Raw genomic sequence first — 288,358 nt, 5'->3', positions numbered from 1 at the left:
TGGAGACGCTGACAAGTTTTAAGGAAATGAAAAGCCTTGAAAATTATAGTATTTCAGTTTGTCTTGGATATATATTTTGGTTTAAAGTTAAATACTCTCAGCTTTTATGTAGCTGGAAAATAAAATCAGGGTTAGGCTACATAACAAGGTCCCTAGGCACACGTTAACATTTTATCAAGATGGAAGAAATAAATAACATTTCTCCACTCCTGTTCCCGAGACAAAGTTGACATTTTACTGCAAGAAACACTTCATTCTACAGGAGTTAATATTATTATAGGCTACGTGTAAGGCCTAAAGTCAGTGTCCAGACTTCAGTTACTATTCCAATTGTTACCGTTTCCGTCTGAACTTCAAAGGTGATAGATAGCCTGCTATGCGAAACAGCCCGTGCAGACCGCGATAAACAACAGTAAACGGGATAAGACGTTTACATGCCACAGTATCCTATCTAGATAAGCATATCCCAGTCATTTTATTTAGGTTTCTCAAAACCGGGGTATATGAGCTTATTCTCGTTATTGTAAATGGGATGTTCATATGCATCAACTCAAAAACAGAATACTGGTGTGCATGTAAACGTGGTCATATGGTGCTTTCAAGACAACTGGGAACTCGGAAAAAAACGAGGTAAACTCATATGATGTCACTGATCTTCAGGTCGTGAAGTATGAGCTCTAGAAACGCCCGAGTTTTCGACTTGGAATTCCGAGTTGGAAGACCGTTCAAAACGATTTGTGTCAATCGGACCACGTTTTTTTCCCGAGTTCCCAGTTGTCTTGAACGCGACAACTGACTGTATATGAACCAGAAAAAATGGTAAATTCTCGCTTCCTCTTCCGTCTGGTGTTAACTATCCAAGGGGGGTTTGACGGAGATAGGAAAGAATAAGATAATGAGAGAAAATAGGCGTACGCAAAATGTGTCCTCACATCCTGTTTTTCACTTCCTCCTCAATGGTCGTGAATGAACCAGTTTCGGACGGTCTGTATACGCATGGAATATACAACAGCACATTGTCAATATTGCACACGCGCCCTTTCTGTGGACACTTAACAGGCCACATAAATTGTAGAAGACATTTGTGCGCGGTGAAATTCTGAATCCGTATTTTTCCCGCAATATGAGTGATTTCTGATAGCAAGAGGCCAGAGGGTTCTGGTGAGTATTTTAAATGTTTATAAATAAATAAAAAATATCGAACATATAACAAGACCCAGCGAGATAAAAACATGTTGTCTTACGTCATACAGCCCTGTTACAACGTTACAACTGTAGCATGTACTATGGGGGAATGTTTGAACAGATAACGTTACACTCAAACTGTCGTGCAAGGAATCCAGAAAGCTGTAACTTTTCTTGTGTGGGATATACCAGTAGTGAAGTAACCTAATGGTAAATATTTCTCTAAACTCAGTATTTACCATGTGTGGACTTTCAAGTACTTTATTGAATGGGTTTTTAAAATAGATGACAATTTGTCTAGAAATTACGATGATAATGTTTATTATTTTACTTGAAACTATTTTAAATAATAGCCACAAAAATAAACAATTTTGCCCCTAACAGTGACTGGTGTGTACAATAGCTAGTGAAAGTTACAGCTAGATTTAAAGTGGTTGTTATTATCTCCTACTGTAACGTAGTAGACCACCATCACTGCTGGGTCGTTCCACGAAAAGAGTGCCTTTTGCGTCTCTTTGATATTTTAAGTACAAATTGTGCACCAAGCCTGTTATATTAAATGAAGTGCCCTTTATTATAGACCTCATGGATAATTCAAGAAAATATATATGTTTTTTATATGAATAAAGGCTTGTTCCCCCAACCCTCTGTCACTTCTAGGAAGATTTGAATCCCCAACTGTCTCCATGTTCACCATCATTGTAAAGCCCATGCTATTTTATTGCTCTGACAAAGCAATTTCTGAAGATGTATTATTCATTTAATTTCATAGTCGTTTATTTACGTCTGTCCCTCATTTTAAGGTCAACCCTGTTAGGTGAACTGAACTCTCATTTTAATATGGTGAAGCTATTCCTTCCTCTTCCCCTGAACAAGGCAGTTAACCCACTGTTCCTAGGCCATCGTTGTAAATAAGAATTTGTTCTTAACCGAGTTAAATAAAGGTTAAATAAATAAAATAAAAATATACATATTGTTTTCAAAAGAAACATCTAATAGTCAAATCATAGAGTAAACACTGGTTCTACTCTTTTTGGCAATGGACTGGTGTTTTGTGGTGGAAAACTGAGTGTGTCGAGCATAAAATATCAACCCTGTAACCCATAGATTCACAGGCTAGAAATGTTTCAACAGTTTCATTTTTTTTGTGAAGCCTGCATTCAATTGCCACTCCCTGTTGCACACAACAAGTTTTCATTCCCCCTGTCACAAGGGGATTTCTGGCTTCTTTAAGAAGAAATCATCATCCCTGTTACTTAATTTGGCACTTACTCTAGTCATTTAAAATGTTTAACCTTATCATGTAAAGTTGAACATGGGTTCTTTATGACAGAATGTTAACTAATGTTTTTTTTGACCAAGTTACACCAAATTGGTGGAATTACCCATCTATTACTTTAACTGGTGAAATAAAGTTGGAAGTATATCTCTTATCAAATCAGGGTAGTAGACATGGTTTTTGATCAGTTATCCATTGCATGTTCACATAACTTATAATAGGCAAATGCACAAAACATCACCGGCCAAAGGTCCCCATCTTTTATAGGCTATATACTTAGAACCCTAACCCGACCTTAAAGTTAAGGGTTGTGAAAAGTTTGCACCCTCTATAGCCATTATGGGTATTATCTGTCCCTGTTGGTCATCTATGAACGTTTGAACATCTTGAAAAGCAATCTGGCCTTAATGACCACATGTACTAAGGCACAGCATCTCAGTGCAAGAGGCGTCACTACAGTCCCTGGTTCATATCCAGGATGTAACACATCCAGCCGTGATTGGGAGGTCCAGCGTTGTCCGGGTTTGGCCCAGGGTAGGCCGTCATTGTAAATTGGATTTTGTTCTTAAGTGACTTGCCTAGTTAAATAAAGGTTAAATAAAATGTTTAACATTTCTTTAAATCAAATCTCTACCTGGAAAAGCCCTTAGAGGGCTGACCACCCCTCGGTGCCTGGTTCCTCTTTAGGTTTCTTCCTACTGTATGTTCCTGCCAACTAGGGAGTTTTTCCTGTCCGTGTGCTTCTGCTTCTATATTGCTTGCTCTATGGGGTTTTAGGCTGGGTATCTGTAAAGCACTTGGACTGACAATGATGGGTGTAAAAGAGGCTTTATACAATGTATTTGATAATGTTCTGACTGTGCATCGTAAATTACACAAAAATGTAGTCAGGATTCACACGGATCACCATTTAAGTGACATTTGGAGTAATTTTCTCCTTAGCTCTGCCATACAGGCTATTACTGTATTGTGATGTGTTACTGTTTGAAATAGACCGACATTGAGCACATCCAGCCTTAAAATATAGTTAAAAATGCTTCTGATACAGAATGGTCCACTATTTAAGTAGAAAGGCTTAATGTTGACTAAATGAAATGACCAAACAGAAGAGTCAGATCTTGAACAAGACAAGAGGATATCACTTTTAGGCGAAGGTCACCAGCTTTTAGTAAGGACGAAGGTGAAAATAACTTAAGTAGTGTGTTTACATTCTTTCAAGCTTCTTCCACTGCCAAAAGCCTTTTAATGTTGGTAGTTGGCGTCTGTAAAGAAGAGCTGACTAATCATCAACTAAATGTAAAGAAGCTAGGGAAAACACCCTTATCACTGTCAGAATGTTTACACCAAAAGTCTGCTCTCATTTTACATGTCCTCTTCACACCAACTATATGATTTTGTTGTTGCTATCGTGATTGGTTAAGACTGTGTTACCTCTCTCCAGCCTACTTGAACCATGTTCCCTCTGGTCTAAGGGAGAAGGGCGTCAACTTAAAACCTCTTCTTGATGGAATGCAAAATCTACAAGCTGCAACATCTTTATGAAAATCTAAGTTTATGGGTCGCGTACAGCGTTTTGCAGATGTTATTGCAGGTGCAGTGAAATGCTTATCTTTCTAGCTCCGACAATGCAGCAATATAACTAGCAATACAATAACAATACACACATAATCCAAAAAAACAAAAGAAAGAACAAGAAATGAAGACATGTCACAACGAGCAATGTCAGAGTCCGGAATATAAATATATATGTACACTACTGTTCAAAAGTTTGGGATCACTTAGACATTTCCTTGTTTTTGAAAGAAAAGCACATTTTTTGTCCATTTTAAAAGTAACATCAAATTGATCAGAAATACACCGTAGACATTGTTAATGTTTGAAATTACTATTGTAGCTGAAAACAACTGATTTTTAATGTAATATCTACATAGACGTACAGAGGCCCATTATCAGCAAACATCACTCCTGTGTTCCAATGGCACGTTGTTAGCTAATCCAAGTTTATAATTTTAAGGATAATTGATCGTTAGAAAACCCTTTTGCAATTATGTTAGCACAGCTGGAAACTGTTGTCCTGATTAAAGAAGTAATAAAACTGGCCTTTAGACTAGTTGAGTATCTGGAGCATCAGCATTTGTGGGTTCGATTACGGGCTCAAAATGGCCAGAAACAAAGAACTTTCTTCTGAAACTCGTCAGTCTATTCTTGTTCTAAGAAATTAAGGATATTTCATGTGAGAAATTGCCAAGAAACTGAAGATCTGGTACAACACTGTGTACTACTTCCTTCACAGAACAGCGCAAACTGTCTCTAACCAGAATAGAAGGAGGAGTGGGAGGCCCCGGTGCACAACTGAGCAAGAGGACAAGTACATTAGTGTCTAGTTTGAGAAACAGACGCCTCACAAGTCTTCAACTGGCAGCTTCATTAAATAGTACCCGCAAAACACCAGTCTCAACATCAACAGTGAAGAGGCGACTCTGGGATGCTGGCTTTCTAGGCAGAGTTCCTCTGTCTGGTGTCTGTGTTCTTTTGCCCATCTTAATCTTTTTTTTATTGGCCAGTCTGAGACATGGCTTTTTCTTTGCAACTCTGCCTAGAAGGCTAGCATCCTGGAGTCGCCTCTTCACTGTTGACGTTGAGCTATTTTTTTTGTGGGTATTATTTAATGAAGCTGCCAGTTGAGGACTTGTCGTGCCCTCTTCACAAGACAGTTGTGTCAAAAGATCGAGAATACACATAGTCCTCGTGAGCGGCGTGGCCCACGTTGGCGGCTCTGTTTTCCTCTAAACGGGCAAAGAAGGTGTTTAGCTTTCTGAGAGCGAGGCGTGGGTGTCCTGAACCCATTCGTCTTTATTGACACAGACAGGGTTGAAGAGCTGACAGCCTTTCTTAATGGAGGTCTGAGATTAGTTTGTCAGTCAATAATGTTAGTTATTCAAATCAAATTTTATTGGTCACATGCACATGGTTAGCAGATGTTATTGAGAGTGTAGAGAAATGCTTATGCTTCTAGATCCGACAGTATCTAACAGTTAATATCTAACAATTCCACAACAAAACCTAATACACACAATCTAGTGAAGGAATGGGATGAGAACATATAAGTATAAAATATATGGATGAGCAGTGACCTAGCGGCTAAGATGCAATAGACAGTGAAGGATACAGTACATATGAGATGAGTAACCCTAGATATGTAAACATTCTTAAAGTGGCATTAAAGTGACTAGTGTTCCATTTATTAAAGAGGCCAATGATATCAAGTCTAGATAGGCAGCCGCCTCTCTGTGCTAGTGGTGGCTGTTTACCAATCAGATGGCCTTGACAATCTCTCTGTCCCAGTTTTGATGCACCTGTACTGACCTCGCCTTCTGGATGGAAGCGGGGTGAACAGGTAGTGCCGTGGGTGGTTATTGTCCTTGATGATCTTTTTTGCCTTCCTGTGACATTGGGTGTTGTAGGTGTCATGAAGGGCAGGTAGTTTGCCCCCGGTGATGCGTTGTGCAGATCGCACCACCCTCTGGAGAGCCCTGCGGTTGTGGGCGGGGCAGTTGTCATACAACCTGACAGGATGCTCTCAATTGTGCACCTGTAACAGTTAGTGAGGTTTTTTTGGTGGCAAGCCCAATTTTTTTCAGCCTCATGAGGTTGAAGATGCGCTCTTGCGCCTCCTTCACCACACTGTCTGTGTGCGTGGACCATTTCAGTTTGTCAGTGATATGTACACCAAGGAACTTAAAACTTTCAACCTTCTCCACTGCTGTCGCGTCGATATGGATAGGGGTGTGCTCTCTTTGCTGTTTCCTGAAGTCCACGATCATCTCCTTTGTTTTGCCTACATTGAGTGAGAGGTTATTTTCCTGAAACCACACTCCGAGGGCCCTCACCTCCTCCCTGTAGGCTGTCTTGTCGTTGTTGGCAATCAAGCCTACCAGTGTAGTGTCGTCTGCAAACTTGATGATTGAGTTGGAGGCGTGCATGGCCACGCAGTCATGGGTGAACAGGGAGTACAGGAGAGGGCTGAGAACGCACCCTTCTGAGGCCCCAGTGTTGCGGATCAGCGGAATGAAGATGTTGTTTCCTACCTTCACCACCTGCGGGGCAGCCTGTCAGGAAGTCCAGGACCCAGTTGCACAGGGCGGTGTCGAGACCCAGGGTCTTGAGCTTAATGATGAGCTTGGAGGGTACTATGGTGTTGAATACTGAGCTGTACCTATTCTTACATAGGTATTCCTGTTGTCCAGATGGGATAGGGCAGTGGGCAGTGTGATGGCGATTGCAACGTCTGTGGACCTATTTGGGCGGTAAGCAAATTGGAGTGGGTCTAGGGTGACAGGTAGGGTGGAGGTGATATGATCCTTGACTCGTCTCTCAAAGCACTTCATGATGACAGAAGTGATTGCTACGGGGCGATAGTCATTTATAGGATTGCAGATTTTGGGGTATCTTCAGAGGTGGAAACTTTCTGTGGGAATTAACGGGAATATATGGGAATTAACGGGAATGTATGGGAATTAATGGGAATATATGGGAATTAATATTAATACCATTTACATGTAGATGTTTTTTGCATTGGATATATTTACCATATAATATGGAGACAGAAACATAAACCTTTTACCTCATCATAAGTAGACAATTGCAAATGATGGATGGAAATAAAAGAAAAAAATTGTTACGAATTGAAGTTGAATTAAATGAGTTGACTCTTCACATGGGATGATTTCACTGAACAACAAAAGAAAGGGAATATTGAATGATCCCCAATGATCCATCACATCTCCCAAAAACGTTTTCAACATACATCTGTAAAATGATAGTCTAGAAACTAAAGCTTTGGTTGTCTTTCTCTCAGGCTTCCATGTCTTCTCCCTGGACCTCCTCAATGTCCACCTCTTGAACGTCAGACTCTGAGGCCTCATCTTCTCTGTCACTTTCCAACCTCGTTGAGGATGGCTCGTTGTCAGGCTCAAAAAGCCTCAAATTTTCCCGGATGGCGACCAATTTTTCAACCCTTGTATTGGTCAGCCTGTTGCATGCTTTGGTGTGTGTGTTCCCAAACAAGGACCAGTTGCTCTCTGAGGTGGCTGATGTTGGTGGGATTTGGAGGATGATAGAGGCAACAAGGGAAAGAGCCTCAGATCCACAAAGTCCCTTCCACCAGGTGGCTGATGAGACATGTTGGCCGACTGCCATATTACATCTCCATCACAAAGCCCTTGCTTGGAAGTGTACTTCACCAGACTGCCAAGAACCTTGCCCTCATCCAGGCCAAGGTGGCGAGACACGGTAGTGATGACACCACAGGACTTGTTGATCTCTGCACCAGACAGAATGCTCTTGCCAGCATACTTGGGGTCCAACATGTACGCTGTGGCGTATATGAGCTTCAGGCAGAAGTCTTCACGCTTTTTGATGTATTTCAGAACTGCAGTTTCCTCTGCTTGGAGCAACAGTGGAGTGGGCAGGGCAGTACGGATTTATTATCTTACATCTGCAAGCAGAGTCTGAACATCAGACAGGATGGCATTGTCTCCCTCAATCCATGCAATGGCTACTGCTATAGGTTTCAGGCTGCTTACCACTCTCTCCCAAAATACATCATCCAGGAGGATCGTCTTGATGGGCCTGTCCATATCGGCAGACTGTGATATGGCCATTTCTTGAAGAGACTCCTTCCCCTCCAGGAGACTGTCAAATATGATGACAACACCAACCCAACGGGTGTTGCTGGGCAGCTTCAATGTGGTGATCTTATTCTTCTCACTTTGCTTGTTGAGGTAGATTGCTGCTATAACTTGATGACCCTTCACATACCTAACCATTTCCTTGGCTCTCTTGTAGAATGTATCCTTTGTTTTCAGTGCCATGATGTCCTTGAGGTGCAGATTCAATTCATGAGCAGCGCAGACAATGGGTGTGATGTGAGCACTTTATGCACTTGGCCGGATGATTCTGCGTCTTTGTTGCATTTTTCACATATGATTTGGAACAGTATTTGCAAATGTACACAGCTTTTCCTTCTACATTAGCTGCAGTGAAATGTCTCCACACATCAGATAGTGCCTGTGGCATTTTCCTGTAAAGATTATAAGAAAATTAGTTTTTTTTAAACAAATACAATTCCATGTACAGATTAATAGTTAAGCAATTAGATTAAAACAACTCCTTTGTAAGATAAATGTTTTAAAATGAAACATGTATGGAAACATGTGAATTAACACTCCTCAGTTAGCAGGCTCAAGCAAGCTAAAACCCACAAGTTAGAAATGATTTAAACACACTTTGCTGTAAATTTGCTGCAAATTTCCACAAATTCCAGGGCTTAACTTCCCATAGAAGATTTCCAGAAAAATTCTGTAAATTTATCGTAAAGTTTCCGACACTTTGCAAGCCCTAGTCATTTAGCTTTCTTGGGAGCAGGAACAATGGTAGCGACAGCAGACTGTCCCGTACACACACCAGCCAGCTTGTCTGCGCATGCTCTGAGGATGCGACTAGGGATGACGTCTGGGCCGGCAGCCTTGCGAGGGTTAACACGTTTAAATGTTTTATTCACGTCGGCCACGGAGAAGGGGAGCCCACAGTCTTTGTTAGCGGGCTGTGTTGGTGGAACTATTGTCCTCAAAGCACACAAATAATTTGTTTAATCTGTCTGGGAGCAAGACGTCGACGTCCGCGACGGTGCTGGTTTTCTTTTTAGAATCTGTGATTGTCTGTAGACCCTGCCACATACGTCTCATATTTGAGCTGTTGAATTGCAACTCTACTTTGTCTCTATACTGATGCTTTGCTTGTTTGATTGCCTTAAGGAGGGAATAACTACACTGTATGTATTCGTTCATGTTTCCAGTCACCTTGGTGGTATGTGATTTCAGTTTTGCGCGAATGCTGCCGTCAATCCACGGTTTCTGGTTAGGGAAGGTTTTAATAGTCACAGTGGGTACAACATCTCCTATACACTTCCTTATAAACTCGCTCACCTAGTCAGTGTATACGTCAATGTTATTGTCTGAGGCTACCCGGAACAGATTCCAGTCCATGTGATCGAAGCAATCTTGAAGCGTGGGATCCGATTGGTCAGACCAGCGTTGGATAGACCTAAACACGGGTGCTTCCTGTTTTAGTTTCTGCCTAGGGGAGGGGATTTGCCAAAAGTAGGGCGGGGGAGGGCCTTGTAGGCATTGCGGAAGTTAGAGTAGCAGTGGTCGAGTGTGTTACTCACTCGTGTACTGCAATTGATATGCTGATAGAATTTAGGTAGCCTTGATCTCAGATTAGCTTTGTTAAAATCCCCAGCTACAATATATGCAGCCTCAGAATATATGGTTTCCAGTTTGTATAAAGTCCAGTGAAATTCCTTGATGGCCGTCGGCTTGAGGGGGGATATACACGGCTGTGAGGATAACCGAGGAGAGTTCTCTTGGGAGATAATGCGGTCGGCATTTGATTGTGAGGAATTCTAGGTCAGGTGAACAAAAGGACTTGAGTTCTTGTATGTTGTGACAATTACACCATGAGTCGTTAATTATGAAACATACACCCCCCCCCCCCTTCTTCTTACCAGAGAGATGTTTGTTCCTGTCGGCGCAATGCACAGAAAATCCTGTTGGCTGCAAGGACTCTGACAGTGTGTCCCCAGCTAGCCATGTCACCCGTGAGACAGAGTATGTTACAATCACAGATATCTCTTTGGAAAGCAACTCTTGCCATAATTTCATCTACCTTGTTAACCAGGGACTGGACGTTAGCTAGTAATATACTCGGAAGCGGTGGGTGGTGTGCGCGCATCCAAAGCCTCACAAGAAGACCGCTCCGGCACCCTCTCCTCTGACGGTGTTGTTTTGGGTCGGCCTCTGGAATCAGTTCAAATGCTGTGTGATCCGCTTTGGGAAAGTCGTATTCCTGGTCGTAGTGCTGGTTGTGCTGGTAAGTTGACGTCTCTGATATCCAATAGTTCTTCCCGGCTGTATGTAATAACACTTAAGGTTTTCAGGGCCAACAATGTAATAAATAATACATTGAAAAAATACTGCACAGTTTCCTAAGGACTTGAAGGGAAGCTGCCATCTCTCGGCGCCATCTTGCAATGTATAGCACATTAAATCCACGCATTTGTCAAAAAGGGCTTGACAGCATTCCGGGCCTAAACTGCCACAGGCAAAGGTGATAGTGCCATGGTAGAACAGGTTTTTGGATCCTTTCGTTTCAAGTCAAATACCGCAGCTTCAATTCAAACATAACGAGACAAAATCCAACATGCTACCCAAACAGGAATATTTACAATGGCAAACAGTTCCAAGACGCTGAGTAAGATGTTCCCTGTTGTTTCAGTGGGACCTTTAAACACTTCTGACAGGATGGAGAAGAAAGACGTGAAGATCATCAACCAGGGCCTGGAGGACGAGATGGTGAGTGACTGAGCAAACACCATATCATGCATGCCTGTCCAAAAACCATAACTCCATCAAGACCCAAGATCCTACCCCTGGCCCAGCTAGGGTCTTTATGTAGATCAGAGATGACTGAATACTACGTGTAAGCATATATAGTGAAAGGCCATCTAGGCTTAGCCTTGTATATACCATACTGATTACTGCTGCGCTAGCATAGCATAGCAGGTGGCGTGATATAGCTAGCTAATATTGATCTAATACTTCCTTAGATTTGGGTATGTCATTTTAGGTGAACATTGGGAAAAAAGGGGCGGATCCTTTAAGAAGTGCCTGGGGTAGGAGCTAGAGTAGCTGAGCTTCCATCCAAGAGGTGTTACAGCCAAATGTTGCTCTCTGACCCAACATGTGCCACAATCTTATTGTGTGTCTATAGGAGGTGTGGGGTTACCGGCCGTGCCCCTGGAAGATGGTTCTGGTGGCCGTTGGGGCAGTGTGCACCGGGGGGCTGCTGTTTCTGGTGCTCTACTGGCTGCCTGAGTGGGGAGTGAGAGGGACCTGCACACGGACCCCCTTCATCAGGGAGTCCCAGACACTGCTGCTAAGATCCACGGTACACTAATCTTACTCACCAAAGATAACCTTTCATTGGGTGATTTGAAAAGTCCTAGTCAATCGATCCATAATATAATAAAACTTTTAGCAAAAATTTGTATATTTAATTTACAATGTGTAGAAACTATGAGAATAGAAAGGTTCATAACTTTTGTGAAACATCACAGCACAGATGAAAAATATATAGCAAATAGAAATCCAAAATGGATGGTGTTAAGAGATAGATGAGAGGGGTTGAATGGAGCTGAAGGGTGGGACTAATAACAACAAGATAACTAATATAAAACATACTGTGTCTGTAAAAATGTGAAATATAGCACAGTTAAAAATATATAGCAAATACAACTGGATTAACATCAGAAATAGAGGAAGGCCAGAACTAAAAACAAACAACATATAACTATTGTCAAATGGATTGCGTCTGTAAAAACGATATAGTACGTATAACGCTGGAAGCAGAAGCCTAAGTGTTATTGTTCACTAGTTTACTCCAATTAGGGGAGGAGTGGTAGGGTTTGTGGGAAATTATAAAATAAAATATATTTTAAAAATATATGTCTACCGTTCAAAAGTTTGGGGTCACTTAGAAATATCCTTGTTTTTGAAAGAAAAGCACCTTTTTTTTGTCCATTAAAATAACATCAAATTGATCAGAAATACAGTGTAGACATTGTAAATGTTGTAAATGACTATTGTAGCTGGAAATGGCTGATGTTTTATGGAATATCTACATAGGCGTACAGAGGCCCATGATCAGCAACCATCACTCCTGTGTTCCAATGATATGTTGTGTTAGCTAATCCAGGTTTATAATTTTAAAAAGCTAATTGATCATTAGAAAACCCTTTTGCAATTATTTTAGCACAGCTGAAAATAAACAGAAAATCTGCAGTTTCCAGCTACAAAAGTCATTTACAACCTTAACAATGTCTACACTGTATTTCAGATCAATTTGATGTTATTTTAATGAACAAATGTGTTTTTCTTTCAAAAACAAGAACATTTCTAAGTGACCACAAACTTTTAAAGGGTAGTGTGTGTGTGTGTGTGTGTATATATATATATATATATATATACACACACACACACACACACACTACCCTTTAAAAGTTTGTGGTCACTTAGAAATGTTCTATATATATATATATACACCCCAAAAATATATGGGAGATTGTAAATTATGCAGACAATTACATTGATGGAAGCTACAATCTATCCGCAACATTAAAGCTGATCTACCCCCCCCCCCCCCCCCCCCCCCAAAAAAAAAAAAAAACTACTACGCCCCAAGTAACAGTAAAAATAACACTGGCTTGAGACTACATTACAAATTGTAATTTACAATAACCAATTCTCTACTGAAGAGTCAGTCTGCTTAATCACTAATATCACTGTCTTACAGCATCAAATGGATGGTATTCACATCCTCCCCAAGCTCGAAGTCCATGTGCTGTGCGCAATTTATCCTGGGGACAATGTTAACTGGATGACTTGGTTAAATTCTAACAGGACGAGTTTAGGAGATGGTTCCGGGCCAAGGTACATGTGATGCTAGCCCCTGGAAAGAGACCCTTTGACGGTGTCGATCTCCTAAGCCCTCTGCACATACCTAATGGGGACAGTATACACTCCTTCAGTGCCCTCCAAGATGAACTTCAGGGAAAATTCATCCATATCCAGCCAGTTCAGGTAAGGCAATGGCCTCTGATATTCATTAACAAACAGTGTCCCAGTTGTCTTGAATGGCTCTCTCCCTTCATGTCCTTTCCTTCAAGACAAGTGATGGGTGAAATGTACAGATCTGTGGTCCTGGAGGAAAGGACACGAGGGAAGGAAGGTATCCAAGATTATTGAGACGCATGAAGTGATGGATACAGATCCAAAGCCCTCTCAGTTGATTTCTGAACATTGCTTGGTGTTCTGACTACATCTCTCTTTCTATCAGGTTTGCTACTTCACCCACCACAGCACAAAATACTACTGGAATGATCTGCTTCAGAATTTTGAAGTGTTTAAGTAAGAGCCCTATTGCAAAATCCCATTACATAAGACTTCAGTAACCCCCATACATGTGTAATTGTCCAGCTACTTTTAAAACATGGACATTCTCTATCATCCTTATATGAAAGGTGGTAAGTATACAGTATTACCATGGAGGTGACTGTGTGTGCTGCTCTTCTAGAGGTTTGGAGGATGTCAGGGTGACTTGTTCCAGCATCCACACCGACCACAGCTCTGGTCTCAGCAAACTACTTCAGGACTACAGGTAGCCTACATTACCCACAACCCTCTACTTCCATACACAGTACGTAAGAAGAGGCCAGTGGGAGGAGCTATAGGAGGACATGCTCATTGTAATAGCCAAAATGGCATTAAAGGAACGGAGTCAAACGTGGTTTCCATATGTTTGATACCTTTCTATTTATTCCATTCCAGCCATTACAATGAGCCCCTTCCTCCTATAGCTCCTCCCACCAGCCTCCTCTTCTGCACCTCTCCCTTGCACATAGGCATAATCATCCCTGTTCCTACAGGCACTATTGCACACACCACCGGTTCTTGAATCTCATTTGGCCCAACGGCTCTTTTGAATGTTGGAATTTATCTCTGAATGTACAGCTAAGACTGGCTAGTTCGCACAAGCATACAGTGCATACCGGTGTTTGAACACTTTGGCCCTTTGGCATGTGAGAAAGCTGGCAAAAATGCTAATGGTTTTCAATCCGGTTTCAACAGGAGACTGTTCTTTGAAGTGAATGAGATAGCAGTTAAGGTGCCATCTGTGTTCAAGCTACTCATAAAAGAGGTAGGTTACTGGATACATCTTCTCTCACACAACAACAAGTATGACCTGGAGTTTTTCTTGATCAGCTGACCTGGAAAAACCCTGGAGCCTATTTATAGTCTTCAACTAGGCCCCAGAGTTTTTACGGGTCAGGTCACATGGCTAGGAATAACTACTGTACCTTAGAGCAGTGGTTCCCAACTCAAGTCCTCGAGTACACCCAACAGCACACATAGTTGTGTTGTAGCCCCCAGACAAACGTACCTGAGTCAACTCATTGAGGGCCTGATGATTAGTTGACAAGTTGAATCAGGTGTGTTTGTCCGGGGCTACAATAAAAATATGTACTGTTGTTGATACCCAAGGACCGGAGGTGGGAACCACTGCCTTAGAGTAAACGCTGCTTATTTTTCTGATAATAACAATCCATTATCTAAAATGATAATGGGATAAATTGACAATAAAACAATCATACATTTGACAATAAAGCTGCATAGGATGAAACTAGCTCAATAATTTCCCACTTTTTCCCCATATTAATTCCTTCATCCTCAGGTCCTGAATCCGTTCTACATATTCCAGCTCTTCAGCGTGATTCTGTGGAGCATTGAACAGTATTACTACTACGCCGCTGCCATAGTCTTCATGTCTGTCATATCCATAGCTACCTCGCTGTACACCGTCAAGAAGGTGGGTCGTCGTCCTAGACTAAGCACTTCCTCATGTAGCGGAAGTGGCGGCCATGTTGCCTCTCAATCAGAGTTATCAAAGTTAAATGTTACTCGTTCCTTGGCAATGACAGAATAGTCATTATTGGGGGGGGGGGGCTAGCGTTAACTTCAAATCTCCCTACCATCATATGGTAGGTTGAAGGTTGAATCCTAAGCAACCTGCCTACACATAGTTTGAAGTATAATACCAACATAGCTACTGTAGTATGTCAAAGCTGTGTGCTGGAAAACCGTGGTAGAGAATGGGTCGAAAAGGCATTGTGGTGCTCGTGAATTTCCTTTTTTCGGGTACAAACCAATTCTCACTTAAAACATATTTTTGTTGTTGTTTTTAATAGATGACTTCTGTGTAGTTTAGCTTATGTTTCTTTTAATGGATTCCCTTTTTCTCTGCTTACAGCAATACATCATGCTGCATGACATGGTGGCGACACACAGTGTCGTACGTGTCTCAGTGTGCAGAGGGACTCTAGGTTTGTAACAGGCCTGCTAAGACTGGCTCTATAGAGATTAATGTAGTGTATTCATTATTATTCATCTAGTATTGCATTTTATTAGTGACTTCCTCCTTTCCAAGGTTTCGGTTACACTTTTGAAGTATTACATTGATAATGTGTATTTGATAATGGTTGACAATGTGTACTTGATGATGATTTGATAATGGGTATAATTTCATCCTACATCTTTTATTACATATTTTTATTTATTTATTTAAATGTTTTGTTGATTGTGAAGGAAAAACAAGTCCTCCTTATGGACTATGCTGCTTGTTATGGGTTCGTCATCTGACCAGAGGGGTATACTACAAACCGGAACAAGGAGTTAGCCAGCTAACTTGCCTAAATATTATTATATACCTTTTTTATTTATTTAGTTTAGCTTTCTTAATGAAACAGAAAATCCATAGTTATTTCTGGTTGTTTATCACAGTTAGCTGGCTCCTGCTTTGTAGTATACCCCTGTGGTGTTGTGTTGAACACAGATGTCGAGGAGGCCATGTCCACAGAGCTGGTCCCCGGTGATGTCATCGTCATCCCGTCCAATGGAATGATCATGCCCTGTGACGCCGTGCTGATTCATGGAAACTGCATCGTCAACGAGAGCATGCTGACAGGTGACTATAAAATGTTAATCCTTTAATTTGAACACTGTGGGCCAGTTTCCCGGACCCAGATTAAGCCTTGTCCTGGACAAAAAAACATGCTCAATGGGAAAACTCATTTGAAAGTGCTTTTCGGTTCAGGACTAGCTTTAATCTGGGTCCGGAAAACAGGCCCCATATGCCATAATAAAAGCTGCTATGGTTCCATTGTAGTGTAATCAGGTTATGTGTACCTATAATATCTTTCTATTGGTCCTCTGCAGGTGAGAGTGTGCCTGTCACCAAGACCAGCCTACCCAGCTCAGGAGAAGATGGGGCTGGCGTCTATAGCATAGAGGAACACAAGAGACACACGCTGTTCTGTGGCACTCACATCATTCAGACCCGCTTCTACACCGGGGAACTGGTCAAGGCCGTGGTGGTCAGGACTGGTGAGACCACTTATTGTTTCCAGTCTTCTGTTATAGAGCTGTTTTTCATTGACCTTAATACACCTAATACACATTTATTACCTATTATAAACTGAGTGGTTCGAGCCCTGAATACTGATTGGCTGACAGCCGTGGTATATCAGACCATATACCACAGGTATGACAACAACAAAAAATTACTGCTCCAATTACGTTGGTAACCAGTTTATAATAGCAATAAGGCACCTCTGGGGTTTGTGGTATATGGCCAATACACATGGCTAAGGGCTGTATCCAGGCACTCCACGTTGCGTCATGCTTAAGAACAGCCCTTAGTTGTGGTATATTGGCCATATACCACACCCCCATACCTTATTGCTTAAATATAGCATATGTGTATTAGTGCATGGGCCTCAGACTCTAGGTTAACTGACCTATACAGGTCTGTAAAGTTGTTATAGGTCTAGCTCAAAGTGTTTGTGTGCATTCAGTTTTAAACCAACCTTCCCTGAATACAACAGTGGAGAGAGACATGGTGAGGATGGGCTCCCAGCTTCCACTGGGATGTGAGATAAATGTACTCAATTAAAGGGTTAATATGGCACTCTGCAGCTCATCAATTCAAATGCTATTTAGGTTATTTCCAATATTTGTTGTCTGTCAGGTTTCAGCACAGAGAAGGGCCAGCTGGTGCGCTCCATCCTGTACCCCAAGCCCACTGACTTCAAGCTGTACAGAGATGCCTATCTCTTCCTGCTCTGTCTGGTGGGAGTGGCCGGCATTGGCTTCATCTACACCATCGTCCTCAGCATCATAAACCAGGTACTGCACTTTGCAGTTTGTCTGTTCAGGCATTGAAAACAGATTGCATTTGTGTAGTGCTTTTTTCGCTAGTACTCAAAGAGCATTACACCTACCCACTCCACAATCAATGTGTTTTTGGCTTAGTATTAAATGAGTGAAAATAGTCCTCCGACAATGTATGAATTGACCATTATTTAAACATGCATGGCCCATTCCCAACCAATTCTCTTTTTTGGAAGAATATGACCGTCTCATAGTAAAATAGAAAAATATCAGTATGGAGACAGTTAAGTCCAGCAATAGTGTTGTTTCCCTATGTCTGCAGTTTGTCCATTTCATTGAGTATTTTCCATGTCCAGGTTCCAGCCAAACTTATTAGAAGGTTCTTCTCTTCTCTTTGAACAGGTTCCAGCCAAAACCATAGTGGTTGAATCTCTGGACATTATCACCATCACGGTGCCCCCGGCGCTGCCTGCAGCCATGACAGCTGGCATCGTCTATGCCCAGCGCCGGCTGAAACGTGTGGGTATCTTCTGCATCAGTCCCCAGAGGATCAACATCTGTGGCCAACTCAACCTCGTCTGCTTCGACAAGGTACCCACTATGCCCTGTCTGCTTCGACAAGGTACCCACAATGCCCTGTCTGCTTCGACAAGGTACCCACTATGTCTTGTCTGCTTCGACAAGGTACCCACTATGCCACCGAAACACAAACTATCAAACTTCATGCCAAGAAGTTATAATCACTAGTGAAACATATTGCTCTATCTAGTAGTATGTTTTTGTAAAACTATGATTCTGTGATTTTAAAATAAAGTATTCAGAAATCTTTAGCTAGCACACAGGTAGGAAATGCAGACAGTTGTAGAATGAAGCTACAGTATATTTCTGTGTAACTGTCCTGCTCCTCACACAGACTGGTACTCTCACTGAAGATGGTTTGGACCTTTGGGGGATCCAGAGAGTTGACAATGGCAGGTGAGAATGAGAGGGATATGAGGTGTCCATGTTTCTCACCATGGCTACCATGGCTACCATGGCTAAGGAGAGATGTTCTCTTCTACCATGTATCAGTTATCTACGGTCTCTGACCCCTCCATTGTTATGGGGAAGTCAGTGGATGAATACCACAGCTCCTTTGTTTCCCCCAGTCCTTTCTCTGTGACCCCACTAGTCCCCTCGTGAAACCCCCACTACGTTAAAGGGGAAATCAGCAGTTGAAACAATAACAAAGCCTACCACAGTTTTGGTAAAAAGCTGAGGGATGGGGCTGGAGAAATGTAACCAATTTCAAATTCATAGACAGAGATATGGATGCAAGGGCTGACCATCCATGATATCAAAAATGATAGTTCTAACCATGTTTTGAGGCTATACAGTGTTTATTTACATTTACTTTGTTTTATAAACATTGGAGTTAAACAAGCTTACATTTTGGGTTCTGATGGGGTACAGCAGTTGAACTAAGCTCATGAGGTATTTTTTATTTAAATTCCTCAACAATCAATGGGTACATATTAATTTGTAGGGCCAAAAATTGATGTAGCAAACTGCAGATTGTCATTTTAAAGGGATAGGTACACATTTACATAATGTTGTAGTTACCTTTTTAAAGCTATTCAATCAGAAACCCACAATTTACACACGTTTACTGAGCTGCATCCCCCTATGGGTGGAAAACACAAAATTGGTCTTAGATCAGCTTTCAATCTACTTCTTTCTCTCAGTTTCTCTCCCCCAGAGGATGACCCAGCCAATGAGACACTGGTCAGGTCCTCGTTTGTGTCTTGCATGGCCACCTGCCACTCTCTGACCAAGCTAGAGGGAGAACTCTCCGGAGACCCAATGGACCTCAAGATGTTCAACGCTACAGGCTGGGTCAGTCGGTCGCAATGTTTTTTTTCCAACGCTGTCTCTGTTCCTGTGTGGATATTGTAACCTACAGTAGTTTCTGTTATATACTGAAGAAAAGTATAAACACAACATGTAAATTGTTGGTCCCATGATTCATGAGCTGAAATAAAAGATCCCAGAAATGTTCCATACGCACAAAAAGCTTATTTCTCTCAAATGTTGTGCACAAATTAGTTTACATCCCTGTTTGTGAGCATTTCTCCTTTGCCAAGATAATCCATCCACCTGACAGATGTGGTGTAATGCAGACACCGGGAGTCAGGAAGCAAGTACAGGGGGTGAATTTAATAATACAAATAACATGGAACAATACAAAACAAGAGTAGCGTCTGAACATGAGAAACAAAACTAATACTGCCTGGGGAATGAACCAAAGGGAATGACAGATATAGGGGAGGTTATCATAGAAGTGATGGAGTCCAGGTGAGGAGTCCAGAGGCACAGGGGTGCGTAACTATGGTTGCAGGTGTGCGTGATCATAAGTAAACTGGTGACAACGAGCGCCAGAGAGGGGGAGCGGAAGTATACGTAAAATTTCAAGAAGCTCATTAAACAGCATGATCATTACACAGGTGCACCTCGTGTTGGAGGCAATAAAAGACCACTCTAAAATGTGCCGTTTTGTCACACACAACGCCACTAATGTCTCAAGTTTTTAGGGAGCGTGCAATTGGCATGCTGACTGCAGGAATATCCACCAGACCTCTTGCCAGATAATTGAATGTTAATTTCTCTACCATAAGCCGCCTCCAACGTCATTTTAGAGAATTTGGCAGTACGTCCAACCGGCCTCTCAACCCCAGACCAAGTTTAACCACGCCAGCCCAGGACTTCCACACCCGGCTTCTTTACCTGTAACATAGTCTGAGACCAGCCACCCGGACAGGTGATGAAACTGTGGGTTTGCACAATCGAAGGATTTCTGCACAAACTGTCTCAGGGAAGCTTATCTGTGTGCTCGTCGTCCTCAACAGGGTCTTGACCTGACTGCGTCGTAATCAACTTCAGTGGGCTCACCTTCGATGGCCACTGACACTCTGGAGAAGTGTGCTCTTCACCGATGAATCCCGGTTTCAACTGTACTGGGTAGATGGCAGGCAGCGTGTATGGCATCGTGTGGGCGAGTGGTTTTCTGATGTCAACGTTGTGAACAGAGCGCCCCATGGTGGCGGTGGGGTTATGATATGGGCAGGCATAAGCTATGGACAATGAACACAATTGAATTTTATTGATGCCAATTTGAATGCACAGAGATACTGAGGCCCATTGTCGTGCCTTTCATCCGCCACCATCACCTCATGTTTCAGCATGATAATGCACAGCCCCATGCCACAAGGATCTGTACACAATTCCTGGAAGTGAAAATGTACCATTTCTTCCATGGCCTGCATACTCACCAGACATGTCACCCATTGAGCGTGTTTGGGATGCTCTGGATCGACTTGTACGACAGCGTGTTCCAGTTCCCACCAATATCAAGCAACTTTGCACAGCCATTGAAGAGGAGTGGGACAACATTCCACAGGCCACAATCAACAGCCTGATCATCTCTATGTGAAGGAGATGTGTCACACTGCATTAGGCGAATGGTGGTCACACCAGATACTGACTGGTTTTCTGATCCAAGCCTCTACCTTTTTTTTAAGTATCTGTGACCCACAGATGCATATCTGAATTCCCAGTCATGTGAAATCCATAGATTAGGCCCTAATGAATTTATTTCAATGAATTTTATATGAACTGTAACTCAGTAAAATGGTTGAAATTGTTTGCATGTTGTGTTTTATATTGTTATTCAGTGTATTTTGCAGATCGCCAAGTCAATGGGGATTCCAATGAAGAGTTGTGGAGAAAGAGGCTCCAGGACAATATTGGAATGATAATCTCTCGCACCCTTGTTCAGTGTAGTTATGCTAACAATGCTACACGCTAACTGCATTTCTGTAATAATACTGTAGTAATGTGTTACACATACTGGTATTACACAGGAAATGTTCCAACTTGTATATGTACTGTTGCTGACTGAAACATGCTCTGACACATTCTTCATATCTTTGTATGTCATGACTACAACACAAAACATTTTGACAGATAGTGGCAGCAGTGGGATTCTTTCTGTTAGAGCTATGGTAACAGAGCTATGGTAACAGAGCTATGGTAACAGAATAGCTGTAAGATGCTACATTTAAAAAAATGATATATATTTTACCTTTATTTAAGTCAGTTAAGAACAAATTCTTACTTTCAATGACAGCCTAGGAACAGTGGGTTAACTGCCTTGTTCAGGGGCAGAACAACAGATGTCAGCTCAGGGATTCGATCTTGCAACCTTCCGGTCCAACGCTCTAACCACTCGGCTATCTGCCACCCCGACATGCTAACATAAGTACAAAATCCCTACCACTGGTGCCCGACTGTTTCTACATTCAGCAATGTTACATCGTTGCCTTGGCAAGATGGCAGACTGGCCCCCGGGTTACCTGTCTAAATCATGTTTAGCCTGTCAGAAGGGGCTGCCAGGTTTCAAATGGGTCACTAATGTTGTCTAACACCAATGTTTGTCATGTTCAGATTCTAGAGGAGCCAACAGAGGAAGAAACAGCCCTCCACAATCCCATAATGCCCACCGTGGTGCGGCCACCCAAACAGGTGCTCCCAGAGGTCAACCAGGAAGTCAATCTAGCACAGAACATGGTACAGTATCCATAGTATGCTCTCTCCTACCTTGCTACATCTCAATATCTGGTAGATATACCTTAACTATGTTCTTTAAACCTTCTTTTCTCCTTTGTGTTTTTAGGAGCTGTCTGAGCTGACGGTAAGTAGTGAGGGCTTTTTCAAATGCCTCTTTCTTTTCTTCCTTGAATATTGATTTGTATGTGAATGGATTTGTTTATGAATGGGAAAAGTTGAACGGTTGAATGGATTTTGTTTGATCTTGTGCTGTCGGTCTCTCAGTTGTCCTATGAGATTGGGATCGTCCGCCAGTTTCCTTTCTCGTCGGCTCTACAGAGGATGAGTGTGGTGGTCCGGAAGCTGGGGGAGAAGCGCATGGACGCCTACCTCAAGGGGGCGCCAGAGGTTGTGGCCAGCCTCTGCGCAGAGGACACAAGTTAGTTAGACCTTTATTCAGTCTTACCAGGCAGCAGTTTGCCAGAACATGTACTTCTATTCCAGTACCCCGCCTGTATGTGCACTGTCAAGACAGGCTTACGCATTTACATGAACATGCTTGCAGGTTAATAGACTATAACCCAATTAATTATTATTTTATCTTACTCTAGTACCAGAGAGCTTCACAGAGACCTTGGAGTTTTACACCAGGCAGGGGTTCAGAGTCATAGCTTTGGCCCATCGCCAGCTGGAGGCCAAACTCTCCTGGCACAAGGTCCAGAACCTCAACAGGTAGTACAATGTGCTTAATGCAATGTGTTGAATAGAATCACAGGAGTGAGAACTGACTTATTTCTTGTTAGAAGATTCAAGACATTTGAATGTGTGAATTTGTGAACTTTCCCCTTTCACAAATAGTGTAACTTTTTTAAATATTTGCTTTATTATGTGGGATAAATTCTTAGTCTTTAATTGATTGATCTGTTTTCTATACCTGTCAGAGATCTCATAGAGACCAATATGGAGTTCCTTGGGCTCATAATCATGCAAAACAAGCTAAAGGAAGAGACTTCTGGGGTTTTAAAAGACCTGCGACATGCAAACATCCGCACTGTGATGGTTACAGGTGAATAAGCCAATCATATACAGTCTTCATCTACAATACAACATGTTGTCAGTATTCTGGGAGATTGTTTAGGTTTGCTAGTGCCGTGTTGTACTGTAGCATGTACCAATCTTACCAATATTCAATACCATAGTCCCACCAGCACTTTACACTGAAGCAACCATCAGTACTGCAAAGCCATATAAACTGCTGTTATGTCATTTGGAATGACTAAGCTAACTACGACTAGCTGCCACCCCTACACTGATAACAATGAAAATGTTGAGCGTCTTACATTTGACATGTTAGTCATTTAACTTGTTTTGCATCTTGTTGTCATCTCTCTCTGTCTGACTGTAGGCGATAATATGCTAACCGCTATATCAGTAGCCAGAGACTGTGGGATGATAACCCCTCATGAGAGGGTCATCGTAGCAGACGCCACACCTCCCAAAGACATCCAGCCTGCTACGATCAATTGGCACTACACAGAGAACCACGCCACCAGCAAAGACAACCGTGTTGAGGTGAGGGGAAAGACGTAATTAAAAGACGTGGATTAAACTATTCTATAAAGACAGGATATGAGTCTATTAAACCAAGTCTCACTTGGAAACAGTGAGACTTGCTTAAAAAGTATTCCCTGGATGAATAATGCAGTATGTGTATATTCAGTATATTACATGTCCTGTAGCCTAAGGACACAGTTTCTCTTTTCCTCATTGATGTTGTTGCAACTGATTATCCATCATGGCCGTTCATGTCGCCCTTTTCTCTATTGTTCCCCAGTCAGTGGAAATCAGCCTTGACGATGTGGGCCATGTGGCTTATGGTGAGCAGCACAAGCAGCAGGAGCAGGGCTACCACTTTGCCATGAGTGGCAGGTCCTTTGCTGTCATCACCGAACACTTCCCTGACCTAGTCCAAAAGGTCAGTGCCAAACTCCATCACTCTGTTTGGACAATAGAAATGAAATGACTGTACGATGACAGACGTACTAAATTGCTCCATTCTAGTGTTCAGTTTCTCCCTTAACTGAGCTGGGTTTGTAATACCTACATGGTAAACCCTTATTAAAACTAAATGCATGCTATTCAATCGTTCGCTGCCCGCACCTGCTCGCCCGTCCAGCATCACTACTCTGGACGGCTCTGACTTAGAATACGTGGACAACTACCAATACCTGGGTGTCTGGTTAGACTGTAAACTCTCCTTCCAGACTCACATTAAGCATCTCCAATCCAAAATTAAATCTAGAATCGGCTTCCTATATCGCAACAAAGCATCCTTCACTCATGCTGCCAAACATACCCTCGTAAAACTGACCATCCTACCGATCCTCGACTTCAGTGATGTCATCTATAAAATAGTCTCCAACACTCTACTCAACAAACTTTGTCACCAAAGCCCCATACACTACCCGCCATTGCGACCTGTACGCTCTCGTTGGTTGGCCCTCGTTTCATACTCGTCGCCAAACCCACTGGCTACAAGTTATCTACAAGTCTCTGCTAGGTAAAGCCCCGCCTTATCTCAGCTCACTGGTCACCATAGCAGCACCCACTCGTAGCAAGCGCTCCAGCAGGTATATCTCACTGGTTACCACCAAAGCCAATTCCTCCTTCGGCCGCCTTTCCTTCCAGTTCTCTGCTGCCAATGACTGGAACGAACTGCAAAAATCTCTGAAGCTGGAGACTCACATTTCCCTCACTAGTTTATCAATAGCCTAGCATAGCATTATGTCCAGCTAGCAGCAGGAAGCTTGGTCACAAAAATCAGAAAAGCAATCAAATTAACCGTTTACCTTTGATGATCTTCAGATGTTTTCACTGACGAGACTCCCAGTTAGACAGCAAATGTTCCTTTTGTTCCATAAAGATTATTTTTATACCCAAAATACCTCAGTTTGTTTGTCACGTTATGTTCAGAAATCCACCGGAAATAGCGGTCACGACAACGCCGGAAAAAAAATCCTAATTATATCCATAATATCGACAGAAACATGGCAAACATTTTTTATAATCAATCCTCAAGGTGTTTTTCAAATATCTATTAGATAATATATCAACCGGGACAGTTGGCTTTTCAGTAGGACCGGGAGGAAAAATGGCTACCTCTCTCTTTTACGCAAGAATCACTCTGAGAGCCATCAGCTGGCCACTTACGCAATGTGTTCATTTACGCTCATTCTTCAACATAAAGGCGTGAAACTACGTCTAAAGGCTGTAGACACCTTAGGGAAGACGTAGAAAAAGGAATCTGGTTGATATCCCTTTCAATTGGCAATAGGGATGGATAGAAAGACAGGGGTTTCAAAATAAGAGTCACTTCCTGATTGGATTTTTCTCAGGCTGCAATATCAGTTCTGTTATACTCACAGACAATATTTTTACAGTTTTGGAAACTTTAGAGTGTTTTCTATTCTAAGCTGTCAATTATATGCATATTCTAGCATCTGGTCCTGAGAAATAGGCAGTTTACTTTGGGAACGTTATTTTTCCAAAAATAAAAATAGTGCCCCCTAGTTTCAACAGGTTTTAATTGACCTAATCTGCACTCACTGTAAATATACTTTTTGTTTTGTTTGTTCTACTGTATTATTGACTGTATGTTTTGTTTATTCCATGTGTAACTCTGTGTTGTTGTATGTGTCGAATTGCTATGCTTTATCTTGGCCAGGTCGCAGTTGCAAATGAGAACTTGTTCTCAACTAGCCTACCTGGTTAAATAAAAAAAATGATGGACATCATGGCTCTGTTTACACAGGCAGCCGAATTCAGATATTTTTCCACTCATTGGTCTTTTGACCAATCAGATCAACTCTTTTGTCATTAATTGGGCAAAAGATCAGAATTGGGCTGCATGTGTAAACGCAGCTTTAGTCACACTAATACCACGTTATTTGATGCTAGTGTTATGCTCTGTCTGTCCACTGGGTGGTGCTGTAGCTGGCACTGCATGCCACAATATTCGCCCGCATGGCTCCTGACCAGAAGACTCAGCTGGTAGAGGTCCTACAGAGTGTGGAGTGAGTCTCCTCTTCAGCACTAACCCCTACAAGCACAAGGCGTTCAAAATAGTTATTTTTGGATGAAAATACGTCCTTTTGGAATCACGTCTTGTGCTTACTGGGAAACTACATTATGCTACATTTCTGTCATCCAGCGAAATAATATGTTGACCACTTGGCTTTAATTGCCTCTTATTTTTTTGCCCTTTGCAGCTATACTGTAGGGATGTGTGGTGATGGTGCCAATGACTGTGGCGTAAGTATGGGGTTGTCATTTTTATGTGTACTACAGTTCTGAAGAGATGTACTCAGTGTTTTTCATCTCATAATTTAAAAGCATGTTTTACTACAATTAACGTGGTCCTTTGTAGCTCAGTTGATAGAGCATGGCGCTTGCAACACCAGGATAGTGGGTTTGATTTCCGGGACCATCCTTATGTAAAATGCATGCATGCATGCACACATGATTGTAAGTTGTTTTGCATAGGAGCAGCTGCTAAATGGCATATATTGATTTGATTTGCTGTAAAAAAAAAATGCTTGAATGGGGCAGATTAGTGTTTCTATGATCAGGGCCACTGTTCAGACCATAGGATCAGCTGTTTTCAAACTGTACACAGTTCAAGCAGTATGACATTGGTCAGTAGATTCCATAAGTGGGCAGTATTCTCCTGATGCCACTATTAGGAACAGACGTCTCTATCCTGTAATGCCGCCCTCTTTTAACTCTGCTATAAAATGTATTTTAGCAGACAGGCTATTACCTTTCACCTGGCCTCCATGGGAATTAAACCCACAACCAATGTTCCAAGCAATTATTTGGAGCACATCGAGTGACCTCCCCTCCTCCCTCTGCTATCTCCAGGCCCTAAAGAGAGCTCACAGTGGGATCTCTCTGTCAGAGCTGGAGGCCTCGGTCGCCTCCCCCTTCACCTCCTCCACGGCCAACATTTCCTGTGTGCCCAACCTCATTAGGTACTGTAGCATCAATCAGATGTTTTTTATAAAGCCCTTTTTACATCATCAGTTGTCACAGTGCTTTACAGTAACCCAAGCCTAAAACCCCAAAGAGCAAGCAACGCAAAGGCAGAAGCACAGTGGCCAGAGACAACTCCCTGGAAGGCAGGAATCTTGGAATAAACCTATAGAGGAAATAGCATCCCCTTTCATCAACAATGTCAAATGTCTCTTTATTTGACAGTCCTTATACAGTTGTTATAAATTACTTGGCACAAGTACCTGTCAAATATCTGTCTGTGGAATAAAATGTATCTGTTGAAGTATTTGAAGTGCTATATCAAAGTAGTCTCAGAGTTGCCGGTCTGAATGATGGCCTGTTATTTCTCCACAGAGAGGGGAGAGCTGCTCTCATCACCTCCTTCTGTGTGTTCAAGTTCATGGCCCTGTACAGCATCATCCAGTACCTCAGTGTCACGCTCCTCTACTCTGTGAGTACTGGTCCCAGATCAGTTTAGCTACTAAGCTCAACTGACAAACATGATAACAGGCTAGTTTGAGATAAGTGTAGCTGCTATGATCAACTGATGAATACGGTAATGACTGGTTTGAGATCAGTTTTAAGGGGTTGTGTCTCCATGTTCTAGATCCTCAGCAACCTGGGAGACTTCCAGTTCCTCTTCATTGACGTTGCTATCATTCTGATCATTGCCTTCACAAGTGAGTAATAGAAACCTGTATCCTGAATGTTTTAACCAGCATTACTTGAGTGGAGTATCCAAGCAGACATTGATAGTTTCTTTATGGGGACTCAAATATTCACATCCTAATTGCTGTATCACTGAAATTAATGACTAAAATTGATTAAAAATGTACTGCCATTTATTGATTTCCTATTGTTCATTATTTATTGTAAGTGAGTCTGAACCCGGCGTGGAAGGTTCTGGTGGCGCAGCGCCCCCCGTCCAGTCTAATCTCAGGCCCTCTGCTGTTCTCCGTGCTGACCCAGATCCTCACCTGTCTGGCCTTCCAGGTCCTGGCCTTCCTCTGGGTCCGGGGCCAGAACTGGTACGAGAAATGGACGCCCCTCTCAGAGTGAGTACTGCACTACCTGTGCTGTGGGGGAAGGAATCTGGGACACCTATTTGGCTATTTATGACCCCAAAAGTTATCTGATGGTCCAAAAGATCATCTGGACCATATATATGATCCAAAATATTATATGATGGTCCAACAAAATGATCTGAGACACTTACTTTATATGGAAGGTCCAAAAAATAATTGTAGGACACAACCTCAGATGGTCCAACAACCCAATCCAGAAGTCCAAGAAAGTTATCTGGGGGTCTAAGGGATTGATAAGGGGTACTCCACCAGTCCATCTAGGAAGTCCATCTAAAGGTCAATAGACCCTTAGACTTTTGCTCTGGACGACAGTTGCGGTCTTGGCATATCCTGGAAACAATCTGAGGTACAATAGCTGGCCCATGTAATTATGTCCAAGAAAGTTATCTTCATGCTAACCCAAGTTTCTCTTCAACAGTGCTTGTAATGTTTCCAGTGCCAATCTCACCCATGGTCCCAACATAACGTCACATGTCGACCACAAGAACATCAGGAACTATGAGAACACTACACTCTTCTACGTCTCCTCCTTCCAGTACCTGGCAGTGGCCATCATCTTCTCCAAGGGAAAACCTTTCAGACAGCCAAGCTATAAAAACTGTAAGCTCCACTTGTGTATTGTCAACTGTGTTTGAATCCACAGTAACAGCAGATTTAAGATGCTAATGTTATTGTTTGACATAGAGCTAACATTTACTATAAAGCTATGGTTTACTGTATTGATTTGTCAATCTGGGCTTTAATCCCAGTCAATTCAGAAAGTTAACCAAATTCAATTTTAATTTCCAAATGTTCTTCATTGAAAAGCATTGAAGAGAATTGGAATTTCAGTGTACTTCCAGAATTGACTGGAATTTAAATGTAATTGACCCTGACACTAATTATATTAAATTGTCCATATGAGCAGCAAAATGGCCTAGTTACTGGTGACCTCATTTTGTTTGAACCATGTCAATAGGGCCGTTCATGCTATCCTGTATGGCTCTGTACATATTCCTCTTCATGATCATGCTGTATCCTGTTCCTGCCATCGACAATTTCCTGGAGGTGAGTGAGACAAAATGGCCGACCCAAAATGGCTGCCATTGCCTGGCATGATGTGGTGTAGTGTATGCTTTGCCTTGTGACGCTTTTGTCTTGAGACTAGCTAACCCCATCCCATTGCGCTCTTTCCCCGTAGATTGTGTGTGTTCCCCATGAATGGCGCATAACAGTGGTCATCATTGTCCTAGTGAACGCTGCTGTGTCTTTCCTATTGGAGGTACAGTATGCTATAGGGAACTTCATGTGTATTCACCCTACAATCTGTCTCTACAGGATTCAGCTTGTTGAGAATCTTGCATGTAGACATTTGTGATTATTAAATGACACCAATCCAATCAATTGATACAATCCCTCAATAATCAAATATAACAACCACATTGAATCAATATTTCTTAATTAAAGTGTGCTTTTATTTTTGACTGTTGTTCTGAGTGACATCCTTGTCTTTGCTCATAACCTGATCATCACCCCCTAATTATGGACGATCAGCAGCCATTTTGTTTTCACTCCTGCCCAATGAAATCTTCCTTAGACTTTGGTCCTTGACATCATCTTATGGAAGCTGGTGTTCAGTCGAGACAAGCAGGGGGGCAGCGATGGCATGGCCGTCACCTCCGCTACTCTCACACCTCAGGTTGGGAATGTTTAGGCTTTGCCCCTTTATCTTGTTCTCTTTCACTTTGTAGATCGAGTAGTTGTCCCCCCCCCCCACTATGACCCATAGTAGTTGTCCCTCCCTTTTCCACATTTTGTTACGTTACAGCATTATTCTAAAATGGATTAAATAAAACATTTTCCTCATCAATTTACACACAATACCCCATAAATGACAAAGTGAAAACAGGCTTGCGAAAACAGGCTTTTAAAAATGTTTGCTACTTTATAAAAAAAACTAAACAGAAATACCTTATTTACATAATTATTCAGACCCTTTGCTGTGAGACTTGAAATTGAGCTCCGGTGCATCCTGTTTCCATTGATCACCCTTGAGATGTTTACCTGTGGTAAATTCATTTGATTGGACATGATTTGGAAAGGCACACACCTGTCTATATAAGGTCCAACAGTTGACAGTGCCTGTCAGAGCAAAAGCCAAGCAGTGAGGTTGAAGGAAAACATTTCTGCAGCATTTAAGGTCCCCAAGAAGCATTCTTCAATGGAAGAAGTTTGGAACCACCAAGACTCTTCCTAGAGCTGGCTGCTCGGCCAAACTGAGCAATCGGGGGGAAAGGGCCATGGTCAGGGAGATAACCAAGAACCCGATGGTCACTCTGACTGAGCTCCAGAGTTTCTTCGTGGAGATGGGAGAACCTTCCAGAAAGTCAACCATCTCTGCCGCACTCCACCAATTAGGCCTATATGGTAGAGTGGCCAGATGGAAGCCACTCCTCAGTAAAAGTCACATGACAGCCCACTTGGGAGTTTGCCAAAAGGCACCTAAAAACTCTCAGACCACGAGAAACAAGATTCTCTGGTCTGATGAAACCAAGATTGAACTCTTTGGTCTGGAGACTGGGTCAACAGGACAATAATCCTAAGCACACAGCAAAGGCAACGCAGGAGTGGCTTCGGGAAAAGTCCTTGAGTGGCCCAACTAGAGCCTGGACTTGAACCCGATTGAACATCTCTGAAGAGACCTGAAAATAGCTGTGCAGCAACATTCCCCATCCAACCTGACAGAGCTTTTGATTTATTTAACTAGGCAAGTCAGTTAAGAACAAATTCTTATTTCTTATTCTTATTTACAATGATGGCCTATGAACAGTGGGTTAACTTCCTTGTTCAGGGGCAGCTTGGGAATTCCAACCTTTCAGTTACTGGCCCAACGCTCTAACCACTAGGCTACCTGCCGCCCCAGCTTGAGAGGATCTGCAGAGAATGGGAGAAACTCCCCAAATACAGTGCCTTGCGAAAGTATTCGGCCCCCTTGAACTTTGCGACCTTTTGCCACATTTCAGGCTTCAAACATAAAGATATAAAACTGTATTTTTTTGTGAAGAATCAACAACAAGTGGGACACAATCATGAAGTGGAACGACATTTATTGGATATTTCAAACTTTTTTAACAAATCAAAAACTGAAAAATTGGGCGTGCAAAATTATTCAGCCCCTTTACTTTCAGTGCAGCAAACTCTCTCCAGAAGTTCAGTGAGGATCTCTGAATGATCCAATGTTGACCTAAATGACTAATGATGATAAATACAATCCACCTGTGTGTAATCAAGTCTCCGTATAAATGCACCTGCACTGTGATAGTCTCAGAGGTCCGTTAAAAGCGCAGAGAGCATCATGAAGAACAAGGAACACACCAGGCAGGTCCGAGATACTGTTGTGAAGAAGTTTAAAGCTGGATTTGGATACAAAAAGATTTCCCAAGCTTTAAACATCCCAAGGAGCACTGTGCAAGCGATAATATTGAAATGGAAGGAGTATCAGACCACTGCAAATCTACCAAGACCTGGCCGTCCCTCTAAACTTTCAGCTCATACAAGGAGAAGACTGATCAGAGATGCAGCCAAGAGGCCCATGATCACTCTGGATGAACTGCAGAGATCTACAGCTGAGGTGGGAGACTCTGTCCATAGGACAACAATCAGTCGTATATTTCACAAATCTGGCCTTTATGGAAGAGTGGCAAGAAGAAAGCCATTTTTTAAAGATATCCATAAAAAGTGTCGTTTAAAGTTTGCCACAAGCCACCTGGGAGACACACCAAACATGTGGAAGAAGGTGCTCTGGTCAGATGAAACCAAAATTGAACTTTTTGGCAACAATGCAAAACGTTATGTTTGGCGTAAAAGCAACACAGCTCATCACCCTGAACACCACATCCCCACTGTCAAACATGGTGGTGGCAGCATCATGGTTTGGGCCTGCTTTTCTTCAGCAGGGACAGGGAAGATGGTTAAAATTGATGGGAAGATGGATGGAGCCAAATACAGGACCATTCTGGAAGAAAACCTGATGGAGTCTGCAAAAGACCTGAGACTGGGACGGAGATTTGTCTTCCAACAAGACAATGATCCAAAACATAAAGCAAAATCTACAATGGAATGGTTCAAAAATAAACATATCCAGGTGTTAGAATGGCCAAGTCAAAGTCCAGACCTGAATCCAATCGAGAATCTGTGGAAAGAACTGAAAACTGCTGTTCACAAATGCTCTCCATCCAACCTCACTGAGCTCGAGCTGTTTTGCAAGGAGGAATGGGAAAAAATGTCAGTCTCTCAATGTGCAAAACTGATAGAGACATACCCCAAGCGACTTACAGCTGTAATCGCAGCAAAAGGTGGCGCTACAAAGTATTAACTTAAGGGGGCTGAATAATTTTGCACGCCCAATTTTTCAGTTTTTGATTTGTTAAAAAAGTTTGAAATATCCAATAAATGTCGTTCCACTTCATGATTGTGTCCCACTTGTTGTTGATTCTTCACAAAAAAATACAGTTTCATATCTTTATGTTTGAAGCCTGAAATGTGGCAAAAGGTCGCAAAGTTCAAGGGGGCCGAATACTTTCGCAAGGCACTGTACAAGTGTGACAAGCTTATAGCGTCATACACAAGAAGACTCAAGGCTGTAATCGCTGCCAAAGGTGCTTCAACAAAGTACTGAGTAAAGGGTCTGAATACTTATGTAAATGTGATATTTCAGTTTTAATTATTTTTTTAAATAAATCTTCTAAAAATCTGTTTTTGCTTTGTCATTATGAGGTATTGTGTTTAGATTGATGAGGGAAAAAAACTATTTAATGAATTTTAGAAAAAGGCTGTATCGTAACAAAATGTGGAAAAAGTCAGGGTCTGAATACTTACCAAATGCTCTGTATCATGCATTATTACTAGGAATAAAAATACTTTCTGTAGCATTTGAAAAGCAACCACTGGCGTACCACACACCACTGCAAGGTTGCCCCCCCCCCCCGTAGAACCCTGGAGGTCTCCAATCCCCCCCGCAGAACCCTGGAGATCTCCAATCCCCACCCCAGAACCCTGGAGGTCTCCAATCCACCCCCCTCCCCAGAACCCTGGAGGTCTCCAATCCCCCTCCCCAGAAAGCATATGAACAGGTCTTAAGCCATAGCAAAAATGTTGAGAATTTCAGGACATTTGCTTTAAAAAAAAATCAAAATTCTCTCAGCCTCATTGCAAAATGTGTAGAATGGCATGCTATTAACTATAAAACGGCACATTTTTGTCTCTGCCCCATGCCAATATGTGTAGAATTGCTAGAAATTAGCTTTGAAGCAACAACATTCTCTCTTGGCCTCATTGCAAAATGTGTCAAATAACATGAGATTAGCAACATGTGTAGAATTGTACTCCACTAAAGACAACTGTGGTCTATGCTGATACTGGGTGATTGCTCACAAAACTAGGGGAAAAAATACCATGATTTGGGGGATTTTTACTAAATATAATCCATAGAAGGTTCCTTTCGGAGGAAGGATTGTTGACATATATTTGACCTTTTGTATCTGACAGCGTAACTGAGTAATAATGTGGTGCTACAAAGCCAAAAAGTGTTGTATGAAGCTTTACCGCTGGCTTTGTGATATGAGTAGTATTTTCATTTCCATAACAATTTTACATTGGTCAGCCTATAAAAAAATATAAACATCAATATTGAAAATATTTGACTAATTGTTCAATATATTGTTGAACATAATATACTCTTAAGTCAGTGTTAATCAATATGTTTTGTAAGTGGGCCACTTTGGGTTGAGACAATCATTCAGAGGGCCGCACAGATCTTTAAATTGTTGTACTTTTTCTTCCAATAATATCAATTGAGAGCAAATTCTGAGCAATAGAGCACATGCAATTGATTTGATGTACAGCACATCACAAATATATACATACACATGGGGTGGCAGGTAGCCTGGATGAGCGAAAATATCTGATGCCAGATTTGAGCAGATACCGCTAGTATCCAAGCCATCTCATGTTGCCTCTGTCGTTTTCGCTGCAACATATCTGTCCATCATTTGTTGTTGTCCTTTGAGCTGTGCTATTTTGTTGTTTCTTAGGTTGCTTTGTGGCTGATATGTTTTGTCAAAGTGAGCATGATGTGACTGGAAATGTAGCTCTAAATTTGCTCGTTTAAAACAATTGACTGCCGTCTGACAAATAAGACAAAGTGAGCTAGTCCCATTATACAGTACAAAAAAAAAAGTCAATTTCTCTTGGAACTTTCTGTTTTCTTCTTGAATCGACCGTATCCTTCTCTCTGCCCCAGGACCCACGTTACTAGCCATGTTAGCTAGCTGCATTTCCCTGCCGCCATCTTCCTGATTTTCTTGGCTCTCCGGTGGTTGTTCGTGCATAGCTGTCACGTTGTTCTCCAGTTCTTTCACCTCATTTTCATTGTCAATAGATTTACGTTTATTTATTTATTTTTTATTATTTTTTTACAATAAATCGATCCATGTCTACTAGAGTGCAAAATTAGCTAGTAGCAAACTGATGTGTTGGTCGCTGTAGCTGAGCAGTTACGTTCTATTTCGGCCTTTCTGTTCAACAGCTGCGGCATACTGCCATCTATCTGCCGTCCAGGGAACAATATATATTCAATAAAGTGATTCAGGCTTGCATTAATCACATTGAATTGAAATTGTATCATTGTTACGTATTATGAATGGAAAATAGGAAAATCACCGCAAGCCACAAAATAAGGAGTACCACTGCTCTAAGTTATGGCCCATTTTATACAGAGAAATTAGCATAGTAGGCAATCTAACCAATTACAGCCCTCCTTTTACTTGCATCATTGCATATCCTGCAAATCACCAGCAGAGGGCGACCATTTAGAATCCATTTTCACATTCACTCTGTAGGTAACGCTAACACGGAACTCAAACCGGCTGCGCGCGTGCGCCATCGTGCGCACATTTATTTTGCCCCCACACCGAACGCGATCACGACAAGCAGGTTAAAATATCAAAACAAACTCTGAACCAATGACATTAATTTGGGGACAGGTCGAAAATCATTAAACATGTATGGCAATTTAGCTAGTTAGCGTGCACTTGCTAGCTAACGTTAATTTGTCCTATTTAGCTAGCTTGCTGTTGTTAGCTAGTTTTTCCTGGGATATAAACATTGAGTTGTTATTTTACCTGAAATGCACAAGGACCTCTACTCCGACAAAAAAAAAACGGCCAACCGAATCGTTTCTAGTCATCTCTCCTCCTTCCAGGCTTTTTCATTGTTTAACTTATATGGTGATCGCATCTAAACTTTCATTGTATTACCACAACTACCGGCAAAACAGTTCGTCTTTCAGTCACCGACGTGGGTATAACCAATGAGGAGATGGCACGTGGGTACCTGCTTCTATAAACCAATGAGGAGATGGGAGAGGCAGGACTTTCAGCGCGATCTGCGTCAGAAATAGGAATGAGTTCTATTTTAGCCCTTGGTGTCGCAGACGCTCGTTGGCACGCGCGAGCAGTGTGGGTGCAATAATTTAATAACATGGATTTCTAAATTTAATTTGCGACACACGCGACGTGTCCAGTCTGGTCAGCATGTAACAAATTGGATCATAACTCTAAATGTAGCTCAAACCACCCAGTTTATATTTATTAAATATTAAAGTTGATATTTTTTTATATTCATGAATGTATGTAATTAATTGTTATTAAAAACAAAATACTACTCATATTACACAGCAAGTGGTAAGGCTTCATATGACACCCATTTTTTGCTTTGTAGCCCCTACAGATGAAACATTATGGAGTCTTAAAGGAGGCCTGGGTAATGCTGAAATGCCATAATTATTCCAACTTCAATTAATTATTTCTCAATCATGCTTTAAGATACAAATGTCAAATAGACAGTGGGGTTTGAAAATATTGACACTCTTGATAAAGATGAACAATAATGACTATAAAATAAGTAATTCAAATCTCTCACAATTACCAATAACTGGAGGTTAGCATGTCTTGCGGGTATGATCTTTGACCCTCCTAGCTTTCTCACGGATCATTATTCACAATTCACAACTTTGATTCAGATGGTAGCATCCACATTAATGTAGAAGTGTTTAGAAACAATATTCTTGTATTGTCATTTTGACTCCAAAATGACACAATACATTATTTTCTATTCATTTCTATTGGGCACAAAATAATCTGCAACACAATCAAAACGAACTGCAAATGCATCCTACACAATTGTAGAGTCACAAGCTTGATGTTGTCATTGCATGCTATGAATATGGGACCAAATACTTAACTTTTGACTACTTTATTTATTAGAATCTTTAGGGGTGTTAATCATTTTGACCCCTACCTTTTGGGGAGAAAAAATATGACTTCTAAAAATCTTTATCAAGGGTGTCAGTAATTTCACACCCCACTGTGTCAAATCCTTCCTCCAAAGGACCTTTCTATGTCGCCAATTTGGTGAAAATCCCCCAAACCAAGTCTTTTTGTTTTGTTTTTGTTTTGTCCTAGTTTGGTGAGGAATCACCCTACTGTGGTCTGCTGTTTTCTTGTTTCATTTGTGTATGTACTATTTCTAGTCTGCTAATGAGCGTTGGTGCACGGCGTTCCTCTCCTGGCTGTTCTGTCGGAAAGGGAAGACCCCCAGAGTGCGCTACATGCAAGTCGCCCAGGAGCTGCAGGAGGACCCCGACTGGCCCCCCAAACCTGCTACCGTCACCTACACCACCAGCACCCCCCACCACACTGTCAGCATGTGACACATGGCCACACCCACAAAAAAATATATTTAACCAGGCATGTCAGTTAATAACAAATTCTTATTTACAATGACGGCCTACCCCGGCCAAACCCTCCCCTAACCCGGACGACACTGGGCCAATTGTGCGCCGCCCTATGGTACTCCTGATCATGGCCAGTTGTGATACAGTCTGGGATCGAACCAGGGTCTCTAGTGATGCCACTAGCACTGAGATGCAGTGTCTTAGACCACTGTGCAACTCGGGAGGCATACAGTACCCAGTCTAGAACCTTACATTCCCCGGACCAGGTTTATAACCAGTATCAAGTATAGTACCTTCCTTTGCCTGGACAAGTAGGGCTGTGATGATACCAGTATAGCAATATTTTTTCCATGGTAAAAATGAAAACATGAAGCAGACCAAACTCTTAGGTATTTTAAAAACCTGCTGTAAGTAAAATATTGTCTGCAATAGGCAGGTTGGTTGTTGAGTAACAAAACGGACGCGTGCCTAACTATGAGGAAAAACAGATGGGTTGGCTTAGATTGTTGACATGTCAACTATATTTATTCTCCAATGTTTATTGAAAACCAATGAGCACTTGTCTCTCAAATACATTGTAACAGTTGTTAGCTAGCTAGCGAATTTGAGCCATATTAGCATTGACATGAAATCAGTCAAAACACCTCAAAACAAGACATGGTATCAAGAAGATGAAACTAGCTGAAATGAGTCACTTGCGATTCCCCACATGGCAGTTTCTTGTAATTGTTGGTATCTATCTAGCCATCCAGACTCATAACAACGCAGACTTCTGCCCCATTTGATGTGTGTGCATCGTTTTCGTGACATTGTCAGCTAACCCATCTATAGCTAGGAAAATAAATAAATGTGACTCCAACATAAGGGCTGTTTTCCTAAAGAAGTTAAATCTGCTTCGTTTTTTCCTATCCAAGATAATAACAAGTATCGCAATACTGATATCGTCCCGTCCCTAGTTTATAACCAATATTGAGTCTAGAACCTTCCATTGCCTGGACAACTGACCTGGTTTGTAACCAATATCGAGTCTAGAACCTTCCATTGCCTGGACAACTGACTAGTTTATTACCAATATCGAGTCTAGAACCTTCCATTGCCTGGACAACTGACTGGTTTATAACCAATATCGAGTCTAGAACCTTCTGTTGCCTGGACAACTGACCTGGTTTATAACCAACATCGCGTCTAGAACCTTCCATTGCCTGGACAACTGACCTGGTTTATAACCAATATCGAGTCTAGAACCTTCCATTGCCTGGACAACTGACTGGTTTATAACCAATATCGAGTCTAGAACCTTCCATTGCCTGGACAACTGACCTGTTTTATAACCAATATCGATTCTAGAACCTTCCATTGCCTGGACAACTAGCCCCATATCCAGGACTAAACAAAAATAATCATGTGAAATCACATCATGAGCTTGCAATCAGACTGTGATCCTGTCAACCGCTTGACCATAACTGCTCCGTCCTTACCCATAACCCCCAAACCACACATAGAACCCCAGCAATGTGACTACTGACAGGTTTCCCCATACTGGGCACTTATCATCCTCTTTTTGCCATTAGTTTAGTCTTGGTGTCGAGGCCCAGAGATTATGTCTTTCCAATACAGGGCTTGCCTTGCACTCACCACTGGTTGATTTTTCAGCTTCACAAAGACTAAGAACAATGGAATAGTCCACTAACACTTTCTCACCTGCCTTGATTGCTGCTCCAACGAAATGTCAAGAGTTCAAGAGAACATGTGTGAACAGGACCGTACTGAGGGAAATGGAGGGATTTTTTTTATTTTTATCAACACACCCAGATTATGCATTTTGAAAGCACTGTGTGTGTGTTTTAAGCGTGAGTGGTACTACTGTATTTGCCAAGATTGAATAACATTCCAATGCACCAATAATATATAGCTGTGTTTCTCTGAGAATTTGCTACGCTTTATGAATGTAATTCTTCCTGTGGAAGTATGTGAGTGTCCGTGACTCTTGTAAAACCTGAACACTTGAGTTGATCTGATGCCTGTGTGTTTGTGCGTGTGTGTGCAGGGTTTTTTCTGCATAGAAAAGTCTTGGGCAAGACTTAATAAAAAATTATTGGAATGGGAAAACATTTTCAGTGTAAACTTAAATGACTTAAACCATATATATATATATATTTATATATATATAAATATGATGATCTTTGAGAACTAACAATCACCCCAAATAAAATCTAGCCCGTTAGGGAGAATCAAAAATTCGAAAAATTATGCATTCAGTATTTTTGTCATGGCATGGGGCCCCCATTGATTTTGTTATGTTTGAGTCACTCCGATAGCATAACAACGCATAAGCCATGGCAAAATGAAAATTTATATTGAAAATTATTCTTCTCTCACATCATGACATATGTGTAGAATTGCAGGACATTTTTTTCTGCGGCCAAGAGGGCCTCTAAAATGTTCAGTCGGCAACCGCACTATTCACCACGCCCCCGTCACAGCCACGATCCTAACCCTAATTTTGATCCAGAAAAAAAACCTGGTGGGTGTGTGCACGTACACTCCTGTACGTATTTATTTGGACGCTGAAGCTAAAACGTTTTAATTCAGCTCTATACTTTAGCATTTTGGATTTAAGATCAAATGTTTAATATGAGGCGACAGTACAGCATGGCACCTTTTATTGTCAGGTATTTTCATATATATCTTTTACCATTTAGAAATGAAAGCACTTTATGGATCTAGTCCTCCCATTTTAAAGGCGTCAAATACTTGAAACGTTCAAATAGGTGGACTAAATACATGAAGGGCTTTAATCTCTAAACGATAAAACGGATATGTATGAGAATACCCTCAAATAAAAAGGTGACATTCTGTACCATCTCCTCATATGAAACAATTGATCTCTGTAGAATAGCGGACCTAGAGTATCCAAGTGAGGTGACGGGTGGGAATGAGGTGATGTAACATTTTGTAACATTTATAAACCATTGCACCTGACCTAAATGCTGCTTTTATTAAAGGGAATTATTTTGAAAAGATATCACATTTTGATTGTATTTTATATTCTCTGAGATTAACAGCTAATTTTAATATCTGTTTTTTCAATTTGTACAGTACATGGTTTACAACTGATGTATCGCCTGTATTGTCTAGTATACACTAACGTTTAAAGGTTTGGGGTCACTTAGAAATGTCCATGTTTTTGAAAGAAAAGCACACAAAAAATTCCATTAAAATAACATCAAATTGATCTGAATTACAGTGTAGACATTGTAAATGTTGTAAATTACTATTGTAGCTGGAAAAAGCTTTTATCTTTTATTTTTTATAGAATATCTACATAGGCGTACAGAAGCCCATTATCAGCAACCGTCACTCCTGTGTTCCAATGGCACGTTGTGGTAGCTAATCCAAGTTTATCATTTTAAAGGCTAATTGATCATTAGAAAATCATTTTGCAATTATGTTAGCACATCTGAAAATGGCTGTGCTGGTTAAAGAAGCAATAAAAATGGCCTTCTTTAGACTAGTTGAGTATCTGGAGCATCAGCATTTGTGGGTTCAATTACAGGCTCAAAATGTCCAGAAACAAAGAACTTTTTCTGAAACTCGTTAGTCTATTCTTGTTCTGAGAACTGAAGGCTATTCCATGCGAGAAATTGCCAATAAACTGAAGATCTTGTACAACGCTGTGTACTACTCCCTTCACAGAACAGCGCAAACTGTCTCTAACCAGAATAGAAAGAGGAGTGGGAGGCCCCGGTGCACAACTGCAAAAGAGGACAAGTACATTAGATAGACTAGTTTGAGAAACAGACGCCTCACAAGTCCTCAACTGTCAGCTTCATTAAATAGTACCCGCAAAACACCAGTCACAACGTCAACAGTGAAGAGGCGACTCCGGGATGCTGGCCTTCTAGGCAGAGTTCCTCTGTCCGGTGTCTGTGTTTTTTTGCACATCTTAATCTTTTATTTTTATTGGCCAGTCTGGGATATGTCTTTTTCTTTGCAATTCTCCCTAGAAGGCCAGCATCCCGGGGTCGCCTCTTCACTGTTGACGTTGAGACTGGTGTTTTGCTGGTACTATTTAATGAAGCTGCCAGCATTAACAATGTCTACACTGTATTTCATATCAATTTCATGTTATTTTTATGGACAAAAATTTGATTTTATTTAAAAAACAAGGACATTCTAAGTGACCCTAAACTTCTGAACGGTAGTGAACATCCAAGCTTGTTGATATTGACCTAAACATTTGTCAACAATTACTTTGAATATATCTCTCTGTAAAGGTCTCACCAGAAGTATTAAAGGGATAGTTCAGTGAAATTATATAGTTCGATATTTGTTTCCTTACCTTTTTAAATGTCATGCTCAAATCATCTGTTAAATAGAATTTATTGTTCAACGACTTGGTTTGAAATTATTTTAAGATGATTTGGGCATCAATAAACGGGGGAGATTGACGTTCATTGATTTTTAGTCTGAATATGCTAATATTAGCCTTTGTTGGCAGTGGCTAGTTTAAGAAAACCACAATGTGGATTGCAGTCTTTCCTTGTCCATATACAACTTTCAAGGTAAGAAAACAAATCTAAGTATGTAATTTCACTAAACTATCCTTTAAATGCCTTACTGATAGTCAGAACCACAAAAAAAAGAAAGAAAATGAATTGTAACGATTGTTTACTTTTAATTACTTCCTTTCCATTGTGATACAACTCACAAAGAATGTGTGATTTGCTGAAAATGTCTACAATAATATTGATATTTTCTCTTGTGTTTGCTCTGTAGAGAGGATTGCATAAATGCCTTCTTCCATTCTGACAACTTAACTCAACCATTCCATTTGCCAATAAATCTGTATATTAAAACACTCCTGTGGGCTTCATGGGGGGCTGACCACGGTCACAAGTTACTGATCACACTTACTGATCAATTATGAGCTTTCCCAGCCGCCTCGCTGCCTGGCGCTTTAAAGCCCAGAGAGTGTAAGAGGGTATCATTTCATGTGGAGATCAGGGCCCATAGCAGTGAATGGGTGGATTTAGAGTTTAGAGGGGGACCCTGAAAGAGAAGAGAGGGGTGCCTGGCTGCTCAGTGCCAGTGAATGGAATCTCCCAGAGATCAGGGCAAGAAGAGGCCATTGAGGGATATTCATGATGATGGGGATGAGGAGGTGGAGGAGTCATGAATTGATGTGTCCACTTGTAGATCATCTTTTTGGTCAACAGTGGCGTTTTGGAATGAGGATATCTTGCTTTAGAGCAGTGTGGTTTCTGGCTAGTGTTGCCTCACATGTGGAATTAGATGTTTGGTGTAAGTCTTTCCTGTATTCCTTTGTTTCCAGACAGTAACATATGAAGATGGATAGATAGACCTAAATAACACACACAAACACAGGCTTTATTTCTCACTGTTCTCACAAAGTTGGGGGCTTGGGACGCCTTGTGGAATGTCCTCCCTACATGACTGACCGATGCCAGAATTCATGGTTCCTTCTATTTAGAAATGTCGTCCAGATCCTGAGGCAGCAAAGCATCCCAAACCGTCACACTACCACCACCATGCTTGACCGTTGGTGTGAATTTCTTACTGTGGAATGCAGTGTTTGGTTTTCACCCGGCGTAATAGGACACATGTTGTTCAAAAAGTTATACTTTTGAATCATCTGTCCATAGAACATTCTTCCAAGAGTCTTGATGATCATCCAGGTTCTTCAAGGTGCTTTTGGGCAAACTTGAGACAACGTATTGGACGACATTGGTCCCATTATTCCAAAGATAGAGTATCAAAAGTCACAGTAAGATACCCTCACTTGGAACTATGGGCCCGCTCATAAGGCCATCACAGTGATTGATAGTCGGGCCACAAGGCTAGCCCGCTGCTCACTTATGGTTAGCCCCATTGTACCAATGACACAAAGACGCCCATGTCTGGTAGCGGGCCTGCAACGATCTGTAGGCCAGCAGACGGACACAAAGCCTCTTCTCCTCCCTCTTGTCCCCTTAGCAAGGCTCCTGCCACCATCCTTTATGGCCATCTCTGTCCCCTTCTGTTATCAGGGGGATATGGGCCTGAATGGGTTCTGCGGTTGGTTAATGAATTCAGTGATTCAGGGGGTGGACAGTTGCAGCCGTGTTAGCGTTTGTTCACCGCCTTGTTGGAGGGACGGGCCCCGCCCCGGGCCCTTTTGTCTCCTCAGGTCCCTCGACAGGTTAGAAGTCAATGGAGGGCCTTGTGTTCAGGCGGCAGGGCAGGGATGGGGCCGCCTCTCACATGGCATTCACATAGGGGGAGGACAGGCTGGTATCACTGACACTTGTTAGTGTGGGGCCAAACAGAGCTGTAGGTTACCCTGCTCAAGGGCTGATGGTTTTTAGTCCCCCCCTCCTAATAGTTAAGGCTAGCCGTTGGGTAAACTGATCTACACTTAGGGGCCACAATGAATGATTGCAGTATGTTTTACACTCTCATTTTACACCTCCGACTCAACAAAAAAAAAATGGGTCAGATTTTCATTTGACGACCAGTTGCATTAAAGTAAACCAGTAGTTGATGTTGTACTGAGGCCAACATTGTCCTCATGCTAAAAAAAAAGTTCAGTGTGGGCAAAAAGAAAAACGGTTACATTTTAAATGGATGGGATGGCACATTTTTATTTGATTTATTTAACTAGGCAAGACAGTTAAAAACCAATTCTTATTTACAATGACGGCCTACCCCAGCCAAACCTGGACAACGCTGGGCCAATTGTGCGCCGCACTATGGGACTCCCAATCACGGCATGGATTACCAAATGCACGTTCCAAATGCTACAACTAGCATTGCATCACGACATATACACACACGGCATGGACTCATCTCAACATTAGACCTATTTTGAGGTATGTAAAACCACTGACAAACTGACATTTTGGAGTGAACTATCACTTATAACTTCACTAACCCTGACCATTCTCGCAGGCTTTGAGCATAGCATGCGAACAGGAGAAAACTGCGGGGGTGAATAGATAAATAAAGAGTCAGAGATACAAATGGACATAGATGGGGGGGGGGGGTGACAGAAAGAGACAGAAAGCTGACCGAAAACAACGCTCAGGGACCAGAGAGAATTTAGACCTATGACTGAGGCCCAAGTGTCATGAGAAGATGAGAGTTGCCATGGCCACCATGGAGCCACCCAGCAAGCATGTGAGAACGGGAGGCCGGGAGCCAGAGCCCAGGCCTAGTGGCTCACATGCACTAACCAGGGATTATGTGCATAGCTAAGTGATGAGACACTAAGCCGGCAGGTGAAGAAGGGAGGGAGGCCCGGGGACAAGGGCATCCTTCAGGACAGCTCCCCCAAAAGAGCAGAGACTTTTCCCCAGTGAGGCTGATCTACCTTGTGAAGGGTGGCTCAGCTAGAGGTCCTTGAGTGCTGAAAGGGCAGTCCCAGAAGTCTCTTTCATAGAGTAAGTGGCCAAAATAGGGGTCTTGTGAGTCATCTTCACTGGTAAGAATGGCCTTCTTCACAATCATAAATCCCTCAGCAGACACACTCATGGATATGGACTTGGAGAAGCTGGGTACTGACTGGGTACTGGCTAGGTACTGACTGGGTACTAGCTAGGTACTGACTGGGTACTGGCTGGGTACTGACTGGGCACTGGCTGGGTACTGACAACATCAAAAGCTGACATTCTGTGTATCTGTATTTATTATGGATTCCCATTAGTTCCTGCCAAGTTCCTGTTTTTTAAATCTGATTTTACTGCTTGCATCAGTTACCTGATGTGGAATAGAGTTCCATATAGTCATGGCTCTATGTAGTACTGTGTGCCTCCCATCGTCTGTTCTGGACTTGGGGACTGTGAAGAGACCTCTAGTGGCATGTCTGGTGGGGTATGCATGGGTGTCTGAGCTGTGTGCTAGTCGTTTAAACAGACAACTCTGTTTTCAACAGGTCAATACCTCACATAAATTGAATTGATTTTAATTTATTTTGGGTAACAGGCATACAGTTGAAGTCTGAGGTTTACATACACCTTAGTCAAATACATTTATACTCAGTTTTTCACAATTCCTGACATTTAATCATAGTAAAAAAATGCCTGTCTTAGGTTCGTTAGAATCACCACTTTATTTTAAGAATGTGAAATGTCAGATTAATAGTAGAGAGAATTATTTATTTCAGCTTTTATTTCTTTCATCACATTCCCAGTGGGTCAGAAGTTTGCATACACTCAATTGGTATTTGGTAGCATTGCCTTTAAATTGTTTAACTTGGGTCAAACGTTTCGGGTAGCTTTCCACAAACTTCCCACAATAAGTTGGGTGAATTTTGGCCCATTCCTCCTGACAGAGCTGGTGTAACCAAGTCAGGTTTGTAGGCCTCCTTGCTCGCACATGCTTTTTCAGTTCTGCCCACAAATTTTCTATGGGATTGAGGTCAGGGCTTTGTGATGGCCACTCCAATACCTTGACTTTGTTGTCCTTAAGCCATTTTGCCACAACTTTAGAAGTATGCTTGGGGTCATTGTCCATTTGAAAGACCCATTTGCAACCAAGCTTTAACTTCCTGACTGATGTCTTGAGACGTTGCTTCAATATATCCACATAGTTATCCTCCCTCGTGATGCCATCTGTTTTGTGAAGTGCACCAGTCCCTCCTGCAGCAAAGCACCCCCACAACATGATGCTGCAACCCCCGTGCTTCACGGTTGGGGTGGTGTTCTTCGGCTTGCAAGCCTCCCCCTTTTTCCTCTAAACATAACAATGGTCATTATGGCCAAACAGTTCTATTTTTGTTTCATCAGACCAGAGGACATTTCTCCAAAAAGTAAAATGTTTGTCCCCATCTGCAGTTGCAAACCGTAGTCTGGCTTTTTTATGGCGGTTTTCGAGCAGTGGCTTCTTCCTTGCTGAGCGGCCTTTCAGGTTATGTCAATATAGGACTCGTTTTACTGTGGATATAGAAACTTTTGTACGTGTTTCCTCCAGCATCTTCACAAGGTCCTTTGCTGTTGTTCTGGGATAGATTTTCACTTTTCACACCAAATACATTCATCTCATTGAGACAGAACACATCTCCTTCCTGAACGGTATGACGGCTGCGTGGTCCCATGGTGTTTATACGTGCGTACTCTTGTTTACACAGATGAACGTGGTACCTTCAGGGGTTTGGAAATTGCTCCCAAGGATGAACCAGACTTGTGGAGGTCTACAATTTTTTTCTGAGGTCTTGGCTGATTACTTTTGATTTTCCCATGATGTCAAGCAAAGGAGGCACTGAGTTTGACGGTAGGCCTTGAAATACATCGACAGGTACACCTCCAATTGACTCAAATTATGTCAATTAGCCTGTCAGAAGCTTCTAAAGCCATTATACAATTTTCTGGAATTTTCCAAACTATTTAAAGGCAAAGTCAACTTAGTGTATGTAAACTTCTGACCCACTGCAATTGTGATACATTGAATTGTAAGTTAAATAATATGTCTGTAAACAATTGTTGGAAAAATGACTTGTGTCATGCACAAGGTAGATGTCCTAACTGACTTACCAAAACTATAGATTGTTAACAAGAAATTTATGGAGAGGTTGAAAAAATAGTTTTAATGACTCCAACCTAAGTCTATGTAAACTTCCGACTTCAACTGTTTTCAACAAAATGTACAATGTGGTCCCAGAGGATATCACCTGAAAGTATTCATTAAAATGCTTGTTTCCAAAGTGGTCCTCGATGGTAAAAACAATAACAAGTGGTGATGCAGTCAATCTCTCCTCTACTTTGTGCCAAGAGAGATGTACATGCATATTATTAATGTTTGTTCCCTGTGTACATTCAAGGGCCAGCCAATTTTCCTGAGTCCCTCTTTGTGGCACCTGACCACACGACTGTAGGACCTGCCTTGTTGATAGTGCTGTTAAGAAGTTAGAGCAGCGTTTTATTATGGGCAGACTTCTCCCTATCTTAGCTACTGTTGTATCATATGTTTTGACCATTGACAGTTTACAATCCAGGGTTACTCCAAGCAGTTTAGTCACCTCGACTTGCTCAACTTGCTCTTTGTTAACTCAACTTGCTCGACGAGCTCAACTTGCTCGACTTGCTCTTTGTTAACTGTTACAGTCAATTCAGTCACTGTAGTAGCTGACGTGTACAGTCATTGAGTCATCCTCATACAAAGTAAGGGGCCTAGACAGCTGCCCTGGGGATTTCCTGATTTTCCCTGGATTGTGTTTGAGAGGCTTCCATTAAATAGCACCCTCTGTCTTCTGTTAGACAGGTAACTCTTTATCCACAGTATAGCGGAGGGTGTAAAGCTATAACACATATGTTTTTCCAGCAGCAGACTATGATCGATAATGTCAAAAGCCGCAATGAAGTCTAACAAAACAGCTCCCACAATCTTTTTATCAGCAATTTCTCTCAGACAATCATCAGTCATTTGTGTAAGTGCTGTGCTTGTTGAATGTCCTTCCCTATTAGCGTGCTGAACGTCTGTCAATTTGTTTACTGTAAAATAGCATTGTATCTGGTCAAACACCTTTTTTTCCAAAACTTTACTAAGGGTTGGTAACAGGCTGATTGGTCAGCTATTTGAGCCAGTAAAGTTTTTTTTACTATTCTTAGGACAGCCATATAGTCGAAAACCAAATAACCAGTTTTAAACAGTCAAAAGTTAGTGTAACGGTTTACATGATAAGTATGGCATTGCAGGAATGTGTTTGAACGACGATGGCACAAATAAATAAAATTCATATGTTCCATAGAGAGAAAGACATCATAGTTAACCAGAACCTTTTCAATTTGATGAGGAAGAGGAAGAAGGAGGACCTCAATTCCTTTTGAAAGGAATGACCTAGAGTTCAATAAGACGTCAGTCTCATTTCCTTTGCTCCAAGTTGAAGCTCTCTAAATGCTGGCTTTTTAAGACTTAAAGCTTAAGGAAGATGACAGATGGCGGATTGTTGTGGTCTGACCAATTGCAAAATGCTTGTTGCTATGGTCCCCTTTTTCTTCTTCAACTCATTTTCCAGAGCTAAGCATCCTTCCTGTTTATTGACCTGGGATGAGCAGACTTGAAAATGCTCCGGTTGTTGACGAACAGGAGATTGGATCTCCGGTCTTTTTATTTGGTTGATGTGACCCACTGGGTTCGAACACAGTTCTTCTGCATCATGCCACAGGACTGTTAGCCCTTTGAGCTAAAGCCTATGCATAGCTCTAAGATCTAACACAAGTCTTCAGGTCTCAGGCAAGGTTACTCAATATTTCAGTGTGTCTGGCTAAATAAAACCACCCCTGTGCATTAGGATTGCTTTCTTTGTATCTGATTATCATAGAGGGCGGGAAAGAGAGCTTTAATCTTTAATCTTATGGCCTCTCCCTTTCATCTCCAATAAATTCTACCATATTTTTGGGACGGATGGTGACCATGGAGATCAGTGATTTCCCATCACAGAGCCTCTCCCTCCTACTTTCCCACTATCGAAACCTCCCCCTTTTTTTGTCCAAGTAAAACAAAGTGTGGTGTTGAATGGGCTCTGAGGTAGGTAAATGTATTCAGTGACATCAGCCAGGATGATTCTATTCTGCCGGATTCCTGTACCATTTGTTTCCAGCCTTGTCTGAGGGCCGAACACTCTGTTGGGCTCATTGTCCCGTGTGTATTCCACACAGACCCACAATTAATGGGGGCCTTGTCTAAGGCTTCTGGAGCAGAAACTTCTGTTGGGGAGGGGAACAAAAGGCAGGCGGGCCACTGCCAGGAGTTGCTATGAGAGGCCCTCCTCTTTAAGAAGGTCTCAAAGGGAGGAGGTGGGGAGAACAAGCGGAGGCCTGGCTGAGATGTTTAAGTGATCCCTCTATACCCATCTGGCTGTCCCTGCTCTCGGTGTCACACAGCCCAGTACATTTAAAAAAAAAAAAGTAACCTTTATTTAACTCAGTTAAGAACAAAAATCTAATTTACAATGGCATTCAAACCTGGACGACACTGGGCCAATTGTACGCCGCCCTATGGGACTCCCAATCACCAGGGACTGTAGTGACGCCTCTTGCACTGAGATGCTGTGCCTTTTACCGCTGCGCCTCTCAGTTAAAACGGTTTAATTCCTGGGATTTGGTGATTGAGATGGCCATTCCACTGCCTGTTTTGTCTTGGAAATATGTGCAGCGGTCCATCTCCAAGCAGGTAAATGTGAAGATAGGTTAGTGTAAAAAAAAAACAAAGTGGCCAATAGCAAACAGCCCCAGGGTGCTGTCTTTGTTTAAATGTAACGTTGTGTGACACAACATGTCAATCATCATCAACAGTCATTGACGTGAACAAAGTGCCACAATGTTTAGAACATGCGTAAGTTAAAGTAGCAATATATTTTCTTTAAATATATCCAGAAGGTTATTCTAATCGAATCAGTCTAACTCAACCGCCCTTCTGTTGTGGGTTGTTATCAGACACTGTTGGCCCTCGATAGCTTTCTAACCCTCTCCCATGGCGGCCTGGGCCTCTGTGCCTCTCTCTCCTCTGTGTTTCCCACACTGATACTGATCTGGAGTGTGCCATAAAGCACCGTTATAGATCACAGTGCACAATAAAGGCACGTCTCCAGCCAGACAAGCAGGCTTACTGAGCATGGAGCTGATAAGGGGAAACACGTTGCCGCGTCCCCTCCTCTCTCTGTTGTCTTGTCCCAGAACCCATAGTCCTTGTTTGTGAAAGAAAGAAGAATTGTGTACATTGAAAAAAATAGCATCACCTCTGGACACCTAAATATTCTCTGCACACCATGTAGTCTTTAGAAGATACTCACAGAGAAAGGCACCTGTGAGAATCCTCGTATCACCATTGAATCATGTTTTTATTTTTTTTGGGGGGGGGACTGGTAATTTTACACATTGGGTGTAAAACAGTGTCCATGAACAGAAAAAACATGATTACATGGCGGATGCCCCTGGCTTTTGGCTCCTTATGTGTCCAAAAAATGAAGATAATGAAGTGTTTTTGAGGTCAGTATTGGGGCTTTATTTATATTTACATTATTAACAAAGTATTTGAAGTTACAGATGACTAGTTTCTTTGAAAAATAGAGAAGGCACTCAGACCTGTATTGTTGTTTCCCTCTTCTGTGATGTGGGCCCTGACCTTTTGGGGTCATTTGACCTGAGAGGTTTTAGGAGCTTTAAAATGAGACGTTAGGGCACCTGAAGTCTGTCAAGAAGGTAATAATAAGAGCAACCTGATAACCTTGTACTCTGGGGTGATAGTTAATTTCTTCTGCATGTTAAAACTGAGACGTGAAGGTCATTGAGTGCAACTTGGTATCTATTAGTCACATAAATGTGATGGTAGTTTGCAGAGAGATTGTCTATGAAGGCACGATGACCTGAAAAAGGCTTTCTTTCTTAAAAACACTGAGGGTGTTAATCAAGAACATTGACTAGTTACTCTTCAATTAGAGAAAATGTAAATGCATTTCTGTGAATTTATTTTACTTTGAACCAAGGGTAAAAAAAAAAAATCAGAGTTGAATTCAACCCAGTTTTCAATTCAGTCGAGAAATTAATTGAATGTAATAGAATTGAAAAATCAATCCCTGACCTCAGTAAGTGATATAGTAAATACGGTGGCAAGAAAAAGTATGTGAACCTTTTGGAATTACCTGGATTTCTCCATAAATTGGTCCTAAATTTGATCTTATCTTCATCTAAGTCACAGCAATAGACAAACACGGTGTGCTTGAACTAATAACACACACAAATTGTATGTTTCTTTTTTCTTCTATATTGAATACAGCATTTAAACATTCACAGTGTAGGTTGGAAAAGTCTGTGAACCCCTAGGCTAATCACTAATCAGCTAACCTGGAGTCCAATCAATGAGACGAGATTGGAGATGTTGGTTAGAGCTGCCCTGCCCTATTAAAAACGAACACAATGAGTTTTCTATTCACAAGAAGCATTGCCTGATGTGAATCCTGCCTTGAACAAAAGAGATCTCAGAAGACCTAAGATTAAGAATTGTTGAATTGCATAAAGCTGGAAAGGGTTACAAAAATATCTCTTAAAGCCTTGATGTTCATCAGTCCACGTTAAGACAAATTGTCTATAAATGGAGAAAGTTCAGCACTGTTGCTACTCTCCCTAGGAGTGGCTATCCTGCAAAGACGACTGCAAGAGCACAGCGCAGAATGCTCAATAAAGTTAAGAAGAATCCTAGTATCAGCTAAAGACACAGAAATCTCTGGAACTTTCTAACATCTCTGTTGACGGGTCTATGATGTGTAAAACACTAAACAAGAATGGTGTTCATGGGAGGACACCAAGGAAGAAGCAACTGCTGTCCAAAAAATAAAACATTGTGTAACGGCTGTTTGAAGAGGACCAAGGTGCAGCGTGGTACGTGTTCATGATTTAATAATAGAACTGAACACTGATTAACAAAACAACAAAGAGAACGAACGAAACAGTTCTGTCTGGTGCAGACACAAAAACAGAAAACAACTACCCACAAAACCCATGTGGGAAAAAGCTACCTAAGTATGGTTCTCAATCAGTGACAACGATAGACAGCTGCCTCTGATTAAGAACCACACCCAGCCAAACAAAGAAATACAAAACATAGAAAATGAACATAGAATGCCCACCCTAGTCACACCCTGGCCTAACCAAAATAGAGAATAAAAGCCTCTCTATGGCCAGGGCGTGACACATTGCTGCATGTCTGAATTTCACAAAAGAGCACCTGGATGTTCCACAGCGCAAGTGGCAAAATATTCTGTGGACAGATGAAACTAAAATTATGTTGTTTGGAAGGAACACATAACATTATGTGTGGAGGAAAAAAAGGCACACCAACATCAGAACCTTATCCCAACTGTAAAGTATGGTGGAGGGAGCATCATGGTTTTGGCTGTTTTGTTGTTTGTGTTGTTTGGAAGGAACACATAACATTATGTGTGGAGGAAAAAAAGGCACACCAACATCAGAACCTTATCCCAACTGTAAAGTATGGTGGAGGGAGCATCATGGTTTTGGCTGTTTTGCTGCCTCAGGGCCTGGACAGCTTGCTATCATCAATGGAGAAATTAATTCCCAAGTTTATCATTACATTTTGCAGGAGAATGTAAGGCTCTGTCCGCCAATTGAAGCTCAACAGAAGCTGGTTGATGCAACAGGATAATGACCCAAAACACAGAAGTAAATCAACAACAGAATGGCTTAAGCAGAGGAAAATATGCCTTCTGGAGTGGCCCAGTCAGAGTCCTGACCTCAATCCGATTGAGCAGTTCACACCAGACTCCCCAAGAATATTGCTGAACTGAAACAGTTTGTAAAGAGGAATGGTCCAAAATTCCTCTTAACTGTTTGCAGGTCTGATCCGCAACTACAAAAAACGTTTGGTTGAGGTTATTGCTGTCAAAGGAGGGTCAACCAGTTATTAAATCCAAGGGTTCACATACTTTTTCCACACTGCACTGTGAATGTTTACACAGTGTGTTCAATAAAGACATGAAAACGTATAATTGTTTGTGTTATTAGCTTAAGCAGACTGTGTCTACTTAGATGAAGATCAGATCCAATTTTATGACCAATTTATGCATAAATACAGGTAATTCCAAAGGGGTCACATACTTTTTCTTGTCACTGTATGTAGGGGAGTGTGCTTGTGTGTGCTGGAGAAAGGCTGTGTATACACAGGCAGCCCAATTCTGATCTAATTGGGAAAAAGACCAATTAGTGGCATAAATATCAGAATTGGGCTGTCTGTGTAAACACATCCAATGAGTGTGTGCGTGTGTCAACCCTCTGAGGGGAGGGTTGCCAATAGTGTACAACAAAAATGTATTGTTATTTAGAGTTTTTGTTCTAGGATCAATTAAACTGGGGAAATGGACAATACATTTATTTTATTCACCTTAATTGACTATTACTAATAGATATGGCAACTGAGACCTTCATATTTAATCAATACGTTTCATCAAATACCTATCTGTATTGTGTGCTGTGCACCACCTTCTCACACACAAGACACCAGATAGCCAATGGAAGGCCTCATTGCACGAGCCAACCGACTCCCTGGCAACGTGTCCCGCGCGCTCATTGGTAGAAGGTTGGAGAATTCAACTTTGGGACGATTTACACGAGCCATTCGCGTGCAGCTTCCTCTATAAATATGACCGTAGGTGAAAGTGACAGTGTTGACTTGTTATCAACACCGTACTGGAAGGTCGTTTACTGCAGGATGTAGCCTCAGCAATAGCTACGTTGTAATAAACACCTGTAACGAACAGCGTTGGTCAGGGAAAAAAAACATGACCGGTGTTTGAATATTTCTCAATAGGCTGGACTTTATTAAACAATTGTGGGACAAATGATTTGCTGAAGTTGACTGGACGATTGTGGGATATTAAAAATTGAAGATGCCGGCTGAAATTTTGGAGAAAACTTCCCCCTCTTCTGTTGCAGCCACTCTGTCGAGCGTAAATGGAAATCCGGATAAACCAAGGACTGCCTCGGGGGACAGAAAGGTAGGCCTACAGAAAAGCACGGAAATAAAAACGATTCCTTTTTTTATATGTCAATTGTTGTTAATAAGTTACGTTACATGTCTAATAATCATGGCGTTTGTTTGTTTTATTTAAAGTCTTCTAAACCAATTATGGAGAAGAGAAGACGCGCGCGAATCAACGAAAGCCTTGGACAGCTCAAGACCCTCATACTGGACGCTCTAAAGAAAGATGTACGTTTTTAAAAAAGCTTTTATAATCATAGAAATTTATGTCTACGACATATGCTTCTATAATTATGTTAATTTGATGGATTGGAACGAAGCTCAAATAGATTATTAATCATGTGTACTATTCTTCTTGATGTGTATTTAGAACTCCAGGCATTCGAAGCTGGAGAAGGCGGACATCCTTGAGATGACTGTGAAGCACCTAAGGAATATGCAGCGTCTTCAAATGACTGGTAGGTTTCATTCTAGACGTGCATGTTTAAATTGTATCTGTGGCTGTTCCCAAGGTACTATATGCATAAGTCCATCAAACCTATTGATAGACCTACTGAGTATTATATAATTACATTTAAAGGATTTTCTGAACAATATATCCTCAAATACATAATATTATTTCACTTTACAGGTGCTATAAGCACGGATTCATCAGTCCTTGGCAAGTACAGAGCGGGATTCAGCGAGTGCATGAGTGAAGTCACCCGTTTTCTGTCCACACGTGAAGGGATGAACATGGAGGTCATGTCCCAACTTCTCAGCCACTTAGCCGGTTGTGTGTCACAGATCAACACCGTAAACTACTCAACTCATCGCCAGAGCCTCACCTACCCTGCGCATCCAACGCTTGGCCAAGCCATTGTGCAAATCCCAAGTGCGTCGCCTCAGTTGAATGTAATCATGCCTTGCAAAAGTGGCTCGCCAATCAACTTCACGTCCGAAGTGGCTAAATTCTACAGCGGACTTCAGATTGTTTCAGCGACAGATGGACAATTCGCCTTTCTGATTCCAAGCGCGGCCCTTGCGCAAATGAGCGTGCCAAACGCCCTACATGGCAATCCAACAGTTGCGGTGGCGGTGTCACCTGTTGCACCTCCCATCACTGCAGACTCCGTGTGGAGACCATGGTAGGGTCATTAGACTGAAGGACTTTTATGCACCATAACACATTTTTTTCTGATATATGAGTTTTTGTATATTTTTGTATAGGCTGCTCAAATCAATAGTCAAGAGTGATGCTTACTCACATGTTGTTGTTCTTTGATGGAGAATACACTTTTCCATGAGATATATTTTCAGTGATGTCATGATCATGTTTTATTGTTGTGATACAACAATTATTCAAATGCCCTCAAATGCCTTCCTTCAGGAAATCAATAAATTCCTCAAATGAAATTGCAATGTTTAACACCTGAAAATTGTGACTTCTTAACTACATTTAAAATAATTGTCTATCCTTGACCTAATGATACCCACATGAAAATCTACTACAGTTTACTATAGAATACTACAGTACTTAGAATTATGTTGTAAACTGTAGTATATTGTAGAGTACTATACTACACAGTAATATATCTTGATCATGTGTTGTACTTACTATAGAATACACTACTGTTCAAAGAAAAATCCATGTCTCAGACTGGCCAATAAAAAGAAAAGATTAAGATGGGCAAAAGAACACAGACACCGGACAGAGGAACTCTGCCTAGAAGGCCAGCATCCTGGAGTCACCTCTTCACTGTTGATGTTGAGACTGGTGTTTTGCGGGTACTATTTAATGAAGCTGCCAGTTGAGGACTTGTGAGGCATCTGTTTCTCAAACTAGACCCTCTAATGTACTTGTCCTCTTGCTCAGTTGTGCACCGGGGCCTCCCACTCCTCTTTCTATTCTGGTTAGACCAGTTTGCGCTGTTCTGTGAAGGGAGTAGTACACAGTGTTGTACGGGATCTTTATTTTCTTGGCAATTTCTAGCATGGAATAGCAAAAGGGTTTTCTAATGATCAATTAGCCTTTTAAAATGATAAACTTGGATTAGCTAACACAACGTGCCATTGGAACACAGGAGTGATGGTTGCCGATCATGGGCCTCTGTACGCCTATGTAGATATTCCATTAAAAAATCTCCAGTTTCCAGCTATAATAGTCATTTACAACATTAACAATGCCTACACTGTATTTCTGGTCAATTTGACATTATTGTTATGGACAAAAATGTATTTTTCTTTCAAAAACAAGACATTTCTAAGTGACCCCAAACTTTTGAACGGTAGTGTATATATAGAATACAGTATACTGTAGAATACTAAAGTAAATACAACAATATACTCCAGACCGCAACACCACTACAGTAAATACTACAGTAATATCTGCAAAAACACTACAGTCCATAAAAACACTACAGTCATTTCTATAATATATACTACAGTATTTCATTTGCATATACCCTGCCCATTCCCCTCCCCTATATCCCAATTTGTTCAGCTCATAAGTGAGAAACCTACATGACAGGTATAGATCACATATTGTGTTCCCTATAGGTTACAGAAAATAGCAGAAGCTCTGAACCATCCATTCAGACCTCATTCCTACCTACCTACCTACCTACCTACCTACCTACCTACCTTTCTACCTACCTACCTACCTACCTACCTACCTACCTACCTACCTACCTACCTTTCTACCTACCTACCTACCTACCTACCTACCTACCTACCTACCTACCTACCTGCCTGCCTACCTACCTACCTACCTACCTACCTACCTACCTACCTACCTACCTACCTACCTACCTACCTGCCTGCCTGCCTGCCTGCCTGCCTGCCTGCCTATCTACCTGCCTGCCTGCCTGCCTATCTACCTGCCTGCCTGCCTGCCTGCCTATCTACCTGCCTGCCTGCCTATCTACCTGCCTGCCTGCCTATCTACCTGCCTGCCTGCCTGCCTGCCTGCCTGCCTGCCTGCCTGCCTGCCTATCTACCTGCCTGCCTGCCTGCCTGCCTGCCTGCCTGCCTGCCTGCCTGCCTGCCTGCCTGCCTATCTACCTGCCTGCCTGCCTGCCTGCCTATCTAGCTGCCTGCCTGCCTATCTAGCTGCCTGCCTGCCTGCCTGCCTATCTACCTGCCTGCCTGCCTGCCTGCCTATCTACCTGCCTGCCTGCCTATCTAGCTGCCTGCCTGCCTGCCTGCCTATCTACCTGCCTGCCTGCCTGCCTGCCTATCTACCTGCCTGCCTGCCTATCTAGCTGCCTGCCTGCCTGCCTGCCTATCTACCTGCCTGCCTGCCTGCCTGCCTATCTACCTGCCTGCCTGCCTATCTCGCTGCCTGCCTGCCTGCCTGCCTATCTACCTGCCTGCCTGCCTATCTACCTGCCTGCCTGCCTATCTAGCTGCCTGCCTGCCTGCCTGCCTATCTATCTACCTGCCTGCCTGCCTGCCTATCTACCTGCCTGCCTGCCTGCCTATCTACCTGCCTGCCTGCCTGCCTGCCTGCCTGCCTGCCTGCCTGCCTGCCTGCCTGCCTATCTACCTGCCTGCCTGCCTGCCTGCCTGCCTGCCTATCTACCTGCCTGCCTGCCTGCCTGCCTATCTACCTGCCTGCCTGCCTGCCTGCCTATCTACCTGCCTGCCTGCCTGCCTGCCTATCTACCTGCCTGCCTGCCTGCCTGCCTGCCTTTCTACCTACCTACCTACCTACCTACCTACCTACCTACCTACCTACCTGCCTGCCTACCTACCTACCTACCTACCTACCTACCTACCTACCTACCTACCTACCTACCTGCCTGCCTGCCTGCCTGCCTACCTACCTACCTACCTACCTACTTACAGGTTATGGAAAATGTGCTATTTGAGTATTTTGTTGAGTACAAAGCCCCCACTGCTATGTCAAAGATAATTTAAAACAATTTACTATAGTAAATACAACAGTAATGTCTGCAAAAAAACAACAGTAAATACTACAGTATACCATAGTGATGTCCGCAACACTACAGTAAATACTACAGTATACTATAGTCATGTCCGCAACACTACAGTAAATACTACAGTATACTATAGTCATGTCCGCAACACTACAGTAAATACTACAGTATACTATAGTCATGTCCGCAACACTACAGTAAATACTACAGTATACTATAGTCATGTCCGCAACACTACAGTAAATACTACAGTATACTATAGTCACGTCTGCAACACTACAGTAAATACTACAGTATACTATAGTCATGTCCGCAACACTACAGTACATACTACAGTATACTATAGTAATGTCTGCAAAGTATTCACTGTAGTGTTTTGGGGGGATTTTAGTCTGCAAAAACACTATAGTGAATACCACAGTAAAGTCCACAAAAAACAACACAATCAATACAATAGCATTTAACCATAGTATACTAGTATTTTGTCATGTGGGTGTACTGTGATTGAATACCCTATTAAGGCTGATCTAACCACAGAAATAAATGAAACACAGAATTATCGGATCTTGGACTATGGCCCCGAACACAGAACGTCTCTTTCTGCCGAGCGAACTCAAATACTTCCAAATGTTGACATCTTCCTTCTCATCCAACCTCACCTCTGAGCCAACATTGATCGGTGGAGGGGCATGCAGGAGTTCTATGAATTAAGATTCAAGCCGGCACTGTCGACGTACACCAACCCATGGTCATGTTCTAGTGCTCTGACTCTAGTGTTATCTTCCCATCTCATCCCTGTTAGCCTCATCTGTCTTCTACTTCTTTTTTTCTCTCCCCCCCCAGCTGGAAAGAAATAACTCCTAGATGAGGTGAGGAACCTGAGAGGTCGTGAGAATGACTCTCAGCCCAGCAGGCAACAGCCAGGATAGGGGTGGGGGAGGTGGATAGTCTGTCGGACATGAGCAGGGCTGGCTGCCACAGAGGAAGTCTTGATATACAGGACAGGAGCTGAACATGGGGAGGGAAGGTTCCAGAGGAAGAGAGGGTGGAGAGAGAGGTTCTGGAGGGAGGGTAGGGAGAGAGTTGGGAGGGCCAGACAAAATGTTCCTAGCTTGTTACCAATAGCCAATGACTATATACATGTGACCACGCAATGACTTTATGGTGACCCCCTCCATGCATGCTGTTGCTCCGGGTAGAGGTTACCAGAGGGGACAGATCTAGGGTGTGAATGATGGGCTTAACGACAACAAAAGTAATGTCAAGCTACATTTTAAACTGGGTGGTTCGAGCACTGAATGCGGATTGGCTAAAAGCTGTGGTATATCAGACCGTATACCAGGGGTATGACAAAATATTTATTTTAACTGCTCTAACCAGTTTATAATAGCAATAAGGCACCACAGGGATTTGTGGTGTATGGCCAATATACCACGGCTAAGGTACTCTGCGTTGCTTTGTGCATAAGAACAGCCCCTCCTCGGGCCTCATTGCTTAAGTATACTACATTAAATGTATGAGGTTCAGGAGTTTTATAATGTGCTTTTCATTCTTTAGAATATTTATCTTAAAAAACTAGATATGCTTTTACATAGGTAGTGGTAAGAAATGATACAGAAACAAGGTAACTTGCGTTTTGCTCCCCAAGGTGTGACAATGCTCCGCTTGTGAGTCAATAAGATTAAAGGGATACACCCAAAAATCACAATGCCTTTTGAATGTAACTGGATGGAGGCAAGTCAGACTAATAGCTAAATTATTCAAAGTGACCTGAATCCCTATTTGATTTACACACAGGAAGTGCATGTTTGCACATGGGATGTTGGCGGCTTATCTTAGCGACAGGCGAGTAATAGCGCTGCTGTCTATTTAACGGTCTGGCACCCAGCTAATGGAGTGACAAGCACAGTGTGTGACCAGTGTGTGTCCAGGGTTGAATGATCCCACAGAGGGCCATAAGGAGAGCTTGACCAGGGGTCACAGGTGCCTGTCACTCTGCCTCACAGGACTGGACTAGTCTAGAACCAGATCTGTTTGTGTTGCCTAGAACCAGATCTGTTAGTGTTGCCTTGCAACTCTGTTTGGCATGACAATGACCATATGAGTTGGCAAGAAAAGCACAAACAGATCTGGGACCAGGCTTGGACTGGACAGCTCCAATACAACATGCAGTCTGAAATAGTCTAGTCCCTCTGTCACTATAGGACACCATTTTGACAACATGAAGAAGGTAGAGCTGGTGGAAAATGAGAGAGCAATAATCTGAGTGTTTGTGATTGAATTGATCTATAAAAAAAGCAAAAAAAATCAGCAATTTACCTCCATGGTCTTATTGTAAGAGTGCAGACATTAGTCTGCATTACAAACTTGCCTGAAAATAATTTCCAATGTGTAGTATTTGAAGTGATACAGGGCAATTGGGTATTTTTGTCACACTTTTAAGATATCACCCCTAGAAAATGGCTGAACACCTTTGCTTTTTTCAACTTTGGTGGCTCAGTAACATAATTATGTTCCATCATAAAAGGTATTTTCATTATCAAACAACTTTCTAACTCAACATATTTTCAACTTGGAAACACAGCAAAATCCCTCTCTCTCTTCCCAAATAATGTCAGTCAAACCCGCTCCTGCTCATAATGCAGTTGATTAAGTTTACAGTACATCTCTGTTTGACCAAAACGTACCATCCTGGCAATGTGTAAGAGCCCTAAAAGCCAAATAGAGCCTCCCTGATCAGAACTGGCCTTTGAGAAAGGGCCCCACAACACAAAAACAAAGGCAGGCCCCTCAATGGCTCAATGGCTCCTCTCTGTGTGGCCCTCTCACTCTTCATAAAGGACCCTGCTCTTGTTTATCCAGGAAGAGGTTTAATGGTCCACAGGGGGGAGGACCATGCTGTCACTTTCACCAAGCTGGGACTAGAGGCTCATTGTTGAATAGGTCCCAAGACTCCTCTAAGGCCAGGCTACTCTCTTCAGAGACAAGAGGGCTACTACTGAGTCTCTGCTGAGGTTTGAGTTTCTTCTAGCCAATCGCCAGCTCCTCTCTCAACTCCTTCCTGTGGACCACCTGAAGTATAATGGATGCATTTGGACTGGTGTTGGGTGGAGACCGGCCCGAGATTTAACAACAGCTGAGGGTCACTCTACTCAGAGAAATATCAACACTGTTTACCAATGCTAGCTAAGACATGGGCCCAACCAGTCTCATTCTTCTCCTTTCCCCTCCTTCCTGCCTCTTTTCTTCTATTCCAGGCCTTCCATCTCGCCCCCTGGGTTTGATGCTCGTTTTTCCCATACCTTCTAAAAGGGAGTATGACAAGCTTTAAGTTAGCTTGGCCTGGCCCCTCAGTGTAATCTGTGATGGATGAGTTGTTGGTCACAAAGACAGTGACATGGTGACAGGAACCCTGCTATGGGAAACTGATCTTCCTGACATGTATCGGAAACCTCCGCTGTGACTGCCTCTATGGTGAATTGGCCTGTATTTTTCTTGGGGGCTGTAACAATGTTTCCAAGGGTGAACTCTATGGGCAAATAGTTCACATGCAATGGTGACGCTAAACAAATGCATAGATTATGCACTTGACATCAGTGGTGAATGAATTCAGATACTTGTGAACTAGAGAATGGCCCCTCGTCAACACATCCTATTCTCTTGTCTTTGAGTTATGAACTTGTTATTGAAAACAAGATAATTATTCTCAAGGACTTACATACTTGGACATGAAGGTTGTGCAGATACATGAATGTGTACCATAACAGGCCAGCAAACCCTTTCATGCTTGGGTATGAATGCCTAGATTTCTCTAGCTGTACATGCATAATGCATCGGTGACTATTAGTGTCCTTATAATGTTGTTCATTATTATCCAAAAGGCAAACACAGATCCTAGATTAGCACTCCTACTCTGAGACACTTTTTGAAGGTCCTATGCTGTGTTTACTTAGCTTTTAAAACAATGTTGTCAAGTGGCAACATGACAATCTGACATCTCAATGGTTGAGTTTTTCGCTGTAGAGACGACCATTGCTGTGGAATGATGTCACATGTCTCAAATCAAGGATATGACTACTGCACTTCATCACTAGCTACCAGACCTTCAAAGATGTTGGCTTTGGTTTCTGCCGGTCTCGTTTGAGGGCTCCTTTCTACTCCTGTTCTTATTACGTTTGGCTCTCTGCCCATATGGGGTTATGGCCAGTGCCATAAAGATACACTTTCACGGCAGGTGTCCCTTCAAAGTAAGACAGCCCCATAACTCAGGATGGTTCAGTTACAACCGTGGCCTTTTAGGCTGTCGGTCTTTCTGACGGGGCAGGCAGACAGGAGACTGAAGGACCATGTGCGAGGCATCTGAGGGTGACCATTGAGAAGGATTGCAAAAGTTGTATGGGGATTTTAGCGGTGTGTATGTATTCCTGACCCAAGGTGTGGTTTAGAGGGGATTTTAGCGGTGTGTATGCATTCCTGACCTAAGGTGTGGTTTAGAGGAGTTTTTAGGGGTGTGTATGTATCCCTTACCCAAGGTGTGTTTTAGAGGGGTTTTTAGCAGTGTGTATGTATCCCTGACAAAAGGTGTGTTTTAGAGGGGGTTTTAGCAGTGTGTATGTATCCCTGACCCAAGGTGTGGTTTAGAGGGGGTTTTAAGGGTGTTTATGTGGACTTGTGAATGCCTGGCCCAAAATATTGCAGGCCTGTTGCATCCTGGCTTATTGTGGTCCAAAAGGCATCCTGACTAGAAGCAGGACTTTCTGATCATGTTATCATTCTCTGAAAATATAATCATATGATTTTGTATCTGTTTGTTGGATCCTCACCTGAAGCATGGTAATTATAGCCTATGTCCCAGATCTGTTTGTGTTGTTTGTGTCCAACTCATATGGTGTTAGCACGACAATGACCATAGGAAAACAGCACAAACAGGTCTGGGACCAGGCTGTGGATATTCCTATTCAGAAGCCACCAACATGTAGTTCACTCCTCCACAGACTTCATAGTCTTTTAATGCTGAAGCCTCTACAACTCTTTCTCCACAACTCTTCATTGGCATCCCTATTGACTTGGCTATCTGCAAACTACACTGAATAACAATATGAAACACAACATGCAACGATTTCAACAATTTTACTGAGTTACAGTTCGTATAAGGAAATTGGTCAATTGAAGTAAATTAATTAGTCCCTAATCTATGTATTTCACATGACTGGGAATACAGCTATGTATCTATTGGTCACAGAAACCTTAATAAACAAAATGTAGGGGCGTGGATCAGAACACCAGTCAGTATCTGGTGTGACCCCCATTTGCCTCATGCACCTCGACACATCTCCTTCGCATAGAAGTTATAAGGCTGTGGAATGTTGTCCCACTCCTTTTCAATGGCTGTGCAAAGTTACTAGTTACTGGCGGGTACTGGAACACGCTGTCATACGCGCCAATCCAGAGCATCCCAAACACGCTCAATGGGTGGTGACATGTCTGGTGAGTAGGCAGGCCATGGAAGAACTGAGACATTTTCAGCTTCCAGGAATTGTGTACAGATCCTTGCAACATGGACTGTGCACTATCATACTGAAACATGTGATGATGTCGGCGGATAAATGGCCCGACAATGGGCCTCAGGATCTCGTCACGGTATGTCTGTGCATTCAAATTGCCATCAATAAAATGCAATTGCGTCCGTTGTCTGTAGCTTATGCCTGTCCATACCATAACCCCATCCCCCACCTTGGGGCATTCTGTTCAAACTGTTGACATCAGCAAACCGGTTGCTCATGTAACAGTATAACTTTAGTCCGTCCACTCACCGGGCTCGAACCAGGGACCCTCTGTACACATCAACAACTAACACCCACGAAGCATCGTTACCCATCGCTCCACAAAAGCCGCGGCCCTTGCAGAGCAAGGGGAACCACTACTTCAAGGTCTCAGAGCAAGTGACGTCACCGATTGAAACGCTATTAGCGCGCACCACCGCTAACTAGCTAGCCATTTCACATCGGTTACACTCACACTGTGCCATCTGCGTTGCACAGTTGAAACCTGTGAAGAACACACCTCTCCAGTGTGCCGGTGGCCATCGAAGGTGAGGCTTTGCCCACTTAAGTCGGTTAAAATGCCGAACTGGAGTCAGGTTAAGACAATGGTGAGGACAACGTGCAGATGAGCTTCCCTGAGACGGTTTCTGACAGTTTGTGCAGAAATTCTTTGGTTGTGCAAACCCACAGTTTCATCAGCTGTCTGGGTGGCTGGTCTCAGATGATCCCGCAGGTGAAGAAGCTGGATGTGGAGGTCCTGGGCTGGCGTGGTTACACGTGGTCTGCGGTTGTGAGGCAGGTTGGATGTTCTGCCAAATTCTCTAAAATGACATTGGAGGCGGCTTTTGGTAGATAAAAGAACATTCAATTCTCTGGTAACAGCTCTGGTGAACATTCCTGCAGTCAGCATGCCCATTGCACACTTCCTCAAAACTTGATACATCTTTGGCATTGTGTTGTGTGACAAAACTGCACATTTTAGAGTGGCCTTTTATTGTCCCCAGCACAAGGTGCAGCTGTGTAATGATCATACTGTTGAATCAGCTTCTTGATATGCCACACCTGTAAGGTGGATGGGTTATTTTGGCAAGGGAAATATCCTCGCTAACAGGTATGTAAACACATTGTGCACACAATTTGAGAGACATTTTATGGGATATTTTATTTCAGCTCATGAAACATGGGACCCACTTTACATGTTGTGTTTATACTTTTGCTCAGTGTATAATTGAAAACAACAATACAAATATTGAAATGGGGAATCTCCATTGAGATACAACAAAGCATGGGTTGCATGCATAATAACAAACACTCCATCTGGAGTGTCCCAAGTGTCACAAACAAAACCAGGATCTCCATTATAAGAGCAGGTCCCTCAGGTCCCTCTGTCCAGGGCTGCAGATTAATTCTTCCTCATTAATTGTAATTTGATAATAAGAAGCCTAAATTATCTTGTTATCCTCCCACAGAGGAGACTGGGTGAAGAGCGGTGCAGCTAGAAGAGATTACCATTTGGGTCTGCTCTCCTCGTCCACTTAACATCGGCATCAGGTCAGCTGTTCCTAATTTGGTCAGCGACACTCATTGTCTCATGCCTTGGGCGTTTGGATGCATAAAGTGGGAGTAATATTAACCTCCATGAATGAAAGGTAAACAGGCCTGTTTGTGTTTAAGGGGATGGGGCTCATCATTGTATCATGGTGCATGAGTATGAGGGAGAGACCTGTGGTAGAATGCGGCAGGTAGCCTAGTGGTTAAGAGCATTGGGCCAGTAATCGAAAGGTTTCTGGTTTGAATTCCTGAGCTGACTAGGTGAAAAATAGGTATATGTGCCCTTGAGCAAGGCACTTAAGAAGAGCATCTGCTAAATAACCTAAATGTTTAAAATGGCACTGAATCCACACTGCTGGCTCTCAATCCGCCATTGACAGAATCGGTCGACAACTGACTTTGTAAGTGAGATGATGAGGGTAAACATTGTAGATATAAAACATTACTGCCTTGCAAAATTGTTTTAGCCTGTAATGTAGACCTATTGTCTTTTATACGAGTGAATTGATATATGACCTTGTTAATAAAATTGGGTCTTATCTCTATGATGTCCTGACTTGAATCTGTTAAAATTACACTCTCACAACAAAGGCTATAACTGCCACAGAGGCTATAACTGCCCCAGTCTACAACTGCCCCAGAGTCTACAACTGCCCCAGAGTCTACAACTGCCCCAGAGGCTACAACTGCACCGGAGTCTACAACTGCCCCAGAGTCTACAACTGCCCCAGAGGCAACAACTGCCCCAGAGTCTACAACTGCCCCAAAGGCAACAACTGCCCCGGAGTCTACAATTGCCCCGGAGTCTACAACTGCCTCAGAGGCAACAACTGCCCCAGAGGCTATAACTGCCCCAGTTGTGTATTGCCTCAAAGCCTCTGACCACAAATGACGGCCATAACCAAAACCCTCTCCTCAGGTTCTAGATCTCAGACAACCTCTCCCCTTTGTCCCCTGAACTCTGGTCTTCCCTCTCAGCCACTCTCCTCTCCTTGGCTGTCCTAAACTCTGTGGGAAACCTCTCAGCACATTTGTGTCATCTGGACATTGTTTGTCCTGGGAGATAATGCCCCCACTTTGAGATCCCGCTTCCCTTCCATACAATCCCCACCCTCCCAGCTGAAGAGGTGCTGTGTGAAGTATGGTGCCCAGCACTAACTAGCCTATAAGTGAAGGACTGGGGGTTAAAAGGTGGTTTTCAACCAGCCTCGCAGGACAGCAGCACAGCATCTCAACTCCCTCCCCACTGCTGTAAATTTGCCAATCCATCACTTCTATTCCCCTGCTAATCTGGTAACTGTCAGTGATGGTCTAATGGATCTTAATGACTGATTTGATGGTGATGATAACTCTAGAAAGGAGATAAGAGAGTCTGGCTACTTGACCTCTCCTCAGGACATCAGTCATTACAGCTAGTGATTGGGTTGTTAGCTGTATGGTTGTAGTCAAGCTAATTTACAGTCTGATTGATTTATGTTGATGTTAGTATTTTACCTATAACTGTGCAAATAAAGATGGTAAACTTTAAATGTAAATAAAGGGACAAACTTCATACCGGTGCAACGCTGCTCTGCATTCCATACCGAGTAGCTGATTGATTGAAAAGACAAGTTATTATTTATTTGTCTTAATCTTAATCTTAGACTTGTTGTGCACCAAAGCTATAGGCAGCTGGCCCCAGGCATAAGCGACAAAAGCGGTTGCTTAGGGCCCCAGTTTTAGGAACTTCTATTGAGAGTAAGAATAGTAGTACACCAAGCGCAATTTCTACATTCGGCTGTGCTTCAGCAGTAGTTGGTAGTTAGTCTAGCCAGCTATCTAAACTTACAGTTATCATTGCCAAATACAAACCGGTAAGCAGGACACATACCCTTACCTCTAGGGGGCCCTCAATGATTTTGTTAGTAATTCTCACTCAGATATCATACTGTATTAACGTGGCATAAGTCATTGCAAAATGTGTAACTACGCCCCATGAGAAAATGTGTAGAATTGCAGGAAATTAACTTTCAAACTTACATTTTTCTCTCCGCTATCAAGAGGGGGACCGATAAAATGTTTTACTGCTAGTTGGGGGGGCTCCCCTACCAAATCTCGCTTAGGGCCCTTAAAGGCTCGGGCCGGCCCTGTTTATAGGATAAGTGATATTTGGGTGAACACCCCAGTACTTATATTGTGCTCATTTGGTGATCATTAGATATGTGTATCGGGACAAATATTTCCCCACAATTCATGTTTACCTCTTAGTTTTGGTCAAGAGAGGATTACTCTGTTTCATGCCATCCCTGGCAACTTTGGACGCTGCTACTTTGTCATTTGAATTGTGATGTCAGCTCAGACCAAGGACACAATTGACCCGATGACCCCTGACCCTTATAAACCCTGGGGTTAGAGTGCTTTATTCAAGGTGTTGCCATCTGTGGGCCCCACTCATCCCTTTCCCCCTAACCCCCTCCTTCCTCATCTCTCTCTTTTCTCTCCCTGGTACTATCATCTTCTCCTGTGTCCAGGGGCAGAGGGGTGTGAAGACAGGTCTCTGTGGACGACTTGTTTGTCTCGATCAACTTTTAAACCCCAGAATAAAAGAGTGAGAGAAGCTCTTAAATTGATCTCCATGGGGGAGATGTAGTATACACCTGCACCCATGCTTGTGTTTGTTGGATTTGTGTTCCAGAATTTTGTCTTCTCTGATTTCGCTATAACATGTTTGATCTTTTGCAGGGTCTTTCTTATTGAAATTATTTCTAATAAATCATAATACAAGAGTTATTCAAATATATTTCCAAATGGATTACTGCTTAGATTTTTTTTTAAATCATATCCATATGTTAACTGCATTGATTACTTTAAAATGGAGAGAAACAAGGTTACCACATTAATTATATTGTCTTCCACAGGACAGATAGTTTTATAGATGTTCAATTAGCCATATACAGATTGTCAGTTTAATGAATTAAGACTAATCAACTACACAAAACAACAAAGTTCATTGCTGGGGTGGTTGAAAGCTATATGTGAATTTGTTGTTGCATATCAACAGAGTTACCATCTACTACATCTAAACATGTGTGTTGATGTTTGAGAATCTACAAGTGACAGAGGTGCCGAAAGCACGAGTCAATGGAGGAATAGAGTCATCTGCTGGCAAGAGCATACATTGCAGTAGATATATCTGTTAGTATATGATTGAGTGGATGGTACTATGTTCATTACATAGTATCTAGAACATTAGGGATGAACTTTGAACCTCGCAAGGGATAGTTCATCCACCTCTCTTATCTCTCAGCTATGAGTGGGAAACACCGTCAGCCTGGTTATCAGTTTTGAGTTGAGTTAAGTCTGTACAATATTGACATTGGCAGTAGGAGAGATTTGTTTAAGCCCGTACCAATACTGCTTGTGTCTGCAAGACATCATATTATAAATTATTCAAAGCCAATACCTTCAAAATTAAATGAAATTCAGGTGGAATTCACTCTCATCTCATATACAGTATGTTGGTATATAAAATATTGTGTGTTTGATGTACGTAGATGGATAAAAAAAATCCAATCTGCATAGAGAAGTTATTACAAAGCTTCAGCCCATGTGCTGATGAACACCATTCACACAGTGAGAGTTATAGTCCCATTGCTACACTGTGAAGATTCTGCCCAGTCCTTTTTCATAATGTACTCAGTCGTGGTGCCGTCCCCTTCTTTGAAATGCACCATAAGTCTCAATGGGGAACATTTAGTCACTTTGCACTTGATAGTCATGTTGTCGTTGATGAACTGGACAGTACACTTGCTAGGGTTTGGTTTCTCTTCCAAGCTTTGGAAGGGGGTGGCTTTGGCTATAGAAGAGAAATTTCCTGGACACACCAGCTGGTCCCTCTCTAAGGAGACCAGACCCTGTCCTCTCAAAGGCTCAGGGCCTTTACAATACACATTACTCAGGTCCTCCACCAAGTGACCGTGCTCCGACACATAGTCATACAGATATAGCATGTGGCAGTCGCAGCTCCAGGGGTTCCTGCGCAGTCTCATCACGTTCTCGTGTAAGAACGCGTCAAAGAAGCCCTGAGGAAGGGTCTGGAGGTTGTTCTCTGAGAGGTACAGCTGCTCCAAGAAGGCCTGGTCCTCAAACAGCATGGCCTCCAGAGAGCTCAGGTTGTTATTCTGCAGGTGGACGATTTCAATATTTGTGAGATCTTGGAAGATAGTTCCCGGCAGCGATGTGAGCTGGTTCTCCGAGAGGTCCAGGTTTTGCAGGCCCGTCAGGTTCCGAAAGACATCCTCTGGAAGGTCAGTGAGCTGGTTCATTGACAGAAACAGGTGTGTGAGACTGGTTAGATGGCCGAATGAGTCAGGCGAAAGCTGAACCAGCCTGTTGCCTTTGAGATCCAGCTCTTTCAAGCCAACGGGAAAGGTTCCAGAGCTCACATTTGTGATCAAGTTGCTGCGAAGGTTCAGCTCCTCTAGTTTCTGTAAATGTGAAAAGACACCCTGAGGGAGGTAAGATATCTGGTTTCCCTGCAGGCAAAGCTCTTTCACATGGGAGATGTTGTGGAAAGTGTCGGGCAAGAGGACATTGATCATATTGTAGCCCAGTTTGAGGGACTCTAGCTGGGACAAGCCGCTGAGGAGCTCATTGTCCACCCTTGTGAGCATGTTCAGGGACAGGTCAAGAGCGTGAATACTCAGGTTCTGGAAGAGCTGCCTGGGCAGGTGGGAGATGATGTTGCCCTTCAGCTGAAGAGTCCTCAGCTTCTGAAGCGAACTGAAGAGGCTGTCATTCAGTGACTTGAACCTGTTGAAGTTGAGCAAAAGTTTGGTAAGGTTTCTCTGTTTGCTGAAAGTACCTGGGTTCAAACAATCCAGCCAAGAGTTGCCGCTGATCTCCAGCTCCTCGAGCCCGGTCAAGCGATCAAAGGCCATGGTGGAGACATCCTGCAGCAAATTGTTGAAGAAGACCAGCTTGGTGAGATGGCGGCTGTACTGCATCGTGATCGAGCCCAGGTGCGTCATTCCCGTCGTCATAATGACCAACTCCTTCACCTGTGTGGAGATGTTCATGGGCATGCTTCTCATGCTCTCCTCAGAACACATCACCTTAGTCGGCGTGAAACACTGGCATCTGGGAGGACAATTTATGTCGGAAGTGTTCCCTTGGTAAGAGAGGTGGAGCATCAGCCATAACATGGAACCAAAGTCTTTCCACATAATTCACTGTAGAAATAGAATGAAGAGATTTGAATGTATATTGTATATTATAGTATTTCAAATAACTCTGTTCTTTGAGTGAGCACATTGAGTACAGTGGGCAAAATAGAACACTTTTCCCCAAATGTATTGGGTGAAGGGAATTACAATTCAGCTAGATGCTGACTGTGATGTTGACATCAACCCTCAAGCAAAGCCTCCCTGATATTTAGCATTTCACAGAAAGTAATGCTATTAGCTAACAATTTTTAAGACATAGCAAGGCCATTGCTGACTGTTTGATAGTCTGTTTCTTAATCTCATAATCAAGAAAACCAGTCATAACATACCTGTGTTTTGTATCTTTGTTTAGAATTCCCAGAAAGCAGAGGAAATAAGTTCCCTTGTGGATTTGAGGGCTGAGTCCAACTGAGTCCAACACTGTGCAAATCCACCCACAACATACCTACATTAGGCAAGACAAACCCTTTGGCTGTTGGACAGATTCTGTCATTCAATCATTAGCTCACAGGGGACGGGGACGGGACAGTTTCCAAAATCAAATTGGGTTGCTGAGAATCAAAGTGGTTGGTATGATATACAGTAGACATAGGGGTCCCATTTTGGAGACACTCTACACTGGCCATTGGGTGCTGCACTGTGACTGCCCTCTGAATCAGCCTAAAGCGTGTGTGTGTGTGTGTGTGTGTCGGACATGTTGGGTTCAGGAAGCAGAAGAGAAATGTCCATCTCGAAGTATTATTTTATACCAGGCCATGTGCAAACACTTTTACCAGAGACCTTCCTAAAGCAATCAAGTGGCTCGTAGTACATTGCTCATCACATTCTATTAAAAACAGTAGCAGAGAAGAAGCAGAAAAAACAATACATTTTTCTGGCTTGGATGATAATTTAAGTGTGAGTCTTCACTAAACCGTTACTAGACAACTGCCGTCATGGGCCCCAGCTGAATCTCTTTTGAGTGCAATTTGCCTTGTTACAGTATATGCATAATGTGACTTCTTACTTAAAACCGGAATTTCTATTGTACCTGAAATTGTATTTATTGTTGTGTCATTAGACTACAGCAGGAAAATAATCCTGCAGCAACTGGAATTTTGGAATTATTGTGTGGATTATATTTAATGGACATTTTTTGTAAGGGTTGCTACATTTCTCGTTAGGGAACATTAAGTCAAGTCTGACATTTTAAAGTGGAAATGACAAAGCCGTTTTAATCATTGAAAATTCTCAGCAACATTGTGATTAAATTACGATCCTAGTCTTTAATTTCTCTCACTAACTTTATGAAGTCATATTTTAAAGCTAAATATGTCGAATTTGGAATCATAAAAAATGATCTGTGTCAAAGTCGCTGTCTTCGTTGTAATTGTAGAGTTCTGAAGGTCTATTCAAATGATTCCATTCATTAGAATAACATCACAGTGTTCTATTAATTGTATGAATACGATTCTGTGGTGATGCCCTCTTTGTCATCATGTATGAAATGATATTGTTCTGATGGAATTTGTTAGATTAGACTTTTGTTTTTATGTTGTGTTGTTTTCTCAAGTGCGAAAAAGGGCCGGGTGGCGCAGTGGTTAAGGGCGCTGTACTGCAGCGCCAGCTGTGCCATCAGAGTCCCTGGGTTCGCGCCCAGGCGTAACCGGCCGCGACCGGGAGGTCCTTGGGGCGACGCACAATTGGCCTAGCGTCGCCCGGGTTAGGGAGGGCTTGGTCGGTGGGGGTGTCCTTGTCTCATCGCGCACCAGCGACTCCTGTGGCGGGCTGGGCGCAGTGTACGCTAACCAAGGTGGCCAGGTGCACGCACGGTGTTTCCTCCGGCGCATTGGTGCGGCTGGCTTCCGGGTTGGATGTGCGCTGTGTTAAAGAAGCAGCGGCTTGGTTGGTTGTGTATCGGAGGACGCATGACTTTCAACCTTCGTCTCTCCCGAGCCCGTACGGGAGTTGTAGCGATGAGACAAGATAGTAGCTACTACAACAATTGGATACTACGAAATTGGGGAGAAAAAGGGGTAATTTTTAAAAAAAAATAAAATAAATAAATAAAAAATACAATAAAAAAAAAATTGGAAACGTTCTTTTTCTATCAAGTCATTGGTTTTCCCCAAATGTATTGGGTGAACGACTACATTTTCTTGATCAACTCAATAAAACCCTTTGATCATTAAATAAAATAAATAAAAACATGTAAAAGAAACTGGTGTCACACTTCACTGCGCCCTTTAAAATAAGGACAAAACATTTCCACTAGGCGGCAATACAACCCTTATCCAAAATGAATGGAATTCCAGGACATTCCTTCAGGTGGCCTCAAAGGATGCGCTGTGTGTACACTAAATCAGGGAGGTACTATATATATATATATATATATATATATATATAATGTAAATATATATATATATATATATATATTATATATATATGTATATGTATGTGTTTTTATGAATATCGCGAGCAGCAACCGAATAAAAACATTTTGAATAACATAGACTACCTACAGTAAAAAAAGAGGAGATCTTCATTCTAATAATGTCAACTTTCTTTTTTCAATCCTAATATTGAGCAAATTACACTCATTGAAGCCAATTACATTCATTGGAGTATCTGACATAGGCTTTGAAAAAGCATGTTTTGCCATGGCTAAACTTCGTTTAACCATCAAAACTGCAGCTCTTACCGAAAATGTGTTTGGAATGACCTTTCCAGCTATTAGGCTATATTAGAGTTTACACTTCCTCCAATGATTATGTGGGTAGGTCAAAATAATGAAAAAACGATCTCCCAAATCTATTCATTTTAAAAATGTTGATTTGCCTACTTCTCCTTGCTATTACCATTCAGCTGGTGATAAGACAAGATATGTGATAAAAACGTGAGGTGGGGTCTCCCTGGGTCGCCGGTTTGCCTGGGAGGGGGTCCCTAAATTACTAAATGTAAACTACACCTTTACCATAGCGCCAAATAAGCGCAGGTTGACGTTAATTAGGATGAGTCCTGTCCTGGAGACAGAACGGACGGAGTGAGTTCTGATAGATGGGCCAGCTGAAAAGTCAAAATTGGCTGTATTGTACAAAGTCTTGAAAACAAAAATATTTGTTTGGTCATGATTTAAGGGCTAGGCATTGGGGTTAGCGGTTTGGTTAAGGTTAGGGTTAAAGTTAGGGTAAGGTTTAAAATCAGATGTCATGACTTTGTGGCTGTGCCATCTATTGACCACTCTGCGGTGCTGCCTCCAGAATAAGATAAGATTCATGATAAAAAACGCTAAACTGCCAACCAAGCGCAGACTGATATATCGAAGATGTTCTATTATATTGATAAGAAAGTAAAGTGACCGCTCCAACAATAGAAAATGCATGTCCTAAAGATGGAGGAAGGCGGGAGGAGGCGAGATCACGTGGGACCATTCCAATGAGAGGGTAGATACGCGTGTGATTAGGCAGAACTCCGAAATAGAATAACTGTTTTCAAAGTTGCCGAAATGCCACGTGCGTCCATTTATATCAGTGCATTCGTAATAACCTAACCATTACGAAACTTATGTTCGATCAAATAAGGCTCCTGTAGCAAATTAGCAATTCCATTTTTTATTGACCAAATCCGACACTCTCATTGGCCATAAAATAATAACCTCACTTCGTGGTCTTATTTTCGTGGAAAGATTTTGGGCGGAGTAAACCCTCTCGCTTCATCTCTTCCTCTCTGGCTATACCTGAAGTTTTGAGGACTCTTCTGGAATTTGGGATTTTATGTGGATTTTCTGTGAATACTGAGTGGACCCAATTGATCTCTTCTATATTATTGAGGATTAATCTTTAATTTATTAACCATTTATTTAGTGAAATGGCAAACGCGGGGATACAGCTCCTTGGATTCGTCTTGTCTTTTCTTGGCTTCATCGGGTTGATAGCATCCACGATCATGGCCGAGTGGAAACTGTCATCCTATGCTGGGGACAACATCATAACGGCGCAAGCCATGTACGAGGGGCTTTGGAAGTCTTGTGTGTCACAGAGCACTGGTCAAATCCAGTGTAAAGTGTACGATTCACTGCTCCAACTAACGGGTAATTTATTACTTGAATTTATTTTTCATGCTTTACAGTACTATAAAAACAACTATAAACGACTTATCAATACTTTTTTCATGGTTCAAAACGTAGTACCAGAAGGCCTATAAATTAATCCACATCTGTAAAGTGTTCATAAAATACTTGATACTACTCCACTGTTGGAGCTAGGAACACAAGCATTTCACTACACCCGCAATAACATCTGCTAAATATGTGTATGTGACCAATAAAATGTGATTTGAAATAAATTAATCTGATCCATTTACCTTTGAAAAAAATACATTAACCTACAATAGATTAAGTGAGGTTTAACAACCTATCCCCCAATGCTACAGAAGATCTCATGCATGTACAGACAAGCCTTGAGAATGCCAAGGATAATCATCATGCCTGCTCCCCGTGGTAACAGATGAAAACACCTGAACTCCATCTACACTAGGTTTAAAACCCAACCCCATTGTGCACCATTGTCTGATACAATTGAAATCTGAAGTCCATATTAATTCAAAATCCAATGTCTTAACAATTGTTTGAAGAATGTTTTAATAAAGCAATAATGCAGTATAGTATATTGCCAATATACCACGGCTAAGGGCTGTTTTTATGCACAACACAACACGGAACGCCTGGATACATTCCTTAGCCGTGGTATATTGGCATTATATCACAAACACCTGAGGTGCCTTATTGCTATTATAAACTGGATACCAACGTAATTAGAGCAGTAAAAATACATGTTTTGTCATATCCGTGGTTTACAGTCTGATATACCATGGCTTTCAGCCTATCAGCATTCACGGCTGGAACCACCCAGTTTATAATATACATTCAGCATTTTCCTCGTCAATTGAACCTGCATTTTTTTTTACATTCAAGGTGATGAAAGCTATAATACATTTGCATTCCTGCCCAATTATCCCTTTTCTATTATAATTTTATTAACTCTGAATACATTGAGAATATAATATTCTCTAGGCAATCTGACGTTATTCAGGAGCTAGGCTATATGTAGGCCCTATGACGTATGTAATAACATGTAATGGCACAGTAATGACATAATCATTAAAGCTCAAATATGAAATTCTATGATTGATTGATTGTGTCTTCTGGCCTTTCTCTTGCTCCCAGGGATGGTGCAGGGCACACGAGGTCTCATGGTGGGTGCCATCCTGTTGGCTGGCATTGCGATCCTAGTGGCCATGGTGGGCATGAAGTGTACCACCTGTCTGGCTGAGGACCAGGAGAAGAAGGACAAAGTTGCCCTGACTGGAGGAATCGTCATCATTATCGCAGGTGGGGGTTTATAGTCCACACAGTGCCATGCAATAGATCTTTATTCATCTATTTGCATGAATATTGTTCTTCTTCTTTTGTTTGTTGCTGAAACAGTTCCGACTTGACACACCAAAGAAAGTGTTATACAAAGGTGTTGACTAAAGAAAAAACACACTGGAAGTCATGCTAACTAGTAGTTAGTACCTCACCCACATGTTTAAACATGATGTCATGTTTCCTCTGCCTACCCTGTAATTTCATACTGCATTGCAAGCCCACATTTTTTTTCAACCAGATTCTTTCTACATAAATATCTATTGATGATTTTTCCTATGATGTTGTCCTCCTGTCACATAGGTCTGTGTGCTCTGGTGGGGACTTCCTGGTACGGGAACAGAATAGCAAAGGAATTCTACGACCCCTTCACTCCTACAAATTCCAGGTGTGCTGTCATCATCATTTTGACAGGGGACTAGGAAGGCTTTGTTTGTCTTTGGGGAGAATCATAACCAAGCTGGGTTTTGCGTAAATTATGCAATATATTACGATTGTGTGAATATTATAGATACGCAATATTTCATGTTTGCAGTTGTGCCTCTATACATAACTTACCATAATCAATGTTTAGTTCTTGATTGATATTGTTATTGAAATGTCTATCTGCAGGTATGAGTTTGGCAAGGCCCTGTTCGTAGGTTGGGGCTCTGCTTGCTTCACCATCATAGGTGGAGCCTTCCTCTGTTGCAACTGCTCCAGTGAAGGCTCAGGAAAGTCCTCCCGCTACCCCCCGAACCGCTCCGCTGCCCCACCAGGCAGAGACTACGTCTAGAGCCTGGGGATATCCAGGAGACCAGGGTCGTGTTCATTAGGGTAGACGTTTCAAAATGTTGTGCAATGGAAATTGAAAGCAAGCCTTTACTTACTGGTCAGGTAGTGCCTTCCCGTTTCACTCCATTTAAGTCCGTTTTCCTCTGTTTTGTGCTGAACATGACCCACCTCCATCCAGTCACTCTCTATTCTGGGTACAGGACTGCCTAGGGTCAAAGCTGGGGTTATTTTTGTTGATTTGATGGTTGGTTTGGTTTGATTCATGATTTCTGTTATTTTCATTTCTGGTTGTTTTACTGTGAGACACTCCACTAGCAAGCAATATATCCATGATGCATACATACAGTACTCTATTACTATTTTCACACTATCGATTCAACCCAAACTGCACTGTGCTGGCTCTGATGATGTTTTCTTTTCACACCGTTCATGATTCCAGCAACTATGGTGGATGCGTAACGAGGACAGCACTGTTCAGCTCGGCCCCACTTAGTTCGGCTCAGTAGTGTGAAAATAGTATTTGTGTGTAGTTTGAGATGTACAGTGCATTCGGAAAGTATTTAGACCCCTTGACTTTTTCCACGTTTTGTGACATTACAGACTTATTCTAAAATTGATTAAATTGCCCCCCTCCCCTCAGATGACCATGCTAGATTACGGAGACATTATTTATATATCGGCAGGTAAGGGTGCTCTCGAGCAGCTAGATGTTTTTTACCATTCGGCCATCAGATTTGCCACCAATGCTCCTTATAGGACACATCACTGCACTCTATTCTCCTCTGTAAACTAGTCATCTCTGTATACCCGTCGCAAGACCTACTCGTTGATGCTTATTTACAAAACCCTCTTAGGCCTCACTCCCCCCTATCTGAGATATCTACTGCAGCCCTCATCTTCCACATTCAACACCCATTCTGATTCACCCATTCTGACTCACATTCTGTTAAAGGTCCCCAAAGCACACACATCCCTGGGTCGCTCGTCTTTTCAGTTTGCTTCAGATAGTGACTGGAACGAGCTGCAACAAACACTCAAACTGGACAGTTTTATTTCCATCTCTTCATTCAAAGACTCAATCATGGACACTCTTACTGACAGTTGTGGCTGCTTCGTGTGATGTATTGTTGTCTCACCTTCCTGCCCTTTGTGCTGTTGTCTGGGCCCAATAATGTTCGTACCATGTTGTGCTGCTGCCATGTTGTGTTGCTACCATGCTGTTGACATGTTGTGTTGCTATCATGCTGTGTTTTCATGTGTTGCTGCCATGCTATGTTGTTGTCGTAGGTCTCGCTTTATGTAGTGTTGTGGTGTCTCTCCTGTCGTGATGTGTGTTTTGACCTATATTAAAAATAAATTAAAAAGTATAATTAAATCCCAGCCCCCGTCCACGCTGGATGCCTTTTGCCTTCCGGTAGGCCGTCATTGTAAATAAGAATATGTTCTTAACGGACTTGCCTAGTTAAATAAAGGTTAAATAAAAAGTTCTGTCAGGTTGGATGGGGAGTGTTGCTGCACAGCTACTGTCAGGTCTCTCCAGAGATGTTCAATCAAGTTCATGTCCAGGCTCGGGCTGGGCCACTCAAGGACATTCATTGGAAGGTAAACCTTCGCCCCAGTCTGAGGTGCTGACCGCTCTGGAGCAGGTTTTCATCAAGGATCTCTCTGTACTTTGCTCCATTCATCTTTCCCTAAATCCTGACTAGTCTCCCAGTCCCTGCTGCTGACAAACGTCCCCACAGTATGATGCTGCCACCACCATGCTTCACCGTTGGGATGGTGACAGGTTAACTCCAGACGTGACGCTTGGGATTCAGGCCAAAGAGTTAAATCGTGGTTTCATCAGACCAGAGCATCTTGTTTCTCATGGTCTGAGCCCTTCTCCCCCGATTGCTCAGTTTGGCCTGGCAGCCAGCTCTAGGAAGAGTCTTGGTGGTTCCAAACTTCTTCCATTTAAGAATAATGGAGGCTACTGTGTTCTTGGGGACCTTCAATGCTGCAGAATTTTTTGGGGTACCCTTCACCAGAACTGTGCCTCAACACAATCCTCTCTCGCAGTTCTACAGACAATTCTTTTGACCTCATGGCTTGGTTTTTTTGCTCGGACATGCTCTGCCAACTGTGGGACCTTGTATAGACAGGAGCCTTTCCAAATCATGTCAAATCAATTGAATTTACCACAGGTGGACTCCAATCAAGTTGTAGAAAACTCTCAAGGATGATCAATGGAAACAGGATGCACCTGAGCTCAATTTCTCATAGCAAAGGGTCTGATTACTTATGTAAATAAGATATCTGTTTTTACTTTTGTTACATTTGCAAACATTTCTAAAAACCTGTTTCCGCTTTGTCATTATGGGGTATTGTGTGTAGATTGCTGAGGATTTTGGGGGGATTTTAATCCATAAAAAGCGGTAACGTAACAAAATGTGGAAAAGGGGTCTGAATACTTTCCGAATTCACTGTAGCTTGCTAATGCTGTGAGCAGTATCTTCTCAAAAATGCACTGAAATACAGTGGCGTAAAGTACTTAAGTAAAAAATACTTTGAAGTACTACTTAAGTCGTTTTTTGGGGTATCTGTACTTTACTATTTATATTTTTGACAACTTTTACTTCACTACATTCCTAAAGAAAATAATGTACTTTGAACTCCATATAGACACCCAAAAGTACTCGTTACATTTTTTATGCTTGGCGTGACAGGAAAATGGTCCAATTCACACACTTATCAAGAGAAAATCCCTGGTCATCCTACTGCCTCTGCTCAGGCGGACTCACTAAACACAAATGCTTCTGAGTGTTGGGGTGTGCCTCTAGCTATCCAAACAAATAAAACATAAATAAAGTTTAGCCATTTAGTTTGCTTAATATAATCAATTTGAAATTATTTATACTTTTACTTCTGATACTTAATAAGGTTTAATTCCAAATACTTTTAGACTTTTACTCAACTAGTATTTTACTGGGTGGCTTACTTCAGTCATTTTCTATTAAGGTATCTTTACTTTCACTCAAGTATGACAAATGGATACTTTTTCTACCACTGCTGAAATATAAATGTGATTTATTTTACTGTGCATTTGTGGGTTAGAATATTACAAACAAATAAATAGGATTGGGTGGTTACTATACTCTTATGCAATTGTTTTAATGTAAGAGTTTACCTAAATAGTTTTGTTTACATTGTATTTTCTGAGCTGCATCAAATTATATCCCATTTTTTTAAACCAGATTTTGTTAAGTTCTGTGTGATAATAGACAAATAAACCTTGCTGTTGTTTTTAAAGGTAAGTGTTTTTATTTTATTTAGAGGTCAGATATTATGAAAGGCATATTTAGAGATTGTGTAACACGGTAACTAAATTAGATCTATAGTTCTCTCCTGTCTCCCGTTAGCTCCTGCGTTTTATTTGGAAAAGGGAGTTGTCTCGACTTGATTTGTGCGGATATACCTTGTGCCTGCAGTAACACGCCTCTGAGGGTCTTTAGAACATTCGAGATGAATTTCTAGAAAATAATTTATATTTAAAAATCACCATTGAATTTTCAATAGATATGAACATGAATATCCCACTCTCAATTATGTTGACAATATTCATGTTTATTTAACTGTATCCAAATGTAGACTAAAACTAGTGAAATAAAGAATAAACATTCTCATCCTTGATGTTCCAACAGGCGAAACCTTTACTCCTCTCCAAGGAAATCACAGGTAACTTTCTTCCAGATACTGTCTTTAGAATGGGTTTCAGTACAGTGGTTGGTTTCAGTAAACAATCCTCAGCGGTAAAACGTGTAACCCCAGGGTTAGGATTTCACGGCACGCCCAGTCATCCTAACAGAGCCAAGATGCTGGGGAGTGACTAAATCAAAAGGTATTCTTCATATCTCCAACAACCTGCCTTTACATGTTCCTGGAACCTTCTCTCTGCTGGGAGAGGGAGTTGTCCTCTGAATTCAGCCGCAGCCATCCAACATCACCTCTATTCAGCATATCCACCCATGTTAGAATTCAATCCACTGACACAACTTTACTTATGAATGTTAGAGCAGGTAATTATAGTTAAATAACTAAAGTGATATAAAAAAAAGAGATGGTTGTGATTTTTCTATTGAAATAATGCCGGGTATGTTCTTAGCACTATCGCTAGGCTGGTGTTTAAAACCTGAGTTGAGTTTTCCAGTTGCAGCTGTGCCTCTTTAACTGTCCAGTACAACAGTATAGGACTATAAAGCAAGCGCACATGACCTCCTGGATCTGAAGGGGGTCACAAGAACAGATCAGGTTGGCTATCGACTGATCCAGAAACAGTGCCTAGCTCCAGGGCCCTAGCTCCTATGTACTTCTCAGAGGTCTGAAAAAGTTGGATAGGTATGAGCCATTTGTTATCTTTAACCTGATAGGTGGAATGCTAGCCATATTCCTCAAACCCATCTACACTTTTAAATCAACTAAGGTGCTTGGGGGCTGCTGCTAGAGGCAAAGGTTTTCTCTGTTGCACTGATTCCTTAGCAGACAGCACCACCCTCTGGTGCCACCTATAATTTATGTTTAGTATTGTACTAGATGTTCATTGTTCATCAGGAAAAATGGGACATATATCCTTGGGAGATCAAAGAAGTTATACTGTAAAGGCCAGTAAGACTGAGGGCATCATTCCAGGGTTTATATCATGAAAACCATGTAGCAACCCAATCAATCTCTCTCTCTCACGAATAAGCATTCATAAACAACTTATACGATTTTATTACATTCATAAAAATGTATGAAGCATTCAGAAACATTCATAAATATGTATTAGCATACATTTCATAAATACTTATTCATGTAAAGGATTATAAAGTGTCAATAATTGATACGTTAGAAAACTCCCATACCGTGATAACGGCAAAGCAATCTCCAAAGAAAACGCCATTACCTACCTGACCATGCCTGCCGCCACAGAGATGCTGTATGTACAACCAGGAATTGCCTTGCAGGTAAAAGACCACTAGAGGACAGCAGAGATCCAAGTTAGGTGATTGGATCACACGCCCCTCCTGTGGCGATAAGAGCTACTAGAGATAATTGTGTTGAGTATTTATCGTCTTGGGCATTTAAACAAGTGATCCCAGAAGGCTAAACAGAAAGGTCTAGCTGGGGAGATAAGCAGGATGAACAAAGTGTGCTAATTGACGACTCTCTCCGAGCAAAATTATCTGAGTTTAGTAACAGTAATTCATTCACATTAGTAGGTTATTTTCTTACACTTGGGGTCAATTTAATTTCAAGATATGACTGTAATCGTTCCATGACTTGTATTGATAGTAGCGAAAAAGGCATTTAGACTGACGAAATGCATTCACACAGCAGCACGTAACACAAGGCATGGTAGCCTACCCACGTTAGCATAAATGTATCAGACCTGGATTACATCCATCTTCTACTAATGCAATCACTCTACTGGTCGAGAGCTGTGCTGCTGTGCAGTTCGCAAATGCAGACATTTCAAATGCATGGCAAAGTGTGTCTGGTATGTGTCAAACCTAAATGACAAATGGAAATCCATTGCATCATCAACAGCCCTGTTGCCATGCCATTTTATAGACGCACTCGAAATAGTACAGATGTAGGCTCAGCAGGAAAATTAGGTTTAATAGGAGGTGTAAAAAGTCTTCTAACGTTTGTAATTTACACTTGAAAAATGTCAGACTTGATTTGCCCTAACGATAATGCATCAACCACTTCAAAAAAATGATGTGTGAGGCACTCATTAGATTTATATCTAAATTCGACAAGGTTTCGGACACAGATTTTGTCCTTTCTCCTTGCTTTTGAATGAAGCTATACCTGTTCACTGTATCATAAAGACTTTGAACAAGTATAGCTTCATTCAAAAGCAAGGAGAAAGGACTAACTCTGTCAGAAAACTTTGTTGAATTTAGATTTAAATCTAATGGGTGCCTCACACATCAAGCGTTTTTCTTATCAAAGACACACACAGCTCTGATTCATTCATGTGTGACGGAGCTTTGGAACATTTAAATAATTTCATCCTATTACCCTCAAGCGTGAATTAGCACAGACAACCATAGACATATAATGTTTACCACTCATATTGCCAGGGTTAGAGGTTTCAAGCCTGTTCTGTTCATTCTATTTCTATGTGGACAACTGTGTCACGCGGGGCCATGAGATGAGAAATAGATTCCTCTGAATTACATCCAGACCATAGAACCCCGCTGCCCATCCCTTCTCTTTGCCAAAAGATAATCTATGCTTCGCAGTCTGTGTGAGATACCATAATTTAGCTCAAAGAGATCGTCTCAGGGAACTGTTTGTTCAATGTGAGTAGCCTAAAGAGGCCATTGGTGCATTCGCAGACAGCAGTTTATCGACTGTTTGAACGACTTCTTTGGAAAGAGACAAAAGAAGGAATGCTGTATTTCTTGAAGTAAATGATTTTTTACGTTTCCAATAAGATTCTTGTGAATTCAAGATACTTAGACAAATAATGAGATGAGAATGGCAAAGGCTTGTACTGTACCATCATGACTTCAGTAAGACATTCATTAGTTCATTAGTTAAAACAGACTAAGATACTATTTTTGACTGTAGGGCTAGAGGCCATGTATACTCCAAATCCATTGCACAAGCCATTATGTAAATTAACCCATATTACGTCTGATCCTCGCCTGTTGCCATACACCTGCCACTGAGCTTACCTGAAACTGAGCCGCCAAGGAGTTCAGCATTTCTTAAGCTCTCCACAGCAGCAGACTCCCTGAAGAAGAATCTGTGGTGACGCTGCTTCTGGATTAACACTTTAAAGTCTGATGATCCGAGCTTCACGGACTGTTCGTATTCCTCAACACTCACCTAACGTGACCTCTAATGAAAACTTCACACGTGACTGGAAAACCAGAGAGTGTTGGCATTTAGGCTAAAGAGTATCTGGGACCACTAAGGGTTAACCGGTTCACCGGTACACCAGAGAGATTTGGCATTAAGTCCAGAGTCCATGGGTTAAACCAGGCAGAAACACCTGTTAGGAATCTCTCTTTGACAAGAAGTGAGATTAGTTCACATTAGTGTACTAGTTGATTAGTGTCTCGTGCCGCCAATCGTCATCACGGACCAAGGATTGTAAATCAAGTGACTGACCCATAACAATAACACTGGGATGGCACAGAAGCTAAGAGGAGAGAGCTGGCCACTGGTATGCCTGATCAGAACGGTAATAATTACCAGTATCTCTGCTTCGTTGAGCCCACATGGTTTTGACTAATTTACTAATTAACTAACTGACTAATTGACCTTCGGGTGATGATACAGTATGTCACCAGCACATACACAGCTAACAGCAGCATTTTCATTATCGAAAAGTTACATACAGAAACTGTATTTTCACAAATTAAATTGTAGGTGACATCACCTGTTATGGTCCATTGCAGTTTGTAATAGTAATAGTAATGGTAACTCACTGCAAAGCCAGTGATCTGACTTTGCATAAGATAGTGGGGTTAGGACCCATAGGATCCAACGAAATGAGAACTAGGCTTTAAGAATCAGTGATGTAGGAAACAGATAACCTATGCATGAGCAAAGATGTGTGCTTTCAGAGGTCAACTCACATAGGTCAAAACATGTATATAAGATCATGGCAACTTTGGCAAGACACACCTTAACCTCTCTGGCTTCAGATCATCTTCAACTGTTGTTTTTTTTTAATTTGAAGCTGAATATGAGTCAACATGGAGAGTTATTTGCAGTCGAGATCATCTTCGTTAAGATAAACTAATGAGATCATGCTCGGTTGATGTTGATTGCAATTGACTCGGCGTCACTCAGCGAGTTGGAGTAGTGGGGGTGGGTGGGGAAGGGGGGCAGACAATCTGAACAGAAGCATCTCCAGCAAACAACATGTCCACAAAGCTCTCATCTCATTCTCAACAGCGTCATGAACTCCCCTGACCTGAACAAGCTGCGGGATCACGATGTACACTGGGAGAGGATGGAGGTTACCACGGCAACGTGTGTGTCATACATTATGCCGTGAACTGTGATTATTCACCTCAGCTGGGAAGTTACTGTCTTCATCCGCTCAGCAACGTGTGTGTGTGTCTGTGTGTGTGTGTGCGTGCGTGTATGCATTCATGCATTTGTGTGTGCGCGGAATACTGTGTGTGCGTGTATGTGTGTCTCTCTCCCTCTTTCATCTGCTTCACACCATTTTGTCACAGTATACTAAAATATAATACTGTGATCGTTTTAACAAGGTGGTCCTTGTTTAAATGGACCACTGATGTCACCTAAAAACATCTTCCTACTCTGCTGTGCTCTAATTGATCACATCATCCCGCCAGCATGTGGCTCATATCATGGGACACAGAAAACCAAAGACATGGAGGATATTTTATCAATAGATTCTTTTCATATCTATCTAGTTCTTTCAGTTGAGTCAGAAAACTTTCGAAAGGACACAGGCTATCAACCTGAGAATGAAGTAGTGCAGTGTCTTTGTACCTCTCTACTTAAATGTCCTCTTCAGCAAGAACCTTTTACATCTCATAGGCCTATGTGAATGTACCTGGTGCTGAAAATATCCACATACTAAATCCATCAATGTCGATTTGTCCATACCAGAAACGCTAAAGGAAAATCTTTAGTGATAGTGAAAACCATGAAAAAAGATATGCTTCAACAAAACACAGCAGGTGCATTCTTTGTGTAACCAGGCACTGACTATGGAAATGTCACAGAGGTAAGTAGCATAGATTAATATATCTTCCTGTGATATTTATATCTTGAGAATGGGTCAAACCAGGCTGCCATGGCATTCTGTTTTGAGAGTACAGTTTAAGCACCGAGTTTATGTGACCACTGCTGCTGCTACTCTACCGTGCTAAAGATTACAACACAACATGTAAAGAAAGATTAGCCAAACATGTTACAGTCATTTTGACCTGAGCTCAAGCTAATCATTCACCAAGGTCCCACAGAAATCATGTGTAGATCGTATAGATTCCGTACTGTAAACATTCAGCTTTTCTCAGGTCAAGAAAGGGTTAGCCGGCGATAGAAGAAACCTCAACGAGTTAATAGGAGCTGCTGTGGCAGGAAGCTCCGGGAGCCAGCTAAGTTCACGCTGCGCGGAATGTGTACACAGTGTTCCCAACTGATTCAATTTACAGGCAACGTGGGCAGATCAAGCAGTGCTCTGAGGAACGTTGAGAGGGGGAACAGAGAGGGGGAGAGGGGGACAAGCCCCGTGCGAATGACAATGGTCATTGTGAAGGGTGGTGTAACAGTACCACGTGTGTTGCTGCCTGTGACTTTCTTTCTCTTCATCTTTCTCCGTAGGTGTGCTCTCTCAGAAACCCCAAAAGAGAGAGTGCGCAGGTAAAAAGCAGTTTACTGTTGAGCCTGAGCCCCTTCAGCATCGACTGGAAACTCCAGAGAGCTTCTGCTGCCAAGGCCCATCTCAGGCAATAAACCCACAGGTCACTAAGTGTGCGGCTTAAAGTGATTCATCTCAAATGGAAAATTCTAAGGGGGCTGGCTACACTGTCCTGCTGGCAACGCAATATTGCTGGGCTTGCAGGGTTTTTAGAACCAGAAGAGGCATCCCAATACAAATTATTTGTATGGCTCACTTTCAGATGATGGGCCGTGCATGCAGTGTGAACAGCTCAGGAGTGTTGAACACAATGCTCTCTGTATCTACCAAGCTCAATGTGCCTCTGATTCAGAGGGGTTGCATTAAATGCAGAAGACACATTTCAGTTGAATGCATTCAGTTGTGCAACTGACTAGATTTCCCTTTCATGTTGAAGATAGTTACAATCAGAGGAGGCTGGTAGGAGGAGCTATTCGAGGACGGGCTCATTGTAATGGCTGGAATGGAATAAATGGAACGGTATCAAACATAAGGAAACCACATACGACTCCAGTCCTTTAATTCCATTCCAGCCATCACAATGAGCCCATCCTCCTATAGCTCCTCCCACCAGCCTCATCTGGGTAAAATACTGTCATATCTCTGTGCTAGTTGGGCAGTTAAACCACATGTGAGATAGGACTCTCCTGATATAGAGGTACCATTTTTGTTGCTGTGTGTTAAAGAAAAAAGCCTGGGATAGATATCGAGTTTGCAACCCGCACTAAACATAGATTAAGTTGCTATTGAATTGATTTGGCACTGGCAGGAAGGTGGTATTTTGTTTTGCGAGAACGATCGCTGATTGCTATTGACCCATTGTAGCTGTTTCAGACAGAGAGAGTCATGGAACTGATGAGCCCGGAGCTGGGTCTTTTCTAGTCTGAGTTTAAAGTGTGTACTTAATGGGGATGGATGTTATTGGACATTAGGCCTCTCGCTACTGAGCTACTTGATGATAATTATGCATAAAAGGCTAGTTATGGTTTCTGAGGAGGAAAACAAAATTGTGAAGTTGTGGCTAGACATTAAAGGAAAAATCAGTCATTCTGATGAGAAATTATAGGGGAGACCTAGGGGTGTGGGGTCACATGTTACTGAGACAAACCGAGAGGGCATGCGTCTCATGGTGACTATGAGAGATGAATAGTAAATGGGGATTGTAACGGTGAACGGGGAGGGGCCCATGTTATATAACTTGTGTCCAATCACAGTGTGAGCAGAGAAATCCCATGAGAACAGTGCCCAACTACAGAGAGGGCTGATGTACTGTGTACACAACTGACCCCTTTACAGGAAATGTGTTTCCTGCCTTTCCATGAACTTTGTAATAAAAATCTACTGGAAGTTATACTGACATATGTATGTATGTCAGTCTATAATGTAGTTTGTGGTACAGACAACTTCAAATGTTTTCCTTGATGCCACAGGCCTGCCTAAATAACTTTTCTCCTCCAAGCCAAAACGCTGAGCTGACCCTCAACATCTCAAATCAAATTTATTGGTCACATACACATGGTTAGCAGATGTTATTGCGAGTGTAGCGAAATGCTTATGCTTCTAGTTCCGACAGTGCAGCAATATCTAACAAGTAATATGTAACAATTCTACAACAAATACCTAATACACACAAATATAAGTAAGGAATAGGAATATATAAATATATGGATGAGCAATAACAGAGCGGCATAGGCTAAGATACAGTAGATAGTATAGAATACAGTATATACATATGAGATGAGTAATGCAAGATATGTAAACACTATTAAAGTGATATTATTAAAGTGACTAGTGTTCCATTTATTAAAGTGGCCAATGATTTCAAGTCTGTATGTAGGCAGCAGCCTCTCTGTGCTAGTGATGGCTGTTTAACAGTCTGATGGCCTTGAGATAGAAGCTGTCTCTCGGTCCCAGCTTTGATATACCTGTACTGACCTCATCTTCTGGATGATAACAGGGTGAACAGGCAATGGCTCGGGTGGTTGTTGTCCTTGATGAGCTTTTTGGCCTTCCTGTGACATCAGGTGCTGTAGGTGTCCTGGAGGGCAGGTAGTTTGCCCCCAGTGATGCGTTGTGCAGACCGTACCACCCTCTGGAGAGCCCTGCGGTTGTGGGCGGTGCAGCTGCCGTAGCAGGCGGTGATGCAGCCCGACAGGATGCTCTCAATTGTGCATCTGTAAAAGTTTGTGAGGGTTTTAGCTGACAAGCCAAAGGCTGTTGAAGATGATCCTCCTGAAGCTGTTGCACCTTCTCCACCTCACTGTCTGTGTGGGTGGACCATTTCAGTTTGTCCGGAATTGAAACTTTCCACCTTCTCCACTGCTGTCCCGTTGATGTGGATAGGGGGGTACTCCCTCTGCTGTTTCCTGAATTCCACGATCATCTCCTTTGTTTTGTTGACATTGAGTGAGAGGTTATTTTCCTGACGCCACACTCCGAGAGCCCTCACCTCCTCCCTGTAGGCTGTCTCGTCTTTGTTGGTAATCAAGCCTACCACTGTTGTATCGTCTGCAACTTTATGATTGAGTTGGAGACGTGCATGGCCACGCAGTCATGGGTGAACCAGGAGGGGGCTGAGCACGCACCCTTGTGGGGCCTCAGTATTTGTATTTATTAAGGATCCCCCATTAGTACTTTTCCTGGGGTCCAGTAAAATTAAGGCAGTTTATACCATTTTAAAAACATTACAATACATACACAGATTTCACAATACTGTGTGTCCTCAGGCCCCTATTCCACCACTACCACATATCTACAGTACTAAATCCATGTGTATGTATAGTGTGTATGTTATCGTGTGTGTGCGCGCGTGTGTGTGTGTGTGTGCACGTGTCTGTGCCAATGTTTGTGTTGCTTGAGGATCAGTGAGGTGCAGATGTTGTTTTCTACCTTCACCACCTGGGGGCGGCCAGGACCCAATTGCACAGGGTGGGGTTCAGACCCAGGGCCTCAAGCTTAATGATGAGCTTGGAGGGTACTATGGTGTTGAATGCTGAGCTATAGTCAATGAACAGCATTCTTATATAGGTATTCCTCTTGTTCAGATAAGATAGGGCAGTGTGCAGTGTGATGGCGATTGCATTGTCTCTGGACCTATTGGGGCGGTAAGCAAATTGAAGTGGGTCTAGGGTGACAGGTAAGGTGGAGGTGATATTATTCTTGACTAGTCATTTAGTTCAGTTACCTTTGCATTCTTTGGTACAGGAACAATGGTGGCCATCTTGAAGCATGTGGGAACAGCAGACTGGGATAGGGAGAGATTGAATAGGGGGAGTGGGGGTGGGGAAGGAGGCAGTGGAACTGGCTTCGAGGTCCAGTTGTGTTAGAGGGTTGCTAAAGTATACCAGACCTGAAATGTCTTACTCACATCGGCCACGGAGGAGAGCCCACAGTCCTTGGTAGCGGGTCACGTCGGTAGTACTGTATTATCCTCGAATTTGGCAAAGGTGTTTAGTTTGTCTGGAAGCAAGAAGTTGGTGTCCGTGACGTGGCTGGTTTTCCTTTTGTAGTCTGTGATTGTCTGTAGTGCCTGCCATATACAGTGACAAGAAAAAGTATGTGAACCCTTTGGAAATACTTGGATTTCAGCATAAATTGGTCCTAAAATTTGATCTGATCTTCATCTAGGTCACATCAACAGACAAACAGTCTGCGTAAACTAATGACACACAAACAAATACACGTTTTCATGTCTTTATTGAACACACTGTGTAAACATTCACAGTGCACGGTGGAAAAAGTATGTGAACCCTTGGATTTAATAACTGGTTGACCCTCCTTTGGCAACAATAACCTCAACCAAATGTTTTCTGTAGTTACGGATCAGACTTGCACAATGGTCAGAAGGAATTTTGGACCATTAACCATTAACAAACTCTTTCAGTTCTGCAATATTCTTGGGATGTCTGGTGTGAACAGCTCTCTTGAGGTCATGCCACAGCATCTCAAATCGGGTTGAGGTCAGGACTCTGACTGGGCCACTCCAGAAGGCGTATTTTCAACAGTCATTCTGTTGTTGATTTACTTCTGTGTTTTTGGTCGTTGTCCTGTTGCATCACTCAACTTCTGTTAAGCTTCAATTGGCGGACAGATAGCCTTACATTCTCTCACAAAATATATTGATAAACTTGGGAATTTATTTTTCCGTCAATGACAGCAAGCTGTCCAGAACCTGAGACAGCAAAGCAGCCCCAAACCACAATGCTCCCTCCACTATACTTCACAGCTAGGATGAGGTTTTGATGTTGGTGTGCTGTGCTTTTTTTTCTCCACATAGTGTTGTGTATTCCTTCCAAACAACTCAACTGTAGTTTCATCTGTCCACAGAATATTTTGCCAGTAGCACTGTGGAAAATCCAGGTGCTCTTTTGCAAACTTCAGACATGCTGCAATGTTAATGTTGGACAGCAGTGACTTCTTCTGTGGTGTCTTCCCATGAACATCATTCTTTAGTGTTTTACATATCATAGACTCGTCAACAGAGATGTTAGCATGTTCCAGAGATTTCTGTAAGTCTTTAGCTGACACTAAGATTCTTCTTAACCTCATTGAGCATTCTGTGCTGTGCTCTTGTAGTCATCTTTGCAGGATGGCCACTCCTTGGGAGAGTAGCAACAGTGCTGAACTTTCTCCATTTATAGACAATTTGTCTTACCGTGGACTGATGAACATCAAGGCTTTAAGAGATACTCTTGTAAAAATGACAATTTTTGTTACGCAACCATGTCAGATATGATCAATAATTTAACTTTGAAAGATAACATACCAGTTGTAGTAGTATTATTATTAATAATAATAATGTAAATACTGTATATTGTGGTTCCATCTGTATATTTACAACTACACATAGACTATAATAATAATAATATGAGAACAATGACAATATTTGTTGTTGTGCAAAGCTGTCATCAATGCAAAGGGTGGCTATTTTGAAGAATCTAAAATATTAAATATATTGTGATTTGTGTAACACTTTTTTGGTTCCTACATGATTCCATATGTGTTATTTCATAGTTTTGATGTCTTCACTATTATTCTACAATGTAGAAAATAGTAAAAATAAAGAAAAAACCTTGAATGAGTAGGTATGTCCACATTTTTTACTCGTACTGTATATACACTGAACAAAAATATAAAAGCAACATACAACAATTTAAAAGATTTTACTGCGTTACAGTTCATATAAACCAATCAGTCAACTTAAATACATTCATTAGGCCCTTATCAATGGATTTCACATGATTGGGAATACAGATATACATCTGTTGGTCACAGATACCTTAAAAAAAAGGTTTGGGCGGTGATCAGAAAACCAGTCAGTATGTGGTGTGACCACCATTTGCCTCATGCAGTGTGACACATCTCAAACCAAATGTTATTGGTCACATACACATGTTTAGCAGATGTTATTGTGGGTGTAGCAAAATGCTTGTGTTCCTAGCGCCAACAGTGCAGTAGTATTTCCTTCGCATGGAGTTGATCAGGCTGTTGGTTGTGGACTCCTCTTCAACGGCTGTGTGAAATTGCTGGATATTGACGGGATCTGGAAAACGCTGTCATACACCTCAATCCAGAGCATCCCAAACACACTCAATGGGTGGTGACATGTCTGGTGAGTATGCAGGCCATGGAAGCACTGGGACATTTTCAACTTCTAGGAATTGTGTACAGATCCTTGCGAAATGAGGCTGTTCATTATCAAGCTGAAACATGAGGTGATAGCGGCGGATGAATGGCACGACAATGGGCCTCAGGATCTCGTCACAGTATCTTTGTGCATTCCAATTGCAATTGGTAAAATGCAATTGTGTTCGTTGTCTGTAGCTTATGCCCGCCCATACCATAACCCCACAGCTTTTTGTGCATATGGAACATTTTAGGGATCTTTTATTTCAGCTCATGAAACATGGGACCAACATTTTACTGAACAAAATATAAACGCAACATGTATAGTTGACAACGTTTTCTCTGTAATCTTTCATGGAGCAAAGACATTTAGGGACTGGGGAGAAAAAGAAAGCTGTGAAAATGACCCAATGTGTTTCCGATAAGATTTCAGTTCGACTTCGATGCATATTTTACGTGGTTGAAAAACGATCACCTTTGGTTTTATGATGAAGATGGAAGCTCTACAGATGGTATCTAACTGAGCATTGCATTCTATTAAAATGCAGGACGAAAAAATACTATTTCTTCACTCCTGTTCCCAAGTCCAAATTTAACCTACTTTTAGTTCTTAATTTTACTGTAAGAAATGCTTAATTCTACAGGGGTTATCATTAAGGCTATGTGAGAGGTTATAGATCTACAGTCAGTGTCCAGATTTCAGTTTCCATTTAACCCTTCTAAGGCCTATTTGAAGTCTAGTTTTGTGACTGTTAAATTTGTATAGCGCCTCACAATCATCACACATAACACTGCTATCATCCTCTTTTACCACTTCCCCAAATCTTTTCCAAATGTTACTTTTTTTTGGTCCTCCCTTCTCTTTATTTTGAACTCTTCTTTCGCAGCTTTTGTTTTATTCAATTAAACTTCAAAAATGTCATTTTTGCCTCTGTGGATTTACCCCTTCCCAAAATAACTATTTGGCGATTGGCTGTGTACTGTAGGCTATCTGGCACATTTAGTTAAGCCCTGAAGCTTTGTTTTATGCACTAACACCAGATAACATTAAATTAAAACCTCAATGTAGCCTATATAAAGTGCACAAGAATTATACAATTTTGGATTTTTTAAGGTATTGTTTCTCTTTATTCAACGTGCCCGCCACCTGTCCTTCAGCCACATAATATTTAATGACCCTAAACCCATCCGCCACGCGAATAGAACCGAGTCAAGCCGTGCACTACCATTCACTTTGAAAGGTTCGCCATTGATTTATATTAAGAACAGTTTCCAAAAGTTGAGCCAACATAGTGTAGTTAAAACACTTTCCTGCAGGACCAATGTTAGCTATATTTGCATATGCAACAGTAGTGTCAATGTGTGCTTTGTGAAACGTGATACAACTGTAGTGTTTACATAACCCATCACACTACCCAAATACATTGAAGGCCATGACTACCAGAGAGCTAAAATAGCTTTTCAGAAACCCACCAACATGCCATTAGGTTAAAAACAGCTCCAATGGCATTCATTGACTGACATTTAGCTAGCTGTAGGGTGATCTGGGTGATAGTTTACATAAGCCAAACAAAAATCACTCTTACAGTCTAGTCTCGAAAACCCGACCCTAGGGAAGCACGGTGACTAGGATCTGCTTTCATTGAAGGACTTCTTTGGACTCCAACCATGTCACTGTGTCGATAAGGGCAAAAAAAATCTGGGGAATCTCCCAACAAATCATTAGGCAGATCTGTCAGAAAGTTGCGATTCAAAACCTAAGTTTGCAGGCAAAACCTGTGCAGTGGTTTTAGTTAACGTACTTGATGCTAATTATCCACTTGTGAAATGCACTCATTAAAAATAACCTCTGTGATCTCAGTCTTGCTAGCTACTATTTTGTATTTTATTCAAGCGGATAAAGTAGTGATGTAGGCAGTGACGTGGTTCCTCCATGTCATAAAGGGTCCATCATTGAAACCAGACCCTAGTCAGTGACTGTTTTGCCTAGGGCTACTTATACTGGGCATGTACAGATGTGGGATCTTAATTCGATCCCTCTTTTGTTGTGGATAATTTTACTGCACAGCAGGAAATACAAACGTGTGGTGTATTTGAGTTTTAAAATGGCATCTAAAGTTTGCAATTTCCACTTTGAAATTGCAGACTTGATTTGCCCTATGAAAAATGTAACAACCCCTACACAAATGTCCATTAATTATAATCCACCTTTCCTAATGCTGCACGATTATTTTCCTGCTGTAGAAAACTGGCTCAAATTAAGATTCTACATCTGTATGGCTTAGAATAAGCAAGAGTAACTGAACATAGAAACAGTTGAATAAACAGCAAGCTACAGTGAGCCAGTGGGAAAGGTCATAGGAAAAATGAGAGAGATTGTGAACGTTCATGCTTAATTACAGTACAATGCAGTCCTTTGTGACTGACGCCGCTAACGGCTAACCGCTCATGTTGGCAACCAGGCCTCCGAGCCACGCACCTTGTGAAGAAAAAAGAAATACAAATTGTGAAACAAGAATCTGACATTACAGAGCACAAGCATTTCGCTACACCCACAATAACATCTGCTATAAATGTGTATGTGATAAATAAAATGTGATTTGAAGAGGTCACTAGGTAATGATCTGAGATACGACCTCACCAATGATGTTCATACCTAATTTATTCACTCACTCACTCTCCAAATCACAAACCATTTCCATCCAACATTTTAATGCGAATAAAGTACATGTCATGTAAAAAAATGTAACGACAGGCCTGATGGAAACAGAAACCGTTTCGGTAAAGTTTTCAAATGTTGACAAAACAAAATACTCTAGGCAAGGTGATACATTTTTGTACGGGTAAAATGAATTATACAAGAAATGTCGGTGGAAATGCGTAATTGTTTATATAATAAGCATCATATCGAAGTAACGCGATGACGTATTGTATGGTCACCCCTGTACCAATAGACGGGAAAACACTTGATTATGATAAACTTCACTGGGTGGTAATAGTGTAAGGGTGATGCGCCTTTCCTATAATTATCAATCAATGATTTTATTATGGTGACATGATAATCCATGTTTATCTGCAGTTTGGCAAATAAAATAATATCGATCTTTTGTCCATAATAATAATCTCATCATCTAGGTTGTGTGCTCTAGCCAACTGCGCGCAGTTAGTGATGTTGGCTAGAGAGCACGTGCCAATAGCGCGCACATTCGCTATATAACGCAACATTTTTTGTGAGAACACCATCACATACTTTTATCGGCTACAGGTACATTTGGTGGGAAACACATTACTGGTGGGAAAATGCGCATATTTTTTTATTGGGATTTTAGAATATTCGCATTAAAATCTGTTGCCAATTGGATGGAAAAGAAAATTAAAGCTGCACACTCTAGGAGCTCAGATGCAATAATAGAATAACCTAATTACCAACGTTTCAACAGACAAGCTGTCCTCATCAGGGTATAATGACAAAGGCTGCGGGGTGACTAGTTTATATAGTGTCAAAGGACACACAGGTGTCTGTAAACATGGCCGGGTGTGGCTTGATATCGTTGGTTAATTTTCAAATATAAATAGAATATACAAAAAACATGAATGGATAGCATGAGACCACAGATACAATTTGGTTACATAAGCCTACAAACATTTACAATGAATAGCAAAATCACAATAATCACAAGAATGGCTTCAGATCAGTCTACGTTGAGACGGGAGGGGAACAATGGTCTTTAAATTAAAGATCCAGGCATCCTCTCGTTTTAACAATAAATTGTCAAGGTCACCCCCTCTCCATCCAATTGGATGGAAACCTAGCTAATGTCAAATAACATATTTGGATCATTCAGTGATTGAATCCACCCATCACTGTCATATATTGTCTAAACTGTTCAATGATGCCTTCACGAGAGACCGTCTCACTATTCATTGCTTGATTAGACAAATTAGATCTAAATGCATTACTATTTACGTTAATTAGGACGGAAAGGCCATAATTAATTTAGACCACACAATGCTCAAAAGCAAATGATTATGTAAACTGTGCAGTAACGAGGATGAACCCGTATAAAATGCATGAAAGGCCACAAATATTAGATGGTCACATTTTGATCAGTTCAAACCACTTACAGTGATTCAATCTTCTGTACTTACCGAAGTTAAACTCAATAGTAGTTTATGGGCTATGTTGTCATATGATTTTTCTGCTAGGATATCAACATTTTACTCAACTTATGTCACTCTGTAACAATTGAAGCACCTAATGAGTGCCCTAGGGACAGGCATGATGAAGGGTCATGACAGCTCAGCTTCTAGAACATTAGACTTATCCAAAGTGTCAAACCAAACAGACCAGCATGAACCCCAAGCGGAGAAAGCATAGACATCCAATGGGCAAACAGAGAGAGGAAGGGGACAAAAGTATGTTATTCTTTCTAGGTGACAGTAATGCCTTGAATACACTAGTTTGGCTGTAACTAATGCTAGCAATAGCATAGCTGGCTAATCCTGGCAGAACAATCAGTTGTTTAATTTATGAACATTTAGTGAAATGACAGACTGATTGATGTAACTATTTGCAACAGCTGTTATTTTGACATTATAACCACGCTATAAATGTATTTCTGACAGGTAAATGAACCTTAGTTTAAGGTCTAATCTGTGGGAGCCGGCTGTGATGTCACGAAGAGTGTACCATCCTTGTATAACCTGAAAATCCCTCTTATGAAAACTTAAGAGTGAATGTAATTAAAAGTAACAGTGTATCAACCAACATGTTTTTCTAATTTGATATGTTGTCACTTTTCAGTGATAGAAACAAACTGAGTATGAATACCAATGCATATGCTCTTCTGAATGTCATCTGCATTGCCCATAGCTAGACTGAGATCAGTTCTATTCGTCTGAGCCCTGCATCGCTCCCCCAGGCCACTTCTATAGTATACATCTATGTAGGCTAGCATGTACCCTAGCAGGCTATAGTACCTTCAGTGGATCCTGCTGAGGGGAGAACGGCTCATAATAACGGCCGGAATGGAGCAAATGGAATGGCATTAAGCACATGGAAACTCATTCCACTGATTCCGCTCCAGTCATTACCACAAGCCCGTTCTCCCCAATTAAGGTGCCACCAACCTCCTGTTCTGTATACTGCAAAGCCAGCTCATCTCCAAACATGCTGAGCATGGATACTGTATTTCACTGGCTCACTGAAATGGGATCAATTATCAGCTGGGCCTTTTTATAGGTCAGTGGGTAGTCTAATCCTGAGATCACAGATGGCTTTACACTTAGCCTATCTGTGTCATCAGTCATGTGACAGATACACTTTCCACTTCCTGGTAAAATGCGGACTGGACTTACCTGCTTTCTTGTGCAAGCACGTCTGATCTCATCTCATCAAACAACTTAGTGGTGTTGCTTGAGGACAGACTTCATTCACAGTAACTTTCCCAGTGAGCACCATCCGACGCTCACTGGTTTGTCATCGAATTACATCAATAAAATATTCAGGACAATGTACTAAACGGATTAAGTGGACAATGCAGTGCTTTAAACTCTCAGTGGCCCGAGTTTATGTCTGTCTGTTCTCGTCCACTTTAATTGCTAACCTCTCCAGTCTCCTTGCTATTTGGCTCTCTTTGTGAATATGATGATTCTAGTGCTAGACAAGACAAGTGAAATGTAATGTACTCGATCAAATGCAAAAACAAAAACCACTAAATATGCAACTACAGTTTTTAGAAGACCTGGGTTCGAATACTATTTTAAATCTTGCAAATAATTTGAGTGTTTGCTCTAGCCTGCCTGGAGTGTCAGATGGGTCAGTGTTTGCAGTTTTGGGAAAAATCTGCCGCCAATTGGTTGGAAACCTAGCTACTGTGTTGATTTTAATACATGGTTGATAGTCCAGCATATAGGCCTAGACTAAATAGCTGGTATTTGACCCCCCCCCCCCCCCCCCCTTTCCCACAATTGATTTTTACATTTTATTTCACTACCCACCTGTACAGTAGGTGGCGCTAATACACACCAATAGGTATAGTCTGCCATAAAACCATGACAAAGAAGAAAAGGCGCCAGTGAATTCATGCTGTCCTTTCCATCCATTTAAATTGTTAAATACGCGCATAGGCTGATCGTTACTGCTTTGCCTAGCTTGAAGTAGCTTCATCCGTTGCATTTTTCACATGCTTATTGGCTAAACATATTGTGTAAGCTCTGCACATTTGGCCATTTCTACATAATTTGGCGCTCGCATCCTTTGAACTGAATGAACATGTTGTGTGTGTAAACCTGGGGTAAGCACACACAACCTGACAAATGGACAATATGCTGCACCTCAAACAACTTTCCAAGTTGGAAGAGACATTTGCAGGGTTCAAAGAGTGGAAGGTCAACTATAATGAAACATGAGACAGAGACATACAGGAGCTCTACAAGACATGACTTTATTCATGACAGGAAACAACTATCCCCTTGTGTATCTTGGCTACGTTGCTATTTACATTTGGTGGAAATTGTTTGTCAATTTCAGTTAATAGCCTACTGTATGTTACTCTGGTTGTTGGAGCTATCTGTTGTGTGGAGAACCTGGGCTTTATCAAGGTTTATTTGTGGGTAAATCTGGCTTAGATAGTAGCCAGTGCCTACCCAGACACCAACCTCATCGCACGTCACGGGTCAGTAGGTAGGTTTTTGTATTGTGGCCTTTTCAGTGACCCTAGAAATGGAGTGGAGGACATCTTGTAAACAAGTTGTGTTGCATTTGAACTAGACATGTTGGCAACCCCACAAGACATGCCACAAGAGGTCTCTTCACAGTCCCCAAGTCCAGAACAGACTATGGGAGGCACATAGTACTACATAAAGCCATGACTACATGGAACTCTGTTCCACATTAAAAAACAGATTAAAAAACACCTTATGGAACAGCGGGGACTGTGAAGCAACACAAACATTGGCACACACACACACACACACACATACGACAACATACGCACTATCCATACACATGGATTTGGTACTGTAGATATGTGTTAGTGGTGGATTAGGGGCCTGAGGGCACTCACTGTGTTGTGAAATCTGTGAATGTATTGTAATGTTTTAAAATTGTATAAACTGCTTTAATTTTGCTGGACCCCAGGAAGAGTAGCTACTGCTTTGGCAACATTACAAATACAAACTCACATTCATTGTCAGCACAAAGACAGGTGTTTCAGTTAGCTCCAGTTTGATATGTATGTGAACATTGGGTTGCTGTTGTTGTTTTACATTGATGTAGTCCTTCATTCTGTAATTACATTTCGGGTCAAATCAAATATGGCCAATTTCAAATACTGTTGAAATCAATTGCTTAGAACTCCATTTAAGTTCAGGTCAATGGATTGGGTAACTTGATATCTTGGTGAGGGTCATGTGAGGCAACTGTGAGTGTGTCAGGTTAATTTGGTATCATTGAGCGGAATCCAACTGCTGATCCAGGGACCAGCATAAGGCTAGATATCCTTTCACAGCCAACTTGTGCACTGCTTATGGGAAGGATCTTCCAGTTATCTAATTAGTAGCTAACAAGCTCACTGAAATAATAAATAACTGAATAGACACTGTGGTTGACTGGATAGAAGTTGATAGATAGCTCAGTAGTTTACTTTGTATCCACCTGGCTTTCAAGTTGGTTAGCTAATGGTTTTGCAAAGTAATAGCTTATTTGAACATTTGAAGGAATCATGTTGTGGGGAAGTGATTCTGAGCAGGCAAGCACATTGAGCAGTCACTCAATCACTTTTATTTATAAACTTTTCTATTATTAGATTTATTAGGTAAGAGGATAAGTGGGTTAAGCAAGGGTCATTCTAAACTATGTTAACAAGCTATTGATTGGGATCACTTTAAAGCTTCCTTGCAAAACATGCAAATCCAACTCTATAGGCTTACTGGTGGCAAACGTCAGCTAACATTAGCCACAGATAGCTATGAGAGTGATGGGGCATATGTCACCTTTAAGTTATGTCAAATCAAATAATTGAGTTGATTTCAGTAGATTTGGCCATAACGTTTTTAACATAATTATGCCCCATCACTCCTATTGATTTTTAGGCAGCATTAGTTAAAGTTGTCTGAAATTGGTAAGTGGCTCTTTAAAGGAAACTGAACATTGGATTGTAGTTTATCCTGGCCCATAGAATACTTTCAGGGTGAGGAACCATTTATCATGTAAAATGCTGAACTTCCCCATACAAATAACTTTCAAAGGCCTCCCGAGTGTCACATGCGCCAAATACAACAGGTAGACCTTACAGTGAAATGCTTACATACAAGCCCTTAACCAACAATGCAGTTCAAGAAATAGAGTTAAGAAAATATTTACTAAATAAACTTGTAAAACAATGTAATCAAAAAGTAACACAAGAAAATTACATAACAATAACGAGGCTATATAGGTGTACAGGTACCGAGTCAATGTGCAGGGGTACAGGTTAGTCAAAATAAGTAGGGGTCAATGTAAGTAGTTTTGGTCCTGATTAATTGTTCAGCAGTCTTATGGCTTGGGAGTAAAAGCTGTTAAGGAGCCTTTTGGTCCTAGACTTGGTGCTCCGGTACCGCTTGCTGTGCGGTAGCAGAGAGAACAGTCTATGACGGGTGACTGGAGTCTTTGACAACTTTTTGGGCCTTCCTCTGACACCGCCTGGTACAGTATATAGGTCCTGGATGTCAGGAAGCTTGGCCCCAGTGATGTACTGGGCCGTGTGCACTAACCTTACGGTCAGATGCCGAGCAGTTGCTATACCATGTGGTGATGCAACCGGTCAGGATGCTCTCGATGGTGCAGCTGTAGGTAGAACTTTGAGGATCTGGGGACCCATGCCAAATCTTTTCAATCTCCTGAGGGAGAAAATGTGTTATGTACCTCTTCACAACTGTCTTGGTGTGTTTGGACCATGATTGTTTGTTGGTGATGTGGACACCAAGGAACTTGAAACTCTCGACCTGTTCCACTTCAGCCCCGTCGATGTTAATGGGGGCCTGTTCAGCCCTCCTTTTCCTATAGTCCACGATCAGCTCCTGTTTCTTGCATCACAGTGTTTTGTGGCATAACTGCAGCCTGGGGTTCGATCCCGTGACGGGGAGTCCCATAGGGTGGCGCAATTGTTGGCCCAGCATCGTCCGGGTTAGGAGAGGGTTTGGGCTCATCGGGCTCCAGCGGGTTACGCAAGCAAGTGTTAAGGAGCAGGGCTTGAAGGGTCATGTTTCGGAGGACGCATGACTCGACCTTCGCCTCTCCTCAGCCTGTTGGGGAGTTGCAGTGTTGAGACAAGATCGTAATAACGAAAAAGGGGGTAAAAATAAAAATATATATATTTTAAAAAGAAGTAACTTTCAGCCAGTTTTGTAGTATTCGAGAACGGTCTTGCGTCCAGTCTCGAGACCACATATTGAGTGTCTCGGTCTTGTCTCGGTGTCGGACAGTGAGGACCCTAATTTCTTTCCGGAGACCAGAGGAATAAAAAAAGTCATTATCAGCTTCCATTCAGTCAGCGCATAAAACCGCTTCAACAGACCAAATACATACACTCCTTTCTTGAAACATTTATCTTAACAGTCTTTACATCTATTATAGACATGTTTGCGCAGTGGTGAACCTATAGGCCTTCAGTGGTAAACCTATAGGCCTTCAGAGGTAAACCTATAGGCCTTCAGTGGTGAACCTATAGGCCTTCAGTGGTAAACCTATAGGCCTTCAGTGGTAAACCTATAGGCCTTCAGTGGTGAACCTATAGGCCTTCAGTGGTAAACCTATAGGCCTTCAGTGGTAAACCTATAGGCCTTCAGAGGTAAACCTATAGGCCTTCAGTGGTGAACCTATAGGCCTTCAGTGGTAAACCTATAGGCCTTCAGTGGTAAACCTATAGGCCTTCAGTGGTAAACCTATAGGCCTTCAGTGGTGAACCTATAGGCCTTCAGTGTGTGACAGGTTAGTACAGTGGTGAACCTATAGGTCTTCAGTGTGTGACAGGTTAGTACAGTGGTGAACCTATAGGTCTTCAGTGGTGAACCTATAGGCCTTCAGTGTGTGACAGATTAGGACAGTGGTGAACCTATAGGTCTTCAGTGTGTGACAGGTTAGTACAGTGGTGAACCTATAGGTCTTCAGTGTGTGACAGGTTAGTACAGTGGTGAACCTATAGGTCTTCAGTGGTGAACCTATAGGCCTTCAGTGTGTGACAGATTAGTACAGTGGTGAACCTATGGGCCTTCAGTGTGTGACAGGTTAGTACAGTGGTGAACCTATAGGCCTTCAGTGTGTGACAGGTTTGTGGTTCTGAAAGGACAGCAACCGTAATACCAGTGCTCTCATGTAGGAGAGCACTTGTTGTAAAATACAAAGGGCCAGTGGTGTAGTGGAGGGTATATGCAGGTATAAGCCATATACCCACTTTTTTTCAGTGGGCATTGTGTATACTCACTTCTTAATCCCTAGTGATGCGTATTTAAGTAGTGTAGTGGAGGTATACAACGTGTCAATTATGCAGGACAATAGAGAAATCATGCACCAAGTAACCTACACAACAATCGCAAAGCTCGTGAAATATATTCACATCTGCGCTGCACATATAGCCTAGTTTCAGTGGGAATATCATCTACAGGCAGCAAGTGTGCAGCTCTCAACTGGTTTTGGCATGGAGCAGCTCACAAAAGAATAACAACTGTAGCTGATAGGGTAAGAAGATGTTTCAATTTATGATATATACCAGTAAATGCTAACTAAGGCAACAATGGGTATGCAAACCAGGTATTGAAAAAGTTTAGTCCGAAGTGTTGGTTAGTAGGCTATTTGTGATAGTAGGCTATTTGTCATAATGCGCTGTTTGCATCAGGGGCATAGACATGGATGGGTCTGGGTGGACACAGGCCCACCTACTGGTTAGCCAGGCCCTGACAGGCCCACCCAATCAGATTGATGTGGTTTAAACACTTCTTCACTTCTTAATCTATCTGCACTGTCCAATTTACAGTAGTTATTACAGTGAAAGAATACAATGCCTTTGTTTGAGGAGAGTGCACAGTTATGAACTTGAAAAGTTAATAATAAACCAATTAGGCACATTTGGGCAGTCTTGATACAACATTTTGAACAGAAATGCAATGGTTCATTGGATCAGTCTAAACCTTTGTACATACACTGCTGCCGTCTAGTGGCCAAAATCTGAAATTTCACCTGGGCTGGAATAATACATTATGGCCTTTCTCTTGCATTTCAAAGATGATGGTACAAAACAATAAAAAAATATGTTTTTTTCTTTTGTTTTATTTTACCAGATCTACTGTGTGTTATAGATCTGCCCTACATTCATTTCACATTTCCACAAACTTCAGAGTGTTTCCTTTCAAATGGTATTATGAATATGCATATCCTTTCTTCAATGCCTGAGCTACAGGCAGTTAGATTTGGGTATGTCATTTTAGGCGAAAATTGAAAAAAAGGGTTCGAGGTTGTAAGGATTATTGTGGATTTAGATTTCTGTATTTTTTTCTATTTAAAAAAAGTGACTTTGAGAGTGAAAATCTGAAAAATCTACAGGAAAACTCATATTGGGCGGGCTTTTTGGGAACTTATCTAAGTGGTTGCTTGTCAGAAAATGACAAGTTCAAATGCAACAATGCAAATGCAACAATGTTTCACACACACACACAAGTTATTTTCATAGATAGATATGGCTAACAACAGCAAGCGTGCTGTAATAAAAAACACAGTTCCACTCACCAGATTACGATCATTTGAAACTTAACTTCTTGTTGAAAGTTATTCTTGAAAAGGGAGAAGCTAACAAATTAGCAACAACACCCTCTTTGATAACACCTGCTGCAGCCGCTGCAAACTAGCCGACAAGAAAAGCTAGCTAGCTAGACCGTGGGAAAACTACTGCTCGCTATTGCGCAGTGACCTCTTAGCCTTCAAGAAGGCAGAAGTTTCCATAAGTTTTTGTAAAAACGGTCCCACCCATATACAGTTGAATGGCAGATGCCTTTACCTAGCTTCTGATGGCCTGGCCAATGGCTGACTTAGCTAGCTGTATTTATCTCCCCAGAGACTAGCAAAGAAAAATCCTGATTGGATTTGTTTCTTTTCAGTCTTAACCCTTTCCTTTCCAACAAAAACTAAAGAGACTCAATCATAGTATCATTAAAAACAACACTATAATTATTGTATAAATCCTTAGCCCTTCTCTGAAGGTGTAGAATGCCCATTGTTCTCCACTGTGTAGGTTAGTAATACTTTGTAGTGGCTCTATTTGCCCTTAGCATGCATTATTTCACTCTTCTGATGTCTAAAGAGTCAATTTGTTCTGCAATATGAACACAGAAATACTGGACATTTTGAAATCAATTTGTGGTGGTGATTTGACAAAATTACAATCATGGTTGTTCTGGACCTGTTCATTGTTTAGCACCCCTTAGTGGCAGTTTAAGTGCAGCAGTGTAGAATTGACCTGTTTGTCATGTGACAGGAAGCAGTTTCAAGAAGAGAAGCAATGTGTAAGATGTGCAAGTGTGAGTTGTTGCAATCCTTCAATATACTTCTTTATAAGCTTTGTAAGACGCAATGTCTGTAAGAACATTTGTTTATTAACACAAGATAAATGTTTAGCACATAATTTATGTTTCTGTAGAGGATGTAGATTTGAGTTAGCTGTTAGCTACTTTGCATTAGATTCAGTGCTATTTCTCCCTAGGGTAGGGTGACCAGACGTCAACCATTTACCGGGGACAGTCCCCATTTTTGGTGGCCTGTCCCCGGCTGGAGCTCTCCCAGGAAATGTCCACATTTTTAACTGTGCATTTAAAAACAGACCAAGTGAAATAATATTTTACATGACAAGAAAGACCAGGCAGCAGAGTCTACCGGTTGACGTTTCAATTGCGTTGTGCTTGTGTTGGCCAACAGTGGGGGCTGCTCATTATACCAGCTTCATTCACTCTTCTTCTTCTACTAACTTCTTGCTTGAGCTAGTTATAGAGAACTGTGTGGAAAACTCGGCCAGAAGCTAGCAAGTGTCAAGTGAATCCACAACATCACCACACATTTATTTTCAATCCAGGTAAATTACAATCGTTTGAGATACTAGCTAGTGATGTTATAATGTGACAATTTATTATATAGATACAGTAGATGATCTGCTCTATAAGGTTTTAAATAGGTTATGCTAGCTAACATTAGTCTACATAGCTAAGTTAGCTAGCTAGGTTAGCTAGCTAATGTCATGGTAGCTAGGTTAAACGTTCACATGTAAACATGCAGTGGAGGGGCTATTTTGAAAATATGATTATTAAATATGATTATTAAATGAATGCACAATTAATTATGAGAATATTTATTTGTAGATTACAATTTTAATGGTTTGACATTATAATAAGTAGTGTGAAAATATATTTTGAAATTTTCATGGCTAACATTAGCATAATGTTTTATGTTAGAGTGGAGAGGAGGAAGACTGGATAGGAAGAAGAGTGAAGGAGATTGAGGAGGAAAGGTAAAGTTATGATTACAGAGACTGACAATTTATTATTCCAAACAATGTTTTTGAGATAAAATACAAAAATGAGGCAAGCAATGGGTATCTGTTAACCAAAGTATTTTATCTAATAGTGTACTATTTATTATTAAAGATTGGAGAGGAAGGAGAAGAGAGTGAGAAGGAAAGGTAAAGAGAAGGAAAGGAAGAAAGCGAAGGAAGATGAGTGAAGAAAAGAGGAGAAAGATTGGAGGAGAAGAAAAAGTTAATAGAGTAAGAAGAGTGACACAAGGAGAGTGAAGAAGAGCAGGCAGAGGAAGTACAATGACTCTTTCCAAGAAACAGAAATGCCATTTTAATGACAACATGATGAGAGAATTTCCATTTATACGCTAAGGTCAAGACGATAGAATGGTTCACTGCACCCTTAGTAATTCCTCTTTTTCAATTGGCAGCGGGAGAAGAATGGCAGTGGTAGAACATCAACAGACGAAAAGGCATAAAGCCTCTGATTGGCCGTGTTGGTCTGCCCTCTGTCACCACATTCTTCAACAAGGTAGAGCCTTTAGCTGTGTAGGGCGGTGTCTTTACATACCACACTATGCGACACAATCATATTCATGAGACAGAGTTTACATGTGCTAGGACAAAATGTGATGCCATTGTGAGTAACGTGTTAGCACCATGGGCAACTACTTTGGTAACACAGGACCTAGACCAGGTTGAATTTGTGTCCCTGTCCATTGATGCGTCCAATCATGGACATGTAAAGCTGCTGCCAATACTAGTCAGATATTGTAAGATATATGATGGCAGCACATCTGTGGAAACAAAACTGCTTGATTTTGTTGAATTGAAAAGAGAAACAGCAGAGGAAATTGCAGCTGAGGTCCTGGTGGTCATCCAAAAATGTAACCTGGAAAACAAAGTCGTGGCATTCTCTGCCGACAACACAAATATCAACTTTGGAGGACTGAATGGGCTGGGAAGGGTCAATGTCCATACCAAAGTTAAAAATGCTCTGCAACGGGAGGTGATTGGCTTAGGTTGTCCTGCACACATCATTCATAACACGGCCAGAACAGCTTTGGATATGATTCCCCTTGATGTTGAGTACCTGCTCACAAAGATATTTTCATATTTTCACCATCAGAGTAGAGACTGAAGAGCTTTTGTGAGTTTGTTGGCCAGGAGCACCATAACATTTTAGGACACAGCAATGTTCTCTGGCTGTCCATGCTCCCTGATCTAGAAAGAGTGCTGAAAATGTGTGTGCCATTGAAATCCTTTTTTTTTTCTGAAGACAAATGCCCTGTTGTCCTGCGAACAATGTTCGAAGATCCACTGACTGAACTTTGTCCATTGGGCGGCAGGGTAGCCTAGTGGTTAGAGCGTTGGACTGGTAATTGAAAGGTTGCCAGTTCGAATCCCCGAGCTGACAAGTTACAAATCTGTTGTTCTGCCCCTGAACAAGGCATTTAACCCACTGTTCCTAGGCTGTCATTAAAAATAAGAATTTGTTCTTAACTAAATAAAGGTAAAATAAAATGGAAACCTGACTGTATTCAGTGAAAAGATCAAGATGCTTGAAGGCCAGGACCGCTGTGGCGTTAGCTGCAATTCTGAGAAACGTTGAGTCAAAATTGACTGCAAGATGTGATGATAACTTCATTCCAGTTTTGGTCAGAGGACTAAAACTGGAATGAACAGAGTTCATAAAGGGGGGATCACTTGAAGAATGGAAAACATCTGAGCCACAGCTTAGTCAGAGATGGAGCACGGTGGTTACCCACTTCAAAGAGAATGACATCCCACACACTAACCTGGTTAGATCAGTGTCTGTTGTCATGTGCTTACCTGGAAGTAATGCACCAGTCAAGAGAGTGTTCTCCCAAATGAATGATCTATGGACAGCAGCAAGAAATAGGTTCACTGTTCCTACCATCAATGCCATGCTTATTGTGAAGACAAACTTCAACCTCCCCTGCCAGGAGTTCATGAAGAAGCTGGCCAAAGACAAAGCAGTCCTGGAGAAAATACATTCTTCTGAGAAATATACAGATTAAGTTCTGACTTAGAATATGTGGACAACTACAAATACCTAGGTGTCTGGTTAGACTGTAAACTCTCCTTCCAGGCTCACATTAAGCATCTCCAATCCAAAATTAAATCTAGAATTGGCTTCGTATTTCGCAAGACAGCCTCCTTCACTGATGTTGCCAAACATAACCTAATAAAACTGACTATCCTACCGATCTTTGACTTCGGCGATGTCATTTACAAAATAGCCTCCAACACTCTACTCAGCAAACTGGATGTAGTCTATCACAGTGCCATCCATTTTGTCACCAAAACGCCATATACTACCCACTTCCCACTGGCTTGTTTGAATGAGTGTTTAGCTAACTGAATAGCTGGATAAGTGCTACTGTACATTTAGTGAGTCCAGTATAATGGCCTTGAATTGGAGTTACAGTTTTCTGGTCTAGGTCTTGATTCGGTCTCACCCCCCCTTCCTATTTTGTTGCATTACAACCGGTAATTTAAATGGATTTTTATTTGGATTTCATGTAATACACAAAATAGTCCAAATTGGTGAAGTGAAACAAAAAGTGGTGCGTGGTACCTTCAGAAGTCACATAATTAGTTAAATAAAGTCCACCTGTGTGCAATATAAGTGTCACATGATCTGTCACATGATCTCAGTATATATAGACTTGTTTTGAAAGGCCCCAGAGTCTGCAACACCACTAAGCAAGGGGCACCACCAAGCAAGCAGCACCATGAAGACCAAGGAGCTCTCCAAACAGGCCAGGGACAAAAAAAAAAACTGAAACTTTGAACATCCCACGGAGCACCATTAAATCCATTATTAAAAAATGGAAAGAATATGGCACAACAAACCTGCCAAGAGAGGGCCGCCCACCAAAACTCAAGGACCAGGCAAGGAGGGCATTAATCAGAGAGGCAACAAAGAGACCAAAGATAACCCCGAAGGAAGTGCAAAGCTCCACAGCGGAGATTGGAGTATCTGTCCATAGGACCACTTTAAGCCGGACACTCCACAGAGCTGGGCTTTACGGAAGAGTGACCAGAAAAAAAGGAATTGCTTAAATAAACAAATAAGCAAACACGTTTGGTGTTCGCCAAGAGGCATGTGGGAGACTCCCCAAACATATGGAAGAAGGTACTCTGGTCAGATGAGACTAAAATGAATATTTTTGGCCATCAAGGAAAACGCTATGTCTGGCACAAACCCAACACCTCCCATCACCCCGAGAACACCATCATCGGCAGGGACTGGGAAACCGGTCAGAATTGAAGGAAGGATGGATGATGCTAAATACAGGGAAATCTTGAGGGAAACCTGTTTCAGTCTTCCAGAGATTTAAAACTGGGACAGAGGTTCCCCTTCCAGCAGAACAATGATGAATAGTTATGCACACTCAAGTTTTCATTTTTTTGTCTCGTTTGTTTCACAAAAAAATATATTTTGCACCTTCAAAGTGGTAGGCATGTTGTGTAAATCAAATGACACAAACCCCCCAAAAAATCAATTTTAATTCCATGTTGTAAGGCAACAAAATTGGAAGAATGCCAAGGGGGATGAATACTTTCGCAAGCCACTGTATGTAAGTATGTGTGTATGTAATATATATATCAATATATATATATATATTAAATCAAAAGTGAAGGTTGCATTCAATTGCCCCTCTGTGTTGCACACAACAAGCTTCCATTCCTCCTGTCCACAAGGGGATTGATGGCTGATTTAAGATGATATAGTCAAGTGCCAAATAAAGTAACAGGGTTATCGACACTTTCTATAGTACTTTTATTTGTGACTCGTTTCAGGAAACTAGGCGTATGTCGCCGGGTCACTACTTCACAGGAGAGACATTTGATCATAACTTTTTTTTAAATCAAAAAGCGTTTTTTTTGCAGAAATGCCTTCTGGAACATGTGAACTTTCATGTGCCTTAATAACAAACACATTTTTAAATTACGAGACTAGCTGGTTTAGCCACAGAAAAAGCGAGCAACCTTCCCACTAGCCATGATTGGCTGAAATAATGAGTGGGCTGGACATGCTGAGACTTTGGATTGGTCTGCCATATAGCATGCTTCTGTCTATTCGAGCTGGTTAGTATGTGTAGGTTATTCTGTCTAACGCAGCTTCTTTTTAAATGTATCACATAGTAGAACTGCATAAGTATTGCTCTCCACTTTCTGGAGGACTGTTTTGAAATCAGTGGAATTAGAATATGATAGCTAAGGAGATGGAGAAAACACCTGTCTCCGGATTACATCTTCAAACTAAGGGCATCCATGGCATCCGTGACAGGGAGAAGCATCCATCCATGAAGTATACGGGTAAGATAGTCTTGCTAACTACATTTTCAGATATTACACGTTTTGAGTCGTTTTCATTTCATGTTAGTGTACTGTTAGCTAGCTAGCTAACATCAGCTGGCTGGCTCGCTAGCTAAAATTACGTGTCTGATCTTATTATTAGCTAGCTAACATTGAACCTGGTTGGTTAGCTACCTGCAGATTCATGGAGGATAGTAATGTCATTTATTTTATTTATTATTATTTTAACCTTTTTTAACTAACCAAGTCAGTTAAGAACAAAGTCTTATTTACAATGATGGCCTACACCAGCCAAACACTAACCCAGACGACGCTGGGCCAATTGTGCGCCACCCTATGGGACTCTCAATCACAACCGGTTGTGATACCGCCTGGAATCGAACCTAGGTCTGTAGTGACGTCTCTAGCACTGAAATGCAGTGCCTTAGACTGCTGCGCCACTCTGGAGCCCTAAACATTAAGCCAACTCTCGGAAGTTCAAAGACATTCAAAGGTATAATTCTGTGGGACAAATTCAAATAACATAATTCTGTGGGACACATTTAGATTCAAGACAAGCCTTCTCCTCTACCCTGTCTCACTTTCTCCCCACCTGAAAAAATGTGTTGCATCTCATGCTATACACTTGTCTGTCCATTACGCAAATATACAGTGAGGCAAAAAAGTATTTAGTCAGACACCAATTGTGCAAGTTCTCCCACTTAAAAAGATGAGAGAGGCCTGTAATTTTCATCATAGGTACACTTCAACTATGACAGACAAAATTAGATTTTTTTTGTTTTAAATCACATTGTAGGATTTTTAATGAATTTATTTGCAAATTATGGTGGAAAATAAGTGTTTGGTCAATAACAAAAGTTTATCTCAATACTTTGTTATATACCCTTTGTTGGCAATGACAGAGGTCAAACGCTTTCTGTAAGTCTTCACAAAATCCAGAAAATCACATTGTAGGATTTTTAATTAATGTATTTGCAAATAATGGGCGAAAATAAGTATTTGGTCACCTACAAACAAGCAATATTTCTGGCTCTCGCAGTCCTGTAACTTCTTCTTTAAGAGGCTCCTCTGTCCTCCACTTGTTATCTGTATTAATGGCACCTGTTTGAACTTGTTATCAGTATAAAAGACACCTGTCCACAACCTCAAACAGTCACACTCCAAACTCCACTATGGTCAAGACCAGCTTGGTTTGAAGAAATCAACTGTGGGAGCAATTATTAGGAAATGGAAGACATACAAGACCACTGATAATCTCCCTCGATCTGGGGCTCCACGCAAGATCTCATCCCGTGGGGTCAAAATGATCACAAGAACGGTGAGCAAAAATCCCAGAACCACACGGGGGGACCTAGTGAATGACCTGCAGAGGGCTGGGACCAAAGTAACAAAGCCTACCATCAGTAACACACTACGCCGCCAGGGACTCAAATCCTGCAGTGCCAGACGTGTCCCCCTGCTTAAGCCAGTACATGTCCAGGCCCGTCTGAAGTTTGCTAGAGAGCATTTGGATGATCCAGAAGAAGATTGGGAGAATGTCATATGGTCAGATGAAACCAAAATAGAACTTTTTGGTAAAAACTCAAGTCGTCGTGTTTGGAGGACAAAGAATGCTGAGTTGCATCCAAAGAACACCATACCTACTGTGAAGCATGGGGGTGGAAACATCATGCTTTGGGGCTGTTTTTCTGCAAAGGGACCAGGACGACTGATCCGTGTAAAGGAAAGAATGAATGGGGCCATGTATCGTGAGATTTTGAATGAAAACCTCCTTCCATCAGCAAGGGCATTGAGGATGAAACATGGCTGGGTCTTTCAGCATGACAATGATCCCAAACACACCGCCCGGGCAACGAAGGAGTGGCTTCGTAAGAAGCATTTCAAGGTCCTGGAGTGGCCTAGCCAGTCTCATGATCTCAACCCCATAGAAAATCTTTGGAGGGAGTTGAAAGTCCGTGTTGCCCAGCAACAGCCCCAAAACATCACTGCTCTAGCTAGAGGAGATCTGCATGGAGGAATGGGCCAAAATACCAGCAACAGTGTGTGAAAACCTTGTGAAGACTTACAGAAAACGTTTGACCTCTGTCATTGCCATCAAAGGGTATATAACAAAGTATTGAGATAAACTTTTGTTATCGACCAAATACTTATTTTCCACCATAATTTGCAAATAAATTCATTAAAAATCCTACAATGTGATTTAAAAAAAAATATATATAATTTTGTCTGTCATAGTTGAAGTGTACCTATGATGAAAAGTACATGCCTCTCTCATCTTTTTAAGTTGGAGAACTTGCACAATTGGTGGCTGACTAAATACTTTTTTGCCCCACTGTACAACTATAGCTTGCCTGCTCCATAGAAAGCTGCTCTAGCCGCACTGATTGGTGAATTCATTTAACGTCAAGCCAATGAACTGTTACTTTTTTAGGGTTTGAACCGGTTCAGAACTGTATTTTACTGGCCGGAGCAGTGAAACGGAACAAAACAACTATGGTTCTGTTCAGAACTAAATGATTGGAAGTGGTTTCAACCCCTGGTTTTCAGTGACATTCACCCAATAACCAAGTCGTGTACAGACTCAAATGAATGAACAACAAAGACAGAACGCAATATGACATTTTATTAAATAGTTTGGGAAATTTGCCTCATCTCGGATGGAAGATCCTCAGTCAGATGATGTGATGGCAGGTAGCCCAATGCAGGGAGGTGTTGGAGGTGGATTGTTGTTGAAAACTGTTGCTGAAAAACAGCAAGTGAGAAAACGAGGGTAAGTTCTTATATCCCACCCCATTCTTATATGCCACCCATGTTAGCAGTTCAGAACAATTGCAAGGTGATGATTGCAAGGTGTTCCGATATCTTTTTCAACTGTCCCATTATCTGGTATTAATGTCCATTCTAGAATGCCCTTTTAGCCAATCAGACATGAGTATTCATCAATGCTGTTATATAAATATAAATAATGACACCCAAATTGAAAATCATTAAAATAAATAGGGATTTATATCAGCCTAATCGAGGAGTAGATTACATTACACATTCCAGTGTTTAAACTTCTATTAATGCAACTCAGTGCATCCAATGGCAATGTCCACAGTAAGTATAACACTGCAATGATATGTTATGCGTTTGACGCTTATTGCGGGTTAATGCTTTTCTGATTGAATCCTGGCCTTAGTTGAATATCTTGAGCAATTTATGGCCAAGAATTGATCCATTCCTCCTTGTCTTGTTTACAGTGCCTTGCGAAAGTATTCGGCCCCCTTGAACTTTGCGACCTTTTGCCACATTTCAGGCTTCAAACATAAAGATATAAAACTGTATTTTTTTTGTGAAGAATCAACATCAAGTGGGACACAATCATGAAGTGGAACAACATTTATTGGATATTTCAAACTTTTTTAACAAATCAAAAACGGAAAAATTGGGTGTGCAAAATTATTCAGCCCCCTTAAGTTAATACTTTGTAGCGCCACCTTTTGCTGCGATTACAGCTGTAAGTCGCTTGGGGTATGTCTCTATCAGTTTTGCACATCGAGAGACTGAAATTTTTTCCCATTCCTCCTTGCAAAACAGCTTGAGCTCAGTGAGGTTGGATGGAGAGCATTTGTGAACAGCAGTTTTCAGTTCTTTCCACAGATTCTCGATTGGATTCAGGTCTGGACTTTGACTTGGCCATTCTAACACCTGTATATGTTTATTTTTGAACCATTCCATTGTAGATTTTGCTTTATGTTTTGGATCATTGTCTTGTTGGAAGACAAATCTCCATCCCAATCAGGTTTTCTTCCAGAATGGTCCTGTATTTGGCTCCATCCATCTTCCCATCAATTTTAACCATCTTCCCTGTCCCTGCTGAAGAAAAGCAGGCCCAAACCATGATGCTGCCACCACCATGTTTGACAGTTGGGATGGTGTGTTCAGGGTGATGAGCTGTGTTGCTTTTACGCCAAACATAACGTTTTGCATTGTTGCCAAAAAGTTCAATTTTGGTTTCATCTGACCATAGCACCTTCTTCCACATGTTTGGTGTGTCTCCCAGGTGGCTTGTGGCAAATTTTAAACAACACTTTTTATGGATATCTTTAAGAAATGGCTTTCTTCTTGCCACTCTTCCATAAAGGCCAGATTTGTGCAATATACGACTGATTGTTGTCCTATGGACAGAGTCTCCCACCTCAGCTGTAGATCTCTGCAGTTCATCCAGAGTGATCATGGGCCTCTTGGCTGCATCTCTGATCAGTCTTCTCCTTGTATGAGCTGAAAGTTTAGAGGGACGGCCAGATCTTGGTAGATTTGCAGTGGTCTGATACTCCTTCCATTTCAATATTATCGCTTGCACAGTGCTCCTTGGGATGTTTAAAGCTTGGGAAATATTTTTGTATCCAAATCCGGCTTTAAACTTCTTCACAACAGTATCTCGGACCTGCCTGGTGTGTTCCTTGTTCTTCATGATGCTCTCTGCGCTTTTAACGGACCTCTGAGACTATCACAGTGCAGGTGCATTTATACGGAGACTTGATTACACACAGGTGGATTGTATTTATCATCATTAGTCATTTAGGTCAACATTGGATCATTCAGAGATCCTCACTGAACTTCTGGAGAGAGTTTGCTGCACTGAAAGTAAAGGGGCTGAATAATTTTGCACGCCCAATTCTTCAGTTTTTGATTTGTTAAAAAAGTTTGAAATATCCAATAAATGTCGTTCCACTTCATGATTGTGTCCCACTTGTTGTTGATTCTTCACAAAAAAATACAGTTTTATATCTTTATGTTTGAAGCCTGAAATGTGGCAAAAGGTCGCAAAGTTCAAGGGGGCCGAATACTTTCGCAAGGCACTGTATGTGCGCAAAACTCAGAGACACAATATTGCACACCTCAGAGAGACACAGTATCCACACCTCAGAGAGACACAGTATCCACACCTCAGAGAGACACAGTATCCACACCTCAGAGAGACACAGTATCCACACCTCAGAGAGACAAAGTATCCACACCTCAGAGAGACACAGTATTCACACCTCAGAGGGACACAATATCACACAACTAAGAGAGACACCATATCTCACACCTCAGAGACACACACCTGTTTTGTCGTTGATTTCTCCAGTCTAAATGAACCTTCAATGTACCTTCACTTTATATATATTGCCAACATATATTACCGCACTTATGACATAAAAGTGATAAATACCTGAGTTTTGTTGGTCTCTGGCCTAGAAGGGCGACCTACGACCTAGTAGGGTTGCTTTAAGTGACTTGAATTAGTGGACAGCCATGCTAGATTGCTCCAGTCACATTCCACCCCGATCAACCCATTGGAGACTCCCATGGTAGTTTTCCACTGACAATTAGGCCTGCTGGAAAACTACAGTCGGGACAAAGGGAACAAAACAACTGGAACGTTAAAGGCCCAATGCAGAAAATAATGGGATTTGCCCTTGTTTTTAGAAATATTTACACATTATGTCGTGGGAATAATACTGTGACAATTATGATAATGCCCTTTTAGTGTAATAGCTGTTTGAAAAGACCACCTGAAATTTCTGCCTGTTTTAGTGGGATGGAGTTTTGGCCTTCCATGGTGACCTCAACATGTGGTAAATTAGTTAATAGACCAATAGGAAAGAGTGTTCCAAACCTCTCTGCAAATAACAGCAAGTTTTCTGTTTTCCCCTCCTGACTCAGACCACTCCCAGACAGTCCTAGCAAAATTCTTGCTTGAGAAATTGCCATTCGCTAAGAAGCTATTTTTGTTTGTTTTCAATTAAAATTGTCAAAAGTAATCACAGTAAGGTACTGAATTGTTACTCAGAAATTATTTGGTATTGATAATAGTGTATAAAGTGTGTGTGGAACGTGGATTCATCTTGACATTAGACTACTTTTGATGTTTTGAAAACATCTAATATCTTGCGATGCTCTGCCTAAGTTTATAACCCACCAGGTGGCACCATGGTGACTGAACAAGAGACTGTGTTCCATTTCAAATTAAGTGATTTTACATCTGTGTGAATTAATTTTCAAAGGGAGCACATTTTGTAATTGAACCCAGCCTCTGTCCCAATTGTGGAAACAGCTTTTCTTAATCTTTCCAACCTATGATTTCAACATTTCTGACTTCTACTCTTTCTTCCACATGTTGGAACCAAGTCCTGATTTTTGATGGCTTGATTCCAAGACTCTTCTCTAGACCAGGTCTTTCCAGCCCTGTTCCTGGAGAGCTACCGTTTTGTAGGTTTTCACTCCTACCTTAATCTGATGCACCTGGTTCTAATAATGCACTGGTTGATAAAGCTGAATCATGTAAATTACAACTGTGGTTGGAGTGATCCTACAGGAGGGAGGCTCTCCAGGAACAGGGTTGGAGTGATCCTACAGGAGAGAGGCTCTCCAGGAACAGGGTTGGAGGGATCCTACAGGAGAGTGGCTCTTCAGGAACAGGGTTGGAGTGATACTACAGGAGGGAGGCTCTCCAGGAACAGGGTTGGAGGGATCCTACAGGAGGGAGGCTCTCCAGGAACAGGGTTGGAGTTATCCTACAGGAGGGTGGCTCTCCAGGAACAGGGTTGGAGTGATCCTACAGGAGGGAGGCTCTTCAGGAACAGGGTTGGAGTGATCCTACAGGAGGGAGGCTCTCCAGGAACAGGGTTGGAGGGATCCTACAGGAGAGTGTCTCTCCAGGAACAGGGTTGGAGGGATCCTACAGGAGGGTGGCTCTCCAGGAACAGGGTTGGAGGGATCCTACAGGAGATTGGCTCTCCGGGAACAGGGTTGGAGGGATCCTACAGGGGGGAGGCTCTCCAGGAACAGGGTTGGAGTGATCCTACAGGAGGGTGGCTCTCCAGGAACAGGGTTGGAGTGATCCTACAGGAGGGTGGCTCTCCAGGAACAGGGTTGGAGTGATCCTACAGGAGGGAGGCTCTCCAGGAACAGGGTTGGAGCCCTGCTCTAGACTCTCCCATGTAGGCAGGCACACACACACACACACACACACACACACACACACACACACACACACACACACACACACACACACACACACAGTTCCTTCCAAGAGAGCATGACACTCCAACACATGACCCCTACAAGCCGTGTAACAGCCAACAAAGCTGCCATTCATTTCCATAAACACATGTACCCCTTATTTATAGAACTGTTCCAAGTCCAGGCCTGACGCACAGTCTGGGGATGCCCACAAAGCCACCTAATACAGTTAACAGTCAGGTCATTTGAACTTGACCTCAGACTGGCTTATCCAAATCTACAGAGCTGTTATGGTACTGCATCACTACTAGATCTTGCGAACATCCACTCATCAATTCTGCTCGTGACACTGTGACCTGATTTAAGTCTTGAGCAGTTTGACGCTCTGTTATTCAGGCACTAATTTTGACATTTGAACCCAAATTCACTTTGTACTCATCTCGTGAATGGAGCTATCACAGTTCAATGGGTTCTTCCACCTGTTCGATAACTTTTCTCCCACAGGAGCTTTGTTAAACAAAAAAGTTTGTGAACAGTCATTCGATTGGATGATAAAAATGTCATTGTATTTAACCAGGTAAAATAAAGTATTTAAGACAAACGGTTGATTTTGAACTGAAAAATACAAAGTTGTTCTTATTATACTTTATTTGGGTCAAATAATTCATCCACCTGGCCTTAAGAGATTGTGGGGATTGACTTAATTTCTCTCTGTTTATCACAAGACAATAACTAGCAGCGTCACACATCCTACCACTGCCACCAGATGTCATAGTTTTTTTGTATTCTCCACAAGTTCACATTGTCGACACGCCTGTTTCAACAACAACAACAACAGCAACAGAATTGTGGGTTTTGAACAACAGGAAATGTCATGCCGATTTAAGTCTAGGATAAATAATACGCTCACACTCATAGTAATGACTGGTTACAAAACCATTCTCATACCCCACAGATGAGCTGAGTTCATATTTCAGAAACCTCTGGCTTATTACATGTCATGTGATTGTATCTGGTTTCTCTCTGGAGTAACCTGACACACTACTAGACTGTGGAATCAATTTTACATGAGGAAGTTCCTAATATGTATTCTGCATAAGACTATGGAATTCACTCTACATGAGGAAGTTCCTAATATGTATTCTGCACTACTGGACTGTGGTATTTAATCTACGTGCCATAACAATCAGTTCAAGGGTTTTGAACCAGTCTTTATTATCAATCAATAATTTTGCACAATCACTTTTTTTTAAGGAGTGGTAGTGGAGAGTCACTCTCCTTCCGTATATTTTTTAATGCTTTATTGATAGACAAAGTATTCAGACCCCTTGACTTTTTCCACATTTTGTTACGTTAAAGCCTTATTCTAAAATGGACTAAATAAAATAAAAATCCTCATCAATCTACACACAATACCCCATAATGACAAAGTGAAAACAGGTTTTTAGACATTTTAAAACCAGAAATACCTTATTTACATAAGTATTCAGTCCCTTTGCTGTGTGACTTGAAATTGAGCTCAGTTGCATCCTGTTTCCATTGATCTTCCTTGAGATGTTTCCACAACTTGATTGGAGTCCACCAGTGGTAAATTTAATTGATTGCACATCATTTGGAAAGGCACACACCTGTCTATACAAGGTCCCACAGTTGACAGTGCATGTCAGAGCAAAAATGAAGCAATGAGGTTGAAGGAATTGTCTGTAGAGCTCCAAGAAAGGACTGTGTCAATGCACAAATCTGGGGAAGGGTACCAAAAAAATTCTGCAGCATTGAAGGTCCGCAAGACAGCAGTGGCCTCCATCATTCTGAAATGGAAGATGTGTGGAACCACCAGTACTCTTCCTAGAGCTGGCCGCCTGACCAAACTGAGCAATCGGGGGAGAAGGGCCTTGGTCAGGGAGATGACCAAGAACTCAATGATCACTCTGACAGAGCTCCAGAGTTCCTTCCAGAAGGACAACCATCTCTGCAGCACTCCACCAATCAGGCCTTTATGGTAGAGTGGCCAAACGGAAGCCACTCCTCAGTAAAAGGCACATGACAGCACGCTTGGAGTTTGCCAAAAGGCACCTAAAGACTCTCAGACCATTAGACACTGGTCTGATGAAACCAAGATTGAACTCTTTGGCCTGAATACCAAGCGTCACATCTGGAGGAAACCTGGCACCATCCCTACGGTGAAGAATCATGGTGGCAGCATCATGCTGTGGGGATATTTTTCAGAGGCAGGGATTGGAGGACTAGTCAGGATCGAGGGAAGGATGAACGGAGCAAAGTAGAGAGAGATCCTGCTCAGGATGTCAGGTTGGGTCAAAGGTTCACCTTCCAACAGGACAATGACCCTAAACACACAGGCGAGACAGCGGGTAAGTCTCTGAATGTGCGATGCTTTATGGGACTCACGATCACGGCCAGTTGTGATACAGCCTGGGATCGCACCAGGGTCTGTAGTGACGTCTCTAGCACTGCAGTGCCTTAGACCGCTGCGCCACACGGGAGCCCCTGTAAACATTTCTAAAAACCTGTTTTTGTCATAATGGGTTATTGTGTGTAGATTGATGAAGGGGAAGAAAGCAATTTAATCCATTTTAGAATAAGGTCCATAATGTAACCAAAATTTGGAAAAAGTCAAGGGGTCTGAATACTTTCGGAATGCACTGTATGTGAAGGGAAGACACAAAGAGAAGCACACGAGGATTGGGACCCTGGTCTCTGGCAGGGAGTCTTATATGTGCATAGAGCCGGGAGTGTTACCTCTGGACCACAGCTCCCCACACAATCACTTCTTTCACGTGGAAATGTCTACATTTAGTTACACCTAGAAACATCTATATGTTTTTGCTTTTGTCAAACCATGTATTTATTTGGAGGAAAGGCCAAACCAATGTTATTGAGTTACCAATTTTGAAATGAGGAGAAAACCATTGGACTTGTTTGATTTCTCGCCAGGCAAAGATGCCAGATCAACATCAGTTGTTTTTTATTGACATTAAGTCATTAGCAAACGTGATATACATTTTTTTTTCTCGAGTGGGATGTTTTCTACATAGCATCAACCAAGTTGCTCAACCAAGGAAAGGTACTTGAACCCCAGGTTCTATGTGCATGCTTAGAAATGTTTCTGAGAGTATACATTGTGCACATGGAGAGATTATGCAGTGGCACAGTACTTTGCACCGGCCTCTGCTGAACTTCAAATTTATGTTAGCTCATGCCTGTATTAAAGCGGCAATAAGCAACTGAAACAATAGCAAAGCATATTCCCCACACCTGTTTTGGTAAAAAGCTGAGGGATGTGGCTGGAGAAATTACCACTCTGAAATTCATAGACAGCTATGGCTGCAAGGACTGGCTATCCATGATATCAAAATTATAGATTATAGACACATTTTGTGGGACACGCTGTATATTGTAAATTTCGACTGCACGACAGACCACACATAATTTAATATCCAACTTTTTATCTCTTTTTTTGAACAAAAGTAAACAGATATATCTAGTAATTGAACAAAATATTAAGGTGGCCAATAACTGGGGACCGTATGTCGATAATACGGGATGTATTGTTTTTTTGCTAAACCACTCAAAAAGCTGATAGTAGTAGTATTTCCACTGAAATGTCAAACATGCTAACTGCTAACCCGTTAGCTAGCATTTTTACAACACCAATAATCACAAAACATTGATGGTTTCATCACAAGATAACACTGTTGAAGGTAATATATTTATTCAACGCTGTTGACCGTGCCGATAATACGGGGTGCTACGCTATATTGTTTGTTTACATTTCAACAAACAATATAGTTCTCTGCTGCCAATGACTGGAACGAATTGCAAAAATCACTAACTTTAAGCATCAGCTATCATAGCAGCTTACAGATCATTGCACCTGTACATAGCCCATCTGTAAATAGCCCATCCAACTACCTCATCCCCATGTTGTTATTTATTTTATTTATATATTTTTTGCTCCTTTGTACCCCAGTATCTCTACTTGCACATTCATCTTCTGCACATCTATCACTCCAGTGTTTATTTGCGAAAAGTAAGTAAACTATCTTATATTTTGGGTTCTGATGGGATATTACAGTTTAACTAAGTTCATGAGTTCAATATGTTATATTCTTCAAGAATCAATCGATACATATAATTAATTTACAAGTCCAAAAATGGATGTAGCAACTGCAGATTGCTACATAAAACAGCTAAAAGTTCACTCGATACGGATAGCATGTGATATATCGTAGGGAAAATCGTTAATTTTTATGGTTTAACTGATTGACAGATTTACTAGGAATTTTAATTGAGTCACAGTCTGCCTCTTGCATCATGAGGCATTAAAGGTGAACTGCATGTGTTTCTTCCGGTGCTCATTAAGAAATGCAGCGGCCATTATTGAATCCCAAACAAGAGTTGTCTTTCTGGGTGTGGTTTAATGTGGGTGTTTCTTGGGTGTGTCTTTGCCATTCATTTACAACAAACAAACAAGGGTAGTAGTGAGTAACTTAGTGACAGTGAGGAAAGCTGAGCTAAATTTGCTATGGAGAGAAGTTCTGAAGTTGAAGACTTGTCGCCTCCTGAGTGACCTGCCATCTCAAGATGATCTGCTGATTCAGTTCTATGTGTAGGCTAAAGCCTGCGCTGACCTTGTGTTTAGCCAATCTGACAGAAGCTAGCTAGCTAGCATTGCTTGGGGATAGCTACAGCTGGCTATCCATCTAGCTAGCTGATATTTCTCTGACAAATCACAGCTATACCAAGATAGCAAGAAGTACCCGTGTCTGGAATTTGTGTCATGAGACACACCTTCTACAACACCTTGCTACAAAAATAGCTTCCAATTTGAAGTTTTGTCACGTCATGTAATCCCATGATCACATGTTACCGTGAATCGATACCAACAACTGCCAGTTGATTACCTGGTCTTCAGTCAGCTCAGCTGTCAACACAGTTTTCTATAACTGGCTTGTGTTGTCTTGTCTCTCCTTATGTCCACTGTTAGATCTTTCCCTAATATATCTACAGGTGTAGGCTACATGTGGACATTGCACAACACAGGAGGCTGCTGAGGGGAGAACAGCTCATAATAATGGCCAAAATGTAGTGAATGGAATTTCACCAAACACATGGAAACCATGTGTTCAATGTATACTGAACAAAAATATAAACGCAACATGCAACAATTTCAACGATTTTACACAGTTACAGTTCATATAAGGAAATCAGTCAATTGAAATAAATTCATTAGGTCCGAATCTATGGATTTCTCATGACTGGGCAGGGGCCCACCCACTGGGGAGCCAGGCCCACCCACTGGGGAGCCAGGCCCACCCACTGGGGAGCCAGGCCCAGTCAATCATAATACATTTTTAAAGACAGAAACAATCCTCTCAGAAACACTCCACTCTCTCCCAGACATCTGTGTAAACCTGTCTTTTAGTCAGGGGACTCCATGACAAACCACCTCTCCTGTCCTCCATCTGTAGAAAAACAAGGTAGAGTTGGTACACACAGCACTGATTACATTATCAGTGGTTGTTAGCTATATTCCAGGACAGACAAGTGATAGTATTTTGACCTATGACCAGATCAAAAGTGACTAACCTGAAGTGGGACTGGTGTCTGGCCTCGTACTTCCTCAGCCTTCTGTTCCTGATATGGTAGGGGTGTTCCCACGACACTGCCGATCAGCAAATCCACCAAACTGTTAAAATAGAGAGACTCATAAAACCATCATTGTGTAGTAAAACCATGAAAAGTAGTGCACCTAAGCTGAGACCTGGTGTTTGGAGTTTTTTTTAAATGTAAACCCAATGTAAGTGTTATGATACACTGAATATATTTCAAAACAGAATGGATGTACTCTGAAACACCCAAAGTGGTTCTTCAATGTGAGTCATTGAGTTTTTAAGAGAGTGGTGTGAAAACACAAAATGTAGCCAAACACAAAATGTTTTGGCAGACTGTCTCTCATATAATGAAATGTTTTTAAATTGCAAATGGTTTAAAACATAAATATTGATTGATTATAAATATCGATTTGATTTTCTGTCAATATTTTAATTAACATTTTAAATAATGTTAATATATTTTTTCCTAGGGTAGACTTTGGCACTAATTATAGGCTACAGTTGCCAGGCAACTTTGTGAGTTTATAAATATTGTTACAATCAAAATGTTCAGGGCCACACTACCCGTCAAAGGTTTTAGAACACCTACTCATTCAAGGGTTTTTCTTTATTTGTACTATTTTCCACATTGTAGAATAATAGTGAAGACATTAAAACTATGAAATAACACATATGGAATTATGTAGTTATCAAAAAAGTGTTAAACAAATCAAAATAGAATTTATATTTAATATAATTTATATTTATACTTCAAATAACCACCCTTTGCCTTGATGACAGCTTTGCACACTCTTGGCATTCTTTCAATCTCAACCACCAACAGTATTGAAGGAGTTCCCACATATGCTAAGCACATTGTTGGCTGCTTTTCCTTCACTCTGCGGTCCGACCCATCCCAAACCATCTCAATTTGGTTGAGGTCAGGGGATTGTGGAGGCCAGGTCATCTGATGGAGTGCTGCAAAGCACCATCACACCTCCTCCTCCATGCTTCATTGTCGGAACCACACACGAGGAGATCATCTGTTCACCTACTCTACATCTCATAAAGACACAGCGGTTGGAACCAAAAATCGCAAATTTGGACTCATCAGACCAAAGGACAGATTTCCACCGGTCTAATGTCCATTTCTATAGGGCTATCTTCTGTATACCACCCCTACCTTGTCACAACACAACTGATTGGCTCAAACGCAAGAAGGAAAGAAATTCCACAAATGAACTTTTAACAAGGCACACCTGTGAATTTAAATTACTTCCAGGTGACTACCTCATGAAGCTGGTTGAGAGAATGCCGAAAGCTGTGCAAAGCTGTCATCAAGGCAAAGGGTGACTACTTTTAAGAATCTCAAATATCAAATATATTTTGATTTGTTTAACACTTTTTTTGGTTACTACATGATTCCATGTGTTATTTCATAGTTTTGATATCTTACATACAGATCTTTCTAAATATAAAAATGTCTATCAATATAAAAATGTTTAAGATCTTTTAATGTTTTGTCATTTTATAATTTGCAAATAGAATATAAAGCATTTGAAGCTTCAATCATATCTTGAAAAAGTAATTTTATACTCATTAATTATTATCCTGGACAAACGTATTAATTTGTAATTTCACAACAACAAAAAATTCTCATGTCCTTTTGTTTGAACATAATACTGTACATTTGACCTTTTAGAATTACTGATGAGGAGTTTATCAACACACCATATAAGAGCAGGGAATATACAAAAAGAGGAGGAACTCCCATTTACAGTATTTGGAAACTCCAGAAGAAGGGATCTAATTCTGCACTAGACAGGATTCAAAACAGCATCATAGTGTTTAGGAGCTTTAGAGAGAGGAAACAACGCAAAAGAGAAGGAATTTAATTCTGCACTACACAGGACTCGAAACACTGTAATAATGTTTTCAAGCTTTTCCGGGTTAGTGCTCCCAGTCTTTGGCAAGATGTTGCACAACTCTTGACTATTTGGTGTTACAACACACCATGTCATGTTTCATAACACCTCAGGATGAATGTTTCTTAAATCTGGCCCAATACCATCCCAACCATGTGTTTCAATACTCAAGTTAAAGGAAAACGTCACCCATTTGATTCATTAGTCCATTGTTGATATAGTCCCAACATATTTTGGTTGTCAGCAATCAAGTTTTCAAGATATGTAACTTTCAAAATACAGAAATATATATATTTTTGAAACAGTTTTTGGATGTAGTTTTCCTTTTAAGGTTTTGTCTCGTTTAACTCAGTTGCCGCTTGTTTTAGTTTTACAAAGCACTTAATTTTTGTTCTGTAAGTAGTGTTGCTGAATGCTTGCTGCCACATATTTGTAGCATGTTAGCTAAAAAGACTGGTACTCAGGCTAGACAAGTACCATCCTTCATTTATTTTTACCATAGAGAATACACAATAGATTGTTTAAGAGAACAGGGATGTTGTTTTAGCACTAGTAGCAGATGAAGCCCACAAATGCTAGATAGCTAGTGCTAACCAACGTTGATCATGACTCCCAATTCCATTACAGTAAAGGCAGAAAACCGCCAGGGACTGAGTTATTGAGAGCAAGTAAGAACCCAAACAACATGCGTATTCTCGTAAAAGTAGATTGCTACCTAACTTCCAAATCTGGTTAAGTTATCAATATCTTTGTCTGAGGGATCTTCTTAGCAAACCAGTTCCAGTGGAAAATGTATTGATAGCAAGCCAGCTAACGTTACATCTAATCGTCAGCTGGCTATGCAAATTTCCTCTATATGATTTTACACATTAGCCAGAGGCTATGTACTTATCTAGTTAAATCACAGTATCATAGCTAGCTACTCACCACAGACCAGTCACAGTCATCATGTCGTATGTTTGTTATATGTAATCCATTCTTTGCCATATTGTTGAATGCGTTAGAACTTTGCACCAACTTTACGGAAGTCCATTTTCACTCCTATGCCAAGCAAGTGTGTGTGCGTTGCAGACTTGAAAACATGTCCACAACACATGGCAGCTGGGGCCGGACCACATCTTGTTGTCTCTGGGCAATTGGACATCATTGGCAAAAGCTGGCATGTCAGTAATCCATACCCCACCCATACATACACGTTGTGACACATTCAGTTACAAATCTTGTTTTGGACAAGACTGATTTTATGAACAAAATGATCCTATTTACACTTTGTATTCAATTTGGACATTGTAATTAATGTTTCTGACTCATATTGATGCCCCACGGGCTGTTTATAACCAGAAAAGTTGGTTCTAGTAGGCAGTTCCCCTTTAAAACTTCTTATGGATCAAATCCTGATGGCGGGATCGACTTGAAAACATACGGTGAAATGTCAGAGCGCCAAATTCAAATTAAATTATTAGAAATATTTCACTTTCATACAATCACAAGTGCAATACACCAAAATAAAGCTTAACTTCTTGTTAATCCAGCCACCATGTCAGATTTCAAAAAGGCTTTACAGCGAAAGCAAACCATGCTATTATCTGAGGACAGCACCCCATCATACAAACACATGACAATCATAATTCAACCCGCCAGGTGCAACACAAAACTCAGAAATAACAATATAATTCATGCCTTACCTTTGAAGATCTTCTTCTGTTGGCACTCCAATATGTCCCATAAACATCACAAATGGTCCTTTTGTTTGATTAATTCCGTCGTAATATCCCCAAAATGTCCATTTATTTGGCGCATTTGATTCAGAAAAACACCAGTTCCAACTCGCCCAACATGACTACAAATTATCTAATAAATTACCTGTAATCTTGGTCCAAACATTTCAAACAACTTTCCTAATCCAACTTTAGGTATTTTAAAACGTAAATAATCAATAACATTTAAGATGGGATAAACTGTGTTCAATAGCAGATAAAATCAAAGTGGAGCGAGCTTCAGGTTGTGCGCCTCAGGTCGTGGGACCCAAACAAAAGATTCCACTAGGCTCAACTCCCAGAAAGGAAAGGGCTACTTCTTCATTACGCAAAGGAAAAACATCAACCAATTTCTAAAGACTGTCGACATCTAGTGGAAGCCATAGGAACTGCAATCATATTTCTATTAAAACAGGCTTGCCATAAAAACCTAATGGAAAACAGATTGACCTCAATTTTTTTTCCCCCTGGTTGGATTGTGCTTGGGGTTTCGCCTGCCAAAACAATTCTGTTAAACTCACAGACATTATTCAAACAGTTTTAGAAACTTCAGAGTGTTTTCTATCCAAATCTACTAATAATAATATAATAGCTTTAGGCCTGAGTAGCAGGCAGTTTACTTTGGGTGCGCTTTTCATCCGGACGTGAAAATACTGCCCCCTATCTCAGAGAGGTTATTAAAGTGTGCCTCCTGTTTTCTACCAAGGGAAATCTACATAGAAGGTAAATAAAAAGATGTATGAAAAGGAAGAGGATGTGAAGTTTAATGTTTCGACTTTGTTGTACCTAGTGTATATGCTCTGCTTTTTGCTGAATGAAAGGTCAAATAAAGAGTGTTTAAAAGTATTTCTCAGAGTTTCACATGTTAATTATTTAACAATACTTCACATGCCTGCAATTACATCTGTTGTTGTTATTTGAGGGGGAGGGGGGTTATGATAAGCCAAGAAAGTTGTACTCAGCTATTATTTGAGACATTTCTAGGTCATATTCTTCAAAACAACAAGTTGAAATAGATTAACTATTACAGCGGCTCAAACAGTTTCTTAACCACAGGAGAACAGTTGATCACCTTGAGGCAATATGTGAACGCTCCACAGGTATGCAGAGCCTATAGGCGTGGCATTTCACATGACATGTGCACACATGGAGATATACAGTGTGGTTTTACCCTCCTATATATCAAATGAATGCCTGTCTGTAGATCTCCTGAGGACAGGATCGATGCAGGTTAAAGTTAAATCCATATAGATTGCATATGGCATATCATGAATAAATATAATGTATCTTTACCATATCTTTTTAATGGCTATAGTAACTGTTAAAGACAGTTGAACATGAAACCTTATGCAATATTTAAAAAGGCCTCCTGGCATTCTGCATTACGTAATGATACACCATCATGTACATTTTTTGTGTGCCTGTTGCTCTGTATTATTATTATTGTTATTGTAAATGCCTTTTAAAGGTAAAGCATTACTTTACAACATAAATAATAAAGTTTTGAAGTATCTGCCCTATAGCTAGGAGATATAAGAAAGCTCAGGAAATATGTAAATATATTTGTACACATATTTAACCACTTTATTTTTTTTTACTAGATTGACACAATAGACTCTAGGGGTTTTTAAGCTGGTGCTTAATTGTTATTACCATGGTAACAATGGATACGTTCTGGTACTTACCTCAAACTCAAATATATTTGCTTATCTCAAAGAAACCAAAATGTAATTACAATGCAATATTAGGTCATGTAATTACTTAGTAACTACCTGGTACACAAAGTTCTGTAAAAGAAAAAGAAGAAAAAGAAGAAGCATTACCAAGAAAAAAGGGAAAAAATCAGACCTACATTGAGGATTCATGAGGTTCTTTTTTATTGAGAGAATTTAACAACATATCACTTTCAAATGCATGCAATAATTCTGTCATCCTGGCCAATTTTGTAAGGTTTAAATATTCTCTGCAGAATCATTGCTCTGAAGCTTTGGACTTTTTTACCTTCACACTATCCGTAATGAATGAGCGGGTGTTTTGCAAACATGACCTTTGACCTCTGTCAGGTAACTATGCACCTAGGTAAAGTTTGTGAGATGGGGCATGTAGATACTTTCAAATATCTACAGTTCAAGGGTGGAGCAGGGAAGCTCTCTCACACAGCTCAAACTGGTTTCAAACAAATATACTTTCAGACCAACACAACAGACTATACAGTGCATTCAAAAGTATTCAGACCCCTTGACTTTTTCCACATTTTGTTACGTTACATTCTAAGGTGGATTAAATTGTTTTTTCCCCCTCAACAATCTACACACAATACCCCATAATGACAAAGCAAAAACAGTTTTAAAAATATATTTTGGCAAATATAAAAATAAACGAAAATATCACATTTACATAAGTGTTCAGACCCTTTACTCAGTACTTTGTTGAAGCACCTTTGGCAGCAATTACAGCCTCAAGTCTTCTTGGGTATGATGCTACAAGCTTGGCACACCTGTATTTGGGGAGTTTCTCCCATTCTTCTATGCAGATCCTCTCAAGGTCTGTCAGGTTGGATGGGGAGTGTTGATGCACGGTTATTTTCAAGTCTCTCCAGAGATGTTCAAGTCTGGGCTCTGGCTGGGCCACTCAAGGACATTCAGAGACTTGTCACAAAGCCACTCCTGCGTTGTCTTGGCTGTGTGCTTAGGGTTGTTGTCCTGTTGGAAGTTGAACCTTCACCTCAGTCTGAGGTCCTGAGCGCTCTGGAGCAGGTTTTCATCAAGGATCTCTCTGTACTCTACTTCGTTCTTCATTCCCTCAATCCTGACTAGTCTCCCAGCCCCTGCCGCTGAAAAACATCCCCACAGCATGATGATGCCACCACCATGCTTCACCTTAGGGGTGGTGTCAGGTTTCCTCCAGATGTGACGCTTGGCATTCAAGCCAAAGAGTTCAATCTTGTTTCAGAGAATCTTGTTTCTCATGGTCTGAGAGTCTTTAGGTGACTTTGGCAAACTACAAGCGGGCTGTCATGTGCCGTTTACTGAGGAGTGGCTTCCGTCTGGCCACTCTACCATAAAGGCCTGATTGGTGGAGTGCTGCAGAGATGGTTGTCCTTCTGGAAGGTTCCCATCTCCATAAAAGAACTCTGGAGCTCTGTCAGAGTGACCATCGGGTTCTTGGTCACCTCCCTGACCAAGGCCCTTCTCCCCTGATTGCTCAGTTTGGCTAGGTGGTCAGCTCTAGGAAGAGTCTTGGTGGTTCCAAACTTTCTTCCATTTAAGAATTATGGAGGCCACTGTGTTCTTGGGGACCTTCAATGCTGCAGAAATGTTTTGCTACCCTTCCCCAGATCTGTGCCTCGACACAATCCTGTCTCGGAGATCTAGGGACAATTCCTTCGACCTCATGGCTTGGTTTTTGCTCTGACAAGCACTGTCAACTGTGGGACTTATATAGATAGGCGTGTGCCTTTCTAAATCATGTCCAATCAATTGAATTTACCACAGGTGGCACAATTAAGTTTTAGAAACATCTCAAGGACGATCAATTTCGAGTCTCATAGCAAATGGTCACAATACTTATGTAAATAAGGTATTTTTTATTTTTTATACATTTGCAAACATTTCCAAAAATTGTGTGTAGATTGATGAGGATTTCTTTTTAAATCCATTTTAGAATAAGGATGTAACGTAACGAACTGTGGAAAAAGTAAATCGGCCTGAATACTTTCCGAATGAGCTGTAAGTCTTGACATGTCAATCTGGTAAATACACCACTCTCTTACCATCATGTAACTAGTAGCTTTATGTCACTTTAGTACTGTTGTTCCTAATCTAGAATATCCTGAGGCAATAATGTGTTTGCCTCCCTCAATAATGTCTATAGAAAATTATACATTTTCACATAATCAAAACAGAGATGGGCCTATGGAATTTTGTTGTAAAATATACAGTATGCTCATTTTTTGTTAACATCTTATTTTGCTGCCTTGTGTTTTTGTCAGTCTGAACCTTTGACCTTGAAGTGCTTGAACATTCTCCTTGACGTCACAACCAATTTAGAAAGACTTTGTCTTGTCTAAACTACACTAAGTCCATGATCATAAAAGACCATTATAAACACATTGTATATTCTATTTGTATGAACATAATGTGCATGATGTAATGTCATGATGAGATGTTTCCTGCATTGTGATAGAAGATATGTGGTTAGTGGCAGACAAAACTAGCCTCATCCTTTAACATGCTTCTCTTTTGAACTGCTAATGTGTTTTTTTACATACCAACAGTGTTACAACCCTCTTACATCATGCCTCAAATAGACACTAAACAACACCAACAATAATTGATTTCAAGATACAGGAAACTGCATATTTTCAGCTGTCTAGTAGCCCTACTTTGATGAGCATTAAGAAAAATAAGTTTCTCACACTCAACATTGACTGATTCCTCTTATGTTGTCTGAGACAAAATCAATTTGTCTCTTGCATACGTTTAACTTCAAGTGTATTTTTCATTGGCCTGACTCTCTGTACATTAAGGTTTAGCTCCTACTTCTGATATAGGAATGGAAGGGGCCAGAAGATGAACAGTTCTGGTGCATGTTCATCTTGCAGCTCTCAGGAAAGATGGCTGCCTCGCTGTCACTGTGGTGAGTGGGAGGAAGACAAAACAGCTGCACACAAGTGGGACTTTGAAACCTCACAAACCCTGACTATTGGTCTTTTGCTTGAGTAAGTATTTCCCACAAGCTGTGTATGTATGGGTTTATTCTTGCCCATGTTCAATTATACCAAAGTCTCGAAAGAATGCTGCTAAGATGATTAAACCACATGATGTTTCAACCACTAAAGATAAGCGAGGACAACATAGGCCTTTGGAGGAGACATCACGTCCTAGAAATAGAACTATCAGTTACCATAGTCGCCTAAACCTCTTTACCTTTTGTTTATGTATGTAAGTTTGAGAACAGCTGGAGGAGATGTTCCCACTTCAAATGCTTTAATTAAAATATTTTTGTTTTAATCCCTTGCATATTACGTACAGAGTAGCATTTCAATTAACATTTCAGCTGGTGTTTGTTATTAACTAAGCAAGTATGTAGTAACAATTAATATTTTGCTGTTACTTGCTTTAAAAAATCAGCCAAAATTATCTCAAATTGATTGTGAAGCTCAACAAGGTCACTTAGTCACTTAAAGAGGATTTGAACATGATGCGCGAAAAATGCTAATATCAGTCCCAAGACTTGAATGGGTTTTGTGCCACAAATGCTAGAACATTAGCATCTGGAAACAGTGCCAGGGACACGAAACCAAAGCATGGATTGCTGTCATAGCTTGTCCATAGACTGCTTACAGGGTAAGAAAACCAATATGTAATTTTGTCATTTGAGTGAACTATCCCTTTAATTACAGGTAGGATATGGTAAGTAATAATGTTTCTTTTAATAAGTAACAAGAATCATCATTATGAAATGAACCTTTTACATGGCTATAACATTTCCTCTACCATCTCAGCCACATCATTGTGATGTTTTGCCAAACTTGTCAAGGTTAGTTACCACACTCCCTCTTAGATTAGCCTACTCAAGAATCATAATATAGATTAGAATGCAGATAAAATTGCCAACCCAGAGAGTGCTTTTCCCAAATATTTTAGAACTCATAGCTAGAATTGCATCAGTGTCATATGTTGCATATGGCTTCTTGAATTAGCTCTGTTGTAAAGAATGAGGAAGCATGTTCGGCATCCCTTTGGTCTTCGTTTCTCTCCATTTGACCAAAAATGAAATCTCTGAGATTCTGGAGTGAGGCAATAGTGGCTTAAACAGACAGCATAAATATCTGATTTAAAAAGCACCATTGTATTGTATGTAAGTATCTTATAATGGGATGTTTGGGTTGGCCATGTGTTATTTCATGTATTAATTATATTGTATTTAATGTATACAAATATGTCAATATTTTCCTTTTATTAGGCTATTTGCTTATCCGAATAGATTGATTTTAGTATTTTACTTTACAAATACCAATAAGCACTACTTTACAACAAGCATTTACTTTACAATAAGCATTTACTTTACAATAAGCATTTACTTTACAATAATCATTTACTTTACAATAAGCATTATTGTACTCTTTTCTTTCTATTATCATTATGTCACAATGTGTCATAATGCATGTTGTTCAACTAAAAATGTAATAAGGCTTTCATTACTAATAAAGTTAACACATTTCAAAATGACAACTGAGTTAGACAAACGTGATCTAAAAGCCACAGTTGTTGCTGCTGTTGTCACACATGTGAAGATTTGGAGATTTATCTAGAGGATGTGGTGTCAAAGAGCTGATTTAGAGAGAAAACATTGCTGTTTTCATGCCTGCTCCACGTCAACAACAAACATCAGAGAAGAAAAATAATATTGCGAAAAGCAAAGCTTCTGAATCAGCATTAGGTGCTATCTGAAAGTCAGACTCACTCACTCACTCACTCACTCACTCACTCACACACACACAATGTTACTTCATTTCAAGTATATATTGTAGCTTACGAAACAGTGATTTCAAGCAAGTAAGGTTCACTACAGATGGGGGCTACACAATGAGAATATCACCTTTGTTAACATTTTGCCTGGCACCTTAATAGGTTAGGCTACTCAAGTTCAATCAGTGGAGGCTGCTGAGGAGAGGACGGCTAATAATAATGGCTGGAATAGAGTCAATGGAATGGTATCAAACGTGGATTCCATGTGGTTGATCAAATCCATTCAAATGTATTTATAGAGCCCTTCTTACATCAGCTGATATCTCAAGGTGCTGTACAGAAACCCAGCCTAAAACCCCAAACAGCTAGCAATGTAGGGGTAGAAGCACGGTGGCCAGGAAAAACTCCCTAGAAAGGCCAAAACGTAGAGAGGAACCAGGCTATGAGGGGTGGCCAGTCCTCTTCTGGCTGTGCCGGGTGGAGATTATAGAACATGGCCAAGATGTTCAAATGTTCATAAATGACCAGCATGGTCAAATAATAATAATCACAGTAGTTGTCAGGGTGCAACAGGTCAGCACATCAGGAGTAAATGTCAGTTGGCTTTTCATAGCCGATCATTGTTAGTATCTCTACCGCTCCTGCTGTCTCTAGAGAGTTGAAAACAGCAGGTCTGGGACAGGTAGCACGTCTGGTGAATGATACCATTCAATTGACTCCATTCCAGGAATTACTATGAGCCTTCCTCTCCTCAGCAGCTTCCACTGAGTTGAATAGATGAAATAGCATAAACACAGGTGAAAGTTCACACCTCATTTAGTGGTTCAAGCTGCCTACTGGACAGGCTATTGTCCTTTAAAGGTATGATTTAAATATTTGTGTCCCTATCTCTTGATTGACTGAGGGTGCAAGGGGATAATGTCAACAACTAATGTAAAAGTACCAGTAAATAACCAGGATTATGTAAATAATAAATAAGTAAATAATACATAGATAAATCCCACAGAGCCGTGCGCATTACTATAGCGCATAAACCATTGCTGCCGTTGGAGCTCTTGCGCAAGAGTTTTACGCACGCCTTTAGGTGGATATTTCTGTAAAGGCAATTCTTCACAACATATTTTTGGCTGCGCTTACTATTAACTACTACTATAAACACAGAGTCCAATTAACTTACAACGTTTGACATTGCTTGCCATTGTGGTGCTTTTCTATTTCCAAAGTCTAGCGTGCAACCATCAACGATTATAACGTTCATTATTGAGTCCCCCAAAATACAAAATTAATGTAATCACTCGCACTTTCACACAAAAGCGCACGGAAAATGTTTTAAAATCCCAGGCCGATAGCTGAACGTGACGAAGTCAACAAAGTCAGGTCTGAAGATGTTCGTCCACAATTATTAGTGGTAGGATTACGCGTAAAAGTAAAAACAAGTCTCTAACAACAAGCCACCTATCGCCTGATTTATAAATCAAATGCTCATGCGCAGACCGTGCTCGTGTCTAGCCTCGTGAACGAGCTCAAATTCTTCGAGGTCTACATAATGGTCAGGTGACCTTGTATTTTGACAGTTCCACTTTAGAGGGAGAATAGAGCAAGAATAAAATAGTTGTCATAGTTCAAATCCATATCACAGTTTATTTTCGAATCTGAATCAATAGTATACTGTGTGTAATTTACTGTCTAAATTGAATATCCAAATATATTTCCTGTAATGACGATAAAACGAAACCCACAACATCATGTACGATCCTCACTGTTTTGGAAATGGTATGGCCCTCTGGTAGAATTCCGAGAATTAAGCCCTTGAGTTTCTTAGAACGGCATTCTCAGAACTGGTGATGCACGAAGTTTCCAGGAAAGTTTTACAAGGTGATTTTTTCCCCCATTATTTGACAGTATTATACCAGAAGTTACTTGTAGTGGTAGACATGCGTTGTGGCTCATTGGCTTTATTGATCAAATTTAAATACTTAAAAATACTTATGTTTTCTTTCGTTTTGTGAACAGTGAGGTTTCTTAGACTGCAGTTACTAGACTTTTTGCTGATGTTTATGTTTGATGCATGGTCAGGTAGTTTAGTATCTCCTCTGCTTAAGCAGCATGTATGTGAGAAATGTACTCGGAAGTTCGTCATTCATTGCGAAACTATATATATTTTCATTGCCTATGCTCTCACTTTTTGATCATGTTGGTTTATCGAATATATAGATATTATCGCGAGATAATATATTAGTCTTAATGTGCAGTTGGTTTGTAGCCTATCTTACTGTACAGAAAGATTACATTTGGGTTATATAGTTAATCAAAGTAATCTTTCCGGGTAGTATGAATTTAATATTCTCAAAAAGTATTTATCTGTAATAGTCGTTAAATATCAGTAAACGAATAGCAAGAAAAGTAACGCAACAGGGCGAGCCAGTCTGGTTAGATCACTGCGTACTACTTTCCAGCTTTGCGCACTGTTTTCCTCTCTTGTGGTGCTTTCATTTCGCTGGTAGATTTCGACTGCTAAACTGTCGAAAACGTTAACGATCGGTAGTGAGTCAAAAACAAGTCTAAAAATGTTTTGACGCAGATGTACATTCTTGATCTGTTTTCATGGAATGTTATTATCAATAACTGCCTATTAATTTTGTACTAAACTTATAGGGAGCTTCAGTGCAATGTGTGCTATGTGCACATGCATTTGAAACTTCTAAAATCCTACACCCTATTTTACGCAACTTTGCCATATTCACATTTTTTTGGAGTACTCTTTTCAAGGTAAAAATAAATTGGGTCTAACCAGTGTGAAATGTCATGGGTTAAACAAGGTGGCTTTCCACTTCTAGACCTATCGAAAAGCAGGAAGCCTATTTAGAAGCAACCTAATCTGTGCGCACCCAAGACGGAATGTACTCAATGCGAGACACGTTCCAAGCGCGAAACTCGGGCTCCTCTTGAGGTGCCGTCTGTATTCGTGGGCTTGGATATATGCCAAAAGCAAATCGGTCATAACCGAATATGATTGGTTACATACACGTGTTTAGCAGATGTTATTACGGGCTATTAACGGATGAAATTGGTTTTAAACGTGTGTTTTTCTCAAACTGTTTCTAAGTAATGTAGCCTATAGTAAAACATTTGTAGTAGAGTAAAACTCACAATTTCTTAAAGTACAAATGTTTTATTTTTAAGCTAATTGTTTTTGGTAGGTCCGAACAGCAATATGTAACCTGCAATGTGCACAAACAAATAGCCTAACTTGTTCACTGTAGCCTGTACAAGTCTACTTTCCCACTGGCCACAACAATCATGGCTTGTCACTATGTTATGAACACCAGTTCAATGCCTCTAAGATGCAGTCTATACCCTATAGTAGTTGACATGGTTAGTAATATCAGTCTGTGGCCTCACTCGCAGAAACGTGGTCCACTTTCCCCAAATTATTTTTTACTTTGTTGGACTTTGAAATGGCGCCACCTATTGAGGAAATATTTCTGACTTGCCAACATCAATGGGAATAGAATGATAGTGCCATGTCCTCATATATAGAATATTACATATTTAAATAAAATCAAAAGGAACAACTTTGCTTACTTTATGTTAAAATCATCCTGCAACTCTCACAATCTGTGTTTGTCAGATTGTCTATAATTTACAAGGTATTTCCCATGTTTCCTCAGATTCTGACACCATGGCCTCATTGGCAGATGGCTGCATTCAATTCACCCGCCATGCCGGTGATGTTCTGCTCAACTTCAACCGCCTCCGCAGCAGAAATATCCTGACGGACGTCACTATCCAGATTGACGGTCAGCACTTCTGCGCTCACAAGACGGTCCTCGTGGCTTGCAGGTACGTTCAAGACCAACTACCATTTTTTAGGCCAATCATCCTTCTTGTGCTATACGATTGTCATTGTGAGAGAAGGGGCATAATCATAACATTTTTTTTATTTTGATAGTGGACTTTTTTACTCCATATTCACGGACCCCCTGAAGAGTAACCTGAGTGCCATCAGCTTGGACCCTGAAGTTGACCCTGATGGTTTTGCCATCCTGCTGGACTTCATGTACACCTCCACCCTGACCCTGAAGGACAGCCTCGTTCTGGTTACCATGAACACAGCCTCTTACCTCCAGATGGAACATGTGGTGGACACCTGTCGCAGGTTCATCAAGTCCAGGTACGGAAAAAATGCATAATTGCTCATCTATTTATTCTTGGTCTGTAGCCTACTAGTACATGGAACCTTTCCTGGTTAGTTCTGGGAATATTTCCAGGCCCTATTTTTCTTATTCCCATCTGAATAGTATCAGTTTGGAACTAAATGGTGCTGTTCCTTACTTCCTGCCCTTTTAGAGAGCAGTCTGTGAGTCTGCAGAGAGAGGAGGTACTGGCCAGCCCGATGCATCTCTCTCAGGACCTCCCTGCTTTAAGGGTTTTGGATAGGGTGGCGACCAGCCCCAGTCACACATCCATATCTCCCCTCAGAGACTGGAGGAGCTACTGCCCCAGTGTATTCAGTGGTATCAATGCTTCAGGTAGCTCCCACCACGTCCACGGAAAACACATCCCCATCAGAAAAATGTCAGATGCCTGCAATGTCAGTGACATTCCCAAAGGGGGCGCCATCTTTCAGAAACTCTGCTCTACCTTGAATCGCACAGAGACCACCATCATACACCACCCTTTGTCATCCGACTCCTCATCCTCCTCAGTTACGACCATCTGCCCTCTCCTCTGCTCCAGCCGTCAGTCGGGGCCACTTGGGAGCCTCCAGGGGCCTGAACACAGAGGGGCCTCCCCCATGGAGGAGGACAGGAACCAGTACCCACACCCCAGCTCCCTCAGCCTGTCCCCAGGCTGCACCAAAGGGGTGATCTGCAGTCCTCAGAGCCCTCTTCGTTCTGACTGCCAACCCAACTCCCCCACTGAGTCCAGTGGCTGCAGCAGGAACACAGTCCCGGCCCTGACCCAGCCATCCGGCTGCTCCCAGGAGCCCAAGGCCCGCAACTGGAAGAAGTACAAGTTTATCGTTATGAACCAGACCTCTGGGGAGAAGGAGGATGAGTCCCAAGTAGGGAGTGTTGAGGCTGGGGACTGCTCTTCTCCGCAGGGCCGCTACATGACCAGTGGATCAGAGGGATCCGTTGAAGAACTCCAGACTGGAGAGATGGTCAACGAGCATTGGGAAGAGGTCCTTGTGCCACAGGCCAGCCATCGCAGCGTTAGGCAGCAGAGATGCTCCTCCTGTGGTACGGACGCCCCTCAGCACCTGGAGGTGTGTTCCCACTCCCCTGGGTCCTACACGGGGGAGGACACCAATGAGCTGCACTCTGAGTACTCCGACTCAAGCGGTGGTGAGTAGTGTGTTTCAATGAGTGGGGCCGATTCAATAAATGTTGATGCAGTATAGTTCCATTCATGCTGTTACACTTTTCATTGACTAAATCTCAATGTTTCCGTTGCAGAGAATGGTTCCTACTTCTGCAACGAGTGCGACGCAAAGTTTGCGGAAGCGGACTCCCTGAAAGGACACATGCTCCAGGTCCATGCTGATAAGCCATACAAGTGTGACCGATGCCAGGCTGCCTTCCGTTACAAAGGGAACCTTGCTAGCCACAAGACTGTCCACACTGGTAAGACTTCTGTTACATCTTAACTCATATCTGTCCTGTCAAACTAATAAGATCATTATGTTGTCTTCAGAAGTGGGATCTGTATGACTAAGAACAGTGTATTTACAGGGTTCTGGGTGGCATCAGTGTCATGGTTTCTTTATGCCTCTTGTATTCCAGGAGAGAAACCATACCGCTGTAACATCTGCGGCGCTCAGTTCAACCGGCCGGCCAACCTCAAGACCCACACCCGCATCCACTCGGGAGAGAAGCCGTACAAGTGTGAAACGTGTGGCTCTTGCTTCGTACAGGTGAGGAAACCGCTATGAGCTGTCATTCACTCATGAAGGACAAATATCATTCATATATAATTATGTATTTCGTTCCTAGGTAGCTCACCTCCGGGCCCATGTGCTGATCCATACAGGGGAGAAGCCTTATCCCTGTGAGATCTGTGGGACGCACTTCCGCCATCTTCAGACCCTCAAGAGCCACTTACGGATCCACACAGGAGAAAAGCCATACCACGTAAGCGCCTTGTCTTTCCCTTCACATGGCCCAGTGTGTATCTGGTTAATTTGGACCGCTTCCTCTAATCCCATTCCTGGCTTCCTGTGACTGCCTATCAATAGCCTAAACTGAGGACCCAGGGCCTCCGCTTAAATGCATAGTGGCTATAGCCTTTGTCCTCCTGCTAATCCTGCGTTTAATGTATGAATGAACCCATTGAGAGGCAGTTTGATTCAATTAGTGACTCATTGCGTTCATTCTTTTTCTTCCTCAGTGCGAGAAATGTGACCTTCACTTTCGCCACAAGAGCCAGTTGAGGCTGCATCTCCGTCAGAAGCACGGCGCGGTCACCAACACTAAGGCTCAGTACCGCCAGGCGAACAAGGACATGCTCATTGGCTTGGCCAAGGCCTGCTAAATGGACACTGGGACGATGGAGTGTGATTTGCTGGCAATTTTGACGTTGTTTTAGGAACACGTTGTCATAGTACCACACTGTCAGTGATTGTTGTGTTTGTTGGCACTGGCAGACAGGTTTCCTCCAAATGTGAATAGTTCATATCGTTTATAGCCCTTTTACTCTGTTTGTATATAAATCTAATATGTACGGTGTATAAATGTGTTTTAAGATCTTGTGAAATGTCCTGTATTGGAATATACATTTTGAAAATTAGAATTTTGTGATATGAATTCTTATCGGGTAATAATGTTTTCTTAATGTTCAGTTAAGTGCGACTTTTTTCCTGAATGTTTTCAGTTGAACGACAGTCGTCTTCTAGAAAACTGTACGACACACTTTCATTCATATTGAGAAACACTGTTACATTGGTACAGTTCTGTTATAGATAGTATATGTATATGGGGGGCATGTTCAGCTGGACAATAGATAATATATTACCCAGTTCTTTGTAGTTTCTTATCTTAATATAGTGAATATATAATGTACTACCTACCCAGATTTCCCTCTGCTGGCAGAGTATATGTCTGCATTACTAAGGTACAGACGTTTTTTTTTTTTTTAATGTCTTTCTACCTAGTGAAAGATTGTCATTGAATCTGTCGTTTGGGCAAAATAGTATATTATCCGACACGGATACATAGACATGCAGTACGCAATGTATTCAAGGTGCTTTACACTGAGTTGTCAGATTTTCTGTTCATTAGCACAATGTCCCACGTCAGCACTTTGTACTGTATTTGTTTTGTCTGCTTTTTGTCTCAAGCCCACAAGCTGTAAGTACACCAGGTCTCAAGCTACAAGTCCTCAGGAATGTTATCAACATTTGTCTTTGTAAAACTGCAGAGCTTTATGTGAAATATAATTAAAGGAATGCATTATGAAAACATACATTTGTCAATGTGAAAATGCACAACACAACACTAATTATAAATTACTATCTTCTATCCCGTAATCATATCATGGTCTTATAGTCAGTGTAGATTTGCATCTACCATAGAATGACACACGCAAAGGCATCAGATGACAATACAATACCACCAACTTCCCCAGAGGATTAACCACAGTATGAGACTGAATGACACACACTGAGTGTACACAACATTCAGGACACCTGCTCTTTCCATAACATAACTGACCAGGAGAATCCAGGTGAAAGCTACGATCCCTTATTTATGTCACTTGTTAAATCCACTTCAATCAGTGTAGATGAAGGGGAGAAGACAGGTTAAAGAAGGATTTTTAACCCTTGAGACATTTGTGTACATGTGCCATTCAGAGAGGGAATAGGCAAGACAAAAATTAAAGTGACTTTCGATTGTGTCAAGAACTGCAACGCTCCTGGGTTTTTCATGCTCAACAGTTTCCTGTGTGTATCAAGAATGGTCCACCACCTAAAGAACGTTCAGCCAACTTGACACAGCTGTGAGAATCATTGGAGCCAACATGGGCCAGCATCCCTGTGGTGGTGGTGGTGGTGGTGGTGGTGGGGGGGGGGGGGGGGGTTCCTCCTTGATCATTTACAGATAGACAACACTGCTTTCATTTTGTTTTGACTAAATAAAGTTCATTTTGATATATTCTGTTAATATTTGGCCAGACACAGTTGAAAAAGCAAAAAATAATGACACATTTATGAAGAACACTCAGAGTCAATGGACATTTTCCTTGAACACAAATAACAGAAGTGGTGGTATGCTAGAGAGTCAAGGAATCTCAATATGTAATTCAATTAACTAATTCACTGAATAGTATGTGAATGTGACACTTTAAAAGTGGACATTTACATGAAAAACTAAAATAACTAATAAAGTAAGAATGGCGACGACGTGGCATTTCTCAACACTAGCCAATCAATAGTAGTCAGTCTGCCCTCTGCTGGCTTATTGGTTGACTGACATGGGAGAGATTCCTATCTGTACAGACCAGTATCTACAATGTAGAGTTTCATGGGTAGGTACAGTGTAAACAAATAACACACAACAAAAACTTCAGTCGAGAGCTGATCTTTGTGCACTTTTGTAGTGACGCATAAAGCCAGAGCCAAGAATGGAGAACTAGGTATCTATTGGACTAGACATTTTCAGTCACCCTGCATAGGACCACAAAGACACTCAGTATTTCAGCATTCTGGAGAACACAAAATAATATTTAATGTGCAGTGATGCACACTTACAGATAAACAGGGTTTAAATTTAGGACTAAGCCCAGTTTAAATTTCAAACTGCTCCAACACCGTATGTGATGTAACCAATATCATTGTCATGCCAGTTTAATCCACAAATTTGTACTACTGCAATCAAGGTTGCTTGTTTCTCGATGACCTTATGTTGAAAGAAATATGAACTGAGACAGGTGTTTTCTATGTTTTATTAGTATACAGGGGAAACCCATAAGACAACAGTGTTTATCTAAATTGATTAGCAGAGATGCTCTCTCTTTCCCCCTCGGTCTGTCCTTTTCTTCATGATCTTTCTCCATCTAGTCCAGAGAAGTGGTTGGTCTGTGAAAAAAGCATGTGCTTGTCTAGGTTTCCGCTGACAATGATGTAGAGATTTTATCACAGAAAATGTAATTTTGTAAACATACTGTATGTACTGTATATGCCTCTGCTTGACAACAAAAACAAGCACCTCGCTGAGCAGAGAAATTCTAAAAGTCTTGTCCCTATACAAAGGCCCCCGACTAAAATGACAGACCTGTCAGTCGCTGTACTACTATCATAGTGAACCCCCTCAGAGGGTTCATGTAAGGTTTTTCAGCAGAGCATCTCATTCACTCTAACACACACACACACACACACACACACACACACACACACACACACACACACACACACACACACACACACACACACACACACACACACACACACACACACACACACACACACACACACACACACACACACACACAAAATAGCCCCCCCCCCCCAAAAAAATTGAATGAATGGAAATAAACTAAGTATATTGTTGCTGTAGCTAAAAGTAGCTGTGAATGGTAGTTGTTGGCAGTGTGCGGAATTTCAATTCTCCTTGTCCAGGATGGTTTTGACATTGGCAAACACCTGAAACAGAGAAGGAGGGAAAGAGATGCATTAGAGAAAACCGAATTCATGTTTGTGTTTTTGTACATGTGCAATCGCCTGGGGACAAGTGTGTGATTGCCCTCCGGAGGGTGCAAGGGAACAGAGAGACAACCAATAGGGAAAGAAACATCTCAGATTGAGGGAATTCTTACTGAATTATAAGATCATAGGGAATGAGTGTATACTACTGAGTGTGTACTACGGAGTGTGTACTACGGAGTGTGTTCCAAATGCACATCATGTGTGACTGCAATGGTGCAGTGCTGTATACTTGTCACGCTCTGACCTTAGAGAGCCTTGTTTATTCTATATTTGGTTAGGTCAGGGTGTGACTTGGGTGGGCAAATATATGTTTCTATTTCTTTGTTGGCCTAGTATGGTTCCCAATCAGAGGCAGCTGTTTATCGTGGTCTCTGATTGGGGATCGTACTTAGGCAGCCTTTTTTTCCACCTTTAGTTGTGGGATCTTGTTTGTGTGTAGTTGCTTTCTGCACTGCATGTAGCTTTACGTTTTGTTGTTTTTTTCGGTGTCATTTTAAATAAAAGTAAAATGTACGCCTACCACGCTGCACCTTGGTCCAATCCCTCTCTAAACGATCATTACAATACTCCTGATGCTTACTTTGTCCACACTGTACGAGGCATCCACAGTGCGCACCTTGCCCTGTTTCTCATACAGTGAGATGACGGGCCGTGTTGACTGCAGGTAGGTCTGGATCCTTCAGGGGAGGAAACTAAGGCTCAGAAACAGGGCTGACAAGCGCCCAGGACTTAGAGGAGACCCAAGTACATACAGCCAAGCTAAAACATGCTCCAGGGTGTATTATTTTTAAGGGTGAGTCAAGGTGGAACTGAAAATCGCAATCTCAAAAGCAACGCCCGTCAATGTTTTTTCACTATTATTAAAGGTGCATTATGTAGTTGTGTACAACCTGACTGACTGCAGATAGAAATGTGAGTTATAGATCTGTCACTCATTACAAGCAAGTCTGATTCACAATAGATCTGTTCTATATGAAATATTTCTATGCTTTCGCCTCGTTTAATTTTTGCTTGATATTACTTTCGGTTTTGTACATCACCTTAAAACTGCTGAAAATATATTTTTGGTGACTGAAACTATATTTCACAGAGGTTTAGATAACATGATGATTCTCTACACTATACATTGCTTGTTGTGTCGCATTAACTGAAATTAGAATTTTAGAAACCGGGAAATGGCAGAGCTATTTCAACATATGGCGCTTTATAAGCACACTTTTTTTTTTAAAGAGCAAGAGCCGTGTCTCCTTTTGAGAGGTCAAGTTCATGTTAAAAAAGGTCAAAGGTCAGTGATCATGGAACGCTTTAGCGTTTGGACGCTACCTTCTAACCAGGCTCGCTCTGTTGTCATCGGTGCGCCCGCTGCTCTTTCCCTCTTTCTACACATCTGTCAATACAGACCTGTAGACAAACAAAAACAGAGCTCTCAGGATAAAGATTACACTGTCAGCCAAGCAATAAAGACATTCACACTCGGAGGCAACTTTCAGAAATAAAAGTCGTACTCCAAATGTGTCATATCTGATATGTTGCCCATCCTTGTTCGCCCCCTCCCTTTCCTCTTGGAGATCCTTGCCCCCAATGCCGTATTATTACCTCATTGCTACAGTCGAAGACAAGCACAAATTTGACGTCAGCCTCCCCATCCATGATGGTGGTCCACCCATAGAGGTTCTTTGTTTCGGGGGAAGCCGTCGATGAGGAAGTGGATCTTCTTCTCGTCTAACTTCCTGGTCTCCTCCATGGCCTGAGGACAAAGGAAATTGAAAGTTAAAGGGATATTCTTCTCCAAATCGAAGTCAGACATTTTTATGTCTAAAAAGTATTTATTACACACCACCTGTAGACCTCACTGGGTGAACTATCCCTTTAAGGGTGACGCAAGGATTAATTCAGCCTATGGAGCAATGACAGAGACTATTTCAGTGCTCAGACTATTTCAGTACTCTGTAAACACCTGCCTCTTGGAGACAGGCCCTTACATCCTAATCAGACAGCACCAAACGTTCTGTAAACACCTGCCTCTTGGAGACAGGCCCTTACATCCTAATCAGACAGCACCAAACGTTCTGTAAACACCTGACTCTTGGAGACAGGCCCTTACATCCTAATCAGAAAGCACCAAACATTCTGTAAACAACAGCCTCCCGGAGACGGGCATTTACACTACCAGTCAAAAGTTTTAGAACACCTACTCATTCAAGGGTTTTTCTATATTTTTACAAATTTCTACATTGTAGAAAAATAGTGAAGACATCTAAACTATGAAATAACACATGGCATCATGTAGTAACAAAAAAGTGTTAAACATATCAAAATATGTTTTATATTTGAGATTCTTCAAATAGTCACCCTTTAATGAGAGAAACCCTTGAATGAGTAACGTTAGGTGTTGTAAAACTTTTGATTGGTAGTGTATATGCGAATGAGACAGCACCAAATGTTAACCAAATGTTCTGTAAACACCAACCCCAGTGGCTTGTAGGAAGTCAAAACTAAAGGCAGTGCTGTCAGCTGCTACATAATCACAGTGTTCGCAGAACGTCATCAACACAATACAACAGTGAATAATCAGTGTGTTCTCTGTCCTTACACATTCCGTTTGGCGTCAACCACTATCAACAGATATGAGAATAATCCATAACATTCAGCATCAAGTCTGGTGACCATCAACACACACCTTCAGTGTCACAAACACTAGAAATCATGTGTATTACAGAAAGAACAAATATATTCAAATTCTGTTGATCATTCTAATCTAAATAGGAACTTTAGTAACCTTAAATCTCCCCATAAAGTCTTTCCTAACAATTTAGCTAGCCTAATTTGTTAAGGAATCAATTGGGTTATGAGAATGAAATTGTCTGGGAGTAATGTAGATCCTTTAAAAGGAGTGCAATAGTAACAATGTCCCAAGCAGAGAATAAATATAAAGGAGTCACATGGTATATGCCTAAATGGTTATTGTTCAACAGTGAGTCGCTGTGCTCCATTGACTCTGAAAGCAGGGGAGGGGTTTAGGGAGAGAGGAGACAGCATCACTAATGTCCTTTAACTATTATTGTGCTGAATGAATGGACACTACACGCGGGTTCGTGTTATTTCATGCTGGGACAGGATGCTTGCTCAAACTCATTTGGCCACAGCCCTAAATTATGAATATAGGGCAGGGATTAACATTAAGAGCTTAAAGACACGTTAGGAATATTTTTAGGTTGCCCAAAGATTATGACCACATGCCCGAAAAATGTAAGAAGCTATTTTCACCTACACAGTGGAGGAACAAGAAAGATCAGACTAATGGATTTATTTGCATTTGGGCTGTTATCAGGAGAGAGAAATGAATTGCCAGCTCAATGGTACAACCACAGAGAAGGCTCAACTTGCACAACTGCCCAGGTCACTTGCCCGGGGCAATAGGACAACCCTTAATGCCAATCCCTGATATGTCAAAACACACATCAAAGTAGTTGGCAAATGTATGAAACAACTTGTCACAGAAGAAAGCCAAAAGAGGCCTGCTGAATATCAGTAGTAGACACTAAATATTTACTTGAGTTTATCTATTGATGCAAAACACCACCCAGACAGACAGACATCTGCCTTGATTTCTCATGCCTCCCTGTTCAAGGGCCCCGTTGGTTGGAGGGGTAGAGCAGGTGATTAAAAAAAGACCGTAACATAAAGTGAATTGCACGGCAGCTGAACATGATAAGATGTACACTACACATCCGCATGACGCCAATAGCGGTGCATAGGCTACTCTGTATGTAGTTAGAAGCCGACCACCGTAAACACATTCCATCCTTTTCTCAACAGAGGCACCGAGTGTTCAATGTAAGACATGAAAACACTAGCTACTGATTAGAATAGAAGTCATTGCTGTTTTACATAACAAGCTAGCTAGCCTCTGTCTCTCGTTGGTGAACTAACAATAGCCCACTTTAAATTCGAGGGGTAAACTACAAAACAGAATCAATGAGTTAGCCAGCTAAATAACTTATTATTTTTAAGAAAGATATGCTAGAAATTAACATGTTCTAATTGACACAAAACCCCAAAACAATAGATTGTGATTATTTCTGGTTGTTTATCGAAGTTATAGTACCTGGGAAACGGATTAAAAGCAGCTACTATACCCCTCTTTCATGTATTCAGGAATAACCTTTATCCATAGCTAGTAAGCTAGTCGAAAGTGTAATGATGGAAAAATAAATATAATTATTATTCATTGCTCACATAGCTAGTTAGATAGTGTGGTCCTGGCATAGTTATACTGGTAAATGCTCCTTCTTCTATACGTGGCTAAGCTAACTAGCTAGCATAATGAGTAGGGTACATTTAGAGGACAAGAACCGGAAGTCGATACATTCAGCTGGTCTCCACTGGACAGAAATTTCCACAACCCCCTCAAATGTATTAGTGGTTTATTTCCTAACACAACTCAATGCCCTGTCAAATGATCATGGTCCGTCTCATACCTCAACGATTCTGACGCACTGGGTTCCTTTGCCCGAGCCAGGTCCGCCTAACACGAACACAACCTGCGCCTTCTTCATGTCGATCAAAGCGACGGTCGCAGCCCTGTACACAACGCTCCGCACCTTCGCAGATAAGCTACTCAATAAACTGAAACTCATAAACCGAAAACAATAGCCGATCAATAGTCGGCAGAACAGGTTGAATTACCTGTTTATGAACGTCAGTGGGAAGTCTGCAGAAGCCAACACCACTTCCAACTGTTGACGTTGCCAACCAATGGCAGCACAGGAGTGTCCATGGGGTGTTAACCACGTCTATGTATACTTGTTTTTTCAACGCAGGGGTCTGGTGTACGCCTCTTCCTCACTGGTTGTCGCTGTCTATCCTCCCAGCATCAGCACCTAGCCTAACTGAACAGCGACCGTCCTCGAAGAAATGATGCTCTACCAAGCGAGGGAGTTGGACGGATAATGGTTAATCGGTCGACGGAGAAAGACATGGATGATTCGTATCACCAAAACATTTAAGGGATAAATGAGCGGCTGGGTATCACAGGAAGTCCCGGGCACGTTTGTGCAGTTCTGGCTGCTTTCTCTCACCATTCATAATGCACCATTCATGATGCGAGCTTCCCTCATCCTTGATCTCAAGAATGGCAAGAAGAAAACATTGAAATAGCCTAGCGTTGTTGGCTCGACAGGGCACCATAGCATGCCACGCGCTGTTTCGTTGTTTCATATAGACTGTTAGGCTATAACTAGCCTACTATCATCGGGTTTAGGGAGGATATGAGCCAAAGTCTTCTTGTTGTGCCGAACAAGACAATCTTCTTTGAGGGCGCCGTACCAAAAGCTGGGCTATGCAAGCCATCCAAACAAAGGCACCCCAACACCCCCATTGACTCACCAGCTGTCCCGTCGCCACTGACATGACCACCCTGAGCCGAAAGAGCAGGATCAAAGGGCACCGACCTGCAGCCGGACGCGTGGACTCGAAAAGGAAGGGTGCGACGGACTCGAAGCGAGGAAGCAGCAGCCCGAAGAATGCCGAATTGCAGTTTCTAGGGATAAGCACCAAGGGCAGTGCGGCACTCAACAATCATATCGGGGGAAGGTGGTGGGGGAGCTGTTCAGTGTACCTTCCCCCCACTCTTCGTTCTGCTCCTACCTTGTCCTTTACGTTCCATTTTCCCGGCGCGAAAAAATGCTTGAAAACAACTGCAGTATTGATTTGATTTCGAATGTTGGTTCTGTGTTTATATTCAAAATGATTCACCTATTTCGTTTTCTTAAGCCGTTTGACTGCATCAGTGATGGGCAATTGAAATATTAATCTTGATTTACAAGCTCGCTGGAATCCGAGAGGGACTGATGTACATACTGGTCAGGTATCATCTCCTCCCTCCGTCTCTTGTTCTGCTTACTCTGCTACTTGCCAGCACCATGGGCTGTATCCAGAGCATCGCCTGCAAGCCGCGCATTAGAAGGGAGAACATTGTAGTCTACGAGGTATCGGCCTCCATTGACCAGTGCCCAACGGTGATAGAGGAGAACTCGCCTATAGTGCTGCGGTATAAGACACCATATTTCAGGGCCTCAGCCGGGATCGTAATGCCTCCGGTGCCCCGCAATGAAACCTGGGTGGTGGGTTGGATCCAGGCTTGTACTCAAATGGAGTTCTACAATACTTATGGTGACATTGGCATGTAAGTTCTGAGCTGTCACGAATCAGTAGTCATTCAATCTGACTGACTCTGACTCTTTCTCACTTTCTCTCACACACACACACACACACACAATAGGCTTTAGTTCAGTGGGCTAATGTCTTGAGTCACTTGGCCAGGCGATCCAGGTTTGGTACCCAGTCGGTCACATAATGTGAGCTGTTCTGTCTATATGCAACCGTTGGTGTGAGTGAAATTCTAGCAGCTGTACATTTCCTAGGCTACTATTAATATAGTCCATTAAGCAAGGCTATTGTAATGTATCATTATCATAAACTGTTATACTGTTTTGTAAGCCAGATATGATATAATAATATAAACTCTTCGTCCACTACCAAAGGTCCAGCTGGGAGTTACCGGAGCTCCGCGAGGGCCGGGTCAAGGCCATCAGCGACTCGGACGGGGTCAGCTACCCCTGGTACGGCAATACCACCGAGACTGTCACCCTCACGGGCCCCACGTCCAAGCCGTCGCGCCTCACGGTCAGCATGAACGACAACTTCTACCCCAGTGTGACCTGGGCCGTGCCCATCAGCAACAGCAACACAGCCATGCTGTCACACATCACCCGAGACCAGAGCTTCATCACCTGGCTGGTTGCCATCAACTCTGTTACCAAGGTACTGTAGGCTTCAGAACATGGACTTACTTGGACTTTATGAACTGCTCTGTTTAGTTTTTGTTTCATTATCTTAAAAGGTATAATTCACTTTTTTCAACCTCTAAAGTGGTCTAATCTCGAGATAAATCCACATCCCACACAATCAGTTCTATGGATCCAACAATACGTTCCTCAATCCCAAATGCATGGGAATGATTAGCACCATTTAATTAGTTTGATCAACCCAAAAAATGGTGTGCAATGTGGACTCATCCCAACATATGACCGACCACCTTTGAGGTCTGAAACCATCTGACAAACACATTTTGGACTGAACTAAGCCTTTAAATTAGTGTTTTCTATGGTGTTCCTGGAGTACCCCCAGGGCTGTTCATTTCTGTCCTAGCCCAGTGCAGCCTTGGTTCGGGGGTAATCAATATAGGCTACATATTGCAAAACACTTCTCTATGTGCTAACTGTAAAGCTCTTTGGGCTGCAGCGTATTACATGACAGTTGCTATACAAGACTCAGTGGATCCTGCTGATGGGAGAACCGCTCATAATAATGGCCTGAACAGAGCTAATGGAAAGGCATCAAACACTTGTAAATCATGTGTTTGATGTATTTGATACCATTCCACTGATTCCGCTCCAGTCATTACCACAAGCCCGTTCTCCCCAATTAAGGCGCCACCAACCTCCTGTGATGCAAGTTAACTTTTACGAATATAATTTTTTCACTTCCCAGGAGCGCATTGTGCTGCAGACGGTGCGGTGGCGGATGCGGGTGGACATCGCCGTGGACCCTGACATGCCCCTTGGCTCCCGGGCCTCCCTAGTGGGCCGTCCTCACCAGGAGCAGCCCCACATCCTCAACTATCAGGAGCCAATCCTCTCCAACGCCCTGGGACGACCCAATGCCAACGACGCCCAAGTGCTGATGTGGAGGCCCCGCAGAGGGGCGCCCCTAGTGGTCATACCGCCCAAATAAGGTCAAAAAGACTGAGAAAAAAGAGATGTGATTGGTTCACGGTAATGAGGAAGTGTGGACCATCGCAAAGCAGGGGAATTATGAGTTATCTTGCCAAGATGTCAGCTCTTCACTCATACCTACTACTGTCAGGGTTCAATGGATGATAAGAAATTATGAAACAGTATTTTCTCTGGACTGGACTGCATTGGAATTGGCACAGCGGAAATTTACAGAGCTAGACTGGTTTTAGGTGCAGGCTCAAAACTGCATCAGAGTTTGATTAAGTTGGACTGTTTTTGGACGGCCACAGTCCTGAATTAGAGTTGTATCCATTGGACAGAAAGGGACAGAGCTATCGAAGTTTCATTGAGGTGGACTGGACACAGAACTGCATCCTACTGTAGATCTTATTGCATGAGAAAGAAAACGGTCTATGACTGGAATAAGAATACCATTTTATATAAGCTCATCACATTAAGGATATTGAATGGAACTTCTTACATTGGTCATGAAATCCTGCAAGCTGGAAAATCTCCTCAGTGCCAATTATGGATATAACAGCCTTTAACGCTCATACAACATTTTAAGAACACATCGTTAGATTTAATTATGAGTCAAATCATATTATATAAATCTTCTGTTAGTTTAAGATTAACTCACATCAATCAGATTGTATTAAGAACACCGACTTGGCATAAAGTTCTACAAAGAAATGGGCTGATTGTAGTCTTATTGAAATACGCCATGTTTATCCATTCAAATAGAAACATAGAACAGGGACGGGTTAAAGGTGTGGGTTTTCTCGTGTCAGTTGAGTATCTACACGTACAAACATGAATGTCCAAGTCTAAGTCCAACCCTTGCCACTACCCATATTGCTTATCTTTACCATCCATTCCGATATACTCAAAGTGTCTTGGGTGAGGGGATAGGGGTTTATTTGGGATTGGGCCATAGTCCCACAGTACACTATTAAGGCAGTGGTCTGGGCTGGTATTGGGTTTATTCAGAGGTGTCCCTATCCTATTACACAATGTCACATGATTCATTCTCCATCTATGCTCCTCACCAGGTTCAGTCCACACCTTCCCATCTGTCTGTCCATCTATTTCTCTCCCTCCCATCACTCCATCATTCTCTCTCCTCTCCACATGTCACAATCCCTGAATTTCTCTCCACTCCAAGACTATGCAAACACAGAGGGACTGTTGAGTGAGATAAAAAAAAGTACCAGTCAAAAGTTTGGACACACCTAATCATGCAAGGGTTTTTCTTTATTTTTTACTATTTTCTACATTGCAGAATAATAGTGAAGACATCAAAACTGAAATAACACATGGAATCATGTAGTAACCAAGAAAGTGTTAAACCAATCAAAATATATTTGAGATTCTTTGAAGTAGCCATCCTTTGCCTTGATGACAGCTTTGCACACTCTTGGCATTCTCTCAACCAACTTCACCTGGAAGGCTTTTCCAACACTCTTGAAGGAGTTACCACATATGCTGAGCACTTGTTGGCTGCTTTTCCTTCACTCTGCGGTCCAACTCATCCCAAACCATCTCAATTGGGTTGAGTTCGGGTGATTGTGGAAGCCAGGTCATCTGATATAGCACTCCGTTACTCTCCATATTGCCCAAATAGCCCTTACACAGCCTGGTGTGTTGGGTCCTTGTCCTGTTGAAAAACAAATGATAGTCCCACTAAGCACAAACCAGATGGGATGGCGTATCACTGCAGAATTCTGTGGTAGCCATGCTGTGTATGCCTTGAATTCTAAATAAATCACAGAGAGTATCACCAGCAAAGCACCCCCCCACACCATCACACCTCCTCCTCCATGCTTCATGGTGGGAACCACACATGCGGAGATCATCCGTTCACCTACTCTGCGTCTCACAAAGACACAGAGGTTGGAACCAAAAATCTCAAATTTGGACAATTCAAACCAAAAGACAGATTTTCACCGGTCTAATGTCCACTGCTCGTGTTTTTTGGCCCAAGCAAGTCTCTTCTTCTTATTGGTGTCCTTTAGTAGTGGCTTCTTTGCAGCAATTCGACCACGAAGGCTTGATTTACACAGTCTCCTCTGAACATTTGATGTTGAGATGTGTCTGTTACTCTGGGCCTTTCTTTCGTGTGGCGGTCCTCATGAGAGCCAGTTTCATCATAGCGCCTGATGGTTTTTGCGACTGCATTTGAATAAACTTTCAAAGTTCTTGATATTTTCCGTATTGACTGACCTTCATGTCTTAAAGTAATGATGGACTGTCATTTCTCTTTGCTTATTTGAGTTGTTCTTGCCATAATATGGACTTGGTATTTTGCCAAATAGGGCTATCTTCTGTATACCACCCCTACCTTGTAACAACACAACTGATTGGCTCAAACGCATTAAGAAGGAAAGGAATTCCACAAATTAACTTTTAACAAGGCATACCTGTTAATGGAAATGCATTCCAGGTGACTACCTCATGAAGCTGGTTGAGAGAATGCCAAGAGTGTGCAAAGCTGTCATCAAGGCAAATGGTGGCTACTTTGAAGAATATAAAATATATTTTGATTTGTTTAACACTTTTTTGGTTACTACATGATTCCATATGTATTATTTCATTGTGTTGAAGTATTCCCTGTTATTCTACAATGTAGAAAATAGTCAAATAAAGAAAAACCCTTGAATGAGTAGGTGTGTCCAAACTTTTGACTGGTACTGTAGGTGGATAAATGATTAGGAAACACAGGGTGGAGGTATTTTTCACAATGATGGCTTTCGTCATTTCCCCAAAATGGCTGCTGTTCATTGATTAAACTGAATCTTTTTCTAGCCACATTCACAATTGTCATTCTTGGGTAAGATGGACGCTATTTCCATGTTAGATACACAAAGAAATGAAAATAGAGTATATATGAACACAGTTTATGCAGCTCTGACTAGGCACCAAACATATTCAGTGATCTGTTGTTATAGAGACTGTTTTGGTTTGTCTAAACTTGACACCATAGGAAGCAGGGTCGCCTTCATTAGGGCACAACGTAGCAGGATGCTTTGCAACAGAAACATTTGGGCAGTCTCACCCTGTCTTTAGCCTGTTTTGTTCCATTTGGTGCCCAAAGACCCAGTTGTTGTGAAACGTCACACAATTTATTACCTCTTTGCTCATCAATAAATCCTGCTTTGTGATTTCATGCCTAGAGGAAACAACATACATACATACATACTACTGGATTTGTCAATACAAAACATCTGTTTAGACCCATGTTTCACATTTGATCACTTTAATTATTAATTAATGTTGTTGCATGAAAGGCAATTTTTGCATACAAACATCAGCAACTGGATCTGAATGTCCGGAAATGAGCAGAAAGTTCAAAGCATTCCTTCATGTAATCCTTTTCCTCCTTGTCCCCAATAAAAAGACATCCAGCATCTCTAGTCATTCATCTCAACCCCTCCCCTCTGCAGTAAATGTGCTATGGCCCAACACTCCCACTAGGTGGAGCTGTCACTCAAAGACAAATGAGGAGGGGCTTTGTAACGTGTGAGGCATTCAATTCATTTGAATGCCCTTGGTCTTATTGACCATCAGTACCCATAAAATACATTCATACTACAAACTGCCTTTCCCCTACTCCCTTATTCCCCAAATACATAAAAACATGATCAAATATATACAAATTGAATATTTATCTCAAACTAATGTTGTCAGTGAATTCTTGGATTTATCCAAACATTTTTGTTGATACCTGTAACGTCCCTGTTTTCCCATGATTCCATGCTTTGGTGATTCCATGATCACCCCTGAGATGAAAGGAGGTGAGAGATCAAAGGTGAGCATAACCCTTCATAGGCATCATAACAGCTTCAGCTCGATGAATGGGCCTGTGTGTGTGTGTGTGTGTGTGCGTGCGTGCGTGCGTGCGTGCATGTGTGAAATGCATGCGAGTGTTAACTGTAAAGAAGTCACATTCATGAGCCTGTTCGAGTCAAACTTGATGGAGTCACTATGGGGAGAGCATTGTACCATTTTTACCCCCATGCATCATAAATCACTTTGAATTTCAATAAAAAGCTTAGTAAATGCTAAATAGTCATTGTCGGATGTTGCCCTCCATCTTGATTGGACAAACAAAACCCAGTCTGTGTTGGCGGTCTCAGACATTCCGTTTCAGGCAACTCCGATCTATTTTGAGCTCTAAACATCGCAGGACTACTTCTGTCTACACTCTTTATTCAGAAGTTGTGCTAGTCCTCAGCAACCTATTCCTCCCTTCATCTTGCCCTATTTCCCTGTGTGTCTCTTCTTTGTGGTTCAAGGGCTGTGGTGGAGGGTCTCCAATCTAAACTCTGCTATGGCTGGTGGTGGGTCTCCAATCTAAACTCTGTTATGGCTGGTGGTGGGTCTCCAATTTAGACTCTGCTATGGCAGGTGGTGGGTCTCCAATCTAAACTCTGCTATGGCTGGTGGTGGGTCTCCAATCTAAACTCTGTTATGGCTGGTGGTGGGTCTCCAATTTAGACTCTGCTATGGCAGGTGGTGGGTCTCCAATCTAGACTCTGCTATGGCAGGTGGTGGGTCTCCAATCTAAACTCTGCTATGGCAGGTGGTGGGTCTCCAATCTAGACTCTGCTATGGCAGGTGGTGGGTCTCCAATCTAGACTCTGCTATGGCAGGTGGTGGGTCTCCAATCTAAACTCTGCTATGGCAGGTGGTGGGTCTCCAATCTAAACTCTGCTATGGCAGGTGGTGGGTCTCCAATCTAAACTCTGTTATGGCTGGTGGTGGGTCTCCAATCTAGACTCTGCTGTGGCTGGTGGCAGGCCTCAGCCTCGTAGCCATACAGGAAGGTGGCAGCAAGGACCAGCACTGCTCCTAGGAAGAACACACTGGGGGGAGAGAGAGAGAGACAGAGAAAGAGAGACAGAGAGAGAGAGAGAGAGAGAGAGAGAGAGAGAGAGAGAGAGAGAGAGATTGATCAGAGGTTGTTAGAGTTATAGACAGAACATTATATTCAGGGCATTTTCATATTAATTCAGCTCTCTTTTCGTATTCTCATCTGTATTTTATCAGGAAATCTGTTGAGATTATGAACCTTTTATCCAAGATGGACCTGGCCAGATGATTTATCAAAGTGTGGGTGTGTGTGCGTATGTGTACCTGGTGGGGTCGAAGTCCACCAACCAGAAGTAGGATATGAGTGTTGACAGGATGATGGAGAGTGAGGTGGCAAACCCCTTCAGGATGTTGTCTGCATACTTAATGACTGCTGCTATGACCAACCCACCCAGAGCCTGGAAACACAAGCAACACAGAGTTGACATGGATTTAACCCTGTACTGCAGTGGGCTAAATCAGTGTTTCTTGGTGGCCTTAAACAAATCTACTTTGAAACAAAAGTATACACCTCACACACAAAATTATTTGAAGGAGTCAATTTATAGAGTATACAAGTCAAGTATACAAGTGTAAGTGTAATTTTATATTTATTTAATTCAATTTCGCTAACTAGACCTACTAGTAGTTCTGTTGTGATAATAACGTGAGTTAGACCTACCAGTAGACTAGTTCTGTTGTGATAACAACATTAGTAAGACCTACTAATAGGCTAGTTATGTTGTGATAATAACGTTAGGAGTAGTTTGCAAGTGATTTAATTCTTTTTTTTTCTTTGTGCTCATCTCTACATGTCCTGTGCAACTATTTGCAATGCATCAGTGCAACAATGTTATTATAACCGGCCAAAAGTGATCACACAATGCACTTTCCCTCCTCAACTTTCCCTGACACGCATGTTCTATGCTGTAGGCCTGTTTTACATTCAGCAATTAGCAAGAGCAAACCTGCTTCTTTCCCCGAATAAACTATTAGGCCTAGTAGAAAAAATAGCTTTTGTAGCCTAAAGTGGTTCCTGGGAATTTCACAAGGAATTGCCTATTTCGGAGAGGCTTGCAGCCTATATAGCCTGTTGTGCATGTGAACCGCTTGGATAAGAGAGGCTAGTGACTTGTAGCCAAAGTAAGAAGCTAAATATTAGCTAGATATTAGGCATTCACTAGGTAAATATTAAGACTATGGGCTAAATATTTACCTATCAACGTGCTAGAAAAATAAATGGCCAGATTATGAAACGGCAGATCTGTAGTCAGTTCCCACAGGCTGCGCTCTGTGGTCCCTGGGCATGCAAAGCTCCACTAATGATTAGTCCTTAGCCTACGTTTTTAGACAATAAAAGTATTATACCTGGGCTACAACAACACAGTGCAATGAGGAATCAATTATTGTTATTAAGTGAATATGCAAGTATTGTCCATAGTCTGTACACTGCAGTGATGTAGGCTAATTTGAATAACAGTTCACATGTCCTGTTTTGTTTCAGGCCAAAATAACTGCATAGGCCTACAGTTTAAGGCTGCTTATACAGCCATTTGGATCAGTGTGGGTCTATACTCGACAGTTTAGAACGTTCAGAAAGGTACATTAGCAGGCCACTCATATGGTGTAGGCCTGTTTTGTCATGATGTAGCCCGGTGTTAATCTAGGCCTAGGCCTACCATAGGAAAATATAGGCTTCTCCTTTCCAACTTCCCGCCTGTAAATGCTGTAGCCTATTTTACATTCAGCAAGCAAGAGCAAGCAAGAGCAAGCAAGAGCAAGCATGCATCTCCCCTCCAATAGGATATTAGTAAACTAAAGAAAATAAGTCAAAATAATTGTCCAACAATAGTTTGTAGTCTGTCTTTTCCTGGGACTCCACAAGATTAAAGAGGAATAGCCATGGCAGCGGAGAGGCCAGGTGCACAATTGCTCAACAGAACAATAAAGACAACGTGTAGCCTATAGCCTAAATTAAAAGTGTATATTATACCATTATTCATAAGCTCAATGTTAGGGTAAATACTGCACTGAATACATCCAGTCAAAGGAAAAAAGTTTATAATATAAAAGAAATCAAAGGTAGCCTACACCACAACTCTAAAAATTAGCATACACTACACTCTAAAAACAAGGGTTCTTCTGACATCCTCGAAGTTCTTTGAAGTACCTTAGGGTTCTCGGCACTGAAAATGGCCCCCAAAAGGTTATTCCAAGAACCCCATAGGAGGTGGGGTTCATCAAGGAACCTCCTTAGTTGGTGGGGTTCTTGCAGGAACCTAACAGCCCAACTGAAACATTTGGATTTGAATTTGAAAGGACAGCAGGTGCAGGCACTTAACTGAAAAGGAAAGGTTTGTCGCTTGTATGATTTACATTGATGTTGTTTTATGATGATACCATCTATCTTTTCATATTTGTGCAAATCTTTCTAAAGCAGAAAATGAACACAATTCAATGGATATCAATAAACAAAGAGGTAAGAATATGTAGGCTATAACAATATGTTGAAGGCTAGCTGTATTGAAAAGATGGCGCCGAAGAACATGGCTTATGTTTTACATTCTCCCAACCAATTGTGCAAATTTTTTTTGCATTTTGTCTAACTTATTTTTTAACTGATTGTGTACGTAATGTTGCTGCTACCGTCTCTTATGACCGAAAATAACTTCTGGACATTAGAAAAGCGATTACTCACCGCGGACTGGAAGAAACTTTTTTCCTTTAACGAGTCCGACGAGAAGGATATCCTGCTTTCACTGGAACACGCCTTTTGGTGAAGAAAAGACGCCGGAAAAGGGGACGCAGATCGGGGATTCTTCTGAGAAGCAGGAGGCGAATCTCCCAATGCCTTCCATTCTCCTTGCTAACGTGCAATTGTTACACAATTAAATTGATGACCTACCAATGGGACATTAAAAACTGTAACATCTTATGTTTCACCGAGACGTGGCGAAGAAACAAACGAAGAAACAAACAATATAGAGCTAGCGGGATTTTCCATGCATCGGCAGAAAAGAGACGCTACCTCTGGTAAGACGAGGGGTGGGTGTGTGTGTCTTTTTGTCAATAACAGCTGGTGCGCGATGTCTAATATTAAAGAAGTCTCAAGGTATTGAGAGAGTTCTCATCTGTATTATTCATATCCGTCTATTTACTACCACAAAGCAAAGCTGGCACTAAGACCGCTCTCAACCAACTCTTTAAGGCCATAAGAAAAGAAAAAAATGCAAAATTTTTACCGACATATCACATGTGCAACCAGGGGGAAAAAAGTCCTAGACCACCTTTACTCCACACACAAAGCTCTCCCCCACCCTCTATTTGGCAAATCTGACCACAATTCTATCCTTCTGATTCCTGCGTACAAGCAAAAACTAAAGCAGGAAGTACCAGTGACTCACTCAATATGGAAGAGGTCAGATGACGCGGATGCCACACTACAGGACTGTTTGCTAGCACAGAATGTAATATGTTCCAGGATTCATCCAATGGCGTTGAGGTATACACCACCACAGTCTTCGGCTTAATCAATAAGTGCATCGATGACGTTGTCCCCACAGTGACTGTACGTACATATCCCAACCAGAAGCCATGGATTACAGGCAACAACCGCATTAAGCTAAAGGCTAGAGCTGCCGCTTTCAAGGAGTGGGAGACTAATCCGGACGCTTATAAGAAATCCCGCTATGCCCTCCGATGAACCATCAAACAAGCAAAGCGTAAATACCGCATTAAGATTGAATTCTACGACACCGGCTCTGACGATCGTTGGATGTGGCTAGGCTTGAAAACTATTACGAACTACAAAGGCAAACCCAGACGCGAGCTGCCCAGTGACACGAGCCTACCAGACGAGCTAAATGCCTTTAATGCTCGCTTCGAGACAAGCAACACTGAAGCATGCATGAGAGCACCAGCTGTTCTGGATGACTGTGTGATAACGCTCTCGGTAGCCGATGTGAACAAAACCTTTAAACAGGTCAACATTCACAAAGCTGCTGGGCCAGACGGATTACCAGGACGTGTACTCAAAGCATGCGCAGACCAACAGTCAAGTGTCTTCACTGACATTTTTAACCTCTCCCTGACCGAGTCTGTAATTTCTACATGTTTCAAGAAGACTACCATAGTCTCTATACCCAAGAAGCAAAGGTAACCTGACTAAATGTTTACCACCCCGTGGCTCTCACGTCGGTAGCCATGAAGTGCTTTGAAAGGCTGGTCATGGCTCACATCAACAGCATCCTCCCGGACACCCTAGATTCCCACTCCAATTCGCATACCGCCCCAACAGATGATGCAAACTCAATCGCACTCCACACCACCCTTTCTCACCTGGACAAAAGGAACACCTATGTGAGAATGCTGTTCATCGACTACAGCTCAGAGTTTAACGCCATAGTGCCCACGAAGCTCATCATTAAGCTAAGGACCCTGGGACTAAACACCACCCTCTGCAACTGGATCCTAGAGCGGGTTGAGAGTTTCATGTTCCTTGGTGTCCACATCACAAACAAACTGTCATGGTCCAAACATACCAAGACAGTCGTAAATAGGGCACGACAAAACCTTTTCCTGCTCAGGAGACTGAAAAGATTTGGCATGGGCCCCCAGATCCTCAAAAGGTTCTACAGCTGCACCATCGAGAGCATCCTGACCGGTTGCATCACCGCCTGGTATGGCAACTGCTCGGCATCTGACCGTAAGGCACTAAAGAGGGTGGTGCGAATGGCCCAGTACATCACTGGGGCCAAGCTTCCTGCCATCCAGGACCTATATAGTAGGCGGTCAGAGGAAACCCCATAAAATTGTCAGAGACTCCAGTCACCCAAGTTATAGACTGTTTTCTCTGCTGCCGCACGGCAAGCGGTACCGGAGCGCCAAGTCTAGGACCAAAAGGCTCCTCAACAGCTTATATCCCCAAGCCATAAGACTGCTGAACAATTCATAAAAATCGCCACTGGGCAATTTACATTTACCCCCCCCCCCTCTCTTGTACACTGATGCTACTTGCTGTTTGTTTGTTACCTATGCAGAGTCACTTCGCCCCCACCTACAGATACAGGTAAAACAGATTACTTCAACTAGCCTGTACCTCAGCACACTGACTCTGTACCGTTGCCCCCTGTATATATCCTCATTACTGTTATTCTTATTATTCTTACTTTTAATTCTTACTTTTTATTTTAGCCTACTTGGTAAATATTTTCTTCTTGAACTCCACTGTTGGTTAAGGGATTTTATTTTATTTTTTTATTTTTTTGAATTTTACCCCTTTTTCTCCCCAATTTCGTGGTATCCAATTGTTGTAGTAGCTACTATCGTGTCTCATTGCTACAACTCCCGTACGGGCTCGGGAGAGACGAAGGCTGAATGTCATGCGTCCTCCGATACACAACCCAACCAGCCGTACTGCTTCTTAACACAGCGCGCATCCAACCCGGAAGCCAGCCGCACCAATGTGTCGGAGGCTACACCGTGCACCTGGCAACCTTGGCTAGCGCGCACTGCGCCCGGCCCGCCACAGGAGTCGCTGGTGCGCGATGAGACAAGGAGATCCCTACCGACCAATCCCTAACCCGGACGACGCTAGGCCAATTGTGCGTCGCCCCACGGACCTCCCGGTCGCGGCCGGTTACGGCAGAGCCTGGGCGCGAACCCAGGGACTCTGATGGCACAGCTGGCGCTGCAGTACAGCGCCCGGGTTAAGGGATTTTTAAGTGTCAATTATCACTTAGCAAACAGAAATTTACATCCTGTAGCTCTAACTCCAAAAAATGTTGGGACATTGTAAAGTCCATGGAGAACAAGAGCACCTCCTCCCAGCTGCCCAGTGCACTGCGGCTAGGTTAACACGGTCACCATTGATAAATCCATGATAATCAAACATTTCAATAAGCATTTCTCTACTGCTGACCATGCTTTCCTCCTGGCTACCCCAACCCTGGCCAACAGCTCTGCACCCCCCGCAGCTACTTGCCCGAGCCTCCCCAGCTTCTCGTTTACCCAAATCTAGATAGCAGATGTTCTGAAAGAGCTGCAAAACCTGGACCCGTACAAATCAGCTGGGCTAGACAATCTGGACCCTCTCTTTCTAAAACTATCCGCCACCATTGTTGCAACCCTATTACCAAGTCTGTTCAACCTCTCTTTTGTATCGTCCGATATCCCCAAAGATTGGAAAGCTGCCGCGGTCATCCCCCTCTTCAAAGGGGGTAACACTCTAGACCCAAACTGTTATAGACCTATATCCATCCTGCCTTAACTTTCTAAAGTCCTCGAAAGCCAAGTTAACAAACAGATCACTGACCATTTCGAATCCCACCGTACCTTCTCCGCTGTGCAATCCGTTTTCCGAGCTGGTCATGGCTGCACCTCAGCCACGCTCAAGGTACTAAACGATATCATAACCGCCTTCGATAAAAGACAGTACTGTGCAGCCATCTTCATAGACCTGGCCAAGGCTTTCGACTCTGTCAATCACTATATTCTTATCGGCAGACTCAATAGCCTTGGTTTCTCAAATGGCTGCCTCACCTGGTTCACCAACTACTTCACAGACAGTGTGTCAAATCGGAGGGCCTGTTGTCCGGACCTCTGGCAGTCTCTATGGGGGTACCACAGGGTTCAATTCTCGGGCCAACTCTTTTCTCTGTATATATCAGTTATGTCGCTCTTGCTGCGGGTGATTCCCTGATCCACCTCTACGCAGACGACACCATTCTGTTTACATCTGGCCCTTCTTTGGACACTGTGTTAACTAACCTCCAAACGAGCTTCAATGCCATACAACACTCCTTCCGTGGCCTCCAACTGCTCTTAAACGCTAGTAAAACCAAATGCATGCTTTTCAACCGTTCGCTGCCCACACCCACCCGCCCGCCCGACCAGCATCACTACTCTGGACGGTTCTGACCTAGAATAAGTGGACAACTACAAATACCTAGATGTCTGGCTAGACTGTAAACTTTCCTTCCAGTGTCACGCCCTGACCTTAGAGAGACGTTTTATTTCTCTATTTGGTTAGGTCAGGGTGTGATGTGGGGTGGGCATTCTATGTGTTGTTTTCTATGTTTCTTTATTTCTATGTTTTGGCCGGGTATGGTTCTCAATCAGGGACCGCTGTCTATCGCTGTCTCTGATTGGGAACCATACTTAGGTAGTCATTTTACCCTCCTTTCAGTGTGGGTAGTTATCTTTGTTAATGGCACTATAGCCCTGTAAGCTTCACGGTTGTTTTTCGTTTCTTGTTTTATTGGCGACACTTTAAATAAAAAGAGAAATGTACGCTTACCACGCTGCACTTTGGTCCACTTCTTTTGACGGCCGTGACTTCTAGACTCATATCAAACATCTCAATCCAAAATCAAATCTAGAATCGGCTTTCTATTTCGCAACAAAGCCTCCTTCACTCACGCCGCCAAACTTACCCTAGTAAAACTGACTATTCAACCAATCCTCGACTTTGGCGATGCCATCTTCAAAATAGCTTCCAATACTCTACTCAGCAAACTGGATGCAGTCTATCACAGTGCCATCCGTTTTGTTACCAAAGCCCCTTACACCACCCACCACTGCGACCTGTATGCGCTAGTCGGCTGGCCATCGCTACATATTCGTCACCAGACCCACTGGCTCCAGTTCATCTATAAGTATATGCTAGGTAAAGCTCCGCCTTACCTCAGCTCACTGGTCACGATAACAACACACGATAGTAGCACGCGCTCCAGCAGGTACAGTATATCTCACTGTTCATCCCCAAAGCCAGCACCTCCTTTGGCAGCCTTTCCTTCCAGTTCTCTGCTGCCAGTGACTGGAACTAATTGAAACAATCGCTGAAGCTGGAGACTTACATTTCCATCACTAACTTTAAACATCAGCTATCTGAGCAGCTAACCGATCGCTGCAGCTGTACATAGTCCATCTGTAAATAGCCCACCCAATCTACCTACCTCATCCCCATATTGTTTTTATTTACTTTTCTGCTCTTTTGCACACCAGTATCACTACTTGCACATCATCATCTGCTCATCTATCACTCCAGTGTTAATCTGCTAAATTGTAATTACTTCGCTACTATGGCCTATTTATTGCCTTACCTCCTCACGCCATTTGCACACACTGTATATAGACTTTTTTTTCTCTTTTGTGTTGTTGACTGTATGCTTGTTTATTCCATGTATAACTCTGTGTTGTTGTTTGTGTCCCACTGCTTTGCTTTATCTTGGCCAGGTCGCAGTTGTAAATGAGAACTTGTTCTCAACTAGCTTACCTGGTTAAATAAAGGTGAAATAAACAATTTATAAAAAAATAAATGGAGGAGAATGTGGTGCTCTCAGAACGTGCAGACAGAAACCACATTAGGCCAACTCTCTATATGTAATTTTGGATAAACCTAATAACCAACGTTTCGGCAATGCAGTACCTTCAGGTGCCTTCAGGTTTATTTTATTGTTATTGTATTTTTACAAGGGGGTCCACTTTTTTTCTGCTCGTTTGCCTCACTTTCCAAAAACGTAATGATACATCCATTAAACACATCCATTTGTATGGCCTGAGTTATAACTATAACTTCAGCATATGTACATTACCTGCAGGGCCACAACAGTCCAGGTGAGTGGGTTGTAGCCTTGGAACACTCCGGACTCCCTCACTCTCTCTCCGTCGTACACAAACACTCCCATTAGACCAAACACCAGGCCAAACAAACCTAGGAGAGGGAGGGAGAGAGAGAGGTCAAATCAACATTTATTTGTCACATGCACAGGATACAGCAGCTGTAAACAGTACAGTGAAATGATTACTTGCAAGCTCTTCCTCAACAATGCAGTATTCAATATAACAAAAATGGAAATATATAGAAAAGTGTCCTAAAAAGAGCACGGAATCAATGCTGAGTTAGATAAAATACACAGGAGAAATACAAAACACACTATATATTCCAGCCACCCAAGTCATAGACTGTTCTCTCTTCTACCGGAGGACCAAGAGGCTCATGAACAGCTTGTGTCCCCAAGCCATAAGGCTGCTGAACAATTAATCAAATGGCTACCTGGACTCTCTTGCACTCACTAAACTCTACCCACACACTCACTAGACTCTACCCACACACTCACTAGACTCTACCCACACACTCACTAGACTCTACCCACACACTCACTCGACTCTACCCACACACTCACTAAACTCTACCCACACACTCACTAGACTCTACCCACACACTCACTAGACTCTACCCACACACTCACTAGACTCTACCCACACACTCACTAGACTCTACCCACACACTCACTAGACTCTACCCACACACTCTAAAGACTATCGACACACTCACTAGACTCTACCCACACATACACACACACTACATGCATATTGACACAGCACACACACACACTTTCACATTATTCACATACGCTGCTGCTACTCTGTTAGTTATCTATCCTGATTTCGTAGTCACGTTTACCCCTACCTACATGAACATATTACCTCAACTACCTCGTAACCCTGCCAAATTGACTCGGTACTGGTACTCCTTGTATACAGCCTCGTTGTTGGTATATTATTCTGTTACTATTTCTTTCTTTTTCTCTTCTTTTCTTACTTTTTCCTTTTCATATTTAGAAATGTTTTTACTTTTGCACTGTTGGGAAAGGGCTCGTAAGTAAGCTTTGCACAGTAAAGTCTACACCATGTTGTATTTGGTACATGTGACAAATACCATTTTATTTTATTTATTTACAAGGTCAATACCAGTACCAATATCAATGTGCAGGGATATTGGTGATAGTTATGTAATCCGGGGTAAAAGTAACTGAGCAGCAGGATAGACATTAAAAATGGTAGAAGCAAAGTATGGTGATTTTGAGTGTGTGAGCATGTGTGTGTGTGCATCAATATGTGTGTGAGAGAGAGAGAGAACGAGAGAGAAAGAAAGAGAGAAAGAGAGAAATGGGTGAGGTTTTAATTAAGGGAGGACTCTAAAATAATTGTCAAGCATTCCATTGCTTGTCATGGTTTATAATTACATGCTTGTATAGTTGTCACGCCCTGACCATAGAGAGCCCTCGGGGTTCTCTATGGTGTTTTAGGTCAGGGCGTGACTAGGGGGGTTCTAGGTATTATGTTTCTATGTTAGTGTGTGGGTTCCCAATTGGAGGCAGCTGATATTCGTTGCCTCTAATTGGGGATCATACTTAGTTGGTCCTTTTTCCCACCTGCGATGTGGGATATTGTTTTGTTTTGTATTAGTGCCTATGTATTGGACGTTCGTTAAATCTTTGTTGTTATTTGAAGTTCACTATTAATAAAATGTGGAACTCTACTCACGCTGCGCCTTGGTCTAATTATTTATACAACGATCGTGACAGAATATCCCACCAAAGCAGGACCAAGCAGCGTGCCCAGGTGGTAAAGGAGAGTTGGACATGGGAGGAAATACTAGGTGGATGCGAGACCCTTCCTTGGCGGGAGTCGCCGAGGAGTAAGGGAGGACAGCGACAACACCGGGGTCCGCGGCCACAAACAGCCCAAGGGAAACCCCAAGATCTTTTGGTGGGGGCACAAGGGGCTGTTGGCCGAGCCGAGGAGAGAGCCAGAGAATGTCTAGGAAACGACGGAGCAATTTCAGAGAGAACCATATCGGTGAGAGATGTTGGCTAGGAGTATGCTGCAGCCAGGCGTTTTGAGGAGCGTCCTGTGCTGGCTCCCTGCACTCGCCCTTAGGCGCGTGTCATCAGTCCGGTGCCACCTGTGCTGGCTCCACGCACCAGGCATCCAGTGCGCCTCCCCAGCCCGGGTACGTCCTGTGCCAGCTCCCCGCACTTGTCCACCAGTGCGTGTGTACAGTCCGGAGTCTCCAGCGACGGTCTACAGCCCGGAACCACCAGCGACGGTTCACAGCCCGGAGCTTCCAGTGACGGTTCACAGCCCGGAGCTTCCAGTGACGGTCCACGGCCCGGAGCTTCTTGAGCCGGTGCCATGGCCAGAGCTTTCCTCTGCGCCGGTGCTCAGTCCAGGCACGGCGTCCAGTCCCGCTCCATGGCCGGAGCCTTCCTCTGCTCCGGTGCCCAGTCCGGGCACGGCGTTCAGCCCGGCTCCATGGCTGGATCCGCTGTCTGAGCGGGTGCTACGTCCCGCACCGGAGCCGCCACCGACGCTAGTTGCCCACCCTAACGCTCCCCATCTAGTTTCAGGTTTTTGCGGTCGGAGTCCGCACCTTTGGGCGGGGGTACTGTCTAGCCCTGACCATAGAGAGCCCTCGGGGTTCTCTATAGTGTTTTAGGTCAGGGCGTGACTAGGGGGGTTCTAGGTATTGTGTTTCTATGCTGGTGTGTGGTTATGGTTCCCAATTGGAGGCAGCTGATATTCGTTGCCTCTAATTGGGGATCATACTTAGTTTGTCCTTTTTCCTACCTGCGATGTGGGATATTGTTTTGTTTCGTATTAGTGCCTATGTGTGAAGTTTCACTATAATAAAAATGTGGAACTCTACTCACGCTGCGCCTTGGTTCACTTATTTATACAACGATCATGACAATCGTTTATGGTTTTAAGACCACGATTTTGGCACCAGGACATTGCCTAAGGATTGGAATTACAAGGGCTAGCAACCTAAAGTTGCTATACTGTTGTGAGAATACATTTGATTTATTGAAGTCGATGATTTAACTTTTTTTTTTTAGAAGCTCTGGGAGAGCTTACACGTTACACGGAGAAACCATAAATGGTGTAATCGCTATAGAGAAAGTGGAAAGATATTCACACATACCAAGAGTACCGTTTATGTAGAATTAAATGAATCAATGAACCAAACAAGCATACAGAAACAAACCAACAGGTTCCAGTGATGCTGACCTAGCTGGATGTTGCGGACCCACACACTCTGTTTGGTCCCTTTGAGGATCTTCTCAAAGTAGACTCCAGCGAAGCCACTGGAGAAGCAGGCTATCAGTACGGCTATCACACCAACTAACTGGGAGCCTGCAGACAGAGGCGTCGGAGCTGGCCCATCCAGAGACTCCGAAGGCCACTGTGGAGACAAACACTACATCAGTATGGGAAACCAAATCAAATCAAATGTATTTATATAGCCCTTCGTACATCAGCTGATCTCAAAGTGCTGTACAGAAACCCAGCCTAAAACCCCAAACAGCAAGCAATGCAGGTGTAGAAGCACGGTGGCTAGGAAAAACTCCCTAGAAAGGCCAAAACCTAGGAAGAAACCTAGAGAGGAACCAGTGCAAAAATTCAATAAACTTTTCCTGGACATCATGATAACACTGATTTATTCAAATTATCCTGAAAAACCTGTGAACTTTAGAACAATTTAGACTTCTGCCTCCCTAATGTGGATAATCAAAGATCAATGACTAATTGGACAAAACCCCATGCAAACAGGAATGATGAGTTATTGACTTGTCGGGTGTGTTTAGCCTTGTTACCTGAACGAGAGCGATACCAGTCATGAGGATGAGCAGGGACAGCCACTGGTAGAGCCCCAGTCTCTTCCCCAGCATGGATACTGAGAACAGGGCCGTGGTCAGGATCTTCAGCTGGTACGTCACCTGGTTGGGGACAATATCAATTTAAATTCATGCCAGTCGAAATTGGACATGAAAGGGAGTATGAAGGCCCTGAGTGTTCACCTTATACTGAGTCCCTCCATTTGTTCCCATTATACATGTTGCAGTACACACGCACATGCAAACACACACACACACGGGTGTCACATCTCTCACCTGGTAGGTAGCAGCGTCCAGGTTGGACAGGGCGACATAGAGAAGGTTATTCTGGAGTGTGTAGATGCCTGATGGGATGGCCAGCTTCAACGTCTCCATGGGCTTGTTGAGAATCTCTTCCTTCAGCACCCGATTCAACACAAGAAAACTGAAGTCTGACAGAAAGACAGACAAAAATTGAACGGCCACACAATGAAGCCTAAGCCAGAGATAGAAAGACAAAGATACTGTAGGAGCATTATCTCTGCTGTCATTGTTTATCCAATGACTGTGTTACAGACAGACAGACAGCCAACCAGCCAGATGGACAGCCAGATGGACAGCTAGCCAGACGGACAGACAGACAGCCAACCAGCCAGCTAGCCAGATGGATCACTAGACTTACTGTGGTCATAGAAGATGAGCAGCAGGCAGATGAGGATCTTAAGCAGTTCGGCCAACAACACGGCTGAGGAGGCTAGGTAGCGGGGCCCCTCGCCTTGCAGTGTGCGCGAGTACCTCATGGTAAGCACCAGTGAGGTGGTCTGCAGCACCAGCACACCCAGGGACATGTACTTGAGCCGTGACTGGGATGGGGAGACAAGGGGCGATGACATGGAAACGAGGTGGGATGCCTCCATAGAGTCAGGGGATGTGGCCAGGTTCGAAAGGCCTGGTTTAGGCTGTGGGAGAGATAGATAGACAGTGAGATAGGCTGGGTTACGCCATAAGTCCAGCAGATGCACATGCGTTTTGCTATATGTTGTTTTTGCCGGATGTCTAACTTGCATCTTCTGTACTTGATGCACATGTGCTTCGCAAAGCTGCAGAACGGTTTGCAGCTTGGAGAAGATCATTTTCACCCTGTTTGACCAAAACTAATAATTAGAACTGATCAACCTACTAGTTTCATAGGCTGGCAGAGCTACCAACAGACTGGCGCGCACAAAGGCACATTACAACGATGAATCTACTTACGTTTCTACGTTTCTATTCTTCTGTTACATTCATCTCTAGCAACATAGTCATGATCATTTTGTCTCCGTATGGTGCCACCCCCTCCTTGAGGAACTTTTTCTCCCTAATTTCGATCTTGTCTCACTGCTGCAACTTCCCAATTGGCTCGGGAGGTGAAGGTTGAGTCATGTGAGTCAGAGCGTTGGACTAGTAACCGGAAGGTTGCAAGTTCAAATCCCCGAGCTGACAAGGTACAAATCTGTCGTTCTGCCCCTGAACAGGCAGTTAACCCACTGTTCCTAGGCCGTCATTGAAAATAAGAATTTGTTCTTAACTGACTTGCCTAGTTAAATAAAGGTAAAATAAAAACAAAAACAAAAGCTACAGTCTTGCTTCAGTATGTTATTTTTTTTAGGTCCCCCTCACTAGACCTGGGTGTATTCATGACGGACACCGTATATCTCTCGTTTACGTTTTCCGTTTGGAGTCAACGGTTTCTGTTGCAAAACTTTTTTGAAGCGTTTTGCAACAGAATCGGCGTAATGATTACACCCCTGGATGCATCGGACACTGTACCACCAAGTCATTATGTTCTCCCTTGCTTTACTTTGTATGTGTAGTCATTTCTGCAACCTGGCATATGGCATGGGAAACGCTTCCTCTGTAGAGGTTGGCCCCTGGATGTATTTCTGACGCCGGTTGCAATGTCAGTGATGTCACCAAACATGACGAATCTGTACACAAGTTGTGACACAGAGGCACGCAGCCAGCTCCTCTTCACATAAGGTGAACCGCTACTGCCGTGGTCGGGAATGAAACAGTCTGTGAAATCTTGTTGAGACAAATTTTTAAAAAGTACCCTTATTTCTTGATGCAATAGACACGACAAAAGAGCTATGATATTTCGATAACATTAAAATATAACATAATAACATGGTAAACCAATTGTAAAGGTATCTCATTGTTTTCTAGAATAAGAATACGTTTTCAGATATGTTGGGCATTTCATTTTGACTTATGCACTATAGCTAGCTAGTTAGCGAGCTGCTAGCTAGAGTCCAATTAATGTACAACGTAGCGAGACTCATTCAAATTATGTAGTTATATTTACAATTTTTTGAGATGTGAACCTCATCCACAACCATCCCCATTAGGTTTTCTCAATACACTGTTGATGCCAGCATATTCTGTCACTTGTCGTTCAGCAGCCAAGAATATAGGCTACCGAAAAACAACCTGACAACAGCCATGGAGGATGTCCGGGTCATTATTAATACCGAGCTGCATCACAGTGATCTCCAGCTGCACACACTGCAGCAGGGATTTTGGCCCACAGGTCTGGAGACTGGCTAGGCCACTCCAGGACCTTGAGATGCTTCTTACGGAGCCACTCCTTAGTTGCCCTGGCTGTGTGTTTCAGGTCGTTGTCATGCTGGAAGACCTAGCCACGACCCATCTTCAATGCTCTTACTGAGGGAAGGAGGTTGTTGGCAAAGATCTCGCGATACATGGCCCCATCCATCCTCCCCTCAATACGGTGCAGTCGTCCTGTCCCCTTTGCAGAAAAGCATCCCCAAAGAATGATGTTTCCACCTCCATGCTTCACGGTTGGGATGGTGTTCTTTGGGTTGTATTCATCCTTCTCATCCTTCTTCTTCCTCCAAACACGGCGAGTGGAGTTTTTTGTCTCATCAGACCACATGACCTTCTCCCATTCCTCCTCTGGATCATCCAGATGGTCATTGGCAAACTTCAGACGGGCCTGGACATGCGCTGGCTTGAGCAGGGGGACCTTGCGTGCGCTGCAGGATTTTAATCCATGACGGCGTAGTGTGTTACTAATGGTTTTCTTTGAGACTGTGGTCCCAGCTCTCTTCAGGTTATTGACCAGGTCCTGCCGTGTAGTTCTGGGCTGATCCCTCACCTTCCTCATGATCATTGATGCCCCACGAGGTGAGATCTTGCATGGAGCCCCAGACCGAGGGTGATTGACTGTCAACTTGAACTTCTTCCATTTTCTAATAATTGCGCCAACAGTTGTTGCCTTCTCACCAAGCTGCTTGCCTATTGTCCTGTAGCCCATCCCAGCCTTGTGCAGGTCTACAATTTTATCCCTGATGTCCTTACACAGCTCCCTTGTCTTGGCCATTGTGGAGAGGTGGGAGTCTGTTTGATTGAGTGTGTGGACAGGTGTCTTTTATACAGGTAACGAGTTCAAACAGGTGCAGTTAATACAGGTAATGAGTGGAGAACAGGTGGGCTTCTTAAAGAAAAACTAACAGGTCTGTGAGAGCTGGAATTCTTACTGGTTGGTAGGTGATCAAATACCTATGTCATGCAATAAAATGCATATTAATTACTTCAAAATCATACAATGTGATATTGCGTCATCATAAAATGTGATGACACAATGCAAATAGTCCGGGTAGCCATTTGATTACCTGTTCAGGAGTCTTATGGCTTGGGGTAAAAACTGCTGAGAAGCCTTTTTGTCCTAGACTTGGCACTAGTAGAGAGAACAGTCTATGACTGGGGTGGCTGGGGTCTTTGACCATTTTTAGGGCTTTCCTCTGACACCGCCTGTTGTAGAGGTCCTGGATGACAGGCAGCTTAGCCCCTGTGATGTACTGGGCTGTATGCACTACCCTCTGTAGTGCCTTGCGGTCAGAGGCCGAGCAATTGCCGTACCAGGCAGTGATGCAACCAGATGCTCTCGATGTTGCAGCTGTAGAAACTTTTGAGGATCTCAGGACCCATGCCAAATCTTTTTATTTTCCTTTTAACGCTCTCGATGTTGCAGCTGTAGAAACTTTTGAGGATCTCAGGACCCATGCCAAATCTTTTTATTTTCCTGCGGGGGAATAGGCTTTGTCGTGCCCTCTTCATGACAGTCTTGGTGTGTTTGGACCATGATAGTTTGTTGTTGATGTGGACACCGAGGAACTTGAAGCTTTCAACCTGCTCCACTACAGCCCCGTCGATGAGAATGGGGGTGTGCTCGGTCCTCCATTTCCTGTTGTCCACAATCATCTCCTTAGTCTTGGCTACGTTGAGGGATAGGTTGTTATTCTGGCACCACACGGCCAGGTCTCTGACCTCCTCCCTATAAGCTGTCTCTTTGTTGTCTGTGATCAGGCCTAACACTGTTGTGCCGTCTGCAAACTTAATGATGGTATTGGAGTCGTGCCTGGCCATGCAGTTGTGGGTGAACAGGGAGTACAGGAGGGGACTGAGCACGCACCCCTGTGGAGCTCCAGTGTTGAGGATTGGCATGGCAGATGTGTTGCTACCTACCCTCATCACCTGGGGACAGCCCGTCACGAAGTCCAGGATGCAGTTGCAGAGGGAGGTGTTTAGTCCCAGGATTCTTAGCTTAGTGATGAGCTTTGAGGGTACTATGGTGTTGAATGCTGAGCTGTAGTCAATGAACAGCATTCTCACATAAGTGTTCCTTTATTCCAGATGGGAAAGGGCAGTGTGGAGTGCAATAGAGATTGCATCATCTGTGGATCTGTTTGGGTGGTATGCAAATTGGAGTGTGTCTAGAGTTTCTGGGATAATGGTGTTGATGTGATCCATTACCAACCTTTCAAAGCACTTCATGGCTACGGACGTGAGTGCTACGGGTCTGTCATCATTTAGGCAGGTTGCCTTTGTGTTCTTGGGCACAGGGACTATGGTGGTCTGCTTGAAACATTTTGGTATTACAGACTCATTCAAGGACATGTTGAAAATGTCAGTGAAGACACCTGCCAGTTGGTCAGCACATGCCCGGAGCACACGTCCTGGTAATCCGTCTGGTCCCGCAGCCTTGTGTATGTTTACCTGTTAAAAGGTCTTACTCACATCGGCTACGGAGAACGTGATCACACAGTCGTCCTGAACAGCTGATGCTCTCATGCATGCCTCAGTGTTGCTTGCCTCCACTACTTTGGCCCCATCTGATCCTACTCCAGGCCAGCAGCCTGGGAGGACGGGACACTATCGTTCAAAACGTCTTGTAACTCTTCTGCAGTAAAATCTCATACACCCAAGTACTTCTTTGAAGCTGCCACCACAACATCTGTCCTCTGTGATTTACGTTACATTCCTGTGGTACAATTGACAACCATGGCCATGAACGCCAAAAAAACACACCATACTATCACTCTCTATTGGTCTCGGCCTACTCACAAAGATCCTCTTGTTGTCCTCTTAGGATCCCTCACCCTGGACCCATCTTCCTCTACTACTCTCTTCACTGCCTCAACATACGGCACCTTCTGTACTACTCTGATCCTGGCAAACTCAACCTGCCTTTCTCTCATCGGACACCTCAGATCTCCAGCACCATTGCTACCCCTATAGTTTACACACACACACACACACACACACACACACACACACACACACACACACACGTTTCCCAACGACACTACACATTCCTTTGTCTCATGTCCTCCTGTACACATCTCACATCTAAAAATCTCCCTCCTACACACTGCTTCCACATGACACCTAAAACACGGTATTGGATTCGGAACAAAAGCTCTCACGGGATAACTGACACATCGTAACTTGACTTTATCTGGTAAAGACTCTGCATCAAAACTCAGTAGTACAGACAGTATCTTCACAGTTTCCCCACGCTCTCCACCTGGTCTGCGTCGCACCAAACGGTGGATGTCACAGACTTAATGCCACTCCAGTTACCACTCCTTTCAAGGGCTCTCTGCTCTGGAGAGGAAAGCAAGTCACAATTCTTGACCCCAGTCGCATGGAGCTCCTTCTTCCTTGCTGTCCATAACCACGTCTATCCATTCACCACGCTCTTGGCGCACCTTCATCCACTGTATGGCTTGCAAAGCACGCATTGTTTGTGTTTTTCAGAGAACCCAACTTCTGTTCCTTAGCCCAATTTACAAGTCTGGCTATCTCTGGCCTCATTGTTATCTCATTGCATTTGCTCCTCATTATTGTTATGGTTTTCGACTTCGATGTTGTCATCAACTAAACCACCCACACAGATTATCAGCAGATACTGATTGGTCCAGCCATACGGTGAACGGAAGGGAGGGGCTTAAACGGTTTAAATCTGATCATGGTGGAAAAAGTACCCAATTGTCATACTTGAGTAAAAGTATAGATACCTTAATAGAAAGTTACTCAAGTAAAAGTTAAAGTAACCCAGTAAAATAATACTTGAGTAAAAGTCTAAAAGTATTTGTTTTTAAATATACTTAAGTATCAAAAGTAAATGTATTTGCTAAAATATACTTAAGTATCAAAAGTAAAAGTATAAATCATTTAAAATTCCTTGTATTAAGCAAAGCAGCACCCTTTTCTTGTTTTTAAAATTTAAGGATAGCCAATGAATTTCACAATTTTCCTGTTCTGCTAAGCATTCAAAATGTAACTAATACTTTGGGCTGTCAGGAAAAATGTGTTAAAAGTATAATATTTTCTTTAGTGATGTAGTGAAGTAAAAGTAAAAGTTGTCAAAAATATAAATAGTAAAGTAAAGTACAGATACTCCCAAAAAATACTTAACTGGTACTTTAAACTATTTTTACTTAAGTACTTTATACCACTGGTTGTCATCAACTAAACCACCTCCACATATTATCAGAGGACACTGATTGGTCCGGCCACGCGGTGAACGGAAGGGAGGGGCTTAAACAGTTTGAATCTGGCTGTGGCCAAACTGTATCCACGTTATGAAACAGAATGTAAGCTCGCAAGATCAGGATGGTTCCGACGAGGCTAAGCTAAAGTAGAACAGCATGGAGTAGCTACAGTGGTAAAGTTGTATAGGCTTTTCCAATGGAGGAAAGACATCCAGTTTACATTTGGGATCCACTGCACTGGGCCACCATTATTACAGTCCTAATTGTACCCCAATGACAATTCAATTTTGTTTGATTAGGAAACATTTAGAGTATTTCAGAAAGGTATCATGTGTTGGGCTAGATGTTGAAAGAGGTTACAGAAAACAGAAATGCAAAAAGTGCCCCACTTATTTCGAATTCACTCTAATCGTTGAATCAAGAAATTATTGTAGGCAGAACTTTTGAGAATAAGTAATACAATAGGCAGTGCTGTATCATGAGTACACTCACAGGTAAATGGTGTTGTCAACCCATTTACCTGGGACTGTATTCAAGATATAACACTGCCTCGCATGCCTTGTTGCTTTTAGAAATCTGTTGCCAACACATATTAAAATAGCAATGAATGACATATTTTCATTTAAATGTTATTTTGATGAAGTCAATTCATACAATTTCATTCTTCCACCAGAATATATAGTTCAGATAAAAATCGTTATTGACCAAAATTGTTATTTTGGTCACATTGCTACAGGCACGATCAAGTCAATAATTATTTTTCCATTCCAGCTATGCAAAATGAGTGGTTGTTCGTTCTAAATAGAATCAATAACGTTCTTGTCACTTACTAGCTAGCTAGCCAACTTCAGCCAAGTCAAACATTGAACCTGGACAATACACAAGCTGCATTTGTTTGAGCTTTTTTCTCAATTGGCATTTACTTGGATATTGTACAGATCTCCTTTATATTTTCTCCGTAAAAGCACATGGACATATGTGAAACGGATAAGCAAATACTTTGGGATTTAGTTCTATAAGTGAAAATTAGTCTTGTGAATTTTGTCCAAGGCAACGTTAATAAGGAGTCTAGTCAAGGATGCGATGATAATGCATTATGGGCACTCTACACTTGAGACAGACCAAATAAAAGGAAACAAAAGTAAACCTTGAATTTAGAGGTTTAAAGAACGACTGCCTCTAAAAACCAACTAATCCCTTTGGAAACAGCCCATGTGTCATCGATATGAGTGAAACATTTATTCTAGTGTTAAAATTGACTACAAAGTGTAAATAGGATCATTTTGGTCATGAAGTCAATATTGTCTGACACAGAGCTTGGAACCTGAGTGAGTCACAACAAGTAAATTAAGGTGAAGTTTGGATTACAATTGTCGACAATTCATGCCGCCTTTTGCCAAGCTCCACGTGGAAATCGCTCTCCTGCCCACTTCACTTCGCTTCATTGAATCAAGGCAGTTTGAGACTGAAAACCCCTCTCCGGTTCGACAATGCATGCTTCCAGCAGGATGTACCGCCAACTATGGTTTGTTTGCATGCCCTGCTGAAGGACCCTACCATGCGGTATAAGTGTTTGGAGTTCGTTGGTCCCCAATGGTGGTGAGTATATCGGTAGCTAGACCATAGACTGCTGTTTATGTATCTGGCTATGTATATTTTGATAATCATTATCATCGCTAGCATAGCTGGCTAACATTAGCCTACCTCAATACAACTCGGATTAGTCTTGGATGACACAATGACCTTTCAAAAGAAGGCAAATAATTTGTAGGACAACATTTAGTCATGATTGTGATGTTGCCAGATTGACTGTAGAGGCAGTATAACTTTAGCCAACTAACTAAGATTAAGGAGACCACCGTATTTTAGCTAGCTAACATTACCATTGCTAGCTATTTTTGACAAACTTTACTAGTAACAGTAATGGCAACATTGCCATCTCTCTAAAGTCAATTTGACAACATCATAATATGGCAAAGTTGTTCCCTACTAATTATTTGCCTACTTTAGCGATGCCATGGTATTTCCATGACACTATAAGTTATAGTGATTAGAGCAGGGGTGTCGACTCCATTTGCCCCAGGGGCCGCATTCGGTCTTCAACGAGGTTCAGAGGGCCCGGACTGAATTTTTTAAATATTTCCCTTGCTATAAAAATTTGCAAAAAATGGTCCATTATTTTTTAAAACATTTTCTACGCTCTCGGACTGTCTACGGATTGTTAGCGAGCTGGACAGTCAATAAACTGTATGACTATATGTCCATTATTATTTCTACACAGTTACGATTTGGTTTTTAGGCATTTTAAAGTATATTGAGTTCATTTCCCTCCACAATGTTTTATTACTATTATGATTTCAGGTTTGTTTTTTACAGGATTGGACCCCCTGCTCATATGTTTGTCACCCCTGGGTTAGAGTGTGGGGCCAAAGGTCGCCGGTTCGAATACCCAAGCCGACAAGGTGAAAAAGGTCAATGTGCCCTTCAGCATGGCACTTAACCATCATTTACTTCAGGGACGCTCTACTACTATGGCCGACCGTGTAAAACAACACACTTCACTGCAGCTATCTTGTGTTTGTGACAATAAAACAGTATTATTTATTTATTTATTTGGGACGAAACAGTCACATTAGCCCCTGAGGTGCAACCCATGTCCAGGGCACAAATACATATTGGACACAGCTATTGTGGTACTAGCTAACTTATGTCTGACTATAACAGTGGCATGGCAGCAACAAACCCAAACCAACTCAGGGCCATAGCGAACATGTCACAGTTGGTTACATAGTGTAATGGCGTCACAGGCCTGACTCCAATCTGGACCCAGTCAGTCTACATCTCTGAAGCATAGAATTATCTCCCAAACAAGATTGATATTTCTTGAGCTACATTATGTTAGTAATTAAGGGATGATGATCCTGTTTTTCGGTTAGACAAAGTACACAGTTGGGTGCCAGGCTGATTCCCTGATCATGAACAGATGCCAGGACCTACCAGAAGGAGGAATGGTGGTATCATAATATGTCAAGTAATGTGATTGCAATGGTTTAGTGATTTCCAAAAATAATTGAATTCACTGTTCACTTGCTATTTTCACAGCTTGTCAGGCAAGACCTCTGAATAAAAGAGTATAATGTGACACAAGTAAACACTCTTGACACCTGTGTTGTTGGCAGAGTCTCCTTCAACTCCCTGTTAATTGAGGTGACTCCCTGTTAATTGAGGTGACTCCCTGTTAATTGAGGTAGGTGAATACCTCATGAAGCTGGTTGAGAGAATGCCAAGAGTGTGCAAAGCTGTCATCAAGGCAAAGGGTGGCTACTTTGAAGAATCTAAAATATATTTTATTACATTTATTACATTCCACATGTGTTATTTCATAGTTTTGATGTCTTCACTATTATTCTACAATGTAGAAAATAGTAAGAAAAGAAAAACCCTGGAGTGAGTAGGTGTGTCCAAACTTTTGACCGGTACTGTATATTTTCAGCACAACATTCAAGCACAAGCATTTAGACACAATTACAAACTTAAAGGAGTAGGGCGTTCAAGGAGTTGGTCTGATGGGAATTGGTGATGTCATCAGCCTCGCCCTTTCTTGAGGAACAAAAGAGGAAAGGAGGAAAGCACACATGTGCTGTTACATGACTTACCTGGACCACCTATTGAGATTTGCCTTAAGTAAATCAGGTGTTAAATGAGGTGAAAATGAGACTGGAGTGCTCTTACCCTGACCGTAACTCTTACCCTAACCCGTATTCTAACAGATAGTTTGTTGATATCGTGACATTCTATAGAGCATCTACTTGGGACTATCCAAATAAATTCCACGTTTTTCTAATGTTCGCAATTATGGCCCCACCGCAATGTGGGATGACTAACAATCAATTGTATTCAGGCCTTACACAGTTATTAACACATACCTTCAGCATGCAGAGATCTAACCCATACCCCTGGAACACAAGAAAGCAATACACATTTATTTATTTAACTAGGCAAGTCAGTTAAGAACAAATTCTTATTTACAATGACGGCCTACCCCGACCAAACCCTAACCCAAACGACGCTGGGACAATTGTCCCCATGGGACTCCCAATCACAACCAGTTGTGATACAGCCTGGAATCGAACCAGGGTCTGTAGTGACACCTCTAGCACTGAGATGCAGTACCTTTGACTGCTGCACGACTCGGGAGCCGCCACATGCTGAATGCCCAAAAAGTTTGATATCAGAAATAGAACAGAGACTAGCTTGGTTGCAATCTGGTGTTTCTGCTCTCTTGCCAGCTCCTTATGGAATTGTCATGCAAAACATTTGGCTTGACAATAAAAAAGGATTAGGCAAAAGTACAATCAGATGTCAGACCAGGACAGACAACATGTTAACTTGAAATACCGGCAAAAATGGCAATGTACATATCATAACAATCAATCTCTTCTGAACGAACAGTAATTCAGAACAATAGACATCACACAACTAGTAACTAGTGAGAGGCAGAACTTAATCATAGACTTCTATATTATCCTACATTATCCTTTCTAAGTGTGTATACCACCCTACTAATCAGTGGAGTGTATTCATAGATGCCAAGGGAAGCCGGGCTTCCCCAAAACATTGACCAAGAAAAAAACAATTATAATAATAATAATTTATATTTTGTGTCTGTGTTTTTCATAATTTTCCTTCACTTCGCATGAGGCTGAATGTATCTCACCGGAGAAAGCATCCGAGCGAGCGAAACAGCGCCCCTCTGTCTCTGTATGCCATCTATCTGTCTGGTCGTAAAGAGTATGACATTGTTGCCGCCTGTAGCATTGAATGCAAGGGAAGCCAACAAGCATTTGGCCTCCCTTGATAATTTTTTCTTTAAAATAATAGCCAATCAGTGTTGAGCTAAACTGAGTGAGCTCAACTGTGAATGGTCCTGGCGCACCAAAAAAAGTGTCAAGGGAAAACAGTTTGGATTTGGCTTCACTCCTACCACAGAGAAATATGTCATTGACAGAAACAACTTGAATTGATTGACAGAGTCATAGACCAATTTGTCAACATAAAAGAGAGGAGGATGGTATTGGCGTTTCTCTACAAGTAGGGTTCCATGTTTTTTTCTACTTGCAAGAACGCTCACACATCAGACACACACATCAGACACATTGGACAGCCACATCCTATTCAGCGTACGATGATTGGACTCTAAATGTTTTGATATCTTTTAGTTGCCACTGTATTAGACTAAGCATAGGTGATTTGATGATGTTGAAATGTTTAAGGTAAAATGGGGCTGGAATAGTGGAGGCATCTCCTGTTTTCTTTGCGACTTGCAGTAACTCTCCATGGTTCTAAATCAATAGTTGTTCAGTGGTCTGAAAATGTCAGAAACAAACTTTCTTGACCATGCTGTAGGTCATGTCTGTTACTGTACATGCAATATGCTTTGTGAACTGCACTGGGCAAAGGTTGTCACACCTACCCCTGTGTCTTCTTATTGTCTCGGCATTAGGCATATAGTTCATATGCCTTGCGACCGTGATATAACAGGATTTACAGAGCAAACATCGCAATTATCACAACACATATACACACACAATTGTATACGATCAAATATAATACCTGACCAAAAGTATGTATCGACACCTGCCTGTCGAACATCTCATTCCAAAATCATGGGCATGAATATGGAGTTGGTCCCCCCTTTGCTGCTATAACAGCCTCCATTCTTCTGGGAAGGCTTTCCACCATGTTGGAACATTGCTGCGGGGACTTGCTTCCATTCAGCCACAAGAGCGTCAGAGAGGTTGGGCACTGATGTTGGGCGATTAGGCCTGGCTTGCAGTCGATGTTCCAATACATCCCAAAGGTGTTCAATGGGGTTCAGGTCAGGGCTCTGTGCAGGCCAGTCAAGTTTCTTCCACACCAATCTCAACAAACCATTTCTGTATGGACCTCGCTTGGGGCATTGTCATGCAGAAACTGGAAAGGGCCTTCCCCAAACTGTTGCCACAAAGTTGGAAGCACAGAATCATCTAGAATGCCATTGTATGCTGTAGCGTTAAGATTTCCCTTCCTTCACTCGAACTAGGGGGCCTCGCCTTAACCATGAAAAACAGGCATAGACCGCTATTCCACCGCCACCAAACTTTACAGTTGGCACTATGCTTTAGGACAGGTTGTGTTCTCCTGGCATCCGCCAAACCCAGATTCGTCCGACAGGTTACCAGATGGTGAAGCGTGATTCATCACTCCAGAGAACACGTTTCCACTGCTCCAGAGTCCAAAGGCGGTGAGCTTTACACCACTCCAGCCGATGTTTGGCATTCCATATGCTGATCTTAGGCTTGTGTGCGGCTGCACGGTCATGGAAACCCATTTCATGAAGCTCCCGAAGAACAGTTATTGTGCTGAGGTTGCTTTCATAGGCAGTTTGGAACGCAGTAGTGAGTGTTGCAACCGAGGACAGATGACATTTACTTGCTTCAGTCCCGTTCTGTGAGCTTGTGTGGCCTACCATTTTTGCAACTGAGCCGTTGTTGCTGCTAGACGTTTCCATTTCACAATAACTGCACTTACAAACTGACTTGTTGGAAAGGTGGCATCGTATGACGGTGCCACGTTGGAAGTCACAGAGCTCTTCAGTATGGCCAGTCTACTCCCAATGTTTGTCTATGGGGATTGCATGGCTGTGTGCTCGATTTTATACGTCTGTCAGCAATGGGTGTAGCCAAATCTACTCATTTGAAAAGGTGTTCACATACTTTTGTATATACAGTGCCTTCAGAAAGTATACAGACCCTACGCCTTTGTCCACATTTTGTTACGTTACAGCCTTATTCTAAAATTGATTCAATTGTTTTTTTCCACCCTCAATCTACACACAATACCTCGTAATGACAAAGCAAAAACTGTTTTATTTTTGTATTTTTTTGCAAACAAAAATATAAACAAATGGAATATCACATTTACATAAGTATTCAGGCCCTTAACTCAGTACTTTGTTGAAGCACCTTTGGCAGCGATTACAGCATTGAGTCTTCTTGGGCATGACGTTACAAGCTACAACCTGTATTTGGGGAGTTTCTCCCATTCTTCTCTGCAGATCCTGTCAAGCTCTGTCAGGTTAGATGGGGAGCGTTGCTTCACTCCAGAAATGTTCGATCGGGTTCAAGTCCAGGCTCTGGCTGGGCCACTCAAGGACATTTAGAAAGATGTCCCAAAGCCACTCCTGCGTTGTCTTAGATGTGTGCTTAGGGTTGTTGTTCTGTTGGAAGGTGAACCTTCGCCCAAGTCTGAGGTCCTGAGCACTCTGGAGCAGGTTTTTATCAAGGATCTCTCTGTACTTTGCTCCATTCATCTTTGCCTCGACCCTGACTAGTCTCCAAGTCCCTGCCACTGAAAAACATCCCTGCCACTGAAACACATGCCAGGTTTCCTCCAGACGTGACGCTTGGCATTCAGGCCAAAGAGTTAAATTGTCTATTTATCAGACCAGATAATCTTGTTTCCTCATTGTCTGAGAATCTTTGGGTGCCTTTTGGTAAACTCCATGCAGGCTGTCATGTGCCTTTTACTGAGGAGTGGCTTCCGTCTGGCCGCTCTACCATAAAGGCCTGATTGGTGGAGTGCTGCAGAGATGGTTGTCCTTCTGGAAGGTTCTCCCATCTCCACAGAGGAACTTTAGAGCTCAGTCAGAGTGACCATCGGGTTCTTGGTCACCTCCCTGATCAAGGCTCTTCTCCCCCGACTGCTCAGTTTTGCCGGGCGGCCAGCTCTAGGAAGAGTCTCAATGGTTCCAAACTTCTTCTATTTAAGAATGATTGAGGCCACTTTGTTCTTGGGGACCTTCAATGCTGCAGAAATATGTTGGTACCCTACCCTAGATCTGTGCCTCAACATAATCATGTCTTGGAGCTCTACGGACAATTCCTTTGACCTCATGGCTTGTTTTTCTTTGCTCTGACATGCTCTGTCAACTGTTGGATCTTATATAGACAGGCCTTTCCAAAACATGTCCAATCGATTGAATTTACCACAGGTCGACTCCAACCAAGTTGTAGAAACATCTCAAAGATGATCAATGGAAACAGGATGCACCTGAGCTCAATTATAGCAAAAGGTCTGAATACTTATGTAAATAAGGTATCGTTTTTTAAATGTTTTTATAAATATGCAAACATTTCTAACAACTTGTTTTCACTTTGTCATTATAGGGTATTGAGTGTAGATTGCTGAGGATGTATTTTAATTTAATCCATTTTAGAATAAGGCTGTAATGTAACAAAATCTGGAAAAAGTCAAGGGGGCTTAATACTTATGTAATATGGCTTTTTTTCTGGCACTGATTTTACACGCTACTAATACAAATACACTGACAATGCCCAAATACAGATAAGACAACCAAGATGAATGGACCAGCCTGTCTGAAATATAAAGGTTAATATTACTGACCATGCCTTTACTGAACCTCATGCACACATAAGAGCCAAAGCCCACTTAGTCTCAAGACCAAGAAAAGACCACAATGTGCTTTCACTAACATGTCCAATTTATTCAACCTACCTTTTCTGAGCAACTCATAACACTCCCCAACCAATAAAACAAGACAAACCATAGCAGGACGGCTGAGAAGGCAACGTGGCTCCTGGAGGTAAAATCAGCCAGGTCCCCTTGGAGAGGCAGGATGCCACTCCTTCCTATGTGTTAGCGCTCAGTGACTGGAGAGCCAGATGGGAGAAGCAAATTCAGTAATGTTGCAAGAGCTAGGTCAAATTGCTGAAAAGTTGTCAACGTTTATGGATCCTGACTGGGCCAGCCATAGGCTCACTCACAGGCAGGCACAGCTCTTAAAGGAAAAATCCACTCAAAAACTATTAGTCCACTGTTGATACAGTCCCAAAATGTTTTGCATTTCAGAAATAAAGCTTTCAAGATATAGGACTTTCAAAAAGCTAATTGTGACTTGCCACATCAACACAATGCAAAGGAATTTATAATTCTATTCAGGCTCCCGTGCAACAGTCTTCGGGTTTCTGCTGAGTGCTTCAAATAAACGTGTATCTGATTGGAAGGACTTTTCCTGTTCATCCAGTTTAGCATTTTCCCATCGGCACCTTCACTAACCTGTTTTGGGATTGATTGACTGTACTTATTACCTTAAAGCTGCAATATGTAACTTTTTGGGCAACCCGACCAAATTACCATAGAAATGTGTGTTATAGATCTGTCATTCGCACTGAAAGCAAGTCTAAGATGCTGTAGATATGTTCTATGTGGGCGATTTCTATGCTTCCTGTTCTTAAGTTAAGTTTTTGCGTCTTTTGGTTTCGGCTTTGTACACCAGCTTCAAACAACTGAAAATACAATAAATCTAAACTAAGATATTAGTTTAGATTTAGTACATTGATGTTCTACATTCTATTGCTCTATTCTCTATTGCATGTTTTTTGCAACCAGGAAATGGAGTGATTTCTACATATTACACCTTTAAAATATTTTTTTTACCATTGATATATTCGTGAAGACCAGTATGAAGGGGATCTACTTTCAGGCATGTATTTTACGGCTGCTACTTTAGGTAAATTAGTAGGTAACGTGGGTGCAGGGAGAAGGGCTAAAGCTGAAAGAGCAGAGCAGAGACGTGACAACGCAACAACACACTAGCCTTCTTGTGTAGACACTCTCAAGCTGCTGCTAGTGGGGAGTGGCCACACAATCCCTCTGTGTGTGTGTGTATACCGGGAAGGGGAGGAGGGTGTGGGGATGTCAGAGCACCGGGTAGCCAGAAAGCCGCCCTTCACACATACATACCCACGTACACACACACACACACACACACACGGGTTCACTCACACACACACACACAACCACTCTGTCTTCATAGGAACCCTGGACGTAAACACACATTCCCTCACTCCAGTGGCTTAGCACTGAGGACCCAATGAACACACAGTTGAACGGTTACACACTCACACACCTATTCCCAAAAGGCATTACACTGCACACTGTGTTCACTAAGATACTTTGTAAGTGAACACAGAATCCTCTTTGTGAATTATTAAGCATGAGTCTAAATGAATGACAATGCCCACTGGGCACAGACAGACGTCAATTCAACGTCTATTCCACGTTGGTTTTAATTGAAATGATGTGAAAACAAAGTTGATTTAACCAGTGTGTGCCCAGTGGGTGATGTATGGTAAGCAGGCATTTACCCCAGCACATGTGTTTAATTTGGTTTAATAATTTTAACGCAAAAATTTTGAAAATGGGCAAAGTAGGCCTACTGTTTTTAGACTGACTTGCCTTCGTCATTCGTCAACTCGCGCACTATGTCCATCTGATAAAAGTGCTGCAGTGTGTGTGCGTGAGTGAGTGAGTGAGTGAGTGCGTGCATGCGTGTGTGTGTCTTTACCAATCAGATTCACGGAAATCACAGGTCGGGCATGGCGCATCCACTTCCATCCAATATTATTTTAGCAAACAAGAAAATAACTCTAGACAGCCACAAGCAAAAACTCTTTACACAAATGTTGTAGCAGCCGACCTAAACGTTAGCAATCAGATAACTACTATAATAATATTAGTCTGATCAACTGTAGGCCAGAGGTTCAATTCGCTTGACCGTTACGCTACAGTTTATACTGAAAGACACGTTTACCCAAAATGCATTTTTTTTGTGTTGACCAAATCAAATGTTATTTGTCATATGCTTTGTAAACGAAAGGTGTATACTAACAGTGAAATGCTAACTTACAGTTGAAGTCGGAAGTTTACATACACTTAGGTTGGAGTCATTAAAACTCGTTTTTCAACCACTCCACACATTTCTTGTTAACAAACTATAGTTTTGGCAAGTCGGTTAGGACATCTACTTTGTGCATAACATAAGTAATTTTTCCAACAATTGTTTACAGACACATTATTTCACTTATAATTCACTGTATCACAATTCCAGTGGGTCAGAAGTTTATATACACTGAGTTGACTGTGTCTTTAACCAGCGTGGAAAATTCCAGAAAATGATGTCATGGCTTTAGAAGCTTCTGATAGGCTAATTGACATAATTTGAGTCAATAGGAGGTGTACCTGTGGATTTATTTCAAGGCCTACCTTCAAACTCAGTGCCTCTTTGCTTGACATCATGGGAAAATCTAAAGAAATCAGCCGACCTCAGAAAAATAATTGTGGACCTCCACAAGTCTGGTTCATCCTTGGGAGCAATATCCAAATGCCTGAAGATACCACATTCATCTGTACAAACAATAGTAAGCAAGTATAAACACCATGGGACCACGAAGCCGTCATACCGCTCAGGAAGGAGACGCGTTCTGTCTCCTAGAGATTAATGTACTTTGCTGCGAAAAGTGCAAATCAATCCCAGAACAACAGCAAAGGACCTTGTTAAGATGCTGGAGGAAACAAGTACAAAAGTATCTATATCAACTGTAAAACAGATCCTATATCGACATAACCTGAAAGGCCGCTCAACAAGGAAGAATCCACTGCTCCAAAACCGCCATAAAAAAGCCAGACTACGGTTTGCAACTGCACATGGGGACAAAGATCGTACTATTTGGAGAAATGTCCTCTGGTCAGATGAAACAAAAATAGAACTGTTAGACCATAATGACCATTGTTATGTTTGGAGGAAACGGGGAGGCTTGCCATCCCAACCGTGAATCACGGGGGTGGCAGTATAATGTGGGGGGCAGGGTAGCCTAGTGATTAGAGCGTTGGACTAGGAACCGAAAGGTTGCAAGTTTGAATCCCCGAGCTGTCGCCGAGCTGTCGTTCTGCCCCTGAACAGACAGTTAACCCAGTGTTCCTAGGCCGTCATTGAAACTAAGAATTTGTTCTTAACTGACTTGCCTAGTTAAATAAAGGTAAAACATAAAAAAATGTTGTGGGGGTGCATTGCTGCAGGAGGAACTGGTGCACTTCACAAAACAGATAGCACTATGGGGGAGCATGGTGTCAAGACATCAGTCAGGAAGTTAAAGCTTGGTTGCAAATGGGTCTTCCAAATGGACAATGACCCCAAGCATACTTCCAAAGTTGTGGCAAAATGGCTTAAGAACAACAAAGGTATTGGAGTGGCCATCACAAAGCCCTGACCTCAATCCTATAGAAAATTTGTGGGCAGAACTGAAAAAGTGTGTGTGAGCAAGGAGACCTACAAACCTGACTCAGTTACACCAGCTCTGTCAGGAGGAATGGGCCAAAATTCACCCAACTTATTGTGGGAAGCTAGTGGAAGGCTACCCAAAACGTTTGACCCAAGTTAAACAGTTTAAAGGCAATGCTACCAAATACTAATTGAATGTATGTAAACGTCTGACCCACTGGGAATGTGATGAAATAAATAAAAGCTGCAATAAATAATTCTCTCTACTATTATTCTGACATTTCACATTCTTATCATAAAATGGTGATCCTAACTGACCTAAAACAGGGAATTTGTACTTGGATTAAATTTCAGGAATTGTGAAAAACTGAGTTTAAATGTATTTCAAATCAAATCAAATTTTATTTGTCACATACACATGGTTAGCAGATGTTAATGCGAGTGTAGCGAAATGCTTGTGCTTCTAGTTCCGACAATGCAGTAATAACAAGTAATCTAACTAACAATTCCAAAACTACTGTCTTGTACACAGTGTAAGGGGATAAAGAATATGTACATTGGCTGTGTATGTGAACTTCTGTCTTCAACTGTACGTGTCCTTTTCCAACAATGAGTTAGTTGACACAAGTCACCTTGTCCTAGAAAGATTTACATGATTATCAAAACGTCACACCAGGGTAAGCCTACACAAAACACAGCCCTTATTTTAAGTGTTTCTAAAATCCCCTATGGAAAAAATGAATGATGGAAAAAATGAATGGAACCATTTCCCTGTTTGACCACTAGGTCTTATGGGTATTATAAACACCTCCACTGTGGGGCTGTAGTATTCCCCAATTCACAACCCAACTCCTTCCCATTTTTCAATTAGTCGTTCAGTCCAGCACCGTTTCCGTTCGATTGAACGTTACAGAACGTAAAAATTTACTGAACGCAGACCTGGTGTACAAAACTCCTCCCACTCCCCTGCTTCTTGGACAGAAGCCTGCTCCTTATTGGCCGCTACACACCTCAGTCAATGTAATCAACCAGATCACATCCACATGAAAGAGGTGGGGCTATCCCTTTTATGCCCTCAGTATCTGTTGTAAAGCAGACTGAAGCAGGTTTCTCGCTAGGATTTTTTTGCAGTATTACATTAGTACCTTGTTGCAAACATCCCTACAGCATGATGCTGCCACCACCATGCTTCACTGTGGGGATGGTGTTCTCAGGATGATGAGAGATGTTGGGTTTGCGCCAGACATAGCGTTTTCCTTGATGGCCAAAAAGCTACATTTTTTAAATCTGACCAGAGTACCTTCTTCCATATGTTTGGGGAGTCTCCCACATGCTTTGCTTATTTTTTTCTTTAAGCAATCGCTTTTTTCTGGCCACTCTTCCGTTAAGCTTACGGTTTAAAGTGGTCCTATGGACAGATACTCCAATCGTAGCTGTGGAGTTTTGCAGCTCCTTCAGGGTTATCTTTGTTGCCTCTGATTAATGCCCTCCTTGCCTGGCCCATGATTTTTGGTGGGCGGACCTCTCTTGGCAGGTTTGTTGTGGTGCCATATTCTTTCCCTTTTTTAATAATGGATTTAATCGTGCTCCGTGGGATGTTCAAAGTTTCTGATATTTTTTGATAACCCAACCCTGATCTGTACTTCTCCACAACTTTGTCCCTGACCTGTTTGGAGAGCTCCTTGGTCTTCATGGTGCCGTTTGCTTGGTGGTGCCCCTTGCTTAGTGGTGTTGCAGACTCTGGGGCCTTTCAGAACAGGTGTATATATACTGAGATCATGTGACAGATCATGTGACACTTAGATTGCACACAGGTGGCCTGACTTCTGAAGGTAATTGGTTGCACCAGATCTTATTTAGGTGCTTCATAGCAAAGGGGGTGAATACATATGCACGTACCACTGATGTGTGATTTGATATGCCAAATTTTACTTCTGAACTAATTTAGACTTGCCTAAACAAAGGCAAATACTTAAACAATTACTATTTTAGTTATTTAATTGTTATTAATTTGTAAAAAATATGTATAATTTTCTTTTCACTTTGACATTATGCAGTATTTTGTGTGGATTAATGATAAAAAGTACAATTAAATGTATTTCAATTCCACCTCAAATAAGTTCAAGGGGAAGTAGACTTTCTATAGGCACTGTAGATGTATATTGTCTGATAGATTGTTGTGCATATAGAGTAAGTGAACTTCCCTTGTTTGCTAATTGTGTAGCACTGTCACGTTTGGAGCATTTCAGTTTGGGTATGTTTTCCTTTTCATTTCCCGTGTGCCTCTGTTTGTACCTAGACAAACCATTTATATCACTATCATGTTTCATCTCCTGTTAGCTGTGACATTTGAAGCTTACAAAATACCAAACAAACCTAAAAACAAGAAAGATCAAAAGTAAAGCTGGGAATTGTCAGGGACCTCACAATATTATCCCAATACTAACGGTCACTATAGAAAGTCTACACACCCCCTTGGATTTCTTCACATTTTATTGTTACAAATTGGATTCAAATGAATTTTTCACCTAGCGTCTGTGCACCCGATCTCATTTCAAGTAACTTGCTACAGTCTTAAAGACATTTTCAATCATATTCTTTGCATAGAAACCCAAATAAAAGCATGTAGATAGAATGATGTGTGTCATGTATCCTAGAATGAAGGTTTAAAAATGACAGCTGCATCTGCAAATTAGCCAATATGGCATAGCCTACACATATAGCATACCTTGCGATACAATGCTCTCTAAAAGCAGTTGTACAATGTGCTCTGAAATACGATAATCAGTGGTCAGCATGCATACTGTTGGATGCATTGGAATATAAGGTATGGAGAATGATGAATATCCTGTGGGATTATAGAAAAAGCATTTGGGAAATGAATGTTTGAGTTCAAAAATACAACATTTTAGGTCTGTGAGCATTTAGGTGGTTTGAATTAGTAACTTTCCCACTAACCTTGTAAAAGTTGATGGTGCTAAAATCTTGCCAATGAATGAATTCTTTTTACTATGACGGAGTGTGAGACATGTTTTCCATGATGTGCGTTTCATGCAGATACATTTGAATAAAGAACACAATCACAAATAGTATTTGACCATTTTATTGAGTATGGAGACAAATAACAAAGGTGTCTCAGGCAATATTTGAAGAATCAAAATATAGTGTAACATTCCAATCAATGTATATCAAGTGGCATGGAGAGCACAATCTTACAATTTGTTGCGGTCCAGAAATGAGAGCTTCACCATCTATGCCAAAAGCCTGGGCCTCTGATGGAGACTGTAGAACTGTCATCAACGCATGCTTCAGTGTTCCCCCTTCTCTCTAGGATCATTTGTGTGTCCAGGCCTCATAGGTGTATCAAAAGGATTCCACCCTGGTCACCAATGTAGATGACTGATGTCAAGAGAGACGAGTGCCATAGCCAAATGCAATCTAAAGCTTGTGTGGTCGAGAGACGAGAACTTTATGACAAAAGCTTGGCTTCTGACGGGGACAACTGGAATTCTCCCCACTGCATGTTACCATAGTAAAATTAGCTGTTTGTCACCAGTTAAACTGATTCCACATTGAATTTAGTCTTCAAGATGCTCGAACTGTCACACCCTGATCCGTTTCACCTGTCCTTGTGCTTGTCTCCACCCCCCTCCAGGTGTTACCCATCTTCCCCACGTATCCCCTGGGTATTTATACCTGTGTCTTCTGTCTGTATGTGCCAGTTCGTCTTGTTTGCCAAGTCAACCAGCGTTTTTCTCTCAGCTCCTGTTTTCCCCCAGTCGTGCCAGTTCGTCTTGTTTGCCAAGTCAACCAGCGGTTTTCTCTCAGCTCCTGGTTTTTCCTAGTCTCTCTTTTTCCTCGTCCTCCTGGTTTTGACCCTTGCCTGTCCTGACTCTGAGCCCGCCTGCCTGACCACTCTGCCTGCCCCTGACCTCGAGCCTGCCTGCCGCCCTGTACCGTTTTGGACTCTGCCCTGACTATGACCTCTGGCCTGTCCCCGACCTGCCTTTTGTCTATCCCTTGGATTATAATTTAATGTGTCTGCATCTGGGTCTCGCCTTGTGTCGTGATACAAACAAGCACATGTGTCTGTAGTTGGTGTTCTTCAACTCTAAAATGCACTAGACTGTGTAAGACAAAATCCACAAAAAAAAGACATGGTCCCAATGTCTAAATAGTGAGGTCAGGGGCTAATTCAAACTGCAGCAAGATGGTTCTCCTCCAGGTGATGAATGGGAGCAGAACACAGGAAAGCTAAATAGGTTGTGAGACAAAAGTGAAAGACAGTAATTCATCAAATAAATCATCACAGCAAAGGAATATACAATTAACAAAAATATAAACGCAACATGCAACAATTTCAAAGAGTTGAAGAAAATCTGTCAATTGAAATTAATTCTAATCTTTGGATTTCACATGGCTGGAAATACAGATACCTTTTTTTTTTAAAGGTAGGGGTGTGGATCAGCAAAAATGTCAGTATCTGGTGTGATTTTTTACTTATTTTCTACCATAATTTGCAAATAAATTCATAAAAAATCCTACAATGTGATTTTCTGTATTTTTTTCTCTCATTTTGTCTGTCATAGTTGAAGTGTACATATGATGAAAATTACAGGCCTCTCTCATCTTTTTAAGTGGGAGAACTTGCACAATTGGTGGCTGACTAAATACTTTTTTGCCCCACTGTATTATTAAAATCCACTGAAAATCTTGTTGGTAATTCATCCCAAACACAGATGCAAACAGGTTGAGTTCTTGGCAGTGTCTCCCTCAGATCATCCCAAACATAGGCTTCACTCAATTACTGGGGTGACAGACAGACAGACAGACAGACAGACGACAGTCATGTACGCACACACGCACACACACACACACACACGTGAAAGGAAAAACACCCGACACATAGGTTCTACAAGCAGAGGAAGTGAAAGACGTTTTTCTGGATTTGAAGTCATTTGTATGCGTTTGCCCAGATCTATACTATGACTGAACAAAAACCGGTCAAACAAGATTGTTTAACTATGTCACGAGTACAGAGCTACTGCTAACTACCTATGGGCCTGTCACATACCTGTATATTCAGGGCAGAAGAGAAACCTAAATCCAAATGCTGATGTGGATTATTTTCTAAGAGCAATGGGGGATATATATCAACAGCTCTAAGTCCAAATGCTGATGTGGATACTTTTCTAAGAGCAATGGGGGTATACATATCAACAGTGCACCTATTGACTTTGATGGGAGTTTGTTTAGCAGAGAACAAATCCGATTGAGTAAGAGGATAGACCTGAGAAAATGAGCCTGATATGTGTAACGTTAACCAAGAGGTGAAGGCCCAACATAAAAAGAATAGGGGAGACATTCAGTGCAGCTTCATCTTTACTCTTTTTGGATGGCTGAAAGGGTCTCCGGGGCTCCTTCCACTTTAGCCGTGATGCAACCAAACCAGCTTGTTGGGACATTCGACTGTTATATAACTAACACCAAATGTTCCAACAAACTTGTTTGGTTGCATAGCAGCTACTTCCACTAGACCCCAATTGACAGCTCTCTAATGTTACTTCTCTCTATTTTTTAAAAGATATGTTGCAGTAACTGGGGCGCTGTCAAATTGTCACTTTGTTTGATTTAAAGTAATTTTTTCTTCACGTGAATTAAGGGCAAAACAAAATATTAATTCCACAATCTGTAGAATTGTAGCTGTAGGCTGACATTTTTATCTGCAAAACGTCCTGGCTAGGCTACATGTTATGTTACTGTAGCAACGATTCTTCTCAATCTGTGACTGTAGTCTACAGTGTAACATTCTGAATAACCTACAATGTAGCTGGAAACACCATGAAACAACACAATGTCACAACATAATAATGTAGCAAACAACAATGTAACAATATTGTAAATACAATGTAACAACATAAGCTATAAGACTTGCAGATAAACTTCATTACCTTATTCACTTCTTTAGAAGTGTAACGTTACTTGCTGTCGCGCAATCTTGACCCAAACGTGTTCAGAATGAAGGTAAGCACAGTCGCAACTTTACCTGTGGTAGGATTCAATTGGAGAGGTGAGCGGGGGAACATGATGAGGACAACTCATTCGAATAAGTGTCTCTCACTCTCCTTGTCTCACTCTAGCAGACTTGTGGCAGAAACACTTGATAGTTGCCCCATTTCTCGCTCCAATGTGGTCTCAGAGCATTTCGTATTATTCTGTGTGTACATTTCGAGACATTCCACTTAGTATGATAAATTACCCTTTGTATGGTATATATTAATTTGTAGATGTACACCATGCTAAGTAGTAACTAAAAAGTAGTAAGAAGTTGCATAGTTGCTAAATAGATAAAATGCTAAAGTTGTCTGTGATGAGATTCGAATATGCAACTTTTGGGTTGCTAGACGTTTGCGTTTTTGCCTTGAGTAACCTTCTGTCTTATGTAAACATACCAAATGTAACATCATACTAATTTAAGTGTCCCAGATTTACATTTACTATGTTATGTCTAGTCTGAGACCAGTCTGCTCTGTCAACAGAGATGCAAATGTAGAGAGATGTATTCCTGGGGGCACTTTCTGAGGTTCTTTATGTACACTTGGCTCAAACTACCTGCCCCTCAAGTAGTCAGAATAAAATTGACTACTTCAAAATGGAGATGGCCTCTGCCAATGGCACTGCCCATACTCTCACTGACACCGTAATGGGACAGATACAATGATGTGATGTCTATGGTTTCAGTCAACTTTTTCTTCATATTGTTTTGGAACTTGGGCCTCAATAAAACTTTAAATTGATTTACACCTGCTGGATCGGCATGTTAACATTGACTGTCTGTCTGCAGTGTAGCAGTCTCTCATATTAGGTCTATGTCATCATGAAGTCTAATCTCTGCTCTCTACAAATTTATTCACCAGTGGATTTTACATATATACTGAACAAAAATATAAACACAACATGTAAAGTGTTGGTCCCATGTTTCATGAGCTGAAATAAAATATCCCAGAAATGTTCCAATTTTGCTTCCGTCCCTCTCCACGCACCTCCCTGGGCTCGAACCAGGAACCCTCTGCACACATCAACAACTGCCTCTCATGAAGAATCGTTACCTACCGCTCCACAAAAACCACAGCCCTTGTAGAGCAAGGAAACAACTACTTCAAAGTCTCAGAGCAAGTGACGTCACGAATTGAAACGCTATTAGCGCGCACCTCGCTAACTAGCTAGCCATTGGATGCATATCTGTATTCCCAGTCATGTGAAATCCATAGATTAGGGCCTGATTAATTTATTTCAATTGCCTGATTTCCATATATGAACTGTAACTCAGTAAAGTCTTTGAAATTGTTACATGTTGTGTTCATTTTTGCACATTGTAGTTTCCAGAAGATACCGACCCAAGTACCATTAGGCTTGTTTACACTGAGCTGCACTGGGGTCTGAACGCAATCATAGTTACATTAAGACACCGTGGAGCCAGAGCGAGATATGGGTCAGAAAACAAACCTCAATGTAGGTATGGGATATGTTACTGTACTAAATTTGACCTTTATCCACATTGCTCCATCAAGAAGATTGAAATACTGCTACTTTTTAGTGGTCGTTCAATCTTCTCGGAGTAACAGTTGGGATAATGAGAGAATTCGGAGTACAGTGCATTTCTCATTCCTGGATTGAGGTACCTTTTGAGGCCATATCTCATACCGGCTCCATCGTGTCCTAATATACACTGGAAGGCTGTCCAAGACTAGTGCAGCTGTAAACAAGTGGGTCAGATCTGCTGGCTAACCTACAGGCTTCATTTGAGTTAGATGATAGCACAGATAGGATTATCTTTAATGATAGCCTCAATGTCGACAGAGATCCAACCATATATTAGCAACATAAAAATATTTTTCAAAAGGTTGCGCTTTTGATAGAGAACCCCATAATGCTGTCTGATAACCACCAGACAGTTCTTCCAGTGTATATTAGGACACCATGGAGCCGGTATGAGATAAACTTTACCTCAATCCAGGAATGAGAAATGCACTGTACTCCGAATTGTCCCATTATCCCAACTGTTACTCCGAGAAGATTGAATGACCACTACAGAACCTAACTGCACCGCAAAAGTCGTGTAAACAAAACATTCCTGTAGATATTTTCTCTCCACTTCCTATCCTCAAAAGGACCAACATTCTTCCTTGTAGTGATTCTTGCAAACACGACTTCTTTCAGACTGAATATCCATGGGGTAACCATGGTAACAGTCTGATGTTTAAGCAACCTAGGTGCTTGTTTACTAGGCTGATAAATCAGACTGTGATTCCAGCTTTCTGTTGACAAGGCCTGAAACTAAGCACTGCAAAAACTTTCCTTACAAGCCAGAATGTTGAATAAAATGACATTTGAACTTACTCTACCTGTTGTCTGTGCAGTTGGTCCTTCTGCTGGTCGAAATTTGACATATAATGTCTACAGGAAAGTTTTGTTTACCTAACTTTTTAGAGCGCCGGTACTGCCATTGAGATTTTTATCAGCAGGCACATGTGCAAAACCATGTAAACACATGCACGACTTAGATTAGTAAACACATGCACGACTTAGATTAGTAAACACATGCACGACTTAGATTAGTAAACACATGCACGACTTAGATTAGTAAACACATGCACGACTTAGATTAGTAAACACATGCATGACTTAGATTAGTAAACACATGCACGACTTAGATTAGTATGCATGCATCGTGTGCATGTATTTCTGTCTTGTGCATGTGCCTCAGGTCAGTTTTTCCAAACTCCAGTCCTTGAGTAGCACCAACAGCACACAATATTGTCACCCAGGACAAGCACACAGACGGAACTTGTAAACTAATCATCAAGCCCTCAATGAGTTGAATTAGGTCAGTTTTGCAACAACAAACGTGTGCTGTTGATGGTACTCAAGGAGTTGGGAAACACTGCCTTAAGTGATGAGCAAACAAATATTGATTGCCAGACACAGAGACCTGCGTTTTAAAATCGGTTTGTTTTTAATACTACTTCCTGTGGATATTTTGTCTCAAATTTCGACCCGAATAAGAACCAACCCCATGGATAATCGACAGTAAGTTCAAATTAAATTGTATTCAACATTCATGGCAGACAAGGGATGTTTCGTTATTTTTCCATATAAAAATGCGTGACTATGCTATACAGGCAATGGAAAGCATAATCACATTCGGGACTAGTTGTTTACCTGCAGTCTCCACGGGTACAATAAGCTGAACCGTAACATCAGAGAGCTTGCTCAAAAGATCTGTGATCTGGATGAGAAGGATGGCTTCAGAGCCCACAGCACAGGTCAACTACTTGAGAAACTGTATCACTGTGACCTTCTGAATTCGAACTCAGGTCCCCTGCACCCATAGGAAACTTCTCTGTCATCTAAAATGAACATGTGGTAACACAGGTTTACTACAGAGTGATGATGATGATGTCTAACATTAGCATCTCTTCTTTAAAGGTACGGCACTGGGCTGATCCCTACCAAACAGAACTTGGCTCTCACAGAGAAAGTCACAAGCCTCTTCATTCTGCTGGTGAATGAACCCATTCCATCTCTCAATACCAAAAGTAGATTTAGATCAATTTATTCATCAATTGTACACAAGATCCAAAGGAAATTTGAAATGTTTCTGCTTTATCCCAATCCTTCTGGAAGACACACATACTGTACTTACACAGGTTGGAGCAGGTGGCTGCCACACTGGGCACCCGTGAGACAGTTGTTGTGGGGGGGTTAAGTAGTGGTGTAAAGTACTTAAGTAAAAATACTTTAAAGTACTACTTAAGTTGTTTTCTGTATTTTACTTTAATATTTATATTTTTGACTAATTTTACTTCACTACATTCCTAAAGAAAATGTTATTTTTACTCCATACATTTTCCCTGACACCTAAAATTATCTATATTTCCATCTCTGATTTCCAGGAGGTGGCTGCCCACGATATAATGGTTAGCTTACAAATGTCTCAGAACCTGAACGATTAACGTACATGAACGATGTCGAGCTTTGTGTGTGTGTGTGCTGTGGCAATGTTTTTCAACCCTCCAATGTCAATTAGATTGTGCATCTGTGATTATCTACAGTATTTAGTGCTTTGTGGCATTGACTGTTCCTTAGATGTGCATGTGGGACCAGGGATTGTCAGACACATCTTCTTGTCACTAGGTAAGTGTTGGGTTTTGATTTTGTCTACTTTTTTTATTTTCTAGCATCTTGTCATTGCTCAAACCAGCTGCACTGTCCCCAAATCCTTCATTATTTATTTCATCAGAAATATGATAGACTTTGTAACCTGGATTGACTCTTCAAAGATTAACTGCATATTTGACCTACAATGATGTGAGACCACTATCAAACATAAACTGCACTTTGTCACACTTATCTTGACAATATGTTTGAAAACTCAAAAGTTCCAGGCATACGTTTGGATGAAGTAGTCTATGATGGTAAATAGTGTTGTACAAATGGGGATTCTGATCATTTCATTGGTGCCTTTTGTTTTGCAGGAGAATCTTGTGGCGCAGACCTAGTGACCGACTGGATCATTGAAGAGGCTTGCATGCTTATGTGTGCATGTCAAGTATGAGCATGTGTGCATGTCAAGTATGAGCATGTGTGTGCATGTCAAGTATGAGCATGTGTGTGCATGTCAAGTATGAGCATGTGTGTGCATGTCAAGTATGAGCATGTGTGCATGTCAAGTATGAGCATGTGTGCATGTCAAGTATGAGCATGTGTGTGCATGTAAAGTATGAGCATGTGTGCATGTCAAGTATGAGCATGTGTGTGCATGTCAAGTATGAGCATGTGTGCATGTCAAGTATGAGCATGTGTGCATGTCAAGTATGAGCATGTGTGTGTGTTTAACCGTGCGACTATGTTTTTTGGGAGTGTTAATTCTAATTTCAACATGTAGTGTTCCAATTTTTTTATTCTGATAAACATTGAGAAGATAGTAAATATACCTTTGAACAAATAATTACTTACGATTATGTATGTTTTGTAAACAATAAACTCACGGTAACAAGTTGTTTCACACTTAAGACCATTTGCATATAGAATTTTCCTTCAGAGACATGGTAAAGAACCCCCACCTCGTAACGTAAACATTGCTAACACATTTTCAATCCCTTTTATACTCCAGCGAATGGGATTATACAAACACTATGAATGCACAGAAAGCTACACCTCGCTCACATTAGCAACCACAGGTCAGTATGTGTCCATACAGATATTCGACATGACACACAGCTGAAACAGACATGAGTCCATCCACTCATCCAGTACACAGACCAGGTCCCACCCTCCCCCTAAGGCACCCGTGTACAAGGTCCCACCCTCCCCCTAAGGCACCCGTGTACAAGGTCCCACCCTCCCCCTAAGGCACCCGTGTACAAGGTCCCACCCTCCCCCTAAGGCACCCGTGTACAAGGTCCCACCCTCCCCCTAAGGCACCCATGTAGGAACTTAAGCTTTGCTGTTAACAGAAACCATTAATATATTACAATTGACAGTTTTAATATTTGGTTACAAAGGGAACCCAGACTATCTCCTCTTTCACAGTCCTTACGCATCAGATCCACCAGAAACGCACATAGACGATAAGGGTAATGAAGAAGACTGCCCCGGCTGCTATCTTAGCATAGGTGGATCGGGTGTTGAGGTACTTGGCATCGCTGCGGTACTTCTTTGAAAGGCTGGACAGATTGCTGGCTTTGGTGTCGAGAGCTGGAGGGAAAAAAATGTCTGATTAATATTTAGGACCGTAATGTAACCAATAGCTGCATTATATCTAAACGTGAATTTATGCAGGCTTCAATCATAAATGAATAGGAAAGGTGGGCAATTCCTGACATGAAAGTATGACTAAAAGTTTTTAAAGAACTAGGATTTTCAAAATGTGCAACAAGTTTCTAATACAAGGGAGAGTATATGTAACTGTGAATCTCAGTGTTTGGAACATCACTGTTTTAACTTTGATGTCATCAGATAGAACTTTAAAAAAAAAAGTATTCTACAAAACTTAGAAATGTGCCTTTTTCACATGTTGAAACTGGTATTGTGCTGGTGATAACTGATGTATGAAAGTGATGGTTGCCGTTTAACAGATATTGCGATTCAACAACTGATGTCACTGAATATGGATCCAGCTCCATGTTAGACAACTATACAGTTGAAGTCAGAAGTTTACATACACCTTAGCCAAATACATTTAAACTCAGTTTTTCACAATTCCTGACATTTAATCCTAGTACAAATTCCCTGTCTTTGGTCAGTTAGGATCACCACTTTATTTTAAGAATGTGAAATGTCAGAATAATAGTAGAGAGAATGATTTATTGCAGCTTTCATTTCTTTTCATCAAATTCCCAGTGGGTCAGAAGTTTACATACACTCAATTAGTATTTGGTAGCATTGTCTTTAAATTGTTTAACTTGGGTCAAATGTTTCTGTAGCCTTCCACAAGCTTTCCACAATAAGTTGGGTGAATTTTGGCCCATTCCTACTGACAGAGCTGGTGTAACTGAGTCAGGTTTGTAGGCCTCCTTGCTCACGCACACTTTTTCAGCTCTGCCCACAAATTTTCTATGGGATTGAGGTCAGGGCTTTGTGATGGCCACTCCAATACCTTGACTTTGTTGTCCTTAAGCCATTTTGCCACAACTTTGGAAGTATGCTTGGGGACATTGTCCATTTGGAAGACCCATTTGCATTCAAGCTTTAACTTCCTGACTGATGTCTTGAGATGTTGCTTCAATATATCCACTGAATTTCCCCCCTCATGATATTCTGTTTTGTGAAGTGCACCAGTCCCTCCTGCAGCAAAGCACCCCCACAACATGATGCTGCCACCCCCGTGCTTCACGGTTGGGATGGTGTTCTTGGGCTTGCAAGCCTCCCCCTTTTTCCTCCAAACATAACGATGGTCATTATGGCCAAAGAGTTCTATTTTTGTTTCATCAGACCAGAGGACATTTCTCCAAAAAGTACGATCTTTGTCCCCATGTGCAGTTGCAAACCGTAGTCTGGCTTTTTTATGGCGGTTTTGGAGCAGTGGATTCTTCCTTGCTGAGCGGCCTTTCAGGTTATGTCGATATAGGACTCGTTTTACTGTGGCTATAGATACTTTTGTACCTGTTTCCTCCAGCATCTTCACAAGGTCCTTTGCTGTTGTTCTGGGATTGATTTTCACTTTTTGCACCAAAGCACGTTCATCTCTAGGAGACAGAACGCGTCTCCTTCCTGAGAGGTATGACGGCTGCGTGGTCCCATGGTGTTTATACTTGCGTACTATTGTTTGTACAGATGAACGTGGTACCTTCAGGCATTTGGAAATTGCTCCCAAGGATGAACCAGACTTATGGAGGTCTCACTTTCTTTCTGAAGTCTTAGCTGATTCATTTTGATTTCCCCATGATGTCAAGCAAAGAGGCACTGAATTTGAAGGTCGGCCTTGAAATACATCCACAGGAACACCTCAAATTGACTCAAATGATGTCAATTAGCCTATCAAAAGCTTCTAAAGACATGACATAATTTTCTGGAATTTTCCAAGCCGTTTAAAGGCACAGTCACCTTAGTGTATGTAAACTTCTGACCCACTGGAATTGTGATAGAGTGAATTATGTGGAGTGAGTGAAATAATCTGTCTGTAAACAATTGTTGGAAAAATTGTGTCTCATGCAAAGTTTGCCAAAACTATAGTTTGTTAACAAGAAATTTGTGGAGTGGTTGAAATACGAGTTTTAATGACTCCAACCTAAGTGTATGTAAACTTCTGACTTCAACTGTATGTATGAAAACATCTGCTAAACTATCCCTTTTAAATGAATGATGTGTATTTTATGTCTGTATGGTGGGTTTGATGCCAGGGCTGTGTACTGTACGAGGTATGATTATTATAAATGACCTGATAGGGCCTCTCCTCGTTGCAGGACCTCTTCAATGTTTGCCACCATGATCCGCTGGACATCCTGCAGTTCTGTGTTGATGCTGCCCAGGTTCCTCCGTGCCCTGCTGTCAATGTAGGTTTTTTTGGTTTTCTGGATGTACGTGTCTGAGGACAGAGGAAGGATGAGACGCAATTACACACTAAGTGTTGGTTTATGGTGCATCTCCATTACATTGAGTCATTTAGCAGACCTTATCCAGAAAGACTTACAGGAGCAATTAGGGTTAAGTGCCTTGCTCAAGGGCACATTGACAGATTTTTCACCTTGTTGGCTTGGGGATTCGAACCAGCGACCTTCAGGTTACTGGCCCAACACTCTTACCTCTAGGCTACCTGACACCCTACTCTAATGTGGCATCCTCTAGTTGTCTACTCGTCTCTGCTGCACTGAATCAAAAAATATGGAATGGGGGAAAGCAATATAGCAGGGAATTTGCTTTTGCCAGACTTATTTAGTTGTTGGTTTTTTACATCAGTGTGGATTAAGGAAAGGCATTATGAAGGAAAGGACATTTCCCAAATGCTTTTTGTTTGCCTGGGATGTCTTAAAAATGGGACGATAATGAGTGAAAAAAAAACAACCTCTCACCAAACTCAATGAAAGAGTACGGCCTGGAGACTGTGGGGACTTTCTTTCCATGCTGCTCATGGAATTCTGTCTGGAGGTCTTCCAGGTACCCAAAGACCAGCTTCTTGGGAAACACGGCTTCGCACAAGGCCAAGTAGCACACACCATGTTCTAATACATAGCTGGGGAGACAGACATTAATGGAAAGTAACAGAGTTATAGTGATTGATTGAGATTTCCACATAGACCCACAGCATCCGTACAGTGACAGGCTAGGGAGTTATCGTAAAAAGGGTAATTGTCTCCAGAGTTACTCCTGACCACATAACCAGTCTTGCCTAGTTTACTCACAAAACAACTCTGGGCCCTGAATAACACAGCAGACACACCGCAGTGCATACTAAATGAACGGCGAGGACACAAATTGGAACATCGCTTTAACTTCCTCAATACCACGAAATACACAAAGATAATAATGACAGTATTATAAACACAGATTTAGGAGGAGGTCCTAGAGAGTTCCACCTTTGATTATCACACAAGACTGCTACTTGACTGGTAAATATAGAATGGTGGCTAGGCTGTATGCAAAATATAAAATGTCAATTGTGCATAGAAGATTAATCATGTTACTTAGTGTTAGTGTTTTCAGTATGCTGGTTATTCAAATTTACACAAGGATGTGTTCTTAAGGCCTCATTAGCCTGGTTATTATCAGTTAGTCAATAGTTACTCAATTAATAAGTCACTTTTTGGTACAATTTTGCATGTTCAGCCTAGGAGAGCCTGTAGTGTGTGTGTGTCGAGTCCATCCAACTACGATCCTATTGGCTGTGTGTGTGAAAGAGAAATTCATCTTCATTAGCTTATTATACTGAACAAAAATATAAACAACAATTTCAAAGATTTTACTGAGTTACAGTTCATATAAAGGAACTCACTAAATTGACAAATTCTTTAGGCCCTAATCTATGGATTTCACATGACTGGGCAGGGGTGCAGCCATGGGTGGGCCTTGGAGGGCATAGGCCCACCAACTTGGCAGTCAGGCCCACCCATTGGGGAGCCAGACTCAGCCAATCAAAATGAGTTTATCCCCACAAAAGGGCTTTATTACAGACAGAAATACTCCTCAGCAACCCCCCTCAGACGATCCCACACGTGAAGAAGCCTGATGTGGAGGTCCTGGGTTGGCGTGGTTACGTGTGGTTTGCGGTTCTGAGGCTGGGTGGACATACTGCCAAATTCTTCAAAATGACATTGGAAGCAGTTTATGGTAGAGAAATTAACATTAAATTATGTAGAAACAGCTCTGGTAGATATTCATGCAGTCAGCATGCTAATTGCACACGCCCTCAAAACATCTGTGGCATTGTATTGTGTGACAAAACTGTACATTTCAAGTGGCCTTTTATTGTCCCCAGCAAAAGGTGCACCTGTGTAATGATCATGCTGTTTATAATCAGCTTCTTGATATGCCACCTGTCAGGTGGATGGATTATCTTGGCAAAGGAGAAATGCTCACTAACTGGGATGCAAACAAATTTGTGCACACAATTTGACAGAAATAAGCTTTTTGTGCGTATGGAACTATTCTGGGATTTTTGTTTATTTCAGCTCACGAAACCAACACTTTACATGTTGCGTTGATATTTTTGTTCAGTGTAGTAACCCTCCCCAACAATATCACTCTGGATGCAGTAGTGACTATGATATTATTTAAGACAAATGTAAAAGATATATAAAAAATATATTAAGAAAATCCACTTCTAACAATACTTACTGGAAAGACATGACCCCAGCCTCCAGGGTACATCTGTTGGGGCTCTGGGCATTGAGTTTGCGGCAGAGCTGCTTAGCCTGGCTCTGGTAGTGTTGCAAGTCTCTTCCTGACTAAACATAGGCGAGATAAAGGGGTATAAAATAACACGTTTGAAGTTATAACAAACAGCTACACTATATCTGATAGAACGCAAATGGGAAAATAAAATGTTAGCTAGTAGTATTCAGCAGAATATGGTACAACTTAGCCGTGCTAACTTTACAAACATGATTTAGCCTTCTAACTAGCTAGCTAGTTAAATTAGCTAGGAAGTATGCTACATGACCAAACGTATGTGTACACCTGCTCATCGAACATCTGCACACACTTCATCAGTCTCTCATTCACAATTTGACAACCACTTGATAATATACTCAGACTATTCTCAGTTTAATCTGGTCTTTACCTATAGCCTACTAAAACACACTAACATGACCAATGTGGACACCTGCTTGTTGACCACCTCGTTCCAAAATCATGGGCATTAATATGGAATTGGTCTCCCTTTGCTGCTATAACCGTCCTCCTGAGAAGGCTTTCCACTAGATGTTAGAACATTGCTGCCATTCAGCCACAAGAGCATTAGTGAGGTTGGGCGATTAGGCCTATCTCGCAATCACCGTTTAAATTCATCCCAAAGGTGTTACATGGAGTCGAGGTCTGGGCTCTGCCAGTCAAGTTCTTCCACATCGATCAACAAACCATTTCTGTATGGACCTCGCTTTGTGCATGGGGACATTGTCATGCTGAAAGAGGAAAAGGCCTTCCCCAAACTGTTGTCAGAAAGTTGTGCAGCACAGAATTGTCTGGAATGTTATTTTATGCTGTAGCATTTAGATTTCCATTCACTGGAACTAAGGGTCTAGCCCGAACCATGAAGAATCCCCAGACCATTATTCCTCCGCCACCAAACTTTACAGTTGGCACTATCTACTGGGGCAGGTAGTGTTCTCCTGGCATCCCTCAAAACCAGATTCATTCTGTCGCACTGCCAGATGGTGATGCTGATTCATCACTCCAGAGAACGCATTTCCCCCTGCTCCAGAGTCCAATGGTGGCGAGCTTTACACCACTCCAGCCGACACTTGGCATTGCGTATGGTGATCTTAGACTTGTGTGCGGCTGCTCGGCAATGGAAACCCATTTTATGAAGTTCCAGACGAACGTTGCTTCCAGAGGCAGGTTGGAACTCGGTAGTGAGTGTTGTAACCGAGGACAGACGATGTTTACACGCTTCAACACTCGGCGGTCCCGTTCTGTGAGTTTGTGTGGCTGCCACGTCGCGGCTGAACCGTTGTTGCTCCTAGACATTTCCACTTCACAATAACAGCCCTTACAGTTGACTGGGGCAGCTCTAGCAGGGGAGACATTTGACTAACTGACTTGTTGGAAAGGTGGCATCCTATGACGGTGCCACGTTGAAAGTCATGGAGCTCTTCAGTAAGGTCATATTACTGTCAATGTTTGACTATGGAGATTGCATGGCTGTGCGCTCAAACAACTATCAGCAATGGGTGTGGCTGAAATAACCAAATCTACTCATTTAAAAGGGTGTCCACATACGTTTGCATATACAGTGCAGTCAGGAATGTCTTCAGACCCCTTCACTGTTTCCACTTTGTTACGTTACAGCCTTATTCTAAAATTGATTAAATTGTCCCCTCCATCAATCTACACACAATACACCATAATGACAAAGCAAAAACAGCTTTTAGAACTTTTTGATAACTTATTAAAAAATCATATCACATTTACATAAGTATTCAGACCCTTTACTCAGTACTTTGTTGAAGCATCTTTAGCAGCGATTACATCCTCGAGTCGTCTTGGGTATGACGCTACAAACTAGGCACATGTATTTGGGGAGTTTCTTCGTAGGTTCCTGCCTTTCTAGGGAGTTTTTCCTAGCCGCTGTGCTTCTACATTTGCGTTGCTTGCTCTTTGGGGTTTTAGACTGGGTTTCTGTATAGCACTTTGTGACATTTTCTGATGTAAAAAGAGCTTTATAAATACATTTGATTGATTAATTTCTCCCATTCTTCTCTGCAGATCATCTCAAGCTCCGTCAGGTTGGATGGGGAGCGTCGCTGCACAGCTATTTCAGGTCTCTCCAGAGATTGGGTTCACTTCCCTGACCAAGGCCCTTCTCCCCCGATTGCTCAGTTTGGCCGGGTGGCCAGGTCTACGAAGAATCTTGGTGATTCCAAACATTCTCCCATTTAAGAACGATGGAGGCCACTGTGTTCTTAGGGACCTTCAATGCTGCAGAAATGTTTTGGTAAACTTGCCCAGATCGGTGTCTCGACACAGTCCTGTCTCGGAGCTCTACAGACAATTAATTCGACCTCATGGCTTGGTTTTTGCTCTGAGGGTATACTTATGTAAGTAAGGTATTTCTGCTTTTTCTTTTTAATATTTTTTTTTTTTTAAAGTCTAATAACCTGTTTTAACTTTGTCTTTATGAGGTATTGTGTGTAGATTGATGAGGGGAAAAAATGACTTGATCCATTCAGAATAAGGCTGTAATGTAACAAAATGTGGACAAAGTGAAGGGTCTGAATACTTTCCGATTGCACTGTATAGAGTAGCTCTCAAACTCCAGGTATCATTCTGCCTTCTCCCTAGAGTTCTCAGCCATAAGCTTCACCCAAGTCTGGTTCAAGTTAACTACAATCCCAACGCTGTGATTTAACACTTAGAAACGTCAATAATCATTGCTTGCAATATGGCTTTCGAAACATATGGCCCTTATCTTTCAACAGCGAGAAAGAATCTTTCAAATAAAAAATAAAAAACACACTTACTGTCTCAGTTTTGCACAGATCCATGGCCGATTAATTAGGGCCGATTTCAAGTTTTCATAACAATCAGTAATTGGCCTTTTTGGATGCCGATTATGGCCGATTACAATACAATCCATGAGAAAACTGTGTGGCAGGGTGACCACCTGTTACTCGAGTGCAGCGACAAAAGGACCTTGTGGCTGCAATGAGCCAAGGTAAGTTGCTAGCTAGCATTAAACTTATAAAACAACCATCAATCTTCACATAATCACTAGTTAACTACACATGGTTGATGATGTTAACTAGGTTAACTAGCTTGTCCTGCGTTGCATATAATCAATGCGGTGCCTGTTAATTTATCATCGAATCACAGCCTACTTCAACTTTTCCAAAAGGTTGATGATTTAACAAAAGTGCATTCGCGAAAAAGGCACATTCATTGCACAAATTTACCTAACCATAAACATCAATGCCTTTCTTAAAATCAAAACACAGAAGTATATATTTTTAAACCTGCATATTTAGTTAAAATAAATGCATGTTAGCAGGCAATATTAACTAGGGAAATTCTGTCACTTATCTTGCGTTCAGTGCAAGCAGAGTCAGGGTATATGCAACAGTTTGGGTCACTTGGATCGTTGCGAACTGTTTCTTCCTAACAAAGACCGTAATTAATTTGCCAAAATGTTACATAATATTGAAGGTTGTGCAATGTAACAGCAATATTTAGACTTAGGGTTGCCACCCGCTCAACAAAATACGGCATGGTTCCGTATTTCACTGAAAGAATAAACGTTTTGTTTTCGAAATTATAGTTTCCGGATTTGACCATATTAATGAGCAAAGGCTCGTATTTCTGTGTGTTTATTATAATTAATTTGATATTTCATACAGCAGTTTGACTGAGCGGTGGTAGGCAGCAGCAGGCTCGTAAGCATTCATTCAAACAGCACTTTACTGCATTTGCGAGCAGCTCTTAGCAATGCTTGAAGCACAGCGCTGTTTATGACTTCAAGCCTATCAACTCTCGAGATTAGGCTGGCAATAAAGTGAATACAAGAACATCCAATAGTCAAAGGTTTATGAAATAGAAATGGTACAGAGAGAAATAGTCGACGCGTCATAATTCCTATAACTACAACCTAAAACTTATTAACTGGGAATATTGAACCACCAGCTTTCACATGTTCTCATGCTCTGGGAAAGGAACTTAAACATTAGCTTTTTTACAAGGCATATATTGCAATTTTACATTCTTTTCGCATTATTTAAACCAAATTGAACATGTTTCATTATTTATTTGAGACTAAATAGATTTTATTTATGTATTATATTAAGTTAAAATAAAAAGGTTCATTGTTCATTCAGTATTGTTGTAATTGCAATTATTACAAATATACAAATTGGCCGATTAATCGGCTTTTTTTGGTTCCTCGAATAAATCGGTGTTGAAAAATCATAATCGGTCAACCTCTAATCCATACAGCTTCCACTTCCTGAGTCACACTTACACACAGGTGTTCTGAGCATAATAAATAATGGCGCCGTAGATGGCTGCCGTTTTGCGGTCTCCTAAACAATTGTGCTATTGTGTGTATTTTGTTGCGTTATTTGTAACTTATTTTGTACATAACGTTTCTGACAATGTCTTATGACTGAAAAGAGCTTCAAGATATCAGACGCAAAGGATTTACTTCAGACACCCGACAAGAACCAAATCCCTGTGATTGACATTAGAAAGAGACGGAGATATCGGGGACATAGGTCGGGGTGCCTTGTAAGGATCCGACAGCGAGTGGGTAATCTGCCTCTACCATCAGTCCTATTAGCCAACGTATAATCATTGAACAACAAAATAGATTAACTACAATCACGAATATCCTACCAATAGGACATTAAAAACTGTAATATCTTACACGAGTCGTGTCTGAACGACGACATTAATAACATACAGCTGGTGGGGTTTACGCTGCATCGGCAAGATAGAACAGCCGTCGTCAGTAATACAAGGGGTGGCGGTCTGTGTATATTTGTAATCAACAGCTGGTGCACAAAATCTAATGGTAAGGAAGTCTCAAGGTTTTGCTTGGCTGAGGTAGAGTATCTCATGACAAGCTGTAGACCACACTATTTACCAAGAGAGTTTGTCTATTTACCACCACAAACCAATGCTGGCACTAAGACCGCAACCAATGAGCTGCATATGGCCATAAGCAAACAGGAAAAGGCTCATCCAGAGGCAGCGCTCCTAGTGGCCCGGGGACTTTAATGCAGGAAACTTGAATCCGTTTTATCTCATTTCTACCCGCATGTTATGTGGGCAACAAGAGGAAGAAAAAAAAACTCTAGACCACCTTTACTCCACACACAGAGACGCGTACAAAGCACTCCATCGCCCTCCATGTAGAAAATCTGACCATAATCCTATCCTACTGATTCCTGCTTACAAGAAAAAAGCAGGAAGCACCAGTGACTCGGTCAATAAAGAAGTGGTCAGATGACGCAGATGCTAAGCTACAGGACTGTTTTGCTAGCACAGACTGGAATATCTTCCTGGATTCTTCCGATGGCATTGAGGAGTACACCACATCAGTCACTGGCTTCATCAATAAGTGCATCAATGACGTCATCCCCACAGTGACTGTACGTACCCCAACCAGAAGCCATGGATTACAGGCAACATCTGCACTGAGCTAAAGGGTAGAGCTGTCGCTTTCAAGGAGCTGCCCTCCGAACAACGATAAAAAAGGCAAAGCATCAATACAGGACTAAGATTGAATCGTACTACACCGGCTCTAGCACTCGTCGGATTTGGCAGGGCTTGCAAACTATTACAGACTACACAGGGAAGCACAGCTGCTAGCTGCCCAGTGACACGAGCCTACCAGACGAGCTAAATTACTTCAATGCTCGCTTTGAGGCAAGCAACACTGAAGCATGCATGAGACCATCAGCTGTTCCAGACGACAGTGTGATCGCGCTCTCAGTAGCCGATGTGCTTAAGACCTTTAAACAGGTCAACATTCACAAGGCCGCAGGGCCAGACGGATTATCATGACTTGTACTCCGAGCATGCACTGACCAACTGGCAAGTGTCTTCACTTATATTTTCAACCTGTCCGTGACCGAGTCTGTAATACCAACATGTTTCAAACACACCACCATAGTGTTCCTGGGCACAGGGACTAAGGTAACCTGCCTAAATGACTACCGACCCATAGCACTCACATCTGTAGCCATGAAGTGCTTTGAAAGGCTGGACATGGCTCACATCAACACCATTTTTCCAGAAACCCTAGACCCACTCCAATTTGCATACCGCCCCAACAGATCCACAGATGATGCAATCTCTATTGCACGCCACACTAGCCTTTCCCACCTGGACAAAAATAACACCTTTGTGAGAATGCTATTAATTGACTACAGCTCAGCGTTCAACACCATAGTACCCTCAAAGCTCATCACTAAGCTAAGGACCCTGGGACTAAACACCTCCCTCTGCAACTGGATCCTGGACTTCCCGACGGTCCACCTCCAGGTGGTAAGGACAGGTAACAACACATCCGCCACGCTGAGCCTCAACATGGGGGCCCCTCAGGGGTGCGTGCTCACTTCCTGTTCACGCATGACTGCATGGCCAGGCACGACTCCAACACCATCATTAAGTTTGCCAACGACACAACAGCGGTAGGCCTGATCACCGACAAAGATGAGACAGGACAACAACCTCTCCCTCAACGTGAACAAGACAAAGGAGATGATTGTGGACTACAGCAAAAGGAGGACTGAGCACACACCCATTCTCATCAACGGGGCTGTAGTGGAGCAGGTTGAGAACTTCAAGTTCCTTGGTGTCACATCACCAACAAACTGTCATGGTCCAAACACACCAAGACAGTCATGAAGAGGGCACGCAAAGCCTATTGCCCCTCAGGAGACTGAAAAGATTTGGTATATGTCCTCAGATCCTCAAATAGTTCTACAGCTGCATCATCGAGAGCATTCTGACTGGTTGCATCACTGCCTGGTATGGCTGGCAACCGCTTGGCCTCTGACCGCAAGGCACTACAGAGGGTAGTGCTTACGGCCCTCCACATCACTGGGCCAAGCTTCCTGTCATCCAGGAGCTCTTTACTAGGCAGTGTCAGAGGAAGGCCCTAAAAAGACTCCAGCCACCCTAATCATAGACTGTTCTCTCTGCTACCTCACGGCAAGCGGTACCGAAGCACCAAGTCTAGGTCCAAAAGGCTTCTTAACAGCTTCTACCCCCAGGTCATAAGACTCCTAAATAGCTAATCAAATGTCTATCCAGACTATTTGCATTGTTGTCGTCCCCCTCTTTTACGCTGCTGCTACTCTATTATCTATGCATAGTCACTTTAACTCTACCTACATGTACATATTACCTCAACTAGCCTGTGCCCCCGCACATCGACTCTGTGCCGGTACCCCCTGTATATAGCCTCGCTACTGTTATTTTACTGCTGCTCTTTAATTATTTGTTATTTTTAACTTAACTATTTTTTACTTAATACTCGTTTTCTTTAAACTGCATTGTTTGTTAAGGGCTTGTAAGTAAGCATTCCACTGTATTCGGCGCATGTGACAAATTAAACTTTATTTGATTTTCTAGATAGCTAACTTTAATTAACACAGTTGCCTCTTGTCTTCAGTAGGTTTTCCGTAAACTTGCGCTGTACCATAGAGATATGGCCATGTGGGAACACTAACCCTTTCAAGATGTGTATCAATGTAACCATTTTTTGTTATATTATTTCTAGCTGATTTGAAAGACAAGGTCCTTATGCTTCCAAAAACTGTACCGCAAGCGTTGTGTGTAAATGTTCAGATTGACAGAGCACCCACATACAGAAGACGCCTTCGTCAAATGACTTATGTGCAATGTAATGACACCGAGCCGTGATCGAGGGCTAACGTTAGCTAGGAAACACATTTTATTCATTCAAACCTGCTCGTCTTCTTGCATCGATGCAGCAAGCGGCAGTCCATCTGCTACCCGAGCGATCATTGTCAGCAAAACCATATTGACCGAAATCTCTAAAATTCACACTACAGGTTGAGTTGTAGGTGTTTACTGGCTATGCCAAAACTTCATATAAACTTGGCTGCGTAGCTTCTGCTGTCAATTCTGACGCGCTGGAGGGGAGCTCGATGTGTGAGCTGGCCGGAAGTCCATGTTGTTGCGCCCTGGAATTGGGTCCGACTGCAAATCCGTTTTTTTGCAACTTTCTTACAAATAGCCATAACTGTATCGTTTGTCAGTTATACAATAACAAACGCAACGGAATTTGTTGCAAAAAAAAACCGATAATATTTTGTAATGTAATTGTGTTTATATTTTTTGTCTCATAAAGTTCGATTATCCAGACCGGATCAGACAGTGAGCCAGACGGATAGCACCTCGATTGCTTATGTCTGATGGTGTACTGAGAGATGCAGATGTCCCTGATGCCGGCGCCTGTCCTTTGAAGCTGGTCGAACGCCTAATAACCAAAACAGGCAGAACCATGAACAGATCCTGTAAAAAATGGTAAATTTGGTTCATGTTTGTCCTTGCGATAACATTGGATATTTGTATTTTGTCTTCTCCAGACGTTTTGTTTGTGTTAAGGTTTGCTGGCTCTTTGTATAGGGAATCGTTGTGCAATGGAACCGTGTTCTTATTGGATTTTATTTTGTTATTATACTCAGCTGATATTCAGCTTTCTTCAGTTTTTCATTTAAATTCAATTTAATTTTGGTCCCGTTTTTCCAGCTCTTGCTTATGAAATAAAATAATAATAGTTTCTATAGCCTGCCTGTAAATAAAGCTCAATTGATAGCATCCTCGATGCATTGAAATAGCCTGATGATGGCATACATGACCATATAGCTTTACTAATATAGCCTATTGCATGTTTGCACTACAAACAATACGTCTCCATTTGAGGGCTCATGTTATAATTTTTTTTATCCGTGCTCTTGACCATCAACAAACATGCCTCAATGGCACACACAACCAGCCATTGTGTATATACTCTCGTCTACCATTCGTACAAGACATCGCTGGTAACTTGATTGGGTCACGAACGCATATTCCTAATTGTCACGTCCCTCCATTTGCTGGTGGCCCAATCCGTCTCGCAGGAGATTACCCCGCGCATTGGCATCGCGAACGCCTTTGAATGGCCCATGGTGTGAGGTGCAGCTGGCACACCATGTGTTGTGATTGGAGCTCACGACTGCGCATCGCTAAACCGTGTGTTGTGATTGGACGATTAAAAATCAAGGCCTCTTCATAAAACAAGGCCTCTTCATATAATCATGTAGACTTAGTGAAGGCCTTGGCCAATGGGATATTATTGGATATTTCTGATTACTTAATCATGGTGGAATGTTAATTTGGGTGGCCTCCTAATAGGCAAGTTAATTGACTAGTCACTGACACAAGGTCAGATATTTCCCATCCTCCTGATGGTTAAGTTCAGATCTGTGGTTATGGGCCACTTCTTATCTGGAATGTATATCCTTCACCCCCACTCCTCCCCTACTTTTCACCCCCACTCCTCCCCTTCCAGCAGCATACCACCCTGGTCTGCATCCCACTTCTGGCTTTCCTCTGTCCTACACACTGAAGAAGGCTGTAAAGCGTATGTGTACACTATCCCTGACACAGTAAATAATAATAATAATTAAGTAATCTTTTTGAAACATATTTTTTAGTGCAAACCCCTTAACCTCATTGTTTGCCTCTGAAGCTAAGCAGGGTCTGTCCTGGTAAGTCCCTGGATGGGAGACCAGATGTTGCTGAAGTGGTGTTAGAGGGCCAGTAGGGGGAAAGTCTTCCCTCTGGTCTTAAGATCAAATCCCAATGCCCCAGGGCAGTGATGGGACATAGCCCTGCATAGGGTGCTGTCAAAGATGGTGGATAAATTAATATAGTTCAACTCAGGTGTTTATCATAGATTTTATTTTTTAAGTTCCTGTCTACTTAAGGGGGTGGCTCTCCCATAGACACCAATGCGATAGCAGCTTGGTCTAGTCAACTTAGTTAATTGACTTCCATTTCGGATTAGATGTTAAACAGGTGTCCCATCTCTCTGTGGTCACAAAGAATCCTATGGTACTTATTGTAAGAGTAGGGGTGTTAACCCCGGTGTCCTGGCTAAATTCGCAACCTGTCCATATTTCGATCATGGCCACATAATCATCCACCTCGTTTCTAAAGGGCTTATATCACTCCTCACCTCTCCAACTGATAGCTGATGTTTGATGAGCGTCCTGGCGCAAATTGGTTGCCGTCCATCACCCAAGTTGGTGCTACACATTAGTGGTGGATGAGGTGAGCTTCCTCCTTGCTACAGTAAATAAAGCACTTTGGGTGTCTAGAAAAGCGCTATGTAAGTCCAATAAATGAATTATGAATTATTCATATCTTTGTCTCCTTTTACCTCCCTCCCTTCCTCTAGGTCAGCCTGTGATGTGTGTGGGTGAGGAGATGGGCTGCACCTCGGCCAAGCAGGTGTTGGCCGTGCCCAGTGGTGAGGAGGGCCGCAGTAAAGCCTACAGCAATGGGGATGTTCTTTCTGGTCAGTGCTGGAAACACATTCACCTGGGTTGCCTTTAGGAGACTCAGACCATCCATTCATATCGGAAACATGCTGTAAAACAAAAATGTGTGTGTCTCAGTAGAATATGGAATTGTATGTTAGTTTCATTTGTTACAATTCTCTCTGCAATGTTAGGAACATTTCGCCTCACTGAATACAACCCTGATTTACAGACAGCACACTGTGCCAACGTGCTTTACCACTCTGAGGTGGTTTCCCCTTGGTACAGATCTAGGATCAGATTCCTCTCCCCCAATCATAACCCAACCATTAGTGGGTCAAATGAAAAAACGCTATCCACACAGTCCCAATAGGGTTAACTTTGGTCGTTACAATGAAACAGCAGTTTCAGTAAATTATTCAAACCAGGAGGAGTTCCTTACAGGGGTTGGAACCGGTTCTGGGAACAGAACAGAAACCCGCAAAATAAGTAACAATTTCAAGGAACGGAACCGGGAACGAAAGTGATCCATACTGTTCTGGTTATTTTAAAAGCATGGGAACCGGTTACAAAGCCCTTACTCTTTCACTTGGAAACGTGTCCAGTGTCTGCCTCCCTGCCTGCCAGCTGCAAATCTTTGCCAGTGTGTGTGCATGTTTAGGCTACCTGCCCATCCCCCCTCTGAAGCATAGGCTACTGTACTGACGTTACCATAGGCTACTGTACTGACGTTACCATAGGCTACTGTACTGACGTTACCATAGGCTACTGTACTGACGTTACCATAGGCTACTGTACTGACATTACCATACTGACGTTACCATAGGCTACTGTACTGACGTTACCATACTAACGTTACCATAGGCTACTGTACTGACATTACCATACTAACGTTACCATAGGCTACTGTACTGACGTTACCCTAGGCTACTGTACTGACATTACCATACTAACGTTACCATAGGCTACTGTACTGACATTACCATAGGCTACTGTACTGACATTACCATACTGACGTTACCATAGGCTACTGTACTGACATTACCATACTGACGTTACCATAGGCTACTGTACTGACATTACCATAGGCTACTGTACTGACATTACCATAGGCTACTGTACTGACATTACCATACTGACGTTACCATAGGCTACTGTACTGACATTACCATACTGACGTTACCATAGGCTACTGTACTGACATTACCATAGGCTACTGTACTGACGTTACCATAGGCTACTGTACTGACATTACCATAGGCTACTGTACTGACATTACCATAGGCTACTGTACTGACATTACCATAGGCTACTGTACTGACGTTACCATACTAACGTTACCATAGGCTACTGTACTGATGTTTCCATAGGCTACTGTACTGACGTTACCATAGGCTACTGCACTGATGTTTCCACAGGCTACTGTACTGACGTTACCATACTGACGTTACCATAGGCTACTGCACTGACGTTACAAACGTAATTCAGAAGACAGGGAAAGAGATTATTTATTAGCTGGAGAAGAATGGATTAACCTTTTCAATGCTATTTAAGGATACTATAGGCCTAGTTATCTTGTTTCACGCTGGATTTATTAACTACAAAAAGGTAAACCGTGTTTAGCTAGCGAGCTCAAAAGGACATTCAAAGTTAGTCCATATAAACTGGTCCTCCTAGGTATAATTCTACGAACCTAATTCAGATAATGCATGCCATAACAAGATGCTCAACTCTCTCTCGCTCTCTCCTCACCGGCAAAATTTCAGTCTCATCTTGCGCCATAAGGCTACACTGTCCATCACGCATGTAAACAACTAGCTTGCCTGCTCAATTCGCACTGATTGGTGAAGTAATTTAGTTTAAAGTTTTAATGTCACATTCACAAGTATAGTGAAATGCCTTTCTTGCAAACTCAAAACCCAACAATCAATAACAATGTAATGCTAGAAAAAAAACGAGAAATATGAAGAACACAATAAGTAAATAAGCATATTATATACAGGGTCGGTTCCAATACCACATTTAGAATGTGCAGGGATACTGCAGAGGTAGAAATAATAGGGGTAAGGTGACTAGGCATCAGGATATAAGATAAACTGAGTAGCAGCAGCTTAATGAGCTAAATGTTTTTAAAAAAACTTGATTTCACGGGTTAAAAAAGGAACAGAAAGGAACCATTATAAACCTGCACTTTTTGGGGGTTCGAACCAGTTCAGAACTTTATTTTGCAGTTTGGAACAGTGGAAAGGCCCACATTTTGTGGTTCTGTTCAGAAAAATAATTTTGGTTCCAATCCTTGGTTCCTAATATGGGTCCCATATTTTCCATTAATACCAATCATTTTATCTTGTTCCTATTGACCTGTAAAATGAGGAACAAGAAGACCTTGTACTACTGTTATGACATTATGTTCTGATGAGGCTTGTTTATGGCTGCATGTCTGTTGTCAGGTCATTCTCTCTTTATTAGGTCATTGGCTGTGCATCATGCATCTGTTTCCCTTTCCTCTAATCTCTATGCTTAGAGTGTGTGTGTGTGTGTGTGTGTGTGTGTGTGTGTGTGTGTGTGTGTGTGTGTGTGTGTGTGTAAAAGAGAGGGGGGAGGGGGCAGGAGCTGTCGTGCTTTCCAACCATTGTGAAAAGAGGATCTTCTTTGAACAGTTAATTTGAGCATGTCATTATTTTTGTGAAGTATTGACCTGGATGCCACTGATTGTTCTGCTGATTACCGCAGCTCCTCCTCTCCTCTTATATGGATGAACAGTCGATTCCTGATCAATATAATTGATGGGGACTGTCATGGATATATGCTCTAATCAGTCATCCTCTAATCTGAAGCATGCAGATATCAAATAAAAATGTATTGTCACAAGCAAAAATAAGTTGATGTTGCTGGTAGTGTTAATGGCAAAAAATATAAATGCACTCTTGCATGTTTTGTTTTTAACCCAAATCCCTCATTCGCCCGCTCTTTCTTACAGATGAGTACAAGAAAGGTGTGGCAAGTGTGAAGTATATAAATAGAGAAGAGGACAGACTAAACAACTGCGACCAGGACAGCACGGTGAGAAAGACTGATGTTAAGTTACTCATTCATCATACAGTTTGACACACACTTTTTCAAATCGTTTAACAAAGAATATCCTATTTTATATTTATTTAACCAGGTAGGCCAGTTGAGAACAAGTTCTGGCCAAGATAAAGCAAAGCACTGCGACACAGAGTTACACATGGGATAAACAAACGTACAGTCAATAACACAATAGAAAAATATATATTCAGTGTGTTCAAATGTAGTAAGATTAGTGCGTTAAGGCAATAAATAGGCCATAGTGGTGAAATAACTACAATTTAGCATTAACACTGGAGTGATAGATCTGCAGAAGATGATGTGCAAGTAGAGATACTGGGGTGCAAAGGAACAAAAAAACAATATGGGGACGAGGTAGTTGGGTGGGCTATTTACAGATGGGCTGTGTACAGGTGCAATGATCAGTAAGCTGCTCTGACAGCTGATGCTTAAAGTTAGTGAGGGAGATAAGTCTCCAGCTTCAGTGATTTTTTTTTTGGTTGTAATTCGTTCCAGTCATTGGCAGCAAAGAACTGGAAGGAAAGGCAGCCAAAGGAGGAGTTGGATTTGTGGATGACCAGTGAAATATACAGTTGAAGTCGGAAGTTTACATACATCTTAGCCAAATACATTTAACCTCAGTTTTTCACAATTCCTGACATTTAATCCAAGTAAAAATTCCCTGTCTTAGGTCAGTTAGGATCACCTCTTTATTTTAAGAACGTGAAATGTCAGAATAATAGTAGAGTGATTTATTTCAGCTTTTATTTCTTTCATCACATCCCCAGTGGGTCAGAAGTTTACATTCACTCAATTACTATTTGGTAGCATTGCCTTTAAATTGTTTAACTTGGGTCAAATGTTTTGGGTAGCCTTCCACAAGCTTCCCACAATAAGTTGGGTAAATTGTGGCCCATTCCTCCTGACAGAGCTGGTGTAACTGAGTCAGGTTTGTAGGCCTCCTTGCACGCACGCACTTTTTCATTTCTGCCTACAAATTTTCTATAGGATTGAGGTCAGGGCTTTGTGATGGCCACTGCAACACTTAGACTTTGTTGTCTTTAAGCCATTTTGCCACAGCTTTGGAAGTATGCTTGGGCTCAATGTCCATTTGGAAGACCCATTTGCAACCAAGCTTTAACTTCCTGACTGATGTCTTGAAATGTTGCTTCAATATATCCACAGAATTTCCCTGCCTCATGATGCTATCTATTTTGTGAGGTGCACCAGTCCCTCCTGCAGCAAAGCACCACCACAACATGATGCTGCCACCCCAGTGCTTCATGGTTGGGATGGTGTTCTTTGGCTTGCAAGCTTCCCCCTTTTTCCTCCAAACATAACGATGGTCATTATGGCCAAAGAATTCTATTTTTGTTTCATCAGACTAGAGGACATTTCTCCAAAAAGTATGATCATGTGCAGTTGCAAACCGTAGTCTGGCTTTTTTATGGAGGTTTTGGAGCAGTGGCTTCTTCCTTGCTACGCGGCCTTTCAGGTTATGTCGATATTGGACTCGTTTTACTGTGGCTATAGATACTTTTGTACCTGTTTCCTCCAGCATCTTCACAAGGTTCTTTGCTGTTGTTCTGGGATTGATTTGCACTTTTCGCACCAAAGTACATTCATCTCTAGGAGACAGAACGCGTCTCCTTCCTGAGCAGTATGACGGCTGCGTGGTCCCATGGTGTTTATACTTGTATACTATTGTTTGTACAGATGAACGTGGTACCTTCAGGCGTTTGGAAATTGCTCCCAAGGATGAACCAGACTTGTGGAGGTCTACAATTTTTTTTCTGATGTCTTGGCTGATTTCTTTTGATTTTCCAATATCAAGCAGAGGCATTGAGTTTGAAGGTAGGCCTTGAAATACATCCACAGGTACACCTCCAATTGACTCAAAATGTCAATTAGCCTATCAGAAGCTTCTAAAGCCATGACATGATTTTCTGGAATTTTCCAAGTAGCTTAAAGGCACAGGCAACTTAGTGTAGGTTTAAACATTTTTTTACAAAAATATCACCTTTATTTAACCAGGTAGGCTAGTTGAGAACCAGTTCTCATTTACACCTGCGACCTGGCCAAGATTAAGCAAAGCAGTGCGACACAAACAACAACACAGAGTTACTCGGAATAAACAAACATACAGTCAATAATACAATAGAAAAAGTCTATATACAATGTGTGCAAATGAGGTAAGGCAATAAATAGGCCATAATTACAATATTGCAATTAAACACTGGAGTGATAGTGCAGAAGATGAGTGTGCAAGTAGAGATACTGGAGTGAAAAGGAGCAAAATAAATCAAATGTATTTATCCTCATTAGTCATTTAGGTCAACATTGGATCATTCAGAGATCCTCACTGAACTTCTGGAGAGAGTTTGCTGCACTGAAAGTAAAGGGGCTGAATAATTTTGCACGCCCAATTTTTCAGTTTTTGATTTGTTAAAAAAGTTTGAAATATCCAATAAATGTCGTTCCACTTCATGATTGTGTCCCACTTGTTGTTGATTCTTCACAAAAAAATACAGTTTTATATCTTTATGTTTGAAGCCTGAAATGTGGCAAAAGGTCGCAAAGTTCAAGGGGGCCGAATACTTTTGCAAGGCACTGTATTTAAGGAGCAGCAGTATCAGTGATAGCCCTGTGTGTGTTTCAGGAGAATACTGCCCTGCTCACCACGGTCCAACAAACAGACGACACAGGATCAAATGGCAATGGGAAGACACAGTAAGCTCAACCAACTATTTTTGTTGTCATTCGGTCACTCACAATGCAGGGTTTTCCCTCTCCCTTTCCATCCCTGAACTAACAGTGTTGAATTGGAACTGTCTTGTTCCTTTCTCCACAGGATTCATTCTTCAGAGAGCCAGCAGGAGTTCTTCAGGATGCTGGATGAGAAGATAGAAAAGGTGAGAGTTCAATGACCTCATAGGGGTCGGCAAGACAGTGTCTGTGTGGGGGTGGTTAGATCAGTGTCTGGGGAGGACTTCATTCTACTCTATCTTCTGCTTTGCTTTTTCAGGGGCAGGACTACTGCTCAGAGGAAGAGGATATGACATAGCACTGAGGTCCACCATCTGCTCCCCTGAGAGGAAGGATTTGTCCAATGGCATGGACAGGCCTGTACCACATAACCCTTACCCAACGGCCCTCTTCCTTTTAGACCATTTCGAGGATGGAGGGGGAGACACATTGACCCAAACTAAGCACCTTTGCCCGGCCCTGTGTCTATACCTACAACCCTGGCTCCCCGTAACAGATCTACGAGTCCAATGCGACAATATTTTACCCCCAAAGGAGCAATGTTACAAGACATGGCCAGGACTACTTTCAGCACCAGTCCTATTATACTGAGCGGCTCTCCAAGTCTGTCGCCATGGTAACCATGGACAATAAGTACAGCAGCCGCTCGGCTCTGTGACTGTGGTCCATTAAAAGACAACGGAGGTCCAGTCATTTTGAACCCATGGATTGACTGAGACCAGTCCATCATGGTTATTTGTAATGGCTTAAAGGAACATTTGTCATTCCTCATCTGTTTGGATGATGAACAATGGAGGTAATTGGGGGGGGGGGCAGAAGAAAATGAATCTGGGAATTATTCCTGGGTCGTATTCATTAGGCACCAAATGGAAGAAAACAGACTGAAACAGGGAAGAACTACCAATAAGAAACGCTAGTTGACATTTTCCGTTGCAAAACATTTGGCTACGGTGTGCCTTAATGAATGCAATCCAGGTGGCTGAAACATTCACTGCATTGCAGATAGAAACTTAAAGTAATAGAGCTGGGGATACTCCCATCATCGTATTGTATCATTGATTCTCTTATCAGTGTCTCTCTATGTAGCGTATTTCTATCTGCAATGTTCTGAGCGTGTCACCCCAATGAACACACCCCATGAGGGGAAACCGGGGTTACTTACTTCCTGCATTCCAGGATACTTTATGAATTTTCTTTTCTACAGTATGCTCATAAAGTGCATTCGGAAAGTATTCAGACCCCTTCACTTTGTCCACATTTTATGACGTTAGTCTTATTCTAAAGTTGATTAATGTTCCTCATCAATCTATACACAATACTCCATAATGACAAAGCGAAAAACTGATTTAGACATTTTTGCAAATGTATTCAAAATAAAATGCAGAAATACCTTATTTATATAAGTATTCAGACCCTTTGCTATGAGACTTGAAATTGAGCTCAGGTGCATTCTGTTTCCATTTATCATCCTTGAGATTTTTCTGCAACGTGATTGGAGTCCACCTGTGGTAAATTCCAAAACATTTCTGCAGCATTGAAGGTCCCCAAGAACACAGTGGCCTCCATCATTCTTAAATGGAAGTTTAGAAACACTCTTCCTAGAGCTGGCCACCCGGCAAAACTGATCAATCGGGGAGAAGGGCCTTGGTCAGGGAGGTGACCAATAACCCGATGGTCACTCTGACAGAGCTCCAGAGTTCCTCTGTGGAGATGGGAGAACCTTCCAGAAGGACAATCATATCTGCAGCACTCCACCAATCAGGATTTTATGGTAGCGTGGCCAGACAGAAGCTACTCCTTAGTAAAAGGCACATGACAGCCCGCTTGGAGTTTACCAAAAGGCCCCTAAAGGACTCCCAGACCATGAAACAAGATTCTCTCGTCTGATGAAACCAAGATTGAACTCTTTGGACTGAATGCCAAGTGTCACGTCTTGAGGAAACCAGGCACCGCTCATCACCTGGCCAATACCATCCCTATGGTGAAAGCATCATGCTGTGGGGAGGTTTTTCAGCGACAGTCAGAATTGAGGGAAAGATTAACAGAGCAAAATACAGAGAGCCTTGATGAAAACCTGTTCCAGAGCGCACAAGACCTCAGACTGGGGAAAGGGTCACTTTCCAACAGGACAACAACCCTAAGCACACAGTTTTTGCTTGGTCATTGTGGGGTATTGTGCGTAGATTGATAATGGGGAGGAAAAAACGATTTAATCCCTTTTAGAATAAGGCTAACATAACAAATTGTGGAAAAAGTGAAGGGGTCTGAATACTTTCCGAATGCACTGTGATTCATAGTCGGCCCATGTCTTCTTACTTTACTACGTAGGGTATTCTTGTTTAATGTCAACGCTCAGGGTTGAAGTGTTCTAGTCATTGTTGTTTTGTAGTCGAGCCTACCTCTTCATTAGGCTTTATTTGCACCAATTGTACACACACACACACACAGCACTCTGCTGTCAGTATCAGTTCTTACCTGTTAATAAGACCACATCAGTGTTCAATCTAAAGACAGTATACTGTATAAGGAGCATAGTCAGATTATGTAGTGCTCTTTACATTTGTTGTCATGCTCATTTTTGCTTGTTCGTTTTTCCATGTTCAATTAAGAGTTTTTCTAGTAAAATAACGTGTTTTCAGGTCACTGTAATATCATTTGTCAAACAAAATGGTTTCTCATATGGTCCTTGTGGTGTTACTAATACCTCGTAATGCACAGGCACACCCATCATTGTGTGTACTGTTGTCTTTATCTGTCAATGTCAAATGACGGTCTAGCAATATCATTGAGGCATCCATGGTAGTTTTCATGCCCTCTACAGTTTAAAACTCACAACTGCACTAGAAAGTAAATGGGTATGGAGTCGGCACAAAACAAAACAGTGTTACAGTAACTATAACCAGTTCTAAGTGGTGTCTGTGGATACGGCAGTCTGCTACATAAGCATGTATTGCTTCATGGATGTACTGTATGGAGATTTAATTCAATACAACTTATGTATCCTCTGGCAATTTTATGTCCAACTGCAATCCAGTGTCTGATTGATTGTCTGTCAATTGTCCGAGAAGCTATAAGACAAACCCTCTGGCCCACAGAGACTATGGCACCTTTTAAAGGCAGTTATGGCCGTTGTAATATTTGTCAAATTTCTCTTGACGCAGTCTTTCAGGGTCTGTCATACTTTATGTAGGCTAGCTGTTGAGCCTTAAGAAAGTCGCTATGCCCAGGTTCTCAAAAACAGTTCAGAAACGGAGCAATGAAGCTAGGCACGCCCTGCCAAATTTAAGGAAAACACTGGCACTTTGGTTCATCATTACGAGACCACAACAGCCTGCCATTCAGTCTGTGGTTCTCTCCTGGTCACTGCAGAGTTCATTACCAGACCATAGCGGTCTACCAACGGTCACTGTGGTTCTGCTGCGGGTCAATGTTGCTGGCGTCTTTTGCGGTGTTGCCGGCGGCCCTGGTCCTGGATGCCCACGGGGGGGTCAGGGGTCAGCAGGCCATCACACATCCTCTGGTAGACAAGGCTGGAGTCAGATGCCACCACACACAGGAGCATGGGCGAGCCTCTGGCCAGCACTGACCGCACACTAGGAGAGGGAGGAGAAGAGGTCAGAGATGGACCAAATCATAGATATGTATAAAGAAATGATCTTACATTGAAGAATATACACAGTAATCACACTCCAGTTTCAGTTCGCCTACATTCTTTGGGGGCGGCTGCATTCTTTATCCGCTGGTGTTCCGCAAGTGTTGCAAAATGTTGATTTGTGGCGTAATCTAACATTGGGTCAATTCCATTTCAATGACAGTCAACAAATTCCTATTCCAAATGTTCCTCATTGAAAAGTTGGGTACTTCCTGAACTGACTAGAATTTAAATGGAATTGACTGCAACCCTGTAGCATAGCATCAGTCTCATTTCTGTACATTAACTCATTCCTTTATGTTCCCTGCATTTGGAGGTCTTATAGCGGAGTGGGAATTCGATAAAAAGGCCCAGTCTTATCTCACCTTCTGTGGCTCAGGCCTCTGTGTACAGGTAGCGGGAGCACCATCTGAGTGGGCTCTCCTTCCTTCTCCCTTCCCTCCAGCAACACCAGTCGCAGCTCAGAGCACCCCACTCCACTCACCTCCTTCCACTGACGCACTGTAATGGAAAGGACAGAGATGACTTGCTGGCTAGCTAGCTAATGTGGGCACAATCAGGAGCATGATAAGTAACTTGCTATACACTAGGTACACCTGGCTAATAATAGGTTTTCATTGCAAAGTACTTAGTTTACATTTTATGTAGGTTTATCCAACTGATATCATCTGTAGCACTAGCCCTTGCATGTCCCCTTTTGCCTTGTGAGGGAAATGCCCCGACGTTGCCCAAATGCTCTGTCAAAACGCAAATATACCTCACCCGCAATATGGTTTTGGAACTAAGATTATTTTTTTTTTAAATGCAAAATTTAAACATTTAAACATTTTTCAACCACTCCACACATTTATTTTTAAACTATAGTTTTAACAAGTTGGTTAGGACATCTACTTTGTGCATGACACAAGTCATTTTTCCAACAATTGTTTACAGACAGATTATTTAACTTCTAACTCACTGTATCACAATTCCAGTGGGTCAGACGTTTACATACACTAGGTTGACTGTGCCTTTACACAGCTTGGAAAATTCCAGAAAATGTCATGGAAGCTTCTGATAGGCTCATTGACATCATTTGAGTCAACTGGAGGTGTACCTGTGGATGTATTTCAAGGCCTACCTTCAAACTCAGTGCCTCTGCTTGACATGGGAAAATCAAAAGTAAAAATCAAGAGCAATTTCCAATTGCCTGAAGGTACCACGTTCATCTGTACAAACAATAGTACGCAAGTATAAACACCACGGGACCACACAGCCGTCATACCACTCAGGAAGAAGACGCGTTCTGTCTCCTGGAGATGAACGTACTTTGGTGCAAAAAGTGCAAATTAATCCCAGAAGAACAGCAAAGGATCTTGAAGATGCTGGAGGAAACAGGTACAAAAGTATTTACATCCACGAGTCTTATATCGGCATAACTTGAAAGGCCGCTCAGCAAGAAAGAAGCCACTGCTCCAAAACTGCCATAAAAAAAGACTATGGGTTGTAACTGCACATGGGGACACAGATCATACTTTTTGGAGAATGTACTCTGGTCTGATGAAACAAACCGTTTGGCAATAATGACCATTGTTATGTTTGGAGGAAACGGGGAGGCTTGCAAGCTGAAGAACACCATCCCAACTGTGAAGTACAGGGGTGGCAGCATCATGTTGTGGGGTGCTTTGCTGCAGGAGGGACTGGTGCACTTCACAAAATAGACGGCACCATGAGGAAGGAAAATTATGTAGATTATTGAAGCAACATCTCAAGACTTCAGTCAGGAAGTTAAAGCTTGGTCGCAAATGGGTCTTCCAATTGGACAATGACCCTGAGCATACTTCCAAAGTTGTGGCAAAATGGCTTAAAGACAACAAAGTCAAGGTATTGGAGTGACCATCACAAAGCCCTGACCTCAATTATTTAGAACATTTATGGGCAGAACTGAAAAAGCGTGTGTGAGCAAGGAGGCCAACAAACCGGACTCAGTTACACCAGCTCTGTCGGGAGGAATGGGCCAAAACTCACCCAACTTATTGTGGGAAGCTTGTGGAAGGCTACCTGAAACATTTGACCCAAGTTAAACAATTTAAAGGCAATGCTACCAAATACTAATTGAGTGCATGTCAACTTCAGACCCACTGGGAATGTGATGAAAGAAATAAAAGCTGAAATAAATCAATTATTCTCTATTATTCTGACATTTCACATTCTTAAAATAAAGTGGTGATCCTAACTGACCTAAGTAAACAGGGAATTTTTACTATGATTAAATGTCAGAAATGGTAAAAAACTGAGTTTAAATGTATTTGGCTAAAGCGTATGTAAACTTCCGACTTCAACGATAATATACACACACTCACACACACCTTTATTTATTTTTTATCCCATCCCCACAGGAGACCTTTTGTCTTTAGGTAGTCCGTCATTGTAAATAAGAATTTGTTCTTAACTGATTTGCCTTGTTAAATAAAATTTTACAAAATTGCATGGCAGTTGCAGCACGTTCTGTGTGGTGCATAGGTTGGATTTATCGAAGGTATGAATCAAACATTCAGATGCTGCTGCATACTATTTTGCGCAATGACACGGTCGATGTGATCGAGGCTTAACACGTGCTGGAAATATGGAATGGTCCAATGGAAATGTGAGCGCAAGGAGAGAGGATGTGTCATACCTCGACTGGAGGCTGACTTACAGCCGGCTGTAACTTTGCTAAACCCCGTACATTAAGTGTATATTTTGTATTTGAAAGTGAATTTCTTGGTAGTATGAAAGTTACAAATGTTTCCAAAGTCACATTGAGCTGTCTTCCATACCTTCGGCTGAAAACCCAAAAGTGGGCCGGATGTAAAGCCCCCTTGGGTAGCACTCGCCTGAAAGGTCAAGTAGCTAGCTTGTGATGGTGCAAAAACAGAGTTGATTGTCGATCCAATTCATGGTTAACTCACCTTCAGCTAGATCCAGGTACACCAAGAAAGCTGCATGGACTTGAGCACTGTCTCCAACATCTAGGTTCATCAGATGTTGGTACTATGAGCATGAGGGTAAAAGTTTAAAACGTTAGCTAGTACTGCATCAGTTACATTGGTGCATCGATTATTGTTGTTGTTCATGACTAACGTCAGCTAGGACATGTTTGTTGATGGCATTTGGCACTTACCATTGGATGCTGTAAAATCCAGTTAGGGGGAAGTGGTTTCTCAATTACATCCTCGTCTGTTTTCTTCGTCAACTCCGACATATTTCCTCGTCTATATTTTGTAAATCACTTTAAATCCCACACATACACTGTGATGCTGACAACGTGTGAACTCTGTGAAAGTGCCTCACTCCCATTTAGGACGCTAAAGTACTGCAATGTAAACGGTCCGGGGGATTTTTTTTTGCCGGTATTATAAGTTCCGTGGCACTTCTAACTCCCTTTCTTTAGGTAGATATGGAGATGTGTTTTATTTATGATTGATTTATTTTTTAAATAAAAAAAAGTTAAACTAACAAAATAAAATATTTGATTAGGTGTAAAACTTCAGTAAGTGGTTAGTGTGGACAACCTAATCATGGACCTGGTCTACAGCACCAGACAGGCAGGTGCTTCTTCTCATACAGTAGAGCTGAGTATCTTTAGTTAAATGTATGCCTTGGGAGAGTAACGTCTTTCTGAAAAACTGCATTGCTATTCTACGTAACAATTTTATTTATTGTAGTAAGTGAGCTTACACTTAATAGTTAGTCAGTACTTGTGGTTTCAGTGAAAAACAGAACACATTTGCAAAGAAATTACACATTTAATGTAATTACACAACTACAAATACCTAGGTGTCTGGTTAGACAGTAAACTCTCCTTCCAGACTCACATTAAGCATCTCTAATCCAAAATTAAATCTAGAATTAGCTTCCTATTTCACAACAATGCCTCCTTCACTCATGCTGCCAAACATACCCTCATAAAACTGACTATCCTACCGATCCTTGACTTCTGCAATGTCATTTACAAAATAGCCTCCAACACTGCCATCCATTTTGTCACCAAAGTCCCATATACCACCCACCATTGCGATCTGTATGCTCTCGTTGGCTGGCCCTCGCTTCATATTTGTCACCAAACCCACTGGCTCCAGGTCATTTGTAAGTCTTTGCTAGGTAAAGCCCCGCCTTATCTCAGCTCACTGGTCACCATAGCAGCACCCACCTGTAGCATGCGCTCCAGCAGGTATATTTCACTGGTTACCACCAAAGCCAATTCCTCGTTTGGCCGCCTTTTCCAACAGTTCTCTGCTGCCAATGACTGGAATGAATTACAAAAATTACTGAAGCTGGAGACTCATATCTCCCTCACTAGCTTTAAGCACCAGCTGTCAGAGCAGCTCATAGATCACTGCACCTGTGCATAGCTCATCTGTAAATAGCCCATCCAACTACCTCATCCCCATACTGTTATCTATTTGATTTATTTTGCTCCTTTGCACCCCAGTATCTCTACTTGTACACTCATCTTCTGCACATCTATCACTCATGTTTAATTGCTATATTGTCATTATTTCGCCACTATGGCCTATTTATTGCCTTACCTCCGTTATCCTACCTCATTTGCACACACTGTATATATACTTTTTCTGTTGTATTATTGACTGTATGTTTGTTTATCCTATGTGTAACTCTGTGTTGTTGTTTGTGTTGCACTGCTTTGCTTTATCTTGGCCAGGTCGCAGTTGTAAATGAGAACTTGTTATCAACTAGCCTACCTGGTTAAATAAAGGTGAATTAAAATAAAAAAGAATGAACATTCTTTCTCAATGTTCAAAACAATGTTAAAAACAACAATAAAAAGTTAACAACACACAAGAAAAAATACTATTTTGCTTGGATGGGGTATCTGGTTTTCATCTGCCTGAGCAACTCAGTGAGCCTGAAAAATAAAGACAAAAAAATAAGGGGGAAAAAACAGTTATTTACAACTGTGTTGACAGAATGTCTTGCTACGATATTAGTGAACTGAAATACAGAATAACAGTACAACAGTGACTAGTAATGCTTACAGGCTCCTTCTCCTTTCCTCTGCTCCTCTCAGTGCTCTCCAGAGTCCATGGAAGCAGCCGGTTCCTCCAGTCTTCTTCCTCCCACCTGTAGCAGTGGAGAGGCTGGTGGAGGACTCCTCTCCAAGGAACAAAGTGTTTCTGGTGGTCAGTACCTCAGCTTACTTGTTGTATCATTGTTCACAGCTAGAAATGTGCCATCCCGAGGGCCCACAGAGCTCACTGGCAACTCTCCAGGGGAGATAAAGGGAATCGTTAAAATCACCTATAAGTGACTTTGTTGACCTTCACAATCAATTTTAGATACTTTCGGATGATTTGGACATTATGAGCGAAAAAAGCTCATATCAGTCCCATGACTTGAATGGAATTTGTGCCACACATGCTAAAAAGTTAGCATGTGGAAACAGTGTCAGGGACACTAAACCAAAGGATGGATTGCTGTCATACCTTGTCCATAGACTGCTTACAGGGTAAGGAAAACAATGTGTAATTTTGTAATCAGTGAACTATCCCTTTAAAACATACTAATAAGCCTGTAATGGGGAATTTTGTTTGATTAATTCCTCTCCTGTATTTGATGTTCTGTAACTAAGTACGGATGTTGGTACATTTGACCTGTTAATTAAACTGCCAGTATCAAATATCAGCCAGTGTTGAGTGATGTGGTTAAAGTTTGATGCCACACTGAGCCAAGGGCACACTGATATTGTGACACTGTGAATCTGTAGCCGCTGATGTTGTGTCTTCCTCCCAGCCTCTCGAGTTGGTGTTTACAAAACATTTGTTACTGTCTGATTAAAATATAAAGTGCCTTCTCAGAGAAGGACTGTTAGACATTTTCTCTGCTTCTGTGCCGGTGATGTCTCCCTTTTGCAACTTGTTATTAAACTTGATTTATGATTGATAATATCCGCCCGCGCCTGCTCTTCTCTTTTACAACTGTACAGAAAACCCTAAAATCCCCTATTACAATACCCCACCAACGTTAGACATCTATACAGAAAATCCTAAAATTGCTGAAATAAAGTATATGCAATCAATTAGATAATAGTGAGATTAACTGATAACTGACACAGACATTTTGGTGTAGCAGGAAGTTCGGAATGCTGTGAACCCAGAGGTTCTGAGTTCAAAACCCAGGTGAGGACATGTTGAATAATAATTACTGTATGACCATGCACAATGTAATCATGTACGTCAAAGTGTGTTAAATATGTAAGTTGAAAACATTTTAAGTTACAGGCTCTGGGTGGATCAGTGGTTCACCAATCGGGGCCTTGATTGGCTTGGCAACAGTAACAAGGGGTGGCATGTAAAGAGATGTTTTTTTGGGGGGGGCAAGAATGTTTCTTTGGGACCATCAGAAGACATTGTAAAAATGTATTTAGGGACATTGCAGGAACAAGCTGTGAACTAGACAAACCTCCAGAGGGCCATAACCGAACATTCTACTTTTTTAACATCATGAACACAGGAATGTTCTTGCAATGTTCCTATGAAACATGTCTAGAACATTAATATCTTATATTCTGGGAACATGGTAACTACGTTCTAGGTAAATTCTATTTGACATTGAGGAAATGGTCTCTTGGAAACGGTCCTTGCACATCACTGGGAATGTTCCTATGAAAACGTTAGGTAATGACATAATGAGTCTCTTAAGGGAACATTCTCTAAAGTTGTGGGAACGTTTGTATTTAGCTGGGATAGGTCTAAATTGGTAGTCCTACACCGCAAGGAAACCCCCCAGAAAACATAAATAATAAAACATATGGGTGGATAGATAGTCGGCTTACCAGCCGTTCACCGGTTGTCTTCACACTGTCTGCATCTCACCTACCAGATCAGTGCCACATACTCGACTTGCACCATTCATCCATTCTCAGCTGCAGTACATGTAGTTCAGGAGGGAGATAGAGCACCTCCTAAGGAAATAATGCCGTTTGAAATTGTGGGTTTCGGATTGCTTTTCTTGATTTTGATCGGAATACTCCCATACAACACCTGTACAGAAGACTTGATAACTGAACCCGTAGAACCTGTCCTTCCCGAGTCTTTGTTGCTGAAGCCCAAAGTCTTGCTCAGTATTCTTGCGCGCAATGCGGAGCACAGTCTTCCCTACTTCTTGGGGTGCATCGACAGGCTGGAATATCCTAAGGATCGTATCGCCATCTGGTAAAACATGTTCAATTTAATATTTTGTTCCACATTGTTTCTTACTTTTAGATATTTTAACCTTTGAAATAAATACAATTATTTAAATGATTTATCATATCCATGGTTAGTATGATTAGCTCACTGAGTGATGTAAACTAAAGCAGTCATGTAATGTCACATTGTTGCCCACCAATTCCAGAAGACACCACGTGCTTTCCTTTTGGGAATATTGGGTGAATTTGTGTAAAGAGCATCAGATTTTTGTTTTGAATTGTAAAAATTCCTCAGTTCCACTAAGGACGTTACTGAGGTGGAGTTCAATAGATTATTTACAGTATCTCCCAGCCCTATGGGCTAATTATAACTGCATTTTACCATAAAAAATGAATAAAATATGTATCAATTCCTCTAATGGAGGGCACTTTCATTGGGCAAAACCTATTAAAAACCAGTTGCTGTCAGTGGATTAAGTGGCCTGAGTTCAACCTCTCTACCGAAATACTCAGAGATGAATATGAGATGAATGTGAGAAGAGTAAATAGTGGTCTGGGAGCAGAGAGAGAGGGTGAGATGTGAAGTGGAGTGGCACAGCACTGGTAAATGACAGCGACCAGGCAGAGAGAGAGAGAGAGAGAGAGAGAGAGAGAGAGAGAGAGAGAGAGAGAGAGAGGGAGAGAGAGAGAGAGAGAGAGAGAGGGAGAGGGAGAGGGAGAGAGAGAGAGAGAGGGAGAGAGAGAGAGAGAGAGAGAGAGAGAGAGAGGGGGAGAGAGAGAGAGAGAGAGAGAGAGAGAGAGAGGGAGAGGGAGAGGAGAGGGAGAGAGAGAGAGAGAGAGAGAGAGAGAGAGAGAGAGAGAGAGAGAGAGAGAGAGAGAGAGGGAGAGGGAGAGGGAGAGAGGGAGAGGGAGAGGAGAGAGAGAGAGAGAGAGAGGGAGAGGGAGAGGGAGAGGAGAGAGAGGGAGAGGGAGAGGGAGAGAGAGAGAGAGAGAGAGAGAGGGAGAGGAGAGAGAGAGAGAGAGAGGGAGAGGGAGAGGAGAGAGAGGGAGAGAGAGAGAGAGAGAGAGAGAGAGAGAGAGAGAGAGAGAGAGAGAGAGAGACAGAAATAATAAAGAAGTCTATGCTGATATAATACTGTAAGATGTTTTTATCTGAAGACACTTACATCAAATGACATGTTATGTAGAAATCTGGTGTCCTGAATCTCCGTTCATCATGCTTAAATCTAGGTTTAATCTGCGTCTGGGAAACCCGGTCCCAGGCTCATATGGGAATCAAATTTAAAACCATGGTGTGGAAAGCACTATGCTCCAACCAACTGAGCTATCTGATCCAGCCAGTAGCTCTAGTGGGCTGATGCTCTAGCCACTTTGTTCCAGTGCTGCTGCAGACCACAGTGTGGACAACACCACAGCCATGCTGCAGGAGTGGATCAGAGGGGTGCAGAGCCAGTATCACTCTGTGAAGTGGACACCCATGGAAGGACCAAGGTGAGCACACTCTGAAATACATCCTTCCATTTTTCTCCACATTCACTTTTACATGTCTTCTTCTCAGACGACCCACCTTTCCCTGTGAAGCTGGGGTGTTCATAACTATCAAGGACCCATACTGTGCACTCTTGTCATTCAATATCTATGTCAACAAATGTCAAGAATAAAGACCTCTCCACTAATTTCTCTCCTTCCCTCTCCCCTAGCTCGCATGTGGGTGAGTTAGGGCCGAAGCACTGGCCTAACTCTCGGTTCACCCACGTGATGAAGCTAAAACAGGCTGCTCTTAGTTCAGCCAGGGCTCTCTGGGCTGATTACATACTGGTGAGGTCACCCACAACTCAACACAGTGGGACAACAACACTCAGTAGTAGGTGTCATTAGGCACAGAGGCATCACATTTTGAGATGGCAAACTGTTTTGTTTTAGGCACTGTTTACTGTTACAGTAACGACACCTTCATTTGTTTAAAGCTGTAACTGGTCGAAAGTACCACAAATAGCCAATTGTGAATCCCCCTCACTTTACTTGAGCCAGCCCGCAGAAACCCAGAATTTCCACTGAGATGATTCCTTCTTCAATCAGTTTGTGGACACTGACAACTTGCTGACCAACCGGCGGGTGCTGACTGAGATGATAGCAGAGAATTTAACGGTGGTAGCGCCCATGTTGGAGTCCCGCGTCCTCTACTCCAACTTCTGGTGTGGTGTGACCCCACAGGTACACCCTTCATTAATCTCTGTCACAATCTCTCCAACTTCTTGTGTGGTGTGACCCCACAGGTACACCCTTCATTAATCTCTGTCACAATCTCTCCAACTTCTGGTGTGGTGTGACCCCACAGGTACACCCTTCATTAATCTCTGTCACAATCTCTCCAACTTCTTGTGTGGTGTGACCCCACAGGTACACCCTTCATTAATCTCTGTCACAATCTCTCCAACTTCTGGTGTGGTGTGACCCCACAGGTACACCCTTCATTAATCTCTGTCACAATCTCTCCAACTTCTTGTGTGGTGTGACCCCACAGGTACACACTTCATTAATCTCTGTCACAATCTCTCCAACTTTTTCTGGCCCACAACTGGACCCATTCTCAGAAGACAACTTTATTGTTTAGCTGCCATCCAAATGTTTATTCAATCTGAAGCACAACACTTGTCTGTCTGCCTGCCTGCCTGCCTGCCTGCCTGCCTGCCTGCCTGCCTGCCTGCCTCCCGCCCTCCCTCCCTTCTGTCATCTTCTCATCACTACTCCCCTAGCCACTTTCCCTTAGTGATATATGACTGTATGATTGGCCTTCTGTCATCTTCTCATCACTACTCCCCTAGCCACTTTCCCTTAGTGATATATGACTGTATGATTGGCCTTCTGTCATCTTCTCATCACTACTCCCCTAGCCACTTTCCCTTAGTGATATATGACTGTATGATTGGCCTTCTGTCATCTTCTCATCACTACTCCCCTAGCCACTTTCCCTTAGTGATATATGACTGTATGATTGGCCTTCTGTCATCTTCGCATCACCACTCCCCTAGCCACTTTCCCTTAGTGATATATGACTGTATGATTGGCCTTCTGTCATCTTCTCATCACTACTCCCCTAGCCACTTTCCCTTAGTGATATATGACTGTATGATTGGCCTTCTGTCATCTTCTCACCACTACTCCCCTAGCCACTTTCCCTTAGTGATATATGACTGTATGATTGGCCTTCTGTCATCTTCTCATCACTACTCCCCTAGCCACTTTCCCTTAGTGATATATGACTGTATGATTGGCCTTCTGTCATCTTCTCATCACTACTCCCCTAGCCACTTTCCCTTAGTGATATATGACTGTATGATTGGCCTTCTGTCATCTTCTCATCACTACTCCCCTAGCCACTTTCCCTTAGTGATATATGACTGTATGATTGGCCTTCTGTCATCTTCTCATCACTACTCCCCTAGCCACTTTCCCTTAGTGATATATGACTGTATGATTGGCCTTCTGTCATCTTCTCATCACTACTCCCCTAGCCACTTTCCCTTAGTGATATATGACTGTATGATTGGCTCTGCTGTCCTTTACCATTTTTTATTCTTCTGGTTTGTCAGTTTTATATGGCATTGATAGTCAATTAAATTAGCGAGTATGTCATTTTTTTTTTTTTTAGAGATACACTCAGTGGCCAGTTTATTAGGTACACCACCCCGTTCATGAAAATGGATCGTTCCTACAGACAGTGAGTCATGTGGCCATGGTTTGTTATATAAACAGGCAGACGGGCATCGAGGCATTTAGAGACTGTTTGGTTGAACGTTAGAAGGCAAAACAAGTGACCTAAGTGACTTTGAGCGTGGTATGATCATCAGTACCAGGCGGTTCCAGTATCTCAGAACCCCCTCCTGGGGTTAACACGCACAACAGTGTCTAGGGTTTACAGAGAATGGTGAAACAAACAAAAAACATCCAGTCAGCGGCAGTCCTGTGGGTGAAAACAGCTCGTTGATGAGAGGTGGAAGGAGAACAGCAAGAATCGTGCAAGCTAACAGGTGGGCCACAAACAGGCAAATAACGGCTCAATACAACAGTGGTGTGCAGAACGATATCTCAGAACACACAACTCGGCTGTACTTGTCATGGATGGGCTATTGCAGCAGACGACCACACCTGGTTACACTCCTATCAGCTAAAAACAAGAAGAAGCTGCTCAAGTGGATGTGTGATCACCAACACTGGGCAATTGACGAGTGGAAAAACATTGCCTGGTCCGACGAATCCCGGTTCCTGTTGCGTCGTACTGATGGCAGAGTCAGGATTTAGCGTAAGCAGCATGAGTCCATGGCCTATTCTGCCTGGTGTCAACCTTACAGACTGGTGGCAGTGGTGTAATGGTGTGGGGAATATTTTCCTGGCACACGTTAGGTCCCTTGATACCAATTGAGAAATGTTTCCATACCCCAGAGAATTCAGAATGTTCTGGGGGCAAAGGGGGGGTCCGACCCGGTACTAGATGGGTGTATCTCATAAACTGGCCACTGAGTGTAGATATCAAGAATCTTTGTAACCCATGATGATTTATACATTTAATGCTCATTAACTGTGTTTTCTTTTGTTTATTCATTGTATTATACCATCTTGCTTTTGTGTTCGCTCACCATTGTATTTGAAGATTTAAATTATTCACATTTCCGGGGAGCATACCATTGGAATTTTTTTATTCATTAAAATGCATTTATGTCAAGGGGCCACAGAAAATGTAACGATGGGCCGGATTGTCCCTGGGGATTCTATTTAAGTTTCTCTGATCCACTGTGTCTCTTCCTTCCCTCTTAGGGTTACTACAAGCGCACCCCTGAGTACATCCCCATCAGGAACTGGAAACGCCAGGGCTGTTTCGCGGTTCCCATGGTGCACTCTACCTTCATGGTGGACCTGAGGCGGAGCGCCACCCGGGCGCTGGCCTTCCACCCTCCACACCACGATTACACCTTCCCCCTGGATGACATCATGGTCTTCGCCTTCTCCGCGCGGCGGGCAGGTCAGTCATAGAGTCATAATGAATTGTGTTAAAATGCTCAGTTTCCTTACTGTGTATTGAATGTGTGTCATATCTTAGTTCAAATAGTCATTGTTTTCTTTCAAATACTTTAGTTGCGCTTGATTGAGCTTATCTGGCGCAGTGGAACCAGTGGAATAGCCGGGCTATGTGGCACTCCAGGCAGGCTCAAACAAACACTCAATTATTATTTATATGTATTATGTTTTATGTGTCTAATTAGTCACAAACCTGTGACTCCATACAGATGTGCAGATGTACATATGTAATAGAGAGCATTATGGGTATTTGCCACTGCCTCTGAAGCAAGAGCAAAGTCTGGAGGAGGAGGTGGAGAGCTTTAGCCACACCATGACCGAGGCTCTGAGTGAGTACTCTGATGCACACACACACACACACACACACACACACACACACACTCACGCCCACCCACCCACACACACACACACACACACACACACACACACACACACACACACACACACACACACACACACACACACACACACACACACACACACACACACTCACGCCCACACACACACACACACACACACACACACACACACACACACACACACACACACACACACACACACACACACACACACACACACACACACTCACGTCACCCACACACTCACGCCCACACACACACACACACACACACACACACACACACACACACACAAACACACTACCCTCACTATATTTTAACGTATCTCCCCTCTCCTACAGACCAGTCTCTGTGATGCCGTTTGACTTTCACTTTCACAGCCGTGTCAGAATTCTCACTCTTCTGTTATCTCTTCTGCTTTTCCGTCTCTCTCCGTCTCTTCAGAGAATCCCTAAACTGGTCATTAATGAGAGACTGACGAATTCCCTTACAAATCATAGATGGCAAATGTCTTAACACAGTGTGATCTGCTTTTATCTTTTATCTGGTAATAAGAGTCTAATACAGGTATTTTTCTTCAGTCGATTACCTCATGAAGCCGTCCAAATACATGCACCATACAGCTAAACCTCTGGAAAAGATGGGATTTGATGAGGTACTGAGAATGTACTTACAGTATATCTACACTATTGTATATCTACACTACTGTATATCTACACTATGGTATATCTTTAGTCATCCACGGTCATTGTTTGAAAGAAATCACAGAAACATCTATTTCATACAAATCATAAGAAAGGTGATAATGGATGGCATAGTTGGATTTTAGTGACCTGTTCTCCCCGCCTTCATTCTAGATCTTTCTGATTAATCTGAAGCGTCGCATTGACCGGCGGGATCGAATGCTGAGCACCCTTGCCGTTCTGGGCATTGATATCACACTGACAGAGGCGGTGGATGGCAAGTACGACACAACAATCCAAAAGCACTTTACATAAGCGTCTGCACCTGTTATTTCAGACAGAAATAAAATACATTGCCTGCTATCCATACTGAATCCTCACTCCTCTCCACTATGGTTCCACTCAGGCTCCTGAGTGGCGCAGCGGTCTAAGGCACTGCATCTCAGTGCTAGAGGCGTCACTACAGACACTGGTTAGATTCCAGGCTGTATCACAACCGGCCATCATTGGGAGTACCATAGGGCGGCGCACAATTGGCCCAGCGTTGTCCGGGTTTGGCCCGGGGTAGGCCGTCATTGTAAATAAGAATTTGTTTTTAATTGACTTGCCTAATTAAATAAAGGTTAAACAAAATATGTAATAAAGTGAGCATGGATTCCTCAAACATGAAACTTTGATGTATTATCAGTATCTTCATTTTCCTTTGATCTTTTGTTATACCGTTCTGAATTGAATCAGAAAAAGAACAGGTGCCAACACTGCACAGGTGCAAAATCTAGACCTACGCACCTGGGCTGGGTTTGAACATTTAATTATGTTTTATTCATCTTTTATTTTCTTCAGAGCCCTGAACTCGTCCCAGCTGCAAGCGATGGGCATAGACATGTTGCCTGGGTACAAAGACCCGTATTCGGGGCGTGTGCTGACGCGAGGGGAGATCGGCTGCTTCCTCAGTCACTACAATATCTGGAAACAGGTACACATCTAGTCTATACATGGAAACAGGTACACATCTAGGCTTTACATGGAAACAGGTACACATCTAGTCTATACATGGAACAGGTACACATCTAGTCTATACATGGAACAGGTACACATCTAGTCTATACATGGAACAGGTACACATCTAGTCTATACATGGAAACAGGTACACATCTAGTCTATACATGGAAACAGGTACACATCTAGTCTATACATGGAACAGGTACACATCTAGTCTATACATGGAACAGGTACACATCTAGACTATGCATGGAACAGGTACACATCTAGTCTATACATGGAACAGGTACACATCTAGTCTATACATGGAAACGGGTACACATCTAGTCTTTACATGGAACAGGTACACATCTAGTCTATACATGGAACCAGGTACACATCTAGTCTATACATGGAACAGGTACACATCTAGTCTATACATGGAACAGGTACACATCTAGTCTATACATGGAACAGGTACACATCTAGTCTATACATGGAACAGGTACACATCTAGTCTATACATGGAACAGGTACACAAACGTTGCATAAAAATCCTAATAAATATTTATAGCTGCCATTTTTATTGATAACGGTACACCCCTTTCCTGCAGTCAAATTACCAGATCACCCTCTAGTGGCCTTATGGGTGGAATGTTCATAGTTAATAAACTTTCCTTTCATTTTTTGGCCCGAAAAATCTGTGTTTTTATGTCAAACGGTTTTGTTGCATTTAAGTCTTCTGTGATGTATATAAAGTGTAATATTGGGATACAAAATCAAAAGTGAATACATTTCAACTCTATATCTGACATGGTACATGTGTCTTATTTTTTGTAAGCCCATAACCATGTGTGTGAGGTGTATACTTTAGTTTCAAAGTAGATTTGTTTAAGACCACCAAGAATCACTCTGTGTGACCCTGATTTATCCCACTGCAGTAAAAGGATAATGATCTGTAACAGTGCTCAAACTACTTTAGATGTAAAGATATAAGATAGAAAGCAATGTCACTTGTTTTAATGTATCAAGTATTTGGAGATTCACACCCTGGCTCAGTGGCTGTCCTGTGGTGCATGTCTCCCCCTAGGTGGTGGAACAGGGACTGCAGCGTGTGCTGGTGCTGGAGGATGATGTGAGGTTTGAGCCGTGTTTCCGCAGCAGACTGGTGACCATCATGGAGAACGTGGACCGAGTGGGACTGGACTGGGATCTGATGTGAGGGCTGATTGGCTGCATACACACTCGAACATAGACAGGCAGACAGACAGATAAGATTCCAACGTGTGTCTGATCTTAGGATGCAGCATAAAAAATTGCTTATTTTTCTAGGAATGCTTTATAAATTGAAGTTTCTCTCCCTCTCTCTCTCTCAGCTATGTGGGGCGTAAGCGGCTGCAGGTGAAGCAGCCAGAGCGTTGGGTGGAGGGGGTCAGTAACCTGGTACACCCTGACTATTCCTACTGGACCCTGGGTTACGCCCTCTCCTTGCAGGGGGCCAAGAGGCTCCTGGGAGCCCGGGCCCTGGGCAAGATGCTACCTGTGGATGAGTACCTGCCTGTCATGTTCAACAAGCACCCACGGTGAGTTCCAGTGGTCGGACAGACTTTTGTCTTTTAACTGCAGTGTCCACATTCTCACTCTATCGCTCTCTGTTATATAATCAGCACCTTATTCACCAAGCACATGCTTGTTGAGTGACATTTGTCCCTGCAAACCCAGTGTTTGCTGATCTTAAGAGACCAGGTAGAGATTAAAACGGTGCAAACAATATGGCGGTGGTTCCAGGCAGATCTTCCAATGGGCCTTTTGGAGCTAAGAGAAGAGTTTGTTTTCATACCTGGCATGTGTTGTTTTTTAATTCTCCTCAACTCTCCTTGCCCTCAGGGAGGAGTACATGGCCCAGTTTGAGCAGAGGGACCTGCTGGCGTTCTCTGTGGAGCCGCTGCTCCTCTTCCCCACCCACTATACTGGCGAGCCGGGCTACTTCAGCGACACAGAGACCTCCACCATCTGGGACGATGAGGCCACAACCACCGACTGGGACCGGCAGAACACCCAGCGAAGCAGCAAGCAGGACGGCCAGGGACGGCCTATGCCCCCAAGCATCGCCAAGGAAGGAGGAGGCGTGCCCTCACCCTCCTCTGCCAGCAATCAAAGAGATGAACTCTGATGAGTTGAGGTCACATAAACACACACGTTACTCCTATGATTAATAAATTAAATCTTACATTGCCATATTGGCTGGCAACATTCCTATCTCTTGCTTGCTACGGCTAACTTACAGTCACATCAAACAGTGCAGCCAGAATAACAACAGTAGCTGCATTTGTTTAAGCTGTTTTCTAGTGAACTTTATTTGGATACATGCATAACAATGAGCTAACGTGGCGCGATTTCGCCTGGCATATAATTTTTTTATTCAACCTTTATTTAACTAGGCAAGTTAGTGAAGAACAAATTCTTATTTACAATGATGGCATTGACATTGTGCGTTCACAATTACATTTTACTCTCTCTTTGGGACACTGTTGATCAGAGGAGCTAGCCAACAACACACTGAATACAATCACTTCAAACTGAAGCTGGAAAAACTGCAAACTAGCTGCATCTCGTTTCCTTTTTTCAATTGACATTGTTTTGTATATATCCACCAAAAATGATGTCAGCTGATTCATGATTTCGACTGGTTTAGAAACGTTGCCTGCCTATCTGCCTTGCCCCGACCCCTACACATTCATTACTATGGAACAGCTGGAGATCTCATTTTAATATTGAAACAATGTTGCAAATGTCAGAAAGACAGACAGCAAGGTTTATACAAACCTCCGCTGTTGAAAACTAAATGTTAGTCTAAAAGAAATGTGAGATGTCTAGATGCTTTTTATAGTGGAGATCAGGTTTATAACTTGCCAGGCTGGACTGATGAGACAGTGGATTGCGCAGCCAGATGGAACAGAGTAAATAGACATTTTAATGTCATAGATTTAGCCGGTGGTAATTTGTGGATTAGACACCGACTGGAATGCGGTTTTAACCCATCAGCATTCTGGATTAGACCCATCTGTTATATAATCAGGATTATAAACTGGGTGGTTCGAGCCCTGAATGCTAATTGGCTGACAGCCGTGGTATATCAGACCGTATGCCACAGGTATGACAAAACATTTATTTTTACTGCTCTAATTATGTTGGTAACCAGTTTATAATAGCAATAAGGCACCTTGGGGGTTTGTGGTATATGGCCATTATACCATGGCTAAGGGCTGTGTCCAGGCTAGCCGCGTTGTGTCGTTCATAAGAACAGCCCTTAGCCGTGGTATATTGGCCATATACCACACCCCCTCATGCCTTATTGCTTAATTAAAGAATGATGCCTTTTAGCTGTCTGCAAACACTCCAGCTGATTGTATTAGTTTATAGGGATAATTCACCCAAATGACATATTGGATTCCTTACCATGTGAGCAGTCTACGGACAAGGTATGACAGCAATCCATGCTTTGGTTTAGTTTATCTGGTCACTGTTTCCAAATGCTAACTTTTTTTGCCTCTGTGGCACAAATCCAGCGCAAGTCAATGGTTTTGATATTAGCATTTTTCTATCTTAATGGCCAAGTCATCCTAAAGTATCTAAAAAGCTCAATGAAGTTACTAAATAGATCATTTGGACACGAGACGCGAAAATGTACTTACACAGGTACCGTCGACTTGCATTGGATTTGTGCCAGATTGTAAAAATATTGCAGTTGTCAAGTAAACAAACCAAATCATGAATCAAGGATTGTGGTCATACCTTGTCCGTTGACTGCGTACAGGGTAAGGAAACCAACATGTCATTTTGTATTTTGGGTGAACTATTCTTTGCAAGGGATTGATCAAATTGTCCTTACTTTGAAAGCCATCTACGGACAACCTTCCCTTCAACTTAACAATATTCACGAAAAAGTGGATGTGTATAAATCAACATTTATATACAGATACAAGTTAGTCACCTGTTAACAAGAAAATAACACACACAAAACATTTAACTTAAGGTTTTTATTTATTATGAAAAAGTACTGGCAGTCTGTGTCAAGCAAACAATGGAACCAAATTATTAGTATATGTTCCATATCACAAAATAATAAGCTATGGGAAAAATGAATTAAACCACGCAAATTATAAATCGTAATAAATTAATCCTTAAAATAATAGCAACAATACATGATTACACTTGGGTGTTGCACAGGAAATATGGAAGAAATGTTTAAAAGACACCTGAGAGTATAAATATCAAAGAACAAGTTGCAGCATTTTTTCAATTAGTTCCACAGGTCCTCTTATCTACGTAACCAAAGCTCAAATAAGAGGTTTCTTAAAAGAGTTATTGATGTAAAAATTTGGCTTAACAAAATTCTAAAAATATTGGTTCTTATACAAACAATGCAGCTGTGTAGATTTGTTTAATTAGTGTACAGTGGGAAACAATTAGCATAGTATGCCCTATAAGGTGTTCAGCGCCGATTAATTAAATTGTTCGAGATATGGTTATGCCCCCTCCCCCCCAGCCAGATTTAGTGTAAATTGAGTTATTGGTGACTTTATCTGAAGGGAACCTACATAAGCACTTTATAACCCATACAGTACACATTTAAGCAGTTAATGAATATTGCATAAACGTTTGTTAACTGCAAATAGTGACAAAACTGAAATATCAACTTGTTAACATTAGCATTTATGCAATGTTCATGTACTACTTATGAATGGGTTATTAAGTCCTTATGTAGGTACCACCGAAATGAAGTGTTACAAAATGTACCGCAGTAGGTCCAGACTAAACTGATCTAAGTAGCATTGTGCAACATGAAGGGTAGTGATACATACTGAACACTTGTGAGATGCAAAAATTGATGATCAGCACTATTAAAACACCACAGGTACGTAATATACTATGGAAAAAGTGTTAAGCACAGTCAAAACTCTGTACACGGAGCATACATCAAGAATATAGACAAGACAACTAAAGAGATGTTTGTTTCCCTGGCAGAGTGTAGTTTTCACTTGAAGAACACAGGAAGTTCAAACCTACGGCTTGATTGTGTTTAGAAGCGTTTCATGAGAAAAGGTGAGTTTCTTAATGGAGTCCCTTTTAGTCCAACTGCTTTCCAAGGGAAGACAAGTATTACACAAACATTGCGAGGTAAATTGTTACCCTTTGTGTGAAATAATCATACATTTGGCGCGAGGCAGACTTGCTGTCAGAAATTAAACAAATACATTTGGAAAATGATGACATCCATGAAGACATTTTCAATTCATTTGAAAACATAGCAAACACTTTCACTACGTCATATTGTGGCTTGGTTTGAAGTAGTCCATTTTTGTTCGATAACTGCCAGCAGTTACCGAGAGCTGTAGACAGATAAGAACTTGTGAAAATGTGTACAAACGGCAAAAGCGTTTCAACATAAAAGTTGAAAACAGGTACATCCCATTACAATGGAACTAACAGTGACCAAATGATGCAGCAAGAATGATCCATTAAAGTCAGTTGGTTAGTAAAGACAGAGAAGGAAAATATTGGAGGGACTGTATGACGAGAGAGGTGCCTTAGTCACGCAATTCAATCTTTCTGTGGAAGAAATTACAGTTATAACAAGGCTCTGAGAGCATAGTGTCTGAGAAAAGCCACATACATAGAACCAAGTCATTATGCTCAGCAAAGAAACAGTTAAAAAAACCAACACATAATAGCCCCAATCTATCCTTTATCGCACTTTCCTAAAGCACTTGGACAAATGTGTCTGACTAACCAAACCATTGGTTATAATAAGTATAATGAGATCACGTGTATCTTTTATCAAATTCCACAGTGTTCAATTGTAGAAGCATATTAACACAGTGAAAACCTGTCACACAAATTAGCCAAGTGGCTAGCATTAAAAGCAACCTCTGGTTAAAAGTGGTATATTGCATATGTGTATTTGTAATGTGCCGACGAGTCGGCGTAAACCTGTAGAAATGATTCAAACTGTAAACATGGTGCAATAATAAGTATGAAATAGTTTAAGGCTTTCTGAATTTCCTGAAGTGTTTTTCACTGAGATAAAGTAATCATGTCCATAAAGATGGACAGACAAGTGGAAACTGTAGAAAGTGTCTTCTCTTTCTCTAACAAAATGTAATTAGAGACACACGCTTACTCACAGGCAGCGCTATCCTATCCAAGTGTGTAGTCTGTCACCCCTAATATAAGGACTACAATTCATCACAAGTATTACTTCCTCTAATATTTGTTCACGATATTCTCTACAATAGAAGGTTAAAGGTTATATACATTTGCATCCGTAACGGACCTAATATTACGTGTATCATTCGTCAAGGTTTCATGGATAGTAAAAAGAAAAGTTGATCTAGAATGAATAAGAATGGTGTGTAACCAGCTAGTCTTCAGCGGTTTAAACCATTCATCATCATTACTGAAAGTTAAGTTGACCAGCATTTAAAATTATAATACAGTAAATACGATATTACAAAAACATTTTTTTTTTATAACTAAACCAACTAATTTCCAACGACAAAAATGCATGGAATGTGCAACCTCTTGAAACTGAGGACATGTCATCAGCAAAGCTGCTACACTTTTAGTTGACCTCAGCCTCTCTACGCCTCTAGTTAAATATCACAAAATGGCGCTAGCAAGAAAGGAAACAGCCACAGTAAAAAAGCATGGAGCACCATCTCTCTAAAATAAGCCGAGAAAGGAAGGAAAACATTTGGCTGATGCGTGTGCTGAGACTGAGGAGTGAAGACATTGAGAATTCCCTGCATGTGTGAGTGTTTTTCAGTTAAAGGTTTTGAGTATTAGTTGAGCGTTGAGACTGGTGTCATCTTCATCCGTCGGGGTGGGTGGTGAACGTGCCCCCACCTAGATACTGTTGTGTGGGGAGTTTTGACAGACAGGCCTGGCTAATGGATCTGATTGGTTAGGACCTTTGGTTAGGACCACTCCCTGTTACCCTTGCTGACCCCAGCCCTAGACGTGGGAGTGAACCCACTGACCCCTGCACTCTACTGGCCCATGGCTGGGCTGGACGCCCCCTGTCCCCCAGGGGACGAGGCCTTGCGGCCCAGCATCGACGGCTGGAAGTCGGGGTGGCGGCGGGCGTGCTTGATCAAGTGGTCGCTGCGCATGAAGCGCTTGTCGCACAGCGGGCACAGGAAGCGCTTCTCGCCTGTGTGTGTGCGCGTGTGGCGAGCCAGCTCGTCTGAACGGGCAAATTTCTTCTGGCAGTCGGGCCAGGTACAGGGAAAGGGTCGTTCACCTGATGAAGGGAGACAGAAAGAGAGACATTCAAATGAACATACTGAGTGTGACACAAATGTCAGACTGGCAAATATTTCCCTGCTCGTTCCAGTCACTAACACTAGATATGCAGCGGTCGGTAGTAAGCTAGACCCTTGACAGACCCTTGTATACCCACCAAGTGTATAATATTATCAGCATCCATTTTCTTTATAACGCAAAAAGGTCATCCACCCCTCTGCTCTATTTAATACACCAAATCAACCTACGTTATAAAGAAAAACCTACTCTGGTCATGGTTCATATTGAAGAGAGACATTTTGAAAAGTGAATGCAAAACGTAGACAGGCAATAGATATTGACACTCATAGGGCAGACTAACCGGTACCGGGTCAATGTGGAGGCTGTTTACAGGGTGTACCGGTACAGAGTCAATGTGGAGGCTATATACAGGGTGTACCGGTACAGAGTCAGTGTGGAGGCTATATACAGGGTGTACCGGTACAGAGTCAGTGTGGAGGCTATATACAGGGGGCACCGGTACAGAGTCAATGTGGAGGCTATATACAGGGTGTACCGGTACAGAGTCAGTGTGGAGGCTATATACAGGGGGCACCGGTACAGAGTCAATGTGGAGGCTATATACAGGGTGTACCGGTACCGAGTCAATGTGGAGGCTATATACAGGGGGTACCGGTACCGAGTCAATGTGGAGGCTATATACAGGGTGTACCGGTACCGAGTCAATGTGGAGGCTATATACAGGGTGTACCGGTACCGAGTCAATGTGGAGGCTATATACAGGGTGTACCGGTACAGAGTCAATGTGGAGGCTATATACAGGGTGTACCGGTACAGAGTCAGTGTGGAGGCTATATACAGGGGGCACCGGTACAGAGTCAATGTGGAGGCTATATACAGGGTGTACCGGTACCGAGTCAATGTGGAGGCTATATACAGGGGGTACCGGTACAGAGTCAATGTGGAGGCTATATACAGGGTGTACCGGTACCGAGTCAGTGTGGAGGCTATATACAGGGGGTACCGGTACCGAGTCAATGTGGAGGCTATATACAGGGTGTACCGGTACCGAGTCAGTGTGGAGGCTATATACAGGGGGTACCGGTACCGAGTCAATGTGCGTGGGTACAGGTTAGTTGAGGTAATATGTACATGTAGGTAGAGGTAAAGTGACTATGCATAGATAATAAACAGAGAGTAGCAGCATTGTAATGCAAATAGTCCGGGTAGCCATTTGATTAATTGTTCAGCAGTCTTATGGCTTGAGGGTAGAAGCTGTTAATGAGCCTTTTGGAAACTAAAGTTTAAAAAAAATAACACAATAAAATAACGGGGCTATATACAGGGGGTACCGGTACCGAATCAATGAACGGGGGTACAAGTAGTCAAATGGGTGGGACTTCCTATGGGGGAAGGAAGAATCACATAACATAGAATCAATTCCATCCAGGTTACCAGGAGATCGGCCAGTGAATTATACTCGTGAGGAAACATTCCACAACTGTAGGTGGCAGTAAATCAACAACCCTGGCCTTGTATCTGTTCAAACAACACACTCTAGGTGGCAGTGCGCACACTTTCAGTTTGTTTGCCAACTCAGAAGTAGTAGATGAAGAAAATGGACTACTTCAAAATGGAGATGGCCTCAATAGTATATGCCATTTAGCAGACACTTTTATCCAAAGCGACTTAATGTCATGCTTTAACTTATGGGTGGTCCCAGGAATCGAACCCACTACCCTGGCGTTACAAGCGCTGTGCACTACTGAGCTACAAAGGATCAATAGAGCTCCCAAGACGGTTTTCATGGGAATATTCTAAAATCGGCATAAAACATTTTCCCACCATAGATGCGTTACCAACAAATTGATTTATTGCGAATAAAAGTAGGTGCGTGATGAGGCAGTGCACAAAAAAATAACGTGTGGTTAAATTCCCATGCACCAAATACAAAGTACAAGGTAAATGGGTTTCCATCGCATTTTCGGTTCTACTGATGGATTTGTCACAAAAACTGTTGCGTTATATAGCGAATGTGCCCACTCTGGTCTTGACACGTGTGCTCTAGCCAACAGCTCACATATACAGTGAGGGTAGGCTACTTAGATGATGATATGGATAAGAGGCAGATTTTTTGTTTTTTTTGTCACACGGTAGCCTAGCATCGGTCATCATGTCACTAGAATAAGACCCTCTATATTTATTGGAAAATAGCATCAAACTCATCACCTTGCACTTTCACCAGCCTGTGAAGTTCATCATAAATTATTCAATCTGTAGCCGAATAAACTGCATGCTTTCCCGAGTCGTAGTGGGACAACCACACAACATATCGCATGACTACAAGTTTACGTCGATGTGATTGATGGTCATTATATCAATTTTTGCGAATAAATGCGTTTCCACCGTTGAGGACAACCTTTATGTTGACTAGACTGTAATGCATTAAGGTATCCACAATGTGCAGCCTCCTACGCCTATTTTGTGGCCCTAATACAATAGAGTAACATTGCTAATAGGAGTCAACCCAGGACAGACGAAGGGGTGCCAGGAGCTATATTCAAGACCGCAAAGCGGATCTTCGTTTTGCAACACTCCACACTCCCACTCACTGGTCATGGCTAGAAGGGATACCAATTTTAGCTCGCAAGTGATTCCGTGGAAATCACATCCAATTCAGTCTGCTGTAGAACTCGACACTGTGTAAAAACGCAAACTCTCGTCGTAGTGAACGGGACTATGACGTTTTTGACGAAACCCTTCTAGCCATGAGCCACTCACCCCCGTTTTGTGGGCGTTCCCTAACGATTTGTTCTATTCAGGCCGCTTTCCTGTTCTAATCCATCACTGACCCTGAAATCCCCCCGCCCCGCACTGTGCGGACACCTGGGCAGTGGACACCTGATGCATGTATACAAAGTTACAGCGCTAAACATACCATTTTGACTGGGAAAACTATGGCAGCAATGGCTGATTTCAAGAAAGATGTTTTCGAAAAAGACGTGACTGTTACACGATGGCCACATTGATGCGAGGTGGGATTAAAAGATTTGGCTGTTTGAGTTGAAAGAATCACCGAACCTGCGCAAACGCCCCGAATGTTATATTTAATCTCGAACTCACTTCGTATGCAAATCAACCCAGTTGTAGCATGTTCGTCACTAGCCTATTTTTCGTCCAGCCCCATTCTTTTGTTCGATTACTTCTTTGTTGTGAGCCCTCTGAGTTTTCCCCCTTTTGTTCTGGGAGTATTGTAACGTTACTAACTCGCGGGTAAACGACTCGTCTCGCCCACCCAATCGACAGTGTATCCCCGTGAAGAAAAACACTTTTCTCCAGGCAGAAATATGATAATTGTAGATAGGAGTGACTCACAAAGGGGGAAGTGCTTAGTTAGTAAGGACAAACTTGAAGTTCTGAATCAAATTGCATAATAAAATGATATTTGTGAAGACTATAGCTTATTCCCTATTTTTTTTAAAAATAGTTTAAGCTATATAACAGCCAGCTATATAATTGTACCTGTATGGGTTCTGATATGGGCTTTCAGATGAGATGATTTTCCATAAACTCGGTCACAGCCGTCGTAAATGCACTGATGTCGCTTTACTGGGGACCGAGGCGTCCCTCCTCCCCACTGCTGTTGAGTAGCATTGTACTGTCCAGGAATTGGAGTAGCAGAGGGGGTCATGGTTGGGGTAGTTGAGTCAGACAACGTGGTGTAGCCGCTCTCCCCACATGAGGAGTTGCTGCTCTCCGAGTAGGCCGACATGGACCGGAACTTGCCGTGGAGGTCCGTGAGGATCCCGGCCACCGTCATCATGTTGGCCCCTTCGAGTCTCAGCGTCTCGCGCACCTCCCTGTCCTCGTTCGACCCTTCGGGCTCCCCAGGATGAACGGCCCGGGGAGGGGGCTGAGCGGCGGGGACAACCGGGGTGGGTCGGTGTAGGACGGGACCGCTAGAGATCGACATCAGACATTCGGCGGCTAAGTAATCTGAATACGCAACCATCGACATTCTTGTTTTATGTCGTTGACTTTAGCAAGTCCTTTGTAAAATGTTGTTTTGATTTCGGTGTCGTCTTCGAAGGGGACTAGCCAGAGATTTCGACTTCGTTATGTCAGACGAACTCGTTGAACCGACTTTTCCAGCTATCCCTATACCGTCACAAAGTCTTGTCGATATGTGTGCTCGAAATTATATAAAACAAAGGCAAAAAACTATACTGCCAAAACGTGCCCGTGCCTCCAGCCCCACATGCATGCTTTACATCATCCGAGGGCTCATTGTGTCTGCCTCTGAGAAGCCGGTCAAACCTACGCCCACCGACACAGAGCAACACGCACAATCTGACGTTGCGGACTGACGTGAAGAGCAGGCGTGGTGGATGTGTATCTCAGTGGGTGGAAGCGACCGATACAGCAGCGTGGAAAGGTGGTGCTCTGTGCTTGAGTTGAGGGTGTAGCCCTACTGTAAATGGTTTATCACATTTTATGACTTCCTCTTACACCCTATTTCTCCTTTGTCAACAACATGTATATGAAGGACTAAAAATACATGTGCTATTTCAGCAATAATTACATTTTTTGTTATTTTTATTCCATTACCATAGTGCATAATTATTTATATGCTGTATATTAGATTTATGGATTATTTTACTATTTTGAAAGTCGTTATTCTATTTTAAGGTCTAGTACCTAAGAGCAGAGGCTAGACAAAGACACTAGATGTCTCTCTTGTCCCTCTTCTTCTTTAGCTTCTGCTGACTTCCATATATAGCATCACATAAACAGTCACACCCCATTTTCTCTGGCTGGCTGTTTGTGAAGCCATCTGTCGCACCATAATTACTCACTTGGAAGCTTAACCAAATCTGACCCCAACAATGAACTGGTGGATATCATCGTTCCGTAATAGAGACGCAATAGAGCCTATAGGCTATACGATTATTGAAAATGACCGTTATGTACACTTCCATCATAATATAAAAACATGGACCACCCTTGATTACAGTGTTAGGGGTGGGATATAAGGGTGGATAGAACATTTGGGTCACATAACATACATCTATTGTCTATGCAACAATATGACAACCAGGTTGCCATAACATTGTCGATTCTCACTAAAAAGCAACAAACATAACACTTTAAAATCCCAAATGTGAGTTGTGCTTTTCTGTCTGGAAGGAACCCTTCTTTATCCATAGGGCGGTTTATATACCCTAGAGTGTCTTTGCATTGAGGGGAGTGGGGGGTAATGTTGTGTCAAGTGACTGGCTCAGTGGATGTTTGTAGCTCCAGGCTGGAAGGTATTTCCTGATTGGATACTGTGAGTAGTGCTGGTCACTGTGGAAACAGGAGCAGGCACAAGCATGGCCATTCATTGCCTGTGTGAGAAAAGGGACTGTTCTTCAGTCCAACTACTGTACTTACATGTGGAGTCTTGGAAGCCAGGGCTGCTGCAGTGACTTGAGAATGGTATATGGCACCAATCAGGCCTTCGAGGACTGGAGTTGCCCACCCCTGCTATATGGCACCAATCAGGCCTTTGAGGACTGGAGTTGCCCACCCCTGCTATATGACACCAATCAGGCCTTCGAGGACTGGAGTTGCCCACCCCTGCTATATGACACCAATCAGGCCTTTGAGGACTGGAGTTGCCCACCCCTGTTATATGGCACCAATCAGGCCTTCGAGGACTGGAGTTGCCCACCCCTGTTATATGGCACCAATCAGGCCTTCGAGGACTGGAGTTGCCCACCTCTGTTATGTGGCCTTGTCTCATCTTCATAGTTCTCATTCTACTACACAGTAAGATATCTATGGTTTTTGATTGGATTTGTGATTTGACTTATTCCTAAGGTTTGTTCTCATTTCGGACAGGGATGACTGACTGTTTTTCAGTGAAGAATGGACAGTAACTGTTGATACACTTTGAAAGATGAGAAAATTAGTTCCTACATTATGACTACTGGCATTTACAAATGAGACATTTCAATTGAATGAATTAAAAATAAAAAAAAATAAAAGAAATGGACTGGCTCTCAACTGTGTGTGTCATCTGATGATGCAGGTCAGATATACAGAAATATTCACACCATTATGGTGATTTTTTTGTGGTGACAATGTGACTTTTGGGAACCATCAATGTAAAATCCTTGAATTCACCTTGAAAATAACATTTTTACAGGCCAATAATTATTTCACTTTTGGAACTCAGTTCCCCCGAGTTCCTCCTAATTTTCAGCCCTGGATATAATGAAAAATGGAAATTAATATGATATGGGACTTTAAGTGATGTTCTTTTCTATGCTCCCTATAGATCAGGAATCCCCAGAAGGAACATTTTGTGCATTTTGAGGTAAATCTGAAATGACAGCATGAATATTGATTGCTTTGTGCGTTTTGTGTTCTTTCTCTTCCTTGATTTTATGTGCTGTGCTTAATGCAATTATTTCTGCTTGTGCTATAAAATCATTAATTATTATGGATGATTTGAGTTACAAAAGCACATAGCATCCACAATAATGCATGATTTAGTCACAAAATAGTGCAGAAATTATACAAGCACAGTAGTCCTAGATAATTCCAGAACATTGCAATTGTTTTTCCTTAGAATGTGATACTCTGCTCCGACAACCATCATGAGTCTGTATCAAGTGTGCCAAAGCTGGGCTGAAACCAAAGCCTGACATCCTGCAGCTTCCCAGAACCACGTTTGGATACCTATGTCGTCATATCATATTGTATAGTTGACAATCCTCGTGACTTTTTTCCATCCTGTGTCAAATCTTCAGACAGATCTGTACTGGATCTGCGCTAATCCTGTAGGTGTGAGAGGAGACGCCCTCTACTGGTGAAGATGAGAAACCTCTGTCTGTGTCAACAGGCCGATTTGTGACACACCCACACAAAACCCCAACACATTCACATACGCTACATATGCCCACACACACACATACCGACACAACACAAACACACATACATACACATTACACACTCACTTTTACACTCATCATTTGCTGTTGCTACTCTGTTTTTATTTTACTCTTATTATTATCTATTCTCATTTACTCTGCCATCATGTACATATCTACCTCAAATACCTCGTACCTCATTGATCTGGTACTGGTACTCCCTGTATATAGCTCCTCGTTGATCTGGTACTGGTACTCCCTGTATATAGCTCCTAATTGATCTGGTACTGGTACTCCCTGTATATAGCTCCACATTGATCTGGTACTGGTACTCCCTGTATATAGCTCCTAATTGATCTGGTACTGGTACTCCCTGTATATATCTCCACATTGATCTGGTGCTGGTACTCCCTGTATATAGCTCCACATTGATCTGGTACTGGTACTCCCTGTATATAGCTCCTAATTGATCTGGTACTGGTACTCCCTGTATATAGCTCCACATTGATCTGGTACTGGTACTCCCTGTATATAGCTCCTAATTGATCTGGTACTGGTACTCCCTGTATATATCTCCACATTGATCTGGTGCTGGTACTCCCTGTATATAGCTCCACATTGATCTGGTGCTGGTACTCCCTGTATATAGCTCCTAATTGATCTGGTACTGGTACTCCCTGTATATAGCTCCACATTGATCTGGTACTGGTACTCCCTGTATATAGCTCCTAATTGATCTGGTACTGGTACTCCCTGTATATATCTCCACATTGATCTGGTGCTGGTACTCCCTGTATATAGCTCCACATTGATCTGGTGCTGGTACTCCCTGTATATAGCTCCACATTGATCTGGTACTGGTACTCCCTGTATATAGCTCCACATTGATCTGGTACTGGTACTCCCTGTATATAGCTCCACATTGATCTGGTACTGGTACTCCCTGTATATAGCTCCACATTGATCTGGTACTGGTACTCCCTGTATATAGCTCCACATTGATCTGGTACTGGTACTCCCTGTATATAGCTCCACATTGATCTGGTACTGGTACTCCCTGTATATAGCTCCACATTGATCTGGTACTGGTACTCCCTGTATATAGCTCCACATTGATCTGGTACTGGTACTCCCTGTATATAGCTCCACATTGATCTGGTGCTGGTACTCCCTGTATATAGCTCCACATTGATCTGGTACTGGTACTCCCTGTATATAGCTCCACATTGATCTGGTACTGGTACTCCCTGTATATAGCTCCACATTGATCTGGTGCTGGTACTCCCTGTATATAGCTCCACATTGATCTGGTACTGGTACTCCCTGTATATAGCTCCACATTGATCTGGTACTGGTACTCCCTGTATATAGCTCCACATTGATCTGGTACTGGTACTCCCTGTATATATCTCCACATTGATCTGGTACTGGTACTCCCTGTATATATCTCCACATTGATCTGGTGCTGGTACTCCCTGTATATATCTCCACATTGATCTGGTGCTGGTACTCCCTGTATATAGCTCCTAATTGATCTGGTACTGGTACTCCCTGTATATAGCTCCACATTGATCTGGTACTGGTACTCCCTGTATATATCTCCACATTGATCTGGTACTGGTACTCCCTGTATATATCTCCACATTGATCTGGTGCTGGTACTCCCTGTATATATCTCCACATTGATCTGGTACTGGAGCTCCCTGTATATATCTCCACATTGATCTGGTACTGGTACTCCCTGTATATATCTCCACATTGATCTGGTGCTGGTACTCCCTGTATATATCTCCACATTGATCTGGTACTGGTACTCCCTGTATGTAGCTCCACATTGATCTGGTACTGGTACTCCCTGTATATAGCTCCACATTGATCTGGTACTGGTACTCCCTGTATATAGCTCCTAATTGATCTGGTACTGGTACTCCCTGTATATATCTCCACATTGATCTGGTACTGGTACTCCCTGTATGTAGCTCCACATTGATCTGGTACTGGTACTCCCTGTATATAGCTCCTAATTGATCTGGTACTGGTACTCCCTGTATTTAGCTCCTAATTGATCTGGTACTGGTACTCCCTGTATATATCTCCACATTGATCTGGTACTGGTACTCCCTGTATATATCTCCACATTAATCTGGTACTGGTACTCCCTGTATGTAGCTCCACATTGATCTGGTACTGGTACTCCCTGTATATAGCTCCTAATTGATCTGGTACTGGTACTCCCTGTATATAGCTCCACATTGATCTGGTGCTGGTACTCCCTGTATATAGCTCCACATTGATCTGGTACTGGTACTCCCTGTATATAGCTCCACATTGATCTGGTGCTGGTACTCCCTGTATATAGCTCCACATTGATCTGGTGCTGGTACTCCCTGTATATAGCTCCACATTGATCTGGTACTGGTACTCCCTGTATATAGCTCCACATTGATCTGGTGCTGGTACTCCCTGTATATAGCTCCACATTGATCTGGTGCTGGTACTCCCTGTATATAGCTCCACATTGATCTGGTACTGGAGCTCCATTCTGGTGTATTTTGTTCTACTCCTCTAGTGTTTCTATTCTGCGTTGTTGGGAAGGGCTCGTAAGCATTTCACTGTAAAGTCTACACCAGTTGCATTCGACGCATGACAAATCGGCTTTGATTTGATTTTGAGGCCGTGCATAATGAAATCCAGAAGTGCTAGGGACAGATGACAACGTTTGTGACTTCGAGACCACCATGGACCCTTTCTAGTGCATGTTAGGGTCATAAAGGACCTGTCCCATTGTCAGTAAGGTTCAGATGGGCCGCCTAACAATTAGCCTGAGTCCCAGATCATTTTGTGCTGTCTTGCCAACTCCATTGCTGTCATGGCGTGACAATGACAGCAATGGAGGAGACTGCACAAACAGATCTGGTACTCAGGCTAAACAATTGGTGCCAGATCAGAAAAATATCTTCCACCAGTTTCTTGTGTACCTTCTAGCCAGTTGACACTTGAAGGATACACTTGTTTTAATTGATTAAATACTCTCTTTACTTTAAAGCTAGAATCCTTAGTTGCTCCTAATCTGTGATGTCCATTCCTGGCAGTTGACTACCCTGTTGAATGTTGTTGTAGGCAGCCTCTCCTGGACGCTTTACCGGTGTGCAGCTCAGAGGAATGCATCGTCCTCTTAACAGACCTCATCCGGGACATAGACATAGAACAGGAGTGGGCCCACTCTTTTCTCACCAACATCCCTCACCCACATCCCTCACCCCTCGTCACACATCATCGTGTCCACCAGTGAAGGTCTGATCAAAAGTTCTATGGGAATATTTAATTTGGTTTGAAAGACATCAAACAGAGGTTTATATACAGTATTCTGTATCCGTTATATGAGATATCTCTATTGAATTCTGTGGCTGAGAATGTTGCATATAGGTCTACATATGATTAATAATCTTTGCAGGAAACTCACTGAAAACCCGATCGATACCTTTACTCCTCAACACTGTTGAGGTCAAATCCAACACACCCATGAAACACATAATCAGAGATAAACATAGACATACGATGGGCCCACCCTACCTGAAACCTTTTCTTACCCTCATTTTCGCTCAGGCATTGCTGAAGACACCTGAGGTGCAGACCAAGACCCTGTTGACTGGGTTCTCCCTTGTTCCACCTGCTATGTCAGAGGAGTCAGTGTCCCTACACCCCTTCCCTGTTCCACAATGGCCTTGGTTGCACCTGTCAATTGATTTTCTTACCGATCTCCCCCCCCTTACAGGGTAACTAAACTAACTGTTTCTCTTAGTCCTGCCGTCTCCTCCCTATGCCCGGTCTCCCTACAGCCCTACAGACTGCGGAGACCTTGTTTATGCACGTCTTCCGGCACCACGGTGTGCCTGAGGATATAGTGTCTGATCGAGGTCCCCAGTTCACTTCGAGGGTCTGGAGGGCATTCATGGAACGTCTGGGGGTCTTGATCAGCCTTACCAGTTTCACCCCGAGAGTAATGGGCAGGTGGAGAGAGTAAACCAGGACCTGCCGGGGGAGTGGGCAGCTCTCGTGCCCTGGGCCGAGATGGCTCAGAACTCGCTCCGCCACTCCTCCACTAACCTCTCCCCCTTCCAGTGCGTACTGGGGTACCAGCCGGTTCTGGCGTCTTGACATCAGAGACAGACCGAGGCTCCTGCGGTGGACAACTGGTTCAGGCGCAAGGAGGAGACATGGGACGCCGCCCATATTCACCTCCAGCGGGCCCAATAGAAAATCTTTGGAGGGAGCTGAAAGTCCGTATTGCCCAGCGACAGCCCTGAAACCTGAAGGATCTGGAGAAGGTCTGTATGGAGGAGTGGGCCAAAATCCCTGCTGCAGTGTGTGCAAACCTGGTCAAGTACTACAGGAAACATATGATCTCTGTAATTACAAACAAAGGTTTCTGTACCAAATATTAAGTTCTGCTTTTCTGATGTATCAAATACTTATGTCATGCAATAAAATGCTAATTAATTACTTAAAAATCATACAATGTGATTTTCTGGATTTTTGTTTTAGATTCCATCTCTCACAGTTGAAGTGTACCTATGATAAAAAATTACAGACCTCTACATGCTTTGTAAGTAGAAAAATCAGCAGTGTGTCAAATACTTGTTCTCCCCACTGTATATATATATAGGAAATCAAATCAAATCCCATTGCATGCTTCGTAAACAACAGGTGTAGACTAACAGTGAAATGCATACTTATGGGTTGTTTATTAACAATGCAGAGTTAAAGATATATTTTTTTTATATATATTTTTTTTAAAGAATTGAAATTGTGACACAAGGAATAAATACACAGTATATATATATATATTCAAACCACAGGAGGTTGGTGGCACCTTAATTTGTGAGAACAGGCTCGGGGTAATATATATATGAATGTATGTATGAATGTATGTATGTATGTATGTATGTATGTGCGTGCGTGCGTGTGTGCGTGTGTGTATATGTATGTATGTATATGTCCACCAGGATGGCACAGTAGAGCTCAGCGGGGGTGCGGGCGATGCCAACTGCTGCCAATCGGGTCAAACATTCCCAGTGGGTGGCACCTTGGCAGCAGCTCTGCTGCAGGACACTGGTGATCAACAGCACCACGTTCTCAATCATGTAGCTGTAGCATGGAGACAAGGACAGACGGGGGAGAGTATGGGCCTAGTTCCAATTCATTTCAAATGCTTCCATCCCTTCTTTCCTACTGCATTCCCTGACTTTAACAATTTATCTGCACGGGTTGATGGGTGTACGTGATATAATGGAAATCTTGCCTTGTACAGATCAGTGATGACCTCAATGAAGGGGGAACGTAAGGATACATTGGAGAAATTCAGCATTGCTAATGTATTGTTTGAATCTCAGGAGGCTGCTGAGGGGAGGACGGCTCATAATAATGGCTGGAACGGAGCAAATGGAATGGCATCAAACACCTGGAAACCAGTTATTAGCCCAAATTAAGGTGCCACCAACCTCCTGTGGTTTGAATACCTTCATACCAACTATTGAGCTTTAACGAAGCTAGTGAATAGTAAGGTGTAAGTAGTGTAGGCAGCTCGTTTAAAATGTCCTCTATTCCTGCCGGTTGAATATCAAACCAAACAGGAGCACTGAACCCACTGAATCTAAATACCTATATGTTTTATTATAATATATGCCATTTAGCAGACACCTTTATCCAAATTATAGATATGCTTGTATACATTTGTTATGTATGGGTGGTCCCATGAATTAAACCCACTATCCTGGCAATGCAAGCACCATTCTCTACTAACTGAGCTCCGTAGGACCGTGGAAGGAATGTAGTCACGTTTCAATGTAACACCAGAGAAGATTCAATGATGGCCAGATTTAAACTCAGCAAAAAAAAGAAACGTCCTCTCACTGTCAACTGCGTTTATTTTCAGCAAACTTAACATGTGTAAATATTTGTATGAACATAACAAGATTCAACAACTGAGACTGAACAAGTTCCACAGACATGTGACTAACAGAAATTGAATAATGTGTCCCTGAACAAAGGGGGTGTCAAAATCAAAAGTAACAGTCAATATCTGGTGTGGCCACCAGCTGCATTAAGTACTGCATCTCCTCCTCATGGACTGCACCAGATTTGCCAGTTCTTGCTGTGAGATGTTACCCCGCTAATCCACCAAAGCACCTGCAAGTTCCTGGACATTTCTGGGGGGGAATGGCCCTAGCCATCACCCACCGATCCAACAGGTCCCAGACATGCTCAATGGGATTGAGATCCGGGCTCTTCGCTGGCCATGGCAGAACACTGACATTCCTGCCTTGCAGGAAATCATGCACAGAACGAGCAGTATGGCTGGTGGCATTGTCATGCTGGAGGGTCATGTCAGGATGAGCCTGCAGGAAGGGTACCACATGAGGGAAGAGGATGTCTTCCCTGTAACGCACAGCATTGAGATTACCTGCAAGCTCAGTCCGATGAGGCTGTAACACACCGCCCCAGACCATGACGGACCCTCCACCTCCAAATCATCCCGCTCCAGAGTACAGGCCTCGGTGTAATGCTCAGTCCTTCGAAGATAAACGCGAATCCGACCATCACCCCTAGTGAGACAAAACCGTGACTCGTCAGTGAAGAGCACTTTTTGCCATTCCTGTCTGGTCCAGCAACGGTGGGTTTGTGCCCATAGGCAACGTTGTTACAACAGGCCTACAAGCCCTCAGTCCAGCCTCTCTCAGCCTATTGCGCACAGTCTGAGCACTGATAGAGGGATTGTGCGTTCCCGGTGTAACTTGTGTAGTTGCTGTTGCCATCCTGTACCTGTCCCGCAGGTGTGATGTTTGGATATACTGATCCTGTGCAGGTTTCTTTTTTTGCTGAGTTTATATATATTTTTTTAATTGAACCTTTATTTAACTAGGCAAGTCAGTTAAGAACAAAATAACTTATTTACATTGACGGCACTGGACCAATTAGGTGCCTCCCTATGGGACTCCCAATCACAGCCAGATAGCAGAAATAGGAAGGAGAGGTGAATCAAAATTAGTAGTAGATTTCATGCTATAAGGTTACTAGCATACATGTACTTAGTGAAGTAAGGGGTAGAGACGCAGGCAGGCAGACAGACACAGACGGACAAGACAGGAAGCCAAAGATAGCCTGACTACCAGATGCAAGGAGACAGACAGACGTGAGGTTGTGACAGTGATGTAGTCAAGGAAGGTGTAGAGAAGCAGGCATGCAGGAAGTCAGGTAAACAAGACAGGCAGACAGACAAGACAGGCAACACTCCTACATGATGTAGGGGCGGCAGGGAGTTAGTGTGTAGGCAGTGGAACTCGTTCAGAATGTTCTCCTTCACAGTCAGGTCCTCGTTCCCAGTGGTCAGGAGGCTACCATAGTCTGTACTCTGCAGTTGCAGCTTGATGTCTACATTGAGATATTATTAAAAAGACAGAAGTCATATGTGGAAAGGGGATTGAACCATTGAACCATGAGGGTGCCTAGCTGTGCTGGCCACTCCAATAACAAGTCTGAGCTCCCCTACGTGTAGCAATATTAACTAGAGCACCCCCTTAAGCATTGAAAATACTATATTGGTCCAGTCCACAATTTTTGGGACAACCTAAGATTTAATGTTGGTAAATGATAATAAACCGAAAAGTGAATAGTGCTCAATGATAACATGTTTCGTCAACGGCAAAGGCATACAATCCTAAATATTTAAAGACACATTTTTAAGATAGTTCTATTTGTCTGTAAAACTGCGAAAGGGTGTTTTATGTCTTTCATAAGACACATTGGCTTTTGTTTGTCCAGATCTGAAAATCCAGTCAATTCCAGTTAACCTTTGAAGTTAAGAGTTGTCTGACAAATCATCATCATTTTATTCTTTAGACTATAATTGCACATAAACTGCCCATAACTCATTGCTTCCACTGTGTGGAGCTGATGATGATGACTAACAAGGAAGCACACACTATTCCACACATTCATGCACGCACCAACCCACCCACCCACACATGCTCACACACACACCTCACACAAACAAACACACACACACACACACACACACACACACACACACACACACACAGATACTTCTACCACAGTTTAGACTGCAATGTGCGAACATCGCATTCCACTTTACTTAACCAGTATGTGGATAATTGTGTAATTGCAATCTATAACTTTACATAAAACTATAATATAACTATGAGTATGTAGTTTTTGCAGGCTGACATTTTGTGATCTGTAGTTCTTGTAGGGGTGGCCATTTTGTGCTTTGTAGTTCACAATCTGGCCATCCCTTTGTGAGAGGGCAGTGCCCGTTTATTAGTTATGCCCTCACATATCTGCCATTTATCACTCTGCCCCCTTCTTTGCCACACATCTCCACCCTAGCTTCGACCCCATAGGTCGGGCTACCGCAGCAAACTAGGCGTGCATGCGGGTTAACCCATCCACATTTCCCCTTTCTTTCCCTGCTCTGTGTTTTAAATCAAAGTGATACGGTTGGAGACTCAAAAACCGCCGCATCACCAGAGCGTTCTTCTCTTTAACCCTATGCGTCCAGGTGAGTGGGCCATGGTGACTGATGAAGGTGAAGTGGCGCCCTATCAGGTAATATTTCAGGCTTTCTGGAGCCCACTTTACTGCCTGCGCTTCTTTCTCAACAACTGTGTAGTTGGTGTTCCACCCCTTCCACCTCTTGGGAGAGGACGGCTCCGAAACCGACCTTAGAGGCATCCGTCTGAAAAACGAACTCGCACTCAAAGTCTGGTACCACCAACACTGGATTACAGCAGAGAGACTCCTGTAAAGTTTGGTACCACCAGCACTGGATTACAGCAGAGAGAGAACGTTACGGAGCGTTACCAATATTCTCCAATAGCTCATCTACTCGGGGCATGGGGTAGGCATCAAACTTGGAGATTTAAGTTACCTTTCAGAAATCATTACAACATTTTTTTACATAATCATTTCTCCTTCTTTGGGAAACAATATCATGTGGACCTCAGTTCGCCCTGGTATCCCTGAAAATACATCTCTGTTTTTCTGGATCAGGGTCTTTACTTCCTGTACTTGTGCTGGGGACAGTGCAGGTGAAACATGCACTTCTACTGCCTCCTGAGTGGGTGTGGGGTACGTGACAATTCGAGTTTCTCTCTCTCTCCACGGTTTTAACAGGTTTATGTGATAGATCTGTTCCCGGGGGTCGATGACCTGGCTGTTGGATCCAATAATGAACTTCTCCTATTCTCTCCAGCACTTCATATGGTCCTTTCCATGTGGCTAACACTTTACACTCTACCGTGGGGACCAGCCCCAACACCTTATCTCCCGGTTGAAAGTCCCTCAGGGTAGACTGCCGGTTATAAGTGTGCTGCTGGTACTCTTATGCTTGCCTCATGTTCTCTTTTATTATGGGTGTGACTGTGGCTATCCTGTCTTGCATGGCCGTAACATGCTCTATAACACTAGTATAGGGGGTGGACAGGTGCTCCCAGGTTTCCCCTGCAATGTCTAAGATTCCCCGGGGGTGCCTCCCATAAACCAGGAGGTGCCTCCCATAAACCACTTTTTCACATAAAGTGTGAAAACCCCAGCTATGCTTGGGGAACCTCTCCAACATCAGATACGGCAACATGAAATCCCAGTTTTTCCCATCCTTATCGATTACCTTCCTGAGCATTGACTTCAGGGTGTGGTTGAATCTCTCAACCAGCCCCTCCGTCTGAGGATGGTAAACCGATATCCTCAACTGTTTCACCCGCCACAACTTACAAAGGTCCGCCATAAGGCGGGACATAAAGGGTGTCCCCTGGTCAGTAAGTATCTCTTTCGGAATCCCTACCCTGGTGAACAGGAGCACTAATTCCGATATTTTTGGAAGCCATCGTCAGAAAGGGAATGGCTTCTTGGTAATGTTTGGCATAATCTAGGATGACAAGAATGTATTGGTGCCCTCTGGTGGATTTGGTAAGCGGGCCCACTATATCCATTGCTATCCTCTCAAATGGCATTTCAATTATGGGGAGTGGCACAAACAGGCTTCTAACAGCTGGTTGGGGAGCTGTTAACTGGCACTCGGGGCACTCCCCACAATGTCTAGCCACTTCAGCCTGAATCCCTGGCCAGTGAAACCTCCTCAAAATCATGTATCGGGTTTATCAATACCAAAGTGTGTCCCCAAAATGTGCCCATGAGCTAAGTCCAGTACTGTTCTCTAGTACCGGGTGGAGACAAACAACTGTTCCACTACTTCGACCCCTAGTTTGGCCACTCTGTACACCAAACACTTTTCCATGATGAAGTGGGGGAAACTATTAGGCATCGTGTCATAATTTATGGGGGTACCATCTACGACCTGCACATCGGCTCTGGCTTGCTGCAGGGTTGGATCCTGGATCTGGGCCATACCAAAGTTATTCAGGGAGCCGGCCAGGCCTGTTCGTTCTAGATAGTCCCTCTCTGTGCCCTCTGGCGTCAAATCAACCCCGGCTCCACTAGTACTGGGCTGCTCATTATGGACGGTATCTGCCTATTATTCCTCATCCTCCCATACTAGCACCTGTGAGACTGGCCCCTGGAGACCTTCTATTTTCTTGGCTTTGGTTGAGAGCTAGATGCTACTGGCTGCTTGGTCAGGGGTTTTGGATTCTCAAATATGCTGTTCTTTTGGCCTAACCTCGCAAAGTTAGGAAAGTATCTACCCAGTATTACATTGTACGGCATCGTCGGGAGCACAACGAATTCATAATCCAGCAAGCTATCCTGAGTTTGTATGCTCACTACGGCTGTGGGGTACGGGCGGGTATCACCATGAATGCACGTAACACTGACGTCCTGATTTAAATCCAGTTTATGAGTCGGCACTAAGTTCGCTACAACCAAGGTTAACATACTGCCAGAATCAAGCAGGGCGGCCACCTCTTTCACTTCAACCTTCACCAAACACATGTATTTATAGCTTGGTCTTTCAAGTACAGTGGTTACCACAGGACATGCATATAATATGTCAGTTTCTTCATTTTCACCGACGTTACATTGCATTGTCTCCTCTTTAATAGGGAGGAGAAGGTCATTGAGCGACTGTCCTTTATGTTACAGCAAACAGTTAAACACAATCCCATCCTTTCCATTGTGATGCACAATATGGCGGGGTATAAACCAGGACTCAGTAGATTGTTCAGCTATCTTGGGTGGCACCAGTGACACGTTTCCTGCCGTCTGCAGCTTCTTTATCTCCTGGAAGTACACCTCAGAGCCTTTTGGGTGCTACGGTGTCTTGGCAGTACAGCTTTCTTTGGAGCGTCTAGAGTTGCATCATTGCCTCTACGAAGCAGGGGTGTAGTGTAGTGCTGAACGCCATCAAGTTCTGTACTAGAGGTGGATGTCTGGATTCATGGCTTGCTGGTCTTGTTTCAATTGAGGCGCCAACTTTTCACTCACATAGGAAATGGTATTGATCTGCCAAAGTACACACTGGCTGTATGGGTATAAGGAGGTGAGGCATGTCTGAACCAATCAGCAGCGGAGGTTGAGCTTGGTCCACCAGTGGCAAACGAAGCTTACGGAGGTGGTCATATCGCCTTTGGAGAGCTGCTACTGGGCAGGAGTGTTCAGAAAGGCCTAGGTTGTCTGCGGTGAATGCCTGCCATATCCAATACTTCTTAAAAGGTTTGAGCAGGGTGGACACATCAAGGGTAACTGAGGCACCTTGCCTCAAGGGCTTGTCGACCTGTCCTGAGGGTGAGGGTCTCAGGCTCAGAAGTGAAGTTTATTTGTTGAACAGCCTGTGGCAGGACGATGCTACACTTCGAGCCATCGTTGAGCACGATGTATGTCTCCAGGAATCGGTCACCATTGTGAAGTAAGACTTTCACAACCTTCAGCAATTGATTGGGTCTGTCCAGGTATACCTTGGTCGTAGGGACACTCACCATGAGAACACTTTTCTTGTTTTCCTGAATGGCGTCATGAAGTATCGTTAGGTGCTGCTGTTTACATGTCTTGCAGGATTGTCTGAGGGTGCAAGCATGAGCTTTGTGGATTTGTCCATACTTCTAACACCTTTTTACATTCTTTATCCACTTGATTATCTGTCCTGTGTTTAGCTTCTTGAACTCTTCACATGAGTTGAGAAAGTGTTCTTTATTGTCACCGTGGGGACAGTATGGCTTGGATTTGGATTTCTCCTTCGATTGAGCAGGCTCCTTGGGGTTTGGTACTTCACTTGCGTTGAAGCGGATTGAAGCAGATTTCTCCTTCTGTCTCGTCAAGGCACGGTGGTCAACCTTGAATGGCTTAGGCATATCACATTGATAGAGGGCTGATATGCTTGATATGCGCTTAGCCCGGGACTTCTTCTGCAACCAGACTGCCAAGTAGTGCAGGGTGTATGTCTGGTCTGTGCCAGTTCTGAGGATGCCGCCATCGAAGCAGTACTCAACGAATTCATAACGGAAGCAATGTGGCATCTTGCTCAAGAGCCAGACGATGTGGGATCTGAGCTCATAGCGGTTCTACCCCTCAAGGGTCCTGAGCATGCCTATCAGTGAGTGGATAGACAGGACAAAGGAGTCGAAGGCTTCTACATCTCCGAACCTGACAGCGGGGGAGTTTAGGATGGTGCTAGCTCACACTGGACGAGTTGGCGGAGCTGACCATACTTGTCCTGCAGGCTTGTAAGGCAGAAATGTAAGGTAACCGGTCGTGCATATAGGCATTAGCGAGCAAGACTGCACTCTGTAGTTTCAGGTGGGCCAGGAGAACTTTATACTTATACCACTCATTTAGGTGTCTGTGACTGCTCAACAGGTCATCTAGGGCCATCTTGAATATGGCAAAGTCACTCTCTCTACCACTCTCGAAGTAGGACAATGACGGCTTCAGCATGCCGAATGATGAGGCAATCAGCTGATCTGTGATAGGTGGCGGAGCAGGCTCTGGGTAGGGTGCCATCTGTCCCAGGGCATGTTATGGTGCTGCTGGATTGGGATAGGACACGCCTAAGCCTGGATAGAAGCCTGGTGCTGCTGGAGCTGAATAAGTCATGCTTTTCCAAGCAGGTATGTAGGGTTCACCTGGAACAGGGTATGGTGCAAATCCTGGTACAGGATGTTACGCTGCAGATGCTGGTCCAGGGTATGGAGCCACGGGAACTGGAGCTGGGTGAGAAACCACGGGAGCTGGAGCAGGGTGCATAACCATGGGAGCTGGAGTAGGGTGCAGAACCACGGGAACTGGAGCAGGGTGCAGAACCATGGGAGCTGGAGCAGGGTGCAGAACCATGGGAGCTGGAGCATGGTGTAGAACCATGGGAGCTGGAGTATGGTGCAGAACCATGGGAGCTGGAGCATGGTGTAGAACCATGGGAGCTGGAGTATGGTGCAGAACCGCGGGAGCTGGAGTAGGGTGCAGAACCACGGGAGCTGGAGTAGGGTGCAGAACCACGGGAGCTGGAGCAGAGTGCAGAACCATGGGAGCTGGAGCAGGATGCAGAACCACGGGAGCGGGAGTAGGGTGCAGAACCACGGGAGCTGGTGCAGGGTGCAGAACCACGGGAGCTGGTGTTAAGTGCCTCAGGTAGGCAGGGAGAAGACGATGTGAGTCTTCATAGGCCCTGACTCTTTCTCCTAGGTTGGTGTTTTGTGGTTTTGTCAGTGAGTCAGACACAAAGCTGCCACATGATTCATCAGACGGTGCTGGTGAGGGGGCTCATCTGACTGAGTCATCTGGGGTTTGGCTGCAACAACATCTTCATCCTTTAAGAAATTATATGACAAGCTTGGCTAGCTCTAGCACATCAGCTACCTTCTGTAGATGCCTGTTCAGTTGTGTAGCTATTGCTTCTCGGGCCTGGTGAGCTTCCTTCTGTCGACGCTGAGCTTCTTCCTGTTGTCGCTGAGCTTCTCTGGTGAGCTGCTATGTGTCGACACTCTATGTCAACGTTGTGATCTTGCTCTAGCTGAAGTCGTAGGTCATTAAACTCCATGAGCTTCATTCTTTCTTCCAACATAGCTGCTTGGAAGTCGGATAGGTCTGGGAATTGGCACACCAATGACTATAATATAAGTATAACTATCACAATACCTATAATTATCACTATAATATAACTATAACTATACAACTCAATGGGTTATAGAGCATACTTGATAAACAAAGATTTCCACCATACAGAGACCTAAGCTTATGGGGTGGGCAACTCCAGTCCTCGGGGCCTGATTGGTGTCACACTTTTTCTCCATCCCTACCAAACACAGCTAATTCATCAAATTGCATTCAAACTGAAGATCATGATTAGTTGAGTCAGGTGTGTTAGCTGGGGCAAAACTGTGACACCAATCAGGCCCCCGAGGACTGAAATTGCCCACCCCTGCGTCTAGTGTGTCACAGGTTGTGGTATTCGGGCCGAGTCAATATCCCAGCCGTCAGTCCTCCTACTAGCCCCTCCAAGTAGCCACGGTCCGTCCACATTGAAGCTCAGCTCTGGACACAGCGATATTCTCCCAAACGACAAGATAGTTAATCTTACCCTCTCTTCTTATTCTACTCACAGCTTTGACTCTTTCTCTCTTTCAACTTCCCCCTTTTCTTTCAATGACTGATGATCAGATAATTCTCGCTTCCTCTTTGACACTTGTAAGAATTTCCTTGCCTCTTAACTATTTATATATGTTTTATAAATTGGCTATATCAGCATACCGTCAAAAAAATATAAGGTAGTGTTTATGGGTGATTTTGCAAATACGGGCCTTTTTTTGTCTAAGGGTTAGATTTTTACATTCATTAAGTAAAGACTAAAATAACCTTCAACTCTTTTTTTCAGCTTTCAATATGTTTTTTTTTTTGTTGTCTTATTTTCTAAAGCATTTCATGTCTTGATTTCAAAGTTTTTGTCCTGTCTCACACCCAGACTTTTGACATTCTGCTATGTATTACACTTACAAAAGTCCTGATAATTATGAAATATTTAATGCACCTCTTAAAGATAGAGTCAAAGAAAGGGAAACTATATACATATTACATGTGCATAAGCCATTTGTTACTTTTTTTTACACAAACCACAGCTGTCTCTAACTATTGTGTCATTACCAAGACAACAAGCAAATGAGTTTGTGTACTTGGTTACCATGGATATGAGAAGTGACAGTTGAGAACATGGACGTCATGGAGGGAGATTCAAATGTTGATGCCGGAAATGATAGAAAAATAAAGGTAAATATGACTTGAGAATATAATATTGTATGTTATTACCAAATAGACTAGAATTTCATCAAATGATGTTAGATTTTTTTTAAATTCTGTTTTAATTATGTGTTTTTAGGATACGCTAGAATGTATGCTAGAATCCCTGCTATTTATGACCAAATACAGTAAACATGTCATTCGTAACATACGTCATTACCACCATATAGTGAACTGTGATGGTAAGGACAGAATGTGGTGGTAATGACTAAATGTATTAGTTCATCAATTCTGACTTAGCTTAAGACCTGAAAAGACATAAATTACATACATGATCATGCTTAAGTTGAAATTGAACACTTATTTGCTAAATTAGACCATAACCTTTTGTATTATGTTTATGATTGAGTGATTTTGATGCCTATTTTTGTGACTTACTATGTTTTTTGCTGACTTTAATGAATTATTTAATTAAAGCAAACAAGAAATGCAAACAAACAAACAAATGCGGTCAAAGCCACAGAATCAGAGATTGATTACATAATACCATCATCTCAGAGCTGCGAGAGAAATACCAGAAGCAACAGAGTGCAAAAGACCAACAAATGATATCCAAGGTTTTGGCTGGGAAAATACTGAAAAAGGACTGCACGGTGAAAATAGCACAAATAGAATTTGGATTCTCTGCAAAGACAATGTGGGCAAACAACAAACAGCCAACCTGTCTGAAGTACTCAAGAAAGAGACATTTGAATGCAATCAGCCCAGCAACAGAAGATGAAATAAAAAGGTTATTTGAACGTGATGATAACAGTCAAGCATCAAAAGAAAAAAGGGAAGCATTGACAAGACACAAGAATAAAATGCAGAAGCGATACCTGAATGACACACTGGCAAAACTCCATCAGAAGTTCAAGATAAAATTACCAGAGGTCAAGCTGTCATATACAGAGTTCACCAAAAGACGTGCCTTTTGGATTGTCAATCGATCAGTGTAAGACACATGCTAACCTTCAGTTCATGGCAGACAAGTTGTTATATCACAAAGAGCTCCAGACTTCCTCTTTTGATGGTGGACAACAAACATGGTGGTTTGAGTGGTAAGGCAAGGCAGAAGTGAGAGAGAGAGTGAAGAAAACAAAAGATGAAACAAAATAGAAGTTTACTGTCCATTTGACTGTAAAGGTACCCTTCAAACTCTACTGGAAGACTTCACATCCAATGAGAAGAACACACTTGGGAAACATGTCTTCAATATCAGACATCACTGTTCTACATTAAGGAGTCTCAGAAAACATCCTATAGAAGTTAATCCTTCATGTGGATTTCACAGAGAACTACCTGTGCATGTATGCCTCTGAAATACAGGTGGTGTATTTTGGTGACTCTCACCAGCAGACAACACTTCACACTGGGGTTGTATACACTAAAGAAGGTGTTGTGTCAGTGTGATCAGTCAGCTCATCAATGCATCACGACCACTCGGCATGACGCATCAAAAGTCTTCTCCCACCTCCACGAGTTGAATCCATCTGCCACTGTACTCCGTATTGTATGTGATGGACCGACCACACAGTACAGATCCAAGAAGAATTTCTTCAACCTGAGCACAATTCCATTTCAACTGGGGTTTCAGACGATCACCTGGAATTCTTGGTGTCTGGACATGGGAAAGGTCCTGGGGATGGATCGGTGCAGCTGTGAAGAGAAAATCAGATTCCATATTTGCAAAAGAAAAGGACCGAACGGACAAGTGTTCTACGAGGAACTTTCAAAAGAGCAGCAAAATGTGAAGCTCGTTTACGTCACAGAGCGAGAGATTTGAGAAAATGGATCCCCTGCTACCAGATTGTCTCGAGAGGATCCGTGGAACAATGAAAATACACCAGGAAATATTGATAATGTAAAACCTATAGATTTGTAATGACAAAATGTAGATCAAACTGTAGATTTTCAAATCAATCTTTATCTTTTCATTATGTTAACACTTTCAGTAAACACTTAAATTACTCAACAAAATGTGTTATAGATTTCCTGCATGTTCATCAATTTAAGAAATCTTCTATGTGTTTACAGATCGTTACTGCCATTCCAGGACAAATCACATGGAGAGCTCTAAGTTGGTTCTGCTCAACTCCACTGTGTGATTGTTATGGCCCACAGACCATGATAATTCAACAAACAGAGGCAGAAAGCAAAACCTTCCACTTGCACAACACCACAGCCATCTCCTAGCTCAGTACAACCCATTGCCGACATACATGAGGGACTGATTGGAAAGTGGTGTGTTGTGAAATATGATGAAGACCCTTACCCTGGTATTATACAAGATGTTGATGCAGAGAGCTGTGCTCTAGTCAAAACGATGAGTTGTGTGGGAGCCAACCGATTATTTTGGCCAATGAGAGAGGACATTGAATGCTTGGGCTTGTCTCCGAGCCTCATCCAGTGACAAAATGGCATATGATGCTTGAGAGGAAATATGCTCTTTTGTTAAGCAATAGAGAGCATTATGGGCTAATCTTGAGTGAGCACATACCTGTCTCAGTCAATAGACTGCAACCAGTAAGCAATAATTTGTTTCATTTCAACCAGTGTTTCCTATCTTGTACATGTATTTCTGCCTAATGCTTTGAATCCCAAAATTGTTCTAAAATATGCTTTATGTTCTTGAGCCATGCAGACTTTGTGTTTCGAGGTTTTGAATGGTGTGTTCTATGTCTTCAATAAAATGAAACGTACAACTGTGACATTAAAATGTTTAATGGCATTTTTCATCAGTTGTTTCATTTGAAATGTAATTTACACCGCACTCTGTCATTACCACAACGCTAAGGCATTACCATGACGGTACACATTTTTGAGGAAAAGGTGTATTCGATTACAATTGATATTGATGATTTATATGCTTGTTCTTAAGATAATTCCTAAAATAATGTCAAATGTAAACATTTTGATGTGGTAAATACATGTTTTTGAGTATCATCGAGGCATATATGGACATTTAGACACGACAATGATGAATACATATAAATAAGAACATTTCTAAATAGTAAAAGAAAGCACGATTTAACAAAAATCTTCTGAAATGTTCTATAAAATACCTAAAGCAACATTTCTGAAATTTCCTTTCAACTAAAATAGCACATTTTATGACTTGGTGGTAATGACATTTGCCCTCTGGTATTTGGGGAAACCGATAAAAATCTTTATATTCTTAAATAGTATGTTCTCAGACACTATTGGAACTTGTTTCCAGAATGAAGAAAATATTCAGATAAAAATCAGTTTCAAGCGGTTTAATCTTTAAAAACATTTAACATCCAAAAGTGCCTGTATTAGCAAAATCAACCATATGCAGATGTTCATGCAGGTGATCTTTAACTGCAGAAACATGTGAGCAAGATAAGAGTGATCTTTTTAAAGAGGCTGTAAAGAAATTGTGCCTCCGGGGATGCTTTTGAGTGAAAAGGGGTCACCTAAATAGACATAAATGTTGCTGGACAGAATGCGGCTCACCTCCCCACACCCATGAGTAATAGCATATTGTTTTCCTAAACTTAGGATTTGTGTGGTTTGCAATAACAGAAAACAGAAAATATTTTTAAAAACATCCACAATACTGAAGTTTAAAAAAAAAAGAGTCCCATGTCAACTCTGGGGTCGATCAAGGGGAAAACACTGTTTTCACCACCTGACAGACAATTTTAGCAGTCATATAATGACCTCTGACCACAAAGCTTAACAACAGAAGAAAGAAGTAACAAGACAATTATTTATATTCTCTCTAAGTCTTTAAGATTCATAAACTTTTCTCTAAACCATTGCATGTCATTTTCAATTGGAAATTGGACCAAGATGCGAGCCACACACACAGATCTGCATGGTTGTCTAGTTAGCATTTGTCCTGAGGGAACAATTTGACACATACATCTTGAGTGAATAAATCTTGAAGTTACAGTAATGAGAGGAATAAGGGTAATGTCGTGGAGCCTGCGGTCTCTGTTCTCTTGGTGAATGTATCACTGTGTGAACCAGCTCTCTGCGAGGTATGTGTGACTAATAGAATGAAAGCGTACCCAAACACGCTTCAGCCCAGTTTGAACAAAAAGGGGAATCAGGTGCTCAATCGAGGGACTTGATAATGTGTGACTGTATGCACTTCATGCCTATCAGAGAGTATACTTTGATGATTTTACACTGAACTGTGTGTGTATGTCTGTCTGTCTGTCTGTCTGTCTGTCTGCGTGTGTGTGTGGGGGGGGGGGGACATCTTGAATGACTCTCCATCCACTGCTGCTAAAGGCTATAGACTGGTTACAGGCTACTGTCATGTCTACTCCCGCTCCCCCTTCTCCGGTGCTCGACTTCGCCGGTCCTGGCAACCCAGCTACATTCACATGGAGAATTGTTTTGTTATCATTTATTACAACTTATTCTCTATTCAGGGCCGGGCACTAGCCAATCAGGCTGGCTTAAAATAAATATCAAATGAAATAAATGAATTTGATTTGTCGTTTTGTATTGTCTCCTGACTAATTGGACATTTAGAAAAATGCAGGAGGTTCCTGGGATCTAATTGGGGTACTTCCAATCCTTATATATGTCTCTATTCGTCTGACTGAGCTGCACACCCGGTTCCAGGAGGATCCATATGGAATAATGAGAGCAGCAGCGTCCTGTCTGCCAGCGTCTAGGATTACTGAAAGAATCACTGCTGGACCCATGCAATCACTATCATGTCTCTGATGAGAATGCTGAATTAACCGTGTTTATTCAGCAACTGCGTCAGAAAGTTGGGGGGAGGGCAGGAATTCAAATCCCTGGACATTTTCCGTCACATCAATAGGCTACTAAGGACCATCATCACTCTTCCAGTGACTTATGTAGTGTTGAGAGACTCTTCTCCACTACAGGCCGTATCAAGACATCAATCAGATCGTCTCAACAATCTAGCCCAGTTGTTCTTTGAAAGGGAACTCAGTGACTATGACGCAATAACCTCCATCTTCAACACCAATCCTAGGCGTCTAGGCCGTGTGCTTTAAAACGTGAAACACACAAGAAAAGTTACGCCTGAATATTGACTGTTCATACGATGTAGCCTAATGTTTTCATGTCTACCCTGGTAGGCCTATATGTTCGAAGTGAGCTTCTGTATTCATACCCACCATGATATTAAGCTATGTATGATAATTTCATATTTTCATGCCTATACAGTAACGTTTGCTCATTTAAAGTGAGCTATTCATTTCATACCCGCCGTACAGTTCAAGGTATAGGCCTAAAGTGTTGGTATTGTATTGTGTGTCGCGGTTTTAATATAGTAAACAGTGTGCACTTTTGGGCTTAATGAAAACCCTTTCAGGGCACTCTATTCTACCTTGCTTCTTTGTGCAATAAGCTGTTTGCGTGTATTCCAATCCAGAGGCGAGCTGAGGTCCAGCGGATCTCCAATGGTCCTGAATCTACCTGTTGTTCTGTAGTGTAGATCGCTCCTTTAACTGGGAATGGCCGATCTGATCTGATAATATATGTTGATTATTCCGTGAGGTTGGACTGTCGGACTGAACACTTCATCCATTATCTGTATTTTGTGACAGTAACATTTTTCCAATTGTATCACTTGTCTGCTGCTGTAAAATCTTTCATATTTTTTTTGTTTTGTTTCTTTGTTTGTTTCTCTCTCTCTCTTGAGTATGTAGGTTATAGACATGTTGTGTATTTCATTATGTTTCCTTACTGTCGGACTCAGACAGTCGGCCTGCTTTGTCAGCAGTGTTGTAGTAAGCGGTTGCATAGTTCGCACTGTGGTAGTTTTTGGTTACATTTATCCTGTATTATGTTTTAAATAATCCAATGTGATGCACAAATTTTCACTTAAATATGTCAGGTATTTTTGCCGGAAAATGCCCAGCCTTACTTTTGCCCAGCCACACAGCTATCCCTTTCTACGCCGCTGCCCCAAGCTCTCACTACCTTTTATCCACTTTAATCAACTGGGGAGTTTGCTAGTAATTTCAAAATATATGTAACCACAGCAGAAAAACCTGTTATTGAGCATACAGCAATATGTTTTGCCAGCAGGGATAACTGGTGAGAATAGCAATAAAAAAAGTAGATGAGTGAGGCTAACAAAGTTATTTATTCAATAGAGAAAATATAGAGAGGATGTTTGTGGAAGTTATTTGATGTTTTTATGGGTTAGCATTGGCTCGACATGACCTACAATCTACAGTAGCAGAGGTGCACAGTTATACAAAAGCATAATTAATACAGTTGTGCAGGAAACATATACTGTTACATATCCACAACACATCCATACATCGTTTATATACATACATAGAAAATATTGTGGGCCTTGCGATACGTGATGTGTCATTGAACCTATATTTTGGGTCTTGCGATATGTGATGTGTCATTGAACCTATATTGTGGGCCTTGCGATATGTGATGTGTCATTGAACCTATATTGTGGGCCTTGCGATACGTGATGTGTCATTGAACCTATATTGTGGGCCTTGCGATACGTGATGTGTCATTGAACCTATATTGTGGACCTTGCGATATGTGATGTGTCATTCATCAGGTCCAAAACATTTAAGCATATATATCTGTGTCGTATGTCCATGTTTTTGTATCCGTATGTGTTTACCTGTGCAAGTGCATCAGTGTGATGTCTAGCAGTCTCTGTGAGATGTGTATGTATGAGTGTGTGTGTTTGCCTGTACAGGGTCTCTGGTTCCTCTAGGGGCAGTGCTGGCCCAGTTTCCTACAGTGGCAGTCGTGTGTGTATATGTGGTGAAGAGTTATGTATGGTGTGTGTGTGTGTGTGTGTGTGTGTGTGTGTGTGTGTGTGTGTGTGTGTGTGTGTGTGTGTGTGTGTGTGTGTGTGTGTGTGTGTGTGTGTGTGTGTGTTTGTCTAGGTCTTCTTGGGGCAGTGTGGGCCCAGTCTCCAGCAGTGGCAGATGGTGTTGAAGAGGCGACAGCGGCAGGAGGCACAGGGGTCACAGCAGGGGGTGTGAGGGGCACAGCTATCCATCAGACGGCCACACCGCCGGGCAGGGGCTACAGGCTCGTGTTTCTGAAACTTCACCCACAGGGAAAAATATGTTGGAACGCCAAATATTAGTCATTGAGAAAAATATGATTTACATACTGAATCATCCAACATCACCCATAGACAAATACATACCGAAACACCCAACTTCACCCACAGACAAATACATACTGAAACACCCAACATCACCCATAGACAAATACATACTGAAACACCCAACATCACCCATAGACAAATACATACTGAAACACCCAACATCACCCATAGACAAATACATACTGAAACACCCAACATCACCCATAGACAAATACATACTATATCACACAACATCACCCATAGACAAATACATACTATATCACCCAACATCACCCATAGACAAATACATACCGAAACACCCAACATCACCCATAGACAAATACATACTGAAACACCCAACATCACCCATAGACAAATACATACTGAAACACCCAACATCACCCATAGACAAATACATACTGAAACACCCAACATCACCCATAGACAAATACATACTGAAACACCCAACATCACCCATAGACAAATACATACTGAAACACCCAACATCACCCATAGACAAATATATACTGAAACACCCAACATCACCCATAGACAAATACATACTATATCACACAACATCACCCATAGACAAATACATACTATATCATCCAACATCACCCATAGACAAATACATACCGAAACACCCAACATCACCCATAGACAAATACATACTGAAACACCCAACATCACCCATAGACAAATACATACTGAAACACCCAACATCACCCATAGACAAATACATACTGAAACACCCAACATCACCCATAGACAAATACATACTATATCACCCAACATCACCCATAGACAAATACATACTATATCACCCAACATCACCCATAGACAAATACATACTATATCACCCAACATCACCCATAGACAAATACAGTGCCTTGCGAAAGTATTCGGCCCCCTTGAACTTTGCGACCTTTTGCCACATTTCAGGCTTCAAACATAAAGATATAAAACTGTATTTTTTTGTGAAGAATCAACAACAAGTGGGACACAATCATGAAGTGGAACGACATTTATTGGATATTTCAAACTTTCTTAACAAATCAAAAACTGAAAAATTGGGCGTGCAAAATTATTCAGCCCCTTTACTTTTAGTGCAGCAAACTCTCTCCAGAAGTTCATTGAGGATCTCTGAATTTTTCAATGTTGACCTAAATGACTAATGATGATAAATACAATCCACCTGTGTGTAATCAAGTCTCCATATAAATGCACCTGCACTGTGATAGTCTCAGAGGTCAGTTAAAAGCGCAGAGAGCATCATGAAGAACAAGGAACACACCAGGCAGGTCCGAGATACTGTTGTGAAGAAGTTTAAAGCCGGATTTGGATACAAAAAGATTTCCCAATCTTTAAACATCCCAAGGAGCACTGTGCAAGCGATAATATTGAAATGGAAGGAGTATCAGACCACTGCAAATCTACCAAGACCTGGCCGTCCCTCTAAACTTTCAGCTCATTCAAGGAGAAGACTGATCATAGATGCAGCCAAGAGGCCCATGATCACTCTGGATGAACTGCAGAGATCTACAGCTGAGGTGGGAGACTCTGTCCATAGGACAACAATCAGTCGTATATTGCACAAATCTGGCCTTTATGGAAGAGTGGCAAGAAGAAAGCCATTTCTTAAAGATATCCATAAAAAGTGTTGTTTAAAGTTTGCCACAAGCCACCTGGGAGACACACCAAACATGTGGAAGAAGGTGCTCTGGTCAGATGAAACCAAAATTGAACTTTTTGGCAACAATGCAAGACGTTATGTTTGGCGTAAAAGCAACACAGCTGAACACACCATCCCCACTGTCAAACATGGTGGTGGTAGCATCATGGTTTGGGCCTGCTTTTCTTCAGCAGGGACAGGGAAGATGGTTAAAATTGATGGGAAGATGGATGGAGCCAAATACAGGACCATTCTGGAAGAAAACCTGATGGAGTCTGCAAAAGACCTGAGACTGGGACGGAGATTTGTCTTCCAACAAGACAATGATCCAAAACATAAAGCAAAATCTACAATGGAATGGTTCAAAAATAAACATATCCAGGTGTTAGAATGGCCAAGTCAAAGTCCAGACCTGAATCCAATCGAGAATCTGTGGAAAGAACTGAAAACTGCTGTTCACAAATGCTCTCCATCCAACCTCACTGAGCTCGAGCTGTTTTGCAAGGAGGAATGGGAAAAAATGTCAGTCTCTCGATGTGCAAAACTGATAGAGACATACCCCAAGCGACTTACCGCTGTAATCGCAGCAAAAGGTGGCGCTACAAAGTATTAACTTAAGGGGGCTGAATAATTTTGCACGCCCAATTTTTCAGTTTTTGATTTGTTAAAAAAGTTTGAAATATCCAATAAATGTCGTTCCACTTCATGATTGTGTCCCACTTGTTGTTGATTCTTCACAAAAAAAATACAGTTTTCTATCTTTATGTTTGAAGCCTGAAATGTGGCAAAAGGTCGCAAAGTTCAAGGGGGCCGAATACTTTCACAAGGCACTGTACATACTAAATCACAAGATATTTTGAAAGTAGGACGTGTATTGCGAGGATGCTCTGGCTCTGGTATAAAGAGCAAGTTTGTGGGAGTTCTTCAGTTTAGAGCTCGGAGCCTCATTTTCTGCTCATAGGATTTAACTTTCTGTTTTATTTGTCCCCATGAGTGTAATATTGAAGTCAAAGTGTCCATTGAAGTCACAGTGTCCATTGAAGTCACAGTGTCCATTGAAGTCACAGTGTCCATTGAAGTCACAGTGTCCATTGAAGTCACAGTGTCCATTGAAGTCACAATGTAATACTGAAGTCACAGGGTCCATGAGTGTAATACTGAAGTCACAGTGTCCATGAATGTAATACTGAAGTCACAGTGTCCATGAATGTAATACTGAAGTCACAGTGTCCATTGAAGTCACAGTGTAATACTGAAGTCACAGTGTCCATGAGTGTAATACTCAAGTCACAGTGTCCACGAACATAACATTGAAGTCAGTGTCCATGGATTCCTTCTTTACTGTCTACCTTACATTTGTGTCAGCAGTGGGATTTGAAGCCACGCCTCTTGTGCCTCGCTCTCTGCTCTTTGACCTTTTATTTGACTTGTCCCCTAAACGATGTTATAACACACTGATTAAACCTGGAATCTAAGTTGAGGAAAAAGTATTCAGATCCTTTACTCAGTACTTAGTTGAATCACCTTTGGTAGCGATTTCAGACTCAATTGACTTATTCCACATTTTATTGTGTTACAGCCTGAATTAAAATTTGATTAAATATTATTTTGTAATCTCAACCATATGCACACAATACCCCATAATGACAAAGTGAAGAAAAACAATTGAGACATTTTTGAAAATGACGTGACATAAGCTCTGTCAAATTGGTTGTAGATCATTGCTAGACAATCATTTTCAAGTCTTGCCATAGATTTTCAAGGAGATTTAAGTCAAAACTGTAACTCGGCCACTCAGGAACATTCACTGTCTTCTTGGTAAGCAACTCCAGTGTATATTTGGCCATGTGTTTTAGGTTATTGTCCTGCTGAAAGGTGAATTAATCTTCCATTGTGTGGTGGAAAGCAGACTGAAACAGGTTTTCCTTTAGGATTTTGCCTGTGCTTAGCTCTATTCCGTTTATTTTTTTATACTGAAAAACTCCTCAGTCCTTAACGATTCCAAGCATACCCATAACATGATGCAGTCACCACTATGCTTGAACACATGGAGAGTGGTACTCAGTAATGTACTGGATTGGATCTACCCCAAACATAACACTTTGTATTCAGGACAAAAAGATACTTGCTTTTCCAAATGTTTTGCATTATTACTTTAGTACTTGTTGCAAACAGGATGCATGTTATGGAATATTGTTCCTCTGTACAGGCTTCCTTCTTTTCACTCTGTCAATTAGGTTAGTATTGTGGAGTAACTACAATGTTATTGATACATCCTCAGTTTATTCCCATCACAGCCATTAAACTCTGTAACTGTTTTAAAGTCACCATTGGCCTCATGGTGAGTTTGGATAGAGGCCTGTATCTTTGTAGCCTGTATCTTTGTAGAGGCTGTGTGTATTGATACACCATCCAAAGTGTAATTACTAACTTCACCAGGCTGAAAGGGATATTTAATGTCTGCTTTTATTTGTCAACCAATAGATGCCCTTCATTGCGGGGAAATGGAAAACCTCCCTGGTCTTTGTGGTTGAATCTGTGTTTGAGATTCACTGCTCTACTGAGGGATCTTACAGATAATTGTATGTGTGAGGTACAGAGATGAGGTAATCGTTCAAAAATCATGTTAAACACTTTTATTGCACACAGAGTGAGTCCACGCAACTTATTATGTGACTTGTTAAGCACATTTTTACTCCTGAACTTATTTAGTTGTACCATAACAAAGGGGTTGAATACTTATTGATTCAAGACATTTCAGCTTAACATTCTTAATTAATTTGTACAATTTCGAAAAACATAATTCCACTTTGACATTATGGGGTATTGTGTGTAGGCCAGTGACAATACATTTCAATTTAATACATTTTAAATTCAGGCTGTAACACAAGAACATTTTGAAAAAGTCTAGGGGTGTGAATACCCCCTGGAGGCACTGTGTGTAAATGTGTGTAAATGCCCTGGAAACCATATTTGTGTGTGCTGTGAAGGAGAGCAGATGGAGATTTTCTTGACGTCATGCAAAGTCACCTGATATTAAGTGATTTAATGACGCAGCCAACCACCGGATGGAGCCAAAGACATGTTTATTTGACAGAGTTTCTTTAGAAGCTCCTAAATTATTTCCGGACATTTCAGATTGATTAGTATCAGGTTTATTAATCCCTACAGTAATTCTTCCACTGCTGTTCCTAGACAGCTGGTCTTCATACAACCTCTTTAAGCATGATTTAGTACATTGTTCCTGCTGTAGTTTTAAGGAGATAAATGTACATTGTTCCTGCTGTAGTTTTAAGGAGATAAATGTACATTGTTCCTGATGTAGTTTTAAGGAGATAAATGTACATTGTTCCTGATGTAGTTTTAAGGAGATAAATGTACATTGTTCCTGATGTAGTTTTAAGGGGATAAATGTACATTGTTCCTGCTATAGTTTTAAGGAGATAAATGTACATTGTTCCTGATGTAGTTTTAAGGAGATAAATGTACATTGTTCCTGCTATAGTTTTAAGGAGATAAATGTACATTGTTCCTGCTGTAGTTTTAAGGAGATAAATGTACATTGTTCCTGATGTAGTTTTAAGGAGATAAATGTACAACTTACTGCAACGTGGTGCTGTCCCTGATGTGGCAAAATCCGTCTCCTGGCAAACAGTCTTCCGGGTTTCCCTTGGCTCCAAACTATAGTTCATAGAAATATAAAACAAGGACTTATGATTAGATATGAAACGTATTGCCCCCAATGATGGGTTCAACTTAATTATACTCCTTCAATGGTTCTAGGACACTTTTCATTTCCACTTTTTTTTTAAACGGGCTGGTGTGCAGAAATGCCAGGGACAATTTCTGGTCCCAGTCCGACCCTGTGTGAGTCCATAATATGAAGTACATTTGTAATTCAGGTGAACTATCCTAGAACACAACCTTTTAGTATAAATATCTTAATTACAAAATAGTGCCATCATAGAGAGCTCATCTGATGCAGTACATATATAGCATCAGTGGGTGGAGGCTAGCTGAAAAATGTCTACTTTGCAGACCAACCTTGTGATGAATGGTACTTGTTGTACTGCCAGAATGTTGTATGTACAACCACAATTTGTAATTCTTTGTGATAAGAAAACGTACACAACTAATATTATGCATCTTAATAATTACATGAGTATTGCCAAAAAGACTAAAGCACAGAGAGGACTAGAGATGGCCATCTGGGTTTTGTCATCTTAATTACAAATGAATCGAATAATTGTGTGCACTTCTTGCTAAAGTAAACCAATCCTGATTCATAGACTTAATGGAGACTTTGTCCCCTGAAGGCTTTCAAAGCAGTAACTGGTTTTAGAGACTTAATCTCTTTTACACAAAAGCAGATGCAATAACTCATATGATGGCTTAAAGTCAATTGATTTCGATTATAGTTTTAATAATAAAAAGGTTATACAAAAGTATTACATTTCCACATGTTATGTACAGTAATTAAAATTGTTTTTGGAGACATGCGTGGGAACTGCATGCGGTTTAACTAGTCAACTGCCATAATTTTATAGGTCATTACTAATGATAAGTAAATTGTAAGCTTTTGGTTAAAATCTTGTCAACATTATTTTTAAGTTAAATAATTAAAATTGTTCGCCATAGTTCCTTAATCCAAACGCAAACCATAGCCCTATGAAGCAATCTGTCCGGAATGGCAAATATACCATTAATTTATGTGCAAAAGGTGTGATATTTTCTCCCAGCAACAAAATCGCGCAACCCGGCTTTAATCAAAACAGAAAACATGCAAAATAGCTTCACCTGAATCATTTTCATGCTGTATATGCGCATCCCTCTTCAGGTCTTCGGCGAAACATAACGGAATTGACACCGAAAGGAGACAAACCCAGAGAAAATGTTTTCCCAACATCTCCACTTCCAATCTTGTAACCTGAATCCGGGTTAATAATAATGTTATGGACTGCAGCACTGTTCAGGTGAGAGCACACTATTAAATTTGACACGTTGGGATAGGCTACTTACAGGTTACTTTTTATCCACTCTGGGGAAATGAATATATATTTTTATTTTAAATGTCTTAATATGGTAGCCTATCAATATCGCAGCTCAGAAGGTTCTCGTTCTAGTGAATGGGCTGTCATAAAATGGATGGTTAAGTGTAGTCAAATCTTCCACGCCCACAATTTCTTTCAGACTCTGAAGTAGCCTTCTGTTGACCTACCCAATTTGTGTTGAATTATGGTTTCCATCCATACATTCCCCCAACTAAGTCAAACAGTAACAAGCTCCCGCCGATACTATAGCAAAGTGCCACTGTCTGGTAGCAGTTATTTATTTTCAGTTGTAAAGGCCGATGTGATCGTGTAATGCATTGTCAACTGAGATCTACATCTTGATTGATTATGCGCTGTTGCGCTCAGCTGCACTGCGGCCCTCCGTGTAGAGGTAAAGGGCAATCTTTCTAACGGTTTCATATTTTATTTACTGGCACTGTACGGAACCCACATGCATGTGTGTTCGAAACATTGATATGGTATTTGGGCCTGGGGTTGGCCTGAATGCGACATCAACAAACCGGATGTTAAGGACATTAAAGTCCCTCTCCCACGCTTATTACTTGCCTAGGGACATGTGAGGTGAATTGGCGCGCAGACAGCAGGGGGCCTTCAGAAGTTCTTTCCAAACACCAGACATTCCTCTCTAGGAGCTTATGTACACAATCTGTACATTGTTATTCATTTCCTAAGCCCATGTTAATATGTATTAACAGTGGAGGAAGGGGAGGAACATCCGACTCAGTGAATTTCAGAAAAATGTAAATAGTGAAACATAAAAAATTATCCTTTTTAGATAAAACTATACTTTGAAACAAACTGTTTTGCAAGGAAGGTCTACAGTAGCCTCGACCAGTGGTGTGTAGCCTATTAATGGATGTCAAGGGAAGCCAGCCCCCCCCCCCCCCCCTCAAAAAATAATTACATATTAAATAATGTATCTGTCATCTCTCTGTTTTTCATAATTTTCCTTCAATTTGCAAGAGGCTGAATGTATCTCACCGGAGAAGGCATCCGAGCGAGCGAAACAGCGACCCTCTGTCTCTGTATGTGTAGGGCATCTATCTGATGCTGTCTGGTCCAAACAAGTATGACATTGTTGCTGCCAAAAGCATTGAATGGAATGGAAGCCAGCGAGCATTTGGCTTCCCTTGATAAAAAAGTATTAAAAAATTTACAAACTGAGTGAGCTCAACTGTGAATGGTCCATGCGCACCTTAAAAAGTTGTCAATGGAAGCCAGCTTGGATTAAGGCATCACTCCTTACAAATCACATCGAGAGCATACGTCATTGACAGAAACATCTTGAATTGTTGCATCTCGTTGTATTGTTGTCCTCTGGTGGCTATCTAGCTAAAATTAGCCTTTTCCTAAATTAGCCATGGATGGAGATTGGTATTTGTGACTTGTGGTTTTACTTAATTCTCTGTACTGGCCAATAACTATAATGGCGATTCTGATCCAGTGATTTTACCCATGCACCGCTACTGGCCTCAACAGACCTAGGAGGCTCATAGTTCTCACCCCCTTCCATAGACTTACACAGTAATTATGACGACTTCTGGAGGACGTCCTCCAAGAGCTCTTGCAGCCTGAACTGACATGTTGTCCATCCAATCAAAGGATCAGAGAATGAATCTAGTACTGAAAGCATAAGATACAGCTAGCTAGCACTGCAGTGTATAACCTGTGGTGAGTAGTTGACTCAAAGAGAGAGACAAACAATAGTTGAACAGTTTTGGAAAAAAAGGAGAATGAGCAGAGAGAGAGAGAGAGAGAGAGAGAGAGACACTGTAGCTATATTTCGTTGTATTTTTTTCCACTTTCATTTAACTAGCTACTGCAGCTAATTTAGCCTACTCAACAACCTGACTCAAACAGAGAGGAATGCTATTTATGTTAGCTAGCTGGCTAAGGCAATCCAACATTCTAACTCTTCCGAGTCAAGGTAAACTTTCGGTTTGATTCATTTATTGTCACTGGTGTCCACCATTGAAACGTCTAAACTGCTTGCTTTACACTGTATTGCGTAATTGTACACATGGATTGGATTGTGGCTTTACTAACGGGTTGGTTCTAGTAGCTATGTTGCCTATGATGTTAGCTAATATGGTGTGTTTATCAGTTAGTGGATATGGTATGAAGTTTTGGCTTTGAGAGTTTTTTTTTTCGCCTGATCACAGACAGCTGTTGTGTTGTGCACTGAAGTCCACAAGCAAAGGGAAAATGTGAGAGGAGGAGAATGGGTAACAGTAAACAGTGCATTCGGAAAGTATTCAGAGCCCTTGACTTTTTCCACATTTTGATATTTTACAGTGTTATTCTAAAATGGATGAATCTACACACAATACCCCATAATGACAAAGCAAAAACAAGTTTTAATTTTTTTTTGCAAATGTATTAAACATTTTACAAATAAAATATCACATTCACTTAAGTATTCAAACCCTTTAATCAGTACTCTGTTGAAAGACGTTGAGTTTCTCCCATTCTTCAAATCAAATCTAATCAAATTCTATTAGACACATGCGCTGAATACAGAATACAGACCTTACAGTGAAATGCTTACTTACAAGCCCCTAACCAACAAAATGCAGTTTAAAAAGTATGAATTAGAATAAGAAATAAAATGAACAAGTAATTAAAGAACAGCAGTAAAATAACAATGGGGAGACTATACACAGGGGGTACCGGTACAGAGTCAATGTGCGGGGGCAACGGTTAGTCGAGGTAATTAAGGTAATATGTACATGTAGGTAGAGCAGCAGCGGCGGGGGGGGGGGGGGGGCAATGCAAATAGTCTGGGTAGCTATTTGATTAAGATGTTCATAAGTCTTGTGGCTTGGCGGTAGAAGCTGTTTAGAAGCCTCTTGGACCTAGACTTGGCTCTCCGGTACCGCTTGCCGTGTAGTAGCAGAGAGAGCAGTCTATGACTAGGGTGTCTGGAGTCTTTGACAATTTTTAGGGCCTTCCTCTGACACCGCCTGGTATAGAGGTCCTGGATAGCAGGACGCTTGGCCCCAGTGATGTACTGGGCCATACGCACTACCCTCTGAAGTGCCTTGCGGTCGGAGGCCGAGCAATTGCCGTACCAGGCAATGATGCAACTGGTCAGGATGCTCTCGATGTTGCTGTTGTAGAACCTTCTGAGGATCTCAGGACCCATGCCAAATCTTTTTAGTTTCCTGAGGGGGAATAGGCTTTGTCGTGCCCTCTTCACGACTGTCTTGGTGTGCTTGAACCATGTTAGTTTGTTGGTGATGTGGACACCAAGGAACTTGAAGCTCTCAACCTGCTCCACTACAGCCCCGTCAATGAGAATGGAGGCGTGCTCGGTCCTCCTTTTGCTGTAGTCCACAATCATTTAATTTCTCTTGATCACGTTGAGGAAGAGGTTGTTGTCCTGGCACCACACGGCCAGTTCTCTGACCTCCTCCCTATAGGCTGTTTCGTCGTTGTCGGTGATCAGGCCTACTACTGTTGTGTCATAGGCAAACGTAATGATGGTGTTGGAGTCGTGTCTGGCCGTGCAGTCATGAGTGAACAGGGAGTACAGGAGGGGATTGAGCACCCACCCCTGAGATGTGTTGTTACCTACCCTTACCACCTGAGGGCGGTCCATCAGGAAGTCCAGGATCCAGTTGCAGAGGGAGGTGTTTAGACCCAGGGTCCTTATCTTATTGATGAACTTTGAGGGCACTATGGTGTTGAACGCTGAGCTGTAGTCAATGAATAGCATTCTCGCATAGGTGTTCCTTTTGTCCAGGTGGGAAAGGGCAGTATGCAAATTGGAGTGGGTCGATGGTTTCTGGGATAGTGGTGTAGATGTGAGCCATGCCCAGCCTTTCAAAGCACTTCATGGCTACAGACGTGAGTGCTACGGGTCGGTAGTCATTTAGGCAGGTTACCTTAGTTTTCATGGGCATGGGGACTATGGTGTTCTGCTTAAAACATGTTGGTATTACAGACTCGGACAGGGAGAGGTTGAAAATGTCAGTGAAGACACTTGCCAGTTGGTCAGTGTATGCACGGAGTACACATCCCGGTAATCCGTCTGGCCCTGCGGCCTTGTGAATGTTGACCTGTTTAAAGGTCTTACACACATCGGCTGCAGAGAGCGTGATCACACAGTTGTCCGGAACAGCTGGTGCTCTCATGCATGTTTCAGTGTTATTTGCCTCGAAGCAAGCATAGAAGGAGTTTAGTTCATCTGGTAGGCTCATGTCACTGGACAGCTCTCGGCTATGTTTCCTTTTGTAGTCTGTAATGGTTTGCAAGCCCTGCCACATCTGACAAGCGTCGGAGCCGGTGTAGTACAATTCAAACTTAGTCCTGTATTGATGCTTTTGCTGTTTGATGGTTCATCGGAGGGCAAAGCGGGATTTCTTATAAGCTTCTGGGTTAGAGTCCCACTCCTTGAAAGTGGCAGCTCTAGTCATTAGCTCAGTGTGGATGCTGCCTGTAATCCATGTCTTCTGGTTGGGGTATGTCCGTACAGTCACTGTGGGGACGACGTCATCGATTCACTTATTGATGAAGCCTGTGACTGATGTGGTGTACTCAATGCCATCGGAAGTATCTCAGAACATATTACAGTCTGTGCTAGCAAAACTGTCCTGTAGCTTAGCATCTGCTTCATCTGACCACTTTTTTATTGACTGAGTCACTGGTGCTACCTGTTTTAATTTTTGCTTGTAATCAGTAATCAGGAGGATAGAATTATGGTCAGATTTGCCAAATGGAGGGCGAGGGAGAGCTTTATACGCGTCTCTGTTTGTGGAGTAAAGGTGGTCTAGAGTTTTTTTCCTTCTGTTGCACATTTAACATAGATAGATAGAAATTTGGTAAAACGGATTTAAGTTTCACTGCATTCAAGTCCCTGGCCACTAGGAGCACCGCCTCTGGATGTGCGTTTTCCTGTTTGCTTATGGCGGAATACAGCTCATTGAGTGCGGTCTAAGTGCCAACATCGGTCTGTGGTGGTATGTAGACAGCTATAAAAAATACAGATGAAAACTCTAAGTAGATAGTGTGGTCTACAGCTTATCATGAGATACTCTACATCAGGCGAGCAAAACCTCAAGACTTCCTTAGATATCGTGCACCAGCTTTTGTTTACAAATATGCATAGCTATCTTAAGATGAATGCACTAACTGTAAGTTGCTCTGGATAAGAGTATCTATGTAAGGGTCGTCGTATGAAGGAGAAGAGGAGGACCAAGGTGCAGCGTGATATGTGTCCATATTTATTAAATGGAAATAACACGGAAATAACAAAATAACAAAGCGAACGACCAAAATAAGTTCTGGCTGGTGCAGACACACAACAGAAAACAGAAAATGAAAAACGAACATAGACCCACCCAACTCACGCCCTGACCATACTAAAACAAAGACATAATAAAAGAACTAAGGTCAGAAAATCTGCTAAATTACTAAAACGTCTGCTAAATTACTAAAATGTAAAGGTTCTTATCATATAAATTCTTATTTATTTTTTACCCCCTTTTTCTCCCCAATTTCGTGGTATCTAATTGTTTTAGTAGCTACTATCTTGTCTCATCACTACAACTCCCGTACGGGCTCGGGAGAGACGAAGGTTGAAAGTCATGCGTCCTCCGATTCACAACCCAACCAAGCCGCACTGCTTCTTAACACAGCGCCATCCAACCCGGAAGCCAGCCGCACCAATGTGTCGGAGGAAACACTGTGCACCTGGCAACCTTGGTTAGCGCGCACTGCGCCGGCCCTCCACAGGAGTCGCTGGTGCGCGATGAGACAAGGATTTCCCTACCGACCAAACCCTCCCTAACCTGGACGACGCTAGGCCAATTGTGCATCGCCCCACAGACCTCCCGGTCGGTTACGACAGAGCCTGGGCGCGAACCCAGTCTCTGGTGGCCCTTAACCACTGCGCCACCCGGGAGGCTATTTATAATTATTATATATATTTATACCTACAAATTGTTTATAAAATGTCAATCTCTAATAATATGCCTTTAATCCGTTACATTCACTGATAAAAATTGACTCAGAATTTGACCACTAAGATATTTTATCTAAAAACATTGAGACTCCATGAATGTTGTTCCTTAAGGGCTTTTGACAGGAATTTGGCAGTCCCTGATAGAAAAGGTTAAAGACAACTGCTTTCAAGCTCAGAAACAGCAGTAAGATTGTCAAGCGTTTGCATGCCAACAGTACTTCGCACCTCTGAACAGTGTCAGCAGCCAATCTCTTTTGTGTTCACACAGCAAACACCTTGGAAGTCGTCAGACACTCAGCCTTGTTAAAATACTCCAAACCAGAAGCTGGCAGTAGCGTTGTTTGGTAATGCATATCCGTGTGTTTTGCTTATGATCTAGACACGGGTGCCCCCGCACATTGACTCTGTACCGGTACCCCCTGTATATAGCCTCCACATTGACTCTGTACCGGTACCCCCTGTATATAACCTCCACATTGACTCTGTACCGGTACCCCCAGTATATAGCCTCCACATTGACTCTGTACCGGTACCCCCTGTATATAGCCTCCACATTGACTCTGTACCGGCACCCCCTGTATATAGCCTCCACGTTGACTCTGTACCGGTACCCCCGGTATATAGCCTCCACATTGACTCTCTACCGTAATACCCTGTATATAGCTTCCACATTGACACTCTACCGTAATACCCTGTATATAGCCTCCACATTGACTCTGTACCAGTACCCCCTGTATATAGCCCCAATATTGTTATTTACTGCATCTCTTTAATTATTTGTTATTCTTATCTTTAACTTTTTTTTGTTGGTATTTTCTTAAAACTGCATTGATGGTTAAGGGCTTGTAAGTAAGCATTTCACTGTAAGGTCTACTACACCTGTTGTATTCAGAATTTCACTGTAATGTCTACTACACCTGTTGTATTCAGAGCATGTGACAAATACAATTTGATTTGATTTGATTCCGAGCTATCTATGCTAATGTTGCTATTTTGTAGAAAACCTTTGTAAATACTAGCCAGATGGGCACAGCTAGATAATTACATCTTAGAAAAAAAGGTTCCATCACAGTTTTTTTTGCGGAGGGATAGGGTTATACCAAAAAAACATTTTGATCAGAATAACCCTTTTTGGAAGACAGGGGTTCTTTGTAAGGCAAAGGGTTCAACCTTAAACCTTTAATATCCTAAGAACCGTTTTTTGAAGAAAGTGTTCTTTGATGATTCTTTGGAAAGCAAAAAGGATTCTTTGGAAGAGAACAAGGGTTCTACATAGAACCATATACAGCTGAAGTCGGAAGTTTACATAAACCTTGGCCAAATACATTTAAACTCAGTTTTTCACAATTCCTGACATTTAATCCTAGTAAAAATGCCCTGTCTTTGGTCAGTTAGGATCACCACTTTATTTTAAGAATGTGAAATGTAAAAGTAGAGAGAAGGATTTTTTTCAGGTTTTATTTCTTTCATCACATTCTCAGTGGGTCAGAAGTTTGGGTGGGATATGGGATTGAGATCAGGGCATTGTGATGGCCACTCCAATACCTTGACTTTGTTGTCCTGAAGTCATTTTGCCACAACTTTGGAAGTATGCTTGGGGTCATTGTCCATTTGGAAGACCCATTTCAAATCAAATCAAATCAAAGTTTATTTGTCATGTGCGCCGAATACAACAAGTGTAGTAGACCTTACAGTGAAATGTTTACTTACAGGCTCTAACCAATGGTGCGAATAAAAAAAATGTGTGTGTGTGTGTGTGTGTATGTGTGTGTGTGTGTGTGTGTGTGTGTGTGTGTGTGTGTGTGTGTGTGTGTGTGTGTGTGTGTGTGTGTGTGTGTGTGTGTAGGTAAGTAAAGAAATAAAACAACCGTAAAAAGGCATTTGAAAAAAGAGTAGCAACAGATACCTGTTAGTCAGGCTTATTGAGGTAGTATATACATGTTGGTATCGTTAAAGTGACTATGCATATATGATGAACAGAGAGTAGCAGAAGCGTAAAAAGAGGGGTTAGCGGGTGGTGGGACACAATGCAGATAGCCCGGTTAGCCAATGTGAGGGAGCACTGGTTGGTCAGGCCATTTAGGTAGTATGTACATGAATGTATAGTTAAAGTGACTGTGCATATAAGATAAACAGAGAGTAGCAGCAGCGTAAAAGAGGGGCTACCCGGACTAATGCAAATAGTCCGGGTAGTCATTTGGTTACCTGTTCAGGAGTCTTATGGCTTGGGGGTAAAAACTGCTGAGAAGCCTTTTTGTCCTAGACTTGGCACTCCGGTACAGCTTGCCATGCGGTAGTAGAAAGAACAGTCTATGACTGGAGGTGGCTGGGGTCTTTGACAATTTTTAGGGCCTTTCTCTGACATCGCCTGGTGTAGAGGTCCTGGGTGGCAGGCAGCTTTGCCTAACACTGTTGTGTCGGGCCTACCACTGTTGTGTCGTCAGCAAACTTAATGATGGTGTTGGAGTCGTGCCTGGTCATGCTGTCGTGGGTGAACAGGGAGTACAGGAGGGGACTGAGCACGTACCCCTGGGGACTGAGCACGTACCCCTGGGGACTGAGCACGTACCCTTGGGGAGCTACAGTGTTGAGGATCATTGTGGCAGATGTGTTGCTACCTACCCTCACCACCTGGGGGCAGCCTGTCAGGAAGTCCAGGATCCAGTTGCAGAGGGAGGTGTATAGTCCCAGGATCCTTAGCTTGGTGATGAGCTTTGAGGGTACTATGGTGTTGAACGCTGAGCTGTAGTCAATGAACAGTATTCTCACATAGGTGTTCCTTTTGTCCAGGTGGGAAAGGGCAGTGTGGAGTGCAATAGAGATTGCATCATCTGTGGATCTGTTTGGGCGGTATGCAAATTGGAGTGGGTCTTGGGTTTCTGGGATAATGGTGTTAATGTGAGCCATTACCAGCCTTTCAACGCATTTCATGGCTACGGACGTGAGTGCTACGTGTCTGTAGTAATTTAGGCAGGTTGCCTTTGTGTTCTTGGGCACAGGGACTATGGTGGTCTGCTTGAAGCATGTTGGTATTACAGACTCAATCAGGGACATGTTGAAAATGTCAGTGAAGACACCTGCCAGTTGGTCAGCACATGCCCGGTGCACATGTCCTGGTAATCCGTCTGGCCCCGCAGCCTTATGTATGTTGACCTGTTTAAAGGTCTTACTCACGTCGGCTACGGAGAGCGTGTTCACACAGTCGTCCGGAACAGCTGATGCTCTCATGCATGCCTCAGTGTTGCTTGCCTCGAAACGAGCATAGAAGTGATTTAGCTTGTCTGGTAGGCTCATGTCACTGGGCAGCTCGTGGCTTTGCTTCCCTTTGTAGACTGTAATAGTTTGCAAGCCCTGCCACATCCGACGAGTGCCGGAGCCGGTGTAGTATGATTAAATCTTAGCCCTTTATTGATGCTTTGCCTGTTTGATGGTTCGTCGCAGGGCATAGCGGGATTTCGTGTAAGCTTCCGGGTTAGAGTCCCGCACCTTGAAAT

The 288,358-nt window shown here is 42.1% G+C and overlaps 12 protein-coding genes, 1 long non-coding RNA gene and 2 pseudogenes across 17 annotated transcripts; 7 read left to right on the top strand and 8 right to left on the bottom strand.

Moving 5' to 3' along the window:
- Positions 1 to 943: 943 nt before the first annotated feature.
- LOC139375893 (polyamine-transporting ATPase 13A3-like) lies at positions 944 to 39,829 on the top strand. 2 transcript variants are annotated; one of them, XM_071117840.1, is made up of 33 exons: positions 944 to 1,161; positions 10,802 to 10,878; positions 11,297 to 11,473; positions 12,985 to 13,164; positions 13,421 to 13,491; positions 13,658 to 13,741; positions 14,212 to 14,281; positions 14,816 to 14,950; positions 15,392 to 15,464; positions 15,974 to 16,105; positions 16,357 to 16,524; positions 17,168 to 17,325; positions 17,713 to 17,901; positions 18,224 to 18,285; positions 19,035 to 19,185; positions 21,793 to 21,915; positions 22,022 to 22,039; positions 22,180 to 22,333; positions 22,506 to 22,626; positions 22,836 to 22,960; positions 23,300 to 23,466; positions 23,729 to 23,869; positions 25,888 to 25,967; positions 26,163 to 26,205; positions 26,815 to 26,924; positions 27,301 to 27,397; positions 27,554 to 27,626; positions 27,824 to 28,001; positions 28,450 to 28,631; positions 28,990 to 29,078; positions 29,212 to 29,292; positions 29,608 to 29,709; positions 36,601 to 39,825. In XM_071117840.1, the coding sequence occupies exons 2-33, from the start codon at positions 10,828 to 10,830 to the stop codon at positions 36,778 to 36,780; spliced, it is 3,765 nt and encodes a 1,254-aa protein (XP_070973941.1). In that variant the 5' UTR covers positions 944 to 1,161; positions 10,802 to 10,827; the 3' UTR covers positions 36,781 to 39,825. The 2 variants fall into 2 exon arrangements, with proteins under 2 accessions (XP_070973941.1, XP_070973942.1); XM_071117841.1 differs by lacking the exon at positions 29,608 to 29,709 and having other exon boundaries at positions 36,601 to 39,829.
- A 13,177-nt stretch (positions 39,830 to 53,006) lies between these two features.
- On the top strand, positions 53,007 to 54,867 carry LOC139377263 (transcription factor HES-1-B-like). Its single transcript, XM_071120268.1, has 4 exons — positions 53,007 to 53,308; positions 53,425 to 53,520; positions 53,663 to 53,750; positions 53,924 to 54,867. The coding sequence occupies exons 1-4, from the start codon at positions 53,201 to 53,203 to the stop codon at positions 54,421 to 54,423; spliced, it is 792 nt and encodes a 263-aa protein (XP_070976369.1). The 5' UTR covers positions 53,007 to 53,200; the 3' UTR covers positions 54,424 to 54,867.
- Positions 54,868 to 67,176: 12,309 nt separating this feature from the next.
- On the bottom strand, positions 67,177 to 69,953 carry LOC139375892 (carboxypeptidase N subunit 2). The gene is made up of 2 exons (XM_071117839.1): positions 69,840 to 69,953; positions 67,177 to 69,516 (listed from the first exon to the last, which is right to left on the bottom strand). Exon 2 carries the CDS (start codon positions 69,508 to 69,510, stop codon positions 67,912 to 67,914), a length of 1,599 nt encoding a protein of 532 aa, XP_070973940.1. The 5' UTR covers positions 69,511 to 69,516; positions 69,840 to 69,953; the 3' UTR covers positions 67,177 to 67,911.
- A 3,024-nt stretch (positions 69,954 to 72,977) lies between these two features.
- On the top strand, positions 72,978 to 78,976 carry LOC139375891 (claudin 1). Its single transcript, XM_071117837.1, has 4 exons — positions 72,978 to 73,579; positions 74,714 to 74,878; positions 75,218 to 75,302; positions 75,527 to 78,976. Exons 1-4 carry the CDS (start codon positions 73,357 to 73,359, stop codon positions 75,687 to 75,689), a joined length of 636 nt encoding a protein of 211 aa, XP_070973938.1. The 5' UTR covers positions 72,978 to 73,356; the 3' UTR covers positions 75,690 to 78,976.
- Positions 78,977 to 113,873: 34,897 nt separating this feature from the next.
- On the bottom strand, positions 113,874 to 124,204 carry LOC139377262 (uncharacterized). Its single transcript, XR_011627992.1, has 4 exons — positions 124,077 to 124,204; positions 121,220 to 121,319; positions 121,045 to 121,095; positions 113,874 to 113,993 (listed from the first exon to the last, which is right to left on the bottom strand). It is a non-coding gene; the product is annotated as an uncharacterized lncRNA (long non-coding RNA).
- Positions 124,205 to 133,205: 9,001 nt separating this feature from the next.
- LOC139375890 (B-cell lymphoma 6 protein homolog) lies at positions 133,206 to 138,844 on the top strand. Of its 3 annotated transcripts, none has more exons than XR_011627859.1 (8): positions 133,206 to 133,254; positions 135,051 to 135,222; positions 135,332 to 135,553; positions 135,730 to 136,730; positions 136,842 to 137,009; positions 137,169 to 137,299; positions 137,383 to 137,516; positions 137,773 to 138,844. XR_011627859.1 is itself a non-coding variant. In XM_071117835.1 (8 exons), exons 1-8 carry the CDS (start codon positions 133,224 to 133,226, stop codon positions 137,914 to 137,916), a joined length of 2,007 nt encoding a protein of 668 aa, XP_070973936.1. In that variant the 5' UTR covers positions 133,206 to 133,223; the 3' UTR covers positions 137,917 to 138,844. The 3 variants fall into 3 exon arrangements, 2 of the variants coding, with proteins under 2 accessions (XP_070973936.1, XP_070973937.1); XM_071117835.1 differs by having other exon boundaries at positions 137,379 to 137,516; XM_071117836.1 differs by lacking the exon at positions 133,206 to 133,254 and adding an exon at positions 134,618 to 134,754 and having other exon boundaries at positions 137,379 to 137,516.
- Positions 138,845 to 140,845: 2,001 nt separating this feature from the next.
- LOC139375889 (UMP-CMP kinase-like) lies at positions 140,846 to 145,866 on the bottom strand (annotated as a pseudogene).
- Positions 145,867 to 145,869: 3 nt separating this feature from the next.
- LOC139375888 (protein FAM78B-like) lies at positions 145,870 to 150,032 on the top strand. Its single transcript, XM_071117834.1, has 3 exons — positions 145,870 to 147,272; positions 147,631 to 147,910; positions 148,640 to 150,032. Exons 1-3 carry the CDS (start codon positions 146,938 to 146,940, stop codon positions 148,880 to 148,882), a joined length of 858 nt encoding a protein of 285 aa, XP_070973935.1. The 5' UTR covers positions 145,870 to 146,937; the 3' UTR covers positions 148,883 to 150,032.
- A 3,505-nt stretch (positions 150,033 to 153,537) lies between these two features.
- LOC139375887 (UDP-N-acetylglucosamine transporter-like) lies at positions 153,538 to 182,048 on the bottom strand. Its single transcript, XM_071117833.1, has 8 exons — positions 181,623 to 182,048; positions 166,861 to 167,137; positions 166,476 to 166,630; positions 166,179 to 166,301; positions 165,592 to 165,766; positions 162,330 to 162,448; positions 154,021 to 154,154; positions 153,538 to 153,749 (listed from the first exon to the last, which is right to left on the bottom strand). Exons 1-8 carry the CDS (start codon positions 181,623 to 181,625, stop codon positions 153,623 to 153,625), a joined length of 1,113 nt encoding a protein of 370 aa, XP_070973934.1. The 5' UTR covers positions 181,626 to 182,048; the 3' UTR covers positions 153,538 to 153,622.
- Positions 182,049 to 196,618: 14,570 nt separating this feature from the next.
- Positions 196,619 to 209,468, bottom strand: LOC139377261 (vesicle-trafficking protein SEC22b-B-like). The gene is made up of 5 exons (XM_071120267.1): positions 209,265 to 209,468; positions 201,474 to 201,583; positions 199,712 to 199,872; positions 199,081 to 199,227; positions 196,619 to 196,898 (listed from the first exon to the last, which is right to left on the bottom strand). The coding sequence occupies exons 1-5, from the start codon at positions 209,337 to 209,339 to the stop codon at positions 196,744 to 196,746; spliced, it is 648 nt and encodes a 215-aa protein (XP_070976368.1). The 5' UTR covers positions 209,340 to 209,468; the 3' UTR covers positions 196,619 to 196,743.
- Positions 209,469 to 209,513: 45 nt separating this feature from the next.
- Positions 209,514 to 220,710, top strand: LOC139375886 (uncharacterized protein C1orf21 homolog). Of its 2 annotated transcripts, XR_011627858.1 has the most exons (7): positions 209,745 to 209,846; positions 211,765 to 211,884; positions 214,827 to 214,909; positions 217,575 to 217,645; positions 217,767 to 217,827; positions 217,941 to 218,656; positions 219,942 to 220,692. XR_011627858.1 is itself a non-coding variant. In XM_071117832.1 (6 exons), the coding sequence occupies exons 2-6, from the start codon at positions 211,776 to 211,778 to the stop codon at positions 217,977 to 217,979; spliced, it is 363 nt and encodes a 120-aa protein (XP_070973933.1). In that variant the 5' UTR covers positions 209,514 to 209,846; positions 211,765 to 211,775; the 3' UTR covers positions 217,980 to 220,710. The 2 variants fall into 2 exon arrangements, 1 of the variants encoding a protein (XP_070973933.1); XM_071117832.1 differs by having other exon boundaries at positions 209,514 to 209,846; positions 217,941 to 220,710.
- On the bottom strand, positions 220,080 to 224,679 carry LOC139375885 (TSEN15 tRNA splicing endonuclease subunit). Its single transcript, XM_071117830.1, has 4 exons — positions 224,476 to 224,679; positions 224,264 to 224,345; positions 221,699 to 221,834; positions 220,080 to 221,274 (listed from the first exon to the last, which is right to left on the bottom strand). Exons 1-4 carry the CDS (start codon positions 224,554 to 224,556, stop codon positions 221,106 to 221,108), a joined length of 468 nt encoding a protein of 155 aa, XP_070973931.1. The 5' UTR covers positions 224,557 to 224,679; the 3' UTR covers positions 220,080 to 221,105.
- Positions 224,680 to 228,287: 3,608 nt separating this feature from the next.
- Positions 228,288 to 239,669, top strand: LOC139375883 (procollagen galactosyltransferase 2-like; annotated as a pseudogene).
- Positions 239,626 to 247,213, bottom strand: LOC139375884 (Krueppel-like factor 9). Its single transcript, XM_071117829.1, has 2 exons — positions 246,431 to 247,213; positions 239,626 to 242,906 (listed from the first exon to the last, which is right to left on the bottom strand). Exons 1-2 carry the CDS (start codon positions 246,924 to 246,926, stop codon positions 242,653 to 242,655), a joined length of 750 nt encoding a protein of 249 aa, XP_070973930.1. The 5' UTR covers positions 246,927 to 247,213; the 3' UTR covers positions 239,626 to 242,652.
- Positions 247,214 to 271,146: 23,933 nt separating this feature from the next.
- LOC139377260 (agouti-signaling protein-like) lies at positions 271,147 to 278,897 on the bottom strand. The gene is made up of 3 exons (XM_071120266.1): positions 278,625 to 278,897; positions 277,432 to 277,508; positions 271,147 to 272,110 (listed from the first exon to the last, which is right to left on the bottom strand). The coding sequence occupies exons 1-3, from the start codon at positions 278,731 to 278,733 to the stop codon at positions 271,943 to 271,945; spliced, it is 354 nt and encodes a 117-aa protein (XP_070976367.1). The 5' UTR covers positions 278,734 to 278,897; the 3' UTR covers positions 271,147 to 271,942.
- Positions 278,898 to 288,358: the final 9,461 nt, after the last annotated feature.

Source organism: Oncorhynchus clarkii, chromosome 20 (genome assembly GCF_045791955.1).
Source record: "Oncorhynchus clarkii lewisi isolate Uvic-CL-2024 chromosome 20, UVic_Ocla_1.0, whole genome shotgun sequence".
Lineage (NCBI taxonomy): Eukaryota > Metazoa > Chordata > Actinopteri > Salmoniformes > Salmonidae > Oncorhynchus > Oncorhynchus clarkii.
The sequence above is the reverse complement of the archived record's forward strand: the minus strand, read 5'-3'. Positions and strand labels throughout refer to the sequence as shown.

Coding starts and splice junctions, on each gene's coding strand:
- LOC139375893 (XM_071117840.1), top strand. CDS start 10,828: ATGGAGAAGAAAGACGTGAAGATCATCAACCAGGGCCTGGAGGACGAG. Junction 10,879..11,296: donor AGGGCCTGGAGGACGAGATG/GTGAGTGACTGA, acceptor GTGTGTCTATAG/GAGGTGTGGGGTTACCGGCC. Junction 22,334..22,505: donor CCTCTGCGCAGAGGACACAA/GTTAGTTAGACC, acceptor ATCTTACTCTAG/TACCAGAGAGCTTCACAGAG.
- LOC139377263 (XM_071120268.1), top strand. CDS start 53,201: ATGCCGGCTGAAATTTTGGAGAAAACTTCCCCCTCTTCTGTTGCAGCC. Junction 53,309..53,424: donor CTGCCTCGGGGGACAGAAAG/GTAGGCCTACAG, acceptor TTTTATTTAAAG/TCTTCTAAACCAATTATGGA. Junction 53,521..53,662: donor TGGACGCTCTAAAGAAAGAT/GTACGTTTTTAA, acceptor ATGTGTATTTAG/AACTCCAGGCATTCGAAGCT.
- LOC139375892 (XM_071117839.1), bottom strand. CDS start 69,510: ATGTGGAAAGACTTTGGTTCCATGTTATGGCTGATGCTCCACCTCTCT.
- LOC139375891 (XM_071117837.1), top strand. CDS start 73,357: ATGGCAAACGCGGGGATACAGCTCCTTGGATTCGTCTTGTCTTTTCTT. Junction 73,580..74,713: donor TTCACTGCTCCAACTAACGG/GTAATTTATTAC, acceptor TCTTGCTCCCAG/GGATGGTGCAGGGCACACGA. Junction 75,303..75,526: donor TTCACTCCTACAAATTCCAG/GTGTGCTGTCAT, acceptor GTCTATCTGCAG/GTATGAGTTTGGCAAGGCCC.
- LOC139375890 (XM_071117835.1), top strand. CDS start 133,224: ATGCACGAAGTTTCCAGGAAAGTTTTACAAG. Junction 135,223..135,331: donor ACGGTCCTCGTGGCTTGCAG/GTACGTTCAAGA, acceptor TTATTTTGATAG/TGGACTTTTTTACTCCATAT. Junction 135,554..135,729: donor CGCAGGTTCATCAAGTCCAG/GTACGGAAAAAA, acceptor CTGCCCTTTTAG/AGAGCAGTCTGTGAGTCTGC.
- LOC139375888 (XM_071117834.1), top strand. CDS start 146,938: ATGTACATACTGGTCAGGTATCATCTCCTCCCTCCGTCTCTTGTTCTG. Junction 147,273..147,630: donor ACTTATGGTGACATTGGCAT/GTAAGTTCTGAG, acceptor CCACTACCAAAG/GTCCAGCTGGGAGTTACCGG. Junction 147,911..148,639: donor CCATCAACTCTGTTACCAAG/GTACTGTAGGCT, acceptor TTCACTTCCCAG/GAGCGCATTGTGCTGCAGAC.
- LOC139375887 (XM_071117833.1), bottom strand. Junction 165,767..166,178: donor CTGGTATCGCTCTCGTTCAG/GTAACAAGGCTA, acceptor TTGTCTCCACAG/TGGCCTTCGGAGTCTCTGGA. Junction 153,750..154,020: donor GTGGACTTCGACCCCACCAG/GTACACATACGC, acceptor CTCTCCCCCCAG/TGTGTTCTTCCTAGGAGCAG.
- LOC139377261 (XM_071120267.1), bottom strand. CDS start 209,339: ATGGTTTTGCTGACAATGATCGCTCGGGTAGCAGATGGACTGCCGCTT. Junction 199,228..199,711: donor GTACTCTTTCATTGAGTTTG/GTGAGAGGTTGT, acceptor CTCTGTCCTCAG/ACACGTACATCCAGAAAACC. Junction 196,899..199,080: donor ACGAGGAGAGGCCCTATCAG/GTCATTTATAAT, acceptor TTTTCCCTCCAG/CTCTCGACACCAAAGCCAGC.
- LOC139375886 (XM_071117832.1), top strand. CDS start 211,776: ATGTGTGTGGGTGAGGAGATGGGCTGCACCTCGGCCAAGCAGGTGTTG. Junction 217,646..217,766: donor AATGGCAATGGGAAGACACA/GTAAGCTCAACC, acceptor CTTTCTCCACAG/GATTCATTCTTCAGAGAGCC. Junction 217,828..217,940: donor TGGATGAGAAGATAGAAAAG/GTGAGAGTTCAA, acceptor TTGCTTTTTCAG/GGGCAGGACTACTGCTCAGA.
- LOC139375885 (XM_071117830.1), bottom strand. CDS start 224,556: ATGTCGGAGTTGACGAAGAAAACAGACGAGGATGTAATTGAGAAACCA. Junction 221,835..224,263: donor GTACCTGGATCTAGCTGAAG/GTGAGTTAACCA, acceptor TTTCCATTACAG/TGCGTCAGTGGAAGGAGGTG. Junction 221,275..221,698: donor AGAGGCCTGAGCCACAGAAG/GTGAGATAAGAC, acceptor TCCCTCTCCTAG/TGTGCGGTCAGTGCTGGCCA.
- LOC139375884 (XM_071117829.1), bottom strand. CDS start 246,926: ATGTCGATGGTTGCGTATTCAGATTACTTAGCCGCCGAATGTCTGATG. Junction 242,907..246,430: donor CCATATCAGAACCCATACAG/GTACAATTATAT, acceptor TCCCTTCATCAG/GTGAACGACCCTTTCCCTGT.
- LOC139377260 (XM_071120266.1), bottom strand. CDS start 278,733: ATGTTGGGAAAACATTTTCTCTGGGTTTGTCTCCTTTCGGTGTCAATT. Junction 277,509..278,624: donor ACAGCATGAAAATGATTCAG/GTGAAGCTATTT, acceptor TATGAACTATAG/TTTGGAGCCAAGGGAAACCC. Junction 272,111..277,431: donor AGGGACAGCACCACGTTGCA/GTAAGTTGTACA, acceptor CTGTGGGTGAAG/TTTCAGAAACACGAGCCTGT.